Source organism: Centroberyx gerrardi, chromosome 5, assembly GCF_048128805.1.
Source record: "Centroberyx gerrardi isolate f3 chromosome 5, fCenGer3.hap1.cur.20231027, whole genome shotgun sequence".
In the NCBI taxonomy this organism is placed as follows: Eukaryota; Metazoa; Chordata; class Actinopteri; order Beryciformes; family Berycidae; genus Centroberyx; species Centroberyx gerrardi.
The window spans coordinates 26332720-26621077 of record NC_136001.1 but is presented as its reverse complement, the minus strand read 5'-3'; the positions used below and the strand labels follow the sequence as shown (position 1 = coordinate 26621077).

At 44.7% G+C, this 288358-nt stretch overlaps 2 protein-coding genes across 10 annotated transcripts; both read right to left on the bottom strand.

The window, feature by feature from the left end:
• Window positions 1-24873: 24873 nt before the first annotated feature.
• adamts9 (ADAM metallopeptidase with thrombospondin type 1 motif, 9) lies at window positions 24874-71205 on the bottom strand. Its single transcript, XM_071915604.2, has 40 exons — window positions 71069-71205; window positions 70335-70729; window positions 68412-68574; window positions 65913-66250; window positions 65081-65164; window positions 64807-64931; window positions 64683-64723; window positions 64389-64494; window positions 62907-63053; window positions 62065-62206; window positions 61203-61307; window positions 59862-60007; window positions 59277-59458; window positions 58943-59079; window positions 57841-57958; window positions 57573-57668; window positions 55816-55982; window positions 55422-55551; window positions 54107-54233; window positions 53605-53815; window positions 53309-53473; window positions 52310-52471; window positions 50763-50882; window positions 48495-48602; window positions 47224-47391; window positions 45459-45707; window positions 44077-44238; window positions 43537-43713; window positions 37432-37602; window positions 34739-34915; window positions 32453-32623; window positions 31954-32148; window positions 31147-31276; window positions 30635-30729; window positions 29764-29858; window positions 29474-29607; window positions 28814-28905; window positions 27585-27689; window positions 26158-26266; window positions 24874-25931 (listed from the first exon to the last, which is right to left on the bottom strand). The coding sequence occupies exons 1-39, from the start codon at window positions 71163-71165 to the stop codon at window positions 26177-26179; spliced, it is 5823 nt and encodes a 1940-aa protein (XP_071771705.2). The 5' UTR covers window positions 71166-71205; the 3' UTR covers window positions 24874-25931; window positions 26158-26176.
• A 41374-nt stretch (window positions 71206-112579) lies between these two features.
• magi1b (membrane associated guanylate kinase, WW and PDZ domain containing 1b) lies at window positions 112580-258416 on the bottom strand. 9 transcript variants are annotated; one of them, XM_078283351.1, is made up of 24 exons: window positions 257616-258416; window positions 193798-193914; window positions 167805-167924; window positions 165041-165283; window positions 162715-162940; window positions 160812-160894; window positions 159826-159861; window positions 155896-155953; window positions 154107-154240; window positions 152670-152789; window positions 149602-149787; window positions 148739-149395; window positions 139157-139188; window positions 138572-138616; window positions 136206-136452; window positions 131705-131796; window positions 130659-130851; window positions 128501-128878; window positions 125597-125800; window positions 121842-121935; window positions 121372-121462; window positions 120280-120423; window positions 117784-117922; window positions 112580-114710 (listed from the first exon to the last, which is right to left on the bottom strand). In XM_078283351.1, exons 1-24 carry the CDS (start codon window positions 257911-257913, stop codon window positions 113428-113430), a joined length of 5220 nt encoding a protein of 1739 aa, XP_078139477.1. In that variant the 5' UTR covers window positions 257914-258416; the 3' UTR covers window positions 112580-113427. The 9 variants fall into 9 exon arrangements, with proteins under 9 accessions (XP_078139477.1, XP_078139481.1, XP_078139479.1 ...); XM_078283355.1 differs by having other exon boundaries at window positions 125597-125764; XM_078283353.1 differs by having other exon boundaries at window positions 136212-136452.
• Window positions 258417-288358: the final 29942 nt, after the last annotated feature.

Below are 288358 nucleotides of genomic sequence, written 5' to 3'. Positions count from 1 at the left end.
TAACATTAAAGGAATACACCAAGTTTCTGGGTGATTGGTCAGTTAACACTTCAGCATACTGTTGAGTGATAATAGGCCACTAGCATTATCTCAAAAGTATGAAAATGAGAACTTGGTAAGTAATGTTCAATGATATGTGGCCAAGTCTGGCAGTTTTGTGTGGAAGATTGATAAAATTTACAGGAAAAACTAAATAAAAACAACATACTACTTTTACTTTACTGGGACTACTTTCCTTGTTCACCTAGGAAGTGAAGGTGGGAGACTGTGCACAGCTAAAATTCACTGCAGAGTGGATGAATACGTGGCTGCTCAACTAAAATAGTTCCAAAAATAAACCTTTTAAATTGATGAATCCACAGGCCCTATCATAAAAGCCACTTACAACTTTTAATCACTAAAAGGTCAGTCCTCTTACTTTGGATAATGTTATTCGCCTACTATCACCCAACATAGAGTATGCTCAAGTGTTAGCATGGAGCAGCAGAGCCAATGATCTACCAGGGACACGTGGATGATTTTGGTGTCTCTGTCATCACTTAAAGGACAATTCCAGCATGATTGGAGTTTTTGCTAATTCTTACTGTTTTACATCACTGTGCTTTTATCACATTATGAGGTATGAGATACAAACACTGTTTAAATATTACGAGTGAACTTCTTTTAGAATGTAAAAGTTTATAGCTTGATATTAACATTCTGAGGCAACTTGCAGTTGTAAATTGCAGTCGGCCTCTTATTCACAGTGAAGTACCTTTACTGACTGAATTAGAAGTCTCTGGAGTTGTTTTCTATGCCGTTTGGAACCGAATGGGAGTGAATGAGCCCGAGGCAAAACAGATTTAAAAATATCTTTAATCGTGGTGCATGCATGTAAAAACAGCCAGAATTAACATTAAAGGGGTGGAAAATGTAAAAAATGAGCAAAAACTCAAATCACCCTGGAATTGTCCTTTAAAGGCTAAGGTGACCAATAGGCCAATTTCCTATAAAATGTGCTGTATTCCTTTACTAGTGCAACTGTGGAGGCCTTTGGACGGACTATCACCAATGTACAGTAAGGTCTAACATTAATGTGTTAGTTGTGTCTATTCACAACACCATTAAACCTCTGACATGATCAAATGTTGTATTTAACACCTCTTTAAATATAAATAGGTGTCACCGCTCTGCTATTCATGTAGGCCAGAAGATAAAGGGGATGCACTTTGTTGGAAATATGACTATATCTTTTCTGACTTGTGGAAGCTATGGCGAGCCATCGCGCCTGTCTGTCTACAGTCGGGTTGTCCGAGATGAGCCTGTGGTGTGGGAAAACCCCCGGGCAGAGGATTAGATGGGAGAAAGGGGGATTTGCGGGTTAAAAGCTGACCTCTGACATGTATACAACGGCCTTTTGATTCAGCGGATCAGCTCGTTCTGTTGTCTGCGCTGGACTTTGTAGTCAAGCTGTCACTTAAGTAACGTCATATTCACTGTTATGGCTGAACAGGATAAAATGGGATTCTGTACGGGTTTGTTAGGCGACAGAAAGCCAAACGGACAGTTGTCAGCCTGGGATGCTGCTGAAAGCATGGAAAGTGTGATTGGACATTACTGGCATTACAGCAGCACCTGAGACAAATGTGTGGGATACAGTCATACTTCTCATATGAATCATCTTCCGCTAAACTGTTGCAAGTCTAAAGGTGAGATTGCAATCACTGGTTTTGACTCACTTAAAAGCATAATTTTTTTTCCAGTTTGACATTCGAGTGCAAGTTTTGACTATACCATAACCTGCCAGACCATCGGTGTTGGGTATCGTCAGAATAGTCAAAGCTAATTCGAGCTCTTTCAACATCAAATTCAGGAGTAGGAGTACTTTGTCTGCTAGCTGCAACTACAAGAGTATCAGGTTGAGAAATAAATCACAGACGGGCCTTAAAATGAAAGGGGACCTTGCCAGTGAGTTACTGTGCTCTCTGGTTTCACAAGACACAGGTTCCCAAACCTCACAAATCGGATACATACCTTCATAATTCAAGCATTCTTGAAGCCATGCTACTCAAGGAAACCTAAGTGAAGAATGAATCTGGGTCAGTTATTTACATAATTATCAAAGTATCATACTTCCCAAATGTCTGGTCTTGATTCTTTGTGTGTGTCTGTTTTATGTTTCATAGGGGGAACTTTATCAAATGTCACTAGTAAAAATGGAAATAGCTAGCAAAGCGCTACATGCTCCTACTGATTACAGCATCTATGTGTGTGCAGACAAAAAATATATCAACCTGAAGGGAAAACAAATGAGTGTGCTGTTTGGAATAGACAACTTTTTGGTGTATGAAATCAGGTTGGAATGGGCCGGAGTGAAGCTGCCAATGGCCGATATTCAGTGCCAATATTCAACATTAAATTTGACTGCTTTCATGCAGTATTCCCAGAGTAATATTAATCAGTTGGACAGATAATATGTAATCCAAGAAACTGCATCGTCTTCCAAAGATCAGTGGTAGACACACTGACTGGAGTATATCCAATATTCAATAAAAGGCCAATAATGGCTTGATATGTCAGCACAGCACTATACCAGTCTAACCTTAGAATGGACCTGTGGACACATTTCTAACCTTTTTAGCAACAAATTGAATTGCTGAAAAATTCCTTTGCACTCTTGACTTTCTTGGGGTATGAGCTACGCCTACAGTCCTTATCATTCTGTATTACTGACCAAAAGCAAAGGGCAAAACAATCAGTGAAGTCTGAAGCCAAGAAAAACAACATGACACACTCTCTATCTTGTCTCTTTCTCTAACTATTTCTCAGTCTATTTTTCAGTCTTGCTGTTCCGTCCATCTTTTCCTATTTGCTCTGTGCCTATTGTCATCCCGATAATAGTTGTGTGAGTCTGGCCTGTTGTCAAGGCAGCACAAAAAACTCCAAAGCACACTCATCGCCTTGGCAACCGATCAAACTGCACAAATAAACTTGGCCAGATGAGTGATAGAGATGGATAGACAGAGGGAGAGAGTGAGTGCAGCGTTCAAATATGCAGAGCTCTAAGCAGTTAAGCTGGAGCAAGGCGGCCGCTATCTTGTGCAATAAGTCTTCCGCCGGGTTTTATAGGGTGATGATGGCTTGAATCTGATAGTGGGCAGTAACCTTGTCTGGTGTCTGCATAACTGGCTCCCATTTCCATCCGTCTTAATCCCACTCTCACTGTCTATGTCCATCTATCGCTCCCTCTTTCTTATTCTCTTTGCATCACACACACAGGCTTTAACAGTACACATCAAGGTGTGTGCTGGTGGCTGAACTGGCTACAGAGCACATCCGGCCTGGGAACTTTGTGGCATGTCATCCCCCTCTAGCTTGCCTGTCTCACTTCACTGTCAACTGTCTAATAAAGCAGAAATGCCATAAAAAAAAACTTTTAAAACAAGTCGGACATGTCAAAACCATAAAGGTGTAGAATTGTATTTTATACGCCTTTTTGAATCTTTTCAGAACAACACTCCACCACCACCCATAATCATTACAGTGAATGACTTCCCCTGTGTGTGTGTTGGCCTAAGGTCCCGGTGATGTGGTGTGCAACCCCAGGCCTCTGATCACAGGAAGCTGGCCATGCCTCAGAGCCTTTATTAGCAGTCCACTTCCTGCCCACCACCCCCCCACCATTCCCTCTGCATCTAGATCAGTTGACATGTAGCTCTACAGTTTAGCACTGAGGGCCAGCAGCCAGCCTACTCTCTCAGCCATGAAATGCAGCACTCTTAAGAGCGTTCTCGCTATTAATACACACACACGCACACGCACGCACGCACGCACACACGCACGCACGTGTATACACAGACACATGAGCTGAAGAAAAACCCAAATACACAGCAGAGAGACCGGCACAAACACACAGTGTCAGTGCACCAGTTGATCAGAAGCAGAACAGCATCACAGCCTATCTAGCCTATTAGATTCAGCCTTGACTCATCCAGAACTGTGGCTGTGCTGGCAGTGAGCAGCACCAAGATAACACCTCGCCCACTCCTCAGATGACGACAAAACACAGAGAGAGAGAGGGGGAGAGGGAGAGAGAGAGAGAGAGAGAGAGAGAGAGAGAGAGAGAGAGAGAGAGAGAGAGGAGGGATAAAGCCTGATTAATGTGCAGCCATCGATAAAAAGGTATAATTGAGTCAAAAAAAACAATCACACACAATTTAACACACAAATAAAATTCAATACACACACACTTAACAATTTATATCAATTGTTTCGTTTTGTTGTTTTTCAGCCGATGCATTTGGTCTAACGAAGTGGAGCTCTCAAACTGGCCCATCAATACAGCAAACGTGATTTCTCCTCAGTGCTGCTTGATGGACTGGCTGTCCAGGCCCTTTCTTCAACCTTTGGCAACAACAGTCAATTCTATCAGCTCAATATGCTACTTAAGCCAACCAATAATCAGTCAGCTCACTGAATCAATAAACCAATCAAATACTTTAACACCGCACAGTCATCAAGCTCCTCTTCTGCAGTTTAGATAAATGAGCTTTGGCTCCACTGGGATTTGGGGTCTATAATGAAAATAGGAAATATCATCAACGTGATGGGAAAGTCAAAAAGAGACCGTCAACAGTTTTGTATAGGCTCCACCTGACATAAAGAAGTGACGATCTCTGTCCAAGTTCATAATTCTGTCCATAGTTCCAGTTCCTTCTGATGGGCAATTTACATAATACAACTTTTGATCTACTCATTCTATTCAGTCTGTCCATAGCTAGAACCGGACACAAGAGAGTTAGTACTCTCGACGATCAAATATTCATGTTTATGCAGTATGATACAGGGATTACAACCTGGATAACACACTACTTTGAAAGCCACTGTTGTACAATGCTGACCTCTACTGGCCGCTAGTGATCTCAAATATGAACCAGGGCGCATGTCTCCAGAATCACCAACCACCAAGAAAGTCTTCAAAACACATGAAATCCATCCAGGACTGTGTGTGCAAACCACTCTGTTGGTAAGGCTCTGATCAAGGGTTTTCGCTTCTCCCCCCCGGATGGGAACAGGTGGCTGGACAGAAAGAACGGGGGGATAAAACAAGTGGAGGAGAGAATCAAAGAGGCCTTTGAAGCAGTGCACTGCTTAAACCCCACTGCACTGGGCTGGCAGTCTTTTAAACTGGATAGATGAGGAGATGCATGGATGGATGCAGGGAGGAGGAGGAGGAGGAGGAGGAGGAGAGGGGGCAGCGGGGGGATGAAGCATTAGTAAGCCAAGGTGGATGCAGCGAGAGACAGGAGGGTGCAGGAGGATGAAAATGCATTGTGACGGTGTGAATGTGCACAGGTTTATGATAGAGAGGGCAAAGGATGGAGAGCAAGAAAGAGGATGAATACATAGAGGATACTGTGGGGAAAGAACTGGAGCTGGAGTGAAAAAGGAATAGGAAGGCATGGAATGAGAGCACAGATGAGGGTTGGGCAAGAAACAGGGAGAGAGAGAGAGAGAGAGAGAGAGAGAGCTCCTTATTCTGAACTGAATCTTTAGATGAAGTCAGAAGGAAACATTCATCGCCATCCATCATTCATCTGTTCATCCCTCCATCTATCCCTCCTTCCCTCCATCCATCCATCTCTCCCGTCTCTCTACCTGTTCGACTCTACCTCTACTCATAACAGCAGGCAAGCATACTGCATCTCCAGGGCAGGCAGGGCCGATACCGCTCGTTTGTGGAGCCTCTGAGGAAATCACAGTTTGATGTGAGAGGGGCTTTACTGATTTCAAGACAAATCTAATCCGCTAAGTGTTTTCAAGCAGGCGGGGATTTAGATCAACCGGTAGCTGTTGAGACTGCTGATAACTTCTGCACCAAGTGGGAGCAGGAGCTCTGGCACGACAGGATCTGAATGAGGAGTTCTGCTCTGTTAAGGTGAGCATGTGTGTGTGTGTGGTCTCATAGAAAAAGCAAACTCATGGGGACCATGGATAATGCTTTTTATACCGTTCTTATTAGTCACAGCGTGTGTGGTTGACAGAAGGAGAAAGAGAGGTGCGGGAGTCTATCTACTGACACTAATCGGAAACTGACCACACCCTGCACATCTGAAGCTCTCTGACTGCACCATCATTGCCTACTCTATCAGCTTGCATGACACATACACCAACACACTGGCCACGTTCAAGTGTGGCTGTTTTCACCAAGGCGGTTTTATCGTTTTCACTTGAGAACACCTGGGATCTATCATCCCATGCAGCAATGTAAAACTATGTTGTGTGGATTAAGAACGTGTTGATATGCAAGTGTTGATAGATAAGTTATGCTTAACTACAGTAAATCTAAAATGTTTCTTTGTTCAAAGCAATAACTTGTCTCTCCCAATAATTCTTTTGCAGCTTTTAGAGGCCCATGATATCAGCTAACGAAAGTCAAAAACTGCACATTCCACCAGCCAAAGTAACATAAAAGAAGGAACAGTCAGGATGACATGAATTAACAGTGCCAGCCCCCTAACCAGGGTGGGTGGGTTGGAATTGTAGGCCTGTAGCACACAGTAAATGCTAACTTGCTGTGCATATGACGGCGGTGAGCCTGCCTCCCTTTATTCCCGGTGACAGTTCAAAGGCAGCTTAGCACGCTAAGCCTTCATTAAGGCATGGATCAGCACCAGGGTGAAAATCGTGGTGAATTAGCATCGCTAGCGCACAACTCAGGGGCAATTAGCAACGCTTGCTAGTGTGCAAAGGGTGAAAACTAGCTACAGGATGTACAAGGCTAAACCATGTTGTACTAATTTAGAGAGGGCAGAGTGAGTCAAAGAAATGTTTGGGGCCATTGGCAGTTTAAAAGTTGGGGAAAAGTTTTATCTCAAGAGAGGGAGAATTTTTACACTGCAGTTCAGTCATGGTGATTCACTGAGTCAAATACACTTACACTCCAACTCTGAAATTGATTTGTGTGACAGGTAGCAACTGACAGCCAGCTGACATTTTCACCATTCCACCAGGGAGAGCTTGTACAGTAGGCTTCCTCCCATTTCAAAAACAACAACGCTTGTACTTTCCACACCATGGGATTCACTTTTAGTTGGTTTTTTTTCTCTCTCTCTCTCTCTCTCTCTTTTACCCCCGCTTTCCCTCCCTCCTTTTCAACTCTGGCTGAACTCTGTCCCCCAGGTAAAAGCTCACTCCACCATCACCACTACCAGTAAGCACAGTTTCACCGCTGGGCAACAGTCATCCATGTAAAGTGCGTGGCACGTACAGAAACAGCTAGTTAATCATGAATGAAAGCACTCTTCATCTACTCAGTGAAAGCGCCATGTTAAATGAATGACCAATTGAAGTGGCTACATGTATTTTGTGTATACATTTAATAGTGTTATTAAATACTAAAACAACTTGGTTGATTGAATGGGTTTGAATGGCTTCAGTAGAGGTATAATTGGCTTTTTAGGAGCGAGCTTAAGCAGACTGATTTCATAGATAGACAGTAAAACAGGGAGATTAAAAACCCTTGACCCTCCATATAAAAGCATATTATGCTTAGATTGGTCTTCTCTCTCTCTCCCTCTCTCTCCTCTCTGAGAGACAAAGAAGGCTTTTCTGATGCCTATCTGTCCCAATCCAAATGCATGGGCACCTGTTATGGATGACCTTGATAAGAGAAGCAAGGGAAATAGATGTGGATCAGAGCAAAGCTACTGGCTTTAATGCAGAAGCTGCCAGACAACATTACGCTGGCTCTACTCTACTTAAGAGGAGTCGGCACAGCTGTCCTATACAATAAAGGTCTATTAAAAACTGAGAGAGAATCTGCCGGGTTTCATTCCCTTTGTAAATTATTTAATACCATAACAGTACTGTGATGCAATATCTGCAGATTATGGAGACATTGTATTGTAGGTTTTTTATTGATTGATTATGGATTAAATTGTGTGTTTTTTTCTGATGATTTGGCTCTTAACCTGCCTATGTTATATGATGTACTGTCTCTGTATGTACTGTATTATGATTTATCCATTCCTATGTGGCAAAAATATTAACAATGTCTTGCTGTTGGAAAATGAGCCAGTAGCCTTGTTGCCTTGTCTCTTACTCTTTTTGCATCATATAGCCAACAGCGATTGTTTAACTGTCAGGATATAGTCTTAAACAAAAGAGCATCAAATTTCAGTCCTTCTCTCTATAGGATTTTGACCTTGGCTCTTGCAAGACCTGGCTGCCCTTGTTGTGACAAAGTGGCTGTTGGGACTCGGTGGATCTCCTCATCTAAGTTAGGCATGTTTGCCTCCTGGTGGTCAGTTTAGAGCGTTTCACAACCAGGGAGGAAAACAGTTGAGTATTGAACAATAAAAACCCTGCTAACAGTTAACTCCCTTCTTCGTTCTTAATGCATTGCAGGAAACCCCAAATCCCTTCTCTTAAATATCATCTACATCTATCATCTACTTCAGAAAGAGAACCAGGACATGGGTCATATATTACACAATATGATGCTGGAGAGATAACATACAGGCACACAACACAGCTAAAAAAAACACATCCACAGTCCAAATGAAAAGAGTAATCACACTCCCCGAGCTGACACAGTGACCTTTGAATTGCCCAGCTTGAAAAGCACCATCTCGAAATGCAAGGAATCGGACTGCTGTGGATGCTGTCAACAAGTTAGTCTGTGGAGGAGAGAAGACGGTCGTTGTTTTGGCAGGTGACCGCTGAGCTGTCTCTCTCCATCTCTCTTACCTAACTCGGTGTGCATGACACAACACAGTCAGGATTGTTTCTTCCATAGACAAGCGAGACAAATCAAAAGAAAAGGGAAACATGTTCCACTGAACTGAACTACAGCACTACATTCTTCTTATCAATGCACTCTGCTACAGCCACGTTTACTTCTGTTCACAGCTGAAATGATAAAAGTGATAATAAATAGGCCTTTTGTTAATAAAACTACCTTATGTTGCAGTATGGAGTGCATAGACTACAGTGTTAAACCTGTCGCTAATGATATAGGAGCTACAGAAACTAGAGAGAGGATAGAAAGTTACAAAAGCAATTACAACCATAGAGCAAAAGAGCAACCCGACACCTTGCAGGATCTCCTGTTACACATACAGAACCCACCTGGTGGATGAGATGAGACTACCTGGTGCTGTGTCATATATCTTACTGTGGTGGGAGTATCTTCCACACCTCCACATCCGTGTCCCTTTTAAATATTACCTTGACACCCTGTAACGGAAGGTGCACCACATACACCCATATGTGCGCAAATGCACTGTAAATGCAAACCCACATACACACACACACTTTGTCTGCAGCGTAGAGCATCTGCTCCAGAGGTGTGATACGAGCATAATTACAAGCTGGATCTAATCCAGGTGTGAGGGATCATTTCCCCTCTCCCGATAGGGTGCACAAATACACAGCCAGCCAATAAAACATCCACAACAAACACGATGCAGCCCTATCGCACCGGATCAGATAGAAGAGGCGTGAAGTATTCCGGCTGAAAAAGCAATAAAAACAGGTTGTTATCAAGGTTTGGGCTTGTAAAATCTGAATACATTTAAAATATCTAATAAAATAATATCCAGGGATCTTAGTGTACTTGTTTTTCAATGCTTGCCCGAGGCATTAAAACACTGTGCGATTTCAAAATATCAAATGAGACAATATCTAGAAATGGTATGTTTGCTTGCTTTTCAATATATATGACAAACAATATATTTACCAGTGCTGTCATTATTAAAACCCCAGCAATCTTAACCGCGGGGCGAGGAGAGAGGAAATGAGGAATACTAATGGAATTCAGCCGTGGTCCTCTCTTTATCTGTGACCTGTGTGTGTGTGTGTGTGTGTGTGTGTGTGTGTGTGTGTGTGTGTGTGTGTGTCACATCGGTCTGGCTCTTGACTTTTAACGCCGGGCTTTCATTGGAATTCACTAGCAGACCAGTAGGCCCCTCGGGATCTCAGCCAGTTGCATGCGTAGGCCCCACTTCTTCGTTTCCGTGACCACCATGCCTAATCTTCACAGAGTCCACCTCTTCGCAGCCAATCAAATGCTGTCTCTCGCCTATACCTCAATGTAAATAGGGTGTGATACAGACAGGAGAAGCTGGAGAGAGAGAGAGATGGGAGAAAAACAGGGACAGCACAGAGAGGGACACAGCGGCAGAGAGGAGACCAAGACAGCGAAGGAGAGAGATGGAAAGGGACAAGTTCAGCCAAAAGCTGTCAGAGAATCCAAAGGTCAAACTATGATTTATATCAGGGCGCCACAGCTCCCTGGGTTTGTGTTATCAGTGAGCATCAGTCATCTATCACGAGACCCCGCAGCCCTGTCAAAACATAACCCTTTAAAAATGCATCCCCTTTGAATGACAAAGACAAAACATACCGTTTACAGGATAAAAAGCCCCCTAAACATCTAATTTGCCTCCTGACCCATATGAGTGCTACCATGCGCCACAGATGTTGCTGCTTTCCACTTCAAAGAGGAGGAGGAGGAGAGTGAGGACAGCAGAGAGTGCTTTGGTCCCATTACTGGTAAAGCCTATCTAGCCGACAGCATTTCACCGGAGGCTCGGCATCTCCATGCCAATACACAGACACAGCTACAGTGATAAATCTGCTGAGGTTCTATTGTGTGGCGTCGGCCACCAATGGCCTCTTCTCTTTCTCTCCCCTTTACTCCCTTCTCTCACCCCCATCACCTCAAACTGAGCCCTCTTCAGTGCTGAAGCAGCAAGGACCCCCCCCCCCCCCCCCCCCCCCCCCCCCTCTTTTTTAGAGGGCCATTCATATGCCTGGGCGCCCTGACAGTTTTATTTGCCTGGCTGTCGTGTTAACACGGTGAATAGCAGGCAGGCCTGTGTTATGCAGATCAGATTGGGTTACCGAGGGGACAGACGTCAGCAAGCCATTCAGGGCCGGGTTAAAACTCAACCCCGATCCCTCTTGTTCTGCTGCGGCCCTCCTCTCTCCTCCCTCCCCTCCTCTTTTCTCCTTCTCTGCCCCCTCTCCGCTGCTTTTAGCCAGCTAAAGTTTCAGCTAAGGCCCTGGTGCATACAAGGGCAGGCTTTGTCCAGCGCCAGTCAGCTCTGCCAAATACACAACCTGAACTAAACCCACTGCCTTCACTGAAGTTTTATGTTGTGCTGCTGGCAGGAGGAAATTAAGAAATTGCAAATGGAATGATCTCACAGTATAAATCCTCCTTTATAGTCTGATTCATGTCCGGATTGACCTAACCCTTCCTACAGGTCAAGTGTAACCTTTTAAGCCTACATTAGCAGTGACAGTGGTAACATGCCTCAACAGTGCCATCGAACGCAGCCCTAAAACACACCGGCGCGGTGCATAAGTGGGTCACACGATCAGGCCGATCAGATAACGCATTCACACATGGAGCACATGTTAATAAGCCTGGTAATGAGTCTCATTAGCACAAGGAAAATCAATCAAGCCAAAGGCAAGCATTAATAATTCAGAAGGAGCGTGTTGTGCAAGGCAAATCTACTCCTATTCCTAACCTGCCTAGAGCTGCCAGCTCAGCTTACTGAGTTACACAGGCACTCTGACACACAAGCAGCCAGGTAACAGAAACTATCCATCCATCCATCCATCTATTCATTTTCTAGCCGCTTATACGGGCCAGGGTCGTGGAGGCAGCAGGGCGAGCAGAGCAGCCCAGACGTCCTTTTCCCCAGAAACTTCCTCCAGCTCCTCCTGAGGGATCCCCAGGCGCTCCTAGGCCAGCTGGGACATGTAGTCCCTCCAGTGTGTCCTGGGTCTACCTTGAGGTCTCCTCCCAGTCGGTCGGGCCCGGCGCACCTCCAAAGGGACCAGGTGCCCGACAATGAGGTCCTATCACAAAGATCAAGGCCAGCTATCATGTGGAGAAACCTCATTCGGGTCGCTTGTATCCACGATCTCATTCCTACCCAGAGCTTGTGGCCATTAGAAACAAGCTGCTGCTTAAACTGCAATAGTGGCTTTCTGCTACTTCTAAGAGGAAAGAAAAGAATATTTATTGGGGCTGAAGGTACGGGGTGAAAGCGTTTGGCTTTGTGCTACATGATATGAGGCATCAAAAAATGTCAAAAACCTTTAAGTCAACAAAAACAAAGATTATTCTTTAAAGGCTCAGCAGACATTAGCTTGCTGGGTTAAATTCACATTGGAGTCAAATAAAATCCAGATTCATTCTGGTGGGTAATGTTCTTAGTAGACCTGGGTGATTTTAAATAGGCAACACATGACTGGGTCCTCTCTTGGCTCTGAATGGGAAACGCCTCACCACACACAGTCAACCTACTATAAAAGACCAGTCAGAAACCCCCCAGGACACCAGCTTAGCTTAGCGGAAACCTCTTCATAAAGAGGCAGCACAGAAGAAGAAGAAGAAGAAGAAGAAGAAGAAGAGGGGAGAATCACTATGCCTTCCTCGTACTGTATATTCATCTCTTGAATATTTAGGAAATCATCAATATTTCAGTGAATTCTGAGATGAACACATGTTAAAAGTGTGGAGAACGGTAGGGGGGATGTGCAACATAGCCTGGTTCCATTCTGTAACGTCTTCATTCTCTCAGAGCTCAGTCCAGCTCTTTTTAATGGTCTGGCTCTCCCTGGCTATGGCCACACAAACAACACGTCTACTGTTGTACATGTCATTGTACATGTCTGAGAAAAGCTGGGAATGGTTGTGAATGTATCACCTGACAGAGACAAACAATTTCAGAAAACAACAGCACTTGAAATGAAAACAACAACACAGACAAACTGCAAAAATGTGTACTTGTAACAGCTTGAATAGACACACACTTCAGTGAGTGCACATGAACACCACTCTACAAATATTAGTGTCAAGCAGGGGTGGAGATTTTATCATCGTGCATGTCAGTGGCTGGTATTTTCTCATCTTGGCAGGTGCAAAATTATGCTTGCTAGCTGTAATTTGAATGTGGGTAAGGCAGCCAAAAAGTCATACCACATAACCCTCTATGAATTCATGTTAGCAGGACAAGAGCTTTATATAAAAGTGAGCACTCTAAATTCTAAAGAATAGTGCATAAGTGTAAACTGTTCTATTTATGTGGTACTGATTAGCAAAACTGAGGAAATGACACTCAAATTCACACGTATACACTTCCATACCACTTCTTAGGTCCAATTTCGGCGGCCAGCTTCTGTTGTTGACTTTGAAACTGTTGTTTTGCCATTGCTGCTTAATCAACTGAACAACAGACGAATAGCATCTGGTACAAGGCCAAACGGAGAGAATATGGGCACACCTGCCCCTCCATCTCTCCATCTCTAACCCCAGGGTCATCTACAGTCCACCACATTCCACATGAAAACACACCATCACAACCATATCTATGTCAATCAGCATGAAAACCTGTTTTCGTGCTAGAGACACAGGCAGGGAGCCCTTCTTTGTGAAGTTGGCAAGTTTTCTCCTCAGGAACAAAGACTTGTTGCAGCCATAAAACAGCCTTTTGCCTCTGCACACAAAGTGGGGCTTCTTAAGTCTGTGTCCATTGGCAACGTCTTCTTCCAGTTTGTTGGAGGGGAAAAAGTTTACTTTTTATTGTGGGATTGCAAAGACAGACAATTAAAGGCTGCATTCCGGGGTCGGCTGTTGCCCCTGTAATAGTTTACTTTACAGCGAAGGAGGCCGGATGATCCTTAGGATACAGACCCTCCCCTTTCATTGTGGATTCCTAGAAGAGGAAACGCCTGACTAATGTGAGACTGCCATGTTAACTTCCAATAATGGCCTAGGTGGCTTCACGCAGTTTGACTTTTCATTTGTAAAAATAGCTTTGGGTGATTTATGGGGTGTTTATGAGGGAAACTACAGACATGAAGTGATTAGAAGATCTGAGCCAGTGGTTCTCAGCTGGTATCAAGAGGAAACCGGAGAGCTGCTGAGTGAACTCACACCTTGAGAGCTGCTCAAATGTGAGGAAAATCCAAGTCAAACAAAACTATCACATATCAAGCAGTTCCATTTGTTTGAAATTATAATTAAACCATCTCTTCCCAGTTTGTGCACTTTGGACCAAGTCAAGCAGCTCATTGCGTTGGTTGGCCATCTTGCATGATCATCTAACCATTTATTTTATGTGGTCCATAATGTTCCTTAGGGTTTTGTTGTTTCCACAAACTGTGCCTCAGCAGCCACTACAAGAGAGCCACCGGTCTAGAGCACACCATCACCATTAAGTCACTACCACTTCCCCACCCATCACAGTCTGGATTAGATCTACACTAGGCCTATATTTTAAAAGTTATTGCAACTCTTATAGCAACTCTTATAATACAGCTGCAAACATTAGTCACACTCTTTCACACACTGACCCATACAACCTTTTGCAATAGCCTCTGAAAGAGAATAAACTTCTTACAATATATCCCAGCACAGATAAATCCATGCCTCCTCAGCGACAGACTGTGGATGCAGCAAGCTTGAATCTCTCCTGCTGCATGAATAGCTTTCATAATAAAAACAATTATCTTAGAGCACATAGGAGCTGAACAATGGCTTCCTCACACTAAAACGCGTGGTTGAGTCTATTGAAAGTTCCAGGCATCTCAAAGGTTTCCTCCTGAAAATCACTCTACTGTTGTAGAAGAAACCTCACTGAGCAGGACAGATCTGCACGCTATAAAAGAGACTAGACATCATATAGTAGTATGGGACGATATGCTTATCCCACAATATGATTCCATATGCGATATAATGTTTACAACTCAATACAACCATGATAAAATGTCATGAATAAAAGTTTAATGACAACAAAGTCTGACTGTGCAGAATTATGTTTATTTCTGAGCCACAAATCTTCCTAGCAATGGCATTGGCTTGCTAGAATGTAAACAACATTTTAAAAAATTACAAAGTGTGAATAATATAATTTCGATGGAGAGCTTGTGAAATTGTGATGGGCAAGCCATTTCATTTGTGATTACTGCAGCAAAATGAAATATTGTGATTCATTTTTCTGCCCCATGATATATATATTGTCACATTTTTGTATTACGATATATTGAATTTCAATATATTGTCCCACCTATATAGTAGTGTATATATACATACAGTATATCACAATGCAGTATGAACATACTTGTTAAGGAACGACTATTCGTTATGCCAAATTGCTAGTGTTAGGCTACATGGGCTTAATCAGCTGGTTGTGCGTCACTCAGGCTGGGCAGCAAATAACTCATGGATTCAACTCTCATTGTGGGCTAATCCAGTGATGGATACCACCAGCCGCCTCAGCTGACTGCAGATCCACAGGCATCAGGCCGCAAGAACAGTTGGTATTGATTGCTTTCATATCTGTCGCATGGGGGATGTCTGCCTCTCAGAAAGAGGAAGATCGATAGAGTGTGTGCGGGCATGAATGTCATTCTGGACAGGGGAGAGAAGCGACAGTGTACCTCCATTTGTGCAGAGCAAAGCCAGGACACTGGTCTCCACAGGCGATGCAGGGCTGCCCTCTCTGTGGCTCATCCGCAGGGTTCAGCTGGGGACAAACAGGAACAAGACATGATGGGTTACAACTTCCACTAGTTTTCTTGAGCAGCTTTTAGGAGAACAACAACACCTGGTACTCTACAAGTATCTCCCTTGACCAGAAAAGTAAGATTCCTCATTGGCTGACTGGTAGATGTTTGGCTTCCCTAGTGGGAGACAGGAGTTAATTATTCCACTCACTCACCCCCACATAGCTTGTTTTGAATGATACCACAACATCATAGTACTGTGCTAATTTAAGCAAGACATACTTTACATGAAGTTACTGTTCGTGCATGAATTACAGCAATGCTATAGCTTTGCAAATTATAAATGAATTATTTATTGTAAAATGAGAAATCTCTCTTCTAATAGGCACATTTCTGATAAACAAGCTATAAAGAAATGAATCTGACTTGGGATCAATGAGGCAACAAGCTTGTGTGCTTGTCACAGAACTCATTAGATGATCTGCCTCCAAGTGAATGCGTGGCACACATAAGTGAGGATGAAAACGACTGTCTGGTGAAATGATGGGAAAGGTTCAACAAAGGCCACTGGCTGAAACAGAGAACACATCTCCTCTCTTTCATCACCCAGGCTGTGTTGTTTAATGAGGCTTGTGCCAGCGCGTTATCTGAACTGAACAGATGTAACTTTCTGCCCTAAGCAACGGGACAGAGAAGAAGGAAAAAAAAGTCCACATCAAACAACATAACGTATAAAGTCGCATGCGTATTTTTTAATTAGAATTAAATAATGTAAACGCGAGGCGAAACAAATATGTGCAGCATGTTTGCAGCCCTATGACAAACAGCAAACCTAAAACTTAGTCTAGCCTACATACCGATCTGCTGGAATCTCTCTTCTTGGAGCTGCGACTGAACATGACAGGCTGGTCCCAGGACAGTCAACTTACAACCGAGACCAGTGGCGCACTGGGGACACTTGGAGATCACCAGTCATGCGCATTCGTAAATAATCCCTCACCGTGGCGCACGTTCTCTCCAAACACACCGAGCCCTGGCTGCAGTCCTATCCCATTACCCTCCTTCATTAATGAATGGAGCTGCGCGGTTTCCGGATGGCAGCTCCACCCTGTTGCCACACAGCCAATGGAAAAATGGAGAGTAATAAAACTGGACAAACAATAATTACACCCCCATTAACTGTAGCCAGGCAGTGACGCAGCGGGAAATAACAAGGTGGATGAACTGTGACGTCCAGTCTGTGATCATCATAAGGCTAAACAGCCATCAGTATAAACAAAAAATTACATTTTCAGAAAATCCTACGTTTTTGTTTTTTTCTCCTTCATATAGTTTTCATCAGTTTGATATTACTCTCTATGACTGGCACTATGCATTTATGTCATAAAGATTCATACCAGCTTAAAAAGGTGGATGAACTCTAAATAGAATTATGAATAGAATAGAATAGAATAGAATAGAAGAAAATCATGATTAGAATAGAACCATGACTGCCCATTGGTCACTGCCTGTCCATTCACAGTGTAGACTACACACTGCCTTGATGTAACAGTTGAGTCATAACATAAAGTAATGCAACCTTGACTCAGACTCATGCAACTAAACTACAGTCCCCCACCTCCCACCCAGAAACATTCATGCCATCATACTGTACCTACTGACTTCACACCATCATCCCTCTCTCCGAACATCTCCTGATTCCCATTTGCTCAGAAAAGAAGAATTCTAACCCCTATTCTTCTCTCAAGAAACGTCTGCCGTCTGTCTTCCACCAGGCATTTTTCATGTCTATTCCCCGTGGTCTGACACGGCGTTGGCTCTCTGCAGCAAGTGCCCACTATTTATCACCAGAGAAAAGGCTTGTGAACATTACCGGGACTGCCTCAATGTGAAAGTGCTCTCAATCCACTCAAAGGGAGAGGCACTCTTCATTGAGCTGTGTTCAGAATATTATTACTTCTAGACACACACTTTGCTCAAGGCTCTATTCACTTTACCCATTGTGCAGCTCTGTCAGCCGCTCTTTACAGGCTAGGCATGTGCAATACTGTGAAATGGTTGACATGCACAACTGTGGAAATATGTTGGATTTCTTTATATTGGACATAGGCTACAAATAATCTCCAAAAATGGGAGTGGCCCTGAGTTTGCATGAATGTCAGTCTCACCTCCCTCAACAGCTACTGCACAGTGTTGAGCAAGACTCACTTTCCTGCTGCTACACTGGAGCTTGGAGTTGCTTAGTAACTGTACAAAAACTGTGAATTGTGCTGGGCAGTTCCCAAGAGGGTGTATATGATGCAATTTGTTTGATTACACATTTATTGTGTAATTGATCAATACTTTGTCTATGGGAAGCCCTGAACCTGAACTGATTCTAATGCCACATTTTCAACATTTTCATCAGATGTCACTAAGTATGCATGGATATGTTTTATAATATTATTAGTAATAGTAATAATAATATTTTTTTTATCCTGGATTTCAATGGAGAGTTTGTGTCCCATAATCTAAATTCTGTTTCACAGGCTTTTCCACCAATAAAATTCAGTGGGAAACACTGAAAACTTATAGTCTTTTTGAAATGTTATAATGTTTATAATGGATATATTTGAAGATTGAATATCCACACAAAATATTGACTATTGTAATTAATATTTCTATAGGTATCAGCCTTCAAAAACCCATATCAGTCAAACCCTAAACAATATAATAAAAAAAAGTCGTAGTTTCCTTTTCTCTGTTCTCTTTGGAGAGCTGTTGCTGGTGTGACTTTCTGCCTTGCTCATTCAATTTCTTCCCCATGTGTGTGGTGAGAAAGACTGCAGCGCAGGTGTTGCCATGTCCAACTGAAATGCTATGTCCCCCCCCCCCCCATCAAGTGAGGCTGAGAGAGAGAGAGAAAGAGAGAGAGAGAGGACAGGCTGCGAGAAACATCTCTGCCTTGTCTCAAGGACAGACTGCCGACCTTGAGACAGTCAGTTCCACCTGTGGATAACGGAAAAAAACAAAACAAAAACATCCTCGCTGTTCCACATCAGCAGTTTGGAGGAAAACGATGGCAGTGAGGCAGAAAAAGAGAGGGATGAGCGAAAGACAAACATACAAACCCACATGTACACACCAAGACACAAATACATGCATACAAATGCACACACACTCATATACACACTCCCTCCCTCCCTCCCTCCCTCACTCATTCACTCACTCACTCACTCACTCACTCACTCACTCACTCTCTCACCCCCGCCATCCCTTTCCACAAACAGATACACACATATCTAAGCATCCAAATTATTTGTGTGTGCAGATAGCTGGAGGCTTACTACTAAGCCTTAGTTCAAAGCCATCCTAGATTACCTTGAGGAATAGTGATGATGATGACAGTAGGGGGAACAAACCCTGGGGCCTCATGACTTTAAAGCTCCCCTCATTAAATCTTAAGTTTAGATTCTAAACACTGTTGGCAGAATCAAAAATGGCTCACATGCTATTTCCAGGAGCAACGCAGGATGAAACTAGCTGGAATTCAAGAAAACCTCCTTTTTTGGTTGTAGAGTCAAAAGGGACAGTGAGCTGATGTTGGTCCTCTTTGCTGCTGTCATTGTGTTTTCTACATGGTTCAGTTCGACAGAGTGGAAAGAAAGTGGCTCTCAGAAAAAAAGCCCTATTCTGTGATTGCTAATGCCGTGCGTTTCACCTCGCATAATCTCAAATATCTTGCCGGTGAACTTTAGACCTGCAGAGGTCCGTCAGGGCTGATTTGGTTTCAATGAGCGGTTGTTTGCGAGGCGGCGGACATGACGTTCAGAGGTGTTGGGAATGTCTAGTGCAGCCTGAAGCCTATAGCAGCTTAGGTCACTGGTCTAATCCGTGTGGGAAGGTCTAGGAATGTGGCTGAGAAAAGAAAAAAAAAAAAAAAAAAAGAGTACTGTACACACATATTGGAGATAGATGGGGGACTGAACTCCAACTGTGTGTGTGAGATGTTTGTGTATGTGCATGTGTGTGTTTACGGTATTCATCCCAAATAACTATATTCATCCCATTCGTCACAATGGAAAAATCTGATCTCCCCCGTCTCAGTTTGCTTAACTATTGTCCGCACTGGAACACTGTGTCTGGTATCAAGTATTCCCTGCTCCCCGTCCCCACCCACCCCTCTGTGTCTCCTCTCCCTGTCTCTTACACACACAAGAAACACACTTGCACACATGCACACGCTTTCCTTACACACTTACTCAAAGACGCTCAGAGAGGACAGCAACCCCTTGCAACATTAAGAGCGCTCTGCAGTCAACACAGCTGCAGTAGGCGAGTTGAGGGAAACACATTTCTCTACTGCATAATTCAGAGTTTCCCCCCTCCCTCTTCCTCACTTAGTCAGCAAGGAGAGCATTGCCAACGCTTTACAAGGGACACACACAAGAGTGTCTTTAGACCCTACAGAAAGAAGAGGTATAATGTTGGCAGTGGTTGATACCATTTAGCTGTGGTATTGGCATCTGGAGAGCCGCAGTTCACAGTGACTTTAAAAGACTGTGAAGACTAGAGGCAAGACTAGAGGCCCAGGAAGAATACCAACAAGGACGCTGGCCTTGATCCTGCTGCAGGAGCCTGGGGCGAAGCACTTTACCTGCATAGCACTCTCAAAAACTCCCATGATTCCACTTACATAGCTGCCTGCGACAGGTTGAGAGGATATGAGTGAGGGAGAGATGCCTGCTGTGGGAATTGCTAATAAGGTTATGCTGATCGAATGCCAAAACACCTGTATATGTGTGCAAATGTATCCAACTGATGTACTGTATACACTGCACACATAAAAGAAATCCAATTCAATAAGAATAATAAAATGAGTAAAAAGTAAGTTGACTCCAAATTTATGAAGATGTAAGATATAATGCAAGTTTTACACAAATGATAAATGCATTATATTCAATTCATTAATGCTACTCATTTTAAAGTTCTGAGCAATGACACTTACGTCCGAGGCGTCTTGAGTGGCTGTCAGCTCTTCTTCTTGTGTAAATGAGGAGTCGTGTTAAGAGGCGTGAATGATGTGTTTCTACTTCCAGCCACCTGGCCAGTCTTCATGTGTTTGCTGATGGCTGCTGTCAAAACAGGACACGCCTCTGTGAGGGATTCATGGAGATAGCAAACACTAAGTAATCCGCATAACACACACACACACACACACACACACACACACACACACACACACACACACACACACACACATACATTCAATGCACGCATGTACACACACATTATATGGATGTCACATCAAATACACCACATTAAAGGTAGAAAGTGCCACTTAACACCATTTCACACCATGCCATCAGCCAAAATAAACCATGTCCTTTACAGTAGAAGCACCATAGACTGCAGGCTATTATATGAGACACATCTCAGTAAACATTATCCTCCGCTTCATCCTCCAAGTCAACATCAATATCTCCAATACAGATTAGATCAGTCCGATTAGTTCTAAACCAGTGACCGTGACATATTACCTCTTGCATTGGAAAACATGAAATCCACTGGAATACATCATCCAAACTAGGGTTCAGTGGAATTTCCATAGAGTCGATGTGGGTGCCGCTTTCTGATTTTATCAAAGATACACTGCCAAATACCTGTAGTTTGAGGTAGACACAGTCTCCCTGCTGGAAGGGACTTGTCCTTGTAACGTTAAAGACCTACCGGCATTCAGCTCACTTGGAAGAATTCACCATAACTTTCTGAAGGTGATGCAACTATTTATGAGAAGCGAGACGAAGCTTATTACACAGTATTTGGATTACATTTGGCTATATCTGCTGAGCGAAGATGATTTCCCCCTGAGCGTTTCTCTGTCATTTCTTTTTCCAGGAATATCTGATGTAATGTAAACCTTTCTGACATGCTGCTGTCATCTACCTACTTGATGGAGATGGAGGAGCGGTCTCACACAGTTTGCATGTGTGTGTGTGTGTGTGTGTGTGCAAGAAAGAGCGAGGGAGAGAGAGAGAGAGAGAGAGAGAGAGAGAAAGAGAGAGAGAGTTTTTCTACAAACCAACCCCTGGGATGTTTTCAAATCTACTTCTGAATCACGTTCTTAAGTTTAGACAAGGCCTCTGGAGCTGTTGAAAGCCCCCCCCCTTCTCTCCTTCTCTCTCTCTCTTTTCTTTTTACACCGGTGCTTATCCTCTGCATAACAGCCTCTCTTTAAAAAGCAGCTTACTGACACTGTTGACAGGCATTTGAGGAGTCAGTCCCAAAATGACGTGTTGGCTCCCATTGCTGCTGCTCACCTGAGACTTCCAAAACAACATGAAATATAGATCACATGAGCTTGTATGACTCCAGTCATACACGTCTTGCAAAACTTAAATGCATATTCATGGTGCCTCACACTCATAGTAATGCTGTTGTATTCCACAGTCCCTTTCAAGAAAGCACTAAGCATGACAAGGACACAAAGACACAGGCTCAAGACTATGGCCACTCTACAGGTATGAAGTTGCCTCTCAGAAGAATATACACACATTGATCTTACTATGCTGAAAATATCTAATAAAGGAATGTATGAGTATAGAGTAAAAGCAGTTGTTACATTCATTGAAGATCAAAATACTGGCAGCTTATTGCAGATTTCATCTCACCCATGCTAATTTGAAGAAGCTTATTCCTACAGGTAAAACTGCAGTACAGCCGCTGAAGGTTTGGAACTGGGTACTGTTCAGAGATGTACTCTGTCCTCTTTATTTCTGAATAAAGAGGAGATCTTTTTTTTTCTGTGAAAATCTGCTCAGCATCAGTGCGTTTTACATTATAATCAGCGAAGGATGACCAGAGCCTACACCTGGTAGACAGCCAGGTCAATCATCATAATAAACACAAGACAGTTAGACCATAAAAAGTAAGAGCAGCTCCACGTAATGCATCTGTCGGGGCACAACCCGGACTTTAACGGTGGTGGAAAGTGCGTAATGATAATTGAGTGGAAGCAATAAGAGTTTTATGGCCGGGGCATATCATGGCTATTGTCTATTCATGACTGTCATAGACAGTATTATAGTTGGATGGTACATCGAGGACAAGCTAGAGCGTGAAAATGATTTATTAGCGCAGGAAAAGCTCACAGGCAAGGGTGGCATGTGTCAGGCTTTTTATTTCTCCTTGATCATTCCCTTATCTGATCACACACATAAATCATACATTTGATATGGCTGCACTGGACGCTAATGCGGCAAAATGATGCAGACATGACATACATATAAATAAACACATTCACAAGACAGAAAATGTGTTGCCAGAAGAAGGCTCACTTTATGGCAATACTGCATGGTAATTCATAGTCGTTTATGCTGAAAGCCTATGTACATTCACAAAAAGAAACAGTAAAATAAATACTTGCATATAAAACAAGGCATATGTCATGATACTTTTAAGTCATTAAACGTAATAATAATACATTTCTGTTACCTGATAAACATGTGGCAAATATGTAAAATAAGATAAATATAGGCCTACTTAAATATCCTAATAATCCCTTCATTTATGGCACCTGAGAAATCCTTTGACTAAACTAAGTTCTGACATTCACAATGAGAGGAGCATTCATCAGTTGTGATTGCCAGGTTGACAAAATAAGACAGAAACAATGTCATCAAATACTTATATACTGGGTTCTTCACCTGCAATGTTGTGGAATTCCCTTTGGCTGAGTTGTGCATGTGTAAGGACAGATGTAGATGTAGAGGTACGTGTTCAGGACATTGTCTCATAAGGCACTGAAAGAATAGCACCATATACAGAAAGGCTTACAAAGGCAAATATGGCTCCTTCATCTGTCAATCATCTATCTATCTATCAATATGAGTAAAAATATGTAGTTAAAAGTATGTACCCGAACTTACACATAATCATGGCTTAAAAATCATAAATCATAGTGAGAAATTGATTTTTTTTTGTCATTGTTTTTTTTTTTGCAGTTTCTCAATTCCTCCTTTTTCTTTCCATGTTTCTACAAAAATCTCACCTGACAAAAGGTATAACACTGGTTAAAGAGATAAAATCAAAAAAATGTACACAAAATAAAAAGTACCCTGATATTGTAACACAGAACGATAAGTCAAAATGTTCTAAACAGGAGCATGTCGACATGAACATGATCTGTACACAGTTTGGACTCTTGCAGACACAGATGGAGGACAGAATGTGAGGCACAGGAGGCAGCATCTGGACCAGTAGCATGCTTTAGGGCCTGTGGACTCAGCAGTTTGGGAGGTGTCTCCAGGGCCAGCCCAGTGCACTGTATCTCTGTAGTATCTAGTGGATCTTTATGGGCCTGAGGTGAATTCTTTCTCTCTGAATTCTTTCAAGTCGCTCCAGATAAGATAACCTGTCTGCTCTCTAAAAGCTAAAGGCTAATGGCTCTCCCTTGTCATTGCACGCTACCTGAGAGATATGGAGGAACACGGGGGAATTTGATTCTCTCTGATGTCTGGCAGCATAATCTCTATGGTACTTTTAGCCTGCGAGCCTCTCCTTACGCTCCAACAGTCGGTCTATGAGTGTGTGTGTGTGTGTGTGTGTGTGTGCATGTTTCTGCATGTGTGTCTGTGTGTGTTTGTGTGGGTGGGTGGAAAGGGGTATGCATTTTTGTGTTGGTCTCTGCTATGCGTCTGTGTTTGTGTATGAATGTGTATCTCACTTTCTCCTTATGTCTGGCCTGTAAATCTCCAGGATTACTATGTCACTCTCCTCGCCCCACCACCATGCACACACACACACACACACACACACACACACACACACACACACACACACACAGACACACACACAAACAGACACACACACACACCACTTCTTTCTAGGCCAGGCTAGACCAAATTTCACTTTCTTCACTTTCACTTGCCATTTTGTCTTCTTCGCTCATCATCTCTTTTCTGCTCGACCACACATCAGACAACATCTCCAATGAATGAATTCTTCAGCTGCCTCACACCAGCAGCCTACAGCCGCTCTTCCATGCCTGCTATCCTCCCACTGTACAGAGGCAGCATGGTTGTGATCAGTTCACTTTCAATTCAACCAACTAAGGAAGAGGATTTTCTTCAAACTCCAAAAATTGTGAGCTTGTTAATATTGTTAATATATGAATATTAACGGTTGATATACTTTAAATGAACAAAGAGTAAATGCTCTGTCTTTCAGCAGTGAAAACACAGTTTCACCTCACATTTTGTACTGATTGAACTGAGAGTAAATTGACCTCATCCCTAAAGGGTGCCTCTTCAACTTTAAGAATTCTGTGTAAAACTACAACAAATTATAGTATCAGTATGGAGAATGTCTTTCTATTCTGGTTCTGTGGTCGTAGTAGTAGCAACACATGGCTATTCCCTGCAGCAGCAGCCTGTTATTGTCGCATCTCCACCTCCACCTCCACATCCAGCTCTCCCCCTGGTAGTCCCCAGTCTATCACAATGGACTGTGGTTCACTAGCCTGTCGTCTACTCCCCCATCCAGCTGGAAGAGGACATCCACCTGCAATTAAGTGCTGTAGCCATGCTGATGGAGTAGCCTGCCACAGAATAGAGCTTGTGAACAGATCTTATGATGCTAACCCAGACACTAAATGTCCAGTCCAAGTGGAAGTAGCTGGACACACAAGCTGCTGGGTGAATAGAGCAACAGTTGCCGACAGGTTAGGGAGGCCTGCTTGTGGCTGGAGGGTTCCTTGGTCTTACTGGGAAAATCTGGGAGGGGAATACCTGAACTGAGAGTTGGCCCTTGATCAAGGCACTGAACCAAAAAAGTGTTCCAGAGGAGCTGATCAATGGGAACCAGTATTAGACCAGTAGTAACTGTGACTGTAAACGAGGGTGTTGCTGAATAAGAGTGTGTGCTAACCTTTCCTGAATCAACAAAGGCTAAAAAAGACCCAGTGAGCGGAGACACCTCACTGCACAGGAAAAACAGGACCGATGACCATCATTGTGCTAATATGACAACGGCATTACTGGATTTAACACAACCTACTGGATAGATCCAAAAAGAACATATGGCATCTTAATAAGTGCAGTGTGGATTAGTGACAGCACTAAAAAGTCCAAATGGCAAATGTCCAAAAATGGAAGGCACATTTTGGCAGATATCTGATGCATGGCAAAGAAACACTGTGCGGTGTTTGCTCTTGAAAACAAAACCCTTAAATTATCTTACAATACAAAAATAAATGTGGAGTACAATAAATAATTCTTTTTTTTTTTTAACCATGCTATGTACAGTACTTACACCAGATTCATTTACACTATGTACACAATGGAGGGGAAGAGGTCACATGAAGGACGGGTTGGAGCCCGAAGTCGGCTGTAGCACCACTGAGAGAGGAGGGACATGTTGACACGATGAGCACCTGAAGAGGACTGCCAAGAAGAAAAGCATGCCAAAAATAAAATGGATGCAAATATGATTAACCACTCATTAAGAGTTCACAGCAGCGGAGGCATTTTAGGCACAAAGGGGTCTATTCACTAAACAGAAATGCAGTTTATCATTCTCCTTCCACCCTCATATTTCATAAATTGTTATCTGTAGGAGTGATTGAGAATTGATGAATGTTGTTGTTATAATCATTAATATATGGCATACCTGTTTGATGGCGTTAGATCTATGCCACTGTTACAGGCAGACTGGAGCCGGAGGACGGAGTACATTTACCACAGTAGCCTCCGCACATTCCTGTTACTCTGCTACCATCCTGTGGACACAAGAGGAATCACATGAGTTACATGTGATTCTGTTGCAGTGATTCTCCTAGGATATGAAGCAATAAAGAACGAGTTAGTTTCATAATATAGTAACACAGATGCTGAAATGTGAAATCGTACTTTTCAGGATCACAACTTACTAACTTTTTGTCCTGTGTTGTTAAAACCTTGTGTTGAAACATGACACTCACATCATTTACCATTTACAGGCTCTCACAGTCAATGGTCTGAATAAGACTGAGAAACAGCTGGCCGTTTCAACACTTGTGCAGTAAAGGGATGGAAATGGCTGTGCTACTTCCAAGTGCTCTGAGAATGCCACCAAGCTATTTGTAGCAGGGTTGTTTTGAAGGCATTGAAATTTGCTTTGCTATTTCAAAAGGTTGCCTCGCACAAAGACTGAGGCCCACCAAGCGGGCTACCACCAGGTACAAGACGATCACCCTCAGTAACAAGCAGAGAAATACAAGGTAATTAATCACTAGCACTTCACCGGCACCATTTGCATGCGGCATAATTGGCAGGTTCATATACACTCCTAGAAACAAAAAGTAAATTGCGTCAGACAGATACGCCAAAAGCACTATCCCACGGCATGAAAGCCACAGCATGCAGTGAGTGGTTTGTCTGATCTCCTCTGGAGTGCTCTCTCCATCCCACTGCCACAACCTGGCTTTATTTAAACAGCCTGGAGTGCCCAGAGCAGGCCGGCTGGCTATGGATATCAGACTGTGAACGCTTTTTGGCATCTCCGTTCCCTCCTGTTTTCGCCTTGCCAATAAGCGCTCTCCAGCTTGATCTCCATTTCAAAAGCAAGGGGGGGCCCACTTGAGAGAGCAGCTGCCCAATAAGGCTCCTCTCTCAGCAGGTTTATGAGGAGCCAGAGGAGCTTGGGATACGGAGCCCACTTGGGACCATGCCCAGACATCCCTCTGAAGCCAAGAGGACAAGGAGGAGAGGAGGGAGGGAGGGATGGAGTGTGAGGGGTGACAGGACAGAAGAGAAAGGATGAGGCCAGAGGATAAAGAGAGGTGCACATACATGGAGGAAGAGAACACAGTGTAAGAGGGTTGCCAGAGGCCACTGAATAATAATGAATGATAAGTATGCTAATTATGTTTAAACTCATTATCACTTTGCATAATTTACCTTGCTACCCAGTACCTCACTAAATACACTTGTCCCATCATGGATGTTGTAATCATTCTCACACTTTTCTAGATGCCATATTCAAAATCTTGACTATACAGGCAAACTTTGCTTGAATGTTGGGATGTAACGGACGTGTATGTGACATGTCACCAGTACCTGGGATTTTTGTATGTCAGCCACTGCATAGTTGCCCTGGGAGATCCACTTGGTGTCCTCGGCCACCTGGAAACCTGTTCCTGAGAGGTTGATCCTAAAACGCCCCTGAGAGAGAGAGAGAGAGAGAGAGAGAGAGAGAGAGAGAGAGAGAGAGAGAGAGAGAAAGAGAGAGAGAGAGAGAGACAAGAGTCAAACCTCAGACAAACCACAGGGGGCACTAGTGGACACCTAATCATAACAAACAAGCTGTGTAAATGTTACTTCCATTTTCCACTTCCCATCAAAGAACATTGCATGTCATCTTGTCAAACACAAATGCATCTGCATAAATGAGAACCTATTGAATTATACAAGCCAGTACACACAGATAATAGAAAATCTGGCTATTTGAGGACAGCATTTTTTAGAATTGAGCTTTCTCACAAAAATCTACATCTGGCTACTTCACATTGTGTACATTATATCCTTTCAAAGTGTAATCAAAGTAATTTTGACAGCAAACTTTCCAGCTCTCCTCAAGTGCCTTGGAAATGAGGCGGGGTAGAGGAGGGGGGGGGGGAAAGTAGGTGAAAGGATGTCTTTGAAGGACGTATTGGTGCTTCTCTCTGTCTCCCTGTTTTACTGGCTTTCCCTAGTGGTTAGCTGCTGCCGTCTGCACGTCGACACTGAGGAGACTCAGGTCATCTGGGCTGCACATTGGAGCCGGGGGAGCGTGGGAACTATACAGCGGTGCTCACACAGATGCACAGGGAAACAGGTTAACACACTCACGCAGAAAATGTTTGTTTTTTTGCACCTCTGTTATATTCCTTAAAAGCAAAAAAAAATATATCAAAAAAACATGGTATGTATGAGTATGCCAGCTGTAGAAATGATATGTGTGTTCTTATATGTCTGTGAGTGTGTGTGTGTGTGTGTGTGTGTGTGTGTGTGCGCTGTTTCCTCTCGCCCAGACGACACTGGGCTACGGAGTGTCTAGACAGAGCTTGTCCTTGGGTGTCTGCTCTACCTCTGACAGCACACACACACACACACACACACACGCACACACACACCCCACACTCGACATCATTTGGCTCTCTTGAAAAGCTACCTGAGCTCCAAGGTAACAGCAATGCTACAGTGGTGCAGCGACAGTATGGACGCATAAAGAGGATTGGAGTCCATCCTCCAAGCCTCCATGCTCCTTCCTCCTGCAGCCATATAATTACAGCTGTTGCAGTCCTCACCTGTGGGCAGCGGGCGGCGCTGTAGCAGTCTCCAGCTGTGGCGAAGGGAACTCTGTGGCCTTGGTGGGTGAACGCAAACTGCCAGTCCGTGGCTAAATGTCAAGACAGAGCAACAGCCAGGTCAAGTGGGATGTGTGCATGACAACCAACCATTCTTAGAAATGTGAATCTTGAAAGCCCCTTGAATAAACTGGCATAATGATAGCCTTGCATCTTCCGTAATGACCCAGCTTAATTTAACCTAAATCTGGCCTTAGTTTTAGGGTCACTCTAATGGCAATATCAGTATAATTCCATCTACTTAGTGCAATTTCATCTAATCCCCTCAAGCCTTTTAATTGTGTGTTGCTTAAATGAAGCTTGAAGACATCTTGAGCCCATTAACCCTCATGAGCATGGACGTAATTAAATGGCGAAGGAGGTCCTTATTTCAGAGTAACTGCAGAAAGTCAGCAGGCTTTAACATTTTGATGACATTTAGCGAGAGTGATGATATACACTGCTGTAATTAACATCGGCACAGGGTGTTATTGTGTGTGTGTGTGTGTTTGTTTGTTTGTTTGTGTGTGTGTGTGTGTTGCACCCTAATCATGGGCCGTGATTCATTTGCTGTCTGCCTAATGCACAACTGACTAGCGGCTGTGTGTACGGGCAACTCACTGATGATGTGCATCTTGCTGAGGTCCAGGCGGACTTTGGAGAAGGTGGAGAGGCCAGCGGCGGCGTAGTCTCTCCGACACTCACAGTCCTCTCTCCTGGAACCGTTGGCCGGACACTGGGTGGGGTCGATCAGTCTGGAAAACATACACATGATTACCTCCCTCAACCATACATTTATTCATTTACAGTAAAAAAAAAAAAAAAAAGAAAACGTTTACTCCCACTGCCAGGAGTCCCTTGGTTCTTGTAATGAAACAGGCCGTTCTCATTGTTATCTGTTAGTTGTTTACCTGAAGCCAAAGACCTCTGAGAAATTCTCCCCTTCTCCGGTCGTCAAGGTGATGTACTCCTGCGGCCTCTCTGTCTGCATTCCTGCACAGTAGACCTGAGGAGAGGCAGGAGGAGGAGGAGGAGGAGGAGGAGGAGGAGGAGGAGGAGGAGGAAGGAAGGGTGGTATCCAAAATGAGAAGAAGGGAAGGAGGGGTGAAGGAAAAGGCCAGAGAAGAAAAAGAGGAAAAGCGAAGAATGGGGGAAAGAGAGGTAATGATAGGAACACAGAGATTAGAACAGAAGAAAGAGGAATGGAGTGGAGAAGGCACAAGAGGAGCGGAAAAGAGGAGAATTTAGATATACGACGGGATAGGTTAGGTGGTGAGGAAGAGGAGTGGAAGAGAGTAGAGGTTAAGGTGGCACCTTACATGCCCCAAGAAACACAGACACTCTTATACAAGTCGTTAAAGCACAACACACACGATCCCTAAATCTGACCTGGGTTGGCCCGCCCTTCAAAGTCATTTTGAAGACAGGCAGTCTGAAGAATTTCCTCTGACTCTGGGTCTTATGGAAATGTGCTGCATCTGTTTGCAACATTCTACACCACGCCATGGTGCCAAAAGTATGCCTAAACACAGGCCAGTAGGGATCAATTTTAAACGCTATGTAATGCAGGCACACACACGAAGACACCCACACACACACACACAGGCAAACTAACACTGCAGCAGGATGTTCTGTCAGTGTTTAAGTCATCTGAGATGAGAGGAGACGTGGCAGGAAGACCTACTTTTCAGTTGTCTCCCTCCCCTTGTAAATAAAAACCTGTTCTGGCTTCATGAAAGGTGCTTTGTGCATCTATGAAGTTAGAAAATCATTTGATATTACCTTGAGCGCTTTCCCTTGAATATTGAGAAAGTGTTCACTATCTGGGAGGGGGCCGTTCATACTCCGGATGTCTCCACAGCTAGTGGGCAAATGGCCTGGGAGACACAAGAGAAGCAGAACTAAGTTGGTACATCATGCGAAGATTTCACACAGAAAGGCACACAGGCTGTATACACACACACACATGCACACACAGGCACACAGACATTTCAGGAGTTAAGTCGAGTGTGGCAAATTTCTGCATCGAATCAAAGAAAATGAATAGCCGCTCACTCTTTGATGTTGTCCCATCCTACCGTAGGGAAGTAAATACACTAGTGGACAGTTAGACCTTTGATGTGTGTCTTGGATCATAAATATTTCACCTAAGGCCAAATCTTGGAGATGAGAAGATCAACTTAAGCTATACCTAGTATTGGGCTTTTGAGATGTGTTCAGTTGGGATGTATATAACCCTGGTAGTCCTGACCTTTGCTCAGACACAGCAGTTCTGTGTGTACTCTTGTACTCACAGCTTGGGTTGCTGCAGGCTTGCCTGGCCTCTGGCATGGCGTCCAGAAAACACCTATTGCTTTCCAGACCGTCTGCTGACACACACTGCACCTTCCTCTCCATCACTCCATCCGGACAGCTCACTGAACACTGCGGGGGAGGAAGAGAGCCATGAAAGTGTGAAAATATAACTTGTACCAGCAAAAACCTCGCATTTTAAAAGTCATCTTCTCAAGATTTGGAAATTTTATGCTACATTTTTGCCATTTCAAGATGGATTATCAATAATTTGGAATGGATTCAGGTTGGTAAAGTGTTTTCTACTTCAGGCACAAGGGGCCTCATTTATATAAAAAAAACCTTGAGACCTCATTTATGAAAAATTCTTATGCACAAACGATGAAAGCGAAAGTTGTGATGTTAATATGAGCAAATGACACTGGTTTTCTCTAATTTTCTGTGATATATCACAACATAATAAAGAGTTCTAGAAAGTTCTTTACATACGTTATTCAATTGTATAATGATTCCAAAGAATACAACATAAGAAATACATAGAGCTGATACTTTGGATGATGATCAATAGTATCATCTTGTGATATATCACAGAAAATTGGATAAAACCAGTTTAACTTGCTGATATTAACATCACAATCAGTCTTTGATAAATCACAACTTTGGCTCATGTTTGTTTTTTGTTTCTTTTAGGAAACTGCGGATACAGACATGAATGCGCCATCTTGACTTGAATACTGATAAATGACTGGGCAACGTTTAGGTGCATTGACTTGGAAGAGAATGGAGATTTCATAGAAAGCCTCGCTCACCGGTCCCCAGATTCCGACCCTCCACTCCTGCGGAGGCGGGCACGGGCCCAGATTACACGGCATGAAGCTCTCAGGGGGGGTCCCGGGGCAGTTGGACGAAGACTGATGGCCGTACTCATAGTTATCATTCCCCGCATGCACCTCACTGCAGGACACCAGACGCTGGCGGTAGCCCTGACCACAGCTGGCTGAGCACTGGAAGGGAGAGAGACACTGGCATGAAATAACAACAGCGTACCACACAGGAAAACAGGCCTGCTTTTTGTCATGTCCACATCACTGGGTTTGGAGATGGTAATTTAGATTTACACAGCTTGTTCTTTCTAATTAAGGCCACAGAGTAGATGGCAAAGTATCGCCCATTCAAAGCACATGAACTGTTTGCAGTGAAGGTCTCCACAGTTTCAGTGGGACTTGATCAGCTAGATGCCACACATCTCTGCTAACATGTACAGAATCACCTTGATGATACGGCTCAATCAGCTTCATTGGCGCTCACCTCAGTCCATTCCCCAGTGATCCAGATGAATTCACAGGCGTTGGTGTTGCAGCTCTCTAAGTCAGGAGGTCTGATCTGGTTCACACAGTACATCTCGTGGACCTCGTCCTGGTTCTGGTCCACGCACTGCAAGGCTCGTCGTCGGTGGCCTGACCCACACGACTTACTGCACTGGAGTGGCGGAGGAGAGAAGACAAAGACTGACCTTTTAAAATGATGTCAAATCGTTTATGACTTGGAAATGTTGTTGTGAAAAACAGTGGTTGTTCTTTTGATCAAATTGGACCTAATTATGTAGGTGCTTCTGTCCACATGCAAATAAGAGGGTGCATAGGGCACTGGGTCGTTCTAGTCCATGCAAAGTAGTGGCTCTTAATAATTATCAAAGTAACATTGCCTCGGGACAGCTGAGATAAAGTGTCTGAGATGTTTCTTCTTCGTGAAAGTCTCTAATACGGGCAATCGGAAAACCTTCACCACATGAGAATATGGAGGAAAGATGTCAAAACAGTAGATAAGAATTGGGAGGAAAGCACTATGTTGTTGAGTAGGAGAGCCTGAGCTCATTGCCAAGTCCTAACAAGAGGTTATGCAGCTTCTAACTCTTGAAACTGTTGATCTTTCCATGCCAGCAATGTATCTCATGAAAAATCTGAACAGATTTTTTTTTGCCATTGCTGTAAATGTCTAACCCTGTGATGTGGTATTTACTGCTTTGACTTGTCTTCGCGATGATGGTAGACTATTGACTGGAAGCTTAGAGCCATAACACTCTTACTACATCCAGGTCCATGTAGTAACCTAACTCAAGTGTTACGACATTCAAGTCTGTCACAGCGGTAATTCAAGCACAGAACATTTTAGGAAGGGCTTAGAGAGGCTTAGACATGCGTCAGAAACACTATGCTATTACGAATGCAGCCCACTCCAGCTGGTCTTCATCACTGTTAATATGTTGAATACTGTCAAACAACTGAAATACCTGGAATTGTTATTGTGAGCTGAGCAGTCCTGCTGTAGCCTACTATTGCAGGATGTAGCTGCATGATTATATTACTGACAATAGATATAGGCTATACGCTAAAATGTATTAGAGAAACTTATAAAAAGGTGGAGATGATAGAAAAGCACACTCGACCGCAAACTGCTTGACTGTGCTTCGGTCTGAGTTTTCACTATAGGTTCTGGCAGGTCGGTTAAGGCTATATGGGAATAAGCCAGGGCAGGCATAGTAAAAGGAAATGAGGGTAGCCTAAGTTATGGCAAGAAAAAAGGCTTTTGAAAGTGTTTCTTCTCAAAAGTTGAAAATTACATAGGGGGAATGTTGGCTTACACATTATTTCTGATTTTTGGAGTCAACTTAAGTGCATGAAACATGTGGCTAGGCACTTTAACCCGCCAAACGTCCCTCAGCGCCAGGTGAACCGCTGTAATTACCTCCAGCTGTTCCTGGCGCGCGGGGCGCCCAGGCGGGAAACTCTGAACATTTCTCCCGACTAATTAGACTCTCCTTTAAGAGAAGAGATGTCATGCTGCTCACTGACCCAGATTCAACACCATTTGAACATACTGCTGCAGTTGTCTGTTCCAATAACCCCAACTCTCAGAAACGGCCAGAAGGCTGAAGAGAAGGTAGGCTATAGTAGGCTATACAGAAAATTGCTTACGGTAGCCTAACCCAGAAATATAGCCTTGGCATGGGTCTAGACACCATGCTTTTGATTTCAGAACTGCTGGTGTTTTGAGATGCTACAAAAATGCAAATGTTAAATGTTATTCTTACTAGTAGCCTAAATGTATTTTCTTATTCGGCTAAGCAATATAGTTCTTTAACAGTGAAACAAAGTCACGGTATGACTTTCGGCTGGGGCATTACAGTCGGCCTGTTTAGATTATTAAAAGTGATACGGTCACAGGTGCGTTCGACAGGCTTTAAACGCAACTCAGCCAATCAGAAGTGAGCACCGGAACTATCCGTTTCATAACGACTGGCAACTAGGCTTCGCTTGGAAAAAAGAGATGATCATCTGATTTCCATCATGGGCATGCAGCAGCTCGCCTCCTCTCCTCCCCTCTGCGCCTCCTGGCCTGACTGCAGTGCCTCCGAGTGGAGTAGGCTACGAGGTCTGCTCTGCTCCCCATTAGCACGGCAGCGGCTCGTACTCCACTTGAAACGACACGCGCAGCTAGCTAATGCTCCTTCGCCTTACTGCGTCATTGCTGTAAAAGTGCTTTTCCAAAGACACAAGTTCGACAGTTTGTCCGCAGAGGCGTCCAAAAGCTTACCGGCTGCCACTCTCCCTCCCTCCACCGGTACCGAGAGGGACAGTCAGCGACCCGGCAGCTCTGGCTGGAAACCGGTCGGGAGGGCTGGGGGCACTCGGTCTCCTGCGGGCTCCGTCGGGCTCCGACCTGGCAGGACACCTCTCTTCTCTGTATCCCGTTACCGCATGATGCTGAACACTGAAAGGAGGCGACAGGTAAGACTTTTAAACCAGTTTTATTCAGCCATAATTATGTTGCTCCATTGAAGTGCATTGTATTCTATCGTATTGCCACCATGGAAAAGCCACTAATTTTCCTGTAGGGACTTTTACTCAATAGTGACTTTAAAGTGACTTTATTGTAGGCTACTTGAATGTTATCTTTTCCCATGGTATATATATTTTTTTATTTCATATGTTATTACTATAACATTCTAGGGAATATTATACTATACACTAAAACCCATGAGTGTTCTATTCTATTCTATTCTATTCTATTCTTTTCTGACATTTGTGTTCTAGATGATATCATTTTGTGTCCCTTCACATCTGGTCTTTTTGACTTGCCAAGCAATTATGCACATATTTCAATCCACATGCATATTGGATTGGAATATTTTCCCATTCTAAATCTGAACCATTTGTGTGTTATTTGTTTTCATGTAATTAAAATATCACAACTGAGAAGCTGATGACAAATGCCTGACATTTAGGCTAATTAAAGCATAGCTTATTATAGAGTCAGTTTATTTATGTGTAATGGTTAAACAACACCAACAAAGCCTCCAAGTTCTGATTTATGTGTCATGTGTGGTTGATGTTATCTGTTGATATATTATACAATACTGCAAAAACGAAATAATTGGCTTTGGAAACCTGAATATTATGTAAACTTGAATCAATAGTGTATTTACAGAAATGGAGAGAGGCAATATGAAGCTGGAGCCTGGAAAGTGGGTGGTTTTGTCAAACTGTGTCTAAACCACAGTGAAGGCCCTCAGTAAAATGCTGTTTTTAATGAAAATATGTCCTTGCCCCTATAACACAGAACACATTTCTACACAGAGGAGGAGAGAGAGAGATGGTTTGAATGTTGAATCCACAGTATTTTTTTGATGTGATTTTGTTTTCTGCCAATTTTGTCTGCAGCCATTAAGCCAGAGGACTGAAAGAATCACATGATGTAAGTGCTTAATTTAAGTTACTAATTTTGTATTTTCTCAGAACATGACCTGGTCAAACAGAGATGCTGTTGTTACTCAGAACAACTTTAATAGCGCTGTACAAGTTTGGATCGTTAATGTAATGCATTACAGGTAATTTGTGTGGGTATGGAGTGAATGGGGATAATTAGATTATCTGTGCATGTGGACATTATGAAAAAGTGCGAGAGAGCGCTTGCGTGTGTGCGTGTATGTTTGTGAAAGAGAGAGAAACCACCAATATAACTGCTCATAATTTTTCAGATAAAAGGAGAGGGAAGTGATAAACATATCCAGATGATCAAGCCGAGGTGAGAAAATACCTTGTTAAATTAATGGATGGGAGCCAGAGTGTGTACACCTTCACAAATCTTCATGCATTTGTACATAACACCTCAATCCCTTACAGACATTAGATTGGCACATTTACAATGTGTCCATTTGTATGTGACAAAATCACTTGAAACAACGTATTCCACGGTTTATATCTGCCATTGTATTTCAGCAGTTAAACCCTAGGCACCCTGTTGCACCATGGGTAATCATGCTGTACTTGACTAAGACCCTTGTGTGGAGTATCATTTTCTCCTGGCCTGTGTCCTGCTCCACAGCTGTTTGGGAGAGAGGCACATCCTCTGTGAGGTATGGAGCACAGATGTGGCTCTCTGCTGGGACCCTCGGCCAGTGGGGTGAATCAGAAAAAGAGGGGGAGAGGGAGAAAGAAAGAGAGACAGGGAGTAAAGAGAGGAAAAGAGGGAACAGGCACCAGGCTCTCCAGCAGCCCAGGTGCACGTTGTGAGTGTCTCTGGCATGGTGTGGTGAGTGGATTGCTTCGCTGGCAGGGCACTCAGAGAAAAGACCAACATGTGGTTCCCATTGGGAAGGGAGAAGATGGAGAGGCAGCACAGAAAAAAGTAGAGGGAGGAAAAGAGCCTTTGGAAGAATTGAGAGCTAGAGAGAGTGAGGGAGTAAGGTACTTGAAAGAAAAAGTGATCAGTGGGGGAAAGAGCAAGAGACTCGGGGGGGAAGATAAAAGGGACAGGGAGGAGAGAAGGGGAAGTGCGAGAGGAACAGAAAAATACAGAGGGGGGAGGGGGAGCTTTACACTGGCTGGACTTCACCTCAGTTAGGCTTAGATCAAAGAGAGGGGCGCGCATCCCTCCTGCTGTCCCAGTTACTGTACCGTGGTGTAGCGGCCCCAGTGTACCCCACCTCCACCCCCCTGTCTCCAGCCGCCTCAGGCTGTGCTACAACCAGGCAAACCACAACGTGATGTGTAACAGCACCCCTGCCTTAGTTAGTGGCCTGGCATGGTGAAGTAGAGACCACGGCAGACAGTGAAATACAGTTGTGTTTTGCCGCAGATGTTTTCACACACATACACACACACACGCCAGAAAGCTGTTAAGCATTAAAGTGGAGAGAGGGGAAAAAAAAAAAAAGCCTACATGTCTGGCAGCGTGAGAACACTGGTGGTAGAGGAGTGTTTTATAGCAGGGTGAAAGAGTCCTACCTCTCCCCAGTTGCCAGTCTTCCACTTGGGACAGCGGCCACCTCTGCAGCGCCTCTGCTTGCTGGGCTTGGAGGACAGGTGCTGGCAGTTCTCCTCTGGGACGGGACGGCCCGACCGGGTCACACAGCTCACCTTACGGTACTTGAACCCTCGGCCGCAGGAGGCTGAGCACTGCAAGAGGCCAAAGGTAAGAAGGAGTTAAATAGAGGAAAAAGTGATTCCGTAACATCAAATCATTTTGATCAGTGTCATGTTATGGTACAGGGTAAGAGATAAAATGTGAATAAATATAAAGGTATATTTTGTGTGAAAAGTGCAAAAAGTGTTGTCCAAGTAAAACAGCTTGAGTGGGATTCATAACGCACATAGCAATGATGTGTAATGTGTCAGGCTTAAGGTTTGAACTGAGAAAACATGAGAAAACTTCAACTACAAATCATAACACAACTGTTCCATTAAAAACACAAACCACAACACAGGTATCATTAAAAACACTGGTTAACTGTTACTATGCAGGTAAATGTTGTAATTGTTTTGTGCATCTTCATTGACTCAATAAAAATGTTAGGGGCTAAGACCCAGTTCCACGTGGGTAACTAGTCCAATAGAAAAGCGTGCCATGTCAGCCCGGCAGCAGTTTGTTTCACCTCCGGGTTCACTGAGTTACACAAAGCCTAACTCTCTGTGACAGGCAGACACCCCACACCACCACACACACACCCGCACACCCACACACACACACACACACACACACCAGTGTTACGGGAGGGAGTGGAGAGGGGTTGTTGGATTGTGCTCGGATAATCAAAGGGGGCGTTGCGTGTGGGGATGGATGGGAAGCGACAGGCTCAGAGTTGAACGAGTACGTGGCCCAGCGTGGGGTGCTGCTCTGACCAGCAAGGGACTGTGCTGGACAGGAACATGCTATGACCTCTCACCTCATTCAGGGAGGGGATGGGAGGGAGGAAGGGAAGTGAAGGAGGGCTCCTACAGTTCCTAGGGCTAAATAAAATGCTTATTTCCCAGTTCAGTCTAGGTCACCAATTTGATTTGCAATGTGCTGGACAGTGGATTTGTGTTGTCAATGATGTCAATGAGCTGTCTATTTACACAATCACAAAAGAAAAAAAACAATCTTATTGTCGAGGTTATTTAATCAAAGGGATATGAACTGTGCAATGGTAAGTCACAGTGTAATGGAGGGAATAAGATTATTCATTTATTCATTCTACAAAATACAGTGACAAGATGTAGCAGATGAAAGTGACAGTTTTCAATGATTTTGGTTTGTGCCATTAAATAAAGAAAACAAAATAAACCATATCAACATTGTGTGATTCCTTTTTAACCACATTATTTATGGGGATTGCTTCGCTTTATCTGTAATAAACATGGGAATATTTACGCTGTTTTCTATATATGATGTATGTGTCTTTCTATGAATATTGGGATTGCACTCCCAATAATGAATTGTAGCAAATATAACGTCTGCAGAGACTTACGAGATTGACTCCTCTCCATAGAGTAAGACACTATTGATGGTTAATGTAATAAATTAGCTGCTGACACACTGATCAAGGCAAAACGACTGAATGTGCCATACTGTATAGCAGCACTGACATTATGTTGTGATGCTATTCAGTATGTTATGTTGTATGTTTAGTGTTACTGGCCAATATGAACACAATCAAACATTTGTTTTACATAAACTGTGGTAAGCAGATCACACACATTGGTGGGACTAAGGTGGGCCATTACAGGAGAAATAGGGCTTTGCAGAAAAGGTTTAAATCATTAAAAGCAGGCATTTACGATCCTAGGCAGTCTGCCAGGCTGTTGTTCTATTCAAATGTCAGGTCATTCCTCAAGAGTTTTTATATACTCTTTAACAGGGCTTTCCAGCCATTGTGCTCAAATGCCCTCCTATTACCTTAGGAATCATAAACAGGTGAAATTAAATCACCACGCATTTTCTCAGTGCATTACCTCCCATGCACTCTACATTAACCTGGCCTACAAATTCTGTGGGGTTCTACAAATATGCAGAGCAATTAACTGTTACAAACATCACCTGCCCACACACTTGACCTTAACATTTCCCACTTCAAGATAAACAATTTTATTGATATCTAATTATGCTACATGCCACTGTCAGTGTCATTCACAAACCAGCTAAGCAATCTAATCTGATTATGCAGTTGACTTCTAAAGACAGTTCAGAAGACAATTTTGACATAAACACTAGAATCTGTCCTCGTATGGCCAGAGACAAAATGCATAATTCGAATCGTACAACTTTATTCACACAATGCAGAGAAACATAGCTTCAGTCAGCACCACGCAACATAGGCCTACCCCTAAATACACCACATTCCACTGCCAGTGCTGTGTCCGGGAATCCTGAAGAACAGAGTCTATCGGGCTCTTCCGGCCCTCAATAGATAACACGGCTTTTCCGTTTTTTTTTTTTTCCTGGGATCACAGCAATTTCCCAGAAGTCCGTCTGTGCTGATGAGATGAACCGGGAAGGGCCCCTTCCCAGATCAAACGTGACCCTTGACCCACCAATGCACCCCTGCATTGTCTTGCTGACGGCCCTTCATTCGAGTCACTGTCACCGGCCCCCCACCATCGGAACAATGTCATCAACCCGCATTAGCCCGGAGGAGAGGGGCCCGAGAGAGGGGCAGAGGGCGCTGGCGACTTCATAGAAGAGCACGCGTCGCCAGGCGTCCCAAAAAAAGCCAGGGTAGGCATTAGGAATGAATGAACACAGTAAATGAGATGGGAGGTCTACCGAGGCATTGTCACACAGAATAAAGATTTACCTTGATACAAAGAGCTTTGAACTCCCGGCACAGACAGTAAAAGCATAATTGCTCAAAGAGGTTAGTAGAGGCCCTGACCTCATAAAATAACAAAGATATTGCTCAGTGATTTGTGCATTTTCATTCAGCGAAAACAGCCCTTTGAAAAGACTAGCTGGGAGGACTGCTTTATAAGCTATTTGCCAGGCCTCTCTGTTGAAATATTCTCGCCAAATCCATAGGTAAAGCCCTAAATAATATAGGCCACTTCCACATCCATGTTCACACTGTAATTAGCTCAAGCCGGTAATCTTGAGTTAAACTTTTAAATTGAAGTGTACATAACATAGCCAAACCTTTTAACAGGGCTACAAAGTTGGAAGCAAAGCAGTAAGACTAGTAGTAATAAATGTTTTCACATGTCCGTTAGTGGTTCCTTGCAGCAATTATCTCATTTATTCCAACTATTTTCAGACTACTGTTCCGGGGTGTGAGTTACTGTCAGCTTTCCTCCTGAGAACTGCTGGTAAGTATTTAAGAGAGATAGGCTTGTTCAAGAGCGCAGATGGTTTGTGGAAATTGTTGGTATGTTCAGAACATTATTATCCCATGCCATAAAAGTTAACAATGTTCTACTTAAGGTATTATGTGCAGAAGTGCACTTCACAAATAAAATTATGATCATCAAGGAATATGGATGGTGGTAGATGTTTTAGGCCTTGATCTGGGCACTTGACATAAATGTTTTGTTCAAATAAGAATGAAAGAAGCCTTTAATAGTACCTCTACTTCACTTTAATCGTAACCTTTTCTGAAAATGAACAGAAATTCAACAAATCCATAAAAAATTAAATATTGACATGACATTATAATGAAGTAGCAATAAATACAAGTAATTACATAAATATACAGAAATGTTCTTGAAACACAGACTAATACTGCCATTTTTGAATGAGAGGCATAAAAAATACTTATTTCAAGAGCCTGTTGATATGGTGTTATGGATGTACTGTGCTGTACTGCTGTTTGCACCATGAACTTGGCCATAAAGAGTAAAACAGTCTAGAATCAAGAATGAAACTATGCAGGAATATTCTACAGCATAATAACTAGGATACTTTACTGATATGTAAATACTATGTTCTGAATCAACCTAGATCTGATCTTATGCTGTCTTACCGTCACACATGTGGGAGTCATTACAAGCGATAGTTCTCATTAGTAAACGATGTGTGGTAAGATATGTACTCACTGCTGTGTTAACAGGCCCTTAAAATAAGGTGTGATGTCAGTACAGACATTTATGACCAGGAGGAGACAGTCAACTGGGTGGGCTGCAGGCAAAAGCTGCCCCTAACCACAGATTCTGGATCAGTTTTCACTACCCCCCCAAAAGGATGGTGAGCAATACAAGGTAGAAGATGACACACACCCTGGATCTGTGCTTAGGGCCATCAACTGCACTGGACAGCCTCAACAACGCATGGTTAATCTTAGCCAGCAAAAATCCCTCCAGTGCAAGAGAGAGAGAGAGAAAGATACGGCAGGGGGGCAATCATAACAGAGACTGAGGTAGACACATTAGGTTGGCTCAGAGTACGAGCTCCGGATACAAAACACTATTAACTTCCCCTGTGGTCACAGGTATCGCGTGTTCAAAATACGACATTACAACAGGACCATTCTCTTAAAGTGAAGCAAGTTGTTTGATGGGTATATGAAGACACTTCAAATTTTTTTTTTAATCAAATCTATGACACACTTTCCATTTAGCTAAAGTATTTGATCAATCAACAAACTGCTCATGGAAAGAAATAAAATATACAAAAAATATCAGTATCAAAAAGCAAGGTGCCACAGTAAACACCTACCCGACCATAAATTTGATTGTGAATTTTTGATATTTTTATCTCAGGTCTCCCTTGTTTTGCCAAAGCACCACTGTAGTGTAGGTTATCATAGTTTAATGGCTAGTTGAGTTGTGTTTTGTTCCAAGTGAGGTATTGTTGAGCATAGCATATTTAGCAACTCCTAGTATTTACAAAGCAAACATTGTCTAACACAATATAAATATACTCATATCAAGCACCTTTGGAGCAGAGAGCTTTAAACCTATTGGTTTGGCCACACTAAGGAAATCTGGGTCAAAACCCTCTGCCAAACTGTAATACAATGGCTATTAGTTCTAATTACCACAAAATTGGTGAAACACTTTATTTTACAGTCCTATTACAGCAGCTATTTACTGGGTGTTTGCTAAGGAAGAATGAGACTGTGCTGTGATTTCTCCATTCTATTAAATGGACGTTTCAGGAGCTTTAGAGTCATTTCTGAGCCACACTACTGTTAATTTCCTTGCAGAACTGTAAAATAAAGTGTCAAATTCAGATTAGTAACTTCTGTCTAACAAACCGCATGTGCCTTGAGACAAATTGAATTCTTGATACAATAGCCAGTTGAGCTTTAGCATTTCAAAGATGTATACTTCTCCAAAGTACATAGCCCAAATATAGTCCCATATAGGTTGGTGCTTTCGAGGTTCATATTGGAATAACAGAATGTCCTGCGTAGCACCAAAAGTTTGGGGGTTATGGGTTATTCTTTGGATGATAACAAAAAACAAGGCATCGTATATTCCTGATATACAAAAACATTCATCAGTATTTGCATATGAACAACGATTGGCTAAGTGTGCGAATACAAAAAGCTAAGACACAAAATAAATCACTTTTTAAGGTTAATGCTATATACAAAAGATAAAAAAGGAAAAAATATCTTAAGTAATAAATTATCTTTAAAAACAATATTTTACAAACTAACTTTGATTGTGATACAAAGTGATCCTGAATTTGTCAATACTGTAACAAGGACCAACAACGGCTTTATGGTAACTAGACTGACAAAAAATGTTCTTATGGTCACAGCTGTCAATGAAGCATTTTGTCATGTTGTACTTTTTTGGCATATATCTTGTTAGTGTATCTTCAATGTTAAGTGCAACAGAGATAAGTTATCCAACTGTCTTGAGAGCGATGACCAATCACAGGCACCAGAGGGGTGGGATGGGGAGGGGATGGGGTTAAAAGTGAAGATGAAAGTGAAGATGAGTGTGATTTGTCCAGTGCAAAAGCACTAGCCATCCTGCCCCTTTAAGACTTGTGCGGCACTGTGTGTTTGGCTTGGTCATGCTTAAAACAGTTTAGCGCTGAAATTCCTTGTGAGATGGAAGAGTAAGACTGTTTGAAAAAAAAATGCGAGGGTGGAAAAAAAAGGTATAGAGTATTTTTTATGAGCGTACCGAGCTCCATGGGTCTGGGCTCCAGTGGGGGCTAGACGGGCACGACTGAGTATTGCACTGCTCGCGATCCGGTGGCTTGTCGTGGATCTCGCAGCTCAGATCATTGAAACGCTCGCCGTTGGGCCGCTGGCACGCCACCAGCCTCGTCTTTATCCCACCCCCGCATGGCTTGGTGCACTGCAGACAGCAGGAGGAGAGGTTGTGTGTAGAGACAGGTATGGGAGAAAGGTGTGTGGGTGTGAAGAAAGAGCTGGGGCAGTTGTTTCATCTGAAAATAGATCTGGCTTGTGTGAACAATACCGACTGTGAGCAAGAGCTCTAACTGGCTTCTAATGCATTTACAGGCCTCCACACAGAGCAATTTCAAAAACAGGCACAATAATCATTCAAAGGGGAATGAGAATCCCAACGTTTTCTTGAATTTAATACTTTCTCTCAAACCTAGACCAATATCTGCCGAGCACACCACAAGAGCGAGTGTGAGCTGTAAGCCGGTGCCCTGAGTACAGCTGTAAAACTAGAAAATGGCATTTCTCTTACCTCTCCCCAGTTGCCGTAGATCCACTGCGGACAGGGCCCGGACTCACAGGAGCGTTGCTCGATGGGCTTGGTGCGCTCCTCACAGTTGTTGGCAGAGTAGCCGTTCTCGTCCTGGCACACCACCACACGCCGCTGAAAACCTCCGGCACATGTGCTGGAGCACTGACGTCACAGGGAGAGGAGAGCACGCTGTCAGTTAGATGTTTCCCACACACAGGTGCACGGAGTAGCATAGGTGTAAATGAGCCCCAAACAGATATACTGTATAACAATCAGTTACACAGACACACAGTGACGTACAAACACACACAGACAGGAATTCCCAGCCACAAAACAGTAAATTAACGTAACAGGAAATACACACAGTACACAGATTAATGAATGAACGTGCACTACACACATTTTGTCCCCCGCGAATACAAAATGGCACCAATTCACCGAACAATACCAAGAGTAATCTCAACAATGCAGAATGACCGACCATGTCTTAGTGCTATATTAAAATACATATCCTCAGGATAGAGGAAGGAAGAGTCACCAGAAATAACTTTCATCATTTCCCAGAATTATTTAAAAGGCCAAAGTTATTTTGGGACAGAGATTATCGCTAACCCAGTTTTAAAAACCAGCTGAACAATACAGAGAAAGAGAACCACGGGGGGGAGCGGCCTCTGGCTCTCAGGTCACGCTGTTCTGCGGCGTTACATCACATTGGCTATGGCCTCACATTAAAAGAGAGAGCAGGGCTTAGAGAGCTTAGCTTCAGTTCAAGAAAGACAGTTACCAGGGTGAGTTTAAAAGACGTACATAGAAATTAAATAAGCAACACCCTCCATTTGGAAACAAGTCATCACAGTCGAGATGTAGTACACACCGGTAGTTATGCACAGGGTGTGATTACAGGGGGATAAGGGGGATGGTTTCTCCTGGCCTTGTTAGCACAAACTGTTACATGCATTTTCCTTGTGAACGCGATGATTTACAGAAACAGATATGGGGCAAAACAATCTGCCTAAGGAAGGAGAATAGCTTTTGCACTGCTGAATGTTAAGCGACCAGAACAACATAAAAACAACCTGCTGAGCATCCTCCTTCTGCAAACTATGGCCATATACTACTAGACAGTGTTTGTCCAAGCCTGCATCAGAACCCAATAATGAGTTGTAGGAAGAATAAAATCGTTCCCCAGATTATTATTAAGAAATTAATTCCATACTTTAATGGCTTATGTTGTATTGCCAAAGCCTTCCCAAGTCCCTGCAACACGAGGGAAGCAGAAAATACTACGTTCAATCAGGGTAAACAGGAGAATATTTCAAACCTCGGTCCCCAGAGAACTAGTTTGTAAATCGCTGCTAATATTTGTAAGTAAGATCCCTCACCGCGCCCCAGGGTCCGGTCCGCCATTGGTGGGCTTGGCTCCGGGGCAGGTTGTTCCTGGTGCCTCCGCTGGGCGAGGACGGGAAAGGCCGGGAATCGCTGGAGCGGGACGGGCACTGGGACATGGCACAATCCTGCTCCGTGGTGGGACGATCATCCGGGTCACACTCACTAACATTCACTTCTTGGTCACTGAAGTTGACGCACAGCACCTGTCGTGTGGTCTTCCCCTGGCCGCAGGTTACTGAGCACTGAGACACACACACACACACACGCACATATATACAGTATATATATACACACGGATCAATCATAAGAATGAATCATGTGAATGAATACACGTCCACTCTCAGAGTTGCAGTGCCATGTCTTTAAACCTTAACATTAGCCTCAGGAACAAAACAAAACACAAAACTCATCCCTGTCAAAGGCGGCAAAAAATATCACTGCAATTTTCACCATATTTACTCCTCAAGCCAGACTTAGCAAAAACTCATCTGAAAACTGACTGACGGTGCAGTATCTCCTTAAAGGACCTTGACCCAAGCACACATCTCTCTCCCTTCAGGAACGTAACACAAAGCAGATCTTCTGCCAAGCACTAACGCTGCTCCAATTAGCTTCTCCCTAGCAGAGTCCACTTTCTCGCTTGCATAAGGAGATCTATTATACTTATGCAACAGCTGTCTACTCTGAAACCTAGCCTGGGATTACATTGTCCAGAAGTTTACACTGTAGTGTCACAATGTTAGGGATTTCACATGGTTAAAGACACTGTACCTAGACTGGGCAGTAGGGAATTCCCGAAAGAGGGATTTAAAAACATAGTATGATGTGATATTATTTGATGCTGTTGCTGGATTACATACAGTAGGTCATATAGACCACTATGCTGTGGTGTTGATCTAAATCTCTGTTCAAAAACAGGTGTGTGTGTGTCTGGGTGTGTGTATGTGTGTGTGTGTAAGGCTGGGGTAGGTCTCATTGGATCATATGCGGCCTTGGGATGAACTACTTCCTGTTTGGGGGGTCAACGAGTGTCTTTGGCATGGTGGTGTGTATGTGTGCGTGTGTGCGTGTGTGTATGTGTGCGCATGGTGGCCAGAGCTGCAGTCTGGCTGCACTGTATCACCAGCACTCTGTTTGATGAGAACCATCTGTAAACAAGACTGGAGCCCCTCACTGCAGCCCCTCGCATCTCCCAGCTTCAGACTCTTGTGCCTCACTCCAATTCCTCTCTCTCGCTCTCTCTCTCTCTCACACACACACACACACACATACACATAGACACTCACACACAAACACACTCCCTCTCTAGCGTCATTCCAGCCCTTTACCAGGCCTCAGTACACCCTTGCCTCCCCGCCCCCGTCTCCACATCCCTGCATACACAAACATCTATATACACAGCCTGTGCAGACATACTGATTGTCAATGGAGGTGTAAAATAATGCAGACTGATTATCAACACATGGAAATAAATAAGCCTCGCAGGAAGAATAACATCTGCTTGGCAATATTCATTGCACAATTAAAGTTAATCAACAACGCAGTCTGTGTGTATAATGAGCTGCAGATCTGAGGGGAAATGTTAACAGATTCAGCAGCAAAAGCCCTTTTCAAATATTTTTTTCAGATTGTCAAACATAGGTTCAGCTAAAGTAAATTTAGTTGCAGCAGCTTAATAATTTGAAAATGTTAATAAATGACCAGGTCACCAGGTCAAATACCACCCAATAAATGAAGATGATGTGGCGGTTTCCTTACCGAGGTCCATTCCAGCACTTTCCACTGTCCGCAGGCCACTACAGAGCACACTTCTCTAGCGGGGGGTTTTTGTAGGTGGGCACACGCTGACTCCTCTGCCACCCCACCCTGGTTGTCACGGCAACTCACGTAGCGCATCCGTGTTCCTTTGCCACAGCTGGCGCTGCACTGTTGTGAATAGGAGAAAGGTTAAAGGAATAGTTCACCCAGAAATGAAAATGCGGTCATTATCTCCTCACCCTCATGCCAGTGGAAACACTGGTGAAGTTTGTATGTCAATATAACACACAGCAAGTTTGCCAGGACTGCTCCATAGCAGCCTTCTCCAAAACAACTGGAGTGAATGGAGATCAAAAAGGGCAAACAATGACCATAAAATTACTCCAAACAGCATAGTCCAAGTGTTTGGATTATGCTGCGTTTTTCTACTGTTGTTCTACACCGCGCCAACCGTCACAACAGTAGCAAGCAGATGCTGCCCTCAAATGCTGTCAGAAATATTGTAATTATGGGTAGAGTGTGCTTGAATGACCGAATAAAGTGATAAATACAAATGGGAAAGTCAAATTTTACATGATACCCAAGATGCCAAGATATGACATTCTAACTCTTTGTTTAACTTTTAGGTGTCACGAATATAGAACAACTTTTAGCCATTAACTTACTAGGTAATTTGTGTAAGACATAATTGATTTTGTAATATTAATTACAAAACTGATGGGAATATTTGACTCTTCATTCTGCTGTTGCAGCTCAAAGTAGCTCTGTACCACTTGGTTTCTAAAATAGTCACCAAAACAGCTACTTTTGTTTCAAGGTTTTGTTATTTCTGACTAAAAAATACTGCAATACATGACAAGTTGTATTAACAATAGTAAAACTCAGAAGTACGAGTTTACGAGGAGTACTTGAAGGCAGCAAGACTCCACCAGATCGCTTTAGGGTGAGCAGAGCTCCGTGAATAGGGAAAATCTAGGAGGTAATGAGGTAATTGTTGGACTTTTGGGACCACAGTGCAATCGTTTGGCTTCAGAACACTTGGATTACGCTGTGTGGAGTAATTTTATGGTCATTTTTTGTCCTTTTTGGAATTCTGGAAGCATTTTTGGAAGGCTGCCATGGAGCTGCGCTAGCAAACTCACTGGGTGTGATATTGACATACAAACTAAAAACTAAAATAATGACATTTTTTATTTTTGGGTGAACTATACTTTAAGAAGCTGAACACTAACAGAGAGACAATGGATTGGCGATGTGGTAGGAAAACCAACCTGCGTCCAGGAGCCGAACCGCCACTGGGTTTTGTGGCTCTGGTGGGAGGGGACTTTCGTCCCTGGGGGAACAGGGTGGCTGCTGGGACACTGGGCCAGTTCACAGTCCTACCAAAGGGAATACACTTGTTGATTAGAAACAGTGATCAATAAATTAAAAGCAAAATCTGAATATTAGAAAGCATGAATATTAGAAACAACTCTTCTGACATCTAGCGTCAGTCATTAACAACTAAAAATATATTCCTTCAGCCATATATTTGAGAGTGGTTGTGTTTCCCGTCAACCCTTTTCCCCCACCTTACCAAAACAACGTGAGCAGGGTCCGCCCCGCCAGTTCAAACTATGGATTGTGGCATTAAGCCGCTCAGCATAAAGCCCTGATCCCTGTCATAACAGGTCATAGTGGAGTGGTATTCAGGGCTCCAATGCCAATGCTGGCGTGGTTCTAAACTCCTCCCCACACCCACCCCCTTGTCCCTCACCTTCCGCCCTTTCCTCCCCCCCCCCCTCCACCCCTTGCCCTCTGGTGCCCTCTGACCCCCAGTCTCTGGGGGTGAGGGCCTAAATCAGGTCGCACAGGGTCTGAGCGGGCTCCACATTCCACACTCCGCCTCCCAGCGGAAGCAAATAGGCCCCATGGCAGCGGGAAAGCAGCTGTACGCCACACAGCCTTACACACACTCTGTCCCTTTATACATGTAGAAACTCTTAAAATACGACTGTTAAAAAGTCATAGAAGTAGCCACACTTTTCTGCAGTTATGTGGGTTTATGTGTATGTATTACAGCAAATGCGTTTACAAAATGTATGGTAGGCCCACAAAGGTGTTCATAAATCTTCAGTCTTTCTCCCAACCATGTGTGGAAACATTTTTTCTTCCCTTTTCCCCTCATTGACAACTCAGGGAAAGCATCCTTCGCCCCATCTCTCCCTTCCCTGAGCTCGGCCCCCCATCCATCCTTCCATCTTTCCCTAGCCCCGGCGTGTCGGCTGGTGGTTGGATGGGCAGCCTGGTGGCCCACTTCATGGCTGGCTGAATCACAGCGAGGTGGGGCGACTGCTTCAGGGTCACTGGCTCTGCCGGCCCAGGCACCGGAATTAAGAGCTGCTGCGACTAGAGGGGGGCCTCATCCTGAGTCTGCATGCTCAGCCCTCTGAAATGGGTTTACGCCCCACCCTGACCAGACCAAACCCCCATCCAGCTCAGAATAGGTTTCTAGGCGTGTGTGTGTGTGAGTGTGTGGGTATGTGTGTGTGTGTGTGTGTGTGTGTGTGCACAGACACACAGTTTCACATTTTCAACCCTAAGCCAGTGAAACTCTCCAACAAATGAAAATTGCCGAATCTACCTTCCAAACCAGTGGATGGAAGGGATGGGAAGAAACTACTTGAAACTGTAGCGACTCTCTTCAGCAAGGCCGTTAAACGTATTGGTAAGTAAGTGGTACACAAAAGAGGGTCCATAAAACATTGCTCCGTCTGAACAAGCACATCTTTGAAGAAAGTCCATAAAGTGAAACCTGCGCTGTTAACTGTGAATTATGATTATTTAGGGCTTGCAGTCAGGTCGACTCTCTAAAAACGTCCAAGAACAGATGTCTCAGCTAAGAGGAGTTTTAAGGCTAAGGCGAGGGTGGGATCCAAACTAACAGTAAACACTTAACAGACAAGCATTAGTTCTGCCAGACTAAAAGTGTCTCTTATGTAATGAAGGCAGTTTTTCAAAGAATAACATTGTAATGTTTTTAGCTGCTTCTCCATCCCTGTCCTATGTTAACAGTTACAGTACCTTCTACCTGGAGGCTAATGCCAGTTCAGCTTGCCCCCTCACACCAAGAAGGACCTCCTGCAGCTCGTAGGCTTTGAGGGAGTCTGTCAGAGAGAGACAGTGCCAGCTGTGTGTCTCCATGTGGGGATAGTGAGGCCGGTACCACCCCCCTCCTCTGGCTTTCTCTCTAGACCAGACTAGATCAGACAACATGGCCTTATTGAGACCAGGTGGCAATGAAACTGATGTGCTTGTGAAAGTGTGTGTGTGTGTGTGTGTGTGTCTGTGCCTGTTTTGAGTGTCTGTGTGTGAAGGTGGATGCTTCCTTCCTGCCTCACAGTATGGACCCGTTTGAGACCCAACCAAGGAACAACCCGCCTCTGTTCCTCTCTCAGCGAGAGAGAGATAGAGAGATTGTGGGCAGTTGCGGGAGAGGAGAGGGAGAGAAGGGGTTAGAGAGATGGAGAAAAGACACAAGTAAGAAAGGACTTTCTTACCTGGGTGTCAGTGGGCCGGGTGGCGGCGTTACATTCAGTGTCATCCATGACAGCGCCGTAGGAGCCCACCACACACTTCACCGCTCGCATCTGGTAGCCTGGCCCACACGAGGTAGTGCACTGGGTTCACAGAGGGAAAAAGAAATGGGATGGGGGGGGGAGTGGTGGGGGAGCATAAGTAAAAAGGAGCCAAAGAGAAAATGGAGAGAAAGACAAGAGAGGCAGAGGAAAAAAAGTCTGTTCATTTAAGCCAACAAAGCAAATTTTCCCCCAAAAAATGGATAAGTGAACCTCAACAACAAAAAGCCTTCTTCTCTTCCCTCCACTCCCCTGGCAAGCATCCTCAGCTCAGTGCCAAGCAGATAAGAGTCTCAGAGATCATAATGCATGAGTAACTCATCTACATTGCACTGTCGTTTTTTCCACTGTAGCCAAGTCGGTGGGTACACTACCCCGCGCTCTCTTCTGCCTCGCTGGCTCCAATGAAACAGGGTCAAACTTGTGTGGCGGCAACTTCAGCTACCATTCGCCCACGCTTCATTAAACGGCTTCAAATATACCTTAACGTGAGCATGTCCCCTGATGGTATGGGGGACACATTTTTGGGCTGGGGCTGTTTGGTTCTCTGTGTACACATACACACATATGTGTAAGCACACACACACACACACTCACACACACAGATTGTTGCCTTTTTAGGTTACAGCCTTGATCATCTATTTCCTCAGATATGTATATGCATAAGCCTCTGCAAAGCCTCTGTAGAGGAATAGGACTACCCAGATTGTCTACAGATTTTGTATGTTTATTTTGGCAGGCCGGCCTATCTGTCTAAACAGGCGAGTGAATAGGGGATAGTGCTAAATGACAAGCTTAGCTTATCTATGTCCTGCCATTGGTCTACATCTGGGGAGAATTCATCGGAGAAGTAACAACATTTGTAAATGTCAGCCTCTGTGCTGCTTCCTATCCAACTGGACAGACTTCTGTGTTAAACTATGAACCCAGTGGCTATTTATCATAGATAGCAGAAATAGCATCTTGGAGGACTTATACAGAATACACTACCCCATTTTCTAATATTAGAACCATATCACGCACAGATGTACTATACAGTGACAGTAACACATTATACAATCATGACAGTATGTCCTGAATATAGCCAAACCTGGGAGTTTTGCAGATACAGGCTTAGCTCTCATATAAATTACTGTACGCCATGTGGTAAACAGGCCAAGCTTAGCACATAAGTAAAGTATAGCTCATGTCCCTGTAAGGCTAAACAATGCTACGTTTCATCATACACCAAACACAATAATCTGGCCTTTTTGCTATTTTGGAATGAAAGTGTCTCTTGTTTTGGTGCACTAATGGAATAACACTAAACATTAAGTTTGGTGTTATTGGTCTTGCCATCAAGTGTAAGATTGCATCACTCCCCCCTCTCCCCCCATCATTGACCATGATATACTGTTGGACCAACTCTTGACAACCTTACACCAAAGATACCATACACCAACATTACTGGTAACACCGGGGCAACTCACCTGTCCCCAGGGTCCGACCTGCCAAGCCGCACACTCCTGCTGTTGGCATGTCTGCACCGACTCAGGTTTAGACGAGTCACAGAAGCGGTCGTCTAGACGGTCCTCCCCAAACTGACACCATGTCTGGCGGTGCTTGTAGCCTTTCCCGCAAGTCACCAGGCACTGTAAGGTACACGTTTCAAGTTTTAGACATAGTACTTACACTTGCACTGGCTGTTACCAGTCTTTGAGCTGGCTGGCATTCTAGTTCACAGTTGCTTGACAGATCATGAACACTTGGTCCTGCGTAAAGCAGGATATGAGGATTTCAAAACAAAAGGCCTTTGGAAGGGGCCAAAAAACAGGGCAAGAGTGTTTGTTTATGTGTGTGAGTACAGTGTATATGTATACAGTACAGTGTGGGTGTTTGTATTTAGGAGCACCACATGGGAGATCTGAAATATTTCTGGAATGCTGCCCAAAGCCTTGCAAGCTTCTTGGTCTAGAATGTGTAAACTGTGCAGGAGTTAAGTCTGATCTAACCCTGAAAACACTGGTTTCCCAACACACAGCGCAGTGGAAGGTGGGGAGTAACTCTCCCTAAGCTAAGACATACATGATCAACACTGGGATTTCACATTTGACCCAGATCACTGCGGGCCTAAAACTATTTACATTTGGGATGGTTCCTCTTTACATTAACTAAACCCAGCTACATAAACACCAGGAGGTCTCCCTCACAGATATATGCACAAGTCTTATGTAACTCTATCTACACACATTACAGAAACTCACAGATTACTTAGTCACCACGCTCATTCATTAGGATGTTATTTATCTATCTATCTGATTAAGTGGTGAAAGTATGCACATCAGGTAAACATTTAGTGTACACCTAGGGTAAAATACCAATTATTGGATATCTCATCTACTCAGTTCACTTAACAACAGATTACAGATTATAAGTACCACCAAAGTGACATCTGACCAGTCTTCCACTGGAGAACAAACCAAACTGACCTCAGACCAGTCGCCAGTCTTCCATTGTGGACAGAGGAATTCATTGCAGGGTTGGACGGCCAGCTTGTCCCTTTGACTACACTTGCTCTCATCGGCGCCGGTCTCGGCTGCCTTTCCACACACTGCCCCTCGACGGCGGGTTCCCCCACCACAGCTCTTGGAGCACTGCAATACATGCATTCTGGATATCAGCAAGTTTAAACACATACACATGACCTGTGATAACCTCAGACATACAGGTCAAACATTAGGATTACGCTCACACGCAAAACCCGCGCTTCCCACAACAGTCTCACCTCTGACCAGGATGAGTACTCCCAGCCACCCGGGTTACAGTCTCCATGGCAACTCTCCTTGTCATCGGGTTTGCGCTGGTTGTTACAGTAGCGGTCATCCACCTTCTGGGTCTTGCTATCTGTGCGGCTGATTTTGGCACAGTAGATTTCCAGAGTGCGGTATCCCAGGCCGCACTGGGCCGTGCACTCACTCTTCCGGGCCACGTGCCACCTGGGTCATGGTCAAGGGTGACAGGTTAGGGATAGGGTCAAAGAAGTCTGCTCAGAAGTCCTACCTGACAGATTTCTTGAGCGAGTGAAGGTGATTGGAAAGGCTATGAGATAAAGTGATGGAAGGATAGAATGATTTGGAGTGACAGGTTTGGTAGAGTTAGGAAACAGAGACAGACTGCTGATTGGTTGATTGGACTGTTGAAGGTTGGTTAAAATGATGGAGTGATACAGTTAATGAATGGTGAGGTGGACTGACAAAGCGAGAGAAGAACAGAGAGGTATTACCCACCTTAGTTCACATTCTGTGTTGCAGGGTTCGGTGATCACGACAGGTCTGGCTGTGCCGTGACACCTCTGGTCTGACACTACCACCCTGTCTGACTCTCTGTTACAGAGAATCTTCCTCTTGCGCTCTCCTGTAAGGACACAATGACACAGATTTGGACACGATGTAAGGATGAAAGTCAAAACTCTCTCCTCCAATCTTTGAGTGCCCTATACCTAACAAAAGTTGCAGCAACAAATTTTTTTTTTTTTTGTTACCCTTTACGAACAAGGATATAAAAGAATGTTGCTAAAATGTGTGCAGAAATGCAGAAGTGATGTGTGGACTTTTTGTTGCATATTTTCGACCTGCTCTTATTTGAGGAGAACTGAGCTTGCTCCCTTTGCATGACATTCTTTGACGAGGAATCGAGAGGGGAGGGTGCAAAGATTCATGGCGAGACTGCGAGTTGCGAGCTCGGGTTTCATAACTTCATCGCAAATAAAATTCCAGCAGGCTTCCATTGCTGGCTGTCCTCAGCATCTGATAGATCCTGCAAGTGGTTATCTGAGTCGACACACCAGCTTGCTCAAGTACAGTGTAAATCATCAAAGGGTCATGATGAATACCAGCAGCAGTGTGTGTGTGTGTGTGTGCTTCTTCTTGACTCTGTGTCGACATCCCTGGATTGAATCACAGCACACCTAGTGTACAGTAGGAGAGAGTGATTTCAAGCTCGTGCGGTTCCTGGAAACAGATTCTCAATCAGCACCTCATGTTCCCAAGTTTTGCAGCCCAGTGCTATGAGAATGTACTGTGTCCCAGCACTGGCAGAAACTCCACATAAATCACAAGCACATCACATTGTAGCTGTTTATCCTCCTGTGTGTGAACCACTGACAAACTCTTTGGTTTTTCTTAGAAACCTACTGTTGGTTTTTCAGGCATGTCAGTGTTAAAGGATGGAGAAAGGGATTCACAGACAAAGCGCTTCTAAGCGATTTTTCAAATGTTGGAGTCATAACACATAACAGGTTTTTGAGTTTACCTGCAACCCACCTCTACACGCCCACGTACTCCAGCATGGTTCTCAGTCAAGACCAAAAAAGCTACCTGCTGCAGTGTACTATGAAGCACAACTTTGATAGCTGGTTCCAAACCAATAATGTCTAGCACAGACCTGTCAAGTTTGGTCAGTCAATCTGCACAGTCCCATGCCTCTGTCTCATCCGTTCCCACGTCTTCTCTCTCTCACCTTTTCTCCCACTGCTCCATATTTCATTTACCACCCCCGTCACCTTCCTCTGTCAACCCTCTGCCCCCCGCCCTCCCTCCTCACCTTGGCACAGGCGGCTGCACTCCTGCCAGGGCCCATAGGCGTCCCAGAAGAACTGCTGAGGTTTGTCCTCTATGGGGATGTTGAAGGAGTACCTGACGTCTGGGTTGTAAAGGTTCCCCACTGACAGCACCTGGGGCGAAACGACAGAGCAGTTGCAGGCCGGTAGATGAGCATTATATTACAATAAGATTATGAGAATATCCTTATTTTAAAGTTTCTTACATCCCAGATTATCATCAAATAGCACCACATTTTCTACTGAAAAATCCCAGAGGTCAAACATGTTGGAGCATCCAAAACATCTTGAGTGTCACTTTTGCTGCTGCTTCCAAAACCAGTCTGGCTTTGCATGCCCTGCATAGCACACTGAGCCACCATGATATGGACCATTTACCTGAACGATGATCTCCTCCTCGATGCGGTCGGTGCAGTTGATCCTCTCAATGACATGGTCAGAGCCGCTGTACTCGATGATGGCGTTTCCCACTTTGATTTCCCTTTTGAACATGCTGACCACAAACTCTCCATTAAGCAGGAACTCTCCACGGCTATTTGAGACAGCTACAGGGAGACAGGCAACGACGGTCACTCGCTGTACATGATCGCACTATAACAGAGGGCCAGAGTGAGTGGCATTTGATGCAAAGCTACCACATTGAGCTCAACCTATCTTTGCTCAATCAGCAGAAAAAACTGCAGAAAAAATATATTATGCACAGTGAAAAGATGAAGTTTTAGGCAATAAACTATACACTAGAGCATCAGCTACTTGAAGAAGACAGACTTATTCGCCTGTAAACAGCGACAGAGCAGCTCAGCACAGTGGCTGATGTTTTCATTTACAGTAAGGCATACAGTAGGCAGCAGAACAGCCTTATTGGGGTAAAATAATCCTCTATTCCCAGAGAAGTCCCATCCAGGGGCCTCCTGTTCTGCTCAACAGCCAGTCTGCTGCATTCATTCACCCTAATGCGATTATGGAGCTAATTTCCTGCCTTTACTTTCCTCGCCATTTCACACATTACACTAATATGACCGCGGAGACCGGCCCTCATTCCCGCAAAATCAGACCCACCTTAGTCCCCACTCTGGGCCCCTAATGACTGCTCCCATACACAAAACACACACATACAAATACACACACAAGTAAGTGTGACACATGAAAAAGCACGGTCAGCTACAGTGCTTGAGGTCTTGCTTGGAGGCATCCATTCAAGCAGGCGGGCAAACAAATACACACACAGGACCAAAAAAACATACATACATATATATATATACAAAAATATATATACACAAAACACACTCCCATACACACACACCCGTTGACCTCGATGGAATGGTACCCCGAGGGCTATCTTGAGCTCTGGCTCAAGTATTAGCATGTATATGCCAACTCCCTACGACTGTAGCTTCACAAGACATTTACACTAATAGCTGCCACATCCACACCGACAGACAGACAGCCATACAGTACAGACACACAAACACACACACTGAACCCAAAAAAACACACACCCACCCACACAGAGACACCAAAGCCCGTAAACTTACTGACCTCGATGGAATGGTACCCAGAGGCCTATCTGAGTTCTGGCTCATTAACGTGTTAGCATGTACAGTATGCCAACTCCCAAGGTTTACATGACATTTACACTGAGAGCCAAACACTATCATTCACACACAAACACACACAGGTCAAAGTGTACATGTTTTTACCAGAACATTCAAGGCATAAAAAGCTTCATAACTATTAATAGTATGCACAAAAATACAAAAATACTCCCAGGCACTCTTTAAACCAATTAAAATGCCTTTATTGTCATGGCATGGTCATATTAGACTTTAAAAACAAACTTCGACACGTTTCGGCATGAAGTTTGTTTTTAAAGTCTAATATGACCATGCCATGACAATAAAGCCATTTTAATTGGTTTAAAGAGAGTGCCTTGGAGTATTTTTGTATTTTTGTGTCTACATGTATCCCTATCCAAAGAGCACCTGAAGCTCCTACCCAAACAGTTTTTGATATTAACAGTATGGATGGAAATATAATGGAAATATTGACAGTAGTCTCCTTTAAACACCATACAAGAGAGAAAGACTTGCAGCACAAAGACAATAAGTACCGAAGTGTTGGATGTTGCATCTTACCGAGGTAGTTGTCATCCTCCGGTTTCCCTGAGTAGCTGTGTTGACGCACATCTATGTTTGTAGCACCACTGGGTATTCGCACCACTTCATTATAGCCTGCAAATGGCATGAACAATGTGTTTAGATGAATTAAACAAAATCCTGAGCGAGTAATGACATTTATGAATGTGTCGAAGCAACATATAACAGGAGGATCTAAAGAGCCGTTATCATTTACGTCCGCTGAATGGGGAGAGATAGGATAATGAAAAGAGAGGCTGTAGCTCACCGTAGCGGACGATGTTGAAGGTGCCTGCTACCGTTTTGCAGGAGGAGTTGTCGCCTCCGCACACGCCACACTTGTCCCGCCTGGCTTTAGAGTTCAATACATGGTCACAGCCAGCTTGCTGCTCAGCGGCGGGGTGGAAGTAGGAGAGGGAGGAAGAGGAGGAGAGTGTATGGGAGGTTTCAGGATTGCATGGAAGATAAGGGTGAGGAGTAGGGGAAGGATGTGTAGAAGGTAGATGAAAGTGCAGAGGCAGGCAGAGAAAATAGGCGTCAGACAGATTTTTCAAAACAACATGAAATGACATTCTTCACCTCACACTCCTAAACTCCAGTTGCTTGGCAGATGTTCGGTGACAAACATTGATACAGCTGTCACTTTCCTTTGTTCCACTACAGTGGAATTAAGATGGCATTCCTACTTCTAGTTCTATTTCTTGTGAAATACTGTTCCAGAAAGAAGGAATCAAACCCAGTGACCCTCAAAAATACTTACATAAGAGCTTATTAAGTTATGTCCATATCACTGACACACATCTGAAATAAATTTCCTTTATAAAACCGCACTTGAAATGGCAATGCTCTGTGTGTAATTGGATGTAGAGAAAGACATTTTCAATGTTCTAAGGAGGATGAAGAGCTTAGCTTCAGTGCAACAGGATGGATCAAATGCACTCGCCAAGGGCAAGGAGGCAAGTCGCTGAGCCAAAATCTGACCAAACACAGTGTGTGGGGCAGAGTGTGGGGCAGTGTGTGTGTGGAGGGCCTCTTCCAAGTGTAGCCCACTGCTTTTTTTCCATTACGTTGGCTGATATTTCAGTACACAAGCATCCACAGTAAAAATCTATTTGTCACAGGGATGAGGCGTATCGACACTGGTTTGGCAAAGGGTTGGTACCTCTTTGTAAAAGAGATTTTGTGTAAGCATGTAGAAATGACTGCAGCCACTCCACACAATCACTGCGCACCGGCGGTCGCTACTACCACCTATGAATGAAGTTATCTTTACATATACAGTTTGCACATGGTTGTGGCTCATGGTGGATGTTCTGAAGTGTAAGCATGTAGCTGAGCTTCCTGAGGTTGACATAAGGTTGCAGCCTCACCCTGCACAGGCCCTGGACACAGATGTCGTTGGTGTCCGGTCCGCACGGCGTGCCATCGATGACCCTGTCCCTGAGCTGATAGTAGGCCGTGCTGCCTGCCACCCTACAGAACAGCTTACACCTATCCTTCATCAGGACTGATGGAGGAGAAGAGATAGGTAGATAGATAGAAGGGGGAAAAGAGTTGATTGGTTAACTGGTTTATCTTTGTTATTGACTTGACTGAGATGTGAAAAGGGATGATATTGTGTGCACTGTTGTGTTTTACCGCTACACACGAAAGCAGTAAGCAGGACGCCTATAAGGGCTGTAAAAGGACAAGAATGACTCTCACTTCCGCTGTACTTGGGCACCCAGCGCACGTTTGGAGGTAGACCGTTGATGTTGAAGTGCCTGCCGTCGAAGGAAGCGCATTGCTCCTCCCTGAAGTCCTTCTTCTGCTTGGAGCAGGGCTCAGAGTTACAGGAACGAAACTTCATCCTGCGACCCACACAGTACATTCCCCCATTCCTGGGCCTGCGGGCGAGATTGGATAAGTCATCTATCTAATATAATATCAGTAATCTGTCAGTAGTCAGTAATCAGTAAGGAGTAATCTATCTATCTATCTATCTATCTATCTATCTATCTATCTATCTGTCTATCTATCTATCTATCTATCTATCTACCTATCTATCTATCTATCTATCTACAGTGTAAATCTACAGTGTAATAACACTGACATTGGAAGTCAGCGCGCCCCTGCGCTTCCCCTCTGTCAGCCCGTTAAACCAGGATGAAAGCCTGCCTTGGTGAGCGCTAGCTATGGAAAGAATTCTCTTAAGGAGGCTTGATCTATGGTACATTGACTTTAGGCAGCCAGGACGGAGACAAGGTCCACCAGGCGTGCATGACTACAAAGAGGAGAGGGACTGCTCACACGGGTCGGTTGCACTCGCGCACGGCGATCTTGATGCCCCCGCCGCACGTCCGCGAGCAGGTACCAAAAGGACTCCAAACGCCCCACGCCCCCTCCACAGGTGTGGCGTCGTGCTCTTTGGCTATACACAGGCCGTGCTTGCAGTGCTGCAACGGGACAGAGAAGTGCATACATAGAGAGAGAGGGAAAGGGGGAGAAAGAGGGCGAATGGGAGCAGGCGGAGAGATTGAAGTCAGGGGGTGAAAGAAAGATGGAAAAGAGCGAGACAAGAGAGAGAGAGAAAGAGAGAGAGAGGAAGAGAGAGAGTGAGCACATGAAATCCTAGCCGTGGAATTGGCAACACATCTATCTGCTCTCCCTTCACATTCTGCTTTGATGCTAATCTGGGAGAAATTATACAGTGAAGCGAATGGAAAAAGAGGAACCAAAAAAAGACATTTCACTGCTGTGTCTGTCTGGACGGAAGACAAAAAAACGTCACGCACATGGTCAATAAATATATCTCAGCTCATAACAGGAGGATAATCTTACCCTGTTCAACAAACAGACTACAGCTTAAGTGTTTAGTGTGGTGGGCTCCAGTTTAGAATGGGATGGGGGGCTGGTGTAAACAGGACAGGGGTTCAACATGTGTGTGTGTGTGTGTGTGTGTGTGCGTCTTTGGACTTCTGGAGCTGGCCCATGCTTCTTTCATGTCCCCTCAGTCTTAGTGGCAGGAAGCAAGGGGTTAGCGAGAGACGTCCTAATTAAAAGCTACACTAAGCCAGTCACCGAGAGGGAAATCTCCACCATTCACAACTTCACTCCTCCTACCTAAGCTTATTACAGCCTCATAATCATACATAGCCTTAAAGCAAAACAAATCCACCTCTCCGTGAGGCCAAAATATGGAAATGGATTTTGGACACAACCTTCTCACATGCCACTCATGTTCAATTACCAACAGCTTACACTACTGTCATTGTTGGCAAGTGTTTGGAAAGTTGTTTTCTTATGTCATTTTGCGTTTTGTATTAAAACGCCTGTGAACAATTTCATGGTTATGAGTCATTGGAAAAGCTGTAACATCAAAAAAAAGGAAATGTGGTAAGGATTGTCAGCACCATATGAGTATTAAACCATAATGTAATAGCTAGCTGTGGATGAAATTGCGGTGTGCCCTCAGGGAAGACACTGCCACTTTCCATTCTTTTTCCCAAACGTTTGCTCCGATAATCATCAGTTCATTTCCCCCCTTCTTGCTAATCACCTATACGTCTCTTTCTCCTTTACATTTTCTGCTCGATTCTCCTTTATCTTTCTCTCTCTAGCCATGTGTCTTAATTTCCACGTGTCACTTACCTTTCCAGGGGAGCAGTCAGTGCCGTCTGCCCACGGCATGTGCTGGGTCCTGCAGCCCCGCTGGGCCCCCTCTGGACTGGTGCACCACAGCCTGCGACACTGGGTCTGGGGAACACACACACACACACACACACACACACTGAGTTAACCTTGAGACCCCATAAAAGATTGTGCTAAAAAGTGAAAAATATCAGAACAAGACAGAACACATAAATGTCATGCATAATAATCTCACAGTTGACAAGTTTTCAACTACATATAGACTCTTATTGGGAGACATCCAGCTTATCACACCTTATCAAACATTATGCCAGAAGGTGACTCCACTGGTATGTAATTGCTTTATCAAGCATCAAACTAGAAGAGTATTTCTCAGCCAGTGGCTCGCATGACTTTTCTGACTGCAATGAAGACATGAGCCAATAAAAAATATCCCACCATGCTCAAACTAACCTTTTCTGTCATTTCAGGGCTATTTTCTATCTTTCATGTGAGCTTACTGACATTTCAATACCATGAACAGAAAAGGATCATTAAGTAGCATGTAAAGGAGGTGTTTCCAGGCCTATGAATATGATTTCACCGTTCCTCAGTTTCATTTAGTGTTTTAAGGCCAGAAATCATACATCACCAGATATAGAATGGCTCACGTTTTCTCAACTGATTTTGTCATTGTCATTTTTCTCATAAAGAACAACGGATATCTTTGGTTACAATGGGACACTTCGAAGGCGTGTTTGGGTCCTGAGGCAAAGCCAGTTGAGAAGCGCTGCAGCAGACAGTGATAACACAAGAGGCTTCCGTCATGAGAAACCAACGTGCACAACATGACCGTTTAGACTCACACACCGTCCTCACTTACCATATAAGGGCACACCTGTGTCCCCGGCCCGAATATCAATTCGCACTGTTTATTGACATTGTATATCCGTCCGGGCAGCTGCTGCGAGAGACTGTATGGCCTAGAAGCGGGCTCGTCGAGCAAGCACTCACCATATCCTGTGCTATTAAGAAATAAAAATAAAATGACTTAAAGAAAAAAGGGAAAAACAAGAGACACAAACAAACAGAAAACACACTCAGTACAGCCGGAGAGGTCATTTTTTCCTGTACATATATAGAACCCCTACTGTACACACAGACTTGCTTTTATGCAGACTTCTAACTATATTCAATCAACTGTGTAGTAAGTGGGGATGAACTGTTTGGGTGTTTTGGAGAGAGGACTGGCTCTTGAACCCCATTTACTCTTCCCTATGAATTCCCTGGTCTTTGTCAGTCAGTAGAAGAGCCTTGGGAGAGGAGAGACCAGAGGCTGCGACTGGCCTGAGAAATGCTGTCAGAGAGTCTATTTGTGTTTGGTTACTTAAAAGTTGGCTGTGGCTCCCGAAAAGGAAAAAAAAAAAAGACTGTGCATGGGCTGCACTCTCCCCCTCGTCCATGTTCCTGTGTGTTTGTGGCAAAAAGTCTTGTGAAATTTCTACACTATAGTACTGTCAATACTGTATCTCCCAAGTGCATTCAATCAGAACTTTGGATAAACAATTGTTAATTCAATCAATCAATCAGTGAATCAATCAATTCAAATTTAAAACTGTTTTCACAATACCTGACTACTTGACATATCATATTTGATTTCATACTGTTATCTGCATAATCCCCATGCATGTTTGGAACAACGGTGAGGAAAAGAGTGCGACATACTCGAGGAACTCGGTGATGTACTTCCTGCTACACTTGGACCACATCCAAGGATTGGTGTTGTAGTTCAGCGTGGGAGCCATTACGTGTTGCTGGATCTTAACTCCGTCCTCTTTGCACTTGTTACTGTCATCATGGGGCATGTTGAACCTGGCAGAGAGAAGATGGAAAAACACATGTTCAGATATGATGAACGGCCACACCAAACCACGGTTACAGAATCCTTCTCAGACTATCACGCAAACTATTACATTAATAGAGACTAGAGAGAGTTTGGATAGTTGCCAGATACTTCTTTCTGTAAGTAACTTTATTGGAGATAAAGATTATGTGCCACAGATGTACAGCTCTGTAAGACCACTGTTGGGCTGAGATAAATACGAACACAGCCAGTAGTAATGGTGACAAGGGGCTCTACACTGTCTCTGGCCGGGCCTTTAAAGTTTTAATGTTATTGTTTCTCAAACCAACCATGACATAGACTCTAATGGAAAAAAGAACTTCATTTGTGTTTTCATGTGTTTCATTTGCTCAAGCACATGTTTTAAATTTAAACATTGGTTCTATATTACCTGTGGTCAGTGCATTATTGGCTTGGGGAAAACCATTCATGGTTGTATTTGAAAATAATACAGTAATTTTTTATAGCCTGCCTGTGGGGTATGTGGAAAGAAACCAGCACAATATTAAGTTATATGAATAATGGCCATTGGACATAACACAGGAATAATTTGATTTGAGCTGAACGACTGCAAGGGAAACATTTAAGGCTTGGCTGGCTGAGCAAATACGGCCCTGGGGGTTGCTGTCGGACAGGTACAGCACAACGCTGCCCAGTGCCTTCCCTCTGTGCTACTCGGCACCCCACCTGACAGGTACCGTACAGCACCGAGCTCCGTGGCTAAGCAATGTTGTCACCACTTGATGCGGATAAAAGTGGAATTCAACAATCCCACCTTTTGTACGGTGGTTAGAAGGAGCATTTGTAAGAGATGATGAGGGCTGTTAAGGTCCGTAACAGTCTCCAGCGTAGCAGGCTAACCCCAGCTCCAGCCGACTCAGGACTTTGGACAATGCAGAAATTGCAAGAGAGGGGCAATGGCCACCAACCCTGGGGCTGGAAATCTAGTCCTTACAATGGGTTTTTTGCTTAAGTCCTGAGAAACCAAGTCCTTGGACTCAAATGTTCTTTTGTGGTCTCTTTTCTGTCCTCTCTTTCAAAAGGTAACGGAGATGACGATTAAGAGATGTAATCAGAAACAGAAAAAAGCACGACAAAACATTGGGAAAACAATAAGAAATGAACGGATGTTGAGTGTTAAAGAAAACTGAAATCATAAAAAAGCCCTGAACACCCCCTTGTCATGGATGGGTGGTCCTAGAAGACTTTAGACACTCTCTAACTGAAGCCAGTACTTTCACCAGCTAGAATTGATTACCATGCTTAGGGTAAACACTCAATAAATGGGAACATGCAGTGCTTACACATGGCCAAGTTCATGGGCGATGGTGAATGCAGTGCTGAGTCCATTGTCCTCACTGATACTGCAGCTCCTGTATGGATCACACACCGTCCCCAACTCTGCAAGTCCTGAATAACAAAAGGGTCATTTTAATATTCATAGTCATCATCATCATCATCATCATCATCATCATCATCATCATCATCATCTCCATCGCCCATTGTCATTGTTAGCATCACTGCTATCATCATCATATAATTCATATAACCCTTGATGGTGGTAAGTCTATCTTCCCATTTTAGAAAGATCCACTTACCTAAAGTGTCACACTTATCCCTTGCTCTGCAGATGTCCTGCCTGTGGTGAAGACATAGATAATGAGTCATTGTCTTATTCTAATTATGGCAGTGACAGTAATAACGATCATATTTTCCTTGTACCTGGTGATGAGGATGGCAGTGTCGTGGTGGGAGTGGTGGTTGTCATCCAGGATGTTCTGGCTCTGCTGCCAGATGCAGAAGTTCTTTAAAGTGGTCTGTGCATTGAAGGAAATGTTTGGGCCGTCCTGAGAGAGAGAAAGAGAGAGACAGCGAGGAACAGAGTGAGAGTGAGAGAGAGAAAGAGAATGAATGATTGAATGAACGAACAAACAAATGTGATATTTTCATTCTAAAATGCGAACACTGGAGATTAAAACCAATGCAGTAATCTTACCAGCTCGTTGTTTATGATGACTAACTTTACAATCACAATGTTAATCAGATTGCCAATGCTGGGGTCCTTGTAGATGGAAGACACCTGAATGAAGGAAACAAAGCATGAATTCAGACCTATGAATGAGAACATTGCTCATCAAGATCAGCAGCACTGTTAGTGTCAGGATCAAAATGGTACATTATTTTGAGTGCAACACAAACTTTGTGGGCAACATAGCAACTTAGAGAACCAATTTAAATGTGACACAGTATATTCAGTGGGAACTCTGTATCTTGGACAACCATCCTGCAGTTTTAAGCAAGTAGCAGGGAATTTGGCTGATTGGAGAGAGACGCTGATAATGGCCTGAGCCCCTGTGGAGAAGGCAGACTTTGCCAGGACCAGAATATAGGTCATCTCAGCCTCCCCCCTGGGCTGTCGGCCCCAGACGCCTGCGGAAGCCAGCATTTGAAGTGGCCAGGAGTATGCGGCCTATGTGACATACCTGAGCTTATTTTTTAACATTCATCAAAGCTGTCAGACAGGCTCTACCTCAAGCTGCCCTCTCTTCCCCCCTGGCCGTTTGAAAGTGGTGTTTACCCCTGCCCTAGGCTGCCCTTTTCCCTCCCACGGCCCTCCTCTAAAGGCCGGCCGACTGACTTGCAGCATGAGCAGCGCAGCAGAACACACACATACATTTAGTACACAAATACACACACATACAGCTACAGCCTGTCCACAAATGTGTCCACAGACACACAAACACACTAGCGTCTCCCAGCCAAGCGCCTCCCCCAGCCAAGCAATTTCTGCTAGCAGCTGCGAGGCCATTTAACTGAGCAGAACTTACAATGGACATTAACGTTAGTATGTAGTGCTGGAGGTTGCTGCCGTGATGCTCCACCATTTTGCTGTCGGCCACCAGCATGACTTCAACGAAGCGCGGGTAGGAGAGGAAGCGCTTTGATCTCCTGTGAGGTCCTGAGTCACCGCTGCTATCATTTGATGGTCTAGCGCTAGCGCTGCCGCTCTCTGGTCTGGTCAAGGCGCCGCTGGCCAGCCCGGCGCTCAGTGTCTCCAAGTCATTGAACATGCCACCGCTGACCACGCGGGCCGGGCTGGACGCGGTGCTCACCCCCGCCGCCGGCCGCCTCTTCAGCTTGTGCCTCTTATGCCTGTGTTTGTGTCCTGGGGAGAAACAGAGAGGAGCCAGAGGGAATTGAGCGTGTATAAATATTCAAAGATGGATGGATTATGGATGATGCATTTAGTCAGCAAAGCAGACAGGGTATGACTCAATGGTTGCCGTGAGTATGTGTTTAAAATTAAGCCACCGTTGTGGCTTATGACTTAAAAGGTTGCTGTGGAGATGCATGAGGTGAGTCTGGAAGTGTATATTGTTAAAATATGTTGCTCTCTCCCTTTTGTTTATTGTTGCTGAAATAGTGGGCTGACAAATGAATACTGCCTGGAGTCTTTTTTCTCTCTCCCTCTCTCTCTCAGAAGAGGGAAGAGGGCAGGGCAAAGAGTTCACGCTAGGTAAACCTGGCACCCAGCCATAAAAAAAATGGAGCAAAAGCTGCACACACCAAAAGAAGGCGGCGAGCCAAGGACTGGGCAGCAGTTTAAGAACTACTCAACATTGGTTGGAATGTGAAAAGGTCTGATTTCAATCATGGCATGGCAACCAAATTCTGCTGAGTGCCACTCTTTTTTGTTTTCTCAGCACGTGCAGATCACCTCGTCTGGACCACCTGCAATGCAACACCATTTATACAACAGTGACTCGGACTGCAGCACAAAAGTGGATCTGGTTGCAATGCCCGTGATTCACGACTCTAATCAAAAAGACACTACTTTCCATCACTTCAAAACCTAAAAGGCAACACAGGAACAAAGGGGCTTTGTACAAGGCTGACTCATGCTTCATAATCATCTGTTAGGCCAAAAATGCCTCTTAATCAAATATATGGGGTCATATCAGGCCATGATATCAGAAACACACACACACACAAACACATACTGTATATGTATATACAATGCAACACAGAAACACATATATGTACACACAATACAGAGGACATCCACACAATAAACACACACACGCACACACTGAAAAAACAAGCATCTGCAGAAACATATCCAGCAGAGAAAGAAAATATAATCCAGATTTATTTTCTTAGTTGTGATCACTTAAATGCTCGAGGTCGGCATCACTTTGCTTCTATACAGTTTACGCTGAGTCTTCACGGCAGCGGGTCCATCCGACTTTCTTATCAAAGAAGCAGAGGAAGTACAAGAGTCAACAGGAAGCTGAGGCAGTCAACTGAGATGGGATGATACAAGAGTGAACTTCCAAATGACTTTTCCTGTGTGAGAGCTGGAAAGCTTCCTCACTGTACCGTGGCTGTGGGCGCTGCGCTGTGCAGGCTTTAACATGATGTGAGGACTCAGATCACTGGCACTATACATTCTGCTTAGTTCTGCCATTACAATTCTGCATGTAGCAGAGGGTTGTGGAACAATTCCCCAAAATAAACTGCATGAGATGGAGAATTTCGTGTTTAAATAGCCTAAATTGTACGCTATTATTTCTATTACGCTATTAGACTCTTTTTTCATATCAATTTTCCACTTTTCTATGATTTTAAAGATTCAGGCGCTGCCAAGCTAATTTCCCCCTCTTATCTCTGCTGTTCAATATCCATTCATAACTGCCAAGCTCAACAGTTCTGTTCCTTTTAATCAGATAGAACATATGACAATCACGGTGATAGCTCAGTTACTATTGCATAATGGGTTCCTGTTGCGATTCATGCTGGGGACATCAGGGATGATGCTGGGGAAGATACAACGATTACGCCGCTTACGCCTGTGGGAACTCATTGAAAAGCCGGATAACCCGCCTTCATCGCAACATATGGACACACAGACACAGAACACACACCCACTCACACGCATGCGCATGCACTTACACACACGCACACGTACAAGCACATGCAGTCACCTACACACACACAGGTTTGTTTACACACATATAGCCCCTGGGAGTTCCGTGGTCATTGGTGTGAGTAGCGGCAGTGTGCTGGGCAGCCAGAAGGAGGACACTGGGTGAAAGTTTACTGGAGCAGATATTACAGTCAGCTGACTGGCCGGGCTAACTCAGTAGTGACGTCTGAATCAACATTGTGTGTGTATGGCTGCTTGTGTGTGTGTGTTTTGGTCTGTGCACGTGTGTATGCAGGCATTTGCATGGCTGTCTGTGTGTCTGTGTGTGCATATTTGTGAGGACCCAGCCTGCGTACATTGCATGCATGTGTGCCATAGCTGATCATATCATACACGATACCTGAAGTGTCACAAGCAGAGTCCTCCCCGGATGCCTGTTTCTTGGGCGCACTCTTCCTGTATACAATATGAGGTTTTGTGTGTTCTTCTTCATAGTGTTCTCCTTGGTAGCTGTGTAGTGGCTCCACAAAATACTCCCCTTCTGGAGACCTGAAAGTGCCAAGCTGGATACAAGAAAAATGCATAGGAATTAGTGTTTTTTTTTTTTTAAATAAAATAAACGTACCAACACTCGGCTTCCTTGCTATCCACTGGATAAAAATGAGCCATGCCAGGACCCCCCGTGCTTTCACACAATTAGATGGTGAAATATGTGAATTTGCATGCATATCAGAATGGCCCCAGAACAAGAGGAAAACTGAGAATAATGGGACCTATGATGCCTATCAGAAGAACAATAAGACTGCATGTTATTGCTTTCTTGGCAAGCCTGATGGAAGCCTGGTTGCATTTCACGTGGCACAGGTCAAATATATAGCAGACGAGGAAAGTGCCAAGCTAAGCAAATGTGGAAAAGGTGCTCCCTTTTGATCTATAGGCTGAGTTGAATTGGCTGGGCTGTATATTGGAAAACCTCATGGCAGCCCTGAAAGCTGAGACTAGTTTCATACAATCATGTTTGGCACAAGTCATATTTATAGATAATCCCCTATAATAAAGTATGACAAAAATGACCATTAGGAAGACATTCACTTCTGCTGATTGTGCAAAATTTAGCAGCAGGGTGGCCTGGTGGTTAGAAAGACCGTCCTTCAAGCAGAGGGCACAGGCTGAAGCTCCCTGCTGAAGTGTCTTTGAATCCCTACCAGCTTCAGGGTGCTGTTCTGTGGCTCACCCTGACCTCTGACCTCTCTGTAGAGTTGGCAAGCCAGAAGAGAATTTCCCTACAGGCATCAATAAAGTGTCACATTATTTTAGGACATACAGTAATAAAATATAATAGTGGTCACCAAAAGTATTGCCTATCTTGTAATAAATGTGCCCTTAGAGGTCTTGAACAGATGATTGATGTGTCATTAATGTCAGTTCAACTCCCTAAAGGTCCCTAAAGCTTCCATGTGGTTGATATGATTTGTCATTTGAGAAGAAATTGACCTCTGCTGATATTCACATGGGTCACCTCGCTGCCGTTACCATGTATAACCCGGGAGTGCACTTTTGCTCCACTCCAAAACTCATGCTTCAGCACGCCTGGGACCGGATAATTCGTGATGACGTCAGCACCACCCGTACTCCCGCTGCACGGGCGTGCGTAAAGACGTCACCGACTACCGGGACAGAGAGAGAGAGCAGACCGTTCATTAAACTTGGGAGCACCGCAGCTGGACAGGACAGTTTATCACTGCAGAGTTATCATAGCAGAGATCTCCTAAACCTACGGAAGCGCCGTTTGTCACCACAGGATTCTGATGCAAAAAATATCGCTATTAACAAGTAATATAGCCTCATATGCAGTCTCAAAATCTGAGATTATTCTACTTGTTTCCAAAGCAGTTTACTTGTTTCCAAGTGTCTTTAAGAAAATTACTGAAACAAGTTGATTTGCATTGGAAACAAGTGCAAAGACCCCCCACGCCCCCACTTGTTTTTTTTGTTTTTGTTTTGTTTTCTGTTTTGGTATTTTTTTTTAAGAAAAATAAGTTTTAAGACATAGTCTAATACTACATTGTATGACTTGTTGAGGTGAGTATGTTTGCAGTGTAGCAACAAAACAAAAATAAGCAGGCGGCGCGCAAAGTTGGAAAGGCTTTGCGCAAAGGTTCAAAATTCCAATTTTCCAAGGTAAGAGTGAGACAGACTTTCGAGCAACCGCTTGGTGTAAGCAGTAATGTGGCCGCTAAAGACCTGTGGTGGAAAATGAAAACACGAGCCGATCGTAAAGCCATCACATGCATGTGGAGGCTAACGGTGCGTAAAAACTCACCAGTCCGGAGCACAAACTGATGACCGCGGCGTGTTCTGCTTGAGCATTCACATGTCCTTTATAGAAGCAGTGCTTTAACTCCGTGTCCTCCTCCTCCACCTCCCCATCTGGTGAAAAATCCGTTATGTTACCTCCTCTGGGTACTCCAAGTATTGTCACAGTGTAGAGAGGTGCGATAAACCCCGAATCCAGCGTGAGGTTGAGGTGATAGTTCTGTCCGAAAGCAGATATCCTGTAGTGGATATTTGGCGAGGCCCATTGATCCGTGATATTGCCGGCGCTCTCGTCCAAACTTCGTCTTTTCCTCTTGAAGTGCACAGTGGTAGGAAACTTGTCACCAGCTTCATTCACTCGCACCGGTGTTACAATCTCATAAGCGCCGATCTCCTCTTTTACTGGGGAATAAAAGCACAACAATCACAACACAATTAAGGATTAAGCGGGGTTTCAATAGCATATGTATAATCACTGTAAATGCATTCAACGACAGATTATAATTTAGACATCTATGTGTTTGAGGAAGGCGGGTGGACTTGAATAATTAGTTGACTTTGCTGCACGGCAAGGAAATAAAAAAAATCATTCAATAAACTTTAGGTGTCCAGAAAGCAGTGCAAGTCATGTGCTTAGCTGATCCTGGAAAAAAAATCCATTCATTCTGTACCCTCCCCGTTAGAAAGTAACGCACCACTGTGGAAAAAAAATGCGGAGGTTGGCAGAGCGGCATACTTTACCTTTGCTTGAATTCAAGAGCAATCTCCCCGTAGATGCGACTACATTCAAGAAATCAGGGAATAGTAGGAACCCCAAGCCCCAGAAGAGCACATGCATGATTGTCCACGTTCAGAGGAGAGCGGCAGCCTGTATTCCTGTAATACTGTATTCCTCCGGTCACTCCGGGCTTTCCGCCTCCGGTCCGCCTGCCACATCCAATTTTATTATCCGCGACTCTTGAGTGGATGGTCTCTGGCCGGTGAAGTACACTGCTGGGACGTGAGCGCTTCGCGGATTCCCTGGCGAACATGCATACTGCAGAGGGGTGGGCTGCTCAAACAGTCAACTGCGGTGGGCTCCACTGCAAGGCTCTGGACCAGCTCTCTCCAACAGCAAGGGGCGGGCTCAACCAAGCAAGGTACATTGGTGCTACAGCCAAGCCACTCCCGTTCCATACTGTAGTGACAGGGGTGGCAAAAAAAACTTAATTCTGTATGCTAACTTTGTCAGTAATTGGACTGTGCAGAGGGATTGTTGTATAGCCTACATGCCTGGATTAACAACAGTGCATGCGGGGCCCGTACTGTGGGGCCCCTCAGTCCACCGAGGGCCCGAAAGCCCTGGGTTCATGGAGTAGATACATTAGTGTAAATAAGTGTAAATTTGCACTTTCGTACAAATTAGTAGCTATACTATCCCAGCTATCTCAAATAGATTTATATTGAGCAGGTTTTGGTATGGTTTGTGTAACCTGTCTGATGGGGTGAGCACTCGACTGGGTGGATACTAGACGGGGCAGTTGCACACGGTACAGAGCAGAATGGTGACCATGGCAGTGAGGTGGGGCCCATAGAAAATGCTTGCCCCGGGGCCACTAGCGAGATAATCTGGGCACGGCTGTAGACTTGGAAGTTCATGGGATCACAGAGTTGCAAAATGCAAGCCGACAAGCAACTTAGCCATATAGTGATTTGAGGTCTTCAGTAGGCGCTGGTGAAGGCATTGTTTAGGGATAATGGTAGGCCTAATGGTTTTATGAGCTATAGCATCCTCAGCAGAACAATACAGCCTGTATGGAAGCCGTTGTAGGTGCCTTTGTTATGTGGAAGATCAAAGACTGGGGCTATCCAGACAGCCTCCTGCCCTGTCAAAGAGTGAGAAATGCTTCAGAGTTCATTCATATACTCATCCCACTTGCAGTCTTGTTCCTGTATGCTCCCCCACCCCACCCCACCCCACACACACACACACGCGCACACACACACACACACACACACACACACACACACACACACACACACAGGTACACATGTAGAATACGCAATTTGTTCCTCCCATTTTTCACAAATATTGTAAATATCCATACGGTCCAAGGCACAGTGGAAACATGGCTCACTTATCCTTAGAGAGAATAAATTACTAAAATCAATGATATTAACGCATGGCCAAAATGTATTTTATTATTATTTTATTATCAGCGAACAACTATGTTATGAATCAAAAGTTAGTGGTAGTCAAAAGCCATAAGAACAAGGGAATTTGAAATGAGCACAAAAAACTAATTCCAGTCAGTTATTTCTGTCAAGGGGGCCCAGTACAAAGTTTTGACAACTGCAGTGCTGTAGTTTAGTCTACGACACTTCATCTACTCACCACCGGTGGACAGACTGCTGAAGATGTAAAACCTGTCTATTGTGTGACATTATAATGTTACATGAGGCAGACATTACAGTGAGTATCACACTTTATCTTGGAGATAAGACTCGGCCTATTCCCAAGCTCACTGTTCAAGAAATGAAGAAAACATTGCTAACTAAAGGCAGTCTTGTCCTAAGAGATAACACACAGCCAAAACACACTGTATAGTACAGTAAGAACACTGAGTACTGACAGAAAGCAATTTCAGACCCATTTGAAGCTGTGACACACTGCAAAAAATATCTAAAGTCATCCAAGAAAGGGAAAAAAAGAATGAAAAAAGGTATGAAAATTGTTTTTTTGGTTTTTTTTTAGAATAAATAAAACAAATCTGCTAAATGGATGAGATAACTTCACTTTTTTCTATTGTTTCAAGAATTTTCTTCAATTGTGTGTCATTTTCTTGATACTAGCAGAGTGATCTAACTTTAGATTAAAAGTGAAACTGGAGACAAGTGAAAAATTTCTCACCCCTAAAATTTTAAGACAGAATATGAAACTAAATGACTTCATTTGTCACCTTCCTCCTGCATTTTACCCATTTGATCCGCATGTCGTCACTCCGCGCAGAGAACCACATCATTGCGGGCCTGTGTGGACGTTTCCCGCCCCGTGAGACCTTATGTGGTGATAAACGCTAGCAGATGGCACATGACTTTACAGCTCATTTGTTGAGCGCGATCAACACGCACCGCCATTAAGGACGCCAACTTGGATTTGCAGGTGCACACCTACAACAAAAGCCTCATAGGAAATGCCTGCGGTATGTGGAAAAAAGAACAAAAAAGCAAAAAAAAACAACAAATCTGATCAAAGAGAGTAGGTAGCGTGAACTCTGACGTGACGCTCATTACAGTATGTGCAGGCCTGTGGTGATCTGATGAGTCATCAAAAAGTCAGGACCATCTTACCAAGAACATTTCTAATAAAATTCTAATCAACTTTTCTAATCATCCCATTCAAGACATTGACATAATATCATTTTACTCTTAAAAACACCCATGGGCCACCCAGCCTTTTGCCCCAATTAGTACTTATTTTCCAGTATGATGGAACTAATTAGGTATGATTTCTAAGAGGTCACTGAAATGTTAGTGTGTGAGATCGCTGGCTATAATGAATCTCATACACTAGAGAAGGCACTGGACTTCAGAGAAGTCTATGTAATCCCTTATACAAGCTCTCAACACTAGCTTTTGTACAGGAGCTGTTTTTCTTCTCAAGTTCCTCTCGCTGTTTGGGAATTCTTCCTCGGAGCAGACATTAAAACGGCAACATGGGCAGTTGTAGTTCACAAAACCAGGAACCCCTTTAAATATAACCTTTCATTCACAATTAGTCCCTTTTCCCAGAACTCTCCATAAAACCTTTTTACAGCACAGGGGTCACAGGTAAGTAAAAACAGGCAGGAGAACATTTGCCTCAAGGCGTTGTTTTGAAATGTGCAGCAACTGCAACTTTAAGCAGGCCACTTACTCTTCTCTGTGCCATCTGTAGTTGCTGTTCAGTGGTTACAGACACCATTCATTTCATACTGACTAATAGCTGTTTCACGTTTCTTAATGAATAGCCATTTTGCTCCCAAAAGTCAGTGCCAACATGTGCCAGTATCCTCAATGAGGAAAAGGGACTCCCCCACCTAGTGCTTCAGTGGGTGGCCACCATCTCCAGTGCTTATCATCAATGAACTGACCTTTTAACCTGGTGGATTCTCAGTGGAACAGTCACCATAGCTGTGTGTGTGTGTGTGTGTGTGTGTGTGTGTGTGTGTGTGTGTGTGTATGTGTGTGTATTCTCAATGGAAGGCCACTGAGGTCATCAGAGTCAGCCAGCCTGAGTTGTGCGCAGGCAGCATCATTCAGAGCAGCTAGCGGCAGCCTCCCGACAGTGTAAACTTCACTTCCCCTCCAGATCAGATAAAAGGCCGATAAGGAGCGGAAAGCTTGAATGAAGGAACCGACCCTGGCCTGGGATTTCAAAGAGAGAAGCTTTAATTGTGGAGCTTTCAAAATCTCCGCTTACTCCCTCTCAACCCCCCACCCCAACAGGCTTTTCTTGGCTCAGTGAACTTGTCTTCATTACAAGGCGAGGTCCATGTGTATTGAGTTGGGAAGCAATACTTTATTATATCGGGGTATTGTTGGGGTATTGTAAAACAGATGACGAATGGCATCCGTTGGTCACTGAGACAGGGAAATTAAATGCTGTGAAGTGGAAAATAAAAGTCATCCGCAATTGAAACTACATATTGCATTTTAAACATCCACAAAGAACAACACAGGGTATTTTCAAATTCCTGGTCGCTGGTCAACCCTGGTTTTCCCTGATCAACAGTGGGCACATCAGAACTCTTCCCACAATGTTTCCTCTAAAACAGGGTTTCTCAACCAGCCGCTCACAAACCAAAAGCGGTTTACAGGATGATTCTGACAGCGCTGCAGATATGTTCGCATTAAAATATCCCTCTGGACATCGCTAACAGGTGCCAGCACCTAAATCAATTTCATCTGCAAGACTATTATGAACTTCTAATATTTCTGTATATCCTGTTGTTGGAAAGATACTCTTGGCAGTGACCATGTCCCCATTTCCTATTTTTCCCCATTCTTGTCTAAACCTATGTTCTTTTTGGGCTTAGTGTGACTGCTAGGAATGTAACAGACAAACAATAACTGACAGGTAATCGCATGTTAGGGTGGTGTTTTGAAAGCCTTACAGATTGTCATGTTCACGTTTTTGTCAAGAAGCGCCCCAAATCGTATATAACCACACTTGATGACTTAGTTAAGGTTTTCATGCTGTCTTAGTCGATTTTCCTACAAAGGACAACAGTGGTTTGTGATTTCATGGGCAGTGTCAGACGCTTTCTGATAAAACACCAGTTGAGAACCGTTGCTGTAATAATGTCATTTCCTTAGAAGACACAGAAAAATATTAATTCACTATATTCATCCACTCAGCATTACCTGCATGGTTGAACTGTTTTTTTTTTTTAAATTTCTAACTGATCAAAGTGAGTTTGTAACATCATTTTCATTCAGTGCTATAAGCAAGGACCTCATCTGCCGTAAGTGTGTGTCTATGTGTGAGTATGCTCAGTTTAAAGGGAGTTTTGGGACATGCTTCATTGTGACAAGTGAGTCCTACAGCCAATGTTTCTCTGAGAAAAGGAGACAAAGTATGATAACTGCGGCTCTCAGAACCCTCACACTTATTACTTCTTTCAGCATGGGACCGTTTGCACTTCCAGCAGTAATTGGGTAAACATCCAGAGACACAGAGACACATGGCTCCCCTAGACCTGCAGGCATACGCGTACAACCGCACACACACGCACACACAGATGGGCACACATGCTCAAACATCAAGCTATGTCACATGCCCTCACTCTTTTAATTGGTGATGCAGACAGCAGGCGCTGAGAGCTTTACCAGGGAGGGAGGGAGTTCTGTAAATGGGCTTTTAGGATGTTCCTGGGCGAGTTTACGTTGGGTGAGAGCTGAGCGAAAACAAGGCTCAACTTCTGAAGAGCAATTAGGCCTTTGGAGGAGCTTTCACAGACCACAAGATAGGGGTCTGGACTCTGCCCAAGTAGTAGAGCAGCTGTCAGGGGGTCCCTCCAAAATCGGAATGCTTCCCAGATTCCCCAGCTCTCTGTGGAATGGCAACAATAGACTACATGCCAGAGACCAAATTAATCTAGCCTTCAGACCCCAGATCGGAGAGAGGAGGAAGAAGTCATCAGAGGTGCGTAGCGTAGCGTAGCCTAGATACCAGTGTGACATAATGTATGGCCACACACTACGGGACCCTCACACTATGGCCCTCTAAGTTCCAAAAAGCTCTCAGCGCTTCCACGAACTCCTTTGTTTACAGTACAGTAGGCCAAGTGAAGACCCAGTGAGTCAGTTTTCCCCAACCGAAGCCTTGGAAGGGCATGTATTCCTTCATAATATCATTGTGTTGAGCGCACTTGGAGAAGGGTGGTGGTGATGATGGGACAGGGGCTGGTATGGTTGGTGGATGGGGGACACTGTTGGGGGCGTTAGATAGTTTAAGGTAGGCAAAAAACCTCTGCCGGTTTGACTCAAAATGGCTGTGACAGATCATGTTAGGGGAAAGTAGTGATATCGTTTCTCAGAGTCCTGATGTCATCAGTTTGCAGTCTTACCCCGGCCCCAGCATGTTCACCCCCCCCAATTCACTTGGCGCCCCGTGCTTAACAAAAGGACAACATGATGACCTAATCATTCTCAGCTGTGAGAGAAACTGAAAGAAAAAGATATCGTGACACCCTTTAACCACCTGACTTTTTGTATGGACGCGGGACAGCTGGAGTGAGAGAATGAGTGTGAAAGAACAAAAGAAGGGAATGAGGGGAGGTGTAGGATTAGCGGTTTTCCTCGTCTGAAAAACACACTTTTATTTAAGATTCCTCACTCAATACAGCAGGCACAATGTTCGTGTTGTGTTTGTTTTTCTCCCTCTGTTTGACGCAGTAACCAAATAGAGGTTCCTTTGTAACAGTGGTGCCTTAAAATTGCTTATTTGCTGTAAAAAGTCAAATGTGAAAACCCACATATGAATTCAAAGCACATGTACCCTTTGGACACGTTAGTTTTCATATAAGTGAACATGTGCAACATTTCCCATGTGAAAATGACATTTTCACTCCTGTCTCTTTGCATGTCACAAGTTTTCACATATGAAACAAATATTGTCATATGTAATGGCAGTTGAAAACATGAAAAAAATGTTAATGTGGGAAAAGAAAACACTTTTAATTTACATCTGAAGTAAAAACTGTCACATGTGATTATGAAATTGTTCACATATGAAACCCAACACATGTCCAAAAAGCACATTTGAATTCACGTTTTGAATTCACCTATGGGTTTTCACATGTGGGTTTTTTGTAAGGGGATAAATTATGTACATCAGTAATATCACTCCTTATGACAGATGTTTTGGGTTGGGTCCTGAATAACTCTAACTCAATTCACACATACATTTTCACATACACAACACATCATAGTCCCAGTACTGTTTGTATCCCAGTGTCAGTGCCATTTCCATGGTTGTACATCCATCCATCACAGTTCTGTTATATTAAGTGTATGTACAGTATACTGTAAGTCTACATCTTCATTGACCCCTTTGTGTAGAAAACATTTCAGCTCACTGAGAAACACTTCAACGTAAACTGGATGTGTGTTTTTACAGGATTAGTTACAGAGCTGGATCATTACAGGATTCTCTTTAACCCACAAATCGCTGCTAGATCTGTTTCCCTTCAGCTCTGTCTGCCCCTTTGTCATACTGGATATAGTTTAGTGTTCTGGGTCAAGGACTCTATTTTGTGGCTGTCAGGGTTTGGAGAATAGGCTGGCCCGGGTCCTGCTGGCAGGGCCACTGTGTAAAGGGGTCGTCTGGGACCAAGAGGAGCCAGCACGCTCACTATAGATGACAGGCGCACAGCAGTGTGCACCAGGACCCCCGCTGGATGCGAGAGGGAAAAGCTTTACCGCAAGCAATGCCCGCAATAACACAAAGAGAATTTAAATGAAAAGGGCAGAAAAATGTTTTTTCTTCATGTATAATTCAATAAGCCCTGGATGTGGCTTCAGCTGGAGAGGAAAATCTCCTGCCAATAGGTGGGCTCTGATATAATTGAGATGCATACTTATTCAAGACAGAATATTTGAACTAATTATTGACTTTCCCCATGCTGCGTAGTTGCAACAATTTGGAAAAACGACCACCAGTAGTTAGAGAGCCAGTAGAGAGTATCGGTTTTACTGACCAGAGTTTCCTTGTCTGTCTCAATCTAATCTTTCAGAAGTCATTTTGGGTCACCACTCACAAAGAGACGCTTCTTCCCCAAATCTGATTTTATGAATTAATAATCTTATTATGGTTTTAACTCGGCAGGGTGAGTGGCACCAAATAATCACTGTGACGGCTTTGACTGACAGACTGACGGCATATGTACTGTGGAATCCCCAAAACATGTTTACAGAGGAGCAGCCAACTGTTAATACGCCATTATTATAAAGTTATTTCTAATGCAGCAAAAGTGAATTCAAACTGACGCTTGCCATGTCTGTCTCAGTTGATGTTTTTAAATCGTGTCTCAAAAACATCCTGTTTCATATGTTTTTTATTATATTTTCCTGTAAAGCACTATAAACTCTGTTTTCGAAAAGTGCTATATATGTAAATAAAGTTTATTATTAATATTATTCTTATTATTATAGTCCCTTTAAAGTTGGCCCGTAATGAGGAACCAGTGATGTGGGAGATAAGAATTTATGTCTGAAGGACATTTTGCAAGTGGATTGTTTTTGTCCACAGTACCACAGACAGCTGAGCTGTTTTTCACAATGCGGATGCACCACAGGGACCTTCTAAAAGACTAAACAACACAATATGGTGTATGGTATACTATAATTATAAAACTTAACAAAATGCAGAGCACATTTGGCCTACATGTACAATCAAGCAACACAACTTTTCAAATGCACAGTATTGTTTACATGTGAAAGGAATGCAGACGTGCCCATTTGATGTCAGCTTGTCTGGCTTCATCTTATTGATTCCATATTGTCTAGGCAGATGGTTGGGTGAGTCACTTCCATAATCATTTCAGGCTTTTCTCAAACAGAAAAAAGTACAGCATAGCTATGTCTTGTGCAGCTAGTTAATAAACTATCCACCTATCCATCCACGACGTAAAAGACCTGGTCAGCTTCAAATTATACAACCAGCCACAGCCACCCTCATTCAAATATGCCCAGTTTTGCCCTCAGTTTAGCAGCTAGCCACAAGTTAATACAACTAGAAAGCTACAACTTTGAGAGCTGGCCATTAAATTGCTCCCCAAAATACACCACTATAAGCTGAAAGTACTCACTAGCCACTTTTGGGCCTCACCATCTAGTCATCAACTAGCGTCATCCGCTAGACGTATAACAGTTAATATACAACAACAATTTTACAGATACAAACTTACTAAAAATGTTTACCTAAGTTTTTAGCTGTAACCAGCAGCTACCATAAGTCACTCGGTCGGTTGGTCACTCTGACGGTCCCCCCCAAAAAAAACATTGTGCATATACAGCCACACAATACAGAGATGTCATACCTGTAGCTTTCCCTGACAGCTATAGTAGTGCTTTAGCTCACTTGTAGGGCAGCAGACTTTCATGCAGAAGTCTCTGGCTCTAATCCTGTGATTGTGATTTTTTTTTAAATTTTCTTGCAAGGTATTATTGTTGAGAATATATGAATTGGGAGGACTTATGTTGTTGTATGAGACTGTATATTTTGGAGGCCTGACGGCAATTATGCGACCATTGACGCGGTTACACAACCCATCAAATCATCTGAACATGCCAGGATGCATTAACTGGGCAAGTGTGAATTTTGATGTGATGAGCCTTGTGGACTGACTCATCAGATCACAATGCAAACAAAATCTGATTTTGAAACATTCACGCCTGCCCAGTTAATGCATCTTGGCGTGTTTGGATGATAAAAGTTGCATTGAGAACAAGTGTAACCGCAGCGCATGTTAACTATTGATGAACCTATCCATACCAATTTTGACTAGAAGACTTTTATTTGCTAAGCTTCAGATCTGTGGCCTGAGCACTGTCTTTACAATTCATTAGAGGCAACAGTGACAAATCTAGTTGCTTAATTACAAAGTTGGAAGGAGGTTATGTTTTTACCCCGTCTGTCTGTCTGTCTGTCTGTTTGTTAGCAAGATATGTCAAACAGATTTGATTGAAATCTGGTGGACAGATAGCTCTTGGCACAAGGATCAGTTGATTAGATTTTGGTGGTGATCTGGATCTGGGATTTCTGCCATTAGACAATTTACATTTTTTAATCACAACTATCATGCTGCATTCATGTGCTGGTTGAAAAGTCCAACATCCGGGACTTCCAAGCCGTCTACTAAACAGCATTGCATTCACATGCAAGTTGGAGAATCGCTCAGCATTGGCGCAGGTTTGCACTCTACCGAGGACCTTCTAGTTTGTATTGTGCTTGCACTGTGTTTACCGATGGAGATTTGTGCTGAGGAATGTGTCACATACCTCCTGTTATTCCCGAGGGCATCGTCTGTTCTGGCCATATAGCTTTTCTTCTGTATACTTTTCTGTTTAGGAATGGATGGCTTCGGAGGTACAGGAAATATACCATGTGAGATGGCTAGGATTCCTTAAGATTACATCCCCAGAAAGCAGAAGTCGTTCTTCAGTCAGAGACAGAAGTGAGGTGCACTAGTCTAAGGCATCCTTGGGAAACTGGGTAAGGTAGACAGGATTGCTGAGTTGTGGGTCTCTCACAGGAGAGAAATGTAAGACGTTATTGAAACAATTTAAATAACAGCTGTATTTGAAGAATTCACATCACCTAATTATTGTAACAGTATAATACAGACGATAGGCTCTGAAGCCTGCTGCATGGTTTGGTAGCACTTTACAATGGCCTTACTCCAAGTACTTACAGATTATTATTGTTGTGTATTTATAACACGTTTCCATAGGTTAAGAGACAGGTTAATACAGTGGAATAAAACCGTTGTAAAGTGTTACCAAAGTTCTGGACATGACTCTGAGGTTATGCTGGGTTCACTGAGTGCCCATGTGAATATTTGACCACAGTAACATTACCCAGCCTCTAGGTCAATTTGAGTATTCCACTATGGCCTGTTCAGCTCAGCTGTGACCATGCAGTTTGGGAGATGTCCAGGTTCTGTAAGCGATATCACTGGAGCTTCATGCTAGCTTATTACATTAGCCCTCGGACCCAAGGGGGAAGGCATGCGAACCGAAGAGATCAGCTTTGCTCGCAGTTGCTCTACTCTGCACTTGCTGTCATGTTTTTCACATTTACTCCCACATGGGTCGCCCCGAGGTTCAGTCTCAGTCCAGTTGACGCGTTGGTGTCCCGTTGCTGAGGTCACATCGTCACAGATTACCTTGGAGTTTGTTCTCACCTCATCTGATTTGGCCTGCATTTTCCCTCAGATGTGTTATCCTGCCAGTGGGACTTTAACTCTTGCTCTGTCACCGCTCTGGTCAAACGTTAAGATGGTAATTTAACCCGAGTCACACAGTATTGTTATAAGATCCCTCTTGTTTTTGTAGTTGGAGCTGGGTAAGAGGGGGCGTTGATCTGCTAGAGTATAATCAAAGCCAGACATTGTGAAATGGTGTGATTTGTCCTTTGACTCTTATTTATTCACACGAGATAAGTTCATATATAATAATAGCAGCTGACCTGAGGTTTGGGGCAGGAAATAAATATAGCATCCCTAATCCACCTACTGTGGATCAAACTGAAAGATGTGGAGTTCACAAAGTCTAAGAAATATATGACAGCTCAGAATGCTTTGTTATGTGCAGAATTGCCCGGGAATCGAGCAAAACATAATACCTGGTATTTCGGAGGCATGAAGGAGTGAAAGTAGTTTCATGCTTTGCGAGCCAAAACGATAGAAAATTCATCACATCCCTCTCTTTTGGCACCTCATTGTTAATCACATCCTTTCAGGTCTGGGCTGGAACACAGGTCCCGTTGTACAAGAATGTTTTAATATTACAGGAATGCCAACTCTGACACAAAAACAATGCTAAAAGTTGGAGGCGGCAAGTGATTCTAGTGATTTAGGCGAAGCAGGAAGCAACGTTGACTGTTATTGCCTGTGTGGGAGGTAAACCCCAGCCTGTTTTTGCCGTTAGTCCGGTTAACACTAACTCCTTTCATACGTACGTACATACATACCTCATCTCAGAAAATATCACTGAAGCATGATTATCAACGATTAGACCAGGACATACCACAATCAACTAATGGTGGTCAAACATGGGCTGGCTTCTAATCAGTGTGGAATGGCAAGTCAGGTCTCCGCACAGCTGGGTTCTCACAATGTCTAGCTCAGAGAAAGGAACAACTGAACTGGGCTGTTGGCAAAACATGAGCAGTGAATTTGTCCTAATCAAACACAGTGCAAGACAGATTTTCAGAAGAGGCATTGCTGACATACCAATTTACAGTAGAGCTTTACTAATAAAAACTCCTTGAGAATGGAAGTGTGGACCCGTAAATCTCACATAGAGCCTTAACGTTAGAGACGTGGGCTTTTTGACAGGAGCCAGTTCAGGCTGAGAGAATCTGGGTGTGGAAAAGCTACTGTCAAGATGTCCTTGAGCAAGGCACTTATCCTCCAGTTGTCCCAGTGGAGCTGCTTAGTGGTCAACAGTAGAAGGTTGTACTGGGCATCTCCTTGGCGTGAATGTGTTTAACTGTACGAACGCAAAGCAGGACAGTGCTGAAAAAGAGTACACATGCCCCACAAAACCATTCCTGGATATATAAAGGTTAAAAAATACAGTAATTTTGACATTAGTTACATTATCTGAGATGTATTTCATGCACATAAATGCTAAAAAATGCCTGTAGGCCCACAGCCCTTTGCATTTGAAATGAATAATGTTCTTATGTTGTTTTACAAGAACAATATGAATACATTTTGCGATTGCTCCAATTTTTATTCAAGAAGAAGGAGTGCACATAGAATTATGTTATGCTTGTCTTCACCTCTTTCCCTCTCCTTCACATGTAGGTTTCTGGTCTGCTCTCTCCTCTGCTGGCTTGTAGTCTATTGGACATCCTGCAGAGCTGACACTATTTTAGCCCCTTTCACAAGGGTGTGCTGACCGCAGCCTGCCTTTGTAGTTTGTATACTAAATGCGCGGCGGAGAGGGATCCCTTTTGGGCCTGTGGTTTCCTGAAAAGAGCCATCTGCAACTGCTCCAGCCCCAGCATGGCCTGGGGAAAAAAACACAGGCACAAATAAAGTGGATTCATATACTGTATATTCCTCAACAAAGAATGCATTCATTTTATCATCCTGATCTGGAGAGTATTACTTCAACGCAAAACATTTTCATGGTTTCCATGCATCACAATTAACATCTCTTTTTGATGTCTTACAGCATTTAACATTTCCGACAAAATTCCCACAAAATCACAGGTTTATGTTTTTTGAAAAAGCCGAGACAGATGGATGATTGAGGCAAAAAAAACTCTCTCGTTTCCGCTTTCGTTCCTTCATCCATTAAACCTAATGACCCAGCCACAGTATCTACATGATGTGGGGTCGTGTTGGGGGGAGCAAACTGAGATGAGGCAGTGACCTCAACGGAAGCTTCAGCAGCTGATAAAAGAATGGAGATGAAGAAAAAAAAATGCCGTTCCTCTTTTTAGGAACCGCTATCAAATGTTTCAGTAGCTCCCTGCAGGGACTCTGACGAGCTGCAGGACAATGGCCAACGAGGGTGTTCCTAATCTTCCCTTCAGATACTGACTGCGCTCCGGGAAGTTTCAGCTTGCAGATGAGAAGGGAACAGGAAAGAATGAAAGTGGGAGGAAGAGAGACAGTAGAAGCGAGAGAAAAGGGGAAAAACAGTGGAAATCCTACTTGGCAGGACAAGTGCCGTTTTTCTCCAGTGTTTCCAAATGCAATAGGAATCAATTAGTGTGTGTAAATTCCAAATCAAAGCAATCTGACCACATTATGACCTATTTTTCAAAGAGGCTTTTACCAACACTCATAGGGTCAAGTAAAAGTGTTTGATTTCATTTGATTCTACTCATAAAAAGGAGGATATCTCTAGACCAGGGACTTCTAAAGCTAATGGAAAGCCATGGCCAGTGACAAGCAATGTGTCCAAATGCTAGCATACCTCAATTTTTCCATTCCAAATAAAAAGATAGTAACCTTTCCAGGCCAATGAGGAGGAGTGGCTGCAACCGCACATGTGGAAATGTTTCATTTACTCATACCTGGAATGGTGGAGAGCAGATATATTCACCACCAAGTGCTAAATGTAATGGTCAGTTTCTGCCAATATCAGTGCATGCTGCAGAGAAAGTTGAAGTTGCATCGCATAGCAAGAGTTTAGGTTTTCATACAGCAGTGCCATAGGCTATATATAGTACAAGTACTATATATAGTACAAGCTGTGGGACTTGCATGTTTACCAACCATGTTAACTATGAGTCCAACTCCCATTACATTTAATGTATGACCATAACCTTGGAGAGACCTCTTCCCCCAACATACAGTGAGACAAATACTTGGCAAAGCATCAGAGAAGGTACAAGTATGTAAATTTGAGGGGATGGACTGCAGTTTCTTTTATGCTAAACAAGAGCTCCACACATAATGGTATGGAATTTATTCAAGGTTTTTTGGCAAAGGTACAAGAACTATTTTAAAAACAGTTTCCAAATCTGCATCAATGATGCTTCCTCAGAGCAATTATGGATAATGATCTCTAACAAACCCATAAACGTGTAAGTTTAGGGGCGTCTATTTGATTCCCTGCCCCAGGTTTTCACATGAGTACAGGGAAATTTGAACCAGCTATATGATAATGAGCATCTAAAGTCTTACACACAAGCCCTTAACTGTCTATATGTAGAACAGGTGACAATCTTTTAAAAGTCTGTCCATCCTAACAGCCAAGAAACACTGACAATCCACAGAAGCTGGCAAAAAACAAGAAGTGAAGGATGTTCTCAAAACAAACGCCAGCCTTCAGGGGGGATTTTGAAATAGTCAGCATGTCTGCAGACCTCTCTCATGTTTATGCAGTTTAGGCAACAATCACAATCATTTCAATTGCCTTTCGATCTGAACAATCCCATTATCCATTAAAAAAAACTGCAGCATGGAACTTGGATCTAGAGTTTGTTCCAAAATTACACACCCTGTCATTTTGTTATTCTTAGAGCTCAAATTGAGAATTATTTGAAAACCACAGGAAAACAATTCAAACTCACAAAAAGACTGCATACCATATAAATACATTTTAATGCTACGGCTTTTCCCAAATTCCTTCACCATTGTTGAAATCAAGGGGAGGAGGGGGGGTCAATAAACTACCTTATAATTATATCATATTAAAATAGCAGAAGCATAAACATGTCATCTCTGGTGCTGCAGTTGGCTCCAAAAAAGTTGTACCATAGTTTTTTTGTTATTTTTGTTTTGCCTGTTTCTTGCCATGGGGGATGTGAAAGAGGCTTGTGCTGCTGGAGGAGACACACCGCTGTTCTGCATCGACCTCAAAGTGGAGTCACGCTCAAAACAATCGCTTTTTTAATAGTACAACCGTAAAATCCCGATTCACATCCGGTCAATTATGAAGACCAGTAAAGATAAAGTACAGTTGGCCCAATCGATAATATTGTAATAGCTGCAATCTGAAGCCGAAGAGGAAACAATAAACTTGAGATAACACAGCGCTGCAGCACAGTATGTTGCAGTGGGCTTTTCTTTCCCTTGCACCACTTGCATCCAAACTCCACTCCATACGCCCCTATACAGTCCGAGTCACTGCATTAGGACTGGGCTTCCCAATGAACAACAGATGAACCTAATTACATCATTTCCATCTCATTAGTTTGAAGCTTTTAACCTGATGATTCCTTCAGTTTTCGTTCTTATCTGATACAGCAACCACTGCATGCCCTGCGGGGTTATGGGTAGTTATGAGCCGCCCGACCATCTCCCTAAGAATACCCAGCTTGCCATGCTTCCCTCAAACATGAACCGAAGCCCTTTTCCCTACGTTTTCATTTTTCTTTTACATTTTCATGTGCAACAGAAAGTAGTCGTTTCCTAATTCATTCGTGTCTGGTTGAGTGTGGCGAGGGGAGGGCAGCTAGCGCGGAGAGCTGTGAGTATCGTGAGACTGGTGTTGCCACAGATAATGGTCTAATTGCTGTTTTCAGATGTTCATTTAAGGGTTCTTCCATAGATTTGTTTTCCCACACTACTAATGGAGTCGGGAAAGCTCTCTGTGTGCTCTAAACGAAACCATGGATCGAACAGCCATGTGTTTTCATTCTGCCTCTGCTGGAATCATTTCGCTGTGGTGATACACAGGATATCATAGAAAAACCAGGCCAATATAACTCAAATTTTCATACTAATGCCTTTAATGTGTTTTTCTTTTTTGGGATCATTTTATAGCCAATATTTCAGCCTGTAACAGAGCGTGGGTGTCAAAATAGTTAATTTTCTTGTGTGCTAGTTTCATGCTGAAATCCAATATTGTAAATACAGAAACTAATCATTGTGTTTAAACAGGAAAAAAAATGAGCAAATGAATGATGCAAGACAAAACCGCATATCTCATATTTGTGTTATTGTGTGCTGTAACGTGATCAGTGAAGCAGACAAAGTATTTTCCCTACAGGCTCCATGTTGGGCTGCCGATACTGACATCAGTCTGCCTTTCTTTCTCTATCTGGTTGTAATAAAACCGCTGAAATCAACTCAGCAGTGCCCTCTGAACCTGTGGCATCTGTTTTAGATGCTTTATCTTTACACAGTTTCATTGGGGGAAGGGTCTTCCGGAGATAGTCACAGTCATGGGCAGCATGTTTTGATGGTGTAAACAATGTACGGCACATACTGTATATTGCAATTTTAAAGACCATGAAATAAACAGGAGAACTAGCAGAGTAAAAAACAATCTGTGTTTTATTTCTGTCCACCCTGTGCAGCTGAAACATTTGTTTATTTGTGCAAATGAACACTCTCAACTAAACTAATATGAAGAGCTTGTGAAGAGCTAAGATGTATGAGGAGTTCCACTGAATTTAAGAGAATGACAGTGATTTCAGACCAAACACAGCTGTGAAGGGATTTACAGTCTCATTGATAAATTAAACACAAGACGTATAATCTCACGTCAGCCATGTACTGTTGCTTTCCTCTTTCTCTATCTAGTGTCACTCCATCCTGCTGGCTCCTGTCAGAGTGAGCCTTTAGCCAGGGAGCCATTTCCAGTGCATTTAATCAGTGTTTATAGGAGAGTCCGCTTGACCCTGATATGGGTGGGATGTGGTAGCCCAGGGGAGCAGGGGACTGGCACCCTCCCATCCTGCCCGCTGAATGGAAATCAAATGGGAGATTACATCTTCAAACACGAGCAAGTATCATACTACTATGCGACCGGGGCTTAAGGCCAAATGAACTCTGTATACCCGCCGTATCCTCTCACAGGAGTCGTCACCCACTGCGCCCCGCTCCTCCCCCCGCCCCCCTTTGCCTTTTGGCAGGAGTGACGGCACTGCCGGTGAGCAAATCGTTTCCAGCTCAGGTCACATACGGGATGTTTAATCTGAGGGAAGTCCAGATGTGCGCCGCAAGAAACCACAAGGAAACGGCGCCTCTTTTGTTTATGATTATCGTGACTTTCTGGGGAGGATCTCGGAGATGCTGAATCTCCTTTTCTCCTTGAGCGGAGGAAGAGCTGTACGCAAGCTTCAGACACCGTGACAAGGACTTGGAAGTGATGCATTGGCTAAGATTAAAAAAAAAAGAAGCTATCAATTTCACCTTTGTTATCAGGCTCATCAGTTCATTATGAACTGTGCCATCACATTAGTTAGGCCACACAGAACTAGACGCAAGACACCATGGGCAATTGAACAGAGAAGAAACAGTGCAAACCACATAACAGAGCAATCTTACCAGAGGGTGACACACCGTTTTGTCCCTGAACTTTGTCAGTGAGTTAACCAATGGCACCCTTAAATAAACTGGGAGACTTGTGTGGTCTGGTTGTGTCAGGATAAACTGCGCTTCATCTCCTCTTGAAACACACTGTGGTACTTTCACAGAGGGCTCCATAAAAAGAAAAAGCCAAACGCAAAAATAATCACCCTATTATTTCCTGACATGGCTAAATAATAATAAAGGAATAAAGGAATAATAAATTGGACTTGAGTCAGTGTCTTCAAATCGCTAGTACGATAATACGATAATTTGTGTGTTATCAGACTCAGGGAGATCGTGTGTGTGTGTGTGGGGGGGGGGATACTGACAACAATATAAATGTTCACAGCACCAGTGTTTCTCAGAGAGCAGTGACTGGGCCGGCGATGATCTCATAAGCGGAGAGGAGCTGAGCCATATGGCGTGTCACACTGATACAGTATGTTATGGCAACACAGCCATGCGGCATTGAGAGCGCCCGAGAGAATATACACGGCCGTCCTGCTACAGTGACATGTGAATGTATGTGACTGTAGCCACCCACATACACATGCAAACAGACACACGTGCAGACACACACACACACACACACACACACACACACACACACACACTCACGCATACAAAGAACATGATTTCATTGAAGTCCTACATCAAGGCAAGTCTGGTATTCCAGCTTAATCTTTTGGCAAGTTCTTCACAGCTTACTAATGTCCTTGTGATGTCACTTTACTCACTCTATTGCAAGTGCAGACAGAGACGAGCATTGCACCCTTTATGATCTCTGTATGGACAGGCCTGAGAGACTTGAAACTTAAAGAAATTGTTTTTTGTTCTGAGTTCAAAGCCATAGTTAAAGGAATGGAAGTTTCAACTGGGAGTTGTCACTGCTTTGAAAAAGTTGTTTCCCTTGCGCTGGCTCTTCTGACACGTATTTGCCAGTTCCAGTACACTGAACAACACTCAGTGAGCGCATTTAAGTTTAGTATGGGTGGCTCTAGTAGAAATAGTATGGATTTTTATTTTACTCCTGTCATCTTGAGATCACCACACATACCTGGACCAGAGTAACATCTGATGATCAGTCGTGATCTCTCCTTCTGACATTGCCAATTCCACTTTAGTCTGTCTACGTTTTGGCTTCACTGTCAGGCTTACCAGGCTTGCCTCTCATGAGGGCGACAGCAATGGGACAAAAGTTGTGATCTCGGCAAAACCATTCATGTGTTATCTCGAGATCACGAGACAATTAAGTTGTGATCTCGAGATAACGTGACTAAACCCACATGAGCAACCGCAGCCACGCACAGAGCTAGTAAAGTCACAGATAGCACAACTGAAACCATACTTCACTGATTGCCAACTGTGTGTTTAACCATCAACCATAGCTTATTACCTCCTGATGTAGAGCTTGATCTTGACGTGTGTGTTTTTGACCCAAACAAAATCTGCTTCCTAATTAATTTGTGATCTTGAGAAAAACATTTTTTGTTGTAATTAAATTGTGGTCACAAGAAAACAAAGTTTGATAGGCCAAGACAGTGCGATAATTAAGTGGTGATATCAGGGTAAAAAAAAATATGAACAACCACAGCCGCTCTTGGCTTCATAAAATGGAATCTCTAAATATAGCAACACTTGTTCCATGCTGTGCTGACTGAGCTACACAGGATTTTACTGAGGCTTTTTAGGAGTATTTGAGAATGGAGATTGATAATGGTATATTGTTTGTGTGTCTCAAACTGTAGGTGTGCAGCTGCCCTCTTTTCCAGCCAGGTCTCCCATGCACAAGTGATATTGGATCTCAATAGGACTGAGGGCCTTAAAGTAAAGGTTGAATAAACGCAATAAATAATATTGAGATCCTAAACCTAAACCTCATTCAAGCCAGTTGTTCCTGAATCAACAAACTAGGTCCAACACACACACCCACCCACACACACACACACACACACACACACACAGTCTTACTTAAGTCACTTTTGGGGTATTTACATAGACTTACATTCATTTCCTGGAGACTTACCCTAACCCTAACCATAACCACTACTTGCCTAAACCTAACCCTTACCTTAACCTAACCCTAACCTTAACCACTGATCCAAAAATCAGCTTTTTACCAATTGGGGACACGGCTTTTGTCCCCAATTGCACAAGCCGTCCCCAATCAACTCTGGTGTGTGTCCCTGAAAGTGACTTAAGTCATACCCACACACACACACACACACACACACACACACACATCCACAAACACCTCAGGCTAGTCAAATCTTTTCAGCTCTTGTAAATGGACTGAACACTTCTCACATGGTCTTATGTAACCACAGTGTCACAGAGATTAACTTCACGCTCCTCTCATTTTTCTTTGACAAGTGTGCAGACAAATTTAATATTGGGTTCGCCACACTTCCCCACAGGAAGAGTTCATCCCTCTACCAAACACACACATGCGCTCGTCATACACAGGCCACCAAAGCATGTGGTGTGTCTGTGAAGCAACAGAACAGATGACAGCGGTGATATCACTTGGCCCTGGGACGGCCAACTAGAGATCGCCCCAATCTAAACATTAGGAGCTCCCGGGGGGCTGGGAGACTTCCTCACCTCCCAGTGCCACCGGTCAGCGCCCGGCCTCTGCTCTGTCTGTCTGGCTTCACAGGAAGACCATCTCCAGGGAAGGACAGGCACCATCTGACTCTGTTTATTTGATGGGCTGTTACATGAAGAAAAGTTGATGCACACAAACATGCATTCACATCAACACACAAGTGTAATACAGTATGGTATAGATGCATGCACATTCATACACCAGACCTGAGTGAAATTGTGTCTCACTGCTAGCATCCACACTGCCATGCTGCTGTCTCATGGTTGAGCCTGTTGGTTGCTGTAGCCTATAGAGGCACTGGTGTAGCGGTAATAGGCAGGACAGATCCCAATGAGTGATGTTCAGCAGTTGTAAAAAATAAATGGACCTCTGGCAGCTGATTTCTCAAAGTGGTTTCTCAAAGTGCTTGTAGTGAATGCATGGGTCGATTCAACCTGCTAGATGGGTGATATTTAGTGCATCAGGAAATTTCACATTGTGTCAGGTAAGTTGACAGTCACAGGAAAGCATACAGAACTAGCTTTAACATAATGAAGACAAGGACAACAAGCCTACAATTGAAGGGGGGGAAATATAATTATAAATACTATTTCCTTGCATGATTTAGAAAATCTAACAACACTGCTTTGCGCAGAGACTTGGTCTAGGAAAAGTAAATGGTTAAAAGTTAACACGAATAGTTATTTGCAAATACTTATTTGCAACACACACACACACACACAGACAGGGACACACAAAAAACACAGGCGCGTTGAGTAACACACACACACACACACACGCACACACACACATACACATTTAATGTAGAGTCACCACACTGGAGTACAACCCTACATAGGAAATCTTTAAAAACAGCACCACAGAAGTTGCTGTCTACACTAAATTCAAGCCAATGCTGCAAATCCTCTAGTTGTCCTGTGGTTTCTGCAGCAGGCTCTTTCACTCCGTGTTATCAATATGTCCTTGGAAAGTTATGGAACAGACTAAATAGTCTAATCCTGTTTGATATACAGTGGTCCTCTTTCTCCTGTTCCCCCTCCATTTGATATGTCTCTGTCACTTCAGGTCAATGGCCTCAGCCAGGTGGATGATCAGGCCACTTGATCCTGCATTACATCCTAGCATTCATCCCTGCCTCCACCTCACTCCCACACAAAATTCAAGGATGTAACGTGGGAAAAAAAACACACATTACCATTTGCTCATATGGTGACCATTACAAGCATTTGTTGATAAATTCTGACATTGAATGCAGACCAAGAAAACCAGAAATTGCATTATAGCCAGTGGCTTGGAAGTTAGCTGAGCCCCCAATAACCAGATCCTCAGGAAGACTGACGTCAAGTTTTTACGGGGCAGTGTGGTGACACTGTGACAGACTCGTTTGTTATTGCCTGGTACCAATGAAACAGTCCACCTTCTGGACTCAACCCCTCTCTCTATTTCTACAAACCCGAGTTGTTTATTGTTTGTTTGTGGCATCCAGGACATTTCATAGGGCTTCATGTGTTTACAACCTCAAAATGAGTGTGGGTTGGCATTCCATCATTATCAAAGCCTCCGCCACTCATCAGTGTCCAGATGCTGTTAAACAAAAGAGTCCCACAGCACAAATATATCAATACAAATGTGAGCCAGGGACTTGTGAATCTTTATGTTGCATGCATGTTTGCAAATATTTCCTTAGCAACAAGATGGGTTCAAGCGGTAATGCTCAACATTTTATAAACAGAGTCTTATTTATTATAGGGTTGAAGATAGATTTAGGGTTAGGGAGCAGAGCCTGGAAATCTATCCAAAGTGTCACCCCAATATATCCAGCCTTTTTATTTCTGGGGATGGTCATGGGTGCCAGCAATTGTCATCATGGGATGGGTGAAAGAGTTTGGGCTGAACCCCAGCATGTTCCCCCACTCTGGGTCGGCTGCATCTAGTTTTGTAATTAAGATTTTTAATTAGGCACATCCTTTTATGCTGGGGAAGCGTGACCACAGTTGTGCCTCTCCCCGTGAGAGCGCAGAGCAAACGCAGGATTCAAGCTGTGCCAGAAGAATTGCGGCGCGCCGGCCGCAAACCACCGATGTGTTTTATCTGTCTGCCACACTCAATAAGAACATCCTCCACGGGGTCAAAAGACCATGCCAAACAACAGCATTCTTCATGCACATCTTGAAGTTTTTTTTGTCAACCATCTCGCATGAATGTGGGAGCACTTGTGTTGTTTTCACATATTTTAGGAATCAAGTTCATTTATCCATCTTTGTTGGTGGGCCATGTGAGCAAACATGCCTGAATATCACCGAGCCAGAGAGTGTAGAACAGCACACAGAGCCTTCTGACAGGCTGTGATAAATTGACCAGGTTTAATTGAATAAACGGATGTGTTATGTGTAACGATACAACGGCTTGGCCTGGGGTTTTCTATAGAGGATGTGTTGCTAATTCTTCCTTCCTGGCCTTGCTTTGAGCTGCTGCATTGTGTTCGAGCAGTTTTGATCAGCAGAATCTGGCTTGCGCTACCATAGGTGGAGTTGTCTGAACTGGCGCATGTCTGAACTGAAGTTCAAGGTCAGCCACGGAGGCTCTCTGAGGCCTGCGTATTCACTTAGAATGTGTTCATCATAAAAACACTTTCACGGCTTTTATTGTTGCTGCTGAGTGCTTTACCTGGTGATGTAAACAGTGTTTTGCTTCCAGACCTTGAAGAGAAACTGCAGGTCGACCTCCTTAAACAACAACACACAAAGGCATTCACGCAAAACAATCTCTCTCTTTCTCTCTCTCTCTCTCTCTCTCTCTCTCTCTCTCTCTCTCACACACACACACACACAACAACAACCTCTATTTCAAAACACCAAAAATAAAGAATTGAATGCATTTTGTGATGATTCATGGAAAAATTCAATTATCAGTCATTTAGTGTCCCAATTGTTGGCAAAGAAAGCTCCATCCTCATTCACTCAAAGCAGCATCTATGAAAAAGCAAGTGTTCAAAATGATGAGGATAGTCGAAATTGTTCAGTTCTACAGTCAAAACTATTTTCACCACAGAAAGTGTGCTGTTTTCAACATTTCACCGTTACCTCTGACATTCAGGTTGTCTGCCCCAAAGTGTGTCAGCGCTCAATTCTCCAGAACTGTTGACAACTAGTCCGAGAAATCAGCAGAAAGAGGAGAAAGACATGTTCCTTGAGGAAGAGTTGGACTGATAAGAGCGAGGAAGGGAGAAAGATAGTGGGAAGGGGAGAGTTGGGGAGTGTGAGAGAGAGCAAGAGAAAGAGAGATAGAGAGAGCAGAGAAAGAGAGAGGGCAGAGCAGAGTACCTTTATTTACAGCTCCGTCGCAGGGGGAATGAGCTCACGGACCAGCTGCATCTCGTGGCAAGCATTAGAACGGGAGAAAAAAAAAAAAAGAAGGGAGACGGAGGGGGAAAAGAGAGGAGTCACATCAGAGATCATCTCTCATTCCCCAGACTCAGCATCAAAGTCCTGTAAACGCAGCAGGGAGGTAAAGCCGCAAAGATGGCCTCCAAACTCAGCCACAGACACACACACACAACATGCATGGGAGCATGAACACACACACACACACACACACACACACACACACATACACTAATGAACACATACACATATGCATGCACACACACACACACACTCTCTATGAACATACCATAAACAGAGCAGCAGACACAGCTTGGGGCCACATACGCAAACAAACTGGAATTGTTCTGTGCTGAGTCTGTGAAATGAGCAGTCGGGGTTAGGAGGTGAAGAAGAAAGAAGAGGGAGAGGAGGAGGAGGAGGAGGAGGAGGAGGAGGAGGAGGAGGGGGGGGGGGGGGTGTCAAGGAGAAAGTCCCTTCTGGCGAGATTGTTCGTGTTATTAAGTGATACCCAATCACACAAACTGTCATTTCCCCGCTCTCCGTAAGCTGTGAGTAAGTGCGTGATGATAGGCGTCAGCCGGCAGCTCAGGTGCAACTGTGCTGAGTTTACAGTAGCCACTAGCCCTCACGGAGCAGACAGTGCCGATTGTGGTGGAAGGGAGGAGCGACGACAAGAGCTTTGTGGCCGGAGAAAGTGCTAGCCTTGATGCATTACATTGCTCCAAGTCGGTGGGAACAGGATGTCTTATCAGCAGCATTAAAAAGCAATTAAGAAGCTTAAACCACACACATGTGCTGTGTAATGCAAAGACACAGGCAATGTGACACACACCCAATTGAATACACATACACACACACACTCACAGACACAAGGTTTTGCACTTATATGACAGAATCTTCCCCCAAAATGACATTACTGTGATTGTTTTTGCCATCAGAGATTATTTGTCCCATGGTTATAGCCTCAGTTAAACCAACGCTGTCTTCTAGAAATGTAGAGTAAGCCCTAGTTGGCTCCGCTGTGGAAAAGTGGCTCTACTGACCCCACCAATCAACATGACCCCTTCCTCATTCTAATCTCTCCCATTACAAAACCTGAAAAGAAAAATCACCACAGGTTTTCAACACTGGCAGGAAGCACACCGAGAAGCTCTTATTTCTAATGAACAGTCCTCCTCCTCCTTTCTCAGCCCCCTGTAATATTCCCACAGTGCATTGTTGTTATTCCACATTCCGGAAAGGTATTGTCCCGTTTTTGCCGAGGTATACACCAGAGATTTCCCAGTGAGTGGTGAAATGAGCAGGGGTTGACAGAGGAGAATTAGTCCCTGCGGAGTCCCTCAGATGGGGGCAGATGAGGGCCAAAGCCAAGGCCTTTTGTCTCCGCCACCAGGTCCAAGCACCAACCCGAGCCTGTAAGCCCCAAGCATGGGCTCAAGGGGTTCCAGCCGCAGCACAAAAGCCCTGGTCCCGCAGACTTCAGGTTCTCCCAACCCCTAATCCAGGCACCGGCGTGGCGGCTGAACCTCCAGATCTCTAGGCCTTGTCTCTGGCCACAAAAAAACCTGGGTCCAAAGATCTTAGACATCAGGCCCCAACTCCAAGCTCTGGGCCTCTATCCCAGGCCACAAGCTGGACCTCATCCCTCAACACGTCCCTCTGAAGCCCAAGGTGGAGCGGTAGCAGAGCAGTGCTAACCTCAATTCCTTAAATACACACAAGCACACTGGGCACAACAGGAAGATATTGTGGAAAGTTTTGACAGGTTATTAGAGAACATAGAAATCTATGTAATGACTGATGGAGAAAGGTTACAAACGTGATTTATCCAAGCATTGATTAAACTTAGTGACTCAGGACAGACTAAAATGTCAAACCTCTCAACCCGATTCAAATATACCTTCATGTGGCCTAACAACTAGTTACCGGTCCATCTAACCTACACTCCCAGACATTATTTCCACCCAGGCCCAAACCTCCACCCACAAGGATGAAAGACAATCCCCCTCAAACAGGCTTCACCCCTGGAGTAGGAGGGTAAAAGAGAACCTGGTGGTGTGGCAGAGGACCAGCGAGGCAGATGAAAGACTTACTAATGGACACAGCTATGTAGGCTGATAAGGAAGCCAGGCAGACTGGATGATGATAACCCAGAAACCTAGCCTGTAATGGGGGATCGGCATTTTGCTGGGTCTGCCTGCGTGCTACTGACTGTGGTTGACGTGAGTGACAAGACAAGGCCACCTAGAGAGAGAGAATGAGAGGGACTTAGTGACAGGATCAGAGGAAGGGAATATGTGAGATAAGTGGAGGGCTGATAGAGAGAGAGGGAGAGAGAGAGAGAGAGAGAGAGAGAGAGAGGCTCGTTCATTCAAACTATCACAAGCAATTTAAAAGAGCTCATTTCTGCTAGCTGTATTTTCAGCAGACTGAGTTATTAAACCTTGTTCAACACACAAAAACTAGTGATGGCATGACTGTAACTTTAATATACAAAGTGTTTTTCTTAACCATAACCTTAAAATCAGCTGCAAATGGGGCACTGAAAATGGATTCATTGCCTCTTTCTCCACACACCCCCCTACCCATTCTCACACACACTTCCAAAAACACACCGAGCTGAATGTTTTTTTGTGGCCGGCTGGTCTGTACTGACAGACATTAGCCAGGCCTACTGCTGAGGGGTATGGCTAGATCTGTCACAGCTTCAAAGGGCTTCTTAGTATAGTCTCCTTTTCTCACCACGATTCCTTTTCACACGTTATGCCTGAAAATCAGAGCAAAGTGTTCACACCTTATGCCAGAGAAAAAGAAAAGAAGAGTATGTGCGTGCAGGTGTTATTTTATGTGAGGCGGTAGAAATAAGAACAGATACAGAGAGCATAGGTGTGCTTAAAAGCCACCGAGAGTGATAGTATCACAAAGCATCATCAAGACACTGCTCACATTTAATAAAAAAACGTACAATGCAGTACAGAGAAGGGAGAGAAAGAAGAGAGAGAGGGAGTGGAAAAGTCAGAGTGAGGTAAAAAATAATAATACTGCTTCATCGCCACTGCAAATCACCCAGAGTTCTTCTCACTCTGATCACGTCCCCACCTCTCCCATCTCCCTCCCGCTTCTCACTGTGGCTCTGTCTTCAATCTCACAAGGCCTCAGAAACCCCTGCACATGGGCACACACACACACACACACACACTCCCACTCACCCCCCACGGCTTGTGCTCCTGGCCTCATTGTACCGAGCTGATAGTGTGAGCATCCAGGGAATGCGCCTTCATCAAAACACTCTCCCATCTAATTAACAGCACGACAACCAGATAAAAGCAAAAGGATGAGATGGTCTCTCTCTCCTCTCTTTCTTGCTCTCTTCTTCTCTGCCCCAACCACCCCAACCCTCTCTTCCCCACCGGGTTTGAATGATATCGTGCAGATGAAAAAAACCAAAGGCAACAGGATGGGCAGCGGGCTGTGAGGCAAAGGAGAGCTGGTAGGTGATGGGGTGAGCAGAGGGCTGATTGGAGGGATCAAGCACTCAGTAGAAAAATGGATTAAGGAATCCGGGGATGGACCGAGGGCTGGAAATACACTGGGGAGGGAGAAAAAGGAAAATATCTTGTACTGTAATGCTATACTTTACCAATACCATCTGCCTTCATTTACCTCTAACACTGCTATTGCTGCATTGTTAGTTAAAGGACTACACCAACTTTGGTCCCATTTTTTGGCCCATTGGTCATCTTGACCAATGACGAGAGAATTGGCACCAAAATCATCTCTGTGTCTCTGGTAGATAGCTCTGTCTGGTGCCCATGCCATCGCTAATGTGATTAGCATTATCCTAAAAGTGAAAAACTGAGGACTTGTAGCAGTTCTATGGCTGCATGGTTAGTTCATTTTAATGACACAAGTCTATGGCAGAAGATCTCTCTTCCCACAAGACTTCAAGCGTAACTTGTTTTGTTTACACTGGAAGTGAGTGAAGTTAGCCACACAGCTAAAGTTTTTGCACTGTTGATTTGTAATGGACTTCACTAATGATTAAGAATGAGATTTTGTTTTCAGAAGTTCTGACTCTACAGGCCATAAAACCAAAACCAACTTTGGATTACTAAAAGGTTTATCTTCATACTTTGGTGCTTTAATGCTAATTGCCTATGATTACTTAACACACTGTATGCTAAATGTTGGCATGCACACTGGATAGAACGATCTATCGGAGACAGAGATGATTTTGGTGCCAATCCCCTTTCACATATTGGGTAAGGTGACCATGGGCCTTTTAATAATAAAACTGCACTTCATATCGGTATATCATGCTATCATTACTTTAACATTTTCTTCTATGATGGTGGTTGTTGTTTAGGCACATCATTCATTCATATTCTCTACCCACCTAATCCTTTTCAGTGTTGCATGCGATTGGAGCCAGTCCCTCGCAGGCACATGTAAATGTTACACCAATAAAGCCCACTAAATTGAGAGTGGAAATACAGTAGGGATAAAATCAATCAAAAAGGGTTGAGCATGCGATTAACAACCAAAACAATGGTTAAAAAAAGTTTGTGACCAGAAAGTTGTTTGAAACCATGCACCAACTAAAACAATCTTGATGGGGGTGGGAATGAAACCGCCAGTACTTGTCCCCCATCTGCTCCCGTGTTAAGTGACAAGCTGTTCAACACTGTGGTTGCACTGAGCAGTGGTTAGGTATGTACCTATGTGTGTAACGCCCCGGTCTGCAGCTGCAGCTACTCCCCGGGTCATAGCTGTAAATAAAACTTTGTTCTTCATGATCTTGCCAGATTAAATGAGGCTAAAAAGCAGGAGGAAGAATAATGTTAAAAGAGAGAGAGGCAGAATGATGACATGCTTACCCATAAGAGGTCGATGAATCCAGACTCCTGCTCTTTCTGGATGATGCACATCCGTAAACTTCAAAGACTCCGCTCAACAAAACCTAATGACCCTGAAAAACCTAAACCATCTCAAACCTCCCTACACTCATCCCCATAAGCTGTCTACAAGTTTATCATCAGCTTGTGCAGATGTTAACAGCTTAAACATCTAAGGGTCCCTGGCAAACATCATTAGTTGCCCAGAGAACCCCACGTAAGTCTTAAAGGCCCTCTCGTTGGGTTCGCAGACCATGAAGGTCAAAGGTCATCTGAATAAGCCCCACTGGGCGCACAGTAGACGCAGATCGGGAATCAGCGTAACGATTTACACACGAACATTCAAGGTTATGTTCGGAGACGCAGGAGCTGGAGGTTTGTTAGTGCTCAAGGGCGACTTCATCCCATGTGTGAGTGTATGTGTGTGTGTGTGTAAGGGGGTGTGCTGAGTCAGCGTGGAGTGGTAGCCTGGTGGGAGCAGTAGACTGTGAAGCACTCAAGGCCAAAACTGCTCTGATAGCAGGCCATGATAACCCCCACTGACCTCCGTGACTGACATCATCACCGCCAGACACGGGTCAGTTAGAGGGTCAGCGGAGGGAGCACAAAGGGGAGATGAATGTGTGCCAAGGCCTATGTGTAGGAAAGGGGGGACTGTGTGAGTGTGTGTTTGTATGTCCACATACCCACATTAAAGTGAAGGAGAAGAAGTGCATCAGTTGAGATTTTAGGGTTTGAGTATTTGGGGATGGAAGGTGGCAGAGGGTCAGTCAAGGGGTGTGTGTGTGTGTGTGTGTGTGTGTGTGTGGTGGGGGTTGGGGGTCATCACTTTATGTTGCCCTACCTACTTGCCTAATTTGTCTTACACAAGTCTGGATATTTGGAAATACATATAACTATCTTTACAAATTAAAACCCTTGAGTGGTTCTATCAAAAATCTACAATTTCTTCACTTTCAGTTCAAAAGGTCAAATGTTTTTAATATGGAATTTCCCATTACAAACTAAAGGGAATAATCTCAAATGTTTCTTAGCATGAACAGTTGGAACAAATTATGTTCCAACTGTTGCCAAATGTGTCTGAGTCAAACCCCAGGCAGAACATAGTATCAACACAATCCACAAGTGAAATAGTAGCTCCAATGATAACATCCATTAACGACAACAAACACAGTGATATCACACTGATGCCGTTATTGTGTGCGTGTGTGTGTGTTCTCCCAGAACCTGTGACGACGGCAAAATAACCAGAGCGTACTTGTAAACCCCTGAAATATCCTGGAAATAGCAGACGTCACAGTACTCAAGTGCCAGAGCGTCCGCAGGCTTGTTACGTCAGCAGGGGCGAGTACGGGCGGGAAACTGATGGCAGTCCATCCTGCACACTGACTGCTTAAAGAACAGAGGAGTCACTCTCTGAGCCTGTGAGTCTGGGAAGTGTCACTGCAAGTTTAGTGCTCTCTTTGTACAGTCGGTATGTTGGGTGCACGCACACACACACACACACACACACAAAGTGGTCTGGACAAACACAAACACACACACACACACAAACACACACAAACACAATATACATGACAGATGATGCAGATAATTAGCATTTACATATGCACTCACACACACACTCACACACACAAAATCTCCAGCTAACTAAACAAATTATTTTGTAACTGTGATAAAGGGTAATGTCTTTGGCATGAAAACACTGTGTGTGTGTTTGTGTGTGTGTGTGAGTGAGTGAGTGAGAGAGAGAGAGAGAGAGAGAGAGAGAGAGAGACTGTGTGACATTCTATTTTGGCCGCACAGCAGGCGAAGGAGTAAAGCGTCCTCTGAGGTCGTTCCCTAGAGATGTCCCCGCTGGACCGCGGACAGGCTGGTCAGAAGGGGTCACGGAGCATGCTCAGTGGCGTTTTCCCACAGAACTGGCCTGGTCTGCGTCCTTAGTCCCGCTGTGTGACCCACTCTTACTACGTTACTGTGTCATGCCGCCCAGAAAGCCGTCACTTCCCTGAGACTGCTGGTCCGCCCTGCCTCTCAGTCTCAGCCAACGCATCAGCCAGCCCAGCCATTATATAACACAATCAAAAATGTATGTCTGAAGACCTAGTTGGCCTGGTTCTATTTCAATTCACCATATTCTACTGAAAAGGAGAATTCATGATAGATTATTGTATTTGGAGTCAGGATGGCATCAACTACTGAAACACACTTTACTTTGTGTACCAGCCATCTGGGAGAGCGGCTCCTTGGTTACTTCCAGGATGTACTGTAAGTCTTAGTCAGTAGCTTCATGGGGAAGTCCACGTCCCAACCATTAGGGGTGTTACACAACACAACCCATCCGGCTGTTTAAGGTGTGAGGTAGCCCTCCCTCTGACCAGCCCCAGCCCCAGCCCCGTCTTGTTACTCACTGTCCCACCCCTGCATTGTCCCACCTAGGGGGTTGTAATGTCACCCCTCCCAGAGTAGCTCACACACACCTCTTCCACCGCTTCATTCATCCTTTACTGTAAGACTGAAGATCTGGGACACACACACATGCTAACTCACTGTACGCACAGAGGATGCGATGCGGATCAGCGAAGAATTCATGGAAGGAACACACATTCACACACGCCTCCCCCAGGACCAGGCCCGTCAACCTGGCTGGAGTGGCGCAACATTGGACACACACTGACCGCACCCAATGCTTATGTCTCAATGAAGTTGTATGTCATAAGTTATGAAGTGTTCTGGCCCGAGACAACATCCCGTGAATCAAAGATTTTGGCTCAAGATATGGGTACAAGATAGCAAACAGAAGCAGGAAGCACTCCTTTTTCTTCCTGTCTTTGTACATGTAGTTTCTAATGTTTCCCAACCTTCAGACATCAGCAGAGATTTATGCTCAAATCTACCCTCCTTATCCAGTTATTCCCCACCCCTTTTTACTCATCACCTCAGTCTTCCTGTTGAGATGGCTATATTAACATACTGGTACAGAAATAGAGGGGGCTTCTGTATCTTCACATTCACAACAAAAAGCAGCATTTACTTTGAGGCACTGACTACAGTTCATCCCTACAGATATCAATGGAAAGGGCCTAAAATATTCAGCTTTTCCCACCTTCCAACTCCATCCTCTCACCTCTCCTTCCTGCCGTGAATCCATCATAACCCCACTTACCCTCATCGCAAATTCCTTTTCCCCCCGCTGTGAGCTCTATTACCCCACCAACACCACCACATGGATTTATCGTGCTAGAACAGTAATGGGCAGGCCAGAGAGACTGTGCTGCTGCATTCTCAGGTGATAAAACAGGCTCATAATAATGACAAACCGTAATAGCAAAACATGCAGACATACTGAGTGGTCTCCTGGCCGGTGCCTTATGTACTTTTACAGGGCCAGTGGGCCACTGACATTCTTTATTTAGTACTGATGATAATTCTACTTCTCTGCTTTTCCACTGAGAGAGAGAGAGAGAGGAAAACTAAGAGGTCAGCTGGCTATTGATTGTGTTTGCCCTCCTCTGCTCTCACTGTGGCAAGACATGTGGGAAATCTATTTGTTGCTTATACTTAACACGCCCGGTGAATGAAGTATAACCTCATGTATTTGAGGGTATTTTTCAAAGAGGTATAGACCTTATGGATTATGTTGTTTGCAGCATTGGTCTCACAAATCACTATGATTACCGATCTGCTCAGTGGTTGGAGGGACAGGAACAGAAGGATAGATCAAGGGACAATTGAGGAATGCGAGGACATATATCAACAACTATAATGTTAAACCTCAAAGCCCTCTTTACTCATCAACATCTATCCCCCCCCAGAGGGCTCCAGCCTCCCTCTCTTAGCTGTAGCGGTCTGCCTAGCGGTCGGGATGGAGCCTGGGCCACTCTAATGTCCGCCTCTGCCTGCCCACAAAGTGGCCAGTTTCCTCTGGTCAGACACTCCACGCCAGTGCACTGCATCCAGCAGGAAGTTTACAGCCGCTACGGTCAGCCTCGAGCGTGCCTGTCTTTGTTCAAGAGGCCAAAAAGCCTTTGTTCCGCCATAACAAAGAAGAAGAGAGCATGGAGAAAGTCTCATGATTGTTTGGTGCCACTAAGGGGCTGAGCACCCTGGAGAAAACAAAAACCGCATAGTCTGTATTTCTCCACAACACGAGCATGCTGACAATAATCAGGCCACACAAAAAGCCATTGTCTGCAAAAATGTTTATTACAAATGTACCTTTCGTTATTTCTACTTTGTTTTCTGCTACGGGCCACTAGTGGGGTCAAAAAGCAGATGTATATCTGATTTGTGTGTTTTTCTTGGCAGACCGCAGGCTTATTAGCATGCTGCGGATCTCCTCGCAAATCCCCCTGTGGTAGAGATAGAGTGTGTGTGCGTGTGCCCTACCGTGCAAAAGCATTTCAGTTTGTGTACATTAGATAATGTCTGAACTCTATTGGACTAGTTATATTATGCAAAAGCCACACATTTGGGACTGGATTAAATCAGTCAATTCCAACAATGGCCTTATGTTGTCTTGACTCCAGAGCGCCTAATGAGTGTGCAGAGCAACAAATACTCAATGCAGCCTCACTTTGGTGTACAGTGCTATCTAATACAAGCCCTCGGCCAGCACAAGTCTCTGTGGCACTGAATATATAGGAGCTTGTGCAATCTCTACAGTGAAATCACTATGGAGAAGCTGCTATTAAAACAAGAATAAATGAGTAAAGGCCATGAGAAAACATTTAACTGTGTTGGCTCAGCATATTTCCAAGCCAGAGTTAGCCGGTGATTCTTTGTGTAAGCCCTTCTAGTCTATCTTTATCTCAACCATGCTATGGATTGGTACTTTCATGTAATGATGCATAAAGGGCTATGGAAAATGCCCTGTGCTGTGGTCAGGCAATAACTCCACTACAAAGCAAACCGTGTGTGTGTGTGTGTGTGTTCAGTCGGACAGACATACGGTGCATAGGGAGGGGAATGAGTCACTCTTTTTCATGTAGTAAACACTGAAACTTCCCACGCACGGCCTCCCATCTCTTCTCTGTCCTTGCCACAACACTTTTATATCACTCGCCAAATCGTTTTTTCAGTCTAATAGGCCTCCCTAAACCTTGTCAGCAGATAAATATGTGTGAAAGTGTGTGAAGGTTCCCTCAAAAAGGGAAACTGAGTGTGCATCTCAACTCAACTCCACTGATAAGAGTCTGTTATGGCGAGATAGTCTGCTGCTCTTTTGTCATTTTCAGAAGCTTTCAGTTTTATAGTCGGCTATCAAGTGCTATGAAGTCTCATTCACGAGTAGTGCTTATCCAACATTTCAAGGTACTGTGGGTTCCTTGAAGTACTGGATAAGCATGGAGGTATAGGACAAACAGAGGTAGAAACATCTGAAGTGTGAAAAAGCACCTCACACTGGAGAATGAGAACACATTTAGATACACATTTTCTCACCGCAGCAAAAGATCCATTCAACAGTTGGCATTTAATTAACAAAACAATTTAAATTTTAACTCACTCATTCACAAGTGCATTTCATTTTGATATATCAACATGATAGCCAGGGCTAAATCTCATCAAGCCCCCACAACAGACTGTTTCATTCCACCAACAGTAGAGGGCGTGTTACCACAACATCACGCGCCCTGGGCCAATATGTTGCTGTGTGACATCAGCCCCACTCTCTGCTAGGCTGAATCAATAACATGAATGAAGAAGCTTCAGATCATCATCTCTTTCAGACCTTGACTATGACACACACACATACACACACAAATTCCTATGATAACATTGATTTTTCTCGGATTGACAGAGCCAGACTGCCAGCCCTTGGCCTTGGATGTGAAATGGGTGACGCCATGGGCAACAACCCTATAGCGAGTGAGGGGTGGAAAACGCAGATTGCTCTCATTTTAGAGCATCTCTCAAAGCCTTTAACTTCTGCTGTGAGCTATATCTCGGGAGGCGACAGTGTATCTGCCATGAGAAGTGGTCTGTTGACGCTGTCTTTACAGCTTCATGGCAATCAAGCTATAGTGCTGTCGTCAAGGACCGTCTTTGGGGGGGAGGGTGTGATGTCTTAAACTGACCACAAGATGACACTGTGGGACACACCCTACCTTCTGCTGTGCACTGACACCATGCTGCTGACATACACACAACAAATGTACAGTATATAGACAATGTTTTCAATTTCATCTAATATCCAATATCTGCCTTTGTTTAGAGTCTTTTTAAACAAGAGACGAGGCTACATTAACTATAAAGGCACAGCAAAACAATTAATCAAATGTGGATAAAAGGACCATATTTTTTTAATTAAAAAAAAAACAAAAATACATGTGGCTCCATATAGAGGATTTAAGCAGTCCTTTTTATTGTGCTGAAGACCAACTGATTACTGTATTGTATTATAGGTTATGTCCTGCAACAACCACAGGATTCCATACCATAATGTGTCAATAAGCAAACTACTTCCTATGAATATTCAGTGGTTCAGAAAACATTTGCAAGCATCCAGCCTCAAAAGCCAGTTTCCTGTCTTCCTGTTTTTACCCATGTCTTTCACCTCATAATAATATCACAGGTAATCTATTATGGATGCTGTGATGATGTCACAAGTCAGAATGAAGACCTTATCATAGGCATCTGTCATAAAGCAATGTTGCCATGGTGACATTCCAGAACTCACAGGAAACTGAAATGTTTGTCATTCTGCACCAAACTATCTGCATGAAACACAGTCACTACCACCTCAGTGTAATTATATCAAACTGCAGCTACATCAATATGTCCAACTTGGATCTTTACTGCTCAGGTTATGTTCATTTTAATGGCATAAGAAGGAGAAGAAGGAAGGAGTTTTGCATGTCCTGTGACTAAAATAATGCTCTTCTTGTATCCAAATTAATGAACATACTTCATCAAATTAAGCAATCTTTTTAATATTTGTAGTCATATGAGAACATTATATAGGCCAAATATGTAGATTAAATGTATTTAGACCAAATTATTTCTCAACTGATCAAACAGTGTGGTTTTGTGTCTTCAGCTGGTTCCTCTCACCAGCCCTCCTCCTCCCCTCACACTCTGGCTTTGTCAGAGGTGAGAGGGAAGAGGAGCAAGCCTCTCCTTTTCAGCCTTTCAGCCATCACTAAAGGAGGATGAGGATGAAGAATCCTCTCTAGATGAGTCTTCTGACTCTGACTCTGATGATGAAGACTCTTCAGGCTCTAAGGAGTCGAGAGCGAATCTTGTTGGAGAAATGGTCCCTCTGAGCCTGACAGCCAGTCAGTCAGCTGGTCAAACAAGAGGAAACGACCCGCCTCTACTCTGTTCACTTCCTTTGCTAATCAGAGAGCAAAGCCTGCATCTTCTAAGAGCCAGCTGACTCAGAATGTGGGACTCTTTACCACTCAGTCAACCAATCAGACTGCAGGATGGAGCTGATCTTTCAACCGAGGGACCAATCAGGGAAGAGGCAGCTCCCTTTACTGAGCAGCCCTTCAGTCAGGGAAATGGCTGCTTCCCATCAAACCCAGTGACCAACCAGTTGTCACGGTCCAGCATCCATCAGGACCAGTAGACCAAATATTTAGTTACATGTCCCAGCGTCTCACTGTTTACACTTCACCAAGCACCAGCCATTCCTCAAACTCCTGTGAGCCAGTGGAGGCGAACCTGCCACACCACCAGAGGTTGATGCGGTGGAAGACATGGAAATTTTAAATTATTAACCAATCACCATTCCTCTTCATTCATGTTGAGGATGTGAATAAACAGTCAAATTAATTTCTTGTTTCATCTCCTAGTTTGTACTCATACAACCTCAGTGTTAAATGTCCATCTGCAATTCAAAAAAGACAGTTATTGGCAACATTTAGTTAATGATTCTTACCTATCTTTCTTAATTATCTTCTCACCAGAACAAGTTACCACTTATTTATGATATTATTATATATGGTGTACTACATGTGTAGGTCTAATTTGTGAATTCTTAAAAGATGCTGATCAGATGATGATCATATGATGTCTATCTAATTATTTATTTACCCTGGAACAAATTCGCACAAAATATGCATGATCCCCATTTGGTTCTGTTTGACTAATAATTCAACGCACGTGTTTGCATCAGTGTATGCATTGAAGATTTGAGCTTTCAGATGTAGACTCACTGAAGAAATGTTTTAAGAAGCCTGTGTACTGGTGCTTGAAAAGTCAATCCACATCATTGAAGTGTGATTGTTATTACCCAAAAGTACACCATTCAGGCTGCCTGCTCCTGAGATTTGAAAACATCACTCATCTGGAAACTTAAAACAAACTTATATGGCTCTTCATCTGGAGGGTTCATTTATCCAGCCATGTTTTTGTATGGTATGTGTTTATATTTTCAGATACAGTTTTACATACAGTATCAAGGCATATGGACCACCTTGTATAGTAAAGTAATACCCTGCCCTGTAATTAAGGAATGAAATAACCTCCCATGTGATGCTTAATTGATGAGAGGTACATCTGTGGCTCATCATATGAATAGATCATGATATGATTTTTTTTCCCGCTTTTCCCAACTCCTCACACCTGGCAAAGAAAATCTCAAGATTCCTTTTGCGTGGTGCCAAAATAACATTTTCCCCTCTCTCAGGTCCTTTGAAGCAACTTCAGAGCATCAATATTTAACCTGACATTGTCAAATCTAAAAAAAGAAATGTTGGTGAAATGAAGGCAGGGCTTTGAAGCATGTTTGCCTGTAGAATTGCACTGAACATATGACTGATTTCCTCTCTGAATCTGACGACAACTCCAACACTCACAGTGTGGCTGACACTGTCACAACAAACTCTAATTACGCTCCAGATTACACTCATGTGTTGGAGCTAATGAGATAGGGCAGTAACCTGATGGATAGCTGCAGCACAGTGAAGGAGGTCTACTTGCCACAGGTGATGGATTATTTCTATATCCTCATTTCATTTTCTGCTGACAGTGCAGGGCGTGCAATCTCATGAGATCCTTTATAAGAGGTAACGCTGGGGCAGCCAGCACATAAGGAAAACAAGCACCATCCCAATGTCCCTCTGTAGGCTCCATACATGCACATACAGCAGCCATGGACGGCTTGGAGAACCTGACATTTACGTCCCTTTCTCAAGCCTTACTGGCGTAAATGTCAGGTTCTTCCTGCGTGGTGAGCATCCGCAGTACTACATAGCTGAGCCTTGGGCTTTCTCTGTACTGCTGCCTACATGTTCTTACTCATCGTAGTCGGCTTCCCCATTAACTTCCTCACCCTCTACATCACCACTGAGCACAAGAAGCTCCGGACGCTGCTCAACTACATTTGCCAGTCTCTTCATGGTCATTGGAGGATTCACCACGACCGTGTATACAGCGATGCACGGATAATTTGTCCCAGGATGCACTGGCTGTAACTTGGAAGGCTTCTTCGCCAAGAGCTCGGCCCCGTACAACCCTCTGATCTACATCCGCGTGAACAAGCACTGCATGATCACCACGCTCTGCTGTGGGGAGAACCCATTTGAGGAGGAGGGAGCATCCGCCACTGCCTCCAACACCGAGGCCTCCTCCGTGTCCTCCAGCTCAGTATCTCCTGCATGAAACTGACACAAAAGACTGTGTAATCCTGTTTGTAAGACAACTTTACAGTAATACTTTCAGATGCCTTCTCTCTTAAGACTGACAAAAGCAGAAGGATAGTCGTTTTGCATCCTGCACAAGGACAATGCAAGGAGTTTCTGCATTGTTGTTTTTTACCACTTGGGAAAAAATAACTCTGGAGGCTTTTCTTTTTGTTGCAAGTTGTAAACAATTTTGAACAAAAAGTGCTCACCAAAAGGTCTGGATGGTATCTTCTTCTTTGGATAGTCTTGACCACACTGCCATACACAAAGTTTGAAATGAATCATTTAATAGTGCAACAGGCAAAGCCAACGTTTCAGCATGCATTTCTTATAACTGTATAACTATTTCATTGACTCAGCCAGAAACAGTGTTCAGCGAGCCATTTCTAACTAAGAGGGTATGAGTCACTCTTGAAACTGCATTATCCTCATCACCAGGTGTACATATTGCCTTTGATCAAGAATACCTCACACATGAGAAGAGGGCTGAGGGATTTAGTTGTGAGACAGAGAGCTGCTGAGAAGTAAAATTAGAGTGCTTCAACACAGTGTAATTGGGGATTTGCGTCTTTGCCCATCCCTCTCAGACAGACATACATGCGCACATTTGGACTCACATTGCAGGGGAAGCCAGGAGCAACGTCTCCGGAGCAAGCAAGAGTTCAGTGACTTGACTCTTCCAAAGGACTGGACACATTGGTCAGTGACATTCTGCTTATGGAACGATGTCTGTAGCATCACAAACTGACGATGAGGTGAGTAGGTAAGACATCACTCATCTGTTTGATCTGAGGAACCTTGAATCAACAAAAAGGTACCAGCTCTCACGAATTTAAAAAAGTAAAGTACATCTGGGATTTTGAAGAGCTTTGTCAAATATATTTGGCACAGGAGATACAGTAAAAAGCTAGAAGTCTCAGACAAAGGCAGCAAAAAGGCAGTTTAATTCCAAATTATTGATGCTAAGTGTTCAATACAAAACGTGATATCTGTGGATTTCTCTCCAACAGCTGCTGACTGATCAGCACGATATCCACAACAGGCTGCAGCAATTTCTCTACTTAACCACGTACCACATTAGCCCGAAGCGCAGCATGCATTATAGATACACTATAGTCTATAGAGCACTGTTACTCTATCGCTGATCTGAAAAACACATACTGCATCGGTTATAATGGCCTGTGAGCAGCCACAGCAGATTCCTCCACCACACCTCTCTCCTGGAGAATACTGATTTTCCATGCACAGTCAAGCATGAGACAGTTATTAGGTGAGGGAACAGCCACTACATGACAGCAGTGTGGATGTCCGCAGCATGACAGCAGCGGGCATCACAACAGCCTTGTTATACAGGATGTTGGCCTCAAGAAGACCCTCCTGTGAGAAAAGTAACTGCAAATTTCAGAAAGTCTCTCTTGAGTGAAGGCAACTTGAAATCCAAGCACACATCCAAAAATAATCCTGTACCCTTATTTCTTAGCATTTACTCCCCCCCAAACCACCAGCCTTGTTTGTGCGTGTCTACAGCCTAAAAAGAACATGACTGTTCTCTGCTCCAGTCAGCTTTAGTAAGAAACCCATTGCACCGGTGTTTCCATGGCAACGAGGGAGCGGAGGGTCTCCAAGGTCGGAGCGAGAGCACCCGGAGCCGAGGTGATGGGAGACTGGAAGCTTGACCCGATGGGCTGTCGCCGTGCTCAGCTGTAGTGATGTTGTTATTGGAGATTTCATTACCTTCTCCTCCTCCTCCTCCTCCTCCTCCTCCTTCTCCCTCTCCCTGGCACTGACATGATAAATTGTCACCAGACATTGGCTGTTCATCATTTCTGGGGTCGCGCAAGCAATAAAAAATAGGGCTCTGGTTCCACATTTGATGATGAGAAGGAGTGGAGTACGTCCTGAGAGAGAGAGAGAGAGAGAGAGGGAGAGAGAGAGATTTAAGGAGAGGGGAGGAGAGTGTTTCGGTGCTGGGAAGTGGATTAGATCCATTATTTAGGAGCCGATTCCCCTTCACTGTGAGGGGAAGGAGAGAAGGGAGGGAAAGTGGAAGTGTTCGCAGGATACAAGCATCTTCTCCATGTCTCCTCCCAGATTGCAGTATTCCTTATCCAAGACCCCATTCTTACCTGGGTAAAAACAATAGGCCTCATTATGTAAAAGAAAAATTAAGTATATATAATTTTAGATGTTATATATAGCCTACTATATTGTGACACAATATGGATTGTGAAATGTGAAAAGTGAAAAGTGTTTACACAATGAAAAACTCCAGGTGTAAGTGAGAGATTTTGCACTCAGTGGTCTTAGCATGCATGTTTCTCTCACTTCTGCATGAAGCCAGGACCCATAAATGTAGCCATGTGAAAACACAACACTTTCAGATCATCGCATCTGAAGGAGCGGAATGCATGGAGACCCTGTTGAATCTCTGAGAAACTGGGCCAAAAGCTCTGATATGTTGCCGTTTGATCATGAGGCTTCATCTCTGCTCCCCGTTTCCTCTCATGAGCTGCAAAGATTGTGTCCACAGGGTAATCTTGAATGCACACTTTTGAAAATGTGGTATCAAGTACCTTGGCATGCAGCAACCTGAAAAACTCCTCACACAATGCGAGCTTGAATTGTGATCAAACACAATCCAGTGCGTGTGCATCTCATGTCTGAGTGAGGGTGTGAGGAAGGTAAACAAAGCCTAAACATCCATTATCATACACCACTATGTTATTAGGCTCACTACCACCTAAACAGTACCTACCATAGATTTAAAAAATGGTCTTTAAATCCATTACCTCATGCATTGTGCACTGAATTCAGTAGCAGCCAGTTTCTTACGCTGTGCCTCATCTTACATCATCAGCGTCAAGCGTTGTCAGACACTGACAACAAATGTTACATTTCTCTCCAGCAGCAAATACCCGATTGGCCTTCGCAGGTCAGCAGGAGTGACCCGTCTGTTCTCTGCTGTTTTTCTCTCATCTCCCAGTCTTTGTTGCCAAGGGAAAAAAAACAGACAACACAGCCCTCCCCGGCGTCATCATCCACCCACCGCTGTCACCGTCCTGACATCTAGGGACACGGCATCCCAGTGGTCTGTTCTCTATCAAATGAACAATCTTTGAGAAAGGAGAGAGGACGCAGAGGGGAGAGGAAGACGGGAACGGAGTGTAGAGGACAAAGGGAGAGAGGGGCCACAGAGAACAGAAAAGGCACAAATCAAAGTATAAGAGCTGGGGAGAGGAGGAAAGGAGGGGACACTTTTTGTTAAGACTTCTATCCTAGCTTTGATGTGGTGAAGGGAAGGCGGCACTTTGCTCTTCTCTCCTTCAAAGACTTCATTTCCACACATACTTTTGCAAGGCCTGAGATAACGATGTCAGGCTCCTCTCTCCATTGTCTTTTGTTTGCTCAAATGATGAGAGCTTAGTATTCTAGACCTTTAGGATATACTATCTACCTGGCACCCAATATCTGTCTTGTTATGACACATACACACCCACACATTTGTATTGCTATACTTCTTAGGAATTTCAATTGACTTAGAAGCGTTCTCTATCCCCTAACCCTCGCCACTAAATGCCATAAACCTATTTTAACCCCTGTGATAACCAAAAAGATAGATATAAAAATGCATGCACCCATGCATTCACACCCGTGTACTCACACACACACACACACACTTAAACACACCAAAACAGACGCACTCTGGTTCATTTGTTGAATATATTATTTTTATTTTAACATCATCATCATCATCATCATCATAGTTTAACTTTTGATTTTCCCTTCATTCATTTAAAATGATCACCTCTGAATGTACACATACTGCAAACTGTCAAAAATATACAAACAAATGCAGGCTTGTGCTATAGTCTGGTCAAATGTCTAAAAAACAGTGGCACTGGGGGAGAGAGAGAGAAAGAGAGAGCGAGAGAGAGAGAGACAGAGAGACAGACAGACAGAGAGAGAGAGAGAGAGATAGAGAAGACATTGAAACCGGTAAAGACATGCACAGCATCGTTGTGAGCACCGGTTACAGTTATCCAGGTGCACGGTACTTCCATGGGTTCTTTGTGGAAAAGTACATACATTTCATCATCTGACGGTGCGGCACAAAATGCCCGTCACATATCAAATCAAAAACAAAAAAAAAAAGTTGCTCGTTAATGGAACTGTTAGGCACATCATTGTTTTTTATGGTTTTACATTTTCTGTAAAAGTCAGAGTTACTGTAAATGTAGAATGCTTAACCAAAAAAGAAGAAAAAGAAGAAAACAAAAATCAAAAACATACAATAAAAAAAAAAGAAAAGAAAAAATAAACCCTTCAGCTTTTAAAAGTCATTTTGGAATCACTGTCTGGTTAGTAACTCAACAATGTTACATAATCAATAACTTAGATTTTTTTCCAGGGTCTGTGTATGTCTATATATGTGTTGTCTGGTGTGCGTGTGTGTTTGTGTGTGTAAAATTGGGTGCACTTCTGTATGTGAGGATCCAAGTGGTAATGGGAGAGGTGAGCGCTTGTGGTGCTTTGTGGGTGGTGGCTGTGATTGGCTGACAGCCATCCAATCAGATGCTCAGGTCTTTGGGGCCCTCCTTGTAGGTCTTCTTCTTGGGCTCCGGGAGCGCGGCCTTGGAGGAGCGACTGGTGTTGGACTTGAGCGTGCTGTAGTACTCCCTCACCTTAGCCGTAACAAAATCGTCCTCATCCTCTTCATCCTCCTCGTCCTCCTCGTCCCGTCTGAAGCTCCTGACCGGGGAGATGTCTCGTCCCAGGCTGCGGGCTCGGTAGCGCGGCTCGGGGGAAGCGCCTCTGCTGGCGTAGCGCCCGTCCCTGTCCGCCCTCTCAGGAGAGCGCCCCCTCAGCAGCGAGCTGTACCTCCTGTAGGCTGAATCTGAGTCGGGGGTGCGCACCCTGGGCAGGGTGGTGTCTCCGTACGCCCCTCTCTGGTCGCGGGACGCCGCCTCCCTCAGCAGGCTGTCCCCCCTGTAGGCCCTCTCCATGGAGGAGGCTCTCATTAGCAGGCTGTCCTCCCCGTACAGGCGCTCCTCCCTCGGCAGGCGCGGCAGCGCGGCCTCCCTGTTCAGACGGTCCAGGGCTGGGGGCTCCCGGAGGACGCTGTCCACGGGAGGGGGGCTAGGTTCAGGGGCCCTGGGGGGCTCCTTCAATACAGCCACATCCCCAGTGGGCTTCTCGTTGCTCTGGGCCCTCCGTCTGTCTGGGGAGACGTGCCGGCGGTAGGGGTCTGAGGAGTGGGCGTGGCGTCGGGTGGGGGAGTGGTGACGAGAGCGGTGGGGGGACCTGTGGCGCTGAGGCGAGCGGTAGGGAGAGCGGTAGGGCGAGCGATGGGGAGAGCGGTGGCGTTGGTGAGAGGAGGACTGGTTGGTGCGGTGTTTGTCGGGGGAGCGCCCGTGGCTACGTCCTCCGTGACGGCCATCCAGGGTGTTCTCTGCGCTGCGTGCCCGGCTGCGGCCCTTCTCGGGCGAATGGTGACGCCCGCTACGGTGGTGCCCGCCGCTGGAATGGTGGTGGTGGCCGTCCTTGGAACTGCTCTTTCCCTTGTCATCCTTCTTCTTGAACAGCTTGGATATGTCCTTCCCAGTGGACTTGCCCCCCTTGCGTTTGCCCGTGCTGGTTTTCTTGTTGGGGGAGCGGTGGCGGTGGTTGGAATGGTGGTGCTTGCCGGTGCCAGTAGGGTGGCGGCTCGGCTCCTTGCTCCGGGATGGTTGGTGGGGTTCTGGTGGGTAGCTTGACTCCGATGGTGCGTTGGTTGGGGGCAGGGTGCTCACTTCCGCAGCGTTTTGTAACCCTGCGGCTGGGTTGGCTGTGCTGCTGCCGTCGTTGATGCTGTCTGCAACACAGTGTGACATACAAACGAGGGCAGGGGGATCAAACATGCATCTAGATTCTAAAACCTCCCATGGGGTTTCACAGTAACCATGCTTCATAAGTCACTCAGTCATGAAGCTGAGAACATTTCCGATGGAAGCCATTCTGATGTTAATGCCAGCAAAGATGGCTAACTGTTAGATGGCACAGCAACAGCCAATGGTAAAACATTAGAACTGCTTATACATGAGAATAAAATGCAGTGAAACACACTTGTGGAGCAGCCATAGCTTGAAGACACTTGTTACCCACAACAAACCTTTCCCCAGGTCTACCTGGGTTCACCTTACTGAAGCAGAATGGCACTTGGTCGGTTGGACGGCTGGACCTGTGGCTGGTTACAGTGCCAACGTGCTGCATGTTGATGATGCTGCTTGATTAAACTGATTAGCCATGCTCTTTCATGCGCTGTCGTGATGCCTTAGATTCTTGGAAACGTTTAAAGCAAATACAATGCTCGAGATGAGATCCAAAAACTACATGATGGCTCATAGTATTGCAGCGCTAAGTTTGGTCTCAGATGTTCAGTGAAGTAGCCTTTCAATTATGTTATTCTTTTGCGTTAGGACCAATGTTAAATTATGTTATGTGATTGCTTTCTTAATACTATGTCAGTGTACCTCAAGGATTTTTATCCTATTAATCTCATCACATCATCTACATGAGCAGTCAGCATAATACCTTGTCATTATTGGATTCTTATGATTAATCCTTACATGTTCTATCCAACTCTACTTGTCTTTATGAATATCTTTAATACGTCTTTATGTCTACATCTTTACAGACAGGCTATGTTCAGACTACAAACTGCAGAGCTAGAGCTACAGCAGAGAGGATGTTCTTTGATAGTTGATAAGCCTCAAGTAGGGAAGATAAACTAAACTAATTAACAAGAACAAACTAAACTAACGCTCTCCACATTTCAGCACTGGACATGGTGCCCAGAGGTTTGAATGCGACTGGTGGAGAGGTACGCATGAATCCATTCCTACTAGTCAGCATGACAACAGCGGCGACGGCGGCGGCGGTATTGGCAATGCATTCTGGGTGAATGGATTCGTATGCATGGAGTAGAGCACGGGCATGGGTGAGTTGAGGCCACACCACACGGAGAGAGGGAGCGGAGAGAGAAGCAGAGAGAGCGAGAGAGAGACAGACAGACAGATGACAGGGGAAGGGAGAGCAGGACAGCTACAAACCGTGGTCTGATTTTGGAGGAGAGACGCCTCCCCCATCTTGTCATTTCTCATGCATGCAGTGAGATGGGGAGCGACCATCCCTGAAGGAAGACAAGAGCCCAGTGCAAAGGGAAGATAAACAAAAACAGAAAAAGAGAAGAGCACAGGGTTTAGACCTTTTGAAGGAAGAAAAGGAGAATTATTGTCGGTGTTGATTTTTCAATGAAAAAAATTTGTTTATTTGATCATTGAGTCATTCAGAATAAGGAGACAGTCCAGGAAATTGCCCCAACCCTTCAGTGGAAACCATCAGTTACAGAGAAAAGTCCTGGAACCAAGCCCACGCACATTTGCACACACTCGCCCACACACACACACACACCCACACATATGGACAAAGAAGCAGCAGAAACCCAAACCCAAAAGAGACAGTGAGACTCACACACCCACAAACAACAGCGTATGAAGCAGTTTTACATTGCCGACAGAAATAAAAAAGAAACACTGGCGAGACTGTCAAAGGGTGCGTCAACTAAAAAGTACAAAAAAATGATCAAAAATATACAAGTTCACATGATGTCATATTGGTGCAGGTTAAGACAGCACATTCTTAGCGCAAATAAAATTACATGATTTTTCAAGACAGGCAAATATATCTCCACTCAAAGAAAAAAAACAAACAAAAAAAACAAGAATGCATTTATGATGACTTGTGACTATCAATCAAAACAGATCAATACGATAAAAAAAAAAAACGTTCCATAAATATTATGGAAAATAGACAATAGAAGGAAAAAAAAAATCAATTTACACTTTTGACAAGTTCATGCAGCAATAGACTTTTTCCATTAATATGTGGATTTGATTCATGGCTCTGTACATGGAACAAAAATACTTGTAAAAATGCCTCTATTCTTTTCATCACTGTACAAAACGTCTATATAAGTGGAGCGATGGATTTCTTTTGTATGGGGATGGGCAGAGTTCCTATCGTCACAGCATTTCAATGACATTAACAGTGGGTGCAAATAAATCCACGGATTAGTGAGTAATGTCAAGCACAGTATAGTGAGATTTTCTCATTGAAACGGCAAAAAAAGCATTAGACTGCCTTTCTTCTGAATACAGTTCTCACTTAAAACCCTTAGAGTTCAGTAGCTTACATTCACCTTCAATAAATATCATAAATATGTTCGCGTCCTATCCAAAGCTGCGAGATGCTTTCATTTCAAAGAGTGTTTCCCACTTTATCATGGGATGCAATGGATCAAGTTTCTTCTTCCCCTCGACCCTAAATTAACATTTAATGAGGGCTTGGAGCATCAATAGTACATCTTACCAACAAGAAACAACGATTTTTTCCCTAGACTCTGGTCATTCAACCCATGTAAACAGTTTCTTTTTTTTTTTTTCATGTGGCATTGAAATCAGACCCACCACCTTTCTGGAAAGTCCCAGCAGAGTGCCTTGCTCAGCGGCCCAGCGGCCAGAAGGTGAAAAGTGACAGTGGGGTGACATGGAAACTGAGAGCGGGTGACAGCAGAAGGGGCGACAGCACCCACGGGAGCAACCTCCACCCCCTCAACTCCCCTCCCCTCCTCTCCTCCCCTGGTGGGCAGTGACAGACGGGGGCCCAGGGGTGACCTCCACCAGAAAGAAACCCTGGTGGGAGCGACCCAAGGTTGGGTGGCGGGTCCTGGGAGGGTAAATGAGTCCTCACCGTTCTCCCCTCCCCCCCCCCCCCTCACCTCTTCCCCTTGAACCCACCACCGTCCACTGGGCGTTCCCCCCCCTCCCCCGCCCCGGCTCAAGGCGTGAAGACGGGGGAGAAGGGAATGTTTTCGTAGATTGACCCACCATATTCGGGCACCGAGCCGTCGCCCCTCTTGAGCACCAGACGGGCGCGGCGGCCTCCGCTCTTGATGAGCTCGATGGCCCGCGCGTGCTTCATGCCCTTGGTGCTCTCGCCGTTGATCTCCAAGATCTCATCGCCGACCTGGAGAGAGGAGGAGGAGGAGGAGGAGGAGGAAGAAGAGGAGGAAGAGAAAGGGACAAGTGGGGAAGGTTGAGACAAGAGCGAAGGGGAGGAAAAGGGAGATGACGGAGAGGGGAAAAGGAACACGAAATGGAGGGGAGAAAGGAGGAAGCAAAGGGAGGGATGCGGAGGAGGAGGATGAGGTAGAGACACACACAGTGACAGAGTGACAAGTGAAGACGGAAGGGAGGAGAGGTGAGAGGGAGGGAAAGAAGAGCGTTCAATCGCAGAGAACAGAGAGACAAGCGAGAGCCGGCAAAGGGAGAGGAGACAGCGCAGGAGAGACAGAACGGGGGAATCAAGTGACAGAGGGAAAAGAAGTACGCAGGAAGGGAGGAAAGACGAGAGGCGAGCAGGTTCAAAGGGACACGTTGACAGAGGGAGGGAAGGAAGAGCGAAACAAGAAGACAGAATGAGGAAAAGTTACAAATCGAATCCTCTGAACGGTAAACCTCACAACAGTAACATTTTTTTTATTTTTGTTGTTTTTAAAATCAACGGTTTCCAGAGAGGGGGGGGGAAGTTGCGTTGAAAAGCAGTAACTGTGAAGCCGGGAGAGAAAATGAGAGGGAGAAGAAGGAGTGTGAGGAAATACTTTTCGCTTCTCAATTTTTCCCCCTCCACGCCTCAAGTTATCTGTCAGTGCTGTCTGCGCCGAGGGAATTCCTCTCTGGCAGAATATGGATCTCTCACTGACACCTCTCTCTGCTTCACAGAACTGCTACTATTAATATCCCCGCTAATAAGGCGCACACACACACACACAGACATACACAGACACAAACATATGTATCTATGTATGCATGTGCAAATGCATGCACGCCCACAGACCTTCGCACACACTTCCAAACAGTAGCACATTAGCATATGTCAAAAACTTCCAGATAGCTACACAGGCATATATGTCAACAGGCTTTCTGCATATGTCTCATATGCATATACATAAGGGAAAATCAATTAACCCCTCATTGTATATTCAATCAAGCAGCCCAGGGGAAGTACTCCTTTAAACAGAGATCTGCTCATGTTTTTATGCAATTAATCAAAATAAAGGTTAAATATTACAGTTCCATGACAGCTTCTGTGGCACATATGAACGTCGCATTTACAAGCTGTAAAAATGTATTGGAGAAACATTAATTAAACATTTATGTACACACATTTATGTACATAGTCTCTCTGGGAGTATGCTCTTTGAGTGTTTGGTGTGGTGTGTGGTGTGTGTGTGTGTGTGTGTGTGTGTGTGGTAAGCAAGCCACTGCACTGACACAGGCAAGCTCTTACTTGGCGCAAAGGCTGGAGGCAACCGAGTTTAGGTTCAATGAAGCGTAGCTTGCTGTAATTGGGGAGGTACATTATGTAATGGCAATTACATTGATGAATGCTATTTTTATGATGGCTGTAAAAGCTAAGGGCGAGTATCATCAGCCACCGAGGAACACAGTCAAACACTGCTAATGCCTTCACTGCACCTGGAGGCAGGGAGCTGCACATTTGTCAGATACATGACAAAAGTCAATCTGCCAACCGGATATTTCAAAAGACATTTTGGACGGAGCCATCAGTGGAGACATGCGGCATTCTGTTGTGCTAACCATTAAAATGCTGAAATCTCTTTTTCCATGTTTCCTTGTTTGCGAAAGACAGAAGTAACAGCAGTTTCATTGGAGAGCCGTCTCCAAATGGCAGAGCATGCACTTTTGTTGCTTAGCTACTACTCTTCATCATCAACTTGGAATTGTTTGTGTTTGTACATAGTTACAGGGCTGATTAACAAGCGCTGCCCTCATTAAGAAATTTCCTACACTCCTCTATTTGTTCTCAATACATGATGAGATGAAGACATAGAGCTACATGGTGGGTTGTATTACAGAAACTAGTCATGAGGAAGAAGCCAAGTAGACTGCAATAGAGTAGAATGAACTAGAACAGTCTGAGGAATTGCCCACTGTTTATGTTAAGGACCTAAAGTATAGTCTAAAGCAGTCGTTCTCAATGTGGGGGTTCAGGGTCCCCCAGGGGTCCTTGAGGGGGTTCCAGGGGGTCCCCAGCTAAATGAGCAATAGCTTAATATCACTATAATTTAATTATCCCAATTAAAGAATGCATAACTATTATTATATTATATTAGTATATTACTTTTTACATTTTACAATTCAATACAACATCAGCAACAACAAAAATCTTCCCATATGCAAGTCCCTGAGACAAAAGCTCATCAACTGGGGGCCTGTGGTCCTAATGTGTGTCTAACTGGGGGTCGATGACATGGACCTGTGTGAAGGTGTGTGAGGGCTGGCGGTGTGTTGTGTGCGTACCCTCATCTTGCCGTTGCGTACGGCCGCCCCGTCCTCAGCTAGCCTCAGCACGTACAGGTCCATGTTGTATTCTCTGCCTCCTCGCAGGCTGAAGCCAAAGCCTTTGTTGTCTCGCTCCAAGTCCACTGAGTAGAACTCAGCCTCCTGACGGACAGAGAGGGACCACACACACACACACACACACGCACAGAGAGAGAGAGAGAGCGAGTGAGTGAGAGAGAGAGAGAGACAGGGAGAAAGACACACATTTGCATCAAGGTCACTTTTGTGATTCAGCAGTTCGATTTGAAGTGTGTGTGTGTGTGTGCGTGTGTGTGTGTGTGTGTGTGAGAGAGAGAGAGAGAGAGAAGGTGTGTGTGTCCTTTGAAGTGGGCTCCTATTTCAGAGCAGGGGACAAATGCCACCTTCAGGAAAGTCACACCTATTTAATAGTCGCGCCAGACTGTGTGTGTGTGTGTGTGTGTGTGTGTGTGTGTGTGTGTGTGTGTGTGTGTGTGTGTGCGTGTGTGCATGCATATGCTCAGGTGTAGGAATGCTGAATTATTGATGCCTTGGGCTCTGGGCGGACAAAGGGAGAGGGCACAGACATAGAGAGAGGGGGACAGGCACTGCAAGGACAGGGAGACAGCCACAACAGCCCCTGTCTTCACGCCCTCCTCATCTCCTCTGGCGAAGGATCAATGCTATCTGGGAGAGCCATCTCCACACCGGCAGATTAATTCAGCGGGGAACACAGCGCCCCGAGAGCTTACTTTGAAAGCAAACGGGCCTTCCGTAATGCATGGATTTCGATAAAGCCAGCAGGTGGACGTAAAAAAAAAAACCAAAAAAAAAAAAACACTTGATTCGTCCTTGGGTGGGTGGATGGACAGATGCATGGAGGAATGGAGGATAAATAGGTGTGTTGGTGCTGAAATAGTTGGATGGATGGATGAAAAGATGAATGTTGATGCGGGTGGGAAGTTGATTGCTTGGAGTGTGGATGGCTGGGAGGTTATAGATGGAGATATGAAACGGATGAATGGACGGATAGATGGATGGGTAGATGAATGAAGGGACAGGTAAATGGATGGCTGGAGTGTCCTTGCTTACCTGGGCTGGGACTTGTTGTGTCGGGGGCTGGGGAGGAGGGCCTGGCGGTGCTTTGAATTCAAATGACTCCTGTTTTGGTTTGGTGTTGTTTCTGAGACAGAAAGATAGCAGGCAGTGTGTTGAGAAAGTATTTCTAGTTAAGATAAAGTGCAATTTTACACCTAGTTACTGTGTATTGCACCCAATCTAGTCTGCTTTCTGATAAATAAAGCACTGTCTTAAAGACAAAGATGGTGCTTTCTGCAATTAACCTTGGGAGCAACATTTACACAAAACTGAAAAACATAAAAAGAAAGCAGTGTAAGAGAATATGTGCGTTAAAGAAATTCAATTATGAAATTTCCTAAGTTAGTTATAAGCATATCTTGAAAAATAATTCTAACTACTCCCAAGTACGCCTCAAACTATTACATTCTACTCCTGTTCAAAAGGACTACATGTTCTGTCCATGTTCCCAGGATGCACCTCACCTGGGCTCGGGCGTAGCCTGTTGCTGAGGTGTGTGAGTGGTGGTGATGGTGGCGATCTTCTCTGCGTTGGTCAGCAGGGACGCATTCGATGACTCTGAGGAGGGTGAGAGAGGGGAAAGGCTGTCATGAGCTATGTTTCCATCCAGCTGTTTTAAGTTTTAAGCTAACTTTTGAAATGTTGCATAAAATTCAATTCACATTAGATGCATTTCCGTCCGCTGGGCAGAAGCCAATAAAACGAAAAATAGAACACATCCACCAGAAAAATGGACGGCATTTCAAGAATTGATTAGTATTGGGCAAATTATTGCTTTTCCTGGCAGCTAATGTTGGACATTTTTCACAAGAAGCATTTCTGCCTCAAGCAAACCTAAAAATGTTTTTGCAATATTGAGTGAATTTTATTGACATCTGCCATTTCTATACAGCTTTTCCGATGCAGTACATCATGTTTCGCATACAAAATACATGGACGGAAGCCCTTCTAGTGACCCAGAAGACGCTATCTGATGGAATTAAAGCCATATCTCACTTAGGTGGAACACTTTCATTTTTCAGTGCGCACACCCCCATAGATGTTCTGGAGCTGTCAACTAAAAACATTAGCTGACCTGGGGGCACGGCGTCTCCACCAGCCTGCAGGCTTCCTCCACCACTCAGCCAGATCCGGGACACAAGAATAACACTAGCGTTTTACTTTTGCGCCATCAATCATTTTGTCAAAGCGCCTGTCAAATGGTGTTTTTTTTCAAAATGGCGTATATATTACTTTGGAATGAAACTCTGTCTGCCTGTGAATTATGAATGAAACGCTGCCTGTGAATTATCAACCAGGATTACATACACACTTCTTTGCAGACTCTAGGGACATGAAAGCCCATGGTTACTCTACTGTCTTTCATCTTCGCACTGATTCAAGCTAACCAAAGCCCATTTTGTGTTATCAATGATCCGTGCCGGGCCCTAACCATAAAAACAGGGCATTATTACACCACTCTTGCCGCACCTAAAGAAAACTTTCTTCTCCTTAACAACCTAATTGTGCTTGGCTATCCACAGATATCCCTATTCCATATCTCACAGTCATCCAAAGGGCCTATTATTTGATTACCGGCTCTCCCCTCCTCTCTTCTCAGCCCCCTACTCGCTATTCCTCTCACACTCTGCGCAGCCATGGTCAATTCCCCTCTCCTCTATTCATCTCCTCCACCTCCACTAGTCCCCTTGGAGCCTGTTGGCTTAAGTCTTCGATTGCCCGTGGCCCACGAGGTACGGGCTCAGCCAATTAAACGGCGGCGCGGGGTGGGACGAGTTTAATTTCGGGGCTGTCGAGTTGAGAACCTGGAGTTCTTGGTGTGTGTGTGTGTGTTGGATGTTTCAGGTTGGATCTCAGCATGAGGTCCACGCTTAAAATACCCCCCCCCCTTTGAGATTTTCTGGCATCGACCGTGAACTGCGTTACATCCTCACATATTTCCCGTTCCCTCCTTTCTCACTTTTGCAGCCTTACATTCGTCCCCGTAAACCCTATTCGCCCCTCCATCTGTTCATCTGCATAAGCTACTCCTTCCATTCTGCTGCCTCCCTTCATTTATCTTTCCTCCAACTGTTTTCCGTATGTACATTTATCCAATACACCCCCCCCCCCCTACACACCCACACACACCCACCCACCCACCCCTTCTCTCTCTTCCATTCCACAACCGTCCCACTGCCTCTCTTCTCCTCTCTCGCTCCAAACATTCGGGGCACACGGAAAAGCACTGAGCTGTCTCGGTAATTTGTCTCTGGCCTTGGCAGTACGCCCGCCCGCGCCGAACAGAGCGAGTTAGGAAGGAGAGCAGGTAGAATCAAAATGAGGAATTCGGGAGAGAGACAGAGAAAACAGGAGCCGAGAGGCAAAGGAACAGAGACGGAGATAAGAAGAGGTGGGAGGGGCCGCGCTACACAATATCCCCCCAGGGTGTGTCACAATAAAAATGGTCACGCCGTCTCACCTCGGCCGCCTCCATCTCCCTTATCCCTCACAATGGGAAGCAATGAGCTCGGCCCGTGATGGATGTGTACGCTGCGGAAACACAGGCTTTCGTAACGGCGTTAACTGTTTATGTATGGATTACTGTGCGCCGGCAGGGAGGGGGCCGCGCCGGTTTTCCTTGCATTTATGGAAGTATTCAGCAACTATAAAACTCCTGCCGTGCTGCCACAGAGGGGAGAGGTGTGCTCAGCGGAAAGGAGCTGGACCACGGCTTAACCTTGGAAGAATCTACCGCAATGGTATTTATTCACGTAAGAAAATTCAGACGGGATTGGATCCATATAAACATGGGCATGCTCAGCCATGCGTGAACAGAGGCAAAGAGAGCAGTCACTCAGAGATATAATAACTTCGATACACAAGCCACAATCTTTTCCCGTCACTCCCTTGGTCTGTGTTTGTGTCAGACGGCGTCGGGTTGTTTGACACATGCACACAAACACAAACCGGAACTTTTCTATAAAGCATCTCCAGCTATTTCTCTCTATTTGTCTCTCGCTCGCTATGTCGTCTTGGCAGAGCAATTTCGGCTCACTGTTCTCATCAACTGCTCCACAGAAAAAGCTCTTCACCCATAAAAAGTGAGCCGGAAAGCAACGAGCGGCGGACAAATAGCTCCAATTTCTCCCGACACGCAGGTTGACAGGGAGTATCGCCTTCCCAAACACACACACACACACGCACTTAATTAAACGGTGTTTGTGAAGCATGCTGGGGAGATCTGTCAGCGCAGTGCAGTGAGAGCTTTCAGCTGCGCAACACAACGGGCAGTGCGCACAGACCTTCCCTGAAAACACTTTGCAAGACAAGATGCACACACACACGCAGAGGCAGCTGTGCATCTCTCTCTCTTTCTCTCTCTCGCTCTCTCTCTCTCTCAGACAGACAGAGAGACATCTAAATTACTCTTGCATGTTTTCGAAGTGTAGAGATGCCCGAAGCAGGAATGCAAAGGCTGGGAAAGTTCCCAAATATCCCCAAAGAAGTTCTGTCATCACTGCGGAGGTGTCCAGTCACATTGAAAACAAGTGAAGGAACTGGAAGCTTTATATGACATTACAGGCACACAAGCACCGTTCAAACTGTGACGGGTTAGTCCTGCTCCTCTAGGATACTCTGCCCCTGTTCAGTGTATTCTATGTAATAATAATAATAATAATTAAGGACCATTGAACAGGCCTCCTTGATTATCTATTTGATTATCAATTTATTATCTATTTGATGATTTTATTGTCTGACACACAGGTGTGAATGTGTGTAACTGTCTGAATCTGAACCAGGGTGGGTCTGAAAAAGACCACGAGTGCTAAGTAAACCTTTCCTGGATAAATTAAGGTTAAAAAAGGTCTCAATTGATCCCAGATCAGCACTTCTACTCTGAAAACCTTGACGAATGAGGTCTAGTGCATTAGTTGTCCAACTTCTTAATACCAAGGATCCCTAAGGAAGTGAATATTTGGCTAAAGGCTCCGGATGGGATATTGGCAGAATGTGCTCGTTAGCAAATCAAATTATAGTGAAATTTAAATATCCTTCACTATTGTGAGGACCCTTGAAGACCCCTTCAAGGACCCTTGAGGGTGATTGGCCTCCACTTTGAGAACAACTTGTCAAGGGAATAGAAAGAAACCCAAAAGACAATGAAAAGTACAAATCATGATGAAACTGGCTTGGACAGTGGATACTGCAATATGACATTCCCCCATTCCCCACTCACCGTCTCCAGGAATGATACGTAGTGTGACGGTGTTGCCGGCCTCCTTGATGAGGTTGACGATGTCAGAGTGGGACTTGTTGGTGATGGAGCAGCTGTTGACAGCCAGGATGCGGTCGCCGACTTTCAGCTTCCCACAGCGGTCTGCCGGGCTCCCCTCGATTATGCGCCCTATTTTGTGGGGCATGGCCACACACGCATTGCCAGCTATGGTCACCATGAACATGTTCGTGTGATTCAGTGTGTGTGTGTGTGTGTGTGTGTGTGCGGTGTTGTTGAATAGAATGAGAGAGAAAGAAAAAGGGAGGGAAAAGGGGAAAGGAGGAGACAAGAGAAAGAGGGGCAGAAGGTTAAGGGTTAATTCAGCCAGCCAAGCCAAAAGTCACTGAGAGAAGCTGCTCAGAAAAATGCCAGAATACAGTGCAAGTGTTGGCGAAGAAGGGCAAATCCAAATGTGCTCCGCAAAAAGAAGAGGGACTTTCTTACGGTTCTCACTGCTCTTCTTGTAAATTGGTTTTTCAAATTAATCAGTGGGAAAATTGAGCTAAACTCCACATCCAATATGTTCCTCCTCAATATGGCAGTCCTCCTCCTCCCTTCCCTCTCTTTTACTTAATGCTGCTCCAGCTCCAATTTTCTAAAACGGATATCATTATTCTATTTGCATGAGAGGGTCTATGCGGCAAAAAGCTAATAATGAGAAAATTGTGTTGGTGTCGGCACCCGTAATACGACACCTGCAGAAACTTGGAGACGACAAACGTATACATCAGAGCTGACATCTCACCAACTACCCTGAGGTCTCTCTGTTTGTCGCTCTCTGCAGTCTGCCATCAGTCACTAGAGAGAGATGCAGCACACAATCACTTCTTTCTTTCTCCATCTCCCTTTTCATTATTACTCATTCATCTCTCCACCCGCCTCCTCCTTTCATGGCACTACAAAGTCGTCTCACCCCGACCTCTCTTCCTGTCTCTCTAACTGCATCTAGGCCTGTTGGGCTATGAACTACCGAGTGGAGGGTGGATGAGAGAGAGAGAGAGAGAGAGAGAGAGAGAGATGCTGTTGGGTTTCTGAGCAGAAGGAAGTGATTTTCCAACTTGCAGCAGCATGGAGAGGATAGATTTGTTTCTAAACCATCGCCATCACGGACCAATTAAAGGACCATACCGGTGTTTTCGCATTTTAGCCCATTTACTGCAATTCACGTATACTTGTCTTTACTACCAACCATTTTCCAAAGCCTACCATTCTTGTTTAGATGTTTGAATGCATTTTTCCTACCCTCCAGGCAGCCATTCGTTTCTATTCATTTCAGCATGGTTTGAAAATCTACTTACAGAGACTTGAAACTTGCTTGAGATAGGCAATTCATCACAGTAAACATCCCACCCGGGTTTCATTGTTGTCAAAGTTACTTTATCATTGCGTGGTAAGTTAGTTTAATGCCCGCATTGATTTGAAAAGTCTACACGTCTTCTGGTGCGTTCACATGCTGGTGGCAAGCTCCGAGATCCGGGACTTCAAAGTCGGCATTCACATTTGCTATTTGGTTGTGAAATCAAACCCAGAAGATAAACGATAAGCAAACATGAACATTGAGAAAAGGATGATGGGGATTTGGCTTCTTCTTGCTTTAAAAAAAAATTATGATAGTCTGGCTAACTACCAAGTAGGAAATTCGCTTTTCCGATTTATCCATAGCACATGCATGCACCATTCCTCTCTGTCGCACTCAGAAACCCACACGACAACGTCAGCACAACTTCCAAGTTTGAAAGTTTCATTCTCTCCTGGCCTGTAGCTGGTGGATTTCCATTAGATTTTACATGTCATATTAAATTAAATAAAGCTCATCTGCTTGCCAATGCTTTCCACTGTGGCCTGCGAGAAAGAGCTTTGCCAGTTTGTTAGCCACCAAGCGAAGTTGAGCAGCATAAGGGGATTTTTCAGTCCACCCACACCCAGAGAGATAAGAGCACAGAAAAGTGGAATGCCATAGGGGTGTAGGCAGGAAGCCATGGCAGCAGGGCAAAGAGCACACTGCAGAGAAAAGACACTAACAGTATGCAAATTGAAAAGTAGAGGTACTCTGAACAAAATTATATGTGAGGATGTATATGGGACTGAGTCAAATGGAGAAAACGGCATTTATTCTGGTACTATTGAAGCTTAATTTAAAATCTCCAAAGAAAAACTCACAATGATGACCTATTAACTGAGATATTAAGATATTAACTGTCAGCCAAGTGATGCAAAATAGCACAGAAGTTCAGGTAAGGTGATTTTGTATCAGTACTTCCACCTGGTCCCATACTGTAGCATTAAATACTATTCTCTAATCATTTTCCCTATTAATCCTGTTTGCAGCACTCAGGCTCATTAAGACGTCATTACACTCTTAGTGCCAACCTGCTCAGCAGAAGCCATTTAAGTGCAGCTGAATAATACAAGTGCCTTATGTAAGACCCACTTCACTTGTGATCAATTATGAAAGCCTTGTGTGAGTGTAGCGGCAGCTGCAGGCGAAGAAAGGGTTTCGGTGTCTTGGTTTGACAGGCTCAGAAGAAAATGGGAAAGAAGAACCACTTCTTTGAAGAGCGTTGGTATTGATCTGGCGGGACTGTAAATAGCCAGAGTCCATGCTGGTTGTCAGGCTATTTAGTGTTCAGAGTTTTTAAGGATGGATACAAAGAAAGTCTATAAAGGAGATGGGAAGATTAAAGGCCCCAGTGATGAGCAAAAGCTAGAGAGTGTGTTTCATGTTTCGCTGAGTGGAACTAATTTTTGCAATATGTGCATTTACAGTCAACAACATTGTACTGGAACACATTTCTTAACGTGTCAATTACATTCCATAACAATTGGCGAATACGACATGTGACATAAAAGCGCGCCGGCTCTTACCGAAGGTGGTGCCAGTCTCGGGCCGTGACACGGACGAGACGATGACGAAACCGAATCCCTCGTTCTCCCCGCGGCGGATCTCCACGTCGTAGGGCTGCAGGCCGGAGGACGGGGCGGCGGAGGAGGCGTTGGGGGGTAGAGAGGAGACCGGGGCGGCCGCCGCTGCCACCGCCACCGCGTTGCCGCTGCCCCCCGCCCCGCCGCCCCCTCCGCCGCTGCCGATGCCGGAGGTGGAGCCGCTGCCGGAGCTGACGGTGTTGAGGGAGTTCTGGCTGCCCTGCGGGGTGCGCTTCCCCATCTCCTCCGTCAGGCTGGGCGCCTGGGTGCTGCTGTGGTGGGACGAGGCCGGCGACGGGGGCACGTCTCCCTCTGCTTTAACTAGGGGGGCAGGGGAGGGGAGGGGAGAGGGAGGGCGATATGTGAAGATACGGGGCGGAGGGGTGACAGCAAGAGCGAGGGGCGGACAGGAAACGGTGGGGAGAAAGAGAGAGGAGCGAGATTTATGGATTGAAGAGGATGGAGCGAGGAGGATGGGGAGGTGAGGCAGAGCAGAAACACAAGAAGATCAAGAGGAGAATGAAGACAAACAGATACAGCATTGGGCAATAAAAGAAAAGGCGTGAAGCCAAATTAGGCCAGCCAATGTTACATAAGAAGAACAGCAGATAATGTAATGAGTAAAAGAGAGACAGGGACCAGTACATAAAAAGACAAGAGAGCATAAAATCATAACTGTCGGACCTGACAAGTCAGCAAACTGTTACATCATCAGTGCAATCTAAAAATGAAAAAGTTTGTAAATCAACACAGACCCTCTTTCTCTCCTCACTCAGCGAGCTTAATCACATGATAAAAGCCAGACGGCTTGGGGGGAACAAATCTATCCACTGATCTCTTTTGAAGAAAAAAAAAAAAAATCTTAAGATGCAGCTCGCCTGTTGTGTCTGGACATTTCGTTCAACATTTAATTTCCTGTAGAGCTACGCGAGGACGGCGCCTCATATTTTCGACGCTCTGAGACAGACGGAGAGCAGCCATGCACTAATGTCTGACCGTTCCCATCAGGCAGAAGGTTGACCACCCTCTCCATCACATTTATGGGTCCTCCTTTATCGCCTGCTGAGGGGCAGGGCTGAGCGGAGCCGAGCCGAGCCGAGCGGGGGCAGGGACGGGGGTGGGGGTGTTTGCTCGCTGTGGCGGCCAAGCGTTTCCTGCTGTTACACGCCCAGACTGTTAAAGAGCAAGGAGAGGGGGCGACCCTTGCAAATAGCGAGCCGGTCCCAGGGCTCCTGATGGAACTGCGATGAAGATAAATGGGGGCCTTGGCGGCGAAAAGCACATCGCACTGTTCAGCTGCGGAACACTGTTGTACTATTACAGCGTGGGCTGTAACGACATAACGCTATCGGACACAAATGAACAATCAGGTGTTGTTCTGTTCTGCACAGGATCCAATAAATAATGCATGGCACTGCTGATACCACATGGAATACATTCACTGACACGCTCACATATGTAAACAGCAACTAAGAGGACCCAATGTAAACATACAGGAGAAATACACTTCTAGCTGAGACAATTAGAGGTACACTTAAAAGACGTTAAAGACTCCCCTTATAGTCACAATGAAACGGCATTTTGAGAGCATCTTGCTTCCTTAATTTGACGGATTTCCTGTTGAAACAGGATTTTAAGGCAGGACATAATGCGGGGAGGATTCATTCAAAAGTGGAAACCAATGAGATATCAGTTAGGGAGAGAGGGAGTTTATTTGATGGGGGAGGCAGAGGGGCGGGATTGTTCAAAAATCTGTGTCACCACTGAAGATTGTTTTGGCATAAATTGTCAAATAGGTGTATGGTATGATAGAATGAGCTCAAAAGGCCAAAAAGTAATTTCTTATTTCAGTGTGGCTTTAAATCACTTATGACTTGAAGTCATAGTCCATATTTCCATCTCACACTCTTATTTTCTCACTCTTGTCTTGGGTCTCTGACAGACCTAGCCAACATTTGCCAACCTTGGACAAGCTTTTGAACTTGAGCCAACAGAAAGATATTAAACCGACGTGGGAGAGGCTGCCAACCATTGACTTTTCTGGAACCGTCAGCAGGTTTCTAACAGGCTGCTCCCTCGTCTTTACCCCTGTGCTCCTTACCGGCGTAGCTGGTTTTGCGTCGGACCGTGAGGTTGACGTGGCCCTGCTTGGCGGCCTGCTGCATCAGCTGCACCACCAGCTGGTGAGACTTGCCCACCACCGCCGTGCCGTCCACGCATATCAGTTCGTCGCCGGACCGCAGGCGTCCGTCCTCATCCGCCGCGCCGTACTTCACTATGTGGCCGATGTAGATCTACAAGACACCCAGGATAGACGGATGAGACTTGTGACTGTGTGCTCAGACCTAGATCATGGACGAATAGGTAAGGGACTGGCAATAGTCGTGTGCAATAAGGTTCTACAGGGTGTATGCATGGAAAGCGGTTATTTAAAGAGTGTAACGAAAGCATAAACAAAGCCAGAATTCCATTTTTTATCCTGAATCAAAAATATAATACACACATATCCATAACAATACACATATATCCACACTTTTACAATGGCCATAACGTTGGCATGTAGTACAGGTCTGGTACAGTTTAGACCTAGCCAGCGCATCTTTACTCTTTTTTACAGCTCGCTAGTCAACCCAGCCAAGCTCTCCAGTGAATCATTATTTTTCTTCCTTCAAGAAAGAGCAGCGCAGGCCAGCGAACAAGAACAAACAACTTGGCCTCTTTAAAAAAAGGAAGGGAAAAAAAAGTGGTTTGCGAGATGGGTGTTTTTTTTTTTTTTCTTTGACTGATTGAGGCTACACTGGCCAGATCAAAGAGAAACTGTTGTTGAAATCACTCTGATATGAATTTGTCTGAGTCCAACACAAAAGCTCAGAACTACGCACTGGAAGAAGATAAATAGAAAACGCAGCTAGAAAAAGCCTATGGATGCAGATCAGACTAGATTTCTGAATATAGAGTTCTCATCATTAATCAACCACATAATATTTAATTCTTGCTGTATAATTTAAATCATCATTATTCAGGCTACAAAATCGTATTAGTCATGCTTTATATATTTCATACAAATATATCAGAAAATTAAACGCGAGAGAGGGAGCGAGAGAGAGAGGGAGAGAGAGAGAGAGAGAGAGAGAGAGAGAGACTCACCGGCTCTCCTGGCTCATTGCCTCCAAGAATCCTGAAGCCGAAGCCTGTGTCCTTCCTCCACAGGAAAATGTCCTGCTCCTGGAAGTCTGGAACTGCAACAACAACCAATCGTCAGTAACATTACTGTGTTAAAACCAACAGCCAATCAGTGGGACTTCCCGTACCTGCCCCGGTAACTGCACTGTACCAACACACTGTCCAGTCAGGAGGAATTCGGCATCGCACCAGCATGCCATTAGTCATTTAGTGTGACTCCATCATTATCACATTAGCTAATCAGGCTATAAGTCATGCCCTAACTCTGACGATGCGTGGGCACAGCGGTATAGTGACACTGGCATGACCATAATGGATACACCTGCCGTTCTCGGGGAACCAAACCATTGGTCGATATGCAAATAAACCTCCTCCCGACTGTTCTAAGCGACGTCACGGAGCTAGCACTTTGCACAAACAATCTGTCTAGAGGCTTTGGGAAAAGAACACATAACTGATCCATCAAAGGGTAAAAAGGATCTATTCTTGGTATAGAGCTTAGCAAGTTGATTCATCAAAAAACGAAAGAAAAAGAAAAAGATCTATTCCCAGGTACAGAGCTTAAATAAAGTATCAAAAGCCAGACAGGCTGCTTAAGAATTCGGAGCAGCCTCATACAGTGGTCCCATAATTAGAGATGATCCGGATAAAACTCCCTTCTGATGTCTGAGACAGCAAGTTTTGTTTTTTTTTCTTCTCCGTCTCAACTTTTTCAAAACATCCACTTTTAGTGATGTTCTCACAGAATGGACATTACTAATCCACTGGACAACGCTGTTTCTTTTTATGAAGTGACGTGTGACATGCACCTCCATTTCCACTCTCCCCTAAGTAGAAGAAGACTAGCAAGAGCACTTCCCACCCATCAGCAGTGGTAATACATGTTGGAATAGGCTATATATTATTGAGCAGAGGGCCTCAGCGGTATGCCTAGTTCACAGTCCACTCCCATCCACGGGAGAAAGGACCGAGTTTGTGTGTGTGTGTGTGTATGTGTGTGTGTGTGTCCGCACTTGTCACCAAAAAGGTGCTGTGGTGCTAAGACGCAGTGCACTGCAGCAACTGACAGCTCATGGTTCATGTAGCAGTGGAGATGGGGGAGCCTCAGGGGGCTACTGGGAGCCTGGGGAGGGAGAGAGGGAGTGTGTGTGTCTATGTGTGTGCGCCCAAGATGTGTGTGTATGTGTGCGGCCTCATTCCGGCGCGCACATGGGTTTCTTTTGTTTACGCATGTGTATGCGTGCGTGTATTTGCTTATGTATGTATGTGCATGCATTTGCATCATATGGTCAAAGCTGTGCAGTACGTGCTGACAAGCGTGCAACTCTGAGCAAATCCCTTTGCTCCAGCCCAGACCGCTGCTGCCAAGGCCACTAAAGCCACTAAGAGCCGGCAGGATGGCAGAAGGCAAAACCAGCCTGCTTCCAATCTGTTCCTTCAGTCAACAGTTAAAATCCCCGTGGAGTGGAGCTATCTCTCTCAATCCATCACAATGTAACTGTGGAGAAACTGGGAGAGGTAGAGTCAAAGGCTAACTGTAGCAATCTGCGCCTGCACTGGGGGGGTCGACTGGGCAGTTACACCCTGCCCGTGTCGATTAACAGATCTATAAATGATCCCCATAGTGAGGCAACTGGGCGTGAATTGATCAATATCAGAGTACCTGTAGCACTGCTATCCTGTGCGGGGTGATGATTGCGAGAGAACAAGCCCAGATGAATTCAAATGGCGAGGAAATGAAAATGGGAACCTAAGGCAAAGCTGAACAATCATCAAAGTGACGGCCAATCAAGCATGGGCAGGTTTCCCCATATTCTCCGGTCTGTGGCCTGAGTTCTCAGAACAGGTAAATGCTGTGCAGAGGTTTTTTGGGGGCTTTTTTTGCAGAGAGATCGATCTCCAAATGGTGTGTTTACGACCTTGATCTCAGAAGCTCTCAGCTGAACGCTTCATCACAGCGGTAATGTTGCGTAGACTAATGTCTTTGCTGTAGCCAAGGCCTGAGCCCTTCGGGGTCCATGCTGCAGGATTTTAGGAGGGGAGCTCAATGCAGCATGAGGAAGTGGAGGATTTACACCTGCTGATACAGGTCGGCTGTCCTCCCTGTCATTTCCCCTCTGTCCTCATCCCTTTTCTACTCCTCAGAATCTCTTGAATCCCGATGCATGTCCCCTCTTTTCTGTCTCACACTTCTCTCTCACATCCCATTCCCGTTTTTCTATACCGCTGCCCTCTTTCATTCTCTTTAGTGATCCCTTTGCATGCCCTCTCTCTCCACCTTCTTATTTTTTCCCCCTCTCTCACACGCGTGTGCTGAGGAGTACAAAGCAAACTGGCCCAAACCATTTAGAAAACCCCTGTTGAGACTCCATCACCTCAGGACGGGGATGTAGAAACCGTTTCCCCCCTCTGTTCCTCCTTCTCTCCCAATCTCCCACTCTACTCTTTGTTTCCTTTCTAAATCAAACACCACTGTCCTCTCAACCCCTCGCGCTAGCTCACCAATAGACTTCAGTACTACCAGCCCACGCTCACTCCTTCTTTTCACTTTCCTCTTCAGGCATCTAAATAATGAAAATCCTTGACACGAGCAGTGGCGCCTGAGAAAGTGATTAGATGTTGAAGTTTCTCAGCCTTCGCAGACTCCTATTTTTCCAAGCCTTGAACTTGACAGAGGATCTGAGGGATATTCTTGTTAATTGGAGGCTATCCCCTAGCTTTGGCATGGCTAGACAATGAGGGGGGATGTGCTATCTCCTGACATCCACTCCACTATAGCTACTAATTATATGCCCATTTGTCAAGAGATGCGTCTCTGAGGGGAAGTGTAATGTAAAAGTGTGTCAATGGTGTCAGTGTTGATAATTGGACCAAAGTGCCGTCCAGTAGGATTGGACCAAGAACATGTGGGCGACTTTTGTCTCTTGTGCTGGACATGGTTTACCCAAAGCCAATGCTATTGGAAACCAGTCATTCACATACTCTTAGTCAGGTCCGCACAATGCTACTGGATGGCATGTATATCCAATTAGTGTTATTAAAGGATAAGGCCGGTGTTTTTTAATGCATTGCTTACCGTCAACAAATCCTATGAAAATAACAAAATCAACAATGCGTTTGCTCTACTCCCGTTACTTTCTGACTTCCTACGTACCGTTTTTAGCCGTCAACCCGGAAGTCATTGGCTCCAATTGTAAGCTAAAAACCTTGAAATACAGCTCACAAAGACATAGTTTACATTTTAAAAATCGCTAACTGTTACTACGAAAAGTCAGACTGTTGTAGTTATTACCAAATCAAATTCAAATGGGAACAAATTCTTCATTACGACGGGGACTATTTTCGGTGCTACGGAACTACTTTCCTGAGATCGCAAAGTGTTTACAGCCAGCTTATTAAGTTGTTTGAGGAAAAAGTCGGCTGGCCCGGTGCATCGTAATGATGAAATATGTTGCCCAGAGCAACGGCATGGCTCTGTGACGTGTTTTTAATCGTTTTTTTAATACAATGAAGTTCTATGGCTGCTGGGACATGGCTTCACTGGGCACCGGCTACATGGACGAGATTGGCTGGCAAAACAAAATCATTGCTGATTTTGTTATTTTCATAGGATTTGTTGACGGTAAGCAATGCATTAAAAAACACCGGCCTTATCCTTTAAATACATGATCAGGCATAAGAATATAAAGGATGACCTGATACAAGGAGAAAACTGGAGTGTTTTATTGATATTGTCAGTGCTTAAATGCTTATCTGGCAAGAACATTTCATATATCATCAAATTATTTTGACGAAGGATACATTGCCAAACTCATAACTGTAACCTATCCAACAGGCATGCGTGATTAAATTGTATTTGCATTTCAATTAAGACGATAATGACAATGAAGTCAAAGCCAACTTTGCAGCTCTAAATGTTCCTGAGATTACATAGAGACACCTCCAATGAATCTAAAACCATATTTCACAATCCTTCTTGATCAAAGAGCTGCTTTAATTTCAAGTTTGAAAAATCACATTAAGTAGGCTTTAATTACCAGTCTACTGAACTATTTCAGAGAAATTAACATCTTCAATAAAACTAGGTATTCTTAGACCCCTGTGTTTTGTGACCCCTTGTTTGAGACTATTTTCATGCTGACAGTGCAGATGCGTATTAGATTCGTTTTGATTGGGTGGTTGACATGAGCACAAGTCTACACTAGTCCTACTCATGAGTCTCAAACAACATCCCCAACATACCAAATGGTGACCACAGCCCTTTCCAGAGGAAACGGGAGCATAAGTAGAGGTTACGTCGCTGTTGTTTTTGTTTTTAGAATACTTACATGCACGAGGGTTATCTCTTATCCCAAATCGCGCTCCCAAACGTGCAGTACCTTTCAGACACACCGTGGGTCGCCACCGAGCCAACCGAGCCCCATGCAGCCCTCATCCAACCGCCACCAAAAATCATTATACTTACGCCTACTTTCATACATGCTCCTGGACTGGGCCCAGATCTTGAAGGGGTCCGGTTTCCTCTGGATGGTCCCGTCTGCGGGGGAGTCCTGGGGCGGCAGGCCCGGCAGGGGCTGGGAGGGGGCCGGGGGAGCGGAGCTCTCACTGAGAGGGGGGGCCAAGGATGGGTGCACGGGCGAGTCGGTGTGGGCGCTCCGGTGGCTGGAAACGCTGTGCTGGGAGCTGTTCTGACTGTCCTTCCTTGACAACTGCTGTTGGAGAAGCGGGATGGGATCGGCAGATCAACATCAATTGACTATTCAAAGACAGTTCTGTCAGCACACCTGTGAACATGGAGGACGATGATGGATGCTGAACTGAAAGCTGACAGACAGGTAGAGACAAAAAAAAAAAAAGAAAAAGAGGATATCGCTCTCTCAGCAGTGGGGAAGACATGAGGAATCTGGGCTGTGGTTAGTGAGAGGGGAGAAACAAGGGGACGAAGACAGAGGAATTTAGAATGAGAGTAAAAAAAGATAAAGGACCGTTGCGTCTTTGGGGGCTCCTTGGAGTAGAGGGAAGCAGATTCTAAAAGAGTGTCTAATCTCAACCAGTGTTGTCAACCAGAAACCCGCTATCTTATGCAACACAAAGAATAATCAAGCTGTTTTATTCAGAGGATTCTTTTAGCAAACAAAGACCTCAATGGTTTCTCATGATTAAGTCATTCGGCTATGTGAGAAAAAAAATGAGGCTCAACTGACGAGGGTTCATTGCCTATTCCTTTTGTTTAACAGAGTGGGATGTATTAACAAGGAACTGCATTCCCTGCTGCATATGGAGAGATGTTCACAGTGCATGATGCACTCGTGGGGGCTTGAAACAAGGGGAGGATTTTACTTGTGAAGCCAGAAATATAAAACTCCTCATAAATCTCAACTGGGCCCTCAAATAACATGGGCACTTAAGCAGCTTCCCAAGGACTCCAGGGATGGGTGCTTGAGCAGGGTAAAGCACATACCATCCAAAGCGCAAGTACAAGTGCACTGACGCAAGTTTAAATCTTGCCCATGACCTTTGTCACAGCGCACGGTCACATCTTTGCTGTCACCTCACACTATCTGCATTGCCAGAAAATATTCTCAAAGAAATCGGCAAAGGGACAGGGTTACGGAAAGAGCAAAAGGAATAAAGACAGATAGTGTAAGACAGTAACAGAAAATGACTGCGGTCCAGGCTCCCAGCGTCACGTGACCACCCCATCCCTCGGATGTGGTGGACAAAAATACACTAGGAAAGGGTGGAGGCAAGCAGCTTGTCTATACTCAAATATCAAAGCGTTTGGCCTTCAAAGAGCAGCCATGTCTTCAATAAATTCAGACTCATTACTCCCTGAATCAGCCTCCCACACCTCTGCAATTCATGTTTATATTCATCATCCTTGTTAGACATAAAAGAGGCTCGACACTTAAGCAAATGTTAAGTCAGAACTGTGGATTCAGTTAAAATGCATACTGTATTAGACGTATCTGTATAATCCTGTTGGGTGCCGTGGTAAAGTAAAAATCAATAGAGTCGTGTAAATTAGTCACAAATGCAGACGTTCAGTTACGTTGAAGTCAGACTCCAAGACTCCTAGTACCACTGTCCACAAAAAAGATTTTTTGGTCACCTCCATTCCATCAAATCAAAATGGCGCTTCCATTAGCAAATGAGGCAGTATTTTTTCTCATTTCTCTCTCAATTTGGTAAAATCCAAATCCCACCCCCCATTTCAAATGAACACAAATCTCTTGAAAATGTACTTGATGGGTCTATTAGATTTGACCTTCTGCAGTCATTCTGTTCTCCATCGGCGCTTCGGGACTGGTCTAATACATTTCTCCTGCTCCAATAACTTATTAAGGAGAGGACAGAGTGGGGGGAGGGAAGGAGGGAAGCTGGGGGAATGAAAACAAATGCTTGCTCCTTCCCCAACCCCAGCCTCAAGCTCAGCCCTGCTTTGCCTACCAATGGCCCAGCCTTCAGCTCACTGCCTCAGTGCATCACAGCATTAGCAGTCAGCCCTGCCTTATCACTTATTACTCATCATCCTCAACCATTAACACCTCCATGAGTAAATCACTATAAGACAGCTGAGCATATTCAAGCATCTTGGTAGTACATAGGCAGCTTCAACACAGCCTCATATCAACAACTCAACACAACCAGTCAGCATGCTCAATCATGCATTAACACAGAGTATCATCAAGCCATCCATCACCTCTATTTTCTAATAAACCAATGCCATTCCCTTCACCATCATAAACAAACCCATCACCATTCCAAATGCACCACCACCAACCCTCACCCCCCAAAAAACTTTCACCCCATCTAAACGGCATCACATACCCTCCTAGTGTAATCTCTGTATGGAGGAGCCAGCTCAAAATCATCCTGCAAAACAGAAATTGGCGATTACATTCAGTCAGACACAGTCAACAGGGTCCCTCCTGTTAATGCAGCAGATATCACAGGACGAGGTCTTTTCTCGGCTATGATCATGCATTCAACTCTCACGCTGCAAGCTTAGCGCCCGGCGCGATGCGATCGTCGGCGCGTTAGCAACCCAGCTCACGGCGGCGCATCAAAGCCCCCCCGTCCCAACCCCCGCCACAGCAGGGGGTGGGGGTTGGGGGGTGGGGGTGGGGAGTTGAGCTACAGGGATCCACCCCCGCACAGCACAGCAAAGCACAGCACAGCATCCCACGTCCACAAACAGACCCACAGCATCAGCCCGAGTCACAGTATACAGAGGGGAGTCAGGGAGAGAGGGGAAAGTGGGAGAGGAAGAGATGGGATGGGAGAAGTGAAGAGGGAGCCAAATACCCCTCTGTTAGGAGATACAGACAAAGAGATGGAGGAGAAGAGAAGATGGAAGGATGGTTGGATAGGAAAGGAGTAAAAGCTAGAGGGAAACGAGGACTTTGTACTTACCAGTTTTGGGCTCTTCTTTGCGGGTGCCACCCCTGTGAAGCCACACAAAGAGAGGGAGAGGAAAAAGAGAGAAGGTTACCAACACATGTATATATTCCACATTCTGCAAAAGGGAAAAAAGGGTAAAGAAAAAAAAAAAGGAAAAAAGAAAACAACAGATAACGAGGACTCCAAAACGATGTCAGAGCGGCGCTCATCTAGCCCTCGCCTCCTCCTTCTTCTCCTCCTCCTCCTCCTCCTCCTCCTCCTCCTCCTCCTCCTCCTCCTTTCCTCTCTTTCCCTGCTTGGCTCCTTTGCGCGCCCATCCACGGCTGGCGTTCGCTGAGAAGGTGGGAGGTGGTGATGGTGGGGGGTGGGGGTGGGGGGTGGGTGTGTGGGGTGGGGGGGGGGGGGGGGGGGGGGGGGGGGGAGAGAGAGAGAGAGAGAGCAGCGCGATCTATCTGCATCACTGCCGCGGCCAGCGCTTGGCTTGACTGGTGCAGCGGAAGAGTGGGGCCAGCCCTCGAGGGCTAACCCGGCGCTCGCTATAGTAGACCCTGGGCTACCCGGCTGCGCGCGCGTGTGTGTGTGTGTGAGGGAGAAAGTGAGAGTTAGAGTAAAGGACAGAATCCTTGAGAGCAAGCAAGCCAGAAAAAAAAAAGACAAAAAAAACCCAAAACAATAAAAAGCAAAAACAGACAGGAGAGGAGAAAGCATGAGGAGAGGCAAGCCGTGCTCTGGAGCTCCTGGCCGTAGCATTACCCATGGAGAAGGAGTCCAAGATACTGAACATTAAATTATAGGCAACCGTCAGTTCCCCTCTTACTGAGACCATCTTCCTGTGTCCGCTGAGCCCCGCGCTCCGCTGTCGAAGGCTCCAGCATCTAGAGGCAGTCGGCGCGTCCTCCCTGTCTCTCCCTTTCCTGCTGCCTTTTCCTTTTTTTCCCTCCTTTCTCTCGCTCTCTCTCTCTCTTTCTCTCTCTCTCTCACCTCGTTGCACCCTCCCCCTCCTCCCTTCCCTTCCCTTCCCTGAGCATCATCACCCTCCCTCCCTTCCTTTCTCTCTCTCTCTCTCTCTCCCCCTCCCACCCCCACATGCTGGTAAACACACACACACACACTCACACACACACACACACACAAAAGCCAGCAGGCTTCTCGCCCTCTCCCGTCATAAATCGAAGTGTGCTTAAGGTATGACAGACGGGGCCCTGCATGAATGAACAGTGACCCGTGCACGCAGAAATATCATTAGAGGCTGCAGCAGCACGCGCGCGCGCACACACACACACACACACACATAAACACACACACACAAATAAGGACTAATGGATGACTAAAATGGAAACATAGCCTAGATCTAGCCAGGACATTCGCCCCCCCAAGCACCACCATACCCCGCTCCCTCCCTCCCTCCCCTCCCTCCCCTCCCCTCCCCTCCCCTCCCCTCCCCTCCCTCGGCACCGCATGAAATAAACAGTCGTATGAAGTTATGGAAATGAGAAAGGGAGAAGGAATGCATGAGAGAAAGAGAAAATGCAAGACTCCTTTTGTGTATTTACCTCTACAATATTTACATCATCAATTGGTGGCAAAAAAAAAAAAAAACAGCATATCAAATGTGTGTGTGTGTGTGTGTGTGTGTGTGTATATGGCATACCTCATATCAAATACAATAGGGCTGTTTAACACATGTAAAGCATATGTGAGACTAGGAAGTGTCTGATCCGCGAAAATGGGCCACTATTGTGTGTCAATCCTTTAGGGAAACTGGAGAGGATAAGATCTTCACACACACGCGCGCAGACACAAGCACACACACACACACACACACACACACACACACGCACCCTCTCGTCCTTCTTTATCTCTCAAACATCTGTGTTCATTCACAACTGACAGCTCCGACTGCACCGCGTCTGCAGCTCTTTTCCTTCTCTCCTCCCTCTTCCCCTCCTTCGCCTCATCTCTCTCCTCTCGCCTTTTCACCGTTTCAATCAATACGGATCTTTCATTTTGGAGCAAATACCCACACCCTGAATCACACACACGCATGCAAACACACACACGCACAGCGAATCCTGGGTATCCTCTCTGCGCTAAGCGTCCTGTCAGTCAGTCGGTCAGAGCGTCAGGTTGACGGTTGATTATCCTCTGTCCGTCCACCACAACTAATCTGGCGCTGCTGTCCATCAATGTCTCTCACCGCGTGCTCTCCTAGCCTTTTGATCAAACGTACAGATACACAAGCATATCAGCGCACACGGACACGGACAGATGAGCACGGGTCAATGCAGGTCTTCAAATAAACATTTTCTTTTCTATCCTGAACAGAAACAGAATCCTGAGGTCTCTATGCTTATGCTCCAAATTGAATGAAAAAAAAAAAAAATCAAATGAATGAAATTAAAAAAAAAAAAAGAAGATCAACCAAACGGCGAGCCCTTGACGACCTAAGTCAATACTTAACAGAGAAAACATGCTCGCACAGGTCAAATACTACATTCTCAACTCAATATTACATGACAGCAGGTTTATGTGTATTTGTGTGTCTGTGTGTGTGTGTGTGTGTGAGAGAGAGTGAGTGCGCATGTGCATGTATGTTGCAAATAGAGCTCCAGAGTATGTTTGAAGCTCCCAGATCAAAAGGTATTGTGGATGTTTTGGCCAACCTCCGGTCCTAATTACACACAGGGGGAGGAAAGAACGATTTTGGACAGGTGGGCGATCTAGTCTGGCCTGCGCCCTGACAGGCTGAGTGAGAGAGCACACCAAATCCTGAGCGCCTCCAGCTCTCAAATAATGGACCACTGCGGGCCCCCCCGGCTCATTTTATGCTGCTTACTAAATCTCAAGATTTGCGGCGGAAGATGTGTTTAACAGTGAATAATAAAGCATTATTCAACCTAAGGGCGCCGCATTTGTATGCTATGTATTTTTTATGTTTAATGATATATCAAAATGTGAAATGGATTCATGTGGATTGCAAATGAAGCCAAATAATGAGGTATCCAGTATATTTGAAAATTGCAGTAAAATGTTTTATTGAGCTTGACAGAGTAACAGTCCTCTTGTTTCACTGCCTGAGGAAAAAGTCCATCAATTCCAGCGAACACAAGTTGATTTGTATTTCTGTGTGTGACAGCCGCACAGCTGGTTAAAATCCGACCCTTGGGTGCATGAGGAGAATGCCGGGTGACTCTTTTCACGAACACAAGGTAGACGCAGGGAAAGAAATAAGAAATGCCATATGTAAATATTGCCACATCCTGTTAGGACCTGTGCACACAAGATGTACTATAAGCCGCTAGAAAAATAAATCCAGCAAAAATCGCCGTCAAAGGATTTAACGTTGGAATTCATTGCATTCTACTATAATGGGTCCAGGTTGACAAGAAGTAATGTAGCCTTGGCTGAACACCGTGTACAGTTTCCTCCAGCAGAGAAGCACTGTTACAGCCAACCTGGCAACACAGCGGTCACTAAACGGAAGCCATTACTGAGCAGATTATGATGTCCGTCCACAGTGTGTGTGTGTGTGTGTATGTTGGAGGATCTGGGCTCAGAGTGATGGCTTCCGACAGGCAGGTCCATCTGTCACCGTGGCGACAGCGCCCGGCGACCGTGGGGAACTGACAGACGGTCTCTAAGCAACGGTTGTTGGGGTGAGCTGCTCTCCTCTGTACAGTGAAGGAGTGAGAGCGTCACTCTCAGCTGTGTACACTACCAGCCTGGACGTGACCACCATGCATAGCACAGCTTTATTTTGCTCCCCGTGTGTGTGTGTGTGTGTGTGTGTGTGTGTGTGTGTGCGCGCGCGCACGTGCATGTTAAGGGTGAAAATAAGGGTGAAATTAAGTGTGACAGAGGTGCATGCTAATGTGACTTATGAGAATGAAAAGGTGACCAGGGACAGACCTGACGCGTACACACACATACACCTGAGGAAACAAAAATGCATACACACACACACACACACACACAGAATGGTACATGTTACTTTCTCTTTCAAAGATGGCCATGGTGCCTTATTATCTAGAAGAGAAATGGAAATTGTGAGCAATTCCCCCCCCCCACACCCCCGTGTCGTGCCTTCTGTGGCATTTAGAGAAGCAGGGGTGACCCCCCCCCCCCCACCACCACCTCCACCACCACCACTACCACCACCACCATCACCACAAGCACACACACACACACACCCAGAGGAAACCCCAGTACAGATTATCTGCAGAGCATTGTCATGGAAACAAAGGATAGTGCGATGGCAGAGATTTACGACTCGCCCAACGGCCATGGAGTTGTGAAGACATGGGGGATGAGGTGAGAGAGGGAGGGAGGGAGGGAGGGAGGGGGGCGGCCGCGGAGGGGGAGAGGGAGAGCGTCTCACCTTGTCCCTGTGCAACAAGCGGTGACTCACAAGCAAAAGCCTACAGCAGCCACAAGTCAGCGGAGGTGAAAGGTAGGCGCCTGGCGGGCAGGCCGTTCCCTCATCATTGCTTTTCTGGACTGCAATGCCGTTCGTTATGGTGCCACTCCAACGTGCAGTCAGCAGAATTTTTAATGCAAAGTGTGCAAAAATACCACGCTTCCTGCCCATACACTGAATTGATTCCCCGCTTTGGTCCGTGCAGGGACCCATCATCTGCGTTTATCACTTTCTCGATGGGTGGCTGGTGGATTTCCGTGTGCGTGTGTGTACATACTGTATGTGTGCAAGGCGGTCTGCATTGTATATATGAATGAGTATGTCCGTAAGTGCCAGTTTGTTTATGTGTGCGTGAGTACACATAAGTGTGTTGTGCCCATCAATGAGTGTCCTCAAAGAACACCGATCCACGGAGTGCATTTTGACAGGAGGCATTTATAAGCTGTCGGCACGCGTGCCCACCATTATGCCAATAAGTGCTGTCTAGTCTGGCAATGATCCACTTTGCGTTTTTTCCCTCTGTAAGCCGCACGTCCGGGAAGAAAAAAAAGGTTGTCTGTCTGCAAGGGTGCAATAAATCACTTTCAAACTGCACTTAAAGACAAGGGGTGGAAAAACACAAACACACATACCACCAAGAGAAAATATTTCCTATTGTGTTATAACACTAATGGGTGTGGATGCTTTGCTAGATGAAAATGCACCTAAATAGTTTTGCCAAGTGACAACGGCCACTTTGAGGATAATCTGAAGTCTGGGACATGTCTTTGGAGCTTTGGCTGTTTGTTGTTTTGAAGGAGATAAGGAAAGCAACAGCCCGGCGGAGGGGTTCATAGAATACATTGACATTTGCTAGATGGTTTAACACCTCTTGGCTGTGTTTGTCCCTCAACCTGCCATTCCTCCTTCCGCCGGCTATGTGGGAGAAGAGAAAAGGTCCGATCCCGCGTTCTGAGAAAAGAGGAGTGCAAAGGCTGATCGCCCGGCAGGGACGAATGTGTCACTGGTGATTGATGACTCATGAATGGGGAGAGAGAGAGCGAGAGAGAGCGAAAGGAGGGGGAGAAAGAGGTAGAGAGAGGGCAAAAGAGAAAGATGCGCACAGCAACATGAGGGTTTCTGCACCACTCTTTCATCATCCCTCTCTGATCCTCTGACATCCCTCCATCCACCTCTCTCTTGCTCTCCCTCCCTCCACTGCGGCTAACTATCCTTCCGCTTTCTGCACATGGCCAAAAGCAATTGCTGCAGCCAAGTGCAGATTACCTTGCATTCATTGCAGCACCTGCCCGGCCTTACAAACAGGTGAAACCCACAGTTGAATGCGGCTCTACATCCAAGCAGAAATAAATGGGCTTTTTTTTCCTATGGCTGACTAATGACATGAGCTATCGGGCTATTGAGACGCTGTGTTTCGGGTATTGTACGACGAAAGTACTTTTTGCTGATGAAAGGCAGTACAACAGATGTGTGCGTCCCGGCGGACCCCGTGGCATTTACACCTTTTCAAAGGGAGCAGGGGAGAGGAAATTAGCGTCTATGCTACGGCAAGCCGTCCGGGGCCAAAATGAATTATGTCAGCGCATCGGTGGGGGCAGGAGGAGACAGGCAGGGGAAAATGAGCACATTAGAGCTGTGTAATTAGACAAATGAAGGAACGATGCATCGCGAAACGCAGCCCTGATTGAAGTCGTAAATCATGCCCCTGCGCTTATAGGTGGTAACGTTTGAGAGTGCGAAGCGGCTCGATTCTCAAAAACCACCGTCTCTTGTGTGTAACCTCTTAAACACTGTCAATACCCAAATGTCAACACTTTGAACTGTAGGTGGTTCTTAATATCTGTGTATGGTATTAACCGGACCAAAACAGGAGACAAAGACAATGCTTAGCCAGTGCAGCTTGCTCAAAGAACGGAGATGGAACGGAAAACTCTTGTGAGATCCAGTGAGTTCTAATGAGATTCACGCTGTCAGGTTTTCACACTGCGATCCATGGATCATCTCAACTTCTCCCCCAACAGTGGTAAGGGATTGAATATGCTCTGGGTGGTGCGGAATAAAAGCACACACATACACACACACACACACACACACACACACTCATGCTTAGAGGCTGACGTGCATGCATGCTCACACACTGCGAGAGAGAGAGAGAGAGAGAGAGAGAGAGAGAGAGAGGGGTGAGGGGCACACTGCTGCGCGTAGCCGGCTTAATGAGTGTGTATGTACGTGCACGGGTCCCCCAGGGATTGGCTCCTATCTTCATGTGGGCGCGAGCGGGTGTAAATCTACATACTGGCAGTGGGGGATAGAGGCGGGGGGGGGGTGGGGTGGGGGGGGGGGGGGTGGGGGGGGGATTCTCACCAATTAAGAGTGTACCAGGGTCTCTCTGGCTGGAATCTATAATTGGACGCGTGACTCTGTGTGTGTGTGTTTGAGACCAAATGAGTGTGAGTGTGTGAGTGTGTGAGTGTGTGTGTGTGTGCGTCCGCACGCACGAGCAGTGTTTGCTCAGTGTAGATGTTCTTGATGGATGGACGGAAGGAGAGAGCAAGAGGGAAAGAGAGCACAAGAGAGAGAAAGATGTGTGTGTGTGTGTGTGTATGATAAGCAAAGCTGACATCAGGACCCCAATTAGAGGCCAATGTGCCTTGCTGCTACTGGTAGAGAGAGCAGGAGTGAGAGTAGTGAAGACTAAGAGAGAGGAGAAAGTAATTAAGGCGGCATGTATAGAGCCTAGTTCTCTATAGGGGGGTGTCTCCATCTTTATCTGCTGGTGTGTGTGACTGCGAGTGGGTGCGTATGACACATGTATGATGAGTGAGCGTGGCATTGACTTGTGACAAGGTGTGCGACACATACAGATTGGCCATTCGCCACGGGGAATCCGTAGGAGGGGAAATGTATGCTGAAGTCAACAGGAGGACAAAATATTATGCTTACACACACAGACACACACCGACACTGCATGTCCATAAAGCTCAGACTGAGCCAAGGCATTCTTGGAAATACATACATCAAATTTTATGTAACCAGAAGGATCAGCTAAGAATAAGTTCTTGTTGACTACCATGTCACATTACTTAGGGTAGCTGAAACAATTGTATTTGCCCATATTGTACCAGACTGTACTGTCCACTAGATCTGGATCAAATCATTCTAAGCGGTGGTTTTAATCTGCATTAAGTACCAGATGGGCAGGGCTTACTACATCAAGACAATCCAGCGTCAGGTAAATTGTCAACCACGGAAAAGTGTGTTAAATTGGCTTTCATATTTATTTCCTGTGTTTGTCTCAGCTTACTGGCACTCACTGTATTATCCCTAAGTAGGCTAAATACCAAGTCAATTACCATACTCAATATGCACCATCAGAATCCATACCTTGCTATTTTACCTCAGTCTCATTCCTTTTATCCAAGTCATAAGTCTGTCTTTGGCTATCAAAGCCAGTCACTGGGTTTACAAAAGCCCTGCTAAACTGCCTTCTGTTTTATTGACAACCCATTAAGACCTTGGCCATTATGGGGTTGTAGCGCTTTATGGGCTTGTGTACACTAGCGCTACGAAAAAATGTTCCTCATTAATAAAGCCAGGGAGAGGGGAGTGGAGCGGTTTGGTGTGTGTGTGTTTGAAGTGTGTGGTGTGTGCGTGTCAGGAAGGGAGACAAAGACACCGACAGAGAAAAGGTAAGACAGAGTGAGACAGACAAAGTGACAGAAAAAGAGACTGAGATAGTAATAGAGAGACACAGAGACACACATGTAGAGAAAAAGAGAGAAAGAAAGAGGGGGAGAGAGAGAGACTCAAAGCGAGACTACAATGCAACTTTCGTCTGACCAATTTCCCTTGCCAGTTCTGAGCACTTAACCCTACAGAAGAGATAAAATGCACGCACTCACACACGCAAACACACACACACACACAAACCTTTCAGTTCCTTGAATTAATAAGCCACAACGCAAGCTATGGCCGGTCTGACAGAGAAAATGGTCCAATTACTTGTATCACACTGCGTTTAGAGCTTTGGAGGTCTTTGAGACTCAGTCTTGGGAGGATTGGAGGGAAAAAAGACCAAAATTCAATCATTTCAGTTTTATCCTCCATGCGCGCTTGCCGTCTTTCCATTTAGTGCTTTTGTGCGACGGTGATTTTCAATCACAAGCCTTGACAAAAGCCGGGTTGGCACATTATGAATGGCAGCATTCACAGGCCGGTGCACTGTGTGCACAATTGCCATTTATAAACCCGACATGGTAGACATGTATGTTAACAGCAACATGTCACATACGTCAGCTCACACCACAGCCAAATATCCCGGTGTGTTAATAAAAGGCAGGCCTGCACACACTGGTGGCATGTTTAAACCACCCAGTCTTTAGCTGAGAATACACTTAGTCCATACTAAACTAGACATATTCACAACCAGCAAACACAGCAGGGAGAGACAGACAGAAACACAGGAGAGTGCACAGCGAGAACTCAAGCAGAAAGAATGAGAGAAATAGAGAGCCAGAGACACAAAGAGAGATAGAGCAAACGAGAGAGAGAGAGAGAGAGAGAGAGAGAGAGAGAGAGAGACTCTCAATATTCACCAGACTCTCTGACCTGAAACACCAACCCCACCTGAGTTTCTCTCTTCTCTTCTCTCACTTCCCTTCTTTTCATTGTCCCTCTGTCTCCCCTTTTAACTTTTCCTTCTCTCTGTCTCTTTTCCTATTCAAGCCGGCTCCCATGGTCTGACTGCCAATACAATCCAGTCTTAACATTCTCACAACTCTCCTCACTCTCTTGCTAGTTCACTTTCAGCCACTTCTTCAAATGTCATTTCGACTCTCTTTGTGATTCCTTGGCCCCTTCCCTACCGTAATTATCCCTCTGTTTTGCTTTCCGTGCAGCCTATTTTGTAAGAATAAATAAATATAAAGTCAATAAACAAAAAAACAAAAATTCTATGAGCAAGAACAATCTATCTCCTTTTCTCGGTAGCATCAAACAGCTTGAAGACAAAGGCTTGGTTTGCTTTGTAGTATTTCAACATTTGCACACATAAATCATGAATTACCATGTAACTTGATACCTGCTTCCTCCATCTTTCTCATCTGCACTTATTTTCAGTTACATTACAAATTACAAAGCCATCGACATTCGTGCATACATAAGGAGCGTTCACTCACCTCTCTGCACCAGCATGGTGACCTCGCTACCTTTGGGACACTTGCTGAGCAGGTCCACCACCTGGTTGTGAGACATGCTCTGGACATTTCTCTTGTTCACCTCCACGATGATGTCGCCCTCCTTGAGGCCACGGCAGCGCGGGTAGTCTACGATCTGCTTCACTCTCTGACCTCCACCTCCGGGACTGTCGGCGATGGTGAACCCGAAGCCCTTGTCTCCTTTCTCCATGTGCACAGTGATGAGCTCCGGCTGGGTGGCGATGGACGAGGCCAGGGTGACGACGTCGCTGGGGTAGCCGTGCTGGGAGGAGGTGTCGGAGGCCGCCTCGGCCGAGGGGCTGTGGGGTCGGGGGAGGCCGTTGATAGGCGGCCCGCCGTTGGCCGAGCCGTTGTTGTTCTGGCTGCCGTGGCTGGACGGCGAGTCATAGCTGTTGGAGGCCTCCTGGCCGTTTACGATGATGGGCTCTTTGTTGTCGAGGATGGCCACCGAGGTCACTAGGCTGGTGTTGGGGTCGTCAGGGTCGAAAGGCAGTGGGTAGCCACGGCACAGCTCCAAGTTGACCATGGAGCCAATATGGATTGACTGGAAGATCTTCACAACCTGGGCGTGGGTGTAGCCTAGCACGCATGTGTCGTTGACGCTCACGATCACATCACCTTAGAGGTGGAAGAGAAGGAGTTAGCTTGATTTTGTAATGTAAAGTGTTCTTCTGTCAAGATAAACTCAATTGAAATGAGTTAGACCCATTGTTAGAATCAATTCCAGCATTCCACAAATCAAACAACTAAGCAATAGTAAACAGAAGCATTCCTTCTTTGAAACTCTTCATAAATAGAGTTGGGTGTGTAACTAAAACTCCAACCTGTCTCCATCTTGCCATCGAGGGCAGCAGGCCCGTCTAGGACCAGGCTTTTGATCTGCAGGAACTCGTCTGGCTCGTCGCCCCCCACCACGGTGAAACCGAAACCTCGGCGACTCTTCTTCAGCTTGGTATTGATGAAAGTCCCTTTCAGCTCGGCTGGGTTCCGTGTGAAGAAAGGCTTCCCTCCTAGACACACACAAACACGGATAAATCTAAGTTTCTTACACACTAATGTAACAACACACACTGAAGTAAGCTGCTTTGGGCCCTGTTTGTATGTCACCTTAGTTGCTAAAACTGTTCTGGGTGGGGTGATATGATACATCTGGGCTTCAATGAAATGCTCTTGCTCATTGGTGTGAAAAGGGTACTGAGCAAACACATTAACACAAACACTAATCATTAATCTACCAACACAATTAACCTCTATTCTCGTTGAAGCTCTGACCAGTGCTGGCACAGTGCGGCCAAGCAAAGCGACTGTAATGACTATTGGCCACGGTTCAGTAATCACCCAGTGGGGTGTGTTTTGGTCTGATGGCACAACATGAGTCAAAACGGGACGATTATAATCAATGGATTAATTAGGTTAAGAGGGATTCGGAGAGGCAAGTGAGGTTGTATGTGGTAGAAAATGGGGGTAATCCCCATCCCAGCCAGGGTTTAATCTCCATCCCAAACACCCCCCTGTGCCATCTCCCCCAGGCATCCGGCTCTGCTAGCCACAATGGAGTGCTTCGATTTTGGGCGGGGCACAGATCGAACATGGGTCTAGTGTTGTGGAGAGAGGCGGTATCTGGCAACTACAGTTCATGCAGACATTTCTGTCATTGTATGTGGTATTATGGGTTGAAAGACTGGTTGTATATGAGGAAGCATAGTTAAAAAAACACTGTTAAAAGGGAAAAGGAGCCCGCACAGGGCAGCAAACTGCAAAAACAGGACATTAGGAGGCAAGATAGTCATTTAAAGTATACAATCTAAGCTTCTTAATGTCCTTTTTTGCAGCTTGATGCTCTAACTGGCTAGTGTGCGGGCTCCTTTTCCATTTTGATGGTGCTTTGTATATGAGGAAGCAAAGGTTTTAGGAGTCTGCTGATTGTATTTAGACCAAGAGAGCTACCGGACTTTTGAGGAATGACGTTGCAATGCAGTGTGCATGTGGGGGATGGGGAGGCCAAGTATGCAAGTGGTTTAGCAAATTCCCACTCTTACAGCCCCAGTTAGTTTACTACCAGATAATACTAATCTTGTGTGGAAAACATATTTGCATGACAGAGGGTTTTGTCGCTACTGAAAGCGTAACCTCAACTGCCGACAAGTCATCTCTATGACTTTAGATTGGCAGAGAGGGTTTGTAACACAGAGAAAGCTCAGTGGAATGCATTTCTTCAGATATGATAACTGCTCTCTGCCTCCTTCCCTCCCTCTTTGTTCTGTGACCGTACGCACAGAGGAAATAAACAGGATGGAGTGAATCATTATCTGGCATTATGAATGAAACAAAGAGAGATATGAGATGCAATGAATCAAAATAGAGTGAGGTATTCACTGTCTTTAGAATGTGAGGGAGGGGGATGAACACTTTTGAATACAGGGAGAGGCGCACTAAGCACTAGTTTAGTCTATTAATAGATGACGCACGATCCAGAAACTCGGAGAAAAACAGTTATTAAAATGATGTAAGACGAAGCAGCGTGACACTGACACAATTTACAGCACAAGCGGAGAGGAAGATATTAGCAGAGAGAAAGGATGGAGTGAAAGAGTTTATGGAGATGGAGATGGAAAGAGAGGGTGGACATTAAGGAGAAAGGACCACAGGGGAAATAGTGCTGAGTGACCTACGTCCACGTTAAGTTATGGCAGCGCTACAGCTTATGCATTCAATGAAAAATGCATTACCCTTGGAGTCGGGCGGTGTCCTTGTGTTTGTGGAGTTTCGCGGCGTGTGTGTGTTTGTGTGTACCGCCTTTGAATCGCATTTTTCAGAACACAAGAGATGCAACAAAACTGTGAGCAGCGACGGTGGCTTTGTCCACAAGGGATCCAGGGATGTAAGAACAGACCAGGAAGCAGGAGAGACATGAAAGCAGGGAATGAGATAAAGAGATTTCAAATGAAGCCTTTCTCTAGAGGAATGTCAAGGCCTAGGACAGTACAGACAGGGAGAGAGGGAAGGGAAGAGAGGGAAGAGAGGGAAGAGAGGGAAGGGAGGGTGGGTAGGGGGGGACAGAAAGACAGACAGAACCAACAACTGAACCAAACCAGAGAGCGCAGTGAGAAACAAGACAAAAGCCAGCGAGGCAGTGAATGTGAGGCGTAAAACAAAGAGATCGACAGGGTGAAAAGGGAGAAGACGACCGACAGAGCGGCAAGGGAGAGAGAGAGAGAGAGAGAGAGAGAGAGAGAGAGAGACAGGGTGAGGCAGTTAATTCTCTAGCATGGCTGTGCTAATTAGACAAGCTGCTAGTGGGCGGCTGGTATAGAGGGACCTGGCAACCAGAGAAAGATGACACACGACACGGCTAGTCACTCCATTACTCAACCATTCATATTCTATCTGCCTGTCGGTGTGTCTGTATGTGTGTGTGCTGCTTAATTTTGGGCAAATCAGAATATTAAATCTAGCAAAACGGACAATATGAGTAAGGTTAGATGAGAATCGACATTTGAACACAGTAAACACCATGACACTTATATATGGAAAGAAACTTAGCTTCGCAGACTCGTATTCGGTGCGCCTTCATGAAAATACAAACACTGCCTCAAGCGCTCTTTTGGAAAAACAAAGTCTACATACCAAATGAGTTGAATTTTATTTTACTTATTAAGATTATATGATGAAACTTATACAGAGAGCAGCTTTACAGTGTCAATTCACAATTGGCGCTCCATCATGAAAACCCGAACATGGCCTCAGGTGCTGGCTCGGGAAAACAAACTTCATGCCGTATTTTGTTTTACTTATAATAAGTCGCTCTGGGTAAGGCGGACTAAAAATGTGGATGTAATATGTGATCCTGTTTTTAGGAGGTTTCAGACTATAGCCCGAGATGAGGACTTACGTTTTTGTCCCATGGCGTTGGGCACTGGGGGTCCGGTCTGAGGGTCTCTGTAGGTCTCCTGGTGATTGGCAGCGTAGCTGGCCAGCGGGGCCCCTGCCAACGTCGCGTCCTCGATCCATTCTGCAACAGCAAGGGGCACAAAAACTCTAGATGGGGTCTAGACAGGTGCACAGTTGCCCTACTTCCTGTGGAGCCACAATAGGGAGCGGAGGAAACTAGGGCTGAGGGCTCTGGCACAAAATGGCCTACTGCGCTGTGTGTTTGGGACACAGCTGCTTTGCTACCTGTGGAGCTACAGTGAGTGGTGAGGAAACTAGGGCTGAAAATTCTCTGTGAAAATGACACATTTCCAGGTATGGGGTCTGCCTGATAAACAGTCACACCATTCCCCACTGAGCCACAATGGATGGTTGTAAACTCTTGACTACCCATGGATCGTATGACATCCTCCATGTTGCTTTTAACACATTTTTATATCTCACTACCGAGTGACAGGCTGTGAGACTGTGTGTACCCACAGGTCGGACAGGTCGCACATCCTCCATGAAGCCTTTAACACAGTTTCACATGTCCTGATTGAACCACAATGGAGGCCTGTGAAAATAGAGCGCCCCACTTCTCCACAATGGCTGACGTCTTTGATTAATCACCTCGTGGCGGCCTCGCGCTACGGATTAGACCACAACCTTCATTAAAATTCTTAACATTGAGATAGAATCAATGCAGGAGTAAAAAAAAACTCCTCGAAGGTATTGAGTTTTTGGGGAAGAGATTGAGCTTTCGGGAGGGAGAAAAGTCAGCAGGTAATCGAGTCCAAGAACGATTTCTGCTGAATGAGCAGAAGGTGGTGTGCGATAGGAGAGTTCCCATGTGGGCTGGCCTGCATTAAAATTAATCTCTCTGCGGGACGTCCTGCAGATGGATAGAGGTTAAGACAGGAAACAGGAGCAACTTAAGGTAACCGGCTGGTTGGGTTTTGGCCATTGTGTGAGCTAAACTAAAAAAAACAAAAAGTCTTCTCCAGGGTATGCTATCACAGGATCATTTTTAGTAGTACTTACTGCCATTCTTAAGTGAGACATATTAGAAAGGAGATTCTCTGTAGCAATCAGACCATTCAAAGTCGAAGGCAAACTTACCTGTCTTTTCCCCTTGAAAAAGAGAGTTCACTTTATTAGTATCCAAAAGCGACACAGAAAACTGAAATTAACTTCAAAAGGGCTGCATGTGTACAGCCGCAAATAATAGGTATGCCTTTATGGAGGGTCACTTAGCAAATCATAAGGCAGTAGCAGGCAACATCAAGTAGTAGCCATAGTCGGTACATAGACAGACACAATCACACGCGCGCACACAGGCATGTACACAGACGAGTCAGTCACGCACATGAATAGAAAGAAAGGAAATGACGCCCGCGGCGGGGGCTTGTGAACGAACCTCGGATGTAGCGCTCACCTTCAGGTGGCTGCTGGCTTTGGGGCTGAGGCTGCTGAGGCTGCTGCTGTTCCAGCTGCCTGCGCCTCTTAGCCTCCAGCACGGGATTCTCATACTGGGTCTTCCTGTTGATATGACTGGGGGGGGTGGAAGGAGGGATGGGCATCCGGAGGGGCGGATGGAGGTTTGGGTAGAAGGAATGAAGGAAGGATGGAAGGAAGGAAGGAAGGAAGGGAGGAAGGAGGGACAGAAAAGGAATAGAAATAGAAAACAGGGTGGATGATGGAGGACAGAAGTAAATATCAGCGGGGGAGTGGAGGTGATAGTGGATGAGGTGAAAGTGGGAGAGAGGCAGAAAGGAGAGGAAGATTGGAGTGGCGATGTAGAAATATAAATGTGGTGGAGGAATGGAAGGAAAACAATGTGTGTGTGTGTGTGTGTGTGTGTGTGTGTGTGGCGGGGGGGTGTGAAGGTGAAAAAAGGAAGGCAGGAAGGAGGGGAACGAAACCGATTGAGAAAGAAGAAGAAGGGACGGGTGAAAGGTGAGACGGAGTGAACAAGTGACAAAAAAACGGGATGAAATAAGAGATCAATTTTTAAAAAAACAAAAGCGATGAGGGTGGGTGCGCGGAGCAAGCAGATTGGGCAGAAGAGGAAGAGAATGAAATAATAGGAGGGTGGGGGGGGGGGAAGGTTGACAGATAAAAAGGAAAAGATATATGAAGGGAGGCGACGGCGAGGTGGGAACGTACGGGGGGGGGAGGGAGGGAGAGCGGAGCGGAGCGGGGGAAATGAAGCAACAAGAGAGGGAGAAAAGTGGGGGAGAGTGAAGATAGAGAAGACAGAGGAGGGGATAAGGTAATAGGAGAGAGAGATAGGGTAAGGAGAGGGAGGGGAGTCAGGGGGAAGACATGGCGATAAGCTTTGATTAATACAGCAGGCGGACACGCTTTAAGGTGGTGCAATACACACGCATCCATCCATACTCTCACACACACACACACACACACACACACACACCCCTCCTCCCCGACACATGCACAAAAACAATCACGCAAGCCACCAAATGACACCAAATGAATGGCAGCGCAACGGCGGCTTAAATCACTCCACTTCAGAGAATGAGACTAGAAGCGTCTTTCGCATTATGTGGCGACCCAGGAGGGCGTCCTAATAACCCAACAGCACCGAGAAATTACACCTCAAAACACCACGGAAGCACGCAGCCACATTATGCAGTAAATATGAGGGGAACAGTGAATAATGTATATTGAGAAAAAAAAAAAATATTGCCAAGACAAAGAGGGGGGGAAAAAAAAAAATAGAAATGCCGATGCCCTGAGCCCCCGAGGTGCTGCTTTGAACAACATCAAAAAACGCATGAAACATATTCGTATTAATGCTGAAGCCCAGGGGCCCCCGCACAAGATGAGATGCACGCACATGCGGCGCACACACACACACACACACACACACACACGTACACACACCGCATGTGTTTCCAAATGGTAATAACACAAACAAAATGCCCTACATTCTTCCAAAACGCTAAAAGACCAAAAATAGCTGGAGCGAAAAGCCGGCTGCGTTGCGCTTGATGACGCCTTACAGTAGAAGTGTACATACGTTCACGCTGCTCCTATTTACAGTAAGGTCAAGAGTTGCATCTGCTCGAGTGAAAATGTTAGTGAGTATTCCTATCTGTAGGCAAGAAGAAAACTTACTGTGCGCTTGCATATGCGTGTGCATGCGTGCTCCTAGGTGTGTTTGTGTGCTTACATATGTCACTTACTCAACATAGTAGACCCCATACACCGGATCGTCTATTTTCTCCCATCCTGCCGGCAGTTCTAAAAGAGGAAAAAGAGACAGAGAGAGACAGACAGAGGGAGAGAGAGAGAGAGACTGTGAAGTTGCTGGAGGTCATGTATTGAGCCGTAGGAGGCAAGGCCAGTAGAGACCTTTTCCCTCCCCATTGTGACTGCCTGTCAGTCAGTCTCCAGGGCCAGAGTGACTCAACGGCTTCACAGGCTGTCTGGCTCCCTTGCACCCTTGCACCCCCCCCCCCCCCCCTTCTTCTCACACTGCTGACATTTCCACACATCAGATAAGAGCAGAGCAGAGCAAGACCCCCCAGGCAGAGAAGGGTGGATAGATGGACGGATGGATGGACAGAGGGATGGAAGGAGGTGGTGGGAAGAAGGAGTGACAAAGGGGATAGGGAGAGAGAAGGCAAGAGGGCGGGAGGGAAGAAGGTATGGGAAGGAGGGAGGGATGGAAGCAGGAAGGGAGAGAAGGAGGGATCATCCAGGCTTTGGAGCCAGAATGAGAAAAAAAACACACACACACACTTGGTTGTAAAGGGAGAGAAACACAGTGCGGATCAGGAGTGGAGTCTGAAAGCTTGAGTCTGACGATGTGTAGTGGGAAAAAAAACAAGAAAAATCTTTGATGCTTTTTTTTTTTTTTTTTTTTTTCCTTACATCCTCAACAGAGGGTCTAAAGAATATAACAAGAGATGGACATTTCTAATTATTTTGACGGTGAAATGACTGAAAAGATAACCGTCCTTGCTTGGCTGAACACAATGGAACTGAGCGGTAGTGGCTCAGCTAGGGTTCGTGTCCTTCAATTTTTGCGTCAATGCCTGTGTTTTTGTGTGAAGATTTTGCGGACTTGACTTTCACCTGTGCCAGCTCCTGCAACACCGGCTACGATCGTGCCTTGTGATGTGATTGAAAAACCGTTGTGGCATTGAAAGCAATTGTTTACCCACAGCAACACAAACATGCGTGTTCACAGAAAAAAAAAAAACTTGCACAGAAAAACTCCACTGAAACCAAATCCAACGTAATCAACGCTGATGAGGACAAGATATGCATATTACTGGGCCCACTTCAACGGCATGTAATTGCCTGATAGTGCAATCTTGCTGCATTTCTACAGTGTTTGCCAGGAAGGGGGATGCCATTATCTCCAACAGAGCCATCTGATTTATTTCTACAGTCTGATTACAGTGGCATTGATTATTGGCTGGCCTCCATGCAGAGAATGTCAGAGGCTTCTAATTGGCTACAAACACAGATTGTCCAATAATCCTCTCCTGTGAGGTATCAGTTTTGCATATCTTTACCCTCAGCCAATTACGCCTCGCCCTGTATGCTAGCAGATGCTAATTACAATCATCAACCTTGGAGAGCCTCCCTCTGCTTTCTAATGATGAAGAGAGCCCTTGGTTGGAGTGGAGTCAGCAGCAGATGCAATAAAAAGCAGGATGGAGTTGTTAAAATTCTACTGTGTACATGCTGCACGCCAGTATAGCCTACTGCATTTTGCCATCAGGGTTGGCAGAAAATGTTAGCCATGGATTTTAAGCGCAAATGGTTTGGAGTAATGCAAATGTGAATCTGCAATCAGGGTCAACAGAAGGTTTGATAGTTGTGTAGTAATTGTAAGCAACGTGTGTTGCCGGTACGCCATATTTTCTACACCTGCTAAATGCAGCTAATATAAGGAGCATATGGTCTTAAAAGGGGCTGCAGGGTTATAGCATTAGTGTTGTTGTACAGTGTTCACCCACAAAACAGGCGTGGTGCATTATCATTCAGATGTTGTGAACTGGAACGTTAAATGGAATGCAGTCCCGCCTCGCCTCGCGCAAAATTCTAATCACCCACTTGATTTCACACTGCACTAGTTCCGCTCCTGAAGGAGCACCTCTGTGTGTGTGTGTGTGTGTGTGTGTGTAAAAGAGAGAAAGAGAGATGGAAAGAGAGAGAGAGAGAGAGAGAGAGAGAGAGAGGCATCTCAACAATGTACCTTTCTGTGAGCGGAAGCGCAGACAGAGAAAGAGCGAGCGAAATCTGGCACTCATCAAAAGGTGTTTTCCATTCACCCTGTCTCTCTGCACCTCCATCCCACCTTCCCCCACATGCATACTGTGAACTCAAGGGGGACTCATGGGTGACAAATTGCCTATTTAACTGTTTGCATCTCATTCTCTTGCTATAGCGCTGTATTTGATTTTTCCTGAGCAAGCTTGGGCTACTGACAGGGACTTGGTCTCTATGTGTGCTGTGTTTCTACATGTGTGTGTGTGTGTGTGCTGTGTTTCTACATGTGTGTGTGTGTGCTGCCGTTCATGAAATGCTTGAGTTTGTTCTTCCGCAGAGAGCTGAGGTAATTGCCTTTCTTTTTTGTCCACCTGTATTGGATTGTGTTGATCGATAGTTATTGATCGTGTTCACCCAATCGGGGGCTGTCATTTGGACAGGGGACGCGTCTGATTCGGTGTTTATGCCATGGCAGCTGTTTAAGATGCTAAACACTGGTCCAGGAGCTGCTAACAAGACTGAAGCCCACTAAATCATGGTTTAGCCTTCCCAGAGTGCAACGATTTCTTATCACTGGATAGGTGGCAGTCAGCATTGACTTAAAACATGACTTAAAAATTGACCATCACCTTTGTCGCATGTTGTGTCAGTTCTCTCTCCCATCTTTCTTGTCACTCTCTATTGTGTGCTACCTACTGAAGCTGAAGTGTCTAACAGCAAATATATATGTGGATGAGCTTTGGACATCATTTATCAAGAAGCAATAATCTTTTGGAAGCCACCATTGAGATATGCACTCAAAGGCAATGTAATTACAAATTGTATAGTAATGATAGGAGTATACTTGCCATGTGTATATAATGTTGTAATTCCGCTTTTGGCCCTGCATGTCAATGTATTTTTCAGGTCATTTCAAAACATGCATCATGTTCATCATCAGGGCCCAGCACAACAATTAATCAAATACCTCCTCTAATGTAATATGACATCATTCATTACCAGTGCATGAAAGCACAGGCCGCAGTCTCCAGACACTATTTATCCGGCATGAGTGGCCACAGCGCTGTGTCTGATGGGCTAGTTAGAGTATGCTGATGGGACTGGGGAATAGGACCAGTGTCTGTCTGAGCCAGACAGACACCCATTAGGAAATCATCATTATAACAATCTGCCTCGCATCAACCCTCGTCTCCTATGGACGAGACGGTGGCCTGCTGGCGTGTGTGTGTGTTTGTGTGTGTGTGCGTGTCTGGTTTTCTGGCCATACGTGGGCGTATAAGTACAAATGCATCGCTGCTTGCTGTGTGAGTGAGGAAAGCTTTTGTGAGTCGTTCAAGGCCACTTCACTGAGTGCAACTGTTTGTCAATCACATGAGTGTTTGGTGAATTTATCACAGCCACATAGCAAGGGTTGGCTGGGTGAAGGTCAGCTCTCTGATACCGTGTCGTAATGTCTCATTACTAGATGATTAGGAAATCATCATCATATTCATCTCAGGCCAACTGTCATCTCTTATTAATGATGATGGGTTACTGGTGGCAGTATTGTTGGCGGCAGCGGTGTGCGTGTGTGTGTGTGATTCTGTAGATATGCGCATTTAGTGACTCTTATCTTCACTTACCCATTTTAAACAATTGCTATTCAGACATGATACTACACAAACCCATAATATTCAACAGCACATATGGTACATACTGCAAAGTGTTACCTTTAGCAAAACTATATTAAGTGATTTCTATGTCTTTAGTGTCCATGTGACTAATATGTGCTAAACCAAGGTGGGATTGGGGGTGGGATGGAGTGGGGAATGTGGGGTTGATAGATTGAGTGTGTGATGTGCAGCACATTCTCCTAATAGGGTGGAGAAAGAGATGAGACAGGTGCCTACCTAGGTCATTGTCCAGCTCCTCTGTATGTACCCCTTCTACTCGGCCAGAAGGACAGCACAGCACCATGGGATGATGGGAAAGAGAGAGGGGTGGGGTTAGAGTGAGAGAGAGAGAGAACAGTATTAGGTGCACAATAGTGAAATTTATGAAATGTAATAACTGCTCCTGGCCACTGGGTGGCAATAGTGGCCAAAGCCTCAGAGTAACAATCCATGTTTACAAAATCAATAGGTATATTTCCCCAAAATGAATGGCTCTCTGTATCAGGTTTAAGGCACAAATGGTACTAATCAACCACTGGAATTGGGTTGGGGTGAAATTCTATTCCATGTGAATGATGGAAATCAGGACCAGCACTGAAACCATTTATCATTTTTCATTTTGCCAGTGTTCATGCATCATCTTAATAGAGGGAAATTAATGATCACATCTGTTCATGGAACGACTGTATGTGCGCCTATGTGTGTGTGTGTGTGTGTGTGTGTGTGTGTGTGGGGGGGGGGGGGGGGCATTACTAATTTGAGCTAGATGATGTGAATAATGCAGTCAATTCCTCGGAGCTGTGGGGCATCCTGCACAGATAAACAGCGGAACAAAACAGCACAGGAGAGCAGTGCCACACAAGGCCAGGACAGCACCATGGTACGCCTCGCCACGTTTTCTATGACCCAACACTGACACCTGTGGGCTAGTGGGGGAACCGCTGCTCTGGCATGAACAGCTTTGATTTTTCTCATCAAAACATCACTGTAGAATAAGTGGTGATAAAAAGATTCGTACAAATGCGTACAAAAAAGCACACTGCAGTTACAAACACTAATCTCCATGACCTGCGTCTTCCTTCCATTTGGTTCAATTTGCGTGTTTCTAAGTTTTTTGGGGGGTGAAATCTGGCAAAACCCTCCTGAGAGACACATGATCACACAGGCGTTCATGCACAAGCAAGGACACACGCATACACACACACACACACACACACACGTACCATCGTCTTCACATTCTTCCAGGGGTTTCTGAGGCTTGTCCAGGCACCGAGGGTCTATCCAGGAGGTGGTCTTTGTATTGTGGCTAAGCAGAAGACACACAGGATACACACACATCATCACTGGGGGGAAAAAACACATCCTCATCTCCCCACTAGACTCAGCTTCATATCTGCCAAGTAACAGGGATTATTTCTAACATGTTGGCAAGATTAAAAGGTTATAGTTCATATTTTTAATGAAGCCTTGCTGATTCATCATCAACTGGGAGGCGTTCGGTTCAGCCAACAAGCGCTTGTACCAATATTTTGTCAAGAGATATTGGAGGCAGAAGTAGGTAGCATCTGTTTGCAATGCTAATAAAAGTCAACGGGACTGAAAATCACTTGCAGCGCCTTCATAACATTTCGCTGTTTCACCAAATAATTAACTATAGAGAACCACTCGAGTATGATTTGTTGGAAAAATGTCTTTTCCCCCATTGACTTTTACTAGCATTTAACTGCTGCCAGTATCTCAACAGCCCAAATACCAAGATTGAGGCTTTTTTTGTGTGATAAATCAGTCAAAAAGCCTCATTACAGACTCAACTCATCATACTCAGTATTTTGAATCTATAGGGTCTAGGTATAATGCAGTGAGTAAGATACCATGTATACAGTTTGGGAAAGTTATTTTCAAAATGCAATCCATCACAAATTATCGATACCCTGCATGAAACTGATATCTGTAATGTAATCCACTGCATTTTCCCTTTAAACATATTTCAGAGATATAAATATTTCATAATCCAGCAAGTAATCACCTATTATTCTATTTAGTATCTGCAATCTGATTACTGTATTTTTTGTAACACAACAGTAACAGCTGCATGCAAGTTAGATGCTCATTAAGGTAAATTTACCTGCTTGATTTATGCTCCATGAAGCTCTAGTGTGTCTAGGGTTCCTGCACATCTTCCATTTCAAAATTCCATATTTTTTTTCAGATCATAATGTCTTCACTGGATGTGACTACTTTGGTATGCAGATAGTGGCAGGACAATATAGCTCCTTTCACACATGCAGCCCGTTCCGTATTTATTAATTGAATTGAATTTAACGGAACGGGCTCGTGTGTGAAAAGGAGCCGGTGTCGAAATGCCGGTAAATCAGTTCTGCCAATTTCACTGCTCAAGACGTTGAAACGTTACTAGTAAAGTTCTGTATCGACCGTATGTGTGACGTAACGATGCCGTGACATTATCGGCACGAGCAACACAACGTTAGGACGCTCTGACGCAGGACGCTCTGCTGTTGAACTGTAGGAGGAAAATACAAACCACTATACAACGGGCTGTCGCTTTACTTTTTTGACCAAAATGTCGAATTGGACAGACGTGGAAATAAGAGAGATCCTCGTAGTGGACGGGCAAAGAGATTATGTCCAGTGTCTTCACCTGTTTTCAGACTGCAGTGACGCCGGTGGTTAAACGTAGTTTCCGGGAAATGACAGCAGTGGAATTTAATGGTAATTCCAGTGTTGTGTGAATGGTAGCATTACGTTAAAAAGGCAGAAAGGCAGGTCTTGTGTGAACAACATAACTGCTACCTTTACTGGAAAAATTGAAACGGCGGGTTTCATGTGTGAAAGAGGCTCATGTGTCAACTAGGCATATCATATCACTGTAAATCATACAATTACTCTCCACAACAAATACCACAATAAATGAAAACATGGATATGCAACTACAAAATGTGTAAAATGTGTAATCATATTGAGTGTTGGGCCTGTGGGTTTTTTTGTTTTTTGTCCATTCCATCACCTCTTTGGACTGGGAGCTCACACAATGACTTACTCAAGCGAAAGTGGCACCCGTCCAACAACTAAAGTAACATATGCATGCATAATGCCTAGGGTACTTACTCTATAAAGTAGACCTCTCCGTTCTCGGTGTAGGCCATCTCCCAGTTGTCAGGCAGAGGTCCCAGTGGGTCCTCTGGGGGAGGATGGCTCAGGTGAGGGTGTGACTGCTGTGTGCTCTCCGTGGTGGCCGGTGGTGAGGGGGTCGTCCCGGTGTAGGACGGGGCGCTCTGGCGGGGGGCGAAGGGGCGCACCGAGTGGTGAATCTCGTCTAGTTCACTAGAGTCTCCTAGAGAACAAAAGCTTAGCGTTAGGGGAACAAACGAATGCTAACAGGAGGCTGGTGCCACTTTCTCAAGAACAAAAGCAACGGTGCGAAAACATTTTGAATGTCCCATGAGGGGGTTTGATAGGTGATCAACACTATAGGCCTCTAAAAAAATCTGGGACCTTTCCTTTAAGCATTCTCAGAATTGCTAATGTGGTCGTTTCCACTGTTTCAATAGCTCCCTGGCTACTCTGAGTGCATTTTCAGTGACACAGGAACATAATGCCCCTTATACACACTACAGGTTTTAGCCAGGTTATTTACATTCTCTTTCTTCATAATTCCCAAATGTTTTCACAGTCCATACCATTGGAGAATGTATGTTTTTTTTTATATATGTGCAGTCCACCTAGTTTAATCAAGTTGACACAGTAACTCATGAATTTCTAGAAAGCCTTCTCCTGCCCCTGGAGGCCTTTTGTTGGCTCAGCCCAGGGACTTCCCAAAGCTTTACACAGATATTGTTTTTGGACAATGAAAATAGGCCAACTGTGCAGTATAGCCATTCCTACATAGCCAGCATCCTGAACTACTTCCTAGGTATGCAGACACTCACTTCAGTCGAGAGTGCTGAATAGGCAGTTCACACCTAGAACCACCTCCTCTACAGTCCAATCACCTAGCTTCCTGTTATCTCATTCACACACTCGCACTCGGCTGGCACCCTGGGTAGCTCACACACAATCACAAACATTCACACACTGCAAATAAACAACTTTTGGTCTCACCTACAAAAAGCCACACGGTAGAAACAGCTTTGGGGCAGAGTCAACCTACTTATAATGCCTACTGACCTACTAACACATAAAAGGAAATATTTAAAAAATGAGCGTGCACTAAGTAATATAACAATCCAGCATCATCACTAACATAGCACCCTAATCAATCCAGCAACGACACAACCTTAGATGAATTTGATATCAACAGTGGGGTTACTGCAGCGAGTGTCTTGCAGTCATAGTTGGGCCACTGTAACTACATGTATCAACAAATGGGACAGTGATCATGAAGTTCAATACTGGTGCCAGCATCTGTATTCAAAACATAATCAAGCTTCCTTTCATGTTAAATTAATCAAATAAATTCTCCCTCTCACTCACAGCAGCAACACAAATGAGCTACTGAGTGCTAATGACATCATTAAGAATAATTTCAAATATAGAGGATGCTCAATCATCTAAGCTCCGCCGCTTGCAGCCAGATGGCACTATTTTTCACTCTCAGATGCACAGACGCAGGCGGATGTGGACAAACCCGGAGACCACTTACTCACCGCACAAAGAACCTCTTGTATCCTGCAGCCGCAGCCCCTCACCACAGCAAAGCTCTCTCTCTCTCTCTTTACTTTCTTTGCGCTTTTTCTCTTACCTTCTCATTTTCTCTGAGTTCCTTTAGAAAATATATTCCTCCCTTGCTTCTGTCTCTCTCTCTCTCTCTCTCTCTCAATCCTTTGTGGGACCCTCTTCAACCTTAACCCCCTGCCCCTCCCCAGCCACTCCCTCTTTCTCTTCCCTTTCCTTCTACCTTCTTCTCTCTACTTCCATACCCTCCCACTTTATCTGTCACCATCCAGACTCTCCTTTGCTCTCCTCTCATCCAGACCTGGAAAGTAGGAATTTAGTGTTTCAAACAAAGGCAAACAAGACGAGTGCCAGCTTACCACAGATGTGATTTGGAAGTTCTTTTCCTCCAGGATTTCAGGTTTTGGGAAACTCCCATTCGCTTACAATCAAAAGTCTGCATTCCTTGCTGCTTTTCTACCACAATTTTCTAACTTTTGATGCTTTTTGGCTCACATGCCTGCTCACTTTACCTCACAACTGACATCCTCACTTTTGAGGCTTTATCCTGGCCGTCTGCCGCAATAAATGGGCAGCATGGTGGTCTAGTAGTCAAGAGAGACTGGATGACCTGAGTGCAAGCACCTGCCCTGCTGAAGTGTCCTCGAGCAAGACACTGAATCCCCACCAGCTCTAGGTGACCCTGACCTTCCTGAGTCAATAAAGTCTCACGTTGTCCTTGTGCACTTGAAGCGGTCCGAATGGCTCTGAGCATCCTCACCTGTAAAGCTACTGTTCATGTCAGGGAGGTCCTCGTCGTCCTCCTGCTGCTGCTCTCCAGGCACTATTCCAGCATTGTGCATGTCATTGTAGGACTTGGTGCGTCGGGGCGTGGAGTGCTGCGAGCCCGGCAGGCTACCGCTGAGCCCGTCTGGCAGTGGGGCATCACCGCCGCTACCGCTACTGCTAATCACTTTCCCACCGGGGGGCTGCACCGGCGGCTTGGGCGTCCCATAATAGTTACCTAGGCAACGGGAGAGGAAGGCAGGGAGGGGAGGGAGGGATTAAGGGAGAGGGAGAGATGGAGGGCATATTAGTGGGAGAGGAGGGGTCAAGGGTTTGTGTGTGTGTGTGTGTGTGTGTGTGTGTGTGTGTGGGGGGGGGGGGTTGGTTAATCATAGCCTTTGTATGCAAATTGAGTGGGTGGGGGTGTGTATGTGTAATGGGGGGGCATGACTAAATTTCTTTCTTTTTACCACTAGAAATGCCAATAGATTTTGGGGGTCTAAGAGAAGCCAACAAGTGTCAAGTGAAGGATTTTGCAAAACTAAACACTGGTATGTACAGAAAGTGGAGGGACATAGCGGAGATATGTCAATTTTGAAGTTCAAAACAACATTCAGTTGAAGCCTTTCAAGTGTTAAGGTAAAATAAAAGGGGGGATTTTTTATTTCTAGCATATTATCACCAGTGAAGGTGAACTGTCTTGGTGCTAGTCCCAAGTCCTCTCAGCCTTGTTTGCTTCTCTCTGGGAAAGACGGGAATGGGGGAATCCATTGTTATGGAGCACTGACCAGGCTGACTGAATGGTAGCACTGCATGGTGCTGTTCTTTAGAATTGCTTCAGTGTTGTCAGCAATGGTGATTTGGGGAAACCGCAAAAGCAGTGTGTGACACCCCTTTTACGCCATGTGTCATGACCGGTGTCCGAAATTAGCTTTTTGACTCACCCGCCAAGGTCTGGTAAATGAAAAAAATTACCTGCCAAGAATAATTTTTACAGGCCAAAATAGTTAATATACATTTTTTCCCCCACAGAAATATGTCTGTGTTTTCAATGCTATTTTGTGTGTAGAATCAGGCAGTGTGAATCACTCAATAAAGAGTTAAGAGCAGATTTAGAGTTTTAAATTAAAACTTGCTCACTCACTCATAAAAGGAATCTTCTTTTCTTTCTGCTGGCCTCACACCCGCATGTGTCGCCACATGGGAATAATATTAAGTTTCTACTCTCATTAGGCCGGTTAACCATCCAGGCAGCGGACAAGCAGGAGGAAAAGTTAGCATAAGTTTAGATGCTACTGTAGCTAGCATAACAGGCAGCCAATCAGGAGCCGGTTTGATACAGAGACATTGTTTTGCTTTGATTTGACTTGCTCATGGTCAGAGAGAGTGTACGGTGGTCAGCAGGGACAAAGTTTAAAAACAGATGAAGACCAAATATATAACAAAAGATATAAAAAAGGAATTCAAATCCACCAAACACAAATTTTACTCGCATTTGGCTCTTGGTAGGTGTTAATTTCAAACCCTGGTCATGACCTTACAAAGATATTGTCTGTGTGTTTCTGTGCTTGTTTGTGTGTATGTGCGTGTGTTTGTGTCAAGGGGTTCAATGGGTTCATGCCTGTATTGATATGTAGCAACAAATCACTGACACTGGCTATTCACTATTTCTCAGTTCCTCAATATATTCAACATTCACCACAATATGGCTTTTCATTAATGTGAGAGACTACTCCACAGTATTTCATTTCAAGATTTTAACATCAACCTTTTATTCACAATAACTTAGTACCAGGCACTTTCAATTACAACATGTGGTGAAATGTAATTAAATCATATTGCAACGTAATCATTCTAAGTGGAAGCAATTGATGTCAAGGTTGCTTCTTTTCATGTGGTATCTGTACAGAGTAAGTATGGGATACACACATTCAAAGTTCTTATCCCAGCATTCGTTTTAAGGAATAATCCGCCCTCAGATGCTCTTATGCTGTTATGTATCATCAATGTGTGATGTGCAATGCATTCCAGGAGATATTTTGTGATGAAGTGTTGTAATTTACCCACTTTCCCTCAACCTGCCTCTTCACTTCTGCTTCAGTTAGTGATTTCCTAGTTTTTCCAGTGAAGAAGAAGCGAGTCACGCCCCTTACTCAGAACACAACATGTTGTGGCCGCATTGTATTCTGGTCTATTGAGGATACTGTTAGTGGAGAAATTGGTACATCTTCCTCTTTTATGATGGACTTCTCCCTCCAAACCATGGAGTTTTAGATAGTTTAAACATTTTCTGCTATAAAAGTCAATTGTAGCTGCACTGGAAATATCCCAACATCACATCCTTTGTTTGTTTAGCTAGTGGAATAGGGAAAATACACCACCAAACAACAAAATGGGCCCAGAAATGCAAGGCACATCACCAGTACCTGTGTTTAAATGTTTTAGATTTTTCCTTTAATGACCCTTTATCACTTTACGTTGAAGGTTTTAACATATACAGTTACTGAACGTCCCTTGGGGGGGGGCTCACACCCTGCCAAGAGTACAACCTAGACATGGTCATACTGCTGGTTCACTTCAGAGGGGCCCTACTGAGTGTAAACTCCCCAACTGTGAGGCTTCTCACAGAGCTACAGTGGTCTGTTCTGCTGTAGTCCGCCTGCCCCCCATAGGTTTACATCTGCAGAAGCTACCTACATGGTAACCTACCTAAACGGTTCCACTCTTATAATTCTAATTTACGTTCATAGAGAATTTACCTTCATACGTTCCTATCTCCAACAGGGTTCCACTCTTCTCCAACTCCAGGAAGTCCTCCACTGACAGGAAGTTGTAGTCTACACCAGAGACTTCTCCGTCACGCGGGGGGCGGGTTGTACCTGGACAACCAATCAGAGAGAGTAGGAGTTAGCAAACTAGACTGAGTAACAAGGACTACAGCTGAAGTTTTTAATGGCTAGAAAGACTGAGAAACGTTTGCTGGTGACAAGATAGCTAAAGGCAGAAAAGCTAAATAGAAAAGAGAGGAATATTGCAACATAGAATACACATGAAATAGCTTATTGGAAACTTTGCCTCCATCTTCCGTCAGCATCAGTACACTTAACATTCCAGGGTTTAAATGAGTAGACAAGGGAAGTACAGTGTAGAAATAGCAGAGTAAAACCCTATTCACAGTGCTATGCAACATGAGCCATTGTAAAATTTGTACAAATCACAAAAAACAACATGATGGCAGACACGCTTCAGCTGAAAAAATGGGCATTCATGCTCTACACTGATAGGTAACAGACTAAAAGGGGAGGAGCATCCTTTGTTTGCTACCATGAGTGTGAGGTGTTGTAGTAGCACCTTGGTGGGAGCCTGCCATATGTGGGGGAAAACGTGTGTGTGTGTGTGTGTGTGTGTGTGTGTGTGTGTGTGTGTTTGTGTGTTTTGGCATGTAGCCTGTGAGGTTCTAGCGCATGTGTCACGTTAATGACTGCTGACAGTTGGCCAATCAGTGTGGCATCAATGGTAAACAGCTTTACGGCAGAGAGATGACGACCAGGCGACTCAACGCTGCTGGCTTGATTGAAGATAAAAGTCACATTATCTCTCTTTTCCTCCTATATATTCTCTAATCTTTTTAATCTTTCTCATTTTGCCTTTGTTTGCCCTCTTCCACCTTTCATTCTGGTGCATATTTCCCCTAATTATGTCTCATTATGGTTAGGGTTCATTCCTTGGTAGTTGTCTCACTATTTTACCATAGCTTACTGCACACAGACAATGTTTCTGACTGTATATGAACTGAAGGTACAAATCGAAACACCTAGATAGTAATGATAACAACAACAGTCTCTCTCATCTTTCAGGACAAAGATGGCTGCTCTGCGAGGCAGCCACCTTCTGTTTTGGCGATGGCAGAGGACATTCCCCTCTTCTTTCCCCCCTTCCCTTGCCTCCCCTCTCTTCTCCCTCTTCATCTATCTCTCTATCTCCCAATCACGCTGTCTCCAGTGGGTTGGTGAGCAATAAGCTGGTAAAAATAGATGTGTGGGGCTAGGGGGAGAGGCTCCCACTGCAGCCACGTTTAATGACACTGGTGATAAATCACAGATGGGAGGATAACTCAAGCAAGCACACATTACACACACGCAAGCATACATGCACAGAGACCTGAACGTTGAACATGTGTGCAGACAATGACTCTGTCTCTGCACACACACACACACACACACACACACACACACACACACACCATCCTCAACATGCCATCCTTTCCATCACCCAGCTGTCACAATCCCAGTCCCTTCTTCCATGAAATCTTTCCTGTAGGCTGTGTGTACTCGTACCTGCCCCGCAGTGAAGGGGGCAGGCACAGTCTCTCACTGTGTACCGAAGGCACATCTTTGTGTGCGTCACTAACATTCATGATTTAGTGCCTCACAAACTTCCAAACTCCACTGCTTGTGACCAGACACCCCATTCCTCTTGCGGTGAGAGGAAATCGATTCGAAGTCAAACAAAACCCCTCTGAAGTCTATCAGACAAACCGTGTCCGTTCGCTCATTCCCAGGCACCGAGTCTTTACAGAACGTCAACCTTGGAGAGTCCTCAGCCGAGCGTTCAGCCGACTGTCAGTTCACTTCCCACACAAAAGTGGCCATTGATTCGACTCCACTTAGACATCGCTGCCCTTAGAAAAGCAAATAGGAAGTGGAATTGTGACCAGTGTTTCAAAGGGGGTTGTAGAATAGCAGAGCCTTGGCTTGGGCCCAGGGGCTAAGACACTGTCATTGCTATAGGCCTAATTAATTCACTACCCCCCCCCCCCCACCCCCACCCCCCCCCACAAAAGCTCCATTGACCGAGCTGTGAAAGAGAGTGAGAAGGAGAGAGAGATCGAGGGAGACGGAGAGTCCTTCATCGAGTGTCCTGCCGGGACTGAATGAGCAGAACGACAGTCAGACGCGCCGCTCTTCCGGACGCCGACCTCCAAAATGGAGAGAAAGCGAGAAAGGGAGTGAGACTCCCAAAGCTAAGAGTTAGCATAATCCAGCCACTGGCGCACACAATGAAGCCTTGGAGATTTGCTGCGAGGGTGTTCGTCTAGCGCTGGCTGGCTCTTGGCTTAGCGGCTTCGACATCTTCACCAGCTGAGATGGGCGGGTGGGCGTCGTAAAAAAAAAATTCATCATTAGCATTTCAAGAAGACGATCAAGGAATCAAGGCTTGAGATATTGGCAGGCACACCGTACTATAGGGAGCTTGGAGCCACTATTGGTGCCTCAAAGCACACACGCATACACACCCACAAAAACACCCAGCATAGCCTTTAACTATAGAACACACAACAGCGAATGCTCCAGGCCTATACATCCATCCAAAAAAGAAAAGGAAAAAAAGGAACAAGTCGTTTTTTGTGTGTGTGTATGTGTGTGTGTGTGTGTTTGTGCATCGAGCCACTGGGTTCCTTCTGTTGCTAGGGACAACCCAGGAAGGATAGGATAGAGAGAGACGTGGGGGAGCCACAAGTTTGTCCTCTGATGACGACACAGCCCTCAGCACCGTCTCCGATGGCTTCATGACTCCCTTCCCACTTCAATGCACAGGAATATGAAGCGCCACAGAGGCATGACTCAAAGGCCTGGCCCATATGAGAAAGCATAAATAATGCATGCATGAGAAAAATGAGAGAGGGAGAAGGAGGTAGAGAGGCTGATAGAAAAAGGGAGTGGAAAGCAGAGAAAGAGAGACAAAGACGGACAGTGTCAGATTGAGAAAAAGATAGACTCTGAGAATAGACTACACTATGAATACAAGTCTGAGTGCGACTAGGCTATAACAATCCTTCACGGTGCCATGAATACATCCAGTGCTATGGATTGTGTCAGTCAGACAGTGGAGATCAAGCAGCCACTGGAAGCCAACCTTCTTGCCACCATGGAAAGTAAAAATAAAACCACTACCTGGACAGCCACACACACTAGTCTCAATTCTCAGAGGGAGGTTTTAACAATCTGAAATTGAATAATTGATTATGTTTCCTCAGGAGATACTTTGTCACAATGTGGAAAAGTTTGTACACGTTATAAGGATTCTGCATTCATTCATTTAAACCACGGGACACGACCAGCTAGTTTAGGGCAAGTGAGGACTGCCAGCAATTTTGACGTACCGATTTTAGGGAAACTGAAAAACAAGTGGCACGCGTCTGATGAAGACAAATCATTGCTTTGGTGTTTGCACCGCATCTCCTAGCTATCACTTTGCAACATTTTCACCAGTACTAGGCATTACTGGACTGACAGCAGCTCCCAAACCCCTCAACAAACAAGCATGGGCTGTTCTACTGAGTCTAGCGAAGCGACTGCAAATAACAGATTGAGAAAATTTCTCCTCTGTTTATTTTTCGTTTGGATTTTGTATTGATGAAGTTTGAGTTTCTGTTGGTGGCGCAGACAAAGAAAAGATTCTTTGTCTGTTCAGCCATGCTGGCTATCGCTGCTCATGCTAACTACCCAGTTCTTCTGTTTATTCCGAACAAACCGCTGTTGCTGCTTCAGTAAACATAAAACGCATCACTTACTGTGTGGCACAAGATTTTTCTTGGGAAAGTCCTACCCAGTACCGGGTGTTGAGAACAGCAAATATAAGCTTTCATGAACTTAACACAGTTAAAAACACCGTGGTAATCTATTGTTGACTCTTAAACATGCTCATTGACAGTTTTTTGTGACCAAAATTCAAGTGAGACACTTCACTCCTCCACTTCTCAGAGAACTCACTTTATTGCTATTAGTTTGCATGGACTGCCAGGATATAGGGACGGGTGGCGATACATATAGCTAAAGCATTTTACGTTCATAAGACAAGACAGTTGTTGAACTATGGAGCCAGGGATTGCATTCAAATAAACTGCTAATTAATTAGGTCTGTATAGTGCCATCACACTGTACAGAATCTGTTGAATAAAAGAAACAGCCTCTGTAAAACTTATATGGCATACTGATTTGGCATATTTAAACACTCGCTCGCGCTCATCCACTTGTGGTCAGTAGTAGAATGCTGTATTTACACTGGGCGACTCTGAGGGGTGAATACATGTAACTGCATGAATGTGAAGCAGGGCGCTGCTGAGAAAGAGCATACAGTATGCTCAGCTAACCCTCCCTGGATAAACAAGGGTTAAAAAATGATTTGAGAGCAATAGGATTCTGTCAGTTACATGTTTGAGCATATGGGACTCTACATAACCTGGGGTGAACTCTGTCCCTCTCTCTCTCCCTCCATCCTGCCGTCTGTCCCTTCACAGACGAGACAGGGCAGAATGCTGAGCCACCTATTCCCTCAGGCAATCTAGTAGAGGGTTGACTCAGATACCAAAAGACACAGAGGAGTGTTACGGTTTGTGTATGTGTGTTAGAGACTGTGTCTGTGTCTGTGTGTGTATGTGTGTGTATGTGTGTGTGTGTGTGTGTGTGTGTGTGTGTGTGTGTGCGCAGGTGCATGCCAAACATGCACACATACACACTAGCTCGGGCCTGTAATGGTACAAAAGGTTTGGGAAGGAAATACTTCTTGTTACAATCAGCAGCTGTTCCACCTCCTGCCAACCAGCACACACACAGACAGGCTCACACACACACACACACACACACACACACACTCCCCCACTGACATGGGGAGGAGGTATAAGGCTACCAAATGGCATGGTCTGGGCCAAACGGGGGGTGGGGTGCAATCACTTAATGGGGCTTTATGAACCCATCTCCCCCCCAACACCACACATTACTCAATAGTCATTACAGTAAGGGTCACGCTGGGAGCATTGTCCTGACTATGCCGTGAAACGCCTATGGAGACTGATAACACCTCCACAATGATGAGAGTAAAGGCCCTGACACACCAAACCGACGTCAAAGAACCAGCGGCGACGAAGGCCAACTGTTGCGTCGCCTCACGTCGCCTGCGTCTGGTCCAAAAAGTTGCACTTGAACACACCGCAAAGACTACAGCCAACGGCCAACTGGCACGTACGTTCTGCGCCTGCGTGAGGGGAAATAACTCTCCATACCTTATGTCTGATAAGAAGTTGCAAATGGCACTGGCGTTGTCAGGCCTTGGTCTTTTGGTTGTGGAAGAAGAACGGAAGAGGCGGAGGCGAAAAATAAGGAGAAACCGCACTAAATGGGTGAAATCACGGATACTCCAGCGACAGGCTCAAGGGGCTTTCCCGAACCTGTGTCGAGAGCTGGAGATAAATGAAACCTCAGATTTTAAAAATTTCGCTCGGCTCTTTCCTGTTCAGTTCCACATGTTGAAGGAATTTATCAGTCCAATCATCAAGAGGCAAAACACGAACTACCAATCAGAGTGATCTCTCTCACCGACGGGCTCCGCCGCCGATTCAACATGCTCAATCGGCCGAAAAGCTGCCGACAGGGTCCGACTAGTGCCGACGGTGCGGGACACACCGCAAAAACTAGGGACACCTACGCTTACCGACGGCCCGACATTGCCCGACGGCCGACCGTCGACCTGGTGTGTCAGGGCCTTAACAAGGAGGTCGGCACCTCTCCGCTGTATCTCCAGTTACCCAGCCCTAAATAACCATGTTATGGTAGTTCAGAGGGTCAAACCGCAGTCTAGTGTCTATCCCCTTTTCACTTTCTTTCTTTTGCTGCCTTCTTGACCAGGCGTCACTCGGAGAAAGACATGTTCATCTCAGTGTGACTTCCATGGATTTACCTGTTGAAGATACCACATAGGACTTTTAAATAGCCTGCGACTCTCACACTGGCTTTGCAATTATTAATTACCGCTCTGATTGCGGTTATAAAAGTCAGTTTCTATCCGATATGATTCAGTTTATCATGATAAGAAAGAGAAGTTGACCATACACACATCCAATAAATGTTTTTTAGCAGATGTGTAACTGTAGAAGAGCTAAAGTATTAAAGAAAGAGAACGCCGCACACTGTTGCCAATGCTATGGTCTTCATCAGGTCACGTTCACCACCTATGGTCACTTTATCATTTCAGTGACATCATCAACATTCGGTTTATCATGGTCAACACTGCAATTCCAGCAATAGGAAGAGGGTTAGGAGGAAGAGGGTTTTCTCTGCTGTTCTGACACATCTATGCTGCCCATTGCACTGGCACACAGGCGTGGACAGGTGTTACATATGTAAAACTTAATGAACATGTTGGTTTGATTGGCTGTCTCCCGGCCTACAGCTGAGGATAACACAGTAGTAACGTGGCTCTGTCACGGCATTCACGGCTGTGGTAAATTTATGAATCAGGTAAAATTACCGGGTAGCAAATTTTGTGCGCCGCTATTCTGTTACCGTGGAGTTTTATGAATGAACCCCTAAGGCTTTTATTCTGAAATGGAGCTCCATCCTCTCCGGAAGTAAAAGCAAACTTCTCCTGTGAAGTCAGAGATTGATCTACTGGCCTCCAGGAAGAGTTCCTGAGTCTGGCTGCTCTGTTTCTCAATCACAGAGCTGAAGAGGAAGAGAAAGAGAAAGAGGAAGAGGAAGAGGAAGAGGAAGAGGAAGAAGAAGGTTCCAGCTTTCTCTTCATGTACAGCAGCTGGTGTTTCACTGTTTTATCCCAACTGGACCAGCAGTAGCAGGGAGGGAATCTGATCATAAAAGACATTTATTCTACTAGATTACACTTGGCTCCACTAAAGCCCATGTTGTTTCACTCTGTTTTTTGTTTTTTTTAACAGCTTTCTATTAAAGTTCTCAGTGATGAAAACATTTTATCAGTGAAGACTGATGTTGTGAATCTAAAAGCAGCTGACCAGATCCATCTGAATAGAGCCTGGCACAAAACAATGCCTTCATTTCAATCGTTTCACTAATTTTAGTGCAAAACATAAAAAAGCACTTCCTTTTTGCTTTTTCCATTTGATTTGACACCACAGAACATATTTGCTGAAACAAATCCATGTTTGAAGAAGACAGTCAAATTTATAACATAACTCACACAGTACCATGGACATAGCCTTCAGGAAATGTACCCTATTCATTTAGGACTATGAACATATTCTCTATATTTGGATGTCAGGGATCATTTTTCTTAGAAACAATAAAAAGACGGTCCAACCACACAAAGCCAAGTCACTGGCTCAATGTTTTAACTGGCAGATCTCCGCAAAGACTAACACTCTGTAACAGATAAAGCAGGGGAAAGCTAAATATAGGCTATATCACAAACAAGTGAATTGTGACAGTGATCAATGTTTGTGTATATGTAGCTGTGTATAATTTGATTAATAATGGCAGATTTGATTATTTCCCCTCTCTATTACATTTGAGGCATCGGTTAACAGCCCATGGGAAAAGATTTCCTGGCCGCTCTGACCCCAAATTATCTCAAGTGAAAGCCCAAAGAAAATCACTCTGGCTTGTAAGGGTGACGCTTTAGAACATGTGCTCACCACGAATTTGACAGTGGTATATAAATGAGAAACACACACGTAGCCTAATGCCTTTAATAAAGCTTTAAAAAACAACCTGAGCTGCCCTCAAAGCTGTAGACCTACCTCCTAGAGATCATGCTTCCAAAGCTACCAATTCAAATGTCAAGCTGTATGAGCCACACACTTGGCTCACAACAGCTGCTTTTACAGTTTCAAAAGCTAATCATGACCTCTTCGGTGTCACCATCACCTTGGCTTTGTCACTCAAAATGTCATCCCCTCCACACACTGCCCCTGCTGTGGTGAGGCTCATCACCTACAGAGAGCATCCAGTTGCACCGTGATGTCATTCAAACCACAATCAATACATGACAGCAACTGGTCACAACCCTGTGACCTTGGCCTTCCCAGTTGGTCTACACTGTCACTCGGCTCAAAGAGGATCGATATGTCTCCTTTCTATCATCTTCCCACCATCTCTCCTGAATGGACTGAACTCTGTTGTTCAAGGTTCACACATTGGTTCAAGGACAACAACGAGGACGACGGTGTGGCGGTTCATATTTTAGAGGTGTTTTGCGATACTGTCACATGCAGGCAGCCATCAATGGCTAATGGAAAATACTAACAACACCTTTCCAGATCATTCAGTTATTTAACAAGATGAATACTCCTAGAAAACCCTAGTCTGAGAATTCACATAAAAGCACAGACCTTCTTTGTCCTTCTGTGTTATAAAAAGAATAAACAGAACAAAGGCCACCATCTTGTTCACACTGGTCTCCTCTCTGCCTAGTGCTAAACAACAGTGAGCTTCTTACTCCAGCTTGATGGGAATGAATCAAGGAGGAAATGTTTGGATCTCCAGCATGGAACAAGCCACTAACATGCAGTACCTTAACCAGACCTTGGGTTTTGTATACTGTTGAACAAAATGGATTGCTTTAATGTACTAAATATATGGTAGATTCTCACCTCATTCTTTTTCAAGCGCAACTAATGTGCACTGGCAGACAAATCCAAGCACCTCATCTATATTTAATTGATGGCAGACTATTTTAGGGAGCCTCTGCCCTTCTAGTGGCACAATAGACTCAAACTGAGGTTGCTGACATTTGTGAAGCCAGAGGATGACACCAAGATTAGATCTGAGGGCACGATGACATTATAAAAAAGACCAAAATGACTACATAATTCAATTATGCATCATTGAAACATCTTCCATACCACGATGAAAGACTGAGAGGTAAATTATGCTCATTTCAACCACTCTGGAGCTTGGAGGAGGACAGGACAAAAATACTAGCAGGGGAGGAGAAAATAGCTCAGCTTGGCAACGGCTGAGTTTGAACTACAGAGGCAAACACATGGCACTAAAATCAGCCATTTTTTTTTTTAACACCATGGTTCTAAAATACATCAAAAAGGCAAAAGGAGGCTGTACAGGCACGCACACAGCTCACAACCCAGCTTCTAAAAATAACCATGTGTGAAAAATCTGTTTACTTCTTGCGCTTGCGTTCCCCCAGAGCAGTAGAGCACCCTGGGCCCACATATCCCCCAGGCCTGGCCTTGCATTTTAGCTGTGACCTACATTTAATTCCCTCCACAAGGACAATGCTGGGCTTGACTCCTTGGCCGACTTTCGCTGTTTGGCTGGGATCTGAAGCTTGGTCTTGCTTGACATCATGGACTGATCCGGTTTGCTGGACTGGTTGGGCTTCTTGGTCGCCTTTGTTGGTAGGGCTGTCCGGCTCAGAATTAAGATCTTGGTTGAAAATTGCATCCGGGTCACGTTTGTCTGCATGGGTGAGTTTAGCATCCTGGTCGAGTCTGACTTCGTCTTGCTTGAATCTCACCTCTTTCTTGACTTTGACTTGTAAATTACTATCTAATTTAGAGAGGGGTGCAAGTGAACCGGACTGGTGCACCTCTTTCATATTATTACCAGGATTCTTCCTCTTTTTGCGACCTCCAAAACATCCACAAAGCCTCAGAGGAAAAAGGGTGAGCATGGCTATATGTTATCTATTGCCTATAATTGAGAGATCCAGCAGGCTACGTCCAAATATCCTTGAATATCAACGTTTGAATAGCAGCGTCTGGTTAGAAAATTGGTTCCACGACAATGAGTTGTAGCAGCACGATTACAGCGAAGCGTCCAAATTTACCTCCTCTTCCTCTTGGACCGACAAGACATTCATGACTTCATAAAAAATATAGATTTTTACAGACCATATAAACATCTTCTTGAATAGAGCAGTCCATAATGTTCGTCCTTCTAGGTGAATTCTTTATCTCGGGAGACAGAATAAACTTGCAGAACAGAACAATACCATAGCCAGCTCTGATGGCGGAGCTCTGTGTGCTTTAAAAGCCGAGGTCACGAGGAGATTTGCTGACTTCCAGGGTTTGCTGGACAAACTAGGAGGAGGACCTCTTTCTGACCCTAGGGCTCTCAAGATGTGTGTGTCTGGGGGGGGGGACTGTAAGTACCGTACTGCTCCACCCAGAAATGTTCCTCTCTCTCAATATCTTTGGAACAGCAGACGTCACGATTTGCCTATACAACTTGAGTTGAGGCCCTGAGGGGAGTTCCAGGAAGGAGAAGAGGATCCATACTGAAATGAAAGGCTAAAGTAAGACAAGTGCAGTGTCCGACACATGGCTGCCAGGGTAGCTGTAATTAACCACCGTACTAGGAATTTGAGACAAAGGAAACTGGAGGATAAAATGGGTGTTTACATACGCATTTCTCTTCTCTTCGTGTATCAAAGCCAAACAATCACTTGGCATCATTTTCTGTTGGTTCAGGAATGTGTTTGGAATAACTCAGGGACTCAGGAGATTCATCCACTCTGGCATCGTCCAACCATTACACTGTTCTTCCTACCCATGTCAGCATGTCACGGTCGGTGACATAACACATCAGCCAGAAAAACGACATAGCCTATGTTGTCAATGCACACATATACTGTATGCTGCACTTAGGTTATATTTGTATAATATTCTGCACACCCCAGCCACAAAATCCTTGACACCATGTGAAACGACTGATTTGCAATCTAATTGTGATTACCGCCTCTCAACAAATTACAGACACAACTTCCTTGCTCACATTGTTATGTAGCGATGTGATCAGCTTAGACACGACGAGGGAGAGAAGGCATTACCTCATTTCAAGGTTCCACTGCCCCCCACTATCATAAACACACTGCTGAAGATGAGAAATTATCTGTGTCACCCAGCCAGTTTAACTTGGAACTGCTTAACATAAGACAACTGACCTTACCAAACAAGTTAGTCAGGCTCTAGAGAAAACACACCTACCCAAACCCAGTGAAACCCAGTAAAGATGCGCCTGAAAGTAGTGCGTTTCAAAAACAACCTGTTTTAGAAACCTAAGAGAAGAGAATCATGTAATCTGGGTGTGGATTCTGGTCATTTCAGAACCCTGCTTCAGAACAAGATGTGACTGAAACCTTTTTGGTATTTCAAACACCAAATGATCAAGTCAGTGTTTTCCATCACAATCCATTGGTCCATTCAGCTACACTGCAAACTGTCCCCAGACTTTTGAAAGCTGACGTTCAGGCAGGCATTTAGAGTATGCGAGCACTATGCAAACACATACACAGAGTTCAGTATGACCTAGATGAATATTGTCTGTCAGAAGGCGCCAAGAAAGACATTCAGGAAGAAAACGCCTCGAATTTTTTGTGTTTTCAGAACACTTGTGGGTTCATTTATTGAGCAATTTAAAAGACGCACAAATGAACACACCTCACAAACCAAACAGAGGAAAAAGATGATTCGCTTCAGCGTATTCATCATAGTGAACCGATCAGTGCCATGAGTGAAAAGTAGGCCATCGTAAATGTGTTTGGCAACGATTCATTATCATAATTGTTCTATTAATAGGCCTAGCTATTCTTATTCGGCTTGTATGCTGGCATTCAGGTCGTTCAGGACAGGAGTTATTTGAAAGAGTGCATTTAAACTAGTTCTTGGCTGAGAGGGAAACAATGACTGCGCTCACAAACAACGCAACACTCACTTAAAATGGGCTTATATCTGTCTAGGATACTATTTTGGGTACATTTTGTTTTTCCACAATGGAGAAGCCACAGATGTATCATTGACAAAAAGTCATGTGTGCAGAGCTAGATGTGTTTGTGCAAAGTTAGAGAGGAAGCTGTTATCTGCAAAGCTTGATTAAATTTTTCATGAGCATGACCCAGTGGATAGCACTGGAGGCTTGTGGTGCTCACTCCCCCTGCTGCCCTCCCCCTCTCCTCCCTTCTATCCCGTCTTTCTCCTCTCCTATCACTCTTCCTCTACTATCCTCTCTTTCATTCTTTCTTCCTTTCCCCTTCCATCCACCTTTTCCGTTTGGTCCCTCTTTGTCAGATCCTCTGATTTGTTCTTTTTCTTCCCAATGTAGCATTTCTTTCTCTGTTCATCTGTTGATCTTTTACTTTTATCCCTCGATTCAGCTACTTTTCCTTTCACACAGTGGATATTTTGGAAGTGAACGCCGTCCGACTGCCCTCCATCACATCCTCTGTTCTGCTCATCTTTGTTTTCTCTTTGTCCAATATGTCTGGCAGTTGTGACAACTGCCTGTGTGGCCAGGCAAGACACAGTTCCTGCTTTCGAGTTTGATCGGAGAACTGTGGTTTTTCCTCAAGCCGCCAGCTGAGTGCTGCCAAGACCCCAAACTATTTCGCCACTCTGATGATGTCATGTAGCCCAGAAGTAAACCCAATAACCGCCGCATCATTCTTCCAGGCTGCCACACTCATTTAAATGAGCGGTGACGCAAAAATGCCGATGTGAGGGATAATCAACAGACATTAAATTGTCTTTTAAACAATAAAGGCCCTCTAATTAGAACTGTATATTTCCAGTGCAGGGATATAAGGGTCAAACGCTTCAGTGATCCTGCTGTGGACAGATTACAGGGCGGTAATTTCATGTGACTGTGGCTATTGAGAATGATAATAAATATATTCTATCAACTTCTCGTGAACTTTGTGAACCCTCTAACACCGTATTCATACTTACTTGCAAACTACATTTAACAGGGCAACCAACTGACAAATGATGGCTATGCGAGATACAGCCAATTGATATATTGGATATAAAATGCCTATACACAAGATGGCTAAGAAGCAACATTGCTGTCCGAAGGAGCTGTGTGGCTGCAGTTGAGTCAAAAAAGTCAGCAACAGATTACAGCCTGGGCTATTCTGCCTTAGACAGCATGAATCAGAGGTAAGAGGTGTGCATCGCTCTGCTCTCCACCTCCGTAGTCTGTGCACGTCTCACGTGAGAGAGGGGAGCGAGGGGTGAGAGACTGGGCCTATGTGATACGCACACTAACAGCTCTCGCTCGCTCTCTCTAATAAAGACGGGTTTCTCAACATATAGCGAGCAAAAGCTTTTCCCTAGCCTCGCCTGTATTAACTGAAGAAAACTTGGCACCTTGCACTGAATCATGCTGCTTCGAACCAAAAATTGTGATGACTGTGTTACATTAAAGGCAGGCCTGGTAGTGGATTGAATTAGCCAGCCATATGTCTTTCAGTGAGTCCAGCCATTTCACTCTCACGTCGCACTCATTGCACTTATGCCATCTATTTCACACCTAGACAGCACAACATAGAACTGTGCTGGACCAGAGCAAGAGCATAATGTAACATATTTCCTCAGTAAAATATACATAAGCACTTCCACTGCAAGATATTCACTCTGTTCATCCTATGGCAGCCAGTGCACGCATAACTGGACACTGATGGAGGCGACACGCGTTAAGCATGTAAGTACACACCAGGGAAGCATCACATATGAATGGTCCGGTGCAATCTTGCAGACATGATTGTGTCAACTGACCTTATGTTACCCTCTGTCCATCTTTCCGTTTATTGTAATCACAGTCGTGTTGATTTCTTCTGATGGGGGTCTAGCTGTCTCTCTGGCTGGCTGGTTATGTATTACCTAAGCATTTGCCTTGCTGAAATAAGTGATCATACAAATAATATGCAACGCCTCCAGAAATAACAGTAATAAATGAAACAGGACAAATCTAGTGCCTGATCATAGAGCAACAGCACAGACATAAGTGGGCCTGCCTTGGAAATCTGGCAACATTTGTAGACCCAACTGTTGTGCGGAAGCTATTACAGAAGCATTTGTCTAAATCTCACAATAAACATGTTCTGATGTCAAGCTAGCCAGCTAGCCCACATTTTCCAAGAGGATACTGAGGCATGTCTTCATGGATGACTTTCAAGACACACGAGTGCGTGCACACACACACACTCACTCCCTCAAACACACACACACACACACACACACACACACACACACACACACAAGGAGAGGGCTAGCAGATTCTTAGTCTGCCAGCATATTCCAAAACCAAAACAGATCCATCCTCCATCTTGGCCAAAGCTAGCCAGCCAGTGTTTTTTTGTGAAATGCACACACACACACACACACACACACACACACACACACACACACACACACACACACACATACGGATGCAGGACGAGGGTCAGTGCCCGGGTTTGTCAGCTCGGCAGGGGGACGAAGCCATCTGTCCCAGTAAAGGGTTAATCCAACAAAAACACACAGGCCGCGGATTCCTGCATTTTCCATTCCGCAAATTTCTGCCTTTACATTTTAGTTGTTCTTTTTTTTTTTGTCTTTTTTGGGGGGCGGATTTACAATCCATCATCCACCCTCACGCCTACACCCCCCCTCTCCCCTCTCAATTCTTCAAACCCTGAAATCTTAAGACTCCTCCCCATTTGGTAGTGGCAGGGATTTTTTTTGGGGGGGGGAGTGGGGGGGAGGCAGTTTTTGTTATGGCTTCTCAATGATTGGTATGGATGCCTTTCATTAAGGATGGAGTGTTTTGAGTCGGGGGGGGGGGGGGGGGGGGGTGTCACTGCTCTGACTGGCTGAAAGAGGCACACACGCACACATACATCACAATGAGATCAAAACAGGCCTTTCTTTGGACCTGTGATGCGCTCCATTTTTCCCCTCTCAGGCAATGCTTTCAGCTCTAAATGATTCCAGAGAAAGAGAGAAAGAGAGAAAGAGAGAGAGAGAGAGAGAGGGGGGGGGGGAGGTGGCGGGTGGTCTGGGGATCGGGGGAAGGGAAGAGAGAGTGAGATTAGAATAAGAAACAAAAAACCTGAAGGGCCAGTAGTGCAGTGTGAAGCTAAATCAGCCAGAAACCTGCCTGAAAATGCCCCCTGCGCGCACACACACACACACACACACACACACGAGCACAGCCGGCCTTTGTCCTTTTTTTTTCCACCCAGAAAAAGCACCATGGGCTAGCTATCTACAGCGACATGGAAATGGGAAAGAAAGGCTTTAAAACGATCCATTTAGAGGGGTGGAGAGGGAGAGTGGGGATGGAGTGAGAGAGAATGGGGAAGGAGGGAGGGGGGGGGATCAACCAGACACGGGAGATGGATCCAGAGACAGAGAGAGAGAGAGAGAGAGAGAGAGAGAGAGAGAGAGAGAGAGAGAGGGAAACAGAAAGAGAGAAAGAGAATGAGAGAGAATGAGAGAGAGAGAGAGAGAGAGAGAGAGAGAGAGAGAGAGAGAGGATGGAGGAGAGGTGGAAGCTAACCTTAGCCTGCTGGAAGCCCCGGTCAGACAGACAGCGGCTGGCTGCTGAAGCTAATGGCTTCCAACATGAGCAAGCATGTCAACAGATCACATAGCTTAATACAGCCATCGTAGAGCTGGAGTGGTTCCACCAGACACACACACACACGGGAACTGACACCTTGCACACACACACACACACACACACACACACAGGCATTAAACCGAGGCATAGACAAACACACACACACACAGACATACACACACATACCTGAGACAGACAGACACAGACAGACACAGACACACACCGCTTCCGTTTGACCACAACACATCAGCCTCCATTACTGCCAGCGATGTGCCTCCGTCTCCCTCCCTCCCTCCTGATGCCTTCCGCCTGATGCACAGCCATCCTCACCGCCTCTCCATCTCTCCCTCGCTCCATCCCAACCCCCCACCATTAAATCACAGCAACCCTCAGCGTCCCTCTTTAAATGAAAGGCAAAACAAAAATACCTCAATGAGCCCACGGGCGCCTCTTCCCCTCCTATAGTCCCAACACACAGCACCACGTCGACAAGAGACAGAGGAACAAAAAAAAAAATCCAGTCAGGTGAGGATGAGTGGAAGAAAAACGAGTGCAGATTCACAGTCCCCCCTCTCTCGGTTTTTTCCCCCCCCTGCTTCTTCCTCCTCCGGTGCGTCTCTGTCCTCCGTCCAGCGTTGGGTTCCAGGCTTTGTGAGGCTAAGCTAACGGGAGCTAAGCTAAAGCAGCATCCACACATTGGCTTATAACGCTCTCTCTCTCATACACACACACACACATACACACACACACGCCAATGCTAGGGCTTCTGTCTCTCTCTCTCTCGCGCTGACTGAGTCCCGCTGTCTCCCGTCTCGCAGGCACCCACATGCACCCGCCCACCTCCCCTCTCTCTCTCTCTCTCTCTCTCTCTCTCTCTCTCTCTCTCTCTCTCTCTCTCTCTCTCTCTCTCTCTCTCTCTCTCTCTCTCTCTCTCTCTCTCTCTCTCTCTCTCTCTCTCTCTCTCTCTCTCTCTCTCTCTCTCTCTCTCTCTCTCTCTCTCTCTCTCGCTCTCCCTCCCTCCCTTTCCCTCGGCTGCTCACCCCTCGTCTTTCTTGTTCTCACAGACCCCATTCCCTTATCCCCCCCCCCTACCCCACACCTCTGTTTCTCCTCCCTTCCCTAGACTATATATCTTTATCACACAAACATTGATGTTCTTACACACACACACACACGCACACACAAACACAGATCAGCGCACCTAAAGACAGGCGTGGGGTGGGCAGAGTTGAGGCTTGGAAAGGAGCTGGAGCTGGGAGAAGGGCTGGGAAAGGGGGCATGGACTGGAGTAAGGCTGGGACAGGGTAAGGGTTCGGGGGCTGGGGTGAGGATGGGACACCCGGAAGGTGCAAGACTCATTTTAGCAGCCTTGAGCAGCTTTGCAACGAGTACAACAGCAGAATAAGCTTCCAATCCTACATCACCAATAATTAAGAAGCAAACCAAAATAAGGAGCGCAAAAGGTCCTTAAAATATTCCAGGTGATATAGGAAGAGAGCAAATCTAGACTATGCTGAGTCAAATGGTGGCCAAGTGGCACACGGACTGTGAATGCACGGGTTAAGAAAAAGACAAGCATGCATGTGTAAGATTCAATTGTTGTGCTCTGACCCCAGTAGATGCGTGCAATGACCAGAGGAGGGGGTTGGGAAAAGGAGTGAGGGGAGTAAGGTCAAAGGGGGTGTGTGTGTGTGCTTGCCTGTTAATATGGTCTTGCCATTTTTTTAACCCCTTAGGGTCTGCCTCAGTAGCACTCCAAAGTCTGGCCACATCCCACAGCTCATCAATGCAGCGACCTTAATCAAATCAGTGATGTTCCCACACAGTAAAGAGGAGTGATTCATTTTGCAGGCAAACCTGTAAATCATATTGCCTGCCAAGGTGTGACATATCCCTGTTGATCCTCTGGAGAGACCTCTAATCCCTTGCAAGAATGAGTAGGTTGATTTGCCATTCTGTCAGATACACCTTGGCATGCTCAAATAGCAGTGGCATCCTGTTGCATGATGGTCTCAATATGTGCCGTATTGGGGGTCCTAACAAAATTCTCCAGAATCCAAATACACAAATACTGTAGGTCTCACCTGCTAAAGTATGCTAGCTAGGGCTGCATCATTATGGCTTTAATAATAATACATGATATAGTGCTATATGTTGTTGTTCTAACATTGCTGAATTCCATGCTTATTAATATGGAAAATTATAATCACAATATAAGATTATAGACAGTTAACTGTGCACTAGTCAGACTGAAGGGCATCAGTATCTACAAAGCATGAGGGCTCCGATAGCAGGCCGGGAGACACAGTATGAGCTGCCATTTCTGGAAATAGAAGCAAACCATTTCACATAACACATTTCACAAAGCAGAGTCAAACACACAGAGGCACAAAGACACACTCACAGACTCACTCATCTACTTCTATGCCTCCATCCTGCATGTGTGCGCGACAGTGTCAGTGTGTGAGTGTGTGTATATAAATGTGAATTTGTGTGTGTGTGTGTGTGTGGGGCAGTTGGGGCTATGAATCTAGGGGACTCCCATCACTCACCCCCTGTTTGACAACACTCCTTTGACTAAAACTAATGATATCGGCACAAAGAACTTTCCCCACCAGTATCCATTCAGCCCCTTTTGTTTCCCTAACACCCCCCTTCTGATCTACCTGCAGCATGCTGGGACCCCCTGTCCCCCATTCCAAATCTAATAAAACTGATATGGCCGACAAAACAGCTGTTGCATTGTGTTTTGGCCTGTAGCCCCTCCCTCTGACTATGCAGGTCCTCTATGTGCACACTATTTGAAAGACGTTTAATGCATATTTATTAGCATAAAGTGGGGAAAGACAGTATAGGTAGGAGACAGAGGGCGGAAGACTTGTGAGATATGAGTCAGATTTGAATTCATTAAATAGTGAGTAAACTGTATGTTGAGAAATCAGGAGATGCTACTATTTCATGCAACGTCTAACAAGGAAACCAAACCAACAGGCATGTGACAGCCTTAAAACAAACAAAACACAAAGAGAACTAGAAATAACCGCCTCACGGTTGTATGCCTCCGCCAATAAACTTTGTTTTATCATTGCAAGGACAGTCTTTATTTATTGAACATATATAATTAATGTGATTATTAGGTCAACTTAAAGGATTTTGGTGTCTGCAAAAGTGACAGCACTTCCACCGTTTTTGTAGAATGACCCAAGATCGTTTTCTCAGCTACAGTGGTAAGCAAAACATTATGATGTCACAGTGAAGTTGACCTTTGAACTTCTGAATATAAAATGTCATCACTTCATCATTTTATCCTATTAGACATTTGTGTGAAATTTTGTCATAATTAGCATATGAATTATTGAGTTATGGCCAAATTTGTTGAGTCCAAGTGGACGTTTGTGCCAAATTTGAAGAAATTCCCTCAAAGCGTTCCTAAGATATCGCGTTCACGAGAATGGGACGGACATACAGACGTACGGACGTACGTACATACGGACAACCTGAAAACATTATGCCTCCGGCCACGGCTGTCGCCGGCGCAGAGGCATAAAAATACATCACTAAATTGTTGCTGGCAGCTGGTTGTGTATGGTAATATGCTTATCCATTAATAAAGGTTGACAACTCCAATACAGTATGCATTAGGAAGTTGCCAGTACATCTTTACTATTGACAGTGCATCCTTACTTTTGCAGTATCCACTTAGGTCCACAGGGAATCCATGCAGAATTAAGCCATTCAGAGGTATAGATAAACTCTTCTAATACAAAGGCTGTATCCCACTGAGACGATCACATCAACCATGGGGTTCCGTTCAGTGCAGAGCAAAACTGAAATGGTTTTGGCATGGCGGAACTCAACTGACAACTGGTATAACAGGATGTATGTGTGTCTGGAAGGACACATCCAAGTGTGTTTATCTACTGCCTTGACAAAAACAGCATCCCTTATGTAATACATGGCTACCTACGGACATGCCCAAACACACATTGGACTTGACTGACACACCCTATACTTGCCTGACACAGTAAACAAAACTGACAGAGCCTACAACTATGGCTCATTTCTTAATCGTCCTTTAGCATCCTTGTTCCATTCTTTATTTCATCTTCTGCTGTTTAGAAATGGCACATTCATTCTCATGGCGAGAGCATCTCTTTTGTTAAGGTGATACAATGTGGTTGCATCTGTGGATGCAATCTGTAACCTCACAGAACCAGCGGCAGACAGACTGCTTGCTTACACACTGTAGAAACACACACACACACACACACACACACACACAGGCACAGACACCTAGGCAGGCGTATGCACACAGCAGTGCCCCCCCATCCTACAACCACAACCCATATGTGTGTGTATGTTTGTGTTAGCTAGGCTAGCTAGCTGGCGCCTGCGTTGCTTTAAGCATGAGAGTGCGTGAGAGTGTGTTTGCATCTCTCCATCCCTACTCTCCCTTTTCCACCCATCCCCCTCTCTTGACCCCCCCTCCACCCCCGAACCCCACCCCCACCCCACGGCTCCGGCCCCTACCTCCCTCCCCTCCTCCAAGCCGTCCTCTTAGCCTATATACGGGCCGTCCAATCGTCTGTGCTGTGAGCCCCGCGATTCATCACACACACACACACACATGCACATGCCCACACACACATGCACATGCCCACACACACACACACACACACACGCACGTGCGCGCCTCTGCAAACCTCCCCTCATTTGGGAAGCGAGGAACAAGCCATCAGCATCATAACAACCACAGCATACAATACCGCTACTTGCCTCGATGCAGGAGAGACCAGAGTACTATCTCCCTTTTTAAGGCTTGCAGACAGAGAATGCTGGGCTTTAAGCAGGTGTAAAACAAACAGACCAATCCTCTCTTTTCTTCCCGCTACCGCTCCGATCGCTGACAACCGGCAGGGAAAAAAACAACAGAGGAGAGCGAGACAGAGAGGGAGAAACAGAAAGAGAGACAGAGAAAGGGAGCAGCAGTGGCAGCGAGAGGACGAGAGGCAGCGGTGTCGTGAGCGGGGAGGGGGGAGGGGTGGGGGGGTGGGGGTGGGTTGGTTGGTTGGGGGAGCGGGGGGGTTCAGGAATGAGAGCAGGATAGAGGGGGTGGAGGGTTGGAGGGGATAAACGGAGAGATTGGGAATGCTGAGCTCGCGGATGGGGTGACCGCAAGGGAAGCCGACGGACGCCTGGGAAGACGAGGGAGGGGGGGGGTGTTGTGGTTTGAGATTTTTAACGGGGTTATGGGAGGAACTGTGAGGAGGGAACTTAAAATGTCCATGGTTTACAGTACTGAATGTATTTTTGTAGAGTGAAATGTACGGTCAACTGTCCAACCTTGTGTGTGATCTCCTGCTGTTCCTTCACCATGTGTGTCAGAATGTTACTGTGTCATCTCGGCATCAATGAAACTCCTTCCTGTACTTGTACTTTGCGAATAAGGTGATTCTCAAAACAGGAAGGGTGCAGCATGAGTGGGGTTTTTTTCCTATACTGAAGGGAAAGTGCCCCACCAAATTGTTATATGAAAGTTAGAAAGAGTAAAATATTCTGTGCATCATCTGTTCTGTTTTTATTTCATGTCTAATTTGAGAAAAAATGGCTCATCACAATGCATGTTGATGAGCATCTTGATTATAGAAACCCAAGAAACTATTTATTAGGCTACTTGTTACATTTGTTAGCAAGGCAACAGTGAACATGGGAAAAAGAGTTTGGGCCCTGTCTCAACTCATTTCAGTACATGCAAAACGTGTCCTGTATTGGAAAAGAAAGCAGAGGTTTGCAGCATCTATTCAGTCGATGGGACAATTATATGCAGCACCCTCAATACAGGTTCCTATTGTTTCACAAGATAGTTAATGATATAGAATGACTTTGAATATGATTTTCCCAAAACCTATTTTCAGCGTCACTGACTTCCACTGGCCTGGTAAACAAACTTCTTCCTATAATATCACAACAATCTCAACACTAGTACAAGTACTTTTGGAACGGATGGATGAATCAGAAAGACTTCCGATTAAAAACTCAACTATCCTTTTAACGGTCGACTCACACAGGCAAACCTGGTTGAGCTCCAGGACAGGGACGTTTCAAGCAGCTCGTCCCAGGCCACAGAAGAGCTGGGTGGGCAGGGTGAGTCCGTCGTACCAGCACCCTGCTTAGCATCCTGTCACATCCACATCCAGGGCTTTTCCTGCGTACGGTTCCAAAGCGTTGATATATATGTCCGGTGTCGGCAAAACGTGCATATTCATTACAATGGCTGCATTGTGCACGGTAAAACTCCATCGGTGTTGCATTTATTTTCATAACATGCAACGCCGATAGTGATCCAGAAGGGCGCTGTGGCGTTATCTTACTAGTTGCACTGCAGGGACAAAGAAAAACATCGAGCATATCACCGGCGTCGAAAGCAGCTTCACAATTTCCCTGCAGTGCGTTACGAGAAGAGCCGCCACTGGCAACTCGTGTGGAAAAAGGTGAACTCATGATTGAAACTACCACTTTACGTCCACACGTGGAAGTTTATTTTGATAACGTGGCTTGTTGAAATAGGCCTATTTTAAACCTTGCAGATTTTATCATGGCTGGCAAAGGAGGCTGGGCAGCAGGACCAGTGAAAAGAAAAAAGTGGACAGTGTTTTGCAGTAAATCACGTAATAACAATCATAACATGGTGATTTAAGCAAATCCAGTGGCGTCACTAAGGGCTTCCTAGATGGGCTCAAGTCTCAAATGTTTTGAGATTAGCCCCGAATATTTTTTGATCGGGAAATACACATCAGTCAGTTTTTACATAGTTCAAAATTTCCATCACCTCTCACCATCCATGCTCCATTATGAGCGCTGTCTACAGAGATTTGCACTGGATAAGAGTGCGGGGTAAGTTTGATTTAGTGGTTTTGAGCGAGTCGGTTATTTTCTGGGAGACGGCTTTAAAATCCGGCGTTGGGTGTGTCGAGGTAAATACCAGCGCACAAATCAAGCTCGCCTGTCTATTCTTGGTATACTGCGTGTGTATTTAGTAGGGAGCTCTGCCAATCACTGTCATGTAATTTGAGTTGAACTAAAGGAATACATTATGGATTATTTTAATCGGTCACTCCTGGGTCTAGGTCAGAGGAGGCAAAGTAGAGCCAGGAAACACAATGTCAGGAAAAGACAGAAAGGTAGGATTGGTGTTAGGTTTGGTTAAATGAGTGATTTTCTTATCCAAATGTGGAAAAACAGCAAAAATCTGCCAGCTGAGGTCTGGAGAGCTGACTACCATAGCGGCCAGACAGATGCTGGAGTGCTAGCTTGGATTGACACTTGCTTTGGCTAAGGGCTTCATGGTTAGAAGCTTTAAGCTACAGCTAACCTCTTCAACCTCTTTCAAACTCTTTCAAAGACATTGTGCTTTGCTAGAGTCAAACATAATATTGGATCATTGTAAACAAAGCGTCTCTTGTGTCTCCAGTCTACCAGCTACTTAGTTACTGAAGTACGGTCTTGTCAGGTCCGTCTTCCCATTCAGCTCTATTTGTTTGGGCTGCTGAATGTTAAATGCATAATAACTATTTCCCTTCGCATGAAACGTCTATTTTTAACTTGAGACATCATTTCCCTTGTGAGAAAATATATTTCAAATGAGATTTTGAATTTGTGCCTATATATATTTTACTAATGCATAGCAGACTCCCCCAGTCTAAGTCATTTGCTTCTTACAATAAGTTAAGTTGAACAGACTGCTGTTCAAAAGTGTTTTACATTAAAGAGTTAAAGAATTACTGACTACTACAACAGGACGTGTACGTGCACGCTCGCAGAAACGGCCGGATTTTGAGCCAGGAAAAACCCTGACATCCACCAACACACACACACACTTCTCCATCTGTCTCTCCACCTGCTTGGTGTCCATTAATCACACCTACACAAACACCCATACACAGCGCTCTGACCGACCTGTGGGCACATCTATACGCCGTCACACACCGACCTCGCCCAACCACAGGCTATCACAGCAAACCCATCTCCATCCTACAGACAAACACATGCTTTCCTATACGCTTGCTGTGTTGGCTTTGGCTTTTTCTGTGAGGATTTTTTTTCCTGGTCTGTGAGCATTGTTCCCCGTGGCAGGCCATAACACAAAAGAGGGGAACAATCGCTATTTTGCGACAGAAAAGGATTCACAAATGTAATATTCCAGTGAGAGAGTCACTCCCTATGCAAGAGCATAACAACAAAAACTTTACAGTCCCATAAAGCATACGGCCTGGGGAACACCTTCATGCTTTGTTTACTGCTAACAACACCAGGATTTTACTGGTGTGCCATAGAGCTCTCGGTGATTAAAATGGCCATTATGACCAGACCCCCACCCTCCACCGGTGTCTGGCTGGCATATGGCGGTGGAGGTAATGCAGATAAACTCCCTTGAAAAAGCCCCCGGAATACAGATAGTAATTTGCGTGAGAGGGTCATGAATAAACTAATTGGAAAGCCAACGAATGAGAACTATTAGGGGCAAAGCAAGGATTTGGGGGAAAGGAGAAGGCCCTTTTCAATTCAAAAATTAACTGCAATCAAAAAATGGCAATATCTTGAGGCTTTTGGAAAATGTAAGGCATAGAGATACGGAAAGTGAAAAGTAATTACCGACGAACAAGTTGTTCAAAGTCGTGATCACGTCGACGTACTTTGAAATTACATTGTCGGGAAGGCTGTATTAGTATCAGCTAAAACTTTCTGCCAAAGCAAGCCCTTGGCGACGAAGTGTATAGCACAAAGAAACACGCTCACAAATGGAACAACTTCCGAAAAAAAGTCCAAAATTGGTCAAACTACTTTTATGAATGAACTAGGTGCTAAAGACAGCAAATTATATCTATAGATGAAGCATTTAATAATACATCTTAGCAATATTTCCTTGTTCCATTCATTTAACACTTGTGCTTCACTGTGGGATAACGTCACTTATGTCTTTACAGCAGCAAGTGACAGAAGAGACATAGGTGTAAGAGAGGGGATGATGTGGCGTTATGTCCAAACTGGACTTGAACTCATGATGTCAGTTCATGATATGAGGCTTCTGCATCACAGTTCCTAATATGTAGGGGTGTTTTTGTGTTTAAATGTATTTATTAACACATAGAAATGATGAAACACAGAAAGCAGAGAAAGATATTGCAGAGAGCTCACATACAGCACAGTCATTTTTGCAGTTGGACCTCTATCTCTCTCTTTGTCTCTCTCTCGACTTTAATCAGAGGGGAATTCCATCTTCAATATCAGGACGATGATACGCCTGGCTCTAATTGGTCCACGCAACTGGATTCAGCGTTATCCGGGAGTGGGGGAAAACATAAGAGGGGCGTCACGCATCGTTCATCCATCTACCCTTCCATCTATCAGTTTCTCTATCTGTTCCCCTACAGAGGGAAGTGCAAATTTATCACATCTATTGCTCTGTGCTGTCTAACATTAAGTCCCATTGTTACTCAGAGACTGAGAAATGCCATAATGGCGTTAATGCTACAATGCCACCACATCCTTATAAGCATCAATGTCGTCTTTAAGGGATTTTTTTTTCATAGCGGGGAAGCGCAAGACACTTCAAATATCCTCCTCGTTCCTTTGTGCTGCAGCAGTTACGACAGAAGTATGCAACATCAAAACCCGAATGCGGCTTTAGATCTTCGCAGTATCGACAGTCGGAAAATGAAAAAAAAAAAACCTCAAAGACGCAGGCCTCCGTTCCTGGATTACAAGGCCAGCTCTGGCAGAGGAGATACTGGGTAGTGATAGAGGGTGTGGGACTTGGATGAAGCCGTAGTGCGTTTAATCACCGGTTCTATTGATCCCGTGGACAGGAGAGACTACTGGCCTATCGACTGCACGGTCACCAGACTCTTCTCTTGCTAATCAGACAATATTGGTAAAAGCAAATATCACGCTGATTGAATGGACAGAGGGTGGAGTTGTGACTGCCTTCGTATCAACTCGTCATCAGCTTGAGATGGGGGCAGAAGAGTCCATTTTGGGATAGAGAGTGATGATGCGCGATAAAACAGATCCACCCACAACTGGCACACGGAGTACACAAGTTTAGCTCCAAGGGGGATATGAAGTAATCAACTTGTATGACAATTAATGGTCAAAAGGCAACTTGAATCATGCATGGCTTAGACTGAGATAATCAGGATTAATTGGATAACCATTCAATATGTCTGTGTGCACATTCCCCCTGTGTGAGCCAGCTACACTCGATCAATACATGGATCTGTAACTGGTCATGCCTGGAGCGAACACATTGCTTGCTCGTGCTGAACCTCGCCAAAGGGCTGTTTGTTGCAGGTGCAATTTCCCCAGGGTGTGCACAAAATAAATGACAGTCATTTGAGCTACAATAAGGTTCTGCGGGAACTCACATGAACAAATAGGAAGAAGGCTGCATGTACAGCCAGTGCAACATCGGGAAATTAAAACACGACTCGTATAAAGATGACAGGCCGCAGAGAAGAAGGCAGAGCAGAGGATGGAAAAACATGAGGAGGAGGAGGAGGAGTGGACGGAACGGAAGAGTGGAGAGAGACAGTCCTGCACTCACAAGGCACGGCGTGGCGGTAGAGGTTGTCTCGGATGGTCTGCTGCAGCTCGTGGTCGGGCGAGGACTTCTGGAAGCGCTGGCTCAGGTAGAGCTTCAGGTCCTTGTTCAGCTTGTTTCCTGTCGGCGGGGACACAAACAGGAAAACATGTGGTAACGGCATCAAAACAACTCAAACACAAAATGGCCTCTGCTGTGCTTTCTTTTCCCCCTGCGCATTTCGGTGAAAACAGGGAGGCTAGCGTGTATAAGAGCATCACAACGACACTGCTATGATTCACAATGAAGTGTCAAACGGCCCCACAGTTTGGCTCCCAAGAAAGAAATACACAAGTTTAGGGCGCAAACACAGCAAAAGCTCAATGCCGGGGCGTGTTGAGTGCTTAACAGTGAATTGTACACCTGCCATTGTCACTCGGAGGGGTACCTGGCTGCAGGCTCTCCCTCTCTAACAAACTAGGGCTGGCCAAAACTAAGCTTGCTAGCACTATGCCTGGCACCATGGATCAGCCCCCCCCCACCGCTAGGCCATCTGGACCTCAGACACATATTAGGCTACTGAGGGGCAGCAAGGCTGGAAAGTGTCCGTGTGTGCGTGTGCGTTTCTGCATGTGTGTGACAACCCAACACAAACATAGTACGACAACACACCAGTTGTTTGTCTCCCAATCTAGTAAGCATGATTGGATATGAAACACTCACATATGCTGTGACACAAAGGAAAAAAAAAAAGGCAGCATTTAAGGAATATGACCATGTCTCGATCTAATACCCAATCACAAAACTGCACTAGGGAACAACAAAAACCCATCTTTTATTTATTTCATTCTAGCATGTTTGCATATGTCCCATTAATTATCATACACATGATTTATCTACAATCTTTGCATGGCCGCCGAGACCATTTTTGGTCGTCTTGGGCAAACAACCAGTCATAAAAGGCCCTGGATTCTGTTTCCATGGAAACAGTGTGTGTGTGTGTGTGTGTGTGAGTGTGTGTGTGTGAGTGAGGGAGAGAGAGGGAGAGGGAGAGAGAGAGAGAGAGAGAGAGAAAGAGAGAGAGAGAGAGAAAGAGAAAGAGAGAGAGAGAGAGAGAAAGAGAAAGAGAAAGAGAGAGAGCGAGAGAGAGAGAGAGAGAGAGAGAGCGAGAGTGTTTAATAAGATGATTGAGATTGTTAGCATAGTACAGACGAGCATTCTGCACTGGCTGGCAGAATGATTGTAGGTTCATACAATAAAAACACAATCGAGGCACAACATGCACAACCCACTTCTGTCAACACAGGTCTAGTAAATAGGTTCGCACAGGCATGATATGACTGCTTTTCACTTCACTGTGACCCCAACTTCAGCCATTCCATCACGCCAAGACACATGAAGAGACTGGTGGAGACACACAAAAATGTAATTATGCTCACACTGCACATTTATCAGATCCACATGGTCTGGTTTAGAAGCGGTCAGGCTCACACTGAGACTGAAATGTCAACATACAACCCAGCGACAACATAAAGAGATACACAGAAGGAACAAGAAATACACAGATTTAAATGCTTAAACATTTTTTCAGGCAAAGAGTGGATTCACAGCAATGTGGCCTAGACATCAGGGGACGGATTCACAAAACCTTCTTCTGCTTAGGTGCCATTTTTTTTCCAGAGTTTAGTCTTAAAAAAAACAGTCATCAAATAAGTTAAGTATTCTCTTAATTTTGTTCTGACTTTGCTTCTTAAGAAAAGAAAAATAATAAATGGGATTCTTGAAAGTAAAGTTCTCAAATTTGTTCTTACATTTTTTTCTTAACTTTAACATAACCTTCAACTTGTTGCAGTGAGAAGGTAAAGCAGCAAATTCATTCATTTCAACACATTTTTTACAATTAAGTATTAATAGTTTTACTAACTGTAGCCTATCTTACATTCAGATATTTTAATGTCAAGCTTAGCTAGCTACCCGTTAGACTGCAGAGGTTGGTTATTAAAGGTTTGCATTAGCTGATACCATACTGTTAATGTTTTCTTCTTAAAAAGGTCACAGAGGTGGATTTGAATTCTTAAACTAAAGCTAGCAGACAACATTAATGTTTTAGAATTTTAGAAGTTAAGAAACCAAGAGAAGTTCGTAAGAGATGAGTATTCTTAGGAAAATATTGGGGAATTGCACTTATGAGCCTTCTTAAGAACTTCCTCAAATTTCTTCCTCGGTAATTTCTTAAGATCTATCTTAAGGACACTTTTGTGAATCCACTTCATGTAGCTTAGTATACCAACCTTAAGACAAGATGTGGGCACTTGGTAAGCACTGTGTGAGGAAAGCTTGACGCCCCGCCCCACTGTCTAAGCTCTTCCTGGGAGGAACTCTGGTCCTGGCCCTGTCCCATCCAGACATATCACTGGGTTGTAATCCTCACAACAGGTCTCAAGCCAACACTCAGGCCAACAGAGAGCCTAACACACACACCCCGATGTGCTCTTGTACACACTAATTACTGGAGAGCAATGGGCAGCCCTCAGTAGCAGACCCCAAGGTGATGTGCCAGTGACTGCCTGACCCTGCCTGAATCTTGGGTTGGGCAATCTGTACCATAACACACTCCAAAAGATCTACCCTGGAGGACCTGACAGGAGGACAACAGCACCGAGGGAGAGGAACTAGGATATGGCATCAGTGAATAACTCAGGAAAGGGCTTCAGCTCTTGGTATGAAACCTAAATTGGGTCTTTAGAATTGTAATTTCAGTAGAATAACACCAGAAATAAACTGGATGACTAGAATTGTAATTTCAGTAGAATAACACCAGAAATAAACTGGAATGACTAAAACAGTAGATTTGATAGCAGGGTCAGAAATTAACATCTGCCATGAGCCAAATGCTGGTAAAATTTGCCTTTGGTGGATAAATCAATAAAGGTCACAACTTTTTGGGAGAATAACATTTGAATGTCTCAGTTAGTTGGAAAATATTATCAGTTCCACAGTTATAATTGTATACACACAATAGCACTGAACTTTCGGCTTCAGGCCATCATCACAGCATGATTTCTGCACCTTTGCACCTACAACAAAGTTTTTGTTGTGCAGAAATCCTAGCTACTGGACACTAAAAAAAAAAAAAAAGTAGGACACTAGTGTGAGCAGTGTTTAAGAGAGCTAGCTTGGGCCTCCTATGTGGTAGATCACTTGAGTGCACACAACAGCACCTTAAGGAGCCATTACACAAGCTTTAATCCAGTTATGTAGATTCTGTCCTCCCCTCACCCTCTCTTCGTCTCTCTTTATCTTGATGGAACAACGATGCTTTAAAGAAAATGAGCAGACATCCTTCAAAGGCAGGACAGTGTGAATGACAGGACCCTGAAGGATTGCCTGATTGATAAACGAGGGGAAGGCAATCACTTAGGGACGTGTCGATTAACCAGAGAGGGCTATCTATCCTCCTCCTGTATCTGTGTGCTTTGCAATCGCTAAGTGCTGACCTGGAGTAGCAGGCAAGCTACTGATCTGCGCCTTGTGTCAATACAGACACTGTATTCATTAGTAGGAGTATCTGAATGTTTGGACCGAGATGTCCAGTGCCGACTGGGGAAATGGGAAGCAGTAGCGCTATCTCATGGGACCAGTAAGCCAGTGTAGGAAGGCAAGTCAAGAGCTTATAGAAACGTGTGTTTAAGCAGCTGATAGGAAGATATCATTATGTATCACCAAAAAGCTGTCTGGCTGTAATACAGCCTGACAGTAAAAGGTTGAATGGCTAATATGTAGCTCCTAGGAAGCATGACCAAATGCTAACATGGCAAATTATGGATTCTTTAAACCAAGACTGTCCTTGGGTCACCCTCATGGAACAGTTGTCTAATGAATTGTGCAGAACAAGATCAGGTCAAATGTCTGTCTTCCACACAGCTCTCTTTTCTCTTTACTGCCCACTATTGCAAAAAGAATGCAAACTACCTTAAAAACACTGTGCTTAATGCACTCACAAGGTGTGGAGGGTAATTGACCACTAGCTTTTGGTTGGCTTCTAGCAAAGTGTTGGCTAGGACCAAAATATGCATGCGGTCCAGTGAGTTAACTCAAACCATAATGCTCTGTGGCTACCCAACACTTAATATCCTGATTTTAGTATAAGGTCAAATACCATTCCACCATATTTCCTGTCTCTTGTCTCTCTTTGCTGTCCACTATTGCAAACAACTGCTGACTACTTCAAAAATCCTTAACTGCACCAGCAAGGTGTGGATTTCAAGCTTTTGGTTGGCTCCTAGAAAACCATTGGGTCTACACTGGTACAACGGCAGGTCACGTACAGTCCAGTGTGTTGGCGTGGAGCTCAATGTTCTGTGGCTCTACCAGCAATCTGTCACCTAACTTCTCCACACACACTAGGGTCAGGAAGGTCACGACTCACCTCTACTTAAGCCTTTAAAGCAGCTAGTCAGCCCCTGCAAACCACTGCCGAGTATATTAACACCATAAGCCCATTAAGTGCTACTATATAGCCTCGGCCTGTGTTATTCCTATACACTATATAATGACAGAGCATGCTGGCTCTGATGGCAATCAAAAGCTATTGTACTAATCCTGGCAACTTGAATGTGGACCGACTTGTCTTAGGCCAACCTAAAACAGTTTAAACATGTGTCGTTTAAACCTAGACTGTCCTTGTTGTAGTTGAGAATAGTTTATTTCCCATCTGCAAACACTTTGACAACCTATATGTATAACCATAATTGATGTGCTCAAATGTGCTCACTCAATTGTGGGTGCCTCTTCATGATCTCAATCGCTGCCTTTGTTTGGCAACCACAAGATTCAAATACCAAATCATAAATTCTCGAATCATGAGACTCAAAACGCATGACCAACTCTAGGTGTCTGACAATGTTTCTAGTGAATCATTTGATGGATCGATTAGACAATTTCAGCTTGACTCACAGTGAAGGGATGGCGGACAGACAGCAGGTCTGGGTGGGGAGAGCAAAGGGATAACAGTTGGCCCAGCGACCACCCACCCAAATCCCTCCTCAAACAGATAATTACAGAAGACATATCCTCCAAACAGAGCCCACCTGCCACAGATTTTCCATAAGCCCCCTCTAAAACAAGCAAGATTTTGGAAAAGGAGACACGCAACCCATGACAGAAGGGAGGTGGGGGAGAAGAGAAGCGGTTTACATGGGAATGCGGGGAGAGAGAAAGAGAAGAGAGAGGGCAAGAGTGAGAGGTGGAGAGAGAGAGAGAGAGAGAGAGAGAGAGAGAGAGACAGAGACTGTCACGCAGAACGACAGCATCAGAGAAAGCCAGACAAAACATCAAAAGAGTTTTAGACACAGCTGAAATGTGAAAAGCTCCGGTACCTTCCAGGCATCCCCCCACCCTCCCAGCTCTGATCAGCCAGCCAAGGCCCTGCTCAGACATGCAGAGCCAGACATGGCACCAGCCAGACCCTCCGCTGGCAGTTGACATCTGTATTCACAGCATGGAAAAACCAAACTCCACTGAAACTCGATCCCCCTGCTCGTAGTGGGAAAGGAAAGATCTGACCGGCTTCTGACGATTTGGAAATGGCAGGAGTCGCAGGCTTGCACGGGCCTTTCCCGCCCGCGACAAGCAATGTCATTACATAGTGCAGAGCCCCAGTAACTCGCCTGACATTCAAAACCTACAGCTGTTTCTGCTACATGGATGTCTTTATGTGACCTGATTGCTGTTCCTGAAATGAAATTTACTTGTGTACTGTTGAAGTGTAGCTGTGGCTGTTGATTCAGGGGCTGGGCCCAGGCCAATATCCAGGCTCCATGTTACTTACATGTCTTTTCAAACTGGATTAGTTTTGCTGGGTGAGGTCCTGTAATGTAATTTCTACACGCTATATGTGTAATTGCAGAGGCACATATAGGGCTTGTTAAGGTAGAGCAAACAACTTCCAATATACTGGGCACCGGTGGGTACATTGGGTGGGTACAGTCATCCTCCGAACACAAAGCACTGGTCTCACTGACAAAGCAGAAACACAGTTATATGCCAGAGTGTCAGTCTGTTTTAGGCTTAGCCAAGTCAGATTTTGGCACCGTCACCATGTTTGGCCGGGCACCGAGTGTTGTATCGATGTTGAATACACAAACAGTCTGGCACCCAAGGTAACAAACAACTTGCTTTTTTTTCCCTCTCTTCAATTGTCTTTTCATCATCAAGGGACACGTGTTGCCAGACAGAAGCTATAATTAGAACTAAACTCTTCTTTCAATGGGTTATTTATTGTTAAATTTAGTTTCTCCAAAGCGGGATATAGTACAGGCTTTAAAGACAAATGGTTTTATGCCACTCAAACCTGATCTACTGCTGTGTTAAGCTAAATTTAGTTATGAACAATACACAGGCTGTCCAAAATCATCAACTCTTGTCTTAAGTGAGCAGTACAGCCATGGCTCTAGTTAATCAGATAATCAGGGCTAATCACTGCTTAATCACCTCAAATCAGCAGCAGCCATCTACAGTTAAGTAACATTTTCCTTCACTACTGATCCATGGTCAGATCTTAACCATACGCCCTATTAGTTGGGTTGTGCAAGTCAGAGCGAGGTCAATCTGACTCATGACCAGTGATTACGGCTCTTATTCTCCGCCCAGCTTGTTAAGTACTAGTCCGAGTGATCCTTGTTAATTTAACCACGGTGTTTGGGTCTATGGGCGCCAGTGGAATCTGTTGTTTGATGATTGACAGGTTGTCAATAGGTTGAATGCGAGGCCACTGAGACCCTTAACTAACCCACACTGATGGCACCACTAGCTCACCTGTCAGTTGAAAGCCCTCGTGGAGGTGAAGGCTTGTGCCATGTGCCGATGATAGATGCTTACTGACAATTGTATGGTAATTAATTGAAGTATTAGCAGCAACTATATGTAAGCCTGTGCTCCAGCTAGCTTGATTTAATGCTAATCTATTAATTCAGAGATCAAGGTGGAGCTGCAGGCGTTTTTAGGGAGAAGGCAGGTGATAGGAAGAGTCTTCCTCAAGGGCTCCTCAGGTAAGACAGCTGACAAAGCCGTGCCAGGATGAATAGCTCTTTGAATGAAGGGGTCCAAGTCCCAAACCTTACTGCAGGGATGTGGAGGAGACACATCTTTCATATTCAGAGAGCTTACAGGTGTGTGTGTGTGTGTGTGTCTGTGTGTGTGTGTGTGTGAGTGCAACCCTGTCTGGGCTCAACACTGCCCTCTGTGGTCATCTCTATTAGATGTAGCTTGCGTCACAGCAATGGCCGGGTCCTGTCTCCATAGCAACGGCTGTCAGATGAGCATGGAGACTGTGGTGGTGGTCACAGCCTGCCATGGTCTGCTGCCCCCCACTGGCCTACTGGGGCATTACACAAACAAAAGCCAGTCTGCTGTCCAAAATTTCACCCCAAGCCCTTTCACAAGCAGAAATAAATAACATGGAGCACTGGAGGAGATCTTCAGGGGATCTGGGGATGACTCCTAAAGTATTTGAATGAGAACTGACAACAAACTGACACTTTGTTTTAACTGAGAATTGTCTAAACTGACATCCACCTGGACTGTATTAAGAACTGCTCGAATTGGTATCTATCTCTATTGTACCACATGAACAAGGACTTTCACTGGATCAGTCATAAAAACTGCAAAATTGTGGAGAGTTTGAGAAGCGTGTTCAACAGTTACGTTCAAGAGTTGCTGGTTTTCTATAGCATCCTGGTTACTGTAATGGTGATTTCATATTGTTGAATGTGAGGGAGATACACCAGTATCATCCCAACCTCAATGACATACAATTGTTACCAACTGCAATGTAGGAATACACCACTTAAACCCGACACGCACACATACACGCAAATGCACAAACACAAGCACACATGCAATTTCTCTCCTAGCCCCCTGAGGTAGAGGAAAGCAGCTTTCCAATCAATGCTTATATGGTGTGGTGGAGCTCTAAATTGAGGAGGAAATGCACTCAGACACTGAAACAGTGTTCCTGGGTATGGCTTACACCGCACGAGCCGGAACGGTCTATTTTCACAGAGGGAAATCCACAGTAATCAGAGATGTCCTTTCCCCCGATACAAAGAGGGGCTACTAAACCTTCAGGCCCACCACGAACTGTAGCCTGCTCTGATCATATCGTCAACAGGGCGCTATCAAAAATGAAATGGCTCTTTCTGTGAAATTGTTACAGAAATGGCCTCGCATCCACCTGAGGGGAGAAGCAGCACAGGAAGACTTCCATCTCTTTGCCGTTCGATTACTTTACTTACTTTAAAAACCCCCGAGCCGGTGCTGTGTGTGAGGCTTGAATCAGGTAGATGAAGAATGACAATCGTTACGGCGCAATTTGTAGTTAAGGCCGCGGTGAAGCACAGGGGACACGCGCAGAAACTTGTAATCCAAAGCTGCAAATGAGACGGCTGTGTTTAGAACACAGTGGAACGACAAAAACTAAGCCTGATCCTTTGTCATCTTTTCATGATTTAGATGAGTAAAGATGGAAAAACACCAGACCCATGTCAGTCAAGATGAAAAATCTGATGCGTTTTTGTCCCGTCTAAATCGAGCCTACGGTTGTGTATCCAGTGGTCGTTGACCTGTTTACTACGTTCCAGATTGCTTTCATTGATCGTAGTCTTCCACACGGGGGGGGAGAAATCCTCCCAGGATCCATTTCAACATGTGGAGCGCAAAGGGCTGCAGCAGAGGCGTCAATTTTCCTGCTGCGATCCATGAGAGACGAGGGAGAGGAGCACATACATGAGCATTTATATGAGTCTGACCATACCTCTGTGTATGTGTCATGTATGTGTGTGTGTGTTCTGCTGTCTGTGTTGTAGTGTTGACGTTTCACATGCATTTCCCTACATGCATATGGTTATTTGCTGATGCCATTATTTACACAACGTAAGCGGATGTCTAATTTGACAAACATCAGCATCCGCTAGCCGAGGACCCACACACCATAAACACTAATATGACACCTGCACAATGATTTATGGGTGCTGAACACAACACTGCAAGTTAGGTGTGTGTTCCGTGTTATTAATATTCCCGTGACGACACCCGCATACCGCGCTCTGCGATTGAAGCTCCCTCCAGAGACGCTTGTGTTTGAGAAGATAAGTCACCCGCTGCTAAACAAGATGGCTGCAATTTGCTTTGCATCGATCGTCAACAACTTTGGCTGATGGTTAATGATCATGGAAACAGTAGATGTGATTTCCAATGCTAATAGTCTAATAGACACAGACTATTCCAATCAATTTAGGTTGACCCCAAACTAAGAAAACATGGCATGTTATGAGGGTCACCTAGACAAGAGAAAACAACAGAGCTACAAAATCTCCAAAGAACATGAGAGAGCAGAGCGAAACACAATTAAATCAAACAGAGTGGGGAAAACACTAAATTAGAGCTTTCCTAGACGCAAACTTTCTCTAAGGAGGGGATTTGCCCGGCTAATGATGCAATTATTGACTGATTGATGCATAAGCCAGTGGGACAGGAGTATTTCGGAGGTAATTATCTCTCAATCATGGGCTCTCCTCATTGGCAGGCACCCTTACAAGACCAATGGGAGCATTAGTCTCCGGTGACAGGCCAGCTGATTGGCTCCCAGATTTAAAACAGGTCCCCGGGCTAAGAGGGCAGATCAGCACTTTTCAGCGGAGAAAGAGAGAGAACGGGAGTATGAGAGAATGTTAGAATGGCAGAACGAGGGGAAGAAAGAGCAACAGAAAGGAGTTGGTGGAGGATGATCAAAGAAATGTGCGACAGGCAAAGAGAAAAACAGAAAAGGCAGGAGGAGAGGGAATTTTGAGTGAATGAATGGTTGAAGACTGACATGACCAGCTAGACAGAAATGGAATAAGAAAAAGTGTGAAGGAGTAGAAGAGTGAGAGAGACATTTACAGTCAGACAGTAATGGCCAAGGCCTCAGTATGGCTGCAGGGAAGACATCCAGACATGATACAGGCTTCCTACCCGTTTACACACTTCAAATGTCATTTAGCAAAGAGTTCTCCATGGTCAAAGCACAGCCGTAGAGACAAAGAGGCATGTGTCAGCAAAAAAAAAGCCCTAGACTCAGAAATAAAGACTACCGTAAATAATGGCAGCAAAGGAGCGTTCCTTTTCAAATGTGTTTAAGGTGTCGTGTGCATTTAGCAACACAGCGTTACGGGTCCATTTTGACATCAACATCAACAAGAGCCACTGGGGCTGCCTAACGTCTCGCCATAATCACCATGATATATCAAACACAACCAGTTCTGCTATTATGCGTATGCTTTTCCTCTTTAATATGCAAATGTATGCAGCAAAGGTGCTCCAAAATCTAATCAGATCATCTACTAATAGGGGGAACCTGCAGTGTAAGTATGAAGTCTCTATTGTTCTTGAGTTATTAAAAATAACCAGTTATGCTAATGAATCATTGATGAGTCATTAATTAAGCTAATGATCGCATTAATAAGCAAATATTTCTATGTCAACATGTCTTCAAATAACACATGGGTGGTATTAATATGAAGCGTTAACGAGTCATAGTAGTTTCTAGAAAATATTTTTTTCTTCATTAATATGAGCCAGTGTGTCCGATTTATTCAGGAAGGAGCTCTGGTGGAGGGACGTAAAAACATGGCAGTGAGCACTTCCTATTACTGTTGGGATCGTCATTTATTTCCCCTGTATTAGAAGTAACCTACTGCTCAGTCAAACAGGGCATCTTTTCATACTTCAATCCAAACATTTAATGTTTTGTCTATTTGTCTATTTGTTCTCCCACGTTTATCTCAATATATTGACTTGCCAACAGGTGAAAAAAACATTTCGCCAGGATCCTTCTACCATTCTTTCTCCCTCCTGTTTTTATCTCAATAAATCGACTTACCAACAGGTGCATTTGCATTACGTTTGCTACATTTGTTGTCGTTAATTAAAGTTGTCGTTATCTGTCGGATAGGTCTTTCCCGGGAAGTGTTTTGTGTGATGTGTTTTACGCTTCTGGCAGCACCAACAGCAGTTTGTTTAGAATAAACAGAAGAAGAACTGGGTAGTTAGCGTGAGCAGTGATACCCACCGTGGCTGAACAGACAGAGAAAAGAGCTGTAGCCACATACAGAAACTCAAACTTCAACAGAAAATCCAAGACGTCACAGTACTGTTTGATTGACAGGTGATCTCCGGGCAGTGCAGTGCAGAAACACCACAGCAATGACCGCTGAGCATTACCACTTTAACCAGAGTGTGGCCAACAGCCAGATAACTCCATGCATGTAAATGCAGCCTTTGATATCATTTAATTACTGGGATCACGGGCCCCCAGATAAGCTCTTGGCTCTTTGGTCAGGAAGTCCAAAGAGCATCAGCAAATTACTACCAATGCTAGAAATGAACGCTAAAAGCTTGACTAGGATATAAATGCATGACTATGCCAAACATTTTCAAGTTTATTAGGCCTTTACAGTCTTCGGGTATATTAGCATAATATCTTCAGGCCTCTTTCCACCCTCCCTCTCCCCTCTTGCCACCCTCCATCCCTTTCTCAGCAAGATAAATGGGCGACTGCTGGGGTGTAATCAGAGGCAGCGTGGTTAGTCACCCCGGGCCCACAGTGGGAGAATACTGTACTGACAGACCAACCACTGGTTACAGCCAGAGAGGGAGAGAGGGAGAGAGTGATGCAGAGAGGGAGGATGGGAGAGAATGATGCAGAGTGGAAGGGAGGGAGGGAGGGATAACCTAAACAACAGCAAGGGAGAGATGGAGAAATATAAAAAAAAACAAGCAAGGACTAAAGAGAGGGGGAGCAAGAGGGGGGACAGAAAAAAAGAGAAAGGCAGGAAGATAAAGAATGAATGAGAGATAGACTCACGAAAGAGAGAATAAAGAATGAGGAAGGTAGGAATATAGAATGAGAGCAAGGAAGAAAGACACGTTCCTCCTGTCTGTCCTCCACTGGACTCCAGCTGTTGGGACTCGAGTGTTTTCATCACAGATCTGCTGGCTTCTAATTGGCCACTTGGGAGGGAGTGGGTCACTCTCTGTGGTTAGCGGCGTGTGGCTTAACCAGGATCTGCCACAGCCTTCACCTCAGGGCCCAGGGCAAGCTTATTAACTCTGCCACCAGGGGGCATGTGTCACTCAATGTCATTCAGTGTGAGGGAGGGTGTGTATGTCTGCTTGTGTGTGTGTGTGTGTGCTTTCATTTCATCACGCCTTAGTGCATTTGCTGATGCATTTGAGTGTGCGCGATTTGTTCGGCTATGCGTGCGTGTGTGTGTGTGTATGTGTGTGTGTGTGTGTTTATGTGTGTGTGTTTGTTTACCCTCGCTGATTACCATAACTGCCTTCACAGATCAATCAGCCCAGTCATTTGAGCTGATCTGAGCCAAAAGCGCAGAGTCCCCAAACTTTCAAACTGAGTGAAGTCAAACTATTCCATTAAACATACAGCTATGCAACATACTGCCTTCACAGAGGATAAAGCAACCTTATTTGAAAGTCAAAAATCTAGCATGAAAGCAGCACATGATAATTTGAATTTTCCAGTGCTGGGTTGTGGCATGGGTTTGCTCACCACCAGTGATGTAATGTAAAGGCAAACAACGACCAATATAAACAAAAATCAACATCTGTTGGGTTTTCTTTTCCTTAAAAGGTGCAGTGTGTAGCACTTCTAAACATCAGTGTATCACTGTGTATCAAATTAATAGTGATACCTTGGTATAATTACCATAAACAAATGAGACCATGGTTGAGATGATTGGTAGCCTCCATCTCACACCAGTGCTACTGTTACTGCTCGTGTTCCTCAAAATGAAGACCACATTACCCATAAACCTTGTTGCTTCCTGTCACTAAAAGGATGTTTCTACTTGTCCCCCTCCCCCACTCTGGCATTGCTCCACATGTTTGTTTTCTCTTTGACTTTATTGAAGAGGATAAACATGTTGGAAGTGATTTTTCCATCAGCCTTACACTCCTTCCACCATCTGCCACTGCCAGAAACTTTGAGAGATTTAGCTCTCTCTGCACTGTTTGTGCCATAAAGCAATCCCCCTTTGTGTTGTAAAGCAATACAGCAGATTTTAAGCAAAACCGAGTGGGAAACAATGTAAAATGCAGTGGAGAGGATGCCAATTTTCTCTGTGTAATTACTAATATATCAATATTAATGTGATGGTTATTGTTGTTAAAATGCTTTAAAATACTACCTTTATAACATACATAAGCTTGATACAATATATATATATAATATGTTTATGAATTTACGTCACAAAGATTTATGTCAGGCTAAAAAGGTGGCTAAAGTCAGTCTAGGTGGGTTTACCCTGACCTCAGCCTTGGGTTCCATCCACTCGACTCTATTCTACTTTATTCTAGAGTTTTTACCAAATGGCACCCGCAGCTTATCCTCCTTTTCCATCCTCATTATCATCTCAAGGCCCGCAGTCTGAGCCTCTCTCATTCTCTCCCTCATCTTTTCTTTTTGCCTCTTCTCTTCTTATGTAATTCCTCACTAATCCCCCCCGCCCCTTCCATCCTCCCAATCCTCCTTCCCTTCCGTCAGCCACACCCTTTCAGCCCGCACTCCTCCGCCTCCAGTCGTCTGCCTCCATCCATCCATTACCCCTCTCTGTCATGCCTGGAGTGGGCATGACTGACCCACTTTCCTGCCCCTGTCACCCTGTCACACTGCTGACTCAAGAGCCGCTCAAGATGCTGCGTGAACACACACACACACACACACACACACACACACACACACACACACACGCGCAGACACACACCCTTGCTCATGCATGTGTACACATTTGGCAACACATGCATACACGAGGGACACGCAAACACACCACATCTGCTCATTGATCTAATTTTAGAAACACGATGAGAATGCGCAGACACACACGGCGAAGATAAACGGATGAAAGAAGGAGAATTAGACTAGACAGAGATAGAGGGAAGAAAACATTGCACACATGCACACACACACACACACACACACACAGTATATCCTGGGTCCCACCGTGTCCATCTAAAATCCTGTCACCAGTCCTTCTAAGTGTCTTTTCTATGGAGCGGCAGAGAAGCACGGATCTTTAGCACACTACAACAGATTTAGTCAAACCACAATCAGAATCAGTTTAATCTACATTTACATGTATCAGGATTTTTTGACATTCGTGCACATAACATAAACAAAGTAAACACACACAAACGGAGAGAATAAAGAGACCACTTCCATCCATCACCATCTACTGACTGACTAATAGCAATAATCCTCCAAAAGGAAAAGGTTAGCCCTAAAATGGTCTTTGAAATACATGCACAGATACACAGCTATAAAGATATGACAGGAAATCATAAAGCAAACAAATTTCAAAAGCATGCATGCCACACACACACACACAGAGAGAGAGAGCTGTGTCTGTGTTTCAGGGTTGTGGGCTGATGGGACAACACTCATCTAGTGCTCCATCCCATAACGGCTGACTCCAGGCCAGACAGGGAGCAGGCACACAGGCATTTATGTACATACACACACACACACACACACATGTACACACACACACAAACACATAGTGTAATATTGTTGTAGTACTACATTAGTGCCAGCAGGGGCAGGTTGGTATTAACGAATGGTGCGCTTGGCATTTACAGCTGTGCCTCATCTTCAAAAAACGGCCTGATTGAAAATAAACATAACTTGCACCATTAACTCGATCGTTTACACATCCTGAGTGCCTCCAGAACTCCTGTCAACACAAACACTGCTTCACAGGCCTTAAGGGGATAAGCAGCATACAGGAGAATTTTCTGGAACAAAAGACATATGCCTTTAAAGCGAGAAAAAACAACATAACAGAACATGAATGCCTATACCTTATACGTTTTCATCTACCATAAAAGAGTCTTGATTGGCTTGCACACAGCAACTCCTCAAGCTTCACTGCGCCTTAATAGAATGAGATGTCATTCAGTGGTGTGCACCCATTCACCCATACGCCATATTACAGTGTACGCCATATACTGTGTCTGTGAGTGTCTATGCATGTATCTCTATGTGTATGCATCCATGAGGCCACATCGGACTCACGCCTTTCCATTCATGCCTTGTAAGTGTCCATGTGTGGCTGTATGCGTGTATGTATTTCCATATGTGTGCCATGTGCTGTGTGTGTGTCCGCTGCCTGTGAACAGCAGCACACACATATCTAAATATAAGCTGTAGTGTCTGCAGCGTCAGGAGTCCTTCTAGCACCATAGCATGATGAGCAGGATGAAGCTCACTGAACCACAAGGGGGTTTGTGTGTGTGTGTGTGTGTGTGTGTGTGTGTGAGTTGGGTTGGGGAAGAGGGGGTGAGGGGTAATTTAGTCTAATGTAGCGCAAAGAAATGGGCCACTGGCACAACTGGGCTGTTTAGCTTGCTCTGACAAAGTGCCTATAAATTAACAAACACCCACACGCTATAAAACCCATGCACACACACATACACGCATACAGAATTAGCCCATATGCTCTCATGCACAGATGGACATACACAAGCGTGACTATATGCACACCCCACACGCACTCCAAAGGTCCCCGAATGTCATGTTCAACACATTCTCAAGCACACTCTGTGTCAGCAGCGCATCACGCCCGGCGGCTCTGGTTGGAGCGGGCCCAGTTCTCAGGACTAGGCCGCGGCTTCAGAGCCTTAATCCACGGGAAGAGGTCCGCTTCCAAACCCCGCTGACGGACAGAGACGCCGCCCTCTCGAGCAGCCCCGGGTCACGCCGGGCAGGTTCGGCAGCGCTGCTTAAGAGACGGACGGAAAACAAACATCTGCTTCCTCTGCGCGGCCGACGCTCAGCGAGCCCAAGGACAGTTGCGGAGAAGAGACTAAACTGACTGATATTTACAAATGAGAGGGTATGACTTCCTGCTGCACAAAATATTCTAACGTATTGTGCCTGCAGATCGGCCACGTGAACTTGTTCTTTCGTGGATTTGCATGTTGTAGCAGTTCTGGGTTCCGTTCTTTCTGTGCCATCTGCATTGTCACCGATCTGAATGCATAACAAACTAGAATAAGCAGTTAAGTCAATGAACTGACACATGTTTATGTCTTATGTCTAACCCCATCTGTCTTTATTAAGATTGGAACAATTCATAGGGCTGGGCGATATGGTTGAAATCAATATCATGACAATCATAAGGATTTTTCTCGATATCACTATCACGATATGGTCCATGTATGCAAAATCACGTTAAATAATCAAATTAATGTTCATCTCATTGAACCGAATGGTAATGTTAGGTGTGGTGTCAAACAAAACTGAAATTTTCAAATAATATTCCTACCATACCTCATTTTATCAGAGTTTTTAAGTCAAATTTGCTTGTCATCATCAATTTGGACAGCAGAAATGTGTGTCACGATATTAAAATATCTTCATATCATCACGATATGATTCCACTGAAAGACGATAAACGATAATATTGAATTATCACCCAGCCCTAACAATTCATACTGTGTACTATGTGTGTCATAACTCAACACATTTCAGTACAACAACAAATGGGAGAAAAGGCCTTTTACAACTCTATATAGGCTTTTTGGGGGTTATTAGGGAAAAGTAACACATTAAAGGAATACCCCAGACATTACCCATTAAGTGTTGAGAACATAGACACTAAACTCATCCATGTGTCCTCGGTAGCTGTTTTGCTCCAGCTCCAACACTTTAGCATAGACTATAGGCAACTAGAATTACCTCCCTCCATAGCTCTGGAGCGACTGATCTACCAGGCACAAATGAATGACTGACATTTCTGGCCTCGCTCAGCCTGGTGAGAGCAGAGCAAACAGTAGCAGAGAGCAGTGTGCCACTGAGCCATGTGAAGAGTTCAGCCAGAGATGAGGATGAGGATGAGGATGAGGATGAGGATGAGGCTGGGAGCCGAGCAGGACAGGCCTACATCCCAGACAGACACAGGGGATCAGCCGGCTGGGAGCCCGCACCCTGTAAACACTGACGACATCTCAGTGAACACGTCAGAGAGAGAACGCACATGATCATGTACGTGGACAAAGCCACATACATTTACCCAAACACACACATATATGCACGCTGAAACACCACCTCTCGTCTCTCCACAAGAAACTTGCCTATACTCACGCACATCCACAGACACACAGAAACTCACAACAACTAAGTTCAGAACTCCATCCTTCACTGTGACAGCTAATAGTCGACAAGACAAACAAACAGATACACACACGCTGAAAAAATGTTGCCCGCAACACCACAAGAGAACCATTCCTCCACACAGACAGTCTATTACACAGTGTGTGTGTGTGTGTGTGTGTGTGGCAGTTGCAAGTGATAATGGAGGTCAAGTCTCTCCATTTATCTCCCTGTCTTCCACCAACCTTTAACAACATGCAGGTCCCAAATCACACTGTAATTTCAGTTCACTAAGACAAGTGGGTAGGTAGCATTGCAGAGTCACCAGTAGAGCAACCAGCTCACTAATAGGTTCTAAACACACACACACACACACAAACACCATCCAAGACGTCCATAATTGGGAGCACAATCAACTGCTAACACCCCTGCCTCGTGTTGGTTCTCTGCAGCATGGCATTTAATGATCATTTTACTTCCCGTACTTTTCATTTGCTGTTTGTGACCCAGAAGATGCAGCAGAGGATGCCTCATACTGATGAATGTAAAGGGGGAAATGATGTGAATGGGAATGGGCCAAAGTAAAAGTTAAAAGTGTTTGCCTCCTGGTTTTGTATAATTTGATCTTCCAGTTCCAGCCCTACAGTGCCGTACATCCACCGCTTCTGATGTGTCATGGAGCAGATGTGGGATGCTCCGTGATATCGGGCTTAGCGACAACTTTGCCTGTGGGAGATCGGATCGGTGTTGGTACTAAAGGCGAGGGAGCTCTATAGGGGCAGGGTGGGGATGAGGGAGGGGAAGGGAGAGGCCAGGCCAGGAGGAAGGGAGGGAGAAGGGAAGGATGGTACAGGGAGGGCTAGAGGAAGGGCAAAAAGAAGGGAGGAAGCCATTGGGAGTGAAAAAGGAGATAAAAATAGGATGACATTACTGGGGTTGGCAGGATAAGAAGGTATCTGCTAAAACCAAAATAAAGAAACAAAGCTGGTGAAACCAGTCTGTTTCCAACATAGCTAATTCAAGTTCTGAAGCTATAAATGTGAAGTATATGAACAAGGACAGTTAGAAATTAATTGTTTAGGCCCAAATTGTCAAAGTCAAATTATGTTTAACAAAGTAGATCAAAAACACATATATATAACTCCTAACTAACTGCTTTTAAGGACATTTTTTAAGGCTTTTTCAGACCTTTTTAAAGGACCCACAGATACCCTCTGCAGGAGAGAGCAAGATAAAGAAAGAGAGAGAGAGACAGAAGTGATGGAGTGGGTGACGGGCCAAGGGGCAGAGAAAAATGAGACAGGGAGCAGAAGGAGAGGAGAACGCAGAGAAAGTGGAGGGAGGAGAAAACAAGGCAAGAACAGACAGAGAGGAGGGAGGAACCAGAGAAAGGAGAGGAAGGGGAAAGGAAAGAGTGAGGAGAGGCGGAGGGAGGCGGGGAGGCCTGGCAGGGGGCCAGGGCAGGGAGTGTGCCACAGATGTGCCCCCGCCACCCAGGGAGGGAATGTGCTGAGTGGACAGGAACGCCCACCGCACGCACACACACACACACACACACACACACACACACACACACACACACACACCACTAGCTCTGCTGTTGCTGCATCACACACTCATTTTACCCAGCGGCAGAAGTCACCTAAGAGAGACGGGACCACCCAAGCAACTACTGTACACAGCGCATGTAGAGATAAGACACAGTCAATCACAGTGAGGATTTACTTGGATGGCAAAGAATAAAATTAGCACTGAACACTTGTCGCATCAATTGTCAATAGATATCATTATAGGAAAAACCCAGTCTGACACTGTTAGATAGCTATTGGTGATGTACCTTGCATTTCTGGGCCCATTTTGTTGTTTGGTGGTGTATTTTTATTATTCCTGCGGATAACTGGCCCACAGAAAATATGATGTCACATCAAGATATTTCCAGCACAGATACAACAGAGTTTAATAGTAGAAAAATCTTCAGCAGTCTAAAACATCAACGGTAAACATCAGGTTTTGGTGTCAGCCCCTCAGAATCAAAGAGCGAGGGCTTCTTTCTAGAGCCGCCATTTTGCACTGATGTTCAACATCCATCATAGAAGAGGAAGAGACACCAATTTCTCTACCAGCCACAATAGACCGGAATACAATGCAGCCACATGATGTGGCGTTTTGAGTAAAGGATGTGACGCTCGCTTTTTCTTGACTGTAAACACTCCTGCTCAGCTCTCTCTACATACATGTGTAACCCACAGCTGAATGCAACAAGTTCACACCCATTCTCCGGGGTGGGAAGGGGGAAACGTAGTAAATCACTAACTGAAGTAGAAGTAGACGAGGCAGGCTGAGGGAAAGCGGGCACACCAAAAAAGTTAATTTCAGCACTTCATCACTTAAAATAACTCCTGGGATGCACATCACAGACTGATGGTATATAACACAGGAGTGGACCTGCTGGTCGTGTGTAGCATGGCACTAACACTGCCACTGAGGCCAACCATGCTAAAAATATATGCACTCAATTCCATAAAAGTGTTCACCAAATGTTACGCTGTACCTGTCTATTTGTCTGGTTACCCCTAGGCTAAAAAGGAGAGGCTAAATATAGATAAAACTGGCCACTCATGCTGAAAACATATGCACTCATGGTACTGTGAGATGCTGTGGATAAAAGCGTCCAGTGGCATATGCACAGGTTAAACTACATTAAAATTGCATCTCACAACTCTTCTTCTCCTCTAACAGGCCTCCCTCTGTGAGCTTTTTCGTGCTGCCGTTTCATGTTAGCTTTATCTGCGGCCCTTTGGTGAGCTGTGAAGGCTGGATCTTTACCACCGCTGTGGATGTCTGCAGATCAGAGGAGTGGAATGGAAAATGTACTAAACGTCAGTAACAGTGACACGGCGAGCTCGCTCGCGGCGAGCGCCGGGGGCTCAAGGGATTGCGGGCCGTTAAATGGATGAGGGCTTCTTTTGCAGGAAAAAAAGATGTCATCATCTTTACAACGGCGAAAGAAACGTTCCAGCTGGCTTTCAGCTCACTGTGCTTGTGTGTGTGTGTGTGTGTGACCCTAATATCTCTGTACCTGTCTCTGTCTCGACCCCCCAACTCTATCCACCTCCCTCTATGCCTCCTCTCCTCCTTCTCCTTCCACCCCTCCATCATTCTCTGCATTCCACATTGTCAGGCCACTGGCATGCAGACAGATACACAAAGTCATCCAACCTTCAAATATTATTTTAAACCCCTGCTCTCAACAGACACCGGCGCGGAATCTCTGCCTCAGTCATACCTCATCCTCATGACTTCCTACAATTTGTGGAATGATGGAAACCATAAATATATATATATTTTTTCTTTACTGTGGCAGGTGGGTGACAGAGAGCTGGAAAAAACACAATCCTCATCATGTGGCCAAAAGGGGCAAGCGCACACATTCCACACAGCAGGCCAAATGTGAATTGAAGTATTTTTCTTACCTGATGGATGGATTGAAGAAGGGCCATCATCATTGTCAAGCAGCAGCGAGGAAACCAGGACCATGAAAGAGAGAGAGAGACAAAGAAGACAACTATTAGAAAGATTATAAGACCCACCCAGTTTAGACTAAGACCAGAGTCGTTCCCATGTGAATGAAATTAAAATAGTCTGCAAGTCATTTAAACATTTTTTTTGTATTCAGTATGTATACACAGTGTTTCAGTGTTTATACTGCTACTGGTACTTCTACATGAAATAAATATTAAAAGTGGCATAGAGAAAATCTGAGAAAATCCAGAACCATGCCTAAGAGCAAATGGACAAATTAGGCCTAAGACAGAGCAGAGCCCAAGATCAATGTTGAGAAAAACACACTATGCATACTAAAATGAATTACATGTAAAATGATATCACATATCTGCATTCACTCTTTGCAGAGCCTATATTATGTCCAAATGTACTACTAGACTGACTGATGTGCTGACTCTGACACTTGGTATCCAATAATCGCTTTCACAGACACCACAGCATCGACCCAGAGCGCTTGCATCACTGAAAGATCTAGTAAAATCCACAGAAAAGGCCAAGTTCAGCACAATCGCTAAAGTAAACAAAGGTTACACAGAGAGCGATAAACTGAGATGGTCCACATGGGCACAACTAAAGCTTTTACTGGATGATATTTTGGTTCACAACAAAGAGTATCAGCACAATTTTTGATAAGCGGAACTTAAGTTCTTCAAGGGGAATAGGTGATTAAGATCCCATTACAAATCCTCTCAGCGTTACAAATATTTGGATTTGATTAGAGTGCCGCGCTGAACGCCATCAAAATATGCCATCACTGCAGGTCCTGGTATGCCTGATAAGTCAGAGAAGAAAAATGCGGGCTTTTAGTGGAAATTGACTTTGCTTTAATTGGGTGGTGAGGGCTTATGGTGTTGATGTTAGCACTCATGCTAAGTCCTGGGCACCGTGAGAAGCCTTAGAGCTAACTCAGGCCATGTGCAGGGAGCCGGACCCAAAGCTAACATTACACAGAGCTGAGGCTGCTCAGGCTTAGAGGCGTGTTTACCTTGGAGGCCGCCTGGGCAAATGGAGATGTGTTACTCAGTAAAACCCAGCACTCATAAAAAAGCCTGCAGCTGAAAGACACCAAGACTCACCAGCACAAACACACACACACACACACACACACACACCTTGGCATGGACATGCACACCCACACACACTCACATGCAAATAAAGACTTTCACATTGCTGTTGGCATGCATGCACACACACACATATGCAGGTGCAGGCACCTATGCACGCTTGCACATAAACAAAGTGATGCACCTGCACAGTGCAGGTGCATCACACATACACATGCATCACATATGATGCAAAACCTGGCGACTGCCTTCCTTCCCATCTCTCCACTCTCCAATTTTAATTCACAAAGTTGCAGAATTCAAACACAATTATTCAGTGCTGCATGCTTGATGTGTGCTTTAGATGAGATTGTATGAATGTTTCAGTGCCAGCGTGTGTATGTATACAGTAAGTGTGAGCATGTGGCTCTATGATGTGTTTGGGTGCGAGTGCACACGTGTGTTCCTGCATGTGTTAATGGCACAAACAGTGTGTGAACGTGTGCATGCGGGAGTGTGATGGATGTCTACAAGGTGAGTGTGCAGCTGGAGATGGCGGTGGTGACACCACGTCCCGTCGCAGACGGCAGAATTAATCTGTCACATAAATCTACCAAGGGAGCGGACAACTGACACCCCTCTCACATCACAACCACTGGGAGAGTGCAAAGAAAAAAGAGAAGAAACAGAGGAGGAGAGAGGAAGGAGGGAGAAACAACCGATAGGGAAAGATAAAAGCCTTGTTGATGAGAGGAGGTAATGAGCGTTTGTGAGTAAATGCTTGTTGCTACAATTAATATTCTTCAAAACTGGGGCGTGCTTGCCATTTCTGCCTACTCAGAAATAGTGCATCATTAATCATTGTTTTGGAGGGGAAAGCAATCTCCCTTTGCAGTAAAACTAAACCCTGTAGCGACTGTGGGCAGGTAAGCCCAAATAATGATGCAGACTTGTAATGAGAAAGACAAAACGAGAGGAACGGAAGAATAGGGAAAGAGAGGTAGATGGAGGGAGGAAGAAGGGGGCGGGTGAGAACGACAAGCCAATCTAGAAGATTAATCAAGGAGACAGAGACAGGGAGCGATAAAGGAAAGATGAGGGACAACCAGAAACTCAGAAGAGCCAGTTGACATATTCCGTGCCACAAGCTGTCAGTGCTCGAGACAAAGTGCAGTTTCTCACTGAGCTACTCAGTCAATAAGCCAGTCAGTCACACAGGCAGCGGGTCAGTCGGAGGTCTACAGTTCCACTGATATGGTTTTTTGAAGGCTGATACGGGAACTGATATTTTTGGATTGAAGCTGTGGATAACCGAGTTTGTGGAAAAGCCTCTGAAACAGCATTTAGACTATGGGACACTAAAACTCGTCATTGAAACCCAGGATAATAATAAAACATATTCATGAAAGGTCAGATATAACAGTGTAACAGGTCATCAGCCAGCCAGCCAGTCAGTGAGTGAATGTGAGCACTGTGTGTTTTCTAAAGCCGCGCTGCTGCCGGTGTAAAACAGTTTACGTCCTCAGCTCACCTTAACTTCCATGTACACAGACAGATCAGTTTCACTATACAGCACAGTCTAGATTTTCACTCACACTACAACAATAGGACCACAGGAACACACACTCTCTCTCTCTCTCTCTCTCTCCCCCACACACACTCATGCACTTTCTGCTTCAGCTCCATTGTGTTGCTGATGCAGCTAAAAATGTGGAAATGAGAAGACGTGGGATTCTAGCTGTGTGTTTGTAGCGTCTGTGTGAATGCCTGTGTGTGAGAGAGAGAGTGAGAGAGAGAGGGAAAGAGAGAAAGAGGGAGAGAGAGAGAGAGAGAGAGGGAGAGCGAGAGGCTCTGTTGTTAGTACCAGTGTCAACTCCAGCTGCTAACTGACAGCACAGGGCAAAGAGTGCAGTTGGCCTTTATGTGACTCTGTCATCCCTCGCTCTCTCCCTCATTCCTCCATGCCTCTCTCTCCCCTTTTGCACAAATACCTCCTAACTTACTGACTTATCACTCCGACCCACAGATGAGTCAAAATGAACTGCAGAACCTTAGGAGCGGTGTTGGGGAAGCTACCATCCTCATTGCCTTTAGTTACTTAGAAAAAGTAGTTCCAACAACTTTGTAAAAAATGCTATCTACATTTGTAATGTCATAAAAAAAAATTGCAGGATTGCAAAAGATAACACTTTTAACAAAAATGTTTCTTTTTGTTCTTGTTTGAAATAAAGTGCAAGTAAAGTTCACGGTGTTTGTAATGTCAACACACTGACAGCTGCCTGCCAAAAACTAGAATGTAGCCTAATGTCCATCACTCCCACATTTTCACTCAGTCTGGTCCTAAACCCAAACTAATCATCCCAATTTGAGCTCTTCACAGTAAAAAGCAGAAGGAATGTTAACTTTCTGTTGTATGTAAACTTAAAATAAAGAAACCAACAGGCCTTTGTAACATCTGAAAAAAAACAAAAACTCTTGGAATTTAGTCAAACTATCACCTAAAACAACAACAAATGTACATAAACTATTTTAACTACATGCAGTTAAACTACTCCCCAACACTGCTTATGGGAACCAAAACAAAAATAGCTTGAATGGGGAAGGACCCAAAAATAGAGACTCAGAAGACACTGGGTGAGGGACAAGAGGAGGAAGGGCGAGGAGAAAGAATGCAGGGAGGATATGAGTCAGAAAAAGGGAGAGGAGGGCAGGAAAGGATGTCAGGAAAGGATGTCAGGAAAGGCGAAGGAGGTGGGGCAGGAGAGGAGAGGAGGTGGAGAGGAGAGGAGAGGAGGAGAGGAGAGGAGAGGAGAGGAGAGGAGAGGAGAGGAGAGGAGGTGGAGCAGGAGAGGAGAGGAGAGGAGAGGAGAGGAGAGGAGAGGAGGTGGAGCAGGAGAGGAGAGACGGAGGAAATGCCAGTTTTATCTGCTTGTCGAAAGTCTCGCGGCTCTTCCCCTTTACCACCCTCCGTTTACCCCTCCTCCCCTCCTCCCCTCCCACCGCCCCTAATGGCCAGATCGGAGATAAGAGGACCCGAGTGGGAACTGTCTAGAGAGAGAAAGAGGGAGATCCATCTACCCTCAAATGAGATCTTCGCCGTGCCCTCTGAAAGAGAGAGGGAGAGAGAGAGAGAGAGAGAGACAAACACCCAAGCAGATACACAGAGACACCCGGAGCGAAACAAGAGAGTGCAACACAGACTAAACACAGAGATAGCATGGTAAACTAGCACGGACTCCTCTTCCATTACCGCAATCACATTATCTGCCCTATCAGATATAGACGCAGACAGAAGGACAACAAATATCTGCCTCAAGTGCTTCGGGTTTTTAGCCTGTTCTGACACTGAAGAGCCTCCAAATCCTGCAAAAAAAAAGACTTTAATTTGAGGTCAAACGCAACTTCACGAAAGCCATGTTTTCCTTTAAGTGTTGAAATTGCTCAGCCAGGCAGTCTAAAGAGGGACAGAATTAGTTGTCCATTTATATGCAAATGAGCTTCAATCAGGGACAGCTCATTGAATGGGGTGAATGCAGCGAGGTGTGGCTAACCCCCAAATCCACTGGAGAACTTTTCACTATTGAGGAGGAGATCGCTCAGAATTGGTTGGAGTGATGGGACGTGAAGCATAGAGCGCGCTAAAAGGAGTGTTCTCTATCCCATTAAAAAGACTGGGAGATCTGGACCGGCCTGGTCCATACAGTAATCGCCAGCACCGCCAACAGAAAGAGGGCAATGCAACAGTATAACCTGTGAAAGGGAACGCAGGGTTCAAGGATCTAGACGCATGAAGGCTTTGAGAAATATAATAAAATTCATATATTTCTACTTATGAACAGCTAGAGGTGAGGACAAGCTATCCCTGCGACAGCACTCTTCAGAGAGGTGGCACAATAAAACAACAGGACTCCATCCTTCACTTTCACACATCCATTCCCAGGCAGTTGTTGGTCTTCACACGCCTGCATGCATCTCCATGCGTGTTTGTGAAGTGTCCCTAATTATACTACAACTCAATCTCGTGTCCAGTGATGATTCCTGCTCTGTTTGTTCATGTTCTGTATGGAATCATTTAGGTCCAGTTAGTGACTGCTGTATCATGCCCCGTGTTGCCCCTCCTCTGGCTTTGTTTAATACTTTTACAATTTTCAGAACTTATTAGTCCGCTCTGGATGAAAAAAATGAACAATGATTGGCTTTACCTGCTCATCATATCCACATTACCTATTTATTCTGATAACACATTACTGATTACTAATGATCATTAATCATTTTCAAAATGTTCTTGTCTGTAAATTTCTTATGAAAGCACAAATCCTCATCCCCAAAATATCACATTATCGATATCGAGGTATTCGGTCTAAAATATTGTGATTGAAGGCATTTGCAGAAGACAGTAGCCTACATGAAATGAACTGAAAAATCATTCTCCATGCATTTCAAGGCTGTAAATGTTTCGTTGGTATATTTGTAATGTGTGTAAACATCGCAATGAAACAACACCATTTCTACACAGCATGACAAAGCGCTTTCCATTAAACAGCAATAAACAAAAGCAAATGGCCTGTATCCCCACTGTGGCCATTTTGAAATGATGTCACCCTCTGGGTCAACAAGATAAACAGCAAATAAATAAATAAATCAAAATCTAAATTTGGATGGTTAAATAAATTCCAGATTAGGTTTCTCTTCACCTGAACTCTGGCATTTCCCTAATGAAACGCCAGACGCCCATTAGGGAGACACTGCTCAAGTCCTTTTTACACTGAAACTTCTACTCACTCTGCATGGCAGCACTAGTACTCCTGCAGTGTGCTGACATGGCAGTCTGGGCTTTTTAAAGAATATCACATCCACATCAGAATGCTGTATATTAGACAGGGTTTTGTGCCCTATCCATAGTAAAAGGGGGGAAAAAAACAACTTGGCTAGACTGAAAGGAAAGCTTAGGTTGAATGAAAGGGGAGATTGCGTTGTAATCTTTTCTAGTCGACAACAGAGAGTGACCCTCAACAATGGGGCTGCAATCAATCAGATTGCTCATCTTTCCCCCAGGACCCGATCATTTGCATAAACATATGAGCATATGAGGCTTTACTTTCTGGCCCGCAGCACCAGAAACTTTTGAGACTTTTAAGATGAAAAATCCACCAATAGAAGACACTATCTAAATGGATTATTTATAATGCATAAGCACATCATAAAAAAGAACAAAAAAAAAGCATCTTCATTAGACAGCTGAGTGCTGCGATACTTAAGTATTCAGGGGTGACGTTACCCTGGAAAAGGATTAGGGTGCTTAGCATCAGGAGCTGCCCTGACCTCTCCCACCCACCTAACCCCCAAATAGCACTGACATATCACCAGTGTCATCTTTTCACTAATGGAGGACTGTGACAGAGCCTTAGAATATATTTGCCAATCATAGTTTGCAGATAGATGTCCTCCATGTGAGTGCAGAGAGACCTGTCAGCAAGGTGTTGTTTCTGAAACATCAAACACAAATACCTCCAGAAATTCTCAACATTCTCATACATCCATGCTGCTTACCCACAAAAAATATGTGCATGCATGTGACCCACTGAGACCAGTTTCAACCTATAAATATGCGAATGCGACTGAACAAAAACAGATTCATCACGTCTATTACATACGCAGATAGTTATCAACCATGAAACACCAGTTACATGCCTTTCTGCTTCACTTCCAATAGTCACAGACTGAGACTGGATGGACCAAAGGCTTTGTGCCAACAGCCAGTTAAAGCAATACAATACTACATACAATAACAGAGATACCATTTCCCAGGAACAATGTGATATTATGATTCAATATACAGTACTGTATATTATTCATGGAAATATGAAACTGCAAGACCAGCACAATGCGAAAGCCGAGGCTTAAAGCTCAAGTCATCCATTTTTACTGTGGCTGCCCTGCAGAGGATCAAACCACCTAAGCATTACAGGGGCTCTCGCCATTCTTTTAAAGTGAGCCATGCAGGACCACAGGGACAAGCATAGGATTTCATAACTTCACAGCATGTAACCCCCCATTACTTCTAACCAGAGCTGAAGTCAACAGCAGCGCTTTATGGTGGAGGACTACAGGGAACTCTGAGGGGAAATCACGCCTGATGACATAAACCTAGGAAAAACAAACACTGAGAAGGAGTGGATAAACTTAGAAATTTGGGTTCGACTCCCCTGGGAGGTAAAAGTGTGTGTGTGTGTGTGTGTGTGTGTGTGTGTGTGTGCACACAGTCCGTTTGCGGTACCCATTTGTCCATGCGTGCATGTTAAAGAGTGCATTCCAGGCGGCTGAAGAGAGAAGCGGTCTGAGGCAACTTGAGGCAGAGCGACGGAGACGGAGTGAGTGAGAGTTCTGCACCGTTAGACCACATTACAACAATTAATCAACTGCACCCCCAACCCCCCACATGACCCCCTCCCTTCACCGCTCCCCCTGCGGCCGAGTCTGTACGCAAGGCCGCTGAACTAGAAACAGCTCTCCAAACAACTGACTGGCTGGACGTCGGACTTAACCCCTCACCTGCCGAGACGCTCCGGCTAACAGCGGTCAGTCGTCCTAAGCCACTGTGGCGTTTTGGTACAGTAGCCATGGCAGCTTCAGCAACATGGCTTAACAGTTGTCCTTGCAAATATGCTCAATACTCCTCATTTACTCTATTGTGTGTGGTTTGAAATATGCCGTAACACACCATGGTGGAGCTCACAAGGGTTAAATACCAAAAAAAAAGCAACATGGTAATAAAAAAATCCCTTTGGCTCTTAGGAGGAAAGTTTCCGAGAGCCGTTTCCCCTAAAGAGGTATAAGAACAGAGAGCTTTTGAAGGAATATCAGGGAGTGCCTCTTGGCACATCACATGAGGAATAGTTGAAACTAAAACATTAGTAGGAGTGCTATTCGTTCGTCTGTGTGACAATGAAATAATACATTGAAGCAGCAGCGGATGAATAGGGGAATTACTGTGTTTCTAAGAGAACTATTGTTCGTGTGTATGTGTGTGTATGGGTGTGTGTGTGTGTGGGTGTGTGTGAGTGCGTACTACAGCAACCCAGTTTCCCAAAACACATCATTATGATCATCCCACCCAAAGCTGAACCTCTGCAATCAAATTAACAACAACGTAGTTAGCCCCTCGCATACCTGCTGCAGAACCCTGTGTTTAATTGCTCATATTCAGCTTTTATGGCATTCTTCATAAACCAGTTCCACTTTGTGCCATTAAAAGCCCATTTGGCCCATTGATGGTCGTTCGGCTACAGAGGTTTAACCTTGTAAAGTGTCTGTAATGACGTGAATGAGTTCCTGAACTGGCAGCTACTTGGGGTAGAAGTGCTTAATAGCCCGCAGCAGCGGCAGCTCAGTAACGCAACGATAGTCTGATAAATGAATCAACAAGTCGCGGGGGACGCGGCGCGGTTCGTGGGAGCGGGTGGGGATCTCGGTGGGTGATTTATCGCGGAGCATTAGCGAGACATCGGGCCGGTGGCCTCCGTGCATCCCTCCCCCCTCCTGAAGAACCTCCAGACTTCTGCAAAAGCTACTGAGCTGGAAGTGCTGAAGATGAAGTTGTTTTGAAACAGGCGAGTGCTGGGAGGGAGTGGAGCCACGGTGCGTGGGTGGGAGGAGGGCGAGGAGAGGGTTAGACAGTCGACGGGGAGGGTGGGGGGGGGCTACAGAGGTCAAAAAGGATTACAGAAGAGAGAGAGTGTGTAGGTAGAGGAAAACACTGTTTGTGTCTGTGTGTGGCAGAGAGACAGAGTCTGTTTTCTCACACCCTGAGAGTTCTTGCTCCACTCTCACCACTCTCAACCTGCACGATTAACCCAGTGACAAATGGAGCAGGGCACCGTAAGGTCTAGACCAGGCCAGGGATTCGTTAACTTTTTCAGCTCGGCACCCAAATCAAGTCAATTGTTGCCTCGTCCCGGGACCCAGGACCATTAACACATTCTAGCACACTTGTCATTTGTCATATGGAAACCCAACGGGAACAGGCCCTTTTTGTGTTCAGGCCCTGTTTGAGTCCAGGAAACACTGGAATAGGCTGTCTAGGGTCCAACTATTAGGACGCAATATCCACTTCAATTCACAGAAAAATTACAATAAGTATTTCTATAAAGAGTTTGTCAAGTTCAGTCAACTGCTGTAGAGTAGTCGCTATACTGTGTTGTAGTAGAATAGCTACAAATCCCTTCTCTGCACCACACCTTGTAATCTAAACAGCCAACCATTGCTCAACACAAGTGTCGAGGTTGCTTACTTACAGTAGCCGGTCACCTCTTATTTCACATTATGCAACTGCCACAAGTACGTGGCTTCACCTCTGTGACACAGGTACACTACGAGTCACCAGTCATTACCCTGATGGCAAACGTGGCATCAAAATGATGTCATTTTCACATCTCCGGGTTTTGGGGGGAGGTTTCATTATAAAGACCAGTCAACGGCTGACGGTTTTATCCAGAACAGATGCAGGGAAATTCACAGAGACTTTGGCAAAAGGAGACACTGTTAATGTACTGTACACTGATCCCTCATGCTGTACAGTGCTAGGTCACTTACAATGCTAAATAGCTGCAATGCAGCATGATGGTTTAATATAAAAATCTATCATAAAACGGTCCAGATGCTGGTGATAAAATGAATAGAGTGTCATATCCTAGACTTTAAAAAAGTCAGGAGCCGCAGAGATGCGGTGCATGCAGGGTTAGACCAGAACTTTCCACAGTATGCTGAAGGGGGTCAAGCTGAAAGTAGTGAAGCAAGAAGTGCAATTTGGCTATGTAATAATTCTCCCTCATTCTCCAACTCACATACATCTTAATAAAGACTTGAGAAAGAGCATGAATCTCCTATGAATTCTCAAATTACATTTACTGTGTTAAAAAAATGGACATTTCCTTCAGACAGCAGCATAGCAAAAGGCATGATGTTATAATTCAGGAATTCCATACAACTGCTCTTACTCAAAGATTGGGCAAAAGGATATTCATATAATATAATATATACAACAGAAGATCGGGACATGTGGTCATAGTTTGCATGTGTACTGTACAAGCACATCACTATGCATATCAATGGAGCCATGTTCTTCTCTCTCTTCCAATACTGCATGCACTGTGCTCCATGCCTACTCCCCTCCACCTAATCTTAAAGGGGAAATTCAGGTCTTAATGTCAGTCATCAGTCAGCGCCGACCACATTAGGCCATCAGCCCTATACTCGGCGAGCAGATCTATGCTAACAATGTAGCTGCGGGGGCTTCACCGGGGTAAAAAGGTCATCAGAAAACATACATTATGATGCAGCCAACAGATGTGTAGTGGAAAATCAATGACTAATGTGGATTTATAATGGAGCGGCTGTACTGGAGAGGGCAGGATGGCATGCTGTGGGGGGGCTTGACGCTGGGGAAGGGAGATCTCAGGAGAAGAGATAGGTACAAATAAAATAAGAGAGTTGGGGGAGGGAGGGAGAGATCGTAATGTTCAGCCTATCAGTGAGCGTGTAGATGGATTGCATCCTGTGCCACTTGAGTGTGGGGTGTGACGAGAGAGGAGGACAGAGAGAGAAAGACAATATGGGTGGTCCCGGCCATGGAGAGTCAAGCGGAGAAAGCCAAAGAAGGGAGCGCTCTCCAGAAAAAGGATTATTTGAACCTGAACAAATATGGTATATCTAACAGATCTCAATCATAGCTGGTGCTGCTCTCTCACAGATAAGTCCCCCAGCAGGCCATTTGCAAAGGCACTGCTGTCACAGGGGCCTTGATTAAAGAGAGAGAAAGAGAAAGAGAGAGGCAGAGAGAGAGACAGAGAGCGAGAAAGAGAGAGAGAGAGAGAGAGAGCTAACACCTTTGGAATGTGAATCACGAGAAACTGGAAACACTGGGTTTGAACCATAAAACTTGTCAGCCTGAAACTGGGATGTAACAGTTACGCAATGGGCTTCACATATCAGAGCAGGTGGGATATAGAAAAAACACAAGTCATGCTGCATTACATTAGCATCCAGAGGAATACATGCATGGTTTGGTTCTGGCCTCTGAGATTTACAACCACGAAATAATATAAATCCTAGCATCATAAATAGGCCACAATAAAACAGCATACTGAAAAGTGTCTCAAACCATTGGCCCCCGGAGCCTAGTCGAAGCCTAGCTAGACCAATGAAAACCTCCCATAAGCTCATAGAGCTGTGGTTACAGCCTGGCTTCACCAATGAAAACATCCCACCCCTGTCCTCTTCTTGCACTCCTACTGGTTGCTGGTGACCCAGCGCTGGGAGGGATGGTCTGATGTGGGCTTGGTGGACAGATAGTGCTGAAGCATTTATTCCTGTGTCGGCTTAGAGACGCTTTCTGTGTCCACTCCCATTTATATCAGTCCCATGCAAAACCCACCCAAGTTTGGGTAGAGTGGAGAACATCATCTCCAACAGAAACTGAAGTGACTTCTTCACTCTGATTTTTGGCACTTGCTCTGTGGTGATTCTTGGCCACCTGCAGCCCTATCTAACGCAAATTAAGCGAGTAAAGCACACAAGGCTTTGTGCTACAAACACAGTTACTGTTCTACAAGCTGGAAAGTTATTTAATTACTGAACTTGGAAAAATGTGGAAAGACTGGGAACCCTGGGCTATTTAATTAGTATTCGCGACTCACTAGCGGCACTATCGCACCCTATTATTTGGAAGCTCAAAGAGGTCTACCAAGGCGAACACCGGCATCGTTCGCAATTAAGGCAACAATAATGACAAAGACGGCGATAACGCTCTCCATTACAGTCAATGCCGGAGGAATCTGTCTCCCGATAACCTCCGTTTGATTGGACACTTTAATCAAAAGGACCAAATGTCTGTGTTCCAATCTCATTATGTGCCAGAGCAGAAGGGAACACACTATTGAATTAGCTTCAAAGTCAGCCCGGGGCCTCCAACTCCTCGCACAACATTTTGTCTGCGTCTGCAGTGCCGCACTGCAATGCCCCTCGCTTGTTAGTGAATAACATCTAGTGCAAAAGGGAAAGAGACTGAACTGTGGCTGGGAAGGCTTACTCAAAATGCATCTTTTGTTCAAGCTCACTCATAATTTATTTTGCTTCCCAGCCTTTTTCCCCATCTAATGCACCCATCAATGCTGTATCATTCCCTTCCATCCTTTCCGAAATGAACCAATTCCTCCTCTGATTCTAACAGTGTGCTCTTCCATGTCTCCTCTTCCTCATCACCATTGACTCCCCTCAATATATTGATGACCAGGTAGTCTGAGTATCTCCTCAGGCTCAGAGATAAATTAGGTTAGAAAACGTAAAGCATAATTGCCGGCCGCCAGCTCCTGGTTTTTCCATAAAAAAAAAGTGTCTGGAACACTCTGACACCATAAACACAGAACTGATTGAAAGCTGAGGAAGTGAAATTGCTCAGAAAACAACAAAAAAAAAAGTTCCTGTCAAAGTTCGAGAGCCGGGCAGTAAATAAAGTTAGCTTTGATTTCTGTCCACCAAGCCAGGAGGCAGAATTGCAAACGGTCTCAGAGACAGATTTGTGAACTAAAAAGTTGGAAAATCGATAGAGGGTGAGTGCTAACTCAGGGTACTGTTTGAATAACATAGCGGTGGGGGAGGGGGTGTCAGATGAGGTGTTTTGGTGCTTGACAAATGTTTCTTTGAAGCACTGATTTCTCACTCCGTATGTGTCCTACATTATGAATCTAAAGTTAATGAACCGATTCTCTCACGGCCTTAAATGCCCTTGAAGCAAAGTAAAATATAACATATTGAGAAAGTGACTTTGTTTATATGACTGTTGGCTCTGTGTAGCCGTCCGCATGCTGACAACATCATCAATTCACAGATGACACACAGATGAGATGTTTATTATTTGCTTATTATTATTATTGCTTCTTTGATTATTTGCATATCGCAAGGCCAATATAATGCGAGAGACTGTGTTTGTGTGGCAAGCAAGGAAAGGAAGGAAGTGCTTCGGAATGTATTTGAATATCACACCGTACGGCTGTGCTCATTGGTGAGGAAGGCCAGCAACTGACCAATCACATGCCACGGCCCCGGGGCAACACAAAAGCCCACGGCAACACAATTCAGCATGTGACTGCATCATTGCTGTGTGACCTCGGGTAAAGCTCTAAATCTAATACAGAAGTATTACTTTTGCAACCCGCTGAACGCAGCCTTATTACTTGGCCTGAAATATGATTTTCTTCTGCCCCGGCATACAACGAGGGCTGATCCTATGGGACGGATATTGTAAAGAACACTGGAAGTAACAAAAACTGTGTGTAAGGGCATTCAGTTCTAATTATGTCCTGAAACTTCAGCGCAGTTTTTCGGCGTGAATATCCAAACACCGACCAAGGGTCACACTGACACAACTAAAATTCATATGTGTTGATTGAGCGGATGTGAACGGATAAGGTCCAACAAACAAGCCATTACACTAAATGTCCCCTAATGATGTGAGAAGCTGCTTCCCTCCCCGGCCGTCCCTCCAAGAGATAAACAGGGAAATCTAAATATACTAGGAGGGCACTGCAGGACAGCCAGCCAAATCAGCTGGGAGGAACCATGTGACCAGAACAAAAATATTTGTAAAAGGCATCTTTAAAAAGAGACGGTTCGTCACAAAGCGAGCGCTGATGGAGACCGAGAGAGAAACATATACTGTGACTTTATGGGAGAGCAATTCATTCCAAGATGAGAGGTGACCGATGTTTGACCGATGTTCATACTCTCAGAAAAGTGCATGCAAAATACAAATCTATACTCTATCACGATTTATTGATTTCCCACATTAATGCTTTCGGGAGATTCTCAGCTCACCGGTGAGAGGTGAGCGGAGGCAAACATGCAAACACACACATACACACACACAATAACACCAAAGAACACACACCTAACCTGCCGCTGACCCTGACACAGAGTTATCCAAGCCATTTCCTGGCTGTTGACATGCTCATTGGCCTCTATGCAAATCCCAGGCATTCCATAAATGACTACAGAGCTCTGCTTTGACCCAGATGACTAGGGCTGGACCGTCTCTGCCCTGCAGACAAGCAACCCCGGCCCCAGCTCTCCTAATGAGGCCCTTTAATTAGTCGTTAAACGCGGGGACCGGCCAGCGCTTTTTGCCCCTGCTCTCTGATCAATAGCCATGACATTTCTGCTCTCGACTCCTCTAATTACATTTTGGTGGAGGGAGAGGCGGCGCTTTGTTTCTGCTGCTGTTCCAATTTAGCTGCAGTATAAATATCATGCATCAAAAGCCTATATAGAGAGAGACAGACAAACATGGAGAGAGCTTGCGGTGAGAGAGGAAGGGATGATTATTGATTTGTGTGTTTGTTTGTGCTGTGACATCCTTTCCTATAGAGTTCCCAGGGTGTGTGTGTGTTGATAGCATGCGGTGGCCCCAGGCTGCTGGCTTCCCCATGTGATCAATTAAACATGGCGACACCTCTACGATCGGTAACATCCATCCCGGCCCTCTGGCCCCGCCTCTCCGCCAGCGTATCGTAGCAACCACAACTCTGGGGGGCATGGCCGAGGGGCGGGTCTCTTGGCCTGTGGCGGGATCGCAAGGCTATAGGAGTACATGATCCATCTATCTTGCTCTTTAGTGCTGTAGACTCACACTCTGACTCACATTCTCTTACGCATTCTCTCCTCCTCTTTCTTACACAAGCATTATGGACACATGCTCGCAGTCGCACCCACACAAATGAGACATGAGCTTCAGTGTGAAGCATTCACGTCACATTACGCTAACTCAACCCCTTCCTTATTGCTTCTGACAATCCACACCGTGACACAATCAACCTTCGTAATGACCACATCTCTCTTTGCATTACATCACTCCCCTCATGAACCTCTACAGCAATCACGTCTCCGTAAAGCAAATGGGTGTAGGATGTGTGCAACGGGATCAATTACAGTATCATCTTACAGTGGGACACATACTGTACTACCTCTGAGGATTAGCCATAGTGGTGGTGACCTACTCCTGACCCCAGACTGAGTAAATGGACTGAGCCGCTGCCAGTACTGCAGCTAAAGTACAGCTGGAATAATAAGCCATGCAGAGCCAGCGACACGGTCCTCCCAAAGATTGCATGAAAGGACAGGAAAGTAAACAAGAGTTCACTGCGTGGTAATAAAACATATATTTGTGCATAGGGTGAGCTAAGTGTGCACAGCCCTTTCCACTGTGGTTAAAACCGCCCAAACCAATGAAAGGTCTGGAGCGCCTTCAAAAAATGAATTGAAATTGACAGAAACATTACACCAACACGGCCGTCGACTGTTTCTCACCAGACCTCACATTCATTTTTCCATCCTCATCTCTTCCTCTGATCCAGTGACTCCAGGGAGGGAGAGGCACCATATGGCTGCATGCTGCTCCAGCTTCCACTGGGACAGTGCAGCTGGCCGGCCACTGCTGGCCCGCCGCACAGAGAAAAGCCAAGCAAGCATTGTTGCCTAACTTTCAAGGTGCCACATGTAGCATTTCAACATCAATAAATCATTACCACGTTCATTTTGAGGTGGTATGATTCCCGTAAAACAACAGAGACCTTCACTGAGAAGACTCTTCTACACTGCGTTTGGCAGTGTGCCACCGGGCTGGATCGTGCAAGAAATCTGCTGGATTGCTTTACGGCACAAAGGGGAGATCGCTTTACGGCACATAGCGGGATGAAAGACGCTGTTCTTCCAGCACAAACGGAGCTAAAGCTTTCAGGGTTTCTCGCAGTGGAAAACAAATGAAAGGCCTGGAAAAATCACTTCATGTAATTATTGGCTCTTATCCTACTTCTTGCTGTTCAAAACAAACGCACATGGAGCGACGCCAGGAAGGGGGACGGGGACATGAAACAGAACGCTCTTTGTGACACTAAAGCACCCGGATTTATGGGAAATGCGGTCTTAATTTAGAGAAACAATAGCACTAAAAATAACAGTGGCGTGAGATGGAGGCCATGGTCTCTTTTGTTTACGGCAATTGTACCAAGGTATCGCAGTTCATTTGAAAATTATATGATACGCGATGTGTTGGGTAACTGTCCAGATATGACGTTTTGGATTTACCTTTAAAAAGTGTCGCTAAAGCTAAAGCCAGGAGCTACTGGCATTACTTTTTCCAGTGTACTCTGCACTGAACATATGTTTCTCTCTCTCTGTCTCATCCTGTCACTTCATCTAAGGGCGGGATCTGGTGGACTGAGAAACATCAGGTGGAAAGAGGTTGGATCCAGTTAGGACCACCGGGAACGGTTACACTACAGCTGAGAGAGAGAGAGAGAGAGAGAGAGAGAGAGAGCGAGAGCGAGAGCGAGAGAGAGAGAGGGTCTGACATTTGCACTCAGCGCCGCTGGTTGCTTGTAACAGTCTCGGCCAAGCAACTGAATCTTATTTTACTGCTGCACTCATTCTAAATTGCTCTACATAATAGCATCACCTAAATACATAATAAATAAAATGTTAACAAAATGTAAAAAGATAGCAGGAAAAGTCAGCGAAAGGGTAAGAGATTCAACGAGCTTTGAATTCAGAAGTGGAGATGGAGGTTTCAAAAAAAAAAGAATGGGTGGAGGGGGACAGAAGGGAAGAGAGGAGGAAATATGAGAAGGAAAATGAGGTACAGGCCGAGGGAGGGGATGAGGAAAGACTGAGCTCACTTGTACCCGAGCGTTTACATTTGCACAAAACAGACAGGAACAAGCATGCCAAGTACAGGTAACCGCTTACAACAGCCACATAAAAAACATCATCACCCTCATCATAAGTTTAAGCAGGTGAAGCGAATGTTTCTCTACCTCTCCGGGCTTTCACAGTCCACCTCAACAATTACATCAACTCCAGGAATACGACTAGCAATAAAGCTCTCATAAAGAATACATTACAGCATGGCCTTTATTTCTCAAACGTTCCCACCTCACCGTGAATTCTGTAATGATCGCAAAATGGAAAGATTGCTCTTAGCGGAGGAGCAACGCTCGTCCCCGCAGAATACTTACAAAGCATTATAAGCAGCGAGTGAAGAAGTCCACCTGAGGCCGGCTACTAAAACTCCCAATTGCTTAGGGATGACAAACACAAACTTCTTAAGTGTTCTTATTCAGCTGAGAAGGCTTTCTACAGGGAGAAATGTCAAGGGACTGATCTTACCTTCACGCGCTCTTATCCAAAGTTTGTTTGCTTGTGTGTGTTGTGGGAATTTCGGCAGAGATCGAGCGATTCCCCTGTCTTCTCAGCAAATCTAGCGTGACTGAACCTGTATGGGACACTCGCTGGAGCTGCGACTGTGTACGAGCATGCACACACATGCACGCACACACACACACTTCCCACTGTGACACTTGACAGTGTCACAGTGGGAAGGGCCAATAGGCGTGATCCCATGGCCACCTCCTTCAGTCAAAACACCCAAAATCAGAGGAGCGTGTTCGCATGGAAATCATCTGATAAGAAGCTTCCGTCAACACACTTGACACTTCAAGGTGGGCCGAGGTTTCACAGCTCGACAAAAAGACCACCAATGTTCTTTCAGGATATCTCCTTCGCCGAGTTATGTCATGGGGTTAAGAACATACCGTTCTTTGAAAAAAAAAAAGAAAATCTGTTTGAAAATGGAGCCGGTGGCCTGGGATCAGAGCAGACATCTGTTGTTTGTACAGCTATCTTTTCCCAGAGTCATAAGGAGCGGAAGACAAAACCGTTTGGAAAGTCCTCTCCAAGTGCCTTAACAGTAGATGTGATGGAAGATGAAAGAATAAGCAGTTAGGGAATTGCACACATGCACGCACACATGCACACACACACACACACACACACACACACAGAAACTGAACCTGGGCCAGCAGTGCAGCATGAAGGCAGAAACTGGTTGCATGAATGAATCATGACATCAGACCACCCACATTCCAACTGAGCAGGTCCGACTGCATACGTAGCATTAGTGTGTCTCTCCTCAGCCTCCTCTGACTCTCTCTCTCTTTCTTTCTCCCTCTCTCCCGCCCTCCCTCCTTCATCCCATTTGCTTCACTCTGCCTTCTGAATTGCCCTCTTTCCACATCAAAGCTAATAAAGAGTGTTTCTCCTCCCGTTCCCCGGGGTCCATATATGAGATCAAAGCCCCAGGTCATGCTTGTCTTCTAAAGAAATCACACACACACACACACACATGCACACACACACACACACACCCACACACACACACAAGTATATTAGAGCCATGTCTGCTTCTTATTTAGGCTCTAAATATTTTCCATGTTCCCCAGCTTGGTCATGGGCTGATTTGATGCTGTCTCAGTGCAAATGAAGTGCATGTCTGTGCAGAACAAACAAAACCTAGTTTATTGATAGGGGAAAAAAAAAAAAATCATGTTTGTCAAATCAGTCGGGGTGGGGGCGGGGGGCTAGGGGGCTGGGGGGGGTGATGAATGCAAAGCCCATTAGCCCAGTAAAAGCAATCCATCACAGCCTCAGAAGACAAAGCAGGGGAAAAGTGTGAAGCGTCAGACATGAGCGATGGAGCGAGAGAAAGCGGATGACAGTAGGAGAAGAGCAACTGGGAAAGTAGGGTAGATAAAAAGAGGAAGAGAGAATGAGAGAGCGAGAGAGAGAGAAAGGAAGAAAGAGAGAGAGAGAGTGATTATGCATAAGCCACAGGTAGTGTCAAACCACACACACACACACACACACACACACACCAAGTCACCATCTGCCCGCTGCAGTGGTGTTGCATGGTGTCCTCAGACAGCCTCTCGTTCTAATTGAGTGGTGAGATAGGGCCTTATGGGATGGCAGTTTATCAGACCATCAGCCCCGCATAAAACAAACCACTCTGCCATTCCCGCTATCGATGAGTCACGCTACAGCGGAACACAAGGGCTTACCACCAGGAGCTCTCATTCCTCTAAAGATATACCGGGCCGAGATAGTAAACATTACTCAGCGGCACTAAGAAAACAAGTGGGACTTCTAGGAGCCGAGGCACTTTCATAATAAGATACAGGTATTAAAGCCATGCAGTGCTGTTAGAGGAGTTGTTTTAGTTTAGTTTCTAGTTTATGCAGCAGGGAAAGTCAATGCTTCTTTTCCCAGCAACACCCTCTGTGACCGTGAGCCAATCAAATCAAAGCAAAACAATGGCTCTGTATCAAACAGGCTCCTGATTGGCTGCCTGTTACGCTGGTTTACACAAAGAGGTACCGTCTGGATGGTTATCCAGCCTAACATTAGTTGAAACTTAACGTTGTTCCCAAGTGGCGAGTCACTTCATGATGAATTACAATCGCGATCCATTGTAGGAATGAGTGCGCAAGTTTTAAATTGAAACTCTAAATCTGCTCGTTTCACATATTACCTCATTCTATAAACAAAACAGCATTGAAAACAGGTAGGATGACATATTTTTATGAAAAATGTATATTAGCTAGTAAAAATTATTCTTGGCAAATAATTTTTTCTTTAGTTTACCAGTCCTTGGCAGGTGAGCCCAAAAAATAATTTCAGACACTGTTTATACACATTCACACCTGAGAGCTGCCCAGTATAACAGCAGTTTTCCACTGTTGGCCACGGAGCAGCTCCACTGGAGCAGTTGGGGGTTAAATGCCTTGCTCATGGGCACCTCAGCTGTCACTGTCGAGGGAGGGGAGAGTGTTACTATTCACTTTCCCCAACCTTAGTTTTCCAGCCGGTAGAGGGATTTGAACCGGTGACAGTTTGGCCGCAAGCCCGCCTTTATAACCGCTGGGCTCCTGCCTCCTCAGGTGGACTCAACAGAAATATAACATTTAATATGAAAAGGCTGTCTGCTGATATGAGGTGTTTCAGCCAAGCAAACCAACAAGCTCGCTAACAGAGCTGCTGTCATATTATTGGCTGACTCTATGCAGGACCAGGGTCCAGGCCCCGTGGGGAGGAATGCAAGGCATATGGTTGTGATTAAAACAGGGGCAGCGGAGCACAGCGTTTACATTAGCATGCTGCCTATGGGGCTGAGGAGCTTTATGAGGGGCCGTGCCAGTCACAGTGCTGAGCGAGTCTGTCACGCTCTGAGCTTACACAGGCAGAACTGCAAGTCGAGATACAGCACACATGAAGCACGAGGTGAAAGAGGTGTGTTCAGCTTCTCGGGTCCAATTAGGACGGACGGTGGATTTCTACCTGTCTGCTACATCAAACAAGTTTATTCCTTTCCGATGACTGGCGTAAAGTTGGAGAATTTCAACAGTTCTCGATGTCTCCCAGCTGCCAGATCTCATTGTGATGGAGTGTCAAGATTTCAGAGTTAGGGTTGAAAGGGGAATCTCATGCTTAGATACAAGGAATTGACACGTGTGAAAATGTTTTTTAGCATGTCTTTCTCTAGGCAATGGCCCTCTGTGTGTGTGTGTGTGTGTGTGTGTGTGTACATCCATCTGCCATTTTAAATGTTTTGCTGCCATTCCGTTGCTGCGAATGAGTAGTAAGACAAGGTTGTCACATTATTTGTGAACAACCAGCAATAAAACTGCTTTACATCAAGCGAGAACCAAACGACAAAAGTCTTGCATCTACCTCGAATCCAAGAGAAGCCGTTTGAAACTCAAGGCCACATATTTACAGCGGGCAGTCTGCAGCATGTTAACCACTCCGCCAGAGGAAAGTTCAAGCTCGCTCGCCGCCCCTGTGTCTCCCTCTCTGAACAAAAGCAGATCATGTCACCGAGGTTCTGCTCTATGCGTGACTGTTTTGCTGAGCCGGTGACCACCTCTAAGTTGTTACCATTCATGAATACTTAAAAGCGCAGGTCTGTTCCCCAGCCGCGACACAATTCTGCGCTGCCTGAACTCCAAGGCTCCGAGCTCACGCCGGTGTAACACCAACAAACTTTCTCCAAAATAGGGTAAACTGTTGATGATGCCAAGCGGCTAGGCAGGACATAATAAGCCTGCGGGTAGAGATGCATATTTAATCCTCGCAATAGGGCGTCTTATCGATTCTCATCAAAGTCTTTGCACCAATCACTTTGGTGGATAAATCAACCCCTTAAGGTTAGGCTGAACATGGACTGAACCCAAGCGGGACTACTTTTCAAACATTTTCAGAGAGAAAGTGGTAAGAAGAGAAAAACCTGCCACACTGCTGCAAGGCATTGCGCTTTGACGTTTCAGAAAATGGTTAAAATGAGGGGAGCGCACACAGCAGAGAACAATAACTCTAAACCCATTACAGAGGGACGGTCAAATATGGGAGGATACAACATAGAAAGAAACTGTAGGGCTTTGACAAGTGGTGGAATTGAAGGAGAGAGATAGATGAAGGAGTAGAGAGAATGAGGGAAGAGGAGGAGGAGGAAGAGGAGGAGGAGGGATAGTTGGGGAACGTTTACACTCCTCTTCTTTGAGCGGTGGGAGGGAGTCATTATGCAGACGAGCACCCGCATCTGACACATCTGAGCATGCGGCGTATCAATCACACACACACGCACGCACACACACACACAGAAGATCACACTCACAAACAAAGGGATTAAAGGAAAAATCCACCTCGGATACACTGTTATACATCATCAATTTATGATGTGATGAAGCGTTGTAATTTACTTTTTTGGTGCACCCACTTTCCCTCAAACTGACTCATCTACTTCTACTTCAGCTGGTGATTTCCTACATTTCCCAGAATGACTTTCGACAACCCCCAGAGAATGGGCGTGAACTTGTGTGGCTGCATTCTGGTGTATTGATGGTACTGTTGGGACAGAAATTGGTATCTGCAAAACTGCATAAATTGCATTGTAGCTGTTCTGGACATGTCTGAACGTGACGTTACATCCTCTATGTTTGGCCAGTTCTCCACAGGAATAAGAAAAATATACCACCAAACAACAAAATGGAACATCACCCTCAGCTGTTTTAACAGTGTTAGTAAAGTGTTTTATGGTGGATTTTCCCTTTAATATAAGCAAACCTGCTTGGGTAAAATCATATGGAAAGAGCACACACACACACATACAACCTCTCACTCAGTGCGAGAGAATCCAATCGCCGTCTTGCACTGCCACTCCAATCCCTTATTAGCATATTGCCACAACCTACTCATCACATTGCAGATTCAAAAGGCACTGTGGTATTAGGGGAAAGAAAATGCGATAACAGCCACAACACGCCTCGCCCCAAAACAGGAAATGAGAGTGATTTGTGGCTGCTGATTATTGGCACAGTCCACTTTGGGCTGATTAGACAGGGGGACCGGCGGGGCACGTCCATTCTGGCTGACGTGAAATATAGAGGTAATATCTGTCGCCTTCTGTTGAAGAATCCCGACAGCTTAATGATTCAGCCCGCTGTCTCACACACACACACACACACACAAAAACACAAACACATGGGCAAAAACCACCCCTTCCACACATATCACTCCTGTCCAATAAAAACCGCGTAACTACAGTTTTGTTGCTTTTTCTTACTTGAAGTGAAGCATCACGAGTGTTGACTAGTATCATGATGACCATGAACGCATCGTTTTCCTTTCACAGTCCAAAGAAAAGCAAGTCTGGTGGTCTGGAGACTCTAAATTGCCCATACTGTAGGTATGAATGTGAGTGTCTATCTCTTTTAGCTCTGCAATAGAATGGAGACTTGTCTAGGGTGTTTACCTGCCCTCCACCCAATGCATGCTGGGATAGACTCCAGCTCCCCGAGACCCTGAAAAAGGATTAAGCGGGCAGAGAAAATGAATGAATGAAATGAATGGGTGTCAATGAGAAAAGCATTAATTCCAAAAAAAAAAAACACTACTTTTTGCCCATGTTTTTTACTCAAAGGCAGTGATATACAATTCACAAACCACCGATCCCAGCCAACCATGAACACGCACACTCACACAACCTCCATCACCACTCCACTTCAACTCTTAACCCCCATTTCATCTGGTTCAACCACTTCCCCTCCATACCACCACTCCCATTATCAGTCCATCCAAGGCCTTGTTGGATCTCAGCCCTGCTCCCCTTCACGGTTCACCGGCTGTGTGACGGAGCAACATGACGCCGCCGCTAGAACAGTGTCAACACAGTCACTGTTTAGTGTGGGAACGTAAAGACAACCAGGCATCTAGGGGATGGAGGAGGGGGGGGGGGGGGGGAGCGAGGTGACAGTGACCCAGGACAAAGTGGCACGCCTGGGGGAGTAAAAAGCCAAGGGACGGGTTCCTTGAGGGGATCTTCCTTTCCAGTACATACAGAGGATGGAGAGGGGGGGTGGAGGGGGGGGGGGGGGGTGTAAGGGGAGATAGCAGTGTTACTGGGTTTTGCCTCACGTGATGCAATTAGATTCCCGGCAATATGGGCCAGGGGAAAAGGATGAAGGAAGTGAGCGAGAGAGAGAGGGGATTGAGGGGAGAGAGTGAAGGAGATGAGAGGAGGAGGGGGGGGGGAGGGAGGGAGGGGCGGGAGGGGAGAGCAAGAGGGAAGGAGATTGATTTCAGTTTGAACGCTGGAATGAGTCTCAGGGGAGGGGCGTGGCCGGTGGAATTGCCCCGCCGGTCTCCTCCTCAGCCCCTCGGTGTCGCTTCAGCTCCGAAAGGCCGCGCCAAGCGCACCGCGGCCACAGGAGGAGACGGTACACCCCCCCCCCGAGTTTATGACCTACAACATATTCAGGCTGTTCAATCAGTAAAAGAGAAACAGAGATCCCCAGAGAGAGAGCAAGAGAGAGAGAGGGAGATTAAAGTTAAGATGAGGGTGAGTTGAAATGCTAATAGGAGTAAATGAGCTAATCTCTCCTCGCTCTTCCTGGTTCCCACAGCTCATGGTTGAGAACCTCCCAACCTCCCCGCTCTAACAAAGAGAAAGAGAGAGAGAAAGAGAGAGAGAGAGAGAGATGAGGGAGACCAGGTTATGTGGGGCTAACAGGGTTTCCTCTTCTGTCCCTGGCCCTCTCTGATGGTACTAATTCCCTTCACGGATCACAGGAGACAAGACAGAGAGGGAGGAGGAGGAAGAGGAAGAGGACAGCAGCCTGGGAGAGCTGCTGCGCTCGTGCACACACACACACACACACACACACACACTAGAGGTAAAATTATATACACAGTCGCACATGGCAAACCAGGGAGGCAAGCAGGCAAGCACTTATCATCAACTTATCATTAAATGCATCTTCTCATTTAGAATTTCAATTATGTTTATTAGATCCCCCCTCATTAAAATACTGTTCAGTGCAATCTATATGGCATATTTAGGGTAACAGATGGTTTCAGTTTGCAGTTTGCCTGCACCACTGGCAGTACATTTGAATAGATCACCAAATGCTGTAAATCCATTTTGGGGAAAAGATCATTAGCTAAAGCTGACGATTAAATTTCTCTACAATATAGGGGATCCAGTCTGTAGAGGTGTAATGATTTTGTCAGCCTAGGACTATTTCGCAGGATAAAATCATCCTTTAAATGACATGTCATTGATGAAGACATATACAGTGCGTCACCCATGCAACACAAACATGCACACAATCTCATTCTACGCCTCGATCAGACCTACACTGTCCTCTGCCTGTCATTCATTCTGCTATAAATAGAGTGATGGGCTCTGTGGCTGACCTAGGCTGTGGTGCTGTGTGCTCTTTACACAGCCAGGTAGACTGAAATACCTCGCTGTACAGCTGGCGCTTAGCAGGGCAGAAACAAGTCAGAGAAATGGACCAGATGAGCAGGTAATGCACACACACCACACACACACACACACAAACTCAGACCTCCCCTGTCTTCCTGTGTCTGCTCTAATTCATCTGAGCAAGCGTCAGACAGAAGGGAGATGTGTAGGGGTAGTGGTGTGTGTGTGTGTGTGTGTGTGTGTGTGTGTGTGTGTGTGTGTGTGTGTGTGTGTGTGTGTGTGTGTGTGTCTGTGCACGGCTTCTAGCTGCCAAAAAGTGAGCGGAGGTTAAGCCAGGATCACAGTTTGGATGGCCCATTTCCCCCATAGTTACTGGGCCACATCTAGGCACATGGGGCTAAACCCACTAAACAGGACTGGGTTACATTTCCATCTTCCCCGGGTCACTGGCACCGTGCACTATGATTGGCTAATGGAAAGAAAATGTGATTACTCAAAGCTGGCTAACATGGCTAAATCTGTAGAAAGAAAATAAGAAACTGACATTGAGAACAATGATGTGTGGACGAAGCGCGTGTAAAGAAAAAAAAAAAATGTGCCTGGGGTGGGGTGGTAAACAGGAGCCGAATACAGATGCATAGCTGACTCACATCCAACAATGAAACAATTGCCTGTAGAAAGATAGTATCAAAATATAGAGTGGGTCTATGTTTAGGGCTGCAAAACAAAGTCACTTTTATGACCTTGCTTGTGCCTTTTGGCATATGATTATTTGGGCAGCAGTCATGAGCTGTATTTAGACCACACATACAGCATTCACAAGCATGTATGCCAGTGCACACTTGCCAGCATGCACACACACACACACACACACACACACGCACGTGCATGCAACCCAAGAGTCTGGATGTGATACTTGGAGAACAAAGCAACACATTTTTCCTCTGCTCCCTTTTACAATGGTGTACAAAGCTATGACATCATTTGTTTAAAACTGCATTCAAATATAACCCACTTCCCAGCAAAGATTTTCCTGTGGAAACATTAATGCTACCTCCCCGTGTTTGACTGCTGCCTTTCAATTCCTTCAAGTAAACTCACTCGCATTCGCTTACATACCGCACACACTTGGGAGTTCAGAGTGTATACGCTATGCTTGTCTTTGTGTATCCCCCCCATTATGAAATTCACAAATGAGAGCAGTAGTAGCTTCGGTGACTATAATACCTTTTGCTAATGCTTGATGAAATATTCCCACATGTATTATGACTGAAGTAAGTCGTCATCAGACAGTTTGTCATGCTAATCCCTTGGCCCTCTCTCCTCTCTGTGCCATAGATTAGTAGAAGCTGCGGGCCTGAAGAGGAGCCAGCCTAGCTTATCTGGCAGGGCAAGCCTGTGGGGGAGAAAGGTGATGCAGAGCACCGATGACTCTTCCTAGAGCTTACTGCTAAAACCGCACATTCCCATTCACTACTGAGTAGAGTGGAGGCAGGACTCCGAAATATCTGGGTGTAGAGGTAAATAAGAAAGTAAACTATGAACTCCAGTCATCATAAGGTAACCACCAATATCAACAAAAATCTATTCAGAAAAGCATTAATTTCTGCTTATTTCCTGTAAAGACCCACTCTTCATATAACTCACATCAGTTTAACACTACTTACTATGATGTACACTATGACTTTACCTCATTAAGATTTATGTCACCCTAAAAAGGTGATATAAGCTCCATTACACATATATAAAAGGTGGGTAAACTAAATTCGATTGATTGATTTAATTTATTTGACAATTTTTTAATTAACAACACATGTACCATTCTTCAGACAAGCCAGTTTAGGTGGATTTACCCTCCACTGTGCCCCCGTTCATAACTTATCGTACTATGAATCTACTCGTCGAAAAGCAAATCGGTTTGATTCGTAAACAGAAAGTGAATGAGAGTTCAACAAAGTCTGTACTGATTTCATGCCATTCTCTTACGAAATAACACAAGTGTCCAACTGCCAATGTGCGGCGGAGGCTCAACTATGACCAGATGTGGACAACGACGCTGTTGTACCTAGCTGTTTGTGCAGAGAGACGGGAGGAATGTGGTCTGTCCACACACAGACAGCCAAACAAAGTTATCTGCCTGCAACATCATGAGACTAAAAGCTTCTCCTCTCCGCTCTTCACTCCCCACCACTGTTTATCTACCGCTTTCCAAGTCTGTGTGAGTGTCTGTGTGTGTGTGTGTGTGCAGGGAGATTTTATTTAGTAATCAGTCAAACCCCTGGAGACGGTCGGAGCCTCGGGATTTAGGGCCCCGTTGCCGTGGCAACCAAAAGGCCACCTGACTCCAATCACCTCAGACGTCATGTTTACACTCTCAAGACGGACAGAGAGAGAGGATAAGAGTGGAGGGATGGAGGGTGCTTAAGTACAGTATTTAACCAGGGTAAAGATAGATCGACCCAAACTGTGGCTGGATAGATAATCAATCTTTTTTAATTGCTGTCTACCGTGGATATGGCTTTCTGATTTAGAGTCTGATGCTTTGAGGTGGGCCAAAAACACTTTAAATATAAGTTCAGCGAGGTTTAAGTGGCCCTTGGGAATTTGTGTTTACCAGTGAGGAAACAAGAGCGCAATAAAAAAAAAACAGGGGCTGGTGCGGGTGTGGCCACGTCTTCATGGAAACCCTGGGGCCTCTGATCTTTATCCCACCCATGTGATGCATTCTGCACCGCCCATTCCACCTGCTGACAGGTGCAGTGGAGGTATGCTGCAGTTTCACCCTAACCTGTCTGACTGGCTCAGCTATGGGAACAGGTGCCTTCACACATATCGCTCACACACACACACACACACACACACACACACACAGGAAGACTGGTTGATGAGATGACTGTCATTTTAGGTGTTCCCACAGCGCACACTGGCGCCAGAATGGGCAATTTCTGTTTAGGGGCAGAAACGCTCCACAATGGTACATAAATATTTGAATCTTTACACGAGGAGTTGTGCAGCTTTTTATTTGCCTGGAACCCACACTGAGGGATAAACCCATGTGTCATTTTGGGTCCCAACCTACAAATTAAGAAACGCTGTTCTGCACTACTGAGCAAGTCTGAGCGCTGCTATGGCTGTAACGATTCATGAGGCTGAAGACGACTGAACTCAAACCACGATGTCTTCCACCTCTGTGTTGACGCATTCTTCTGAGTGTCCCACTTCTGTTGTGAATAACTCAGGAAGCATGCCTGACTCTGGCATGTGCCTGGACCACTAACCGACAGCGAGCCAGAGACGGTGTGATGAAGAACAGGGAAACAGCCCCGACTGGCTGGGTAGGATTCCAACCATTCCTGCTAAGGACGCAGTAAACCGGCTGGGGCTGCATGGAGGCTAATAAACACACCAGCTCACTAGCACCATGGGTGGAGTCTCACTAGGTTCCTATTGGACTTACATACTTTGCTCCTTTTCAGTGCATATCCGAAAAGGAGGGACCGCAAATTCTCTTTATCAAGCAGTATTTAAAAAGAATTTTAATGGGATGCATTCATATTTCCAACCAATAATCTCACAACTCCAAGTCAGGGAGCACTGAAACTTGGCACTTGGCATGCAGGTTTCAGGGTTTTAATAAAGTCAACACTGGTTTGTCAGTTCAGGTTCTGAACACGAGGCAATATTGAACAATGAGGCTCACTGTGTATTAAGTAGAAGTGAGAAGTGAATATGAAAAAAATAAATCAATCTCTCTCCAAACCGCCAAACTGTCGGCAGGAGTCGGGTGTCAGATGAGACCGCGATGAGCAGAGGCACCAGTATGCGGGCTGTCAATCACCGAGTCCGCACCTTTCTCATTGGCCTGTTTGTGTTTAAACACTGAGAATGGAACACGCCCCTACCGCATGTTTCATTACATCGGGACCTGAGGTGGTGCGAAATGCCCGGCCCGCTCTATAATCCATGACAGTGTCCCGACCTCTAACCATGCAGGGCAGGACAAAGAGAAAATGTCAGATCCCCTCTAAATGTCAACCAGAACAAAGAGAACGGTGGACGGAAAGGACACAATGGATGGAGGAAGTGACACACACACACGCACACACACACAGGAATTAGGGAGGGAGCATATGGGAGAGTCAGAGATAGTGAAAAAAGAATGTGCAACAGAGCTGAAGAACAACAAAATTCCCTTCAAAAAGGAGAAAAGACTTCAACAGCGGAGCTCAGTGACGTGACAATGCTGAAAATGACTCTGCTTATCACACTCAATTCTCACTCCAGTTTCCCAGCTGTTTTCTGTGATAACATTGTTCAAAAGTGCATGGTACCTTCTATGACCCTGAAGAGTCTTGGGACCTCAATTCACCACTTGTAATAAACTCCCCTCTCACAACAACAGTATCTCCAGTCATTAGGACACGACTCCACCAAGCAGGCCTGGCATGTCCTCAGCTATAACTCTGCAGTCAGCGTGACAGAAAGAGTGCGCTTGTCCAGAGTGACTCAGCAAGCAACTAGGCCACAATCCAGTTCCGACTGTCCCCTTATCAGCCCATTTACATCAAGAGGAATAGAAATCAAGCGCCCCTGAAAAAAAACAGAGTGTGTCTATGTGCACTCGGAGCCTAAGAGCCCCACAGGGAAATTAGATTCCTTGTCTAATTTATGAGCTCTGGAGCCCAGTAGAGCTTGAGGACATGGAGGAACGCCTGTGTTCGGCGGCAATCCTCTGCCTGTTTGCGCCGATGAGTCTTTAGGAAAATAGGTGATTCTCAATGTGTTAAACAGATTGGTGCAATACATCACGGGTATAGGAACTGTCATTTCACGGCGAGGTGCATCGAGTGGGGACATCAGTGGGAGGAGGCGGGGTGGGGGTCTGAGAGAGAGATCCTATAAAAAGGCGTGCTGATGTTGCATATTGCTTTTACAATGATGCGCTTGGCTAGGGAGATTCAATTCCAGAGCAGGGAAGAAAAGATGAATTCTGTTTGACAATCAGTGTGGCCCTCATTCGCGGCACGGAGTCTAATTTGATAGGCTATCTGCGGGAATGCAAGTCGCACTTGTATAAACCAGCCCAATCTTATCTCCACCACTGACAAATGAAGTCAGGTGGGTAAGTATAAGGCTGGGAAGTCAGAATATATATGATGAGGGTGTGCATTCATCACAATGGCACCGTTTCAGACAAACTAATAGCGGGCCAGGTGAAAAATTCAGTACAAAAACTTTTTTTTTTCGATAGAGCCTGCTGCCAGCTTTTCCCCAAAGTTTACTGCAAAAATGAATGATATTAATACTGAAGTACATTTCAATGATCGCTCTAAACTTCCCTGGAGTCCGTACGCCGTGACGTCCTCTTATAAAACCAGGGAGAGGAAAAACTAGACGAGCTGCAGAAGTGTAGCCTAACATTTGGCGGAGTGTGAGCCATACCGGGGCCTATAAAAACCTGTCAGTGACACACAGCAGACACCTGAGAGAGACAAACACACTGATCTGGCCCGACCGACTCTAAATCCCAGCTATGTAAACAGAGCATTCCTGAGCAGTACAGGGTGCAGTGAAACAGTATCACCATACGCATGTATGTGTGTGAGACAATACCCCTGCATACAAACCAATGCAGTCTCTGTATGCATTAAGCTTACATATTTATCCTAAGGGTATGTATCTTTAACCCTGCATGTGTGTGTGTGTGTGTGTGTGTGTGTGAGAGAGAGAGAATCCGAGTGAGCTCCAGCGATAGGAGTGCTGCATTACCAAGTGACAAATGGAATTACAGACCCAGCCCACAGAATCCCATGCTCATTTGACCCAACACGCAGCTAAAAAACACATGCCCACATGAAAGGGCTGAGAATAGCATCAACAGCATGCAATGTGCGGTAAGCCTCAACTTCACACGGCCTCTGTAAAGACCAGCGACAGTCAGTCAGCGTGCTGCTTAGCAGTCATTGGATATACTGCAAATACAGGCGTGATGACAAGTCCTGGAGGGCCTGTGTCAAGTCATAATCCTACTGTCTGTTGCAATTTCCATATGGGTATCAGATACACTCAGAGGCTAAACGGGCAAAACACCCTCACGAAAAACAACTGCATTAATCCTATAATACATTTGAGAAGGATACTATACAAACACCTCGACAAAACTATAAGCTCTTATAGGAATATTGTAGTGATACCACAGAAGATTAAAAATACCATTAAGTGACATATGGTCACTGCATAACTCACTATTGCAGTTCTACAGACACACAAAGTCCCGATAGGAATTTTATACGAATATTATAGTGTTTTTTTTGTTACAGACGCCAATGAGTAACTTTAATTTTGTTGTGCTGTCATGATCTTACCTAGATGAGATGGGACCCAATAAGCCTCTCTACTGTCAGCAGATTGTAAAATATATCCACAATTTTGTACTGCTACAAGGCATGAAGACAGATTGATGGCAACAATAGCTGTACTTCGCCTGGATGGACCGTGTGTATTGATAGTGCAGCCTAAGTTTGGTTAGTTTGTCATATAGTTGGGGGCTCCTGAATTATAGAGGCAAATGGACTCCCCACTCAAATGGTGCTTCTTCTTGTAAGCTCACTTTTCATCAGAATACCGCATCGAAGCTAATTTATACCAACTGCTCTTGGAGCAAGTGCAAGATCTTAAGTGGATTTGACTCGATGTCAAATTCACTCAGGAAGGGTACGTGTGGGGCATATGGCAAAATGAGAGAGAGAGAGAGAGAGAGAGAGAGAGAGAGAGAGAGAGAGAGAGAGAGAATTAAGGAACTTGGAATGGAGGCACCACAAAGTTCTGATTCTGCACAGTCTCAAGGCAAAGTCGCGGCGATGACATATAGTTCCTTCTTAATACAAGAAGAGGAGATTGTGGGAATTGTGGGAAAATTAGCAGCCAAGGCATGAAGATTCACTGATAAATTGTCATAATAATAGAACTTTTACTTCCTTCAATTAATTAGATAACGCTCAATAAAGAACAGACATGATTTGTAGAAAGTGATTTTCTCAAGTGCTATAAAATGTGAGAACGTTTGATGGGTATAAAGGAATGAATGTCTCACCCCTGACTGACTGAAAAAAAAGGGAAAAAAGAGTGAGGCAGGGGTCACAAAATATCAGTCTTTCTTTTAGGTTTTGAACAATAAAGCCTCCAAGCTCAAACCCTAGGTCTATTATCGGAAATGTGACCAAGCCCCGCCACAACTGATGCTTAATGCCAGTTATTGTTTTGGCTTTTTACCCCGACATCGTTCCTTAATATATGTATTGTTACAGAAATATCTGATAAGGGATGTATTTGTATTTAGTCTTTGTTTAATGTGCGTTTGTGGTTCAGATCATGCTCTCCATTTGAATACATTGAAGGAACATAAGAGAATAGGGTGGGTCAGCTGCCAGCGCTGACCTGACCTATGGGGTGTGCTGGAGTTGCCACGGAAACAGGCCACTTCATCGCTGTCAATCACGTCAGGAGACTAGCCATTAGCGTCCTCCGCTAATGCCAACCGTGGAGAGAGAAGACGGACACTCAGACACTTCATCCGTCACCAGTGACCTCTTAATTAAGACTCAATCATTTTTCTGTCTTTGCTAATTAGTCTCTGCTTGTCTAATTAAGATCCTATCAGTAAGCTTTTACATTTTACTCACTGGATTGGTTAGATGAGGCCTGTGGCATGTTATTGTATATAGCAATGACTAACGACTGTACAGATTGATTATGGCTGTGAAAAATGAGGAAAAACTCTGTCTACTGTGGTTTTCATATGTGTACTGACCTTTATGTTCCATTATGAAACACCCACATACGCCCACACACCCACACACCCACACACACACAGTGGGAAAGCATAACTTTGTGCTACCATGGTGCTTGGTGCTACCACGGTTATCCGAGCAGGCAACCCTGGCTGTGCGTGTCCACATCAGTCTTGGATCAGATGGCATTTACAAATTATTCTTAGCATTTTTCCTTAGCTTTGTTTCTTTTGACTTGTATTCTACTTATTAACCACGTCATGACAATGTGGATAGTGTCAGACAAGTTGTTAATCGCAGAAAAATAGCCTGACTATAACTGACAGTCTAAGCTCTCTGGCCGTCATTGTATTGTGCTGTGTGCCCAAGCCCATTTAGTATGCCCAGAGGGTAAAAAAAAAAAAAGATGTGAGGAATAATTTACAAAAACTATTTGACTCGCGTCTGGTCCACACTAGCGGTCTCGCTCTTAAACAGTCATTAGAGAGGTGTTGATGAAGCAGTGAGTCTGCCTCCATGTTCACAGCCAGTACTTGGCCCCTAAAGGCTGATAAAAGAACCAGAGCAAGGCTGGACTTGCTCGGAGACATGCTTTGGGGAAAACTACTATTTCACTACGGGTGTACAAAACTAATCTAATCTGTATTCAGAGTTATCTGTCCTTTTGCCTTGTTGGAGCTTTTACTTTGCTTCTCACCTGAAGAGCAAACAGAGAAGTGAAGAGGTTTAAATCATAGAAATTAGTTAAAGGATAAGGCTGGTGTTTTTTAGTCTCGTCCATGCAGCCGGTGCCCAATGAAGCCTCATGTCCCAGCAGCCATAGAACTCCATTGTATTAAAAAAACTATTAAAAACACGTCAAAGAGCCATGCCGTTGCTCTGGGCAACATATTTCATCATCACGATGCACCAGGCCAGCCGACTTTCTCCTCAAACAACTTAATAAGCCGGCTGTAAACACTTTGCGATCTCAGGAAAGTAGTTCCATAGCACCGAAAATAGTCCCCGGCGTGATGAAGAATTTGTTCCCATTTGAATTTGATTTGGTAATAACTACAACAGTCTGACTTTTCATGGTAACAGTTAGCGATTTTTTAAATGTAAACTATGTCTTTGTGAGCTGTATTTCAAGGTTTTTAGCTTATAATTGGAGCCAATGACTTCCAGGTTGACGGCTAAAAACGGAACGTGGGAAGTCAGAAAGTAACGGGAGCAGAGCAAACGCATTGTTGATTTTGTTATTTTCATAGGATTTGTTGACGGTAAGCAATGCATTAAAAAACACCAGCCTTATCCTTTAACATAAACTCTTTCAAAAGTTGGTTAAGCCGGGCACACACTACACGAGTTGAAGCCTAATTTAGCTGTCCCAGACAAGTTTCTGAGATCCGAGACAAAATGTCCATGTCACAACCGACTCAGCCATCAGTGCATGCAGCCATCACCGAAAGTCATTAAGTTTGAGCGGGTCAGAGAAGCAGTCTCACCCGGTCTTTGAGCTGTCTCAGACATCCCAAGGTTTTCAAACATGTTTGATTTTGTCTGCAACACTCTTGTAGTGTGAGATATGTAAAATTCTGTGTGCACATCACTAAAATGGGTGAGGCAAGAAACTACAGGAAAGAAGGTTGTTGAATGTGAGCGGTAGAGAGATTCATGTAGTGTGTGCCCGGCTTTAGGGAACGCACAAGTGTATTGGATGCAGAGTCCTCGCAGAGCACTAGGCGTTCGGACTCAGGTTAGCTCTGATAACCGTTACACACTGTATCACTTGGCCCTTAGCTGCTAACCAGTTATTACTGAGCATCCATCAGCACTGGGAGGCCACCTGCGATGCCGATGACATAGCCACATCCCTCCTGCCATCGCAACAGATTACCAAAGTCATTTGGTGCCCTGACACTTTCCAGCTAACCGCGGGGCACACATGCTTTCGCAATCAAAGCCGGTTCAAGCGCTGGTCTCCATCACACAGACCTATATTTCCAGATACCAGAGCTGGAGGCGCCTCCTTCACTGTGCGCACACCATGCACACACACACAACATGATGCGGACACGAGAAGACATATAGATTACACACAAACATTTCACAAACACTATCATTCCTTTCCAGGTTATTTGCAGTGACAGCTAGGCTCCTAAACTAATAGCAAATTTCGATTCATTACTGACATGTGCAGGGAGTAAATGTCAAGGGGCCTCAGAGTGAGTGCGATAATGCCTGATTGACTATAAACACATCAATTAGTAAAACACTTCCTGGAAGAGCACCACCAACATTGAGTTTGTCATTTCCTACACATAAACACTAACACATGCTGCCAATCTGTCTCCCCTTCTCCAAATCTGGTGCTCTTCCCCCCGCCCCCCCCAGCCCCCAGCCCCCAGCCCCCAGCCCCCAGCCTCTCCCTTGATAGTGACTACCACCCACAGAAAGCAGTCCTCAACGCTTCGACACACACTGTCATCCATAACTGCCGTGAAGTGACCTGCTGGAAGATTCTTTTCATTAGGAGACTTAAGCAGAGAAGGGGGTGGGGGTGGGGGGGGGGTGCTCTGCCTGAACCCGGTTCAGAATGGGCTGCCCCTTAATGAGAGCCGTCACAACTCCCATATTCACATGACAAAGAGCGCAGAGAGAATAGATGAAGACTTGAGAGGGGAGAGATAAAGAGCGGAGACGAGATGAATAGAGGGAGAAAAGATGACGAGGAGGAGGAAAAGGAGGAGGAGGAGCAGGGCCGTGTGGCTCGGCGAGGCCATTGTTGTGTGCCACATAATTGCCATTGGCAGGAGTTTGTGTGTGTGCGTGTGTGTGTGTGTGTTGTCTGCTTGCTGCGACAGACAACAGACTCATGTCTAAATCCTCTTAATCTAAACCCATAGATACCCCCTTGTTTTGTCTGTGTGCCTGTGTGCCTGTGTGTGTGTGTGTGTGTGTGTGCGCACATGTGTGTGAGTAAGCTTCCGATGAACTTTACATTAATGGGATTTGTGTAATCAGACCCTGGGGCCCCGGCCAGAACATAATTAAAGGTAAAGAAACGAAAAAAAGAGAAAATTCTAAAGGGGAAATAAAACAAACACCGGTATCTCCAGGAGCCTGAGAGATAACGTACAGACAGATTTTCTGGGTGCAACCGCAAACAAGAAAGAAACCAAGCCCACAATTAGCTTTAATGACAACAAATTAAATTAACTCTACGTAAGCCTTTGTCTTTAGGTTTTCTCTTCAATCTCTTCAATATGCTACGAAGAACATTCCAGAAAGATGAGATGGAACTACGGATGTAAAAGCACTATGCTATGTTTCCTTCTGTAGAGACAGCAGCTGAATTAAGATACAAAACTTTCTGACATTTTCAAGGCACTGGCAGCAAGGAGCACTTTTTCCTCAGTCATATCTCCATGCAGCTAGGCCTAGTCTGCCATATTAATAATGCCTACAGCCTCTCCCACTCCCATCACTTTGCTTCCTGGTTGCTTTGTGCCCGCTGGAGGCAGAAGCACATCTCATCTGAGTTTAACAGCAGCAGAGCTGACAGAAGACTTGGCCACGTCAGCCTGTGTGGCACACGCACACACACCAACAGACACACACCAACAGACGCACGCACGCACACACACACACACACACACACACCGCTGCTATCTCCAGGCATGCATATGATCCCATTCCTGACTTAACACAGGACAAGGAACAGAGCTGCCTACGCTCAAAGACTGTAAAGACTGTGCACAATGAAGGATGGCAGAGTGAGTATGAAGCTTAAGCGAACTCTGATGTGACAGTGGGTCGGGGTCTTCTACCCTGGTACAACATTTCAGCACACAGCCACAGCTACTGCATTTAAATTTCGCAGCATTCGTGTTCAGTACTACTTGCTATAGCTAGTCATTCTTAGGTTGAATGACAAATGCGATGCACTAAACCCGAGAAAAAAAAAAAGCTTGATGCTAAAAAGCCGTAGTGGCTGAAACAACACGCTTATTTTCAGCATCTTAACGCTCCGTAAAAAAGCCTTTGATTAAAATGTGTAGCTGCTCTGGGGTTGTAGGCTAATGACGCTAACGTTGAGCATCGCCGTACCTCCCAGCCGGGGGATTATGCTAACCAGACAGCCGGACTGACAGTGCGGGAATAAGCGGAGGCCTTGTGAGTAGATTTGTCAAGTCATCCTACGCTTTGGGTGGGTTAACGGACACTTTGGGAACTGAAACCGAGACGACCAGATATTCAGCTTGGGGATGATTTGTGTGTTCCGACACTCAAAAAGGACTCGCCGTTTCATCATCTGACAGGGTAAAGAAAGCAAAATGTGGAACAAATTACTTTGCCCTGCGTATCCTTAAGGGTTGACCATTGAGGGAACAGACTGTTGACAGATTTTCTTAGCATTGGTTCAGAATTAGACTGGTTTTGAATGGTTCACAAGGGCACAATGTGTTATGAAAACGCAATAGCCTTGAACACAGCTTGCGACCACATTATGATCTCTTTATCCACTTCCTTGATAACCTTGTTACCAGGCCAACAGCAACAATTGCCATAGAAACCTATATAGAAGCTTAAATTGCCAATGGAGGCCATAATGATGGCCGTTCACATAAAAAGCAATTCAACCTGAGTGATGTAGTTCAAGTGACACAGTTGCGATAGGGAAATGTGCACCTGTTAGACAATGCACAGACCTGGAGAACAGGTTGTGTCTCTTTGGTTCTGCTGTTCGGTGACATTTCAATGGACATTTCATTCTAATAATAGAACTTTTAGGGCTCCAAACTTTTGTGTGGCATCTAATTGAGAAACCTGACCTGACCTAAATCTCGATGCGTTCCTGAACTAACAGCGTATGTGTGTATGAGTGATTTAAGGCTGTCATTTGCAAGACGTGATTGCGATAAACTCTGACAGCTTCAGCTCTGTTTGCACAGGAACAACAGCGGCCCTCTTACTGTTCTTTGTGCCATAAAGCAATACAGCAATTTTTCTGCTAAATCAGATCCAGTGGCACACAACGTAAAATGCGGCGTAGAGGCCGGTAGAGGCTGCCCATCTTCTCTGCCAGGGTCTCATTTGTTTAGGGTGATATGTGGTAATAATTCATTGATGTTAAATTGCTACAGGTTTATCTGATCCTATCCTTAAAAACCTTGTTAACCATGTGAGGAGAATGGACAAGAGCGGTCTTCAAGTGAAAGGAAGGGGAGCTGGGATGTGACGGTCCGCTCTGCCTCCCCGCCCCACTAAACTCTCCATTGTAAATTAGTTGGCCTTTCTCTTCCTCTGACAGAGTGTGTAACTGCAAGTGCCAAGTGTGACCGATCCCCATTCACGCTCGATACAACAGGCTGCACTTGAGCTAATCAGGAAGAGAAAGACGATCCTGCAATGAACAGGAGGAAGAGAGTGTGTGTGTGTGTGTGTGTGTGTCTGTATGCCTCTTTAGTGGAATCACAAAAAAGCACCGCATTAGTGAGACAACAACATTTCATGGTCTATTTAGTTGGTAACTGGGTGTCCCTCCAGTGTATTTAAATACAGTGCATAAGCTGGGCACAGAGACACACACACACACACACACACACACACACACAAATAAAACTTAAAGCAAGCACACTGCTTACACTATACACATGTGAATTCTATCTCTGCCTCTCTCTCTTTCTCTCTCTCACACACACACACACACACACACACACACACACACACACACTCACATACACACCCTCAAATTGAAGCCAGAGATCTTTCCTAAAACCAGGCTAGGAGAGGAAGTGAAGTCGTTCCACTGCTGTCAGAGAATACAAAGGTAGGAGAAGGGCGGGGGGTGAGGAGGGGTGTCCGACTTCCTGCTGAGAGAGAGGAAATAAACACTTCCATATGCAACGCTTGCCAGAAACACTCACTCTCACACTCTCCGTCTCCCTGACACACATACACACGGAGCCTGGAGTTAATACAGTAATACAGCGCTGTAAATTTGAGCGGGAGAGGCCTAGTTAGCAACTCGCGCTGCCGTACGAAAGAGAGAACACTTTCTGCTTGCAGAAATTTACAGCGGAGTCCAGACCCGGCGAGAAGGCATCGTTCATCACACCAGCTCCACAATATGATGCAGCTAGGACAAAAAAAAAAAAAAAAAGACACACACACACTGGCGCTCTGCAAGTGAACAAGCCTGGCTCTCTTCTTCTGCATAAAGAGTGACTGAGAAAAGTGCCTGTTCAAGTGCATTTTTCGAAGTCTCTCTCATACATTCCCAGAATCCCCCATCCGTGATTAGTCTGCATGGGATAAAGCAGGGCTGACACAACATACCTGCTGGGGAAACCCTGAACTCCGGGCCGGGGTGCCGTTTTTCATGTCCATAAACACACACATGCATACACACACGTTTGTATTGCTATACTTGTGAAGACCTTCATTGGCTACATTCGTTCTCTAACCTTAACCCTCACCACTACATGACTAATTCTAATCTTAACCCTAAACCCAAGCCCTGATCCTAAAATGGTCCCGTTAAAGAAGTGAGGACTGGCAAAATGTCCTCACTATGTAGGATTTTCATCATTTATCAGATGTCTATCCTTGTAAGGACATAGAAGAGCACACACACACACACACATCCTACAACAAAAATCTCTTTTGGGCGAAAGAATACAAAAGTCCAGATTGAAGAGTATTGTCCATATATGTTAGTGAGCTTTGAGACCATACCACATTGTTTAAACAGATTGAGAAACATGCCTAAAAGTTGCTGTGTTGTGGATTGCACCTCCAGCAAGTGTCAAAATCCCAATCTCTGGTTCTCAGAAACATTAGCAGTGTACTGCTAGCTTGCCATCTAGCTATCGAGTGGGTGGCTGCTTGGCCAGTGGATTCTTTGAGGGAGGGAGACTGAGGCGGCATGAAGGCTGACCTATTAACCTTCATTTTTCCATATATCACAAACACTCAAGTTCAGACAGGGTTGCACAATAATCTAAAGGCATGTCTTTCTTAATCTACTTAATTTAGTGACCCAAAACTCAAATGGACTAATCAAACTCCTCCAATGAAAACAAAATACACTGATAACAATACAGTCTTCCACTTTCTATCCCCCAAGTACAGGCGGAGCCGTGACGCATCACCAAAATGTAGCGCCGGTCTGATCTATTAACTCGCCCAGTGTGTGTACAAACACTGGGGAGAGCATGACAGGCAGTTACACTAATCTGCTCTCACAGTAAAACCTCTGTTTGTCCCTGTGTGTGTGTGTGTGTGTGTGTGTGTGTGCGTTTGTGCATCAGTGTGTGTTACCCTCTGATCACTTTGCATATGTAGAGCAGTAGGCCATCTTCTCGTGAAGATTATCCACAAAGAAGTTCCGGGGGTTTATCCGATTGACAAATTTGATCGTAACATGTGCACTTCTGTTTGTAAATACGGCACACTGTTGTGAAACACGGCATGCTGTTCTGTCACTGTGGCACAGCTCCTTCTGCGAGGGCCAGTTTAAGACTGAAGTATAACTCTGTGTAAGGACAATAAAAAGGTGATTGTCTGTGTGAAGGTCAGTAGCTGCTTGTTGAAAAGGGTCAGGAGTGAGAATGTGTTTCTGTTTGTGTGTTTGTCTGAAACATCCCTTCATTACATAATCCAGTTAGTGATTTTCCCACAGCTTCTGCCTGGATCAATACGGACTAAAGTGACCATTTCACGGCTCCGGTTCGGTGGCAGTGCTGAGGGTGTGAGTGTTTTGCAGTGTGTGCAAATCTTGTTCTTTTTTTTTTACACAATACCTCCCAATGAAACCCTAAGCAAACATTACAATCTCTGCAGTAGTATCGGTTAGAGCCTCTTATCAGCTCAGCACTCAGACTATAAATGCCCCGTGTGTGTGTGTGTGTGTGTGTGTGTGTGTCCGTATGTGTGTGTGCGCTAACTTGACTGAGGAGAGTGTTGAAACGCTCCGACATCACACTTTTCAACACGTCTCTTTATACTGTTGGCGGTCAGCACCAACAGAAGGCATCATGAATATCAGAGAGCCAATACACTGCGGCAATAAATCTCCTCATATCTCACTTTATTAAAACTGTGAAAATGGCACAAGCTCCGGGTAAAATTAGGTCACTTAGATTTTACAGATGGCCCTTGTTGCCAAGCATATTTTCCCAATTAAGGCTGATTAGGGAGGGAAATTCCCAGACAGCGTGAATTATTAAAAATTGGAAATGGAATCTGATCATGTGACGTTGTATGGCGGTGACACCCGCCGTCCCCAGATGGGTTGTGGAAAAGGGGAGCAGGAAGCCCCGGGACTGCTGATTGGCTCAGAGAGAACTGAGTTTCCTCATATTGTCTACAGTCATTACACACTGCAGAGGGAATGGAGGAGGGGGGGGGGGGGGGGGGGTGTGTAGCTAACACTGAAGGTAATGAAACAAGACCAATACAGTGCTTGGAAGAACTACGTATTGTTTCAACCAACTTAAGATGTCATACTTCACAATGATGTATGCCTATATCCTATGTGCATAGTAAGGCTGTTACTGCAGCAGTAGTTTGTTCCCATTTGCGCTTATACATAATTTAGTGCCGTTTGTAAAAGTCAGCAATGCAGAGATATTTCCACTTGTGCGTAACAAAATTAAAAGTGCTACATGTAGCATTTTTAAACATCAATTTCTCATTAACAAATTAATAGTGGAATACAGGGGTATTATTACGGTAAACCAGGGGTGAGCAATCATGTCCCTTGGAGGGCCGAGAGCATGCAGGTTTTATTCTAACCCATTCCAACACTACACCAGGTGGTTTCACTGATTAATAATCATCAACCTGAGAGGAGGATAATCTAATTAATCAGTGAAATCACCTTGTGTAGTCTTTGGTTGGAATGATAACCTGCACTCTCGGCCCTCCCAGCTGCACGATCGCCCAGCCCTGCTGTAAACAAATGAGACCATGATCAAAACGACTGGCAGCCGCTCTCTGAAGTCAGTGGCATTGTTAGTGATAGCGTTGCTCAAAATTAAGACCACATTTCCCATTTCTTTCTGATGGCACATGATGTAAAACACAGGTAGAGGCTGCCAGTCTTCTTGGCAATGGTCTCATTTGTTTGCAGTAAATATACTAATGTCTCAAAATTAATATGGCAATGATGAATGATGTTAAAATGTTGCACGGTGCACCTTTAAAAAGCCTGGTAAACCTCCTGAACAGGCCTGGCCTATATTGCCGCCAGTGTTCACAAGGTTATAAATATGTGAAATTGTCCTTGAAGAGTGGCTGCTCTTTTGTCTGCCTCTATAGGAAGTTGCTGTGGCCCTGGCTGGCTCTGAGCATCCCCTCAGCAGTCTGCTTTGCCACGCTGGGAGCCTGTCAGAGTGGCTCAGTGTCAAACTGCATGGCCTTGCTGAGTCAAGCTGACCATGAACTGGTCAGACCGGCCACACTAGCCTGATGTTCATGTTCCTGTTATCTGCTGGAAAAAAAAAAACCTTGGTTCTGGCTAGCCTATATGAGGAGTCAATAGATGTAGCCCTAATGGATACTGCCAAAAAAAAGGCCCAGACATAAAAGGCCCAGGCTGAGCCAGACTTTGCTGAGCATCCATCTCTTTAGTAGTCGAGTGTATTTCCAAAGGGGACATATAATGTGTCTGGTATTCAATAGTGATTTGATAGTGACCTTATCCTAAGTTGTGGTATATTTCATCTCCTATGTCATCATCACTATGATATTCCTAGAATATTCTGATAATAGTAGCTATATAAGTTTTACTTTGATATTTATATGGCATCCTTTTAAAATGTACTACAGGATTACTATAGTTTTATTTGTAAGCCCATTAAAAAGGAATGGGATATGTTGCACCTGTAAAGATACGATTACTTTAAGTGTTGAATGTCAGTTATGTGGAAGATGATGGCGAATGTAATAGGCTCACATTTGGTACCATTTCTGAAGTATTCAGATTTCATCTAGGGTTAAGGTTACAGAGGGAAAAGGAAGCATGATAAACAAAGTGTGTGCGCTTATGTTGTTTTCATCACTAGCCCCGACACGTGCCAGATAACTTCACGCCAAAGTCCATTCAAAAATCCGACAATTTAACGTGGCCTTGCTAATCAGTTCTTCGATTCAGCTACGTAGCCTAACTCACAAAATATGACTCAATACCTTTTCTGAATTGTTAACATGCACGCTTCAATTCGATAAATTGCATATATTTCACCGGGCAGCACTTATTTCAATAAAATATCAACTTTAATATTGGTTGACACAACTCGTCCCCTCCCACCTCCCTGTATTTTTGGCAGAAGACTGTGGGAATAAGAAACGAACCCATATTAAAAGTTGAGATTTTACTAATATTAAGAGCTACTTTGTGGATTGCATGTAAACCGAATTGAAGGGTGGCTCCTATTGGTTAAGAAAATGACTTTAGTCGTTTTTCTAAGCTATGTTCCTTTCCCGAAAAGCAAGGCGAATTGAAAGGCCAATTTTATGAATGAGGTTTGGCGTGACGGCGGGGGTTACCATCACCGGAGCGCACGCTGCGGGGCGCCGCTGCCTCTTCCAGTCCTTACCTTGTCTGACAGTTTTCAACCTGACGGGACCTTTGCAGTTCTTTATTACTGTCTGCACGTCGTACAGCGGCAATCCGGATATCGAGAGGTTCTCCACTTCCAGCAGCAATTCCCCCTCGGTTAATTTCCCACTTTTGTAAACCACTACATCCTCGTTAACTTGCCCGATGTAGGCGAACTCTCCGTTCTCCGCGCCGCCGCGCAGTGGCACATTCAAGTCACCGCGGGCATCTTTACAAACGGAGCACTCGTTCACTTTGGAGGTCCAGTGGTTTTTCTTTAGCACGGGTTTGGACATTGTGAACAGTATAATCCGACACCTAACAGGTGGTCTCTCCGACCGGGTTCAGGAACAGACAGCAGCAGTGCGTCTCAGAAAGTAGATATGTATCCGAATCAGGCGCAGCAAACTTTCTTTCTCTTCCACAGAAGCATGAGTGCGTCTGACAGTATTCTTCTCCCACAGTTGTCCTGCAGGGAGAAATCAAGCCATTCCTGTCCGCTCGACGACTTCAAAAGGACTCCTTAGTGTGTAGATATTGTTTTTCCTCATCTTAACATCTCTGCCGTTTAATCCCCTTTATCGATGTCATCTTACATCTGCCACGGTCCCACTCGCGTCTGTGGTGTCCGCTTATTAAATCCACTCAGTTCTTCGTACAAACTCACTTTGAATGGGGTTTCTTTTCCCCAATTAACGGCGACCGGACTCCTCTTCCGTATCCGGTGACTTTGTCGGTGGTTTGACACCGTCCAGGCTCCTTCAAGCAGGTACAACGTTGTTGTGTGTTTTGCTGAATCTCATTCCCACTCTGTGAGCTGCTGTGGCGTTGAGGATGTGTTGCTGCTCAAGTGCTGCCTTCACTTGCTGTGTGAATTTTCACGATTCCAAGATGAGCGCGAACATGAACGTCCCAACAAAGTGGTAATATGTTTAAATAGGACTTGGAAAGTGGGAATTTTCAATGATAGTCGAGTTGTCGAGATGTGACGTTTAGGGGGCGTGTCTTGACGGGAAAATGGGGGTAGCATGGAGGCCATGTCAACAGCTGATGGCAAAAGTATGTATTTTTAATATTGTATGTTATTGTTTATCATTCTGCGTAAATAATCAGTATTTGTATATGTTTTGTTTTCATTCTGTGTAACTTCTATTGGCCTTGCTGTTTTGTTTTTAATAAATTAATTTAAACATCAATTACATGCCTGATTATTATTTATTTATGGCTATTAAATTCATAGTATATATCATACTCCAAAGTATTGAACTGTTGTACATTCTAAAAAAAAAAAAACATGGTAAACATAATGCTTTTCTGAAAATATAATTGATCTTTGTTTATTTGGGTGGGCGTTTGCTTTATGATGATCATCGACTGGAGGTCATCATTTACCCATCTTTTTATTTACCACTACATCACTGTTTCTGGCTAAAAGCATTTGTGAATGTAAGGAATTTTTTTAACTTTGCGCGTTGGGAAGTCGGAGCTTACGAGGAGCACTTGAAGGTAGCCATAGTCAGTAAGCGCATGCGCGCTGGTCTTTCCAGAGGCGAGAGGGATATCCTGGATACTCCTACAGTATTACAGGGTCCTAAAGAGCCTCTGGATGACTCTTCTCTGCAACTATCACAGGCAACTGATGCTTTAAATCAGGGCTTGGGGTCAATTCATGTTTATTTCCATCAGTTCAAAACATGAATTTGAAATATAAATCTACAATTCACTCATTGTGTATAACATATACTGCCAGTTATGTATTTATAAACTGGACATAATCCTATCTTCCTAGAGCAAACATTTGCTTCAGACATTTCAAATCCCACTAAATTAAACAGATCTAATAAAGGTGTGTATTTGCATGGTAAATAAAAGCACCGCCATCACTTGAGCTTAATACTGAAATAAAATTAGTCATGGATTCAACAGGCTTGATGTGATGATTAATAGTCTCTAATCCCTTTGATGGGCTCATTTTTAATAATCATGAGACTTTTACTGTCATACAGTAACAGCCACAGCTTCTCATAATGATTTTAATAGAAACGCCGATGTGATGACAACGTAGTCGGCTGAGGCTTTTATCTGTGTTCTGTCTGTCAGGAGGTTCCTGCATTTCAGGTTCGACTGGTGGTGGACATTTCTTCATCTGTGGGTGAAACCTCCCCCCTCTGGTCAGACATTCCTAAAGTGTGTGTGTGTGTGTGTGTGTGTGTGTGTGTGTGTGTGTGTGTGTGCGTGTGTGAGCATAAGATTAGATTACCAGTGAATCAAATCTTTCACTTTTGCTCCTGACACAGAAATGTCTACACAATTTATTGCATCCCTTACATCATGTGCATATTTTGTGAAACCAAAGGAGCAAGAAGAGCCTTTGAACTTTCTTTGTCTTGTTTTGGTTTATTTCTAATGATGAAATCATTAGATAATCATCATCGTCTACATGGAGAAAAAGGCCAGCACATGTCGGCAACACCGTCAGTATCAACACAAATGAACAATCATCATTATAATCATCGCCCATTCTTCCTTTTCCCTTTCTTCATATGGAAGAGGTGATGGGAAGACCGAGAGAGAAAGAGAGAGTCAGAAATAGAATGAGGGGGACAAAAGGAAAAACAGAGCAGGAGAAACAGAAAGAATGAATGAGGGAGTTTGAGTAGCGTCTCATTCATTCTGAGAGAGGAAGACAATCAGAGAGACAGTCAGCTAGTCAGTGTGCAGGCATTAGACAGCTGGGCTGAGGCAGCAGGGATGAGCACACACTGCTTGATGGGATCAGATGGGCCGGGCCTCTCACCTAGGGAACAGCAGATGAGCTTTTCCCAACCTAAAAATAACATTCAAAGTACTCTCTCTCTTGGTCCCAGGGGAGGAAAACCATTGGCCTGGATGGGACGGGAAACGGTGAGTGCGCTTTTAAGCCCAAACCCTGTAACTTTCCCTCATATTAGTCCATTATCAGCTGGTCACATACACACACACACCCACATGCAATGTTTTTATATTCAGTTCATTTCAATTCAACTTTATTGTATTGTAAAAGTACGTAAAACATAGCACAAGACACAAGAGTCATGAATTATGAACATGTTCATCCATCCATAGAACAGCGTTAGCACCAACAATGGACTCCTAACTATCCTATTAAAAATACATCAACCACAGTTAAGCAATTAAATGGTACAGGAAATTTCTCACCCGGTTAGCCTTGCCCTTCGGTGGTGTAAATCTACCAGAGGGAAGAAACTCAAGTTCCCCATAAAGGGGGTGAAGCAGGTACCTGACACATGCATCTCAGGAGCTGATCTAACAGCGGGAGTGAAGATGCATAGTGTTCCCACCATACAGCAAGGGCTTTTTAATGTTTTCAAACTAGGGCCTGAATGGGTAATTTTTCTTGCCTCAAGACCTGCACTCAATAAAGATATTGCTGCTCTTGTCTTGATGTGACCCACCAGGCTAATGATTCATTTTCAGTCCATCTTCTATAGTTTAAGAAACAAGTTCCACACTGTTGTCCTGTGAAAACCACGTAACTCAAATTTTGGTGATTTTCATGTTTTCACTTCAGTTGAAGGATTGCACGCTCCTCAGACGGTTGAGAAAATTCTCCGACCTCTTGGGCTTATGAAACCAGAAGAAAATCCACAGGATAAAGTCAAAAATGCATTGTGATCAAGCTAAAACAAAGCTGTTTTTCTTAGGTCCTGAAAAGTTGACATTTTGGAGATACAGGGTTTTCACCTGACAGCCACGTAATGCTATTGGCCAAGTGTGGGTTAACAGTGGCATTATGCCTGTTTGCATTCCATTGGTCGTGGGTTGAGGGCTGATAAGAGGGAGGATGGGAGAGTTGGGAGGCATTTTGAGAGGATGGAGGTTGGGCTTGACGTGTGTGTGTGCATCTGTGTGTGTGTGTGTGTGCCAGTCATTTCCACTGTGACCTCCAGCAGGGGGGGGTCACCCAGCTCCTCTGCCAGCTTCCTGTCATACGGTGTCACCCAAATCAGATCGACAGAGGCAGACGCACTGCCATGGGCCCAAAATTCCTCTATTCCCTCTCCACCCATCCATCAGTCTCTATGTGTCACTGTCTTGTTGCAAGCGTTTGCTGCCTCTCCATATTTCGCTGCCATGCTCTCTCTGTCTGTCTTTCATTCGGTTGCAAGCAAGCGTTTGCAAAGCGGATCTTTGCATGTGCACTCAAACACACCTTTAAGAGCGCATGTGTGCGCAGACACAGATCCACGTTTTCCTTTATCAACATGAATCAAACCACAAAGTCATAAATTATGTGCAGTTCACACTTTCCACAATCACAATATTGCCATCCAGTCATGCATAATGCAACAGTTTATATAACATCTCCAGTGACGTACATAATAACGTACAGCACTGGGGGATCTACATAAGCTTATATCCACAGAATAGGCAGTAAATGTCAGTCTTGATCTTGAGGAGTTACATCCTTAGAAAAGTCAAGACCCCGTCATGTGGTACTCTCATTAAATCATCGCTTTTACAGTATGAGTTTCTGCCATTGTGCTGCTGTGTTATGACAGCATATGTAATGAGGACGAACTGGATAAGACCGGTTTGTTTACCATAAACTATTATTAGTCGTGATTTCCATCAACTCTCGCTGATGCGCCCGATGGCTCTGTTGACAAGTAATGACAGAGCGAACTTAATGGCCAACAGTCTCTAAGTAACATATCCCTCAAATCTGACAGCTGAGGACTTTGCGCTACGCGTTGGCAGTCCTCCACCATCGGTGGATTTCATGATGCTGTACACAGTAGCTGATCCAACCATCACTGTGACTTCAAGTTATGTTATGTGATATAACCACCCAACACATGGATTATTTGTTAAGAGCCTGGTAGGGAGTGCTTGTTTTGGAGTATGAAGGGGTGAGCGCTGCAGAAGGGTCTATTTCCATATCGCAGGTGCTGATTGGTGCTCTTCAGACTATATTAGGTGAGAGAGAGAGAGAGAGAGAGAGAGAGAGAGAGAGAGAGAGAGAGAGAGACTGATATAGGACTTGGAAGAAAGATCAACAAGGGGGAGAGGAGCAAGATGAGAGAAGAAAAAGGATCGCAGCAAGGAGGATTTGAGAAAGAAAGAAAGAAAGAAAGAAAGAAAGAAAGAAAGAAAGAAAGAAAGAAAGAAAGAAATTGTATTAGAGATGGTGAGGCTTAAAATTAGTTGTGGCTGTCATAGACGGAGAAATGGAGAAGACTGTATAATGTGATGCGGCTCATGGCTGCCAGTAACTGACCTTTTACCACATCCATCCTGGAATGAGCCCCTCTCCTTTACTCCTGGTTTTACCTCAAATCTTCCCTCTAGTTTGAAACCTCCACCACTGTTCCTTTTAAGTCCACATTTCAGTCTTGAATGTTCTTGCTACGTTTGCAGACATTTTGTATATCGAGTGACTTGCAGTGAGCTTGTTGGAAGGGCCATGTGATTTTCAACTCTGCATCGATATTTCATTTACCGTAACTCCACTTTCCTTTTTAACCTGTAGGCACTCTAACGGGTCAGTCGATAGATGTAATCCTTTATGCATCCTGCACGCCCTATATTAACAATGGAGTCCCATCTCTTTGATGTACGATGCTGCACATCTGAGAGGCAGCGTCTGCGTCGGACACTCATTAAAAGCGTAAGATCCTTTTTACCTCTGAGGCCTATTGCTGCGCTATAGATTAACTCCCCGAGTGCTCCCCATATTGTGTAACAAGCCAGTTTTGCTTGAGTCACATTCACTGACCCGTAACGGATCCGCGCCCATCACTTAACGCGGGCTCTGTAAATGAGGAGGTCATTTTTCTGCTTTAGATGTCACTTTAATCTACTTTACCTCTGTGCCCTGATAATGCCTCATTCGTCATAATATCCTGTAGAGTTAGAGGGAGAGAGAGAGAGAGAGAGAGGGCGAGAGAAAGAGAGGGAGGGAGGGGAAAAGAGTGAAATCCCTCTTTTAACTAAAGCAGCGCTGCAAAGCTCCCTGTTGCCCTGGAAGATTATGGCTCGGCACAAAAAAGGCCATCAGATTATGTGACTGTGCCTCGGAGAGCTGTCACATCACAACCAATGACAGGGGCTTTTTTTTTTTTTTTTTTTTTCTTTTTTTTTTTACTTTTTCAAAAGAGGGACTAATGAGGTACTTGGTGTAGTCGGGATTCTCTACTTTACTGTAAACTCTACTGTACCGAAAATGCCTTTTCATTAGAACTCCGTTCATTTTTTCAAATTTGAATCAGGAGCGAGCAACAGAGCCCTCAGCTCTTTAACCGAGTGCCAGGAAAAGGAATGGGACATCGAGTGAATTATGCACTTTATTCAGCATATTTAACTGCCTCAAATCACGTCAGCACATTCTCAAAGCTGGCAGTGCTCCCAAGTAATAAAATATCTGCTGGATCTGGATGCTGCAAATGTTTGGTTCCCCCATAACTTTGATATACCACAGAATGCCCCGCCCCATCCTCTTCCTCTCTTTCTCTTGGCTTGGGTAACAAGATGAGTGACAAAGCATTGCCCATCACCAGAGAAACACTTTAAAACCCCTATACAGCCCCAAAACTATAGCTTATATTTATGTAGAAATGGGGACATTTATATTCCCATTTGTGACCATTCTGCCTCTGATATATACTGTTAATACAACAGGGCAGACTGGTTGCTCTGTTGCTGCAACAAACACACGTCTTGTTGATCAAAGGTCCATACGCTTGAGGAATGTTGACAAAGAAGCTGCTTCTCCCAGGCTGTGAGCACAAGAAACCTCACTCACTGTCACCCTGTACCACTCATCAGGTCGAACAACATTACTGCCAGCTTTGATGACACCCTCACACTTGTGACATATAGGTCATCGTGTTAGGAATGCTCTGAATTGCCCTCCAAAGCTGCTCCGAAAACTAGTGAGGATCAGCTCCTTTGTTTTGGACTGGCAACTAAGCAGAGTTAAGCATCATTTGGATGGTGTTTTCAGTGCCTTAGGGAGGGAACTGACTGTGTTTAGATGAAGTGAAGATCGGTGGACCTTTGTCTATTGACATAACAAGTGAAAGGTTTGCTTGATTTTTATAGCATCTAGATAGATACATGCAGACTCTTGTCCAGCCACATGAGCTTTTATCTCATCTGCTGCTCGTGCTGTAGACTAGCATCATGTGCAGCTGTTCTGTACAGTACACTTTAGTACAGTGCACTCCTTAGTAACCCTTACCTAACCCTGTATTATAATTGAGTTGCCCCTGAATTGCATAGTACACCCAATGCAACCAGAAATTTGTTGCAACTCAGTTGCATCTAGATAAACAAAGTTCAACTTTTCACACCTGGGTTCATAAGACAGCCAATTAATATCATTTCCTTGTGCTGTGTCATGATTTGGAGTGTTGAGAATAACCTGGGAATGTAATGCCAGCTGCTCACCACCACTGGGACAGACTAGAAAGTGGAGAAGGTATTTGTAGCAGTAGTTTTGTCAATCAATAAAATTCATATATAGGTACATCCCAGACGTGTGCCTTGGCCACATTAACACTGACTGTCTATTTGGCTGTGTTGCTTACAAATAGGGCCTACTTGCTCTTCCTCAGACATGAAAATGATACTTCCCATGTAGCATTGTTGCATTACTGATGATTGCCATCCGTATAACAATAATGAAAAAAAGACTGAGAAAAGTAAATGAAATAATAATAAATGAAACAAAAAGCTTACATTTTCTCAAGATCCCTTGAAGATCCCTCCAAGCATAACAATTGGTTTTAATGCTAATTTCCTATTCCTGCTGAGGCAAAAATGGAAGTTCATCATATAGAATACTGCCACTGCTTTAAGTGAATTAGAGAAAATACCTCAGTATAAAAAGTAAAAATGTCAAATGTAAGTGAGACTGAATAGATTTTATAAACTTTATAGCATGGTCATCTTAAAATGAGAATGAACGGCCGGGGCTAACATTGAGCCAGCTGTGCTACAATGTCATTATCTCTCATAGGCGGCTGTTAATATTTTGGGCAATATAAAACTCTGTAACTTCCAAAGTCTTTTAATCAAGTCGAGTTGCATCGTTGATAAGATGAGCATGAGAAGCTGAACATTAGACTGGAATTAAGATATTCTTGCTTCTTACTTTCTGGAAGGTATAGGACAGCCAGTGAAAAACATTGGTGGCTGTGGTGAGGATAAGTCAGTCTGTGGCATATACACTATATTATTGAGATCCCTAAACGTTATGGATATTGGGTTTGTATGATGTGGGGTTTTCACTTCATACAAACATGGTGTTGATAAATAATATGAATGAGAAGGTATTTTACCCTCCTCTCCTTTTATTGATCACAATTTTACATTCAATTACTACATTGACAACATACATTGTAAGTCTCACTCTCAATAGCCTACAGTGCTCCCACACACACACCTTCCATGCAAACCCACTACTTCCACAGTTTAGCGCCTTCCTCTCTTGTTTTGAGCGACCGAGTCAAAAAGACACAATAGCAGAAGAAAAAGGAGAAAAAGAAGAAAAAAGAGTACAGAGAGAGAGAGCGAGAGAGGAGAGAGCACATGATGACTAGCTTGGTATGACTGGGTCGGGTCATGTGGGCCATGTTAAAGCATAACTGAATAATTCAATGCAACACAACACAACGGCAGCACAGAACAGGGTTTCTGAGTGCTCAGCTACAGACGCCCACTCAGCCTAACTGCACGCCGGCATGAGCAGAATCACACTGCCTGGAACAACGCAGAATCGAGTCAAGTGGACGTTTTAGGGTTAGAGCCCAGCTGTAGATGCCGGGGATGTACTCTACTTAACTTCTTCCGTGTTCTTCTAATGGGGTATTTGTGAAGAACAGCCTCCAAAGCACCATAAGACTCACAGCCTGCTGCGATTATTTAAAAGAGATGGGTTCTTTTTTCAAAATCCTCCGCTGCGTTTTCTTCAGCGTTGTCTACCTCTTCTAAGAGTATGTTCAAAGCACAATGAAAGACGCAACAAGAGGCATGAATGAGTAAAAGGACAGCTAAATAAATAAGGAATAGTGACTGAGGCAGAGTGCTGTGTTCACTGATGGATGGTTTATGTCAGGCCCACATGAGTCGCCCATCTTACCCCCCGCGCTCTCTCTGTTGCCCTGAGCGAAGCGAGCGCTCTGCGTTTCCTCCTGATTTCAGATGTGATTACTTGAAGATGCTCGGCCAGTCCACATCCGAGATGGCCGCGCTCTCTCCTCCCCGTCTCTTCTCTCTCTCTCTCTCTCTCTCTCTCTCACTATCTATCTAAATTACGCCGTAGTACACTTCCAACTGTGACAGCAAAAGCAGACTCTTCAGAGATTCAATGGGATGAATTGGAGATGATGGGAAAACATGTATACATTTTTTTTAAAGGAGGAAAAGTAGAGAAAGTAGTAGGGGAAAATCTCTTGCAGGATTTGGTCCTAGACTAGAGGAGCCACACATGTGGTTCCAGGGATGAGGAACCTTAGCATTCGACTGTCTCTGGGCACCACGCATGCACATTTTAATGGCTTAAGCTATTTATTCTATGAACCAGTGAAGTCATTGATTTGTTCTGTCGAACGCATTGTGTACTGCACGGAAAATCTGCTTTCAGTGATACAGTTGTGCGTACCACAGCGACTTAGAAGAGTATTACATTTGTTTGATACAGCGTGCTGATGTAGTTTGAGTTTTCACACGGGCTGACTGTAAAATGAAAGAGCACAGTAACAGTAACACAGCAGTATCAGTGACTTCAGACCGCCCCTCCTCCAGCCTCCTCCCACTGTCAGCCTTGAAATACCTGTCATGCTGTCACACGGTGGCGAAAAACGAGGCCATTGTTCAAGGCTGTGTCCAGGTGCTCTTTTGTTTGTTTGACCTCGCTGGTTTGCGTGGCATGACTAAAGACCAAAGCACACAATGGAGGGGGGTTGGGGGGGTGGGGTGGGGTGGGGGGGGGGCAGCGGCCTTGGCAGATTCCTCACCACTTCAAGCGTGACTTCATTCCCCACCGCAGCTCTGTTTGGATTTGGTGGGAACCTCGCTCCGCAGTGCCAGGATTATGATGATTGACGTCTTGAAATGTGTTTTGAACATTGCATGGAGTCCCTCTGTCGTGAGGGGGCAACCTTCGTTCCGTGCTTTTATGTTACATTTGGGTATCGGCTTTCATGCAGAACGTAGCTCATGTGCTGCTTACGATGAAGGTTTTTATAAATCTCCTCTAAATGTAATGCTGCTTTGCCTGCTCTCTTGCTCTTCTTTATTTCCTCTGCTCTTTTACCCAGTGGACCCTTGTTCCATGGTCAGTCAAGTGTGGAACACACACACATACACACGCACACACGCACACACACACACACACACACACACACACACACACACACACAGAGCTGCTCCGCCTCCCTGCGGACTTCACAGGGAAACCAGTGGAATTTGGATGGGGTCCAAAGCACATCGAGAAGAGTGGTCCCTATATTTTCTTCATATATGGCACTAATGTTCATTTCCTATGGGCAGGACCAGGAGGCCTTAAATCGGGGTTTTCAAAGTGAAACCCCCTACACAGTTATGCTCAATCTTGTGGACAGCATGACTAAAATCGTATTGTTTTCTCAAGCACACGCCCGTGCTTTTTAGCCAAACAGCGAGGGAAACATCTTTGGGTGTCAACTATGAAAGCGTACAGGCCCCGTTTTTTTTTTTCCATAGAATTGAAGTAGACTGATTGGCTGGAAGAAGAGGGTCGTAAATGAAAAACATTTGTTCTGCGTTGGGAGGAATCCTGAGCTTGCATGATTTCAGCGGGGGCACATGGGCCCAGTTTGCCTGAGTGTGTATTAAACTCCACTGGAGGAAGCATATGGGCCCTTCTGTCAGAGTGCAGGTGGTTCCCCTCTCACTAACTCGCAGCAGAATGGACCCGCTCCATCAAGCAGTCAAACAAAGAGCTTTGTTCCAGAGCGGTGGAAACCGATACAGTACCGGCTGCATCTGTTCTGCACTCCATAAAAGCCGCAAGGTTTATGATTTATCAAGGGTGCTCTATGTTATGGGGGTTGATAATGATCTGAGATTGACACTGATACCTTGTGTGTGCTTGAATGTGTGTAACAATGACCGTATGGGTGAAATCCAGTCTGACAGTTATATATGGATATTGTAAAAGTACTTGTACAGCAAAATCATATAGATGATGAATCATCAGGATGATACTTGCTGAATATGAAAATGCAGAGGTTCATAGTGTGTGCCTGCTTTCATGCACATTGATTTTTAAGTTTACTTGACTTATTTTGACTGATTGAACTTGAACTGGACTGTATATTTGTGTGAATCAGGTTACTGCAAACCCCTTTGTATTTGTGAAATTCTTGGCAGCACGTCGAAGTTGCTGATTTGACTTGCTGAAAAAAGGAAAGAGCCTACACACTTCTATGCTGCAACATGGTACACCATTATGCATGGATGCTTAGAACATCACAATATTTATGCTACTTACAATATGGCACATAAGCAACATAAACATAGGAAGAAAGCACATAAATAGATCAGTTTGTTCCAATTACACAGTAAAATAGTCCAATTACAGGAAATTCCCAATGGAAAAATCCTCATTCATCCCCTTAAGAGATGATGTGTCCCATTTATATATCCAATATGATGACCTGCTATACCTAACATAAGTGAATGTGTGGCCTTTACATGTAAAATTACACTGAGCACAGGTTGCGTGCTTGTGGTGTCCATCTGGAATATCAGGTATGAGTGAATCTGTTCTTAGGCGAGGAAGGTCTTTGACTTGCTGCCATTACCTTTATTTATTGTAATGCGATCTACATCCTACTCCCTGCTTTTTGCTGTCTCTATCTATATATCCTAGTCTTGATTTGTTGATTTTTGACTTTGATTCTGCCGCTGCAATGATGTAATTTCCCCATTGGGATGTTTAAGTTTCTTCTCTTCTCTTCTCTTCTCTTCTCTTCTCTTCTCTTCTCTTCTCTTCTCTTCTCTTCTTGTTGTTAATAAAGGCAGACATGGTATGATGTGCACAGATGCACAAATAATGTTTTACATAGACACACTTGTACTCTGCACAAACAATCCAATGCACACACACACACACACACACACACACACACAGATATACAGTGTCCTGAGGGATGGCCACCCCCAGTGACCCCGGTGATAGACTGTGACAGTGTCGTCCCATGCTTCTGCTCTGGTGTTCCACTGTCCAGTCACCCAGTCATCTTCATTCACTTCTGGTCCCTCACTAGCCAACAGGGAAACTAGGGTCCCATATGACCAGCAAGGGGTGAACTGACAGACTGACAAGACCAGCACAGAGGCAGACAAGCAGCTACGCTAACAGATTTGCAGGCAAAAATACACTTTGTGCATAATTGATAGGAAGGAAAGCGTACACAGAGGCAGGCAGATGAACAAATGCATCCACAGACAGATAGACAGACATGGCCCCAGCTCCACTTTGAGCCAGCTGACCTGCCTGCAGCAGATTGTGGCATTCCAGCCATCCTCAGTCTGCAGTGCAGCACAGAGCCAGGCTTTGTCCCTAAACCTAGCGCTGATTAGAGGAAGGTGGAGTCAACATGGAAAGAAAATACTTGTTGTCATGTGCTTACTTGTCTGGGACACTTTTTGTTTTTGTTGTTGATGATGATGATGATGATGATGAAGTCAACTATCTGCTTCTGTAAACAAGATATGAAGTTGGTGAGATATGCTTGATGTGGCAGTGTTTTTCATCTATGTCAATACATGTGAAGAATGCATGCTGACTAGATGTGTTTGTGAAGCAGAATCATGTCTGACTGATACACAAACAATAACCAAACAATAGATTACAGTTGCACCATGTCCCTCAGATAGACTTACTAGACTTACTGTGCTGGTATGGCAACTCCATCATGACTGACACATTTTAAATTTTAAATAATCCATCTATTGTTTGGTGATCTTTCATGCGTAGCGTAACCGATCCACAGCACTTCAACTGAAGTTTATTTCCAAAATGAGTCCTCAGGCACCATTTGAAAAAATCTAAACCTACTCTAGCAAAATTATTTTTGGCAAAGCACATTACTATTAAAGTTATGAGTCATCTTACACCCTTTGCTTACAAAATGTTTGCCTTTTTTAAATATTGACTGATGAATATAAAGGAATACACCAAGTTTTTTGAAAGAGTCCCATGGGTCAGTTTACCCATTAAGTGATGAGAACATAGGCACCAAAATGATCCATGTATAGATTGCAAGAAGAGAAAATGAGAACTTGTAGCACTGGTAAATTATTTTAAATTATATGCAGCTATGTCTGGCAGTTTTGTATCAGAGATTGGTAAAACTTTACACAAAATATGATACAAAATAACATACTGTTTTAAGCTAGGCCTACCAGTACTTTCCCTGTGGAGAGGTCCCTTTTTCTGCGAGACCTGAAGCGAGACTTGGGGGGTGAATGTCAAAACCAAGAATGCCAAGCTGATACTTGTGTCCTTGTGGAGAACGTTCTTCTCAAGTTGTCTTGGAGAGAACAAACTTCTCAAGAAAGCAAGCGCAGAGCAAGCAACATTGTTGTGTTTGCATTTGTTAGCCTGGAGCAACATTAGCAACCGTTTGCATGGAGCACCAAAATGAACAACCTTCCAGGGAGATGTGGATGGTTTTGGTGTCTGTGTTCTCATCACTTAATAGGTAAGTTGATCATTCTTCCAAAAACACGGTGTATTCCTTTAAGGTATTACATTTTTTCAAAAATGGATATTTAGCGTTTTGGAATTAAAATCATCAACCTTAGCCCATCCACACAGATATAAAGTAGCATGTGTTAATCTTTAATTTATGCTAATGTATCCAGCTGGTATTATGTGCTCATCTGGGCCCTCCACAATGGTAAAAGTTTGCTTCCTCTTCTAGTCCAGTGTCCAGTGAGTGAAACCTTGGCAGAGCTCCAGGAAACGTAGGGGGAGATCGAGCAAGTCATCCCCCAGAGAGAGTGACTCTGGGCTGGGTAGGGCGAGGGCCACGGGGCCTGGGAGTGCCTGCTTACTATGCCCCAGTTATGTATGTCAAGGCTGTATAAGGTTTCACATGGAGAGGCAGGGAACTAGCCTGGGAGAACCCGCAACTGCAGGGACGTGAACAGTCAGGAAGTGGACAATAATTCAAAACAGAACTCCAACAAAAGAAGGCCTTGGAATACGTTGACTTTAAACCATATCATGTATCCATACATCCATGGGCTCCCTGTGGAAAATATATAACAACACATACAATATTCTGCATATTTGGTGAAAAGACATCTAGTATAGTATGCAGAGCCTTGGTGAAAGTTTCACTCCAAAAAGCTATATATCTATTTTGGAAAAGGAAAGTTACCTGATGTTCACTGCTCAATACCTAAAAAAAACACAAACAATTATATGCTCTAATATGTTATGAATTGATAAGCAAATACACTAGCTCACAGTAGCTACTAACATCAATGATAGGCAGTAGTCTTCAAAGTAGATGTCTCGTTTTGATGTGAAACTCTTCACATCATAAATCATATTCCAGACCTGTATATCTGTAGATGAAGCGCATTGAGATTATTTTCATTTAAAAGAAATAAAAAATAAAACCCTGACTGCACAGGCAGAGACAACTAAATTAAGTTGATTACCATAATATCAAAGGCTGTATTACAACTGACATCGCACAGGTTCACCTGTCATGTAAATGGAATGGTGTCCGCTCTAACGAATCATTACCTCCAACACAGTGGCATGCAGCATCCATCTCATCCTCACTGTGATGGATGGGGAGCTGATTAAGCCTCTGAGTGGCATGGACTCTCTGCTGCTGCATCATAACATTTACACAATTCTACCAAGTCACATTAATAACACCTCTACTGGTGCACCGCAACTGGCATGAAATATGGAGCTTCGTATTTCACATTTCATAAGGCTTGACTTGACCCTCACCCTCACCGACTTTAACTATGTTAGAGAGAGTGAATAGTGTAAGCTTAAACATCTTTTCTCACTTTTCTGATGGTATATGGCATGACATTAGTGAAACAAGACCACAGCGGGGCTGCAAAGCCTTGTATGTCCATCTTGACACAGCTGTGGCTGAATATTTTATGTTGCGGTATTTTCGAAAGCGTTAAAGTTTATAGGGCTCTGAAAACCATTCTCACCAGAAACACACATATGCATGCATTGCCAGAGCACATGAGCACACACACACACACACACACACACACACACACACACACACACACACGATCCTCTGGTCATGCTTTTTATATAACTCTGGAAACAAAATGATCCAACTCAGTGAGCAGCCAGTAAAGCGTGAGCTGCTGAATGAGAGCCCTCCTGCTCTGTGGGTTGGGAAAACTCTGTTGTTCTCTCTGTCGAGTGGTATGGTCTGTTCTGTCACTGCGCTGCGCTGTGCTGCGCTGTGTGTTGAGCGGGGCTCTGCCATGCTGCCATGCTGATTCTCTGCTATGGGCTCCAAAGCTGCAGGTCTTCATCTGCCTTTCACTGTGAACCACTGTGGCACAGCTGCACTGACTCAGGCATATTTGCGTGTGTGAGTGTGTGTGTGTGTGTGTGTGTGTGTGTGTGTGTGTGTGTGTGTGTGTGTGTGTGTGTGCTTGTACATGTGTATGCAAGGAGAGGGTGGCTTTAGTTAAAATGTGTGTATGTCTGTAGTCAGCCCATGTGTGTATGTTAGCACATATGCAGGGAGAGTGTTGCTTTAGTTAAGGGGTGTGTGTGTGTGTGTGTGTGTGTGTGTGTGTGTGTGTGTGTGTGTGTGTGTGTGCATGCACCATAGGGTTATGGGTTGTTGAGGTCAAGACTCATCACCATGACGGTATGAGAGACTGCATTACCTAATCCTGCTGGGAGACTCATGCCGATGGCTACCCAACCTCTTGGAGGAGCGCCACCCTCATTACAGGTTTTAGGATTTTCTTTGGGAAGAGATCTATGTAGACAGGAACTTAGTCACCACCAAAAGCAGACTAGCCCAGCAGACAGTGCATACCTTACTATTACCATTTTAAGAAAAAATCCACCCTCGACTCCACTCTTACCAATCTGTGATGCATTCCAGGAGTCATCTACTTGTAATTCAGTTAGTGATTGACAACATTTCCCAGAATGCCTTTTGACAAGCCCTAGAGAACGGCCTGAACTTGATGCCTTCAGCTGTGGGTTATACATGTAGGTGGAGAGAGTGATACAGATAGAGGTAGCATAGTAAGAGCAAGACAGCAAGAGTTTTTCCAGTTGAGAAAAAGCAAGAGTCATGACCCTTACTCAAAGCACAACATGTCTTGTGGCTGCAATGCATTCTGGTCTATATTTTTATGTCCCGCCAGTCAAGAACAATCTATGATAGAAACTTCATACTTACACCACAGGTTCCCTCTACAGAGTAGATGATCTGTTTAGAGCTCCTTGCTGAATAAATGTGCATATTAATGAGGAAAAACTGTAACTAACTTAACTAACATAACTTCTTAATGCTTTAAGATACATAGTTTATATTGATATCACCCACGTGTTATGTGAAGACAAGTATGAAACGTGTTAATTAATATATGAATTAGCTTAATTACTGACCTCATTAGCATAACTGGTTATGTTTAATATAGTGATTATGGGGGGACTTCAGGTGGCTCATGTGCCTCTTGTTAAACAGTGTTAAAGGGTTAGGGTGGATTTTACCTTTAAGGTCACCATTTCAACTGTGGAATTAAAGCATGAAAATCCTTCACTGACAGGGAAGCTTTCAGCGCTCCTCACGTCGTCACTTCATTTATTCATGCGCATGCTTTATTCATTCTTTTGCATGACGAGGTTCTCTTATGACTCTCGGGAGGCTATCCACCCTCTTGGTTTGTTTACCTTTTGGTGCCTGGAAAAGTGATATCCGTGAGTCAGAGGCCCCACCACCTGAACTTTAACGCTTGGTGGACATGTCGAATAATACTTCAATCCAACCAGAGCGAGCGTAACCTGTCACACGAGGCACTTGCCGCCTCCAAACAAACAGCAATCTCAGTGATGCCTTTGCACTCGATCCCCCGCCACCGCAGCTTACACATATTGATCTCCATAAGCATGCTCATAAACTGACTTTAACACCTCTCGGCCCTGAGGCTCACACAGTGCCACAGGGGCCGGGACTCTCTCTCTCTCTCTCTCTAGATGAGCGGTCAATACTCACACTCCCATAGTGCTTTTTTTCACTTTTACTACTTCTATCGCTCTCCCACCCCCTCTCTCTCTCTCTCTTTTTTTTACACCCATCCTCCCGCCATCACTCTAAAGTGGCTGCTCAACATATGGGCGGATAGATGCTCTTTGTCACCATTACTTATATTAATCCCCCTGACACACACAGACACACACACACACACACAATCTCAGGCACTCCACCCTTGCTTGAGTGAACAAGGTGGGGCGGAGGCAGAGGAAGACAAACAACAGGCATGTAATGGATGTGTGTAAAAGGCTCGCTTGTATGGGCTCTTTGTCTCTGTGTAGTGGTGGTGCGACCGGTACAGTAATGAACCCAGTGTGTGTGTGTATGTGTGTGTGTATACAGCTGCTTCTGTGTGTTTGTATGTGTCTTGTATGTCGGTGTGTGGCGCTCATTAGAAAAGCTCACCACCACCAACCAAGAAGGGCTTCGCATCCGACGTGACCAGAGAGAGGGAGACAGGTCGAATAAACAAAGAGAATGCCATGTATTTCTTGCATTCTGTTATTTATGATACAGAATTGTTTCACACACGGCGGATTGCAGGTATGCGTGTAAAGGACGTGACTGGGAGGGGAGTAGCCGGCTGATATTCCCAAGAGTGAAGTGGAAACCCCTGGAAAAGCGGAGTAAATGAGATCCCCTGGGCTTAAATCTACTGTAAAACTGATCATCTATGTGCAGTATACGCACAGTGGAGTGCAATACCTCTGTGAAAAAAAAGTTGAATACAAGAGGTCATACAGTATGTGTCTTACCTTCACATTTACCGTCAGGTGAAAATATGTGTGGCTGCTGGGGCCTTTTCTGTTCACGTAGATTCACACCTCACACAGTGAAGCATCAGCAAATACCTGAAGGCCTTTGTGTTTTTGACGGTATGAAATTAAAATGCTGCCATCTGCTGACAAACACGCATCTCCACACTTTGTGTTTGCGCCCTGCGAAGGAGTAAACATACTCTAAGATGCCTAAGAAGTCATCTCTATGGCTGGATAATTGACCAGTCAAGGCGGTGGAACGACCATGTTCTTATTTGGCCTTGTAAGCAAGTTATCCCAGAACCCCACAACACTTTCTCAAGTGGAAATACATTAGTGGATCTGTCAGGGAAATTCATCTAACAATGCAGCTTGACACGCTGGTGAAGGAGGGCCACATTCTCCTCTTTGTCCACAGCCTTTTGATGGGATTACAATGCGAAGCACTCGAGGAGGATCATTGCATATATTCACTATAGAAGTTGTTTAATAAGATTAGTTGTATTGTATCCTATTGGTCTTGGATGTAAAGCTTTGCCGGTTCATTCCTAGTGCAATCTGATTGTCCGCTGATGCAAGCTTAACAAGACAAACCCCTCACCCGAAGGCGAGGGGGTGAACCATATGCCAGCAGAGCATGAGAAAGTTTTTACCAAGAGACTTTCCCCTTTGAATATTCAAATTAGTTCTCGGATCATGCAAATATCAGTGACCTCAGCTGCGAGGTGCTGTAGGAATTCCTACAACTGGAAGATAATAATGGTTTCTGTACCTTAGGTCTAGTTTAGATTGGGGTTGGAAAAGTGATTTTTTTTTTTTTAGAGTGGTTGTGAAATAGGTTGGATTTTTAAGCTGCTTTAACATGGTAATTAGCATATCAAACTGCCTGACTCTCCTTATCAAAAAAACAGTGATCTGAAAAACAGCTTAACTATATGAAGTATTTTCCCTGTACTTTAAAGCTCTCAGGAATGGGCAGACAGCTTTAGTGGAAACTGGACCAGAGATCAGAGTGTAAAATCTCATCACAGGCTGAAACTTTTCACTGAAAACCTATTAGGTGCCTATTCAGGTTGATGCAAAATGAAAATGACTTTCCAATGGGGGACAAGTGGCCTTAAGCATGCCTGTTAAGCCTTTTGATCAGTCCAAGCCTATCTGATTTCATATTGCTTTCGTCATTCCCCTCGGCTCGCACCGTAAACGATTCCTTGGAATGTTATTAGCAGGAGAGAACAACTTTTTATGTGACACAACTTTTATGCGAGTGGAAAGTGAAACCATCATGCTTTTCAGGCTTTATTTGAGCATGCGAACACTAAACACCTCAACATGTACTCAAACTAAGGAGCAGGACAGTGACGGCTCACCCATACCATTGAAAAAGATCAGCTTTTAACATATCCATTCATCTCTTTCTCTCTCTCTCTCTCCCTCTCTCTCTCTCTCTCTCTCTGGGCAGGTAAAGAATAATCCTCATATCCAGCCCATTAGTCACAGAGGATTAGCCCCCTGGCAGAGACGAGAGGAGATGGGAGGTGAGCGGAGAAATAGAGACAGATTAAATGCCTATGGTATTATGAGGTAATGTTCTGGGGCCCCGAGGCAAAGTGTCCTCCATGAAACTATATAGATACAACGATAAATGTTAATGACAGAACATATTTCCAAGGAGGAGTGGCTTGCTCCACATGTAATGGAAATCACATGTATGTGCAAATTCAGCTTGAGCACATGACTTTGCACTGGGCTACATACTGTATGTGTGTGTATTGCACATCTGCATGAGTGCATTTCAAGGGTGTGTGCACACAAACATAAAATCCATCCTAATGTTGTACAATATCAGCGTCCCTGATGAATTGCAGGCCCGGGCCAACTTTATTATCAGCGTGGATAGAGATCTCTCCACCTCCAACCCTTCCAGAAGCTCATTTGAAAGTCAAGACTCATTTATCAGCCTTTGATCTAATTAAACATCCTGGAGCTGGGATGAAAGCTGGGACCAGCCATTATCTGACTCCATTATCCACAGGCTCAGCATAAAAAAATCACTCCCCATCCTTCACAACTTCAAGCCAGCCTTCTCCTCTTTCGGCTCCTGCAGCGGCTCTTAAGAAATGCGATCTTGTTTTCGCCTCACCTCTCGTTCCTTTGCTACTTCTTTGCCCTCTCTCCCCGTTTCTTCCCGCCGCTTCTCTTCTCTCTCTCTCTCACACTCCCTTCCTGTCTCTCTTTCAGCCTTTCATGTCACACTTGAATATCCTGCGTCCACGGGTCGTCCTCATGCCTGTGACATTCCCCGTTCTCCCAAGGGCCAACCTTTGATTCTGACAGAGGGCTGTAAATCCTCAGTTCTGATTGGTTGCTCCTCCTGACTCTCCCTGACCCCCGTGCGTGTTCCGGTCAGCGATCGGCTCCTCTCCTCAAACAGAAAGCAACCTCTGAATGCCGGCTCTCCCTTCTTCTCTCCCTTCTCAGGGAACATCACTGACCAGCATGGAGATTTATGATTGGCTGGATGGACGAAGATCAAGTGAGGGTCACAGCAAGCCCGAAACTGGATTGTGAATTATGTTCTCCTATCCGAAAGCGACTCTTATTTTTATGAACTCTGTGTAGGAGACGTCATGAGAAGAAGCATATTGCTTGCATGGTGATGTATGATGAATAGGTTTCAAGTGGATTCATAGTTTGATATCTATAGTCTGAGAAAAAAAGTAGCAACGTTGCCTGAGGGTTTCATCCCACAAGGAACTAACACTGGAACAGAATGACATGTGCCCTCTCTGCTGGTATTTTCAGGTATTGCAATATGCTTCACATCAGTATGGGGCCCTTCAAAGAGGAAGCAATAAACATCAGGAAGACACAGTGCCACAGTGAGAATACTGATCATGAATGTTAAAAGATCGCGCCCTCAAAAAACCCACATGCAAACAGCCTATTGCTGTTTGTGACTGCTTCCACCAAATGACCTGACTACCAGCATTCATTATCATTACCGTACATAATTACATAGCCATCGGCAATCTCTTATATATGTATAGCCTCTTGTGTTGATTGCTCATATACAGCCATTGCAGTGTGTGCCTAGCATATTCAGTAATCACTGAACACATAAGGAGAGTCATTTCCAATAGGCCTGCAGGCATTGGGAAACATTACCATTGGGAAAATTAGGTGGCAGCAATTTCCAAAGATGAGAGATGGTGAGGCAACCAATTAGAATAGAAAGACCCGTGGTAGTTCCTCGTTGGTGAAAGAATAGCATCGGAGGAAATGCCCTGGAGTGTTGAGTAGTGTTCTGTAATGAGCCATGTTTATTGTCAGAGCCATTAGCGCTCATTTGTGATGCTGTCATAAACAAGTTGTATGAGGTAATGGGGCCTTGCCTTGTACAGTAAAGGTAATGATACCACCGCCTTGTAATCACATACACAATGACTGCAACAGATTGGCTCTTGACCTTATTTCATGCTTTTATTGTGTGGTAATCAATAATGGAAATGAAAAAGAAAAAAAAAAAGTCACTGAGGGCAGACTGTATCTTTAAAACGCTGTCGCTTTGGTTGAACATTTTCACGTTGTGTTGTGCAAATATGTTTAGATCATCAATATTGGCTGTTCCAAGAACCCCCATTCACCGTCACTCACTTTTGTTTTGAAAGTCTAGTTCAAAAATTCTATCTTCTAACAAATATACAAGCATGGCAAAACTCTATCTGAGGAATATTCTGTATCCATGATCATACTTTTCAAGAATTTCATCTCAAAATAAGATATCAACCATTTGGTAAAAGTGATACCCGCTCATAACTGATAGCACAAAATTATGACAAATTTAAGATTGGTTAAGTCCTTGGTTGACAAAATAACAGTTTTACAGACTACATCCTCTACATTTTTGAGATACTGAGTGATGAACTAACATGTAATGTTAAAGCTACACCAGGCAAGATTTTTATGTAAGCATACAGCCGTCTTAACACACAGTCACACAGTGGGGCTGCAATAGAGAAGAGCAACCCATCCTATCTTTTAGAGACCTTGTAGATTTGCCCAGCTGAAATTCTGCTGTCAGGTGTGGACACTTTTCCAAAGTGAAGAAATGAAACTTAAGAACGAAGAACAATTATCTCCTAAACAGCAGCACATGAGCGCTCTGTCCAGAGAAAGCTGGACTCACCAGTGTTAGATCTTTTCCTGTCTCGTGCCTTTGGTATCCTTTGGTATAAAGTGATCACAGACTAGGAAGTTGGTAAACATAATATAGCCTAGTATGTGCAGTTTACTGACAACACATTACATGATTTCTGGGTATTGAAGTTCAAATTTCATTACAGTTACCTCTCGCTGCCAATAGGAGTCGCCAACTTGCAAAGTTGCCTAGTTCAGCTTTAATATTTACAGCTGGGAAAAAAGACAGAATACCGGTCATGACCAGACCAGGACATGGACATGTGAGTCTAACATTGCATCATTGTTTGATGCAGACAAACAATGTGAACAGCACAAAGAGGTAGACTGTAACTCAGGTCAGCATGTTGCCAGGCTGGATAGACAGGTTTCCATGGTGTTCCTTGAAACAGGTTGTGATGAAATACAAAATGGCCGCTACTGCATGTCAGCATTGCCCTTCATCTATCTCGCTTTTAAAACCAAACGTATTAGTATGCATCTTCTATCCACTGTGCCAGTCATCACATCTTCAGTCAGCTCCTTTGTCAGCAGAATTTGGATATAAACAGAAGGCCATAACCTCCAAATCTAGACTAGTCTTTTAATTAAGGAGGAGAGGACTTGATCGGGATCAATCAGGAAGCCTATTGTTCCGATATTTGGATTGGCTTGAATAGAAAGCGTGTTTGAGGCTCCCCCTTTGTCATCATATCTGTAGATTTAGCAGATTAACAGATCAATATGTTATACAAATGTTATTACTGAATTGATGGAGGCATGATTATGTTCACTCATACTAAAATACTCACTCATCCAGCCAACAAAGAAACACGGTCACTGGCATTGTGTTGTGTTGCTACTACGTTTTACAGTTGCAGATATCACCTATTAATCATTTTACAAGAGAATCATAATGGGCAGTAAAAACTCTAACACTGCGTTCTACAAATGAGGGCTGCACTGTCTCGCTTTATATTGATGGAGGCAATTATCGTAAAGATGAATTGTGAAATTAGCACGTTAATGGGTTATTATCACACAAGAAAGCACATGGGCCCCAAAAGGCGTTCCACCTACCAGTGGCTTGATGGGAACACTCCCATTTGTTGAAGGGGAATAGGCACATACATAATGCTTGACGGCTGATAAATGGGAGGAATATGAATAATAAATGCGGGGTTAATGAAGGCGCACAATGTTTTTACTCCGTACGAGTGGATCAAACAGATTAGACACAGGAACTAGGTGAATTGGCTCCAGGTTATGAACACCCTGGTGAAGGCAATGTTTCAGTGTGTGAAACATAGGTGCAATATTGTTGTCATGTATTTTTACCTTCGTTTGTAGGACATGTATGAGTGTGAGATTTGAGATGCACTGCATTTTTGAGAGCATGAAATGATAAACTTTGCTAAAGATTGCCTTATCATGCATTATCAATATACAGTGTACTTACCTGTACCATTTCAGGTGGCTTCGCTGTGACTTCAGTTGGCTTTGCTGTGATTTTACCAATGACCACTAGGTGACACTCTGACACCACGGTAAAGCAGTCCAGGCAGTCCAGATGTTATTCAAATCTAAAGGTTAGCATCTCCCTCAGCGCTCACTCTTTGCTATCCGAAAGGTCGTCATTTGCAAGCAGAGGATAATCTGATGTAACATTTTATTTCGCTGAATCATAATCATCATCTGTTACAGGGTCTGGAGTTGATCACTATCACAGTTAGGATCATGCTCTAATTTTCAGACCCTCACTAAGTTCTCCCATCCAAACTTGAAGGTGAGTGCAGTGACGAGAGCTCCGTAATGTTCACAATGTCATGTCTTTTCCCATGCAGAACAATTTTCAACACTACTGTACGGTGCCTCGGTTTCATTTTCATGTTCCCAATTTTTCAGAGAGTGTCTCTTCAAGTGTCTGTGTCACATCGATGTCATATTGGGGCCGATGTATCAGCTTATGAAGAGATGAATCAAACATCTCTGTGACAGGGCCCGTCTGAGAGCAGATCTATATTTCTATTAGGCTCCGCAGACAGAACAGATAGGATTGGATTGCCAAGCATGTTTGTGCATATTTTACTGTAATGCAGCTCCTCCATCTTCATTGACCTACAGAGTCGATGATAGAGATGCCCCTGTGGAGCTAACACACATTGGCATATATACGGACGGACACACACACACACACACACACACACTATCCCTGTCTTTCTCTACCATTTGATGCGCATGTCCTGAATCGATCGGTACAAGCTGAATAGATCTGTACAGGCTTTTGCCACAAGAGCCACTCAAAGACTTCTCATTCTCGCCGAGACAGGGGACCGGTGTTATTGATCCATGTGCAGCTGCCTGAGGGGAGTGACTGCCAGAGAAGATGGAATCTGCTTGTTCGCATCTGGTCCCTTTGCTGCAGAGGCCTCTAGCACGGCGCAGGCTATCGGCAGGTCGCACAGCCACTATGAGCTCTCGGCCCCAGATGACACTGTTGGATATTGACTGACTCCTGCGCTCTGAGCTGTAGTAGTAGAGATTATATGTGATGCCAGTGCCACCACAGGCAATGCTTTAGTCCCCTGTGGTCAAGATATAAGTGCCAGGAGGCTGAACAATACTGGAGGGACAAGCAAGGAAAACCTGAGGCCAGCTGGCGGTGTAGTAGTTTATCTGCAGGCGTAATTGCCGTCAAATCATGGCAGCAGGTCTTTAATGTCAATTATCCGTAATAATGTGTGTTGCTTTAGTTCATAGATGGATCAAAATGTGGATTAAGGGCTCCTACTGGGTAAAGAAAAGAGCGAGAGAGAAAATGTCTGCCCATATTAACTGCAGTAGAGAGAGAGAGAGAGAGAGAGACTAAAAAGAGTCATGCATGAGGTAGCCTTCCACTGTTGCCCAAGGCTTTGTAGAGCGTTAAAGCAGTGCTGAAGCATCAGCCACTAGAGGGCAATCAGGTTTGGCAAGGATATCTGTCACTGCAGCCACAGAGACAGCATGGCATTAGAGGAATCAACGAGGTGTGTGTGCATGCATGTGTGTGTGTATGTGTGTGTGTGTATATGGATATGGCTCATGATGCACAGCACAAACATGTTCTCTAATGGAGAGGGAGCATATTATGCTATACAATATAGAGAAAAAAAAAAGTTCAAGAAACTTAATACATGTGCCTGAGCTTTTTTTGTCCCTGGAATTCTGTGAACTATTACAGTCATGCATGAGAACCAATCCACCCATTCTTCTCCATCACCTATTGCATGCGTAACCCAGTCCATTAGATAGAAGAGAGTGTTGTTGTCAGTGGAAAGATGCAAAAAGCAGCGAATAGCAAGAATTACACAGAAGATTTATCAAATGGTACAGGACGCTGCAAGCAAAGCTCCCATGATTCATTTTACAGCACTTTGTGAAGCATTGTTGTTTGGGCGCTCTCACCTTCTCCTCCTCAGCACTTAGGCCATGACAAATGCAAGTGTCATCTGTGACTAGGAGCCAAGGCAGGGAAAGGCCAGTCAGTTAATACCAGTGGAGGGAGGAAGTCAGCCACACTAGTTGTGATGAATAGATACCGTATCTCCTTTCAGATAAATAATTTTGTGCAAGCTGCTCTTTGTGAGGAGACTGTGGCGGTGCATTTGTCCCGCTTTTGCACCGGTCAGCACATCTTCCACAGTGAAGTTTCGACCTGTTGGCTCGTCCTTGTCTCCGTTCACAGTTACTCTGCTCTACAGATAGTTGTCGTCTCCTCAGAAGCACTGCTTTAAATGATCAGGACACAAACAAACACTGTATTAAGGGGAGCGAGCGCTCTCCATAAGCGCCTCTAGAACAACCTGCCTGAGGAGCTTAGGCTAACATTTCATGTCCTCTCAAAATCCATTTTCATACAATTGCTCTCTGTAATAACTCTTAAATTTTTAATTCTTTGTTCTCATTTATTATTGAGTAATTTATTCTAGACTAATTTCTATGTAATCTCTTGTTTTTATGTATTGTCTTTGTATGCTCTGTAAAGTGCTTTGTAAACTCTGTTTTTGAAAAGCTGCTGTACAAATATTTATTGTTATTCTTATTTTTTATTCATAAGACATTCATCGTATTACAATGCAGCTAAATTGTTTTCTCAAAGCCAGCATATGACTTATGGCATGTATTAGTCAAAGCATTATCTCCAGTGATTTCCTGCAGGGTGTGCAAGAGGTCGCAGCAGGTGACGCCTCTATTGTGTCCAGGACAGGCAGGCCCCTCCCACTGGACAGCCGTGACACAGAGGTGATTACAAACCTCCCGGCCAATCGAAGGCCATCACGGCTCGGCTTGGGTGACAGCCCTTCCCTCAGATCACCCACTCTTGCCAAGACAACAACAACAACAACAACAACAACAACAGGAGCAGAAAATCCATCAGCGTGCGTTGTGGTGAAATTCATCATGGCAATCAATAGCAACCAGCGCGGCCATTGGCACTGATGCAGAGGAGGCATCAGGAGCGCTTTGCCTCGTCTGTGATCTATCTATATTTAGGCAGGAGCTAGGCATGGGATCAATATGCTACAGGCAGCTCATATTTCACTGGTGGCCCAGCAGGGATAAGAGGACGGGGGGGGGGGGGGGGGGGGGGGGAAGGGGAAGGGGAAGATGGGATGATGACATGGCCTTGGAAGGCTCTCAGGGGCCAAAGAGCAGCTACAGTGGAGCGGGAACAGGTGACGGAGCGATGCGCCTGCGAGCAAAGGTGAGAAAAGGAGAAAGAAGTTTCAGGTGTGTGACGTAAGAGTCGATAGTGCGGCAGAGGCTTACACGCTACATGGATGGCAGCACAACTGTTTTACAGCCTGACAGCTTGTCGATTCAGTGAATTTATAATGAATGTTCTTTTATTCTCTCCCCTCTCTCTCTCTCTAACCTTTCTCTTCCCCTTTACTCCCTTTATCTCTGCCCTCTCTCCCTCCTTTCCCCTGTCACCTTTCTCCTCTCCTCTTTCCTAACATCACTTCTAACCCCCCCACCCCCCCCCCCCCCCACCCCCGCTTCCCTCCCCTCCTGCTCTCCCTCCCTGTCACAGACTCATGTAGCCTATCATCCCGTGAATAAAAAAACAAAGAGTTATATGAAAGGCGCTTAGCCGTATTTCTTCCTACCCCTGCTGTTGCAGTGTCCTAATGATGCAAATGTTAGGCTGGCTAATGAGCAGGAGTTATGTCCGGCTGAAGTTTACTGCGCAGCTCGACCACCCTGTCTCATGAATAATACCACTGTGTGTCAGCGGCAGAGTCAAGATGTGTGTTCCTCTCAGCTCACAAATAATGACCATTACAGATGGTGCTTTCTCAAATTGCCCACAGTAAACCACAAAAAAAAAAAAAAAGGACAACTGCTATTGGTCCACAACTGTGTCCAAAGGAGCAACTGGGCTTCTAAACCCGAGGTAATGAAAATTCATTTCAAAACAAAGAATTCAAATGCGAGCAATCTGCCCTGTCTAGAAAAAAAACACAGACACACACAGGCACACACACACACACACACACAAAAGTGGGAAGAAAAAGTGTCTGAAAACTTTGGGTGGAACTCTGAACAGCCTCTCACCTGTGCAAGTCACACAACCTTTTGACTCAAAGTTCATTCTAGCCGTCACTCGACACACGAAGCGTGGGCCAACAGACGCCGGCTTTGTGTTATTACAATAAACCTTATTGCTGCTTGCATTTCTCTCCCGCCCCTCCTCCTGGCTTAATCCTCCATGCTTTGCCCTTCAGTTTTTCAAAGACAGCCTGCGGGCTAGAATTGCCCTTCGCTGACTTGAGGCTGACAGTGAATAAGTTCCCCTCTCGTCTCCTCCCTTTTATCTCTGAGATCATACTCTGAGCGGGTCAAGATCAATGGTGCTCCCTGCAAATCTGCCCAGACTCTGGGTGCTTCTCATTGACCTTACACAGGGGTAACTGAACACTCTCCTATTCTCATCCAGCCAGCTTTTGCTGCTCACTTATGGATAAATTCACCTACTACCCCCGGTAGTTTCGTCAAAAAGTCATGGACCATGTTGGTGCAGATCGGTTTCAGGCCTGCTTGCTTTTTTGCCAGCCTCAAACTATAAGCTGCATACTTGGCACGTGTGGGTCATCCGGTTAAAGTCATTCATCAACACACACACACTGCTGTGATGACTGGATTCTCTTGCAAAAGGGGCGTGTAGGTGAAGCTGACAAGCAGCTCATAAAGTGTTGAAAAGGTGAACTCCGAAATAATGTCCATGACTGCTGTTTCTTCCAGAAGAATAAATAAATAGCTGAGTAGCCAGCCAAAGGGGAATAGTAGCTTACTGCAGGAGTCAGGCAACCCAGGGACGCTCTTGGTGTACAAGCTCCACAAGCCTCTTTGATGCAGATTGCAGAAGCAACACACTTGTAACACACAGCAAAACTGATCCCAGGTGATTCAATCTTGATGAGCAATTTCTATGTTTTGTGCATTTCTTTGCAGCCATCGGCTTTGGTCAAAGTAACAGTCCATTGATACTTAGGATTTGGAGATTTGGAGCACAAATGTCAGGTGTAAGTCCCTATAGCCAAGGGCAGGTTCTGACAGGATGATAGATGGCTTTACATGATAGCACAGACAGGACTCTGGACACTGCAAACTTCTCAATAACGCAACCACGGAAATCAATAGCAGCCACGACATAGAATTAATGCACCATATTGACTGAGCTGAGGGACAAAACCCAGGTCTCCCCGGGCTATACCGTAAAATTACCAGCACTATGACATGACCACTTACTTGTCTCATTACAAATAACCTTTACATATGTTCAACAGAGTAAATGAAATGATTCAGTTCATAATCACAACGTGACTGAAGGTGACCACGGCAACATAATATACAAGTCCATGCACTTGCAAAGAAAGAAGTGTGTGTTCTCAGCTCCCACTATCTGATGAAGAGCAGCATCAGGACAATGGAAGCACGAGACCGGAGTAAGCGGTGCTGTTGCTGTCCTCGGGCCTAATACAGATCAGGACAGCGGAGACAGCAGCCCAATCCAGACCCAGCTGGGGCTCACGTCCAATGGGATCCCTCTGAGACACGCTTCAACAAGATGGATGGCGGGCACCGAGCTTCAAACTGGGCGCACTCAGCCCAGACATCATTGGGTCCGGGCTGAATAAAGAGGTGGTGGCCCTTCCCCTGCTCTCCCCTAATAGGAGGCGCTGCCTGGCTGACAGCAGCCCATAAATAACCCAGTCGGCGTGCTACAGGAAAAGAACACACTCACCTGAGCACACTCACTCAACAGCATCACCAGGGAGAGGTGAGACACAAGAATACAAGTGCCTACAACTCTATAAATGCAAGGGAAGAATACAGTGTGTGTGTGTGAGTGTGTGTGTGTGTGTGTGTGTGTGTGTGTGTGTGTGGTTACGTCAAGAACATTTCTTGACATTCTACTTTTATAAATGTGTTATTTTATCTTCATATAATATTACACTCAATATTATTTTGTCAATTCATAACATGCTATACAAATTTATGAAATAAAACACTAAAAAACACAGTAACAAGGCACTGTGGGTAAACATGGTACAGGGGTGTCACTGTGTGAATTTGGTTACATTTTTTTCTTCAATCTCATACAGAGCAGCACCGGTGGTTAAACTTTGTTGTACAACGTTTTGGGCGCTTAAACAACTGGTTCGGTTTGTTTTTCTCACCATAGTTGGCGCACAGTGCTTAAGAACGGAAAACTCCGCCCAACTAAGAAACCGGAGCAGTGTAAACAAACGCACAATCAAATGACAAGTGCAAACAATTTAATCTGAGCCGTGGAGCTGCCAAATTGTTTTGTGAAAATGTTGGGAATGAAGACACTAGACATATGCTAGGCATTCTGTCTTATTTTCAACCCAATGTGAGTGATGAAACAATGTGTTCAAGTCAATTTAACTTGCAGACAGGCAGATAGTCATTGTCACTTTCACATTATCCATCTATGTAACTGAAATGACTAGTCTAAAGTTTGCTAGCTAGCATGGCAAGGAGACAGAATGGATATGTAGCTAACTTATCCATCGTTAGACTGTCATGTTAGCTAAATATGCTGCAGTGGTGTAGTTGATAAAGCTAAAATAATTGTATTCCTGATTTTGCTGTAACTGTTGTCGGTGCCATCATATAAAGTGATGCTCATCTCCTAACTGGTACCCTTGTACACAATAATATCACCCAGTTCGTAAGCAAGTCTCAACATGGTGCATTCATTTAGACCAGTGACAAGGACGACCAGCTCAGAGCCATGTGGTTACCTTAAATTAATCAACACCCCTCCAGCCAATCAGAAGTATTCATCAAGGCCATTGTATAATAAATATTAAGGGATGATATTTTGAGAGCTGACTTTTTTTTTGTCATGTAATGTTTCCTCTACCAGGAGGAAGTTGAGCCAGTTTTGAGGGAAGTGG

Coding starts and splice junctions, on each gene's coding strand:
- adamts9 (XM_071915604.2), bottom strand. CDS start 71,165: ATGCATGTGCTCTTCTGGGGCTTGGGGTTCCTACTATTCCCTGATTTC. Junction 64,932..65,080: donor TCATCATAAACAACGAGCTG/GTAAGATTACTG, acceptor TCTCTCTCTCAG/GACGGCCCAAACATTTCCTT. Junction 29,859..30,634: donor TTCAAGGGAAAGCGCTCAAG/GTAATATCAAAT, acceptor GCCTCTCCTCAG/GTCTACTGTGCAGGAATGCA.
- magi1b (XM_078283351.1), bottom strand. CDS start 257,913: ATGTCCAAACCCGTGCTAAAGAAAAACCACTGGACCTCCAAAGTGAAC. Junction 165,284..167,804: donor GGAGATAGGAACGTATGAAG/GTAAATTCTCTA, acceptor CCCGTTGCCTAG/GTAACTATTATGGGACGCCC. Junction 125,801..128,500: donor CGAGACTGGCACCACCTTCG/GTAAGAGCCGGC, acceptor TGGTGACCATAG/CTGGCAATGCGTGTGTGGCC.